General features: G+C 39.5%; 13 protein-coding genes and 1 long non-coding RNA gene across 29 annotated transcripts; 9 read left to right on the top strand and 5 right to left on the bottom strand.

Annotated features, from left to right (window-relative positions):
• Positions 1 to 7,936: 7,936 nt before the first annotated feature.
• On the bottom strand, positions 7,937 to 27,132 carry LOC103466897 (phosphatidylinositol 4,5-bisphosphate 3-kinase catalytic subunit gamma isoform). The gene is made up of 13 exons (XM_008412800.2): positions 27,026 to 27,132; positions 26,682 to 26,917; positions 25,264 to 26,471; positions 22,509 to 23,142; positions 22,315 to 22,380; positions 19,315 to 19,540; positions 13,505 to 13,599; positions 12,515 to 12,658; positions 12,332 to 12,422; positions 11,899 to 12,029; positions 10,163 to 10,274; positions 9,825 to 9,982; positions 7,937 to 9,023 (listed from the first exon to the last, which is right to left on the bottom strand). The coding sequence occupies exons 2-13, from the start codon at positions 26,898 to 26,900 to the stop codon at positions 8,766 to 8,768; spliced, it is 3,342 nt and encodes a 1,113-aa protein (XP_008411022.2). The 5' UTR covers positions 26,901 to 26,917; positions 27,026 to 27,132; the 3' UTR covers positions 7,937 to 8,765.
• A 5,742-nt stretch (positions 27,133 to 32,874) lies between these two features.
• LOC103467062 (olfactory receptor 11A1) lies at positions 32,875 to 34,032 on the bottom strand. Its single transcript, XM_008413117.2, has one exon. It carries the CDS (start codon positions 34,030 to 34,032, stop codon positions 32,875 to 32,877), a length of 1,158 nt encoding a protein of 385 aa, XP_008411339.2.
• A 1,152-nt stretch (positions 34,033 to 35,184) lies between these two features.
• Positions 35,185 to 38,714, bottom strand: LOC103466899 (uncharacterized). The gene is made up of 2 exons (XR_014088117.1): positions 37,152 to 38,714; positions 35,185 to 37,062 (listed from the first exon to the last, which is right to left on the bottom strand). It is a non-coding gene; the product is annotated as an uncharacterized LOC103466899 (long non-coding RNA).
• Positions 38,715 to 38,829: 115 nt separating this feature from the next.
• Positions 38,830 to 45,444, top strand: tnnc2.1 (troponin C2, fast skeletal type, tandem duplicate 1). The gene is made up of 6 exons (XM_008412801.2): positions 38,830 to 38,946; positions 42,703 to 42,757; positions 42,933 to 43,076; positions 44,038 to 44,152; positions 44,618 to 44,754; positions 45,279 to 45,444. The coding sequence occupies exons 1-6, from the start codon at positions 38,944 to 38,946 to the stop codon at positions 45,308 to 45,310; spliced, it is 486 nt and encodes a 161-aa protein (XP_008411023.1). The 5' UTR covers positions 38,830 to 38,943; the 3' UTR covers positions 45,311 to 45,444.
• Positions 45,445 to 47,289: 1,845 nt separating this feature from the next.
• tnnc2.2 (troponin C2, fast skeletal type, tandem duplicate 2) lies at positions 47,290 to 51,449 on the top strand. Its single transcript, XM_008412802.3, has 6 exons — positions 47,290 to 47,425; positions 48,284 to 48,335; positions 49,178 to 49,321; positions 49,608 to 49,722; positions 49,820 to 49,956; positions 50,879 to 51,449. Exons 1-6 carry the CDS (start codon positions 47,423 to 47,425, stop codon positions 50,908 to 50,910), a joined length of 483 nt encoding a protein of 160 aa, XP_008411024.1. The 5' UTR covers positions 47,290 to 47,422; the 3' UTR covers positions 50,911 to 51,449.
• Positions 51,450 to 52,730: 1,281 nt separating this feature from the next.
• Positions 52,731 to 53,569, bottom strand: taf13 (TATA-box binding protein associated factor 13). Its single transcript, XM_008412803.2, has 2 exons — positions 53,414 to 53,569; positions 52,731 to 53,341 (listed from the first exon to the last, which is right to left on the bottom strand). The coding sequence occupies exon 2, from the start codon at positions 53,335 to 53,337 to the stop codon at positions 52,960 to 52,962; it is 378 nt and encodes a 125-aa protein (XP_008411025.1). The 5' UTR covers positions 53,338 to 53,341; positions 53,414 to 53,569; the 3' UTR covers positions 52,731 to 52,959.
• Positions 53,570 to 54,332: 763 nt separating this feature from the next.
• Positions 54,333 to 63,124, top strand: slc35h1 (solute carrier family 35 member H1). The gene is made up of 10 exons (XM_008412812.3): positions 54,333 to 54,461; positions 55,095 to 55,287; positions 55,976 to 56,126; positions 56,937 to 57,000; positions 57,087 to 57,159; positions 58,159 to 58,327; positions 59,438 to 59,521; positions 60,024 to 60,199; positions 61,096 to 61,225; positions 61,742 to 63,124. The coding sequence occupies exons 2-10, from the start codon at positions 55,177 to 55,179 to the stop codon at positions 61,885 to 61,887; spliced, it is 1,104 nt and encodes a 367-aa protein (XP_008411034.1). The 5' UTR covers positions 54,333 to 54,461; positions 55,095 to 55,176; the 3' UTR covers positions 61,888 to 63,124.
• An 838-nt stretch (positions 63,125 to 63,962) lies between these two features.
• LOC103466902 (collagen alpha-1(XX) chain-like) lies at positions 63,963 to 100,916 on the top strand. Of its 12 annotated transcripts, none has more exons than XM_081608644.1 (43): positions 63,963 to 64,328; positions 64,409 to 64,517; positions 69,219 to 69,329; positions 70,420 to 70,524; positions 71,089 to 71,232; positions 73,132 to 73,200; positions 74,081 to 74,221; positions 75,977 to 76,144; positions 76,252 to 76,371; positions 76,437 to 76,601; positions 79,355 to 79,513; positions 79,620 to 79,792; positions 80,415 to 80,544; positions 81,231 to 81,376; positions 83,656 to 83,785; positions 83,903 to 84,042; positions 84,957 to 85,083; positions 85,163 to 85,302; positions 85,438 to 85,570; positions 86,296 to 86,441; positions 86,572 to 86,701; positions 87,481 to 87,597; positions 87,685 to 87,831; positions 88,071 to 88,127; positions 91,043 to 91,081; positions 91,191 to 91,329; positions 91,659 to 91,801; positions 94,382 to 94,491; positions 95,323 to 95,481; positions 95,576 to 95,653; positions 96,191 to 96,277; positions 96,402 to 96,455; positions 97,830 to 97,925; positions 98,062 to 98,115; positions 98,275 to 98,328; positions 98,417 to 98,470; positions 98,691 to 98,762; positions 98,849 to 98,884; positions 99,309 to 99,375; positions 99,484 to 99,672; positions 99,748 to 99,825; positions 99,927 to 100,088; positions 100,262 to 100,916. In XM_081608644.1, the coding sequence occupies exons 3-43, from the start codon at positions 69,227 to 69,229 to the stop codon at positions 100,288 to 100,290; spliced, it is 4,590 nt and encodes a 1,529-aa protein (XP_081464770.1). In that variant the 5' UTR covers positions 63,963 to 64,328; positions 64,409 to 64,517; positions 69,219 to 69,226; the 3' UTR covers positions 100,291 to 100,916. The 12 variants fall into 12 exon arrangements, with proteins under 12 accessions (XP_081464770.1, XP_008411032.2, XP_081464769.1 ...); XM_008412810.3 differs by having other exon boundaries at positions 71,092 to 71,232; positions 73,132 to 73,311; XM_081608643.1 differs by having other exon boundaries at positions 69,219 to 69,323; positions 71,092 to 71,232; positions 73,132 to 73,311.
• Positions 100,917 to 101,294: 378 nt separating this feature from the next.
• Positions 101,295 to 106,842, top strand: dpm1 (dolichyl-phosphate mannosyltransferase subunit 1, catalytic). Its single transcript, XM_008412813.2, has 9 exons — positions 101,295 to 101,484; positions 102,932 to 103,031; positions 103,255 to 103,288; positions 103,362 to 103,438; positions 103,595 to 103,620; positions 104,832 to 104,927; positions 105,248 to 105,316; positions 105,459 to 105,573; positions 106,491 to 106,842. The coding sequence occupies exons 1-9, from the start codon at positions 101,354 to 101,356 to the stop codon at positions 106,593 to 106,595; spliced, it is 753 nt and encodes a 250-aa protein (XP_008411035.1). The 5' UTR covers positions 101,295 to 101,353; the 3' UTR covers positions 106,596 to 106,842.
• Positions 106,843 to 110,029: 3,187 nt separating this feature from the next.
• On the top strand, positions 110,030 to 120,810 carry adnpb (activity-dependent neuroprotector homeobox b). The gene is made up of 4 exons (XM_008412814.3): positions 110,030 to 110,454; positions 115,292 to 115,408; positions 116,712 to 116,804; positions 116,925 to 120,810. The coding sequence occupies exons 2-4, from the start codon at positions 115,301 to 115,303 to the stop codon at positions 119,889 to 119,891; spliced, it is 3,168 nt and encodes a 1,055-aa protein (XP_008411036.2). The 5' UTR covers positions 110,030 to 110,454; positions 115,292 to 115,300; the 3' UTR covers positions 119,892 to 120,810.
• Positions 120,811 to 124,996: 4,186 nt separating this feature from the next.
• pard6b (par-6 partitioning defective 6 homolog beta (C. elegans)) lies at positions 124,997 to 153,074 on the top strand. The gene is made up of 3 exons (XM_008412815.3): positions 124,997 to 125,392; positions 129,687 to 129,909; positions 148,958 to 153,074. Exons 1-3 carry the CDS (start codon positions 125,330 to 125,332, stop codon positions 149,887 to 149,889), a joined length of 1,218 nt encoding a protein of 405 aa, XP_008411037.1. The 5' UTR covers positions 124,997 to 125,329; the 3' UTR covers positions 149,890 to 153,074.
• Positions 153,075 to 155,590: 2,516 nt separating this feature from the next.
• On the top strand, positions 155,591 to 185,377 carry arfgef2 (ADP-ribosylation factor guanine nucleotide-exchange factor 2 (brefeldin A-inhibited)). The gene is made up of 39 exons (XM_008412816.3): positions 155,591 to 155,959; positions 160,992 to 161,022; positions 161,293 to 161,416; positions 162,942 to 163,088; positions 164,271 to 164,450; positions 165,245 to 165,527; positions 165,613 to 165,735; positions 166,133 to 166,260; positions 166,529 to 166,662; positions 167,782 to 168,016; positions 168,104 to 168,203; positions 168,386 to 168,525; positions 169,283 to 169,391; positions 169,474 to 169,660; positions 170,016 to 170,127; positions 170,213 to 170,418; positions 170,539 to 170,623; positions 170,795 to 170,966; positions 171,138 to 171,289; positions 172,177 to 172,305; positions 172,407 to 172,565; positions 172,665 to 172,812; positions 173,737 to 173,833; positions 173,912 to 173,952; positions 174,026 to 174,195; positions 175,008 to 175,159; positions 175,962 to 176,134; positions 176,259 to 176,419; positions 176,910 to 177,040; positions 178,009 to 178,138; positions 178,228 to 178,363; positions 178,817 to 178,955; positions 179,114 to 179,171; positions 179,253 to 179,361; positions 179,446 to 179,585; positions 180,642 to 180,819; positions 181,004 to 181,142; positions 182,645 to 182,762; positions 183,873 to 185,377. The coding sequence occupies exons 1-39, from the start codon at positions 155,785 to 155,787 to the stop codon at positions 184,035 to 184,037; spliced, it is 5,496 nt and encodes a 1,831-aa protein (XP_008411038.1). The 5' UTR covers positions 155,591 to 155,784; the 3' UTR covers positions 184,038 to 185,377.
• Positions 185,378 to 187,284: 1,907 nt separating this feature from the next.
• bcl2l1 (BCL2 like 1) lies at positions 187,285 to 234,575 on the top strand. 4 transcript variants are annotated; one of them, XM_081608645.1, is made up of 4 exons: positions 187,458 to 187,820; positions 189,146 to 189,233; positions 192,571 to 193,332; positions 230,223 to 234,575. In XM_081608645.1, the coding sequence occupies exons 3-4, from the start codon at positions 192,781 to 192,783 to the stop codon at positions 230,364 to 230,366; spliced, it is 696 nt and encodes a 231-aa protein (XP_081464771.1). In that variant the 5' UTR covers positions 187,458 to 187,820; positions 189,146 to 189,233; positions 192,571 to 192,780; the 3' UTR covers positions 230,367 to 234,575. The 4 variants fall into 4 exon arrangements, with proteins under 4 accessions (XP_008411039.1, XP_081464771.1, XP_008411040.1 ...); XM_008412817.2 differs by lacking the exons at positions 187,458 to 187,820; positions 189,146 to 189,233 and adding an exon at positions 187,285 to 187,396; XM_008412818.3 differs by lacking the exon at positions 189,146 to 189,233.
• Positions 234,576 to 237,793: 3,218 nt separating this feature from the next.
• cox4i2 (cytochrome c oxidase subunit 4I2) lies at positions 237,794 to 245,140 on the bottom strand. 2 transcript variants are annotated; one of them, XM_017305827.2, is made up of 7 exons: positions 245,092 to 245,140; positions 243,906 to 244,057; positions 243,601 to 243,789; positions 241,175 to 241,280; positions 240,056 to 240,250; positions 238,117 to 238,248; positions 237,794 to 238,038 (listed from the first exon to the last, which is right to left on the bottom strand). In XM_017305827.2, exons 1-7 carry the CDS (start codon positions 245,096 to 245,098, stop codon positions 237,905 to 237,907), a joined length of 915 nt encoding a protein of 304 aa, XP_017161316.1. In that variant the 5' UTR covers positions 245,099 to 245,140; the 3' UTR covers positions 237,794 to 237,904. The 2 variants fall into 2 exon arrangements, with proteins under 2 accessions (XP_017161316.1, XP_008411043.1); XM_008412821.3 differs by having other exon boundaries at positions 240,086 to 240,250; positions 245,092 to 245,129.
• Between the last annotated feature and the right edge of the window lie 23,218 nt (positions 245,141 to 268,358).

The raw sequence follows: 268,358 nt of genomic DNA on the forward strand, positions 1-268,358 counted from the left end.
CAATTTGTGAGTCAATTAACTTAGTTTTCCAATTGTCATTAAAAGACTTCTACAAATACCCATAACATTGAGCATTTGCTTTTAGATTTGATCTGATTGGGTTCGTCTTCACACATGTTCAGATTATGTTAATGGTGTGTTCAACATAATCTGTCGGTGATCACAGCATTCAGCCCTTGGTTAGGTTGAGGTTGGGAGGATGTCTCGGCTCATCACGGAGAGGATTTGTACCGAGGGAATAATCAAGAGACGACGACAGTCTCCATCACTGAACTCATTATGTGGAGCCAGCCAGCTCAGCTGATATCCTGTTTCTCTGTCCAGCGGTCGCCTATAACATGAAAGGTTGCCTCCCTCACAAAAGGTCCCTGTGTGTTTATGTGCTTCAAAGTCTGGTGGGTTTAGTTCTTGACTTACACATGACCTGGTTGTTGTTCACATTCGAAGGTAAATAAAAGTAGTAGTATGTTTAAAATACTCTTTTGGGAGGGGATGAGAAGAGGTTTTTCAACATTGAAAAACTTTTTCAGTCTGAGAACAAACACTCAAGGACCACCTATATTGAAATTGTCCTGCAATAAAACAACATGTTAATATACACTACCTGAAATGAAACATAAAACATTTGAAATAAATCGGTATGTATGTAATGAATGAATATAGTTTTTGAATGAAATGACTAATTTAAATAAACTTTTTCATGATATTGTAATTTTATGACCAGGACCTGTAGCTATATATTTGATCATGCAGAATTCATTGTTTATACGGGCAAAAAGAAGGAAAAAAAACTACCGGTAATTGCTCTTGGAGGCCCCCTGGTGGCCGCGGAAGATCACACTTTACCGGTATGAGTTGCCGTGCAATGTGCAGTGCGCATCCAAACCTCCAAAGTACAAAGGGAAGATAAGTAAGCAAAATAATGTCGCAAAAAAAGAACTTATCCTTCAGATAAGGACAAAAGAAAGAGGAAGAATGGAGAGAAAAATAGCCTAAATAAAGGTATGGTTTTGTGTCTCTTGGTAATGTAGTGTTTGTCAAAATGATATTTGTGGAGCTGCTAATAGAAAATTAGTTTAATGGCGACCTTGAACGGTCCAGTTCAACTGAGTTTTAACTTTAAATGAGTTGATTCTCTTGGTTGGCTCTATAAGTTTCTGAGGTTTTTTGGGGGCATGATTGATGATGTTTGATAATAATAAAACTTCTCAATTTTTGACATTATGTAGAAACATGTTTTTCAAGTTATGTGAAACCTCTGCGGGAGCACTGTTAACATTATTTCCCCAGTGCCGGTCCACATTCTCAAGTGAGAAAAACTTCACTTAGTATAAATGTAATTTTTCGCAAGAATTTTAGCACAGTTTTAACTAAAACCCACACAGCTCACAACTCCTGTTCTGACCTCTCTGCATTGGCTCCCGGTGTATTTTAGGACTCATTTTAAAATTTTGGTTTCAACTTTTAAGGCACTTGATGGTGAGGCTCCCAAATATTGGACCTTTTGAAGCCTCACTGTCCATCTAGGACTCTGAGGTCTTCTAATCAAGAAGAGTGGGTGCTGCTGACGGTACCCAGAACTTATTTTAAAACCCATAGTGATAGAGCATTTCAGGCGGTGGCCCCGAGGCTCTGGAATGCTCTCCCTCTAGTAAAGCGCTGTTCCGATCCAACCAATTCAAAAACAAGTCTCAAGACTTATTTCTTCAGACGGGCTTTCAGCTTATTTTTGTTCACTTATTTTAGATTCTTTTAATTAGTGTTATGTTTCTTTTTTTGTGTGTGTAAAGCATGTTGTGACTTTTTATGTCTGTGAAAGGTGTTATCTAAATAAAGTTTACTTACTTACGAACAGATTCCTCCATTTGAATATCTTTATAAAAATGTATTGGTAGCACATATTGATACATTAAAAGAATTTGTAAATATACGCAGCTAGAGAATGTTGATGCACTAAAACTCCTTCATCAGAATATCCTACCCATTTCACATTGCAGGTAAAACCATGGGTAAAACATGATTATCGACAACCCTCCCCCCCCCCCCTCCAATGCCCGCCTATTTCGCTGGGTCAGAGTATAAAAGTGTTGGCTGGAAGCAGAGCAGAGCAAACAGAGCCTTACAAACGGACACAGTTGTTTGAGAATAGATTCTTTGAGAGTTTACCTTGGTGAAAATGGAAAACATTTCTGAGACGCTGATATCACAGGCAGGAGACATCAGTTCCAAGTGCCACTCCAAACTAACAGATTGGCGCACAGTGGGAGACCTTTTCCAGTCCATCATTCCTCACGGACCGGCAGTTCCCGCGCTCATTTGCGTTTTTGCTTTCCTGACTCTTTTCTCTTTATTGGCCAACCTGTTCACTTTGTACACCATCGAGCGGTCGGAGGACTTCTCCTGTCTGCCACGCTACATCCTCTTCAAAAGCCTGATCTTCAGCGACCTGCTCCAGACCGTCACCTTCGCTCCCGCGATCATCCACTCGCTCGCGCAGCACCAAACTACGACATTCAGCCCTTACTGCTACTTTCAGCACGTCGTCAGCGAAGCCACCATCTTCTCCAGCCTCACCACCATCACCTGCATGGCGCTAGAGCGGTACCTGTTCGTGTGCTACGCCCTTCAGTACACGGTGACGGTCACCCGGGAGCGCGTGAGCAAAGTCATCGTCCTCATCTGGTTGTACTCTGTTGCCATCGGCGTCGTCAGCTTGAGTCTGGTGCTGAGTAAGGGAAGGCAGGAGAACATCCTGGACGTCACCGTGGGGCTGCTGTGTGAACCGGACATCATGGAGCAGCACGTGGGCTCCCCGCGCGCTCCTGCTATATTCCGAAAAGTGGCCGGTTCCCTCACGCTGCTGCTCTGCCTGCTGGCACACGCCTTCTCATACTTCAGGATGTATCGTGACCCCAGCAACGCTGTTGTGCCGTTCAACGAGAGCAACACCGCGGCGCGAAGGACAGTCCTCTTCTACTGCGGGATGCTGTTCCTGCAGCTGCTGCCGCTGCTCATCAAAGTTACGTCGGACGCGCTGTGGGAATTCAAGGGTACCGGCGTCATCGAGCTGTCCGCCGGGTCTCGGGCGTCCTGCCTTGCCGGCCCCTCAGCGACCGCGGCGGGGTTCCACGTGTCCCTGCTGATCTTGCTGCTGGTCCCACCCTGCATCAACCCTCTGGTGTACGGACTGCGAAGCGTGGAGCTCAGGAAGGCGCTGCTCAAGCTGCTCCGCTGGCGCGTGGGGCACAGAGGCGGCCAGGAGCGGCCGCGTGAGATGATGCGACTCAGGAACATTGTGCATCCCAACCTTCCTGACGCGGGTCAGACAAGCAAGAGACCAACACAGTGTACAGAACCAAGCTGTAATTACTGATGGCTTCAAATATATAGTTGCAAGACAAAAGTGGCACAAAGTAAGGATAAAAAATATATATATATTTTAATATACGACAGATACATTTAAAAAAAATTTATTTAAATACTTTATTTAATTATGTGCATAATTTATGAAATGCACAATCAAATAATGTTTAACTCAATTAACATCAGTTAATGACAACTGACTCATCTCGCTAATTTCTGGACACTCAAAAGCTTTAACATGAAGCGAGGCTGCTACACACCGGGGTCAGAAACCCCTTACGACCACCAAGGAGAAGCCCAGGGACACCTACCTCCTCGGCCACCGTCGTCCCGAATGTTATTTAGCATTGGTTTGCTATTCAAACCTAACATCTTGCCCAAAGCAGATGCCGTGAATGTCACTTTGTTGAAATAATTCGATAGAGCACACTTTGTAATTATGCTTGATAACAACACGAAAATATTAATTTTTTTTCTAAATTTCTAATTCGAATCTTTTATTACCTGTCAAACTATTAAAATGAACAATAATTTAAACAACTAATTTAAAGAATGTATTTCTATTTCTATACAAAGTATCACAAATGTTTTTCATCTCAGATTTTTTTTAAATTCTTAGATTTAGAAAACTAATATCTAGCATTTGCCATGCGCCAGTGCTGGGAGCAAACATACCTCAATATTCCCAAGAATGAAAACAAATCTTGTGAGGAATGATTTTTGTTTCTCGCCCTTAAAATACATCCAAAATACAATGAATGGATGGATTTTTTAAAAATTGCATAAAAAGATCTAAATGATTTTTTTGTATAATAATAATAATTGTTGCTTTACAATGTTATCACATCATTTTTTTTTATTTTAATTTAAATTTTAACCTGGCAAAATTATACGATGCACACATTTACTGTGACTGTTGAGCACCAAAGACCATCATTTTCTTATTTCAGTTCTGATTCCTTTCTCAGCTTGTACTACGAAGAAATCTCCTACATCTTCTCATTGTTCTACTTTGGTCTTTACAGTTTAATAGTTCAACAAGATGGGCAGGGTGTTTTTTCTTCTATGTATGTGTTTTATTGTGAATTTCTGTCACCTTTGGGACAGACAATAAAATCTGTGATAGAATTCTTTTTTTTTAAATGCCAATGAGAGACCAAAATGCAGATCCACTCACCAGTTAATTCACATCATTATAGGCTAAATCTGTTAACATTTCGAATATGACATGTTTCAAATACAATGCATTTTTATGGCTAATTACCCCATATGTAATTTGTCAAAAAAACAAATTCTAAGTGTAGCACACTAGCACATTGAATATAGATTTTATATATTGCAGCATATCATTTCATTATTGATGTTTGCTGTGCCTCACCGCTGTGCCTCATCTCTGATTAATCAGGAATCACTCACTGTGAGCAGAGCTGACATTAGAGGGTTAATCAGTCCAGCTATCTCCTCGCGTAGAACCTGCATTGACTGTTTAAAAGTGGAGTTTTAAAACAGCCTTACAGTAGTGGAGGTTGTCTTACTTTCTACCCAGTGGCCATCTGTCTTCTATGCAACCTTAAATATGTCAAAGTAGATAAATTTGTGTTTATCATAAGCAGGAGAGAAATGCAGTAGCTCTATGTTACTCTATAGTTTATAGAACCAGAAATATCACTGTGGTAATTTTGTGATCTTATTAGAAGGACTGCAAGGCATAGGAACAATACGACGGAAACATTTTGCACTTTTGGATATGGTCGAACTTAAAGTAAGGAATATGCATTCATTAGCAATGTCAGGTCCCCAAAAAGATAAATGTAATCACAGCATTCTGAACCAGATATGGACCACAGATACTCAAACATGAACAAAGACACAGAAGAGGCCAGATTTAGTTAGTTGAAAAGTTTCTGAGTTTGTTTCTTTTGGTCTCTGAACTAACAGGAAGAGCTGTGCTCAATTCAAGTTCATCATGTAAAAAGTAGAACTGTTATGTTTAATGTTCTTCTAATAATGTTATCTGCTTGAGAAGGTGTTTGTTTATTAGGTACAACTCTGAATTCAACACTGACATTAACATTATAATGCAGAGTAATTTTAATATGATCATTTCTTATTTCTTTCTCTGAGGTTTGGTGAAGTCTGAATGCTGTATGGAATATATAAAAATGGCATTTTTGATGGCAGCTAAAAAGAAGCAGCTAAAATAGACCAAAAAAATGTGTATTTTCACAGCAGTGTTTTAAAGATGTGTTAGTGTTGAAATGTTTTATTCATGAGAAAATTGTGAAGACTTTGAAAAACCTGTGCGTTCGGTTTGACACTGTTTGAGAACTTCAGTAAATTACAAGTAATGTTGCTTCTTGTGTTGTTTTAGTCATGAAGCTTTATGCAAAACCTGAATGTAAAACTGTGATAAAAATCTTACTGAAGATCCTGTTTACAGTCATGCCAAGAATCTGCAGTTGTGACAAAATTGTCTTAATTTATGTGAAAAAAAATAATAGATGTGACACATGATGTCGTGGCTACAGTTTTCGCTTGTAAGGTAATTGTTAATGGGTATCTAAACTCATAATTGTTGTGCAATTGTAAACCTCAACATTGTCTTATTTTACTAGCAGATGTAAAGATTTATGTATGTAAAAAAATAAATGTGGTACATGTTGTCTAAATATTTTTGCTTTAGAACATTTTGAACTATACTATTAGAACTATATGTGCTTTAGTTTAAAATAAAAGTGAAAATGCCTTAATAATGCACACAAATTAAGCTTTTGCCAGTCATTTTTAAAATACTAATTATAGAGATGCCAAACAGCATCTTTCTTTTTGCCTCCACCTCAGACACTAACACCTCTAATTCACACTCACTGACATGTTCTTTTTGTCTTCCTGGAAGACTTTGCCATGTCATATGAACTGTAATCAGAATTGTGATAATAATAATAATAATAATAATAATAATAATTGTGGTCTAAGAGAGAAATTCAAATGATTGATTCATCAAAAGAATCAGTTGTTTGAAGGATGGAAGTCTGCAAGGCCTTCTCTGTAGGCCTAAACTCTATATGGATCCTTAGCATATATCTACAATCAAAACATGAATGTTCAGTAAAATGTTCTTGATTTACTTCCAGTAGTCTATTCTCTCTCTCTCTCTCTCTCTTTTTTGTAATGTTTCTTTTGACTGCGCTGCTTTCCGTGTGATATTTTGTTTTGTTATATTAGATTTCAGTCTCTGCTCGTTGTCAGGTCCGTCTAATCTGCCCAGGGCCTTCAGCAGGCGTCCGTTCAGCAAGCGACAGCAGCGGAACAGTTCTTTAAACCAATCAGCTTTCAGATTCGCCTCACGCGGTCTGCTCCAAGGCCCGAAGACGTGAATGTATGGCAGGCCGTTTTAACATAAATTGGGTTTTACGGCACTTTAATTCCAGATATTTGAAATTGGTTTATGACTAAAAGTATTAGTAAATTAAGATCTCTCTATTATATTTCGACGAGGCGAAATATATTTCTAATTAAATTCCGACTGTCAGATTTACCATTAAATTGTGTGGATTCTTCAATTCAAGATATCTACATTGAATTACTGACTACGTGAAACACATATCTCAGATATCTACAATTAAATTGACTAGTCACAAAGTAAATTCAAGATTATCTCGTTCTTAGTTTTGACTAGTTATTCTAATAAAATATATCTTGAATGACACCATAATTCAAGATATCAAATATATTTTTATGTAGGAGATATAGTTTTGACTAGTGCAAAGTAAATTCTAGATATCGTAAAAGTGAATAACGACTTGTCAAAATTCCTTTTACGATATCTCCAAATCAATTAGAGATATCTTTAGGAAGCTTTTCTACTTAAGATATCTTAAAATAACATTCTGATCAATCAGAATTACATTACTGACATCTTGAATTAACCCCGCCTCTCGTCCGAAACGTTAGCTGGAGACAGGCACCAGCAACCCTCCCGACCCCACTAAGGGACAACGGTGTATAGAAAATGGATTGATGGATATCTTGAATTGGTATTTACTGGGAGGCTGGATTTTGGGCTCTGTGTTGGGTTCTCAATTTCCCCACTTGTCCACCAGAGGGAGCCAGGCAGCAGCTGATCCACTGGAGGGTGGACTGGCTGCGTTATCAGAGGCACCTGCGATCTATCAGCCTGATCTGCCTGAGAGTAAGAGAGGAGCCTGAGTGTTTTCCTTCAATGGTACTTCAAGCCACCTGTGTTTGTGCTCTCTGTGTCTCCTCGAGTTTTTGGATGACAAAAACTCGAGGAGTAGTGATGGGTAAATCACTACCTTAAGTAGTGATTTAAATGAGGTGTCAGGGAGCGTTTCAACACACTCAAAACTATGACATGGGCGTCACTGAATACTGACACCCATGGGCGGAAAATCTCTGGAGGGTGCGAGGGACGGGGGTCCCGAAAAGTGATTTCGAGACGCCACTTGGTCTAATAGATACTTTATCAATTACATGAAAGCACAGATCCTGTCACAACAGCATCGGAGAAGACATTTAAAACAAGACAAATAAAAACATGGCTATGCATGAGTGAGGCTCAGTGTTTTGTCTTTTTTAAATTATGTTCAAGACAAGTTAAAGGAAATTGAGATGCCATCTACTATGGATCTACAGTATTTTGTACATTACATCAGATTTAATTATATATTGGCATGGTGAAATAATCAAAACACCTAGTCTTTATAACAGTACAACATACATTGTCCCTGCTAAGAAACATACTGTGCTGATATCTGGTAACCTGACCCTTGACTTCCAAAGCAATTCCACTTGATTCACATCACACTTCACTGCTCTGTTTAGACTTTCTCCCATTGAAGTGGATTGAATTTTTACCAGGCCATTTAGAAAACAGAAGTTCACTGCAGAACTTCTGTCACTGTGCAGAAAATCAATGTTATTGTTGATTTTCAGAATTGTGGTCTGCCTGTAGTTTTATCAGTGGTAGTAGAGGAAGTGAACAAAGCTGTCAGTCCGTGTTGATTACGCTTCCAAATGTTGAAGTAACATCAACAGTTCTGCTGGCTTTTCTCTGATGCTCGTTTACAGAGCAGGCAATTTCTAGTAAGCTTCTTAACGTAAAACTGCTGTATTACACATGTCATGGACAAACAATAGTGATTGGGTAAATTTAAAATATCAGAAGCCACGCCTCCAACAAGTAATAGAACGCTGAGCACATCCACATGTAAAATAGTCAGTTTCAGGGAATTCAAAAAGATGATGAAAGAAAGAAAAGCGTAACATAGCCTGACAAGCTAGGCGCGATTCAGAGAAGTCAGACTAGGTGTGAACACAACATCATTTTCTCAAAACCCAAATACAAATCAGACATTTCGCTTCCCGACTTCCTGCACATTCTATCTGATGCCGGCCACCATGTGGATCCACCAGTTGGCCTGTACGGTCCAGCCCAGGTGTTCACACTCTGTGATCCGCTGGAGGAAATGCTCCTTGGCCTCGGCCTCAGTTTGGTCCTCCTGCAGCGCCTCCCGCAGGTAGCGCATGTCCTCAGCCGCACTCAGCTCCGGGATGCCGGTGAGCAGCATGAGGGAGAACAGCGTGACCAGCAGACGGGAGTGGGAGCGCAGTAAGAGGTAGGCCTGGCTGCAGGTATCCTGATACAGAAAAAATATATGGAAAAGCATATGGAGAATACAATTAATAGTCAGCTATAATATCACTTAACTGCAACTGGCAGATTATTTTAGTAATCTGTTATTCTAATGACTGATGTAACCGGATGAAAAATTGACACCTTCTGCTAATTTTTCATGCAACTACTTAAGCTTATTTTACTCGGTATGAGAAATGTATAAAAATACTAGTAAAAAGTAATTAAATTCATTTTTTAAATAAGAAAATAAACATTTTATTGCCTAAAACGTAGCTAAAACTATGCTATTTTTAACAAACAATGTTTTTTTTATCTTACATTACAAATGTATAAATATTTTTATACAATCTTAGGTTAATTACTGCTCTAAGTGTGTCGTTTCAACAATGGGCCATTTGTTAAGCCAGGATACTCTAGTTAGCAATTAATTACTAAATTAATTAGCAACTATTTTAATAATTGATAAATCGTGCCTAATCCAATTAATCGTTTCAGCCCTAATCATTAATTTGCAGATATGTGCACATGAAGATTGAATTCATGGGTTGTATTTTAAATAAATTATTCAATTATTTTAATTAGATGAATAAAAAACAATGGATTAGTACATTTCGATCTTTTTCATATTTCAAATAGAAGTGAATTGTATTGAACAAAAAATAAATAAAGAAACAAAAACAAATCTTTATTATTTGCTACTTAAAAGGAACTAAAGGATGACTCCACTTCTCACTTCTTTAAATTCAAACTTTTTTCCAGTCAAAGCTAAAGCACACAATCACACAGAGTGAGATCTTTGTACCCGGAACCGCTGAAAATAGAGGCTGTTTCCACCTCTGAGCCTGCCCATCACATATAAGAAGTCGGGTGTGAGGACAAACGGTGCCCGCTCCCTGCTCACTCCAAGAAAGTGCTTCCTGTTACCCAAGATGTGACCAAAGTCGATGTGGAACAAGTTTCCTGTGTGGAGGAAGGACAAAGGAAAATCCGAGTTTGGTTTTATACATCACGGAGCTTCATTCCTCTTAAGTGTTTTTATTACTCCATTACTTTCTTAAAATTCATTTAAATAAACATTTAATTAAAAAATGTTTTTTGTTTTTATTATTGCACAAACATCCGACAGAACGTGCTGCTTACCTTGGTCTGTGATCATGATGTTGTCGTTGTGTCTGTCTCCTATTCCCAGGACGTAGGTGGCCACGCAGTATCCTGCACAGGACTTCACAAACCTCTCCACTGTCTTGTAGTGCTGCAGTCACAAAAAGAACAGCAGTCTGAGAGTACATGAAGCAGCACGTCCTCTAATCTTCTTCAATTCTTTTCTGGTAGCAAATTCAATTTCTATGTGGTGATCCTGTAGGAATTAAATTAAATAATTATCTGCAAAATCTACTCCTCTAGTGCCGACGCCAGTAAACTGCGATCCTAGGAGCCATATTTGCCTTTAGTTCAGCAAAGTATGATTGATTAGTTTAGACCAGGTGTGGGCAACTCCAGGCCTCGAGGGCCGGTTTCTTGCAATTTTTAGATGTGTCTCTACTTCAACACACCTGAGTCAAATAATGAGGTCATAAGCAGGACTCTGGAGAACCTGACTGCACTTAGGAGGTGATTCAGCTGTTGGATTGAAGTGTGTTGGACAAGGGAGACATCTAAGAGCTGCAGGGCACTGGCCCTCGAGGACCAGGATTGACCACCCCTGGTTTAGAGCCACAAGTGTTACTTGACCTTTTTCTTCATTTATTTCTTTTTAAAAAGACAACTTACCATTTTTTTGACAAATATCTACTTTATGATTAAAAATATATATAACCCAGTTATATTTCTGTTTTTAGGTTTTAATACAAAGAGGGGAACAAATCATTTGCCGGAAATAATAAGGTTCTTTCTGTGAGATGCTTCAATTTATGGAAAATGAGAGAAAAACATAATGACAAAATAGATCTAAAAGAAAATTTAATTTCTATTTTTAGTGTTATTCTGTCATGGGAAATCGATTTATTATAGGGAAAAAAATAGTAAGCATTTCTTATTACATTTATGTTGAAGAGCGTTTGTGTTCAACAAGCCGCTTGTGGCTCCAGAGCGTCCTTGGCATCGCTGCCATTATTCAGTATTCTAAAGCTCAGCTGGCTCTTATGGAGTCCAATGCCATGTTATAAAAGAAGCCATTCATAAATTAATTGGATGATAAAATTGAGTTAAGATGTTTGCATACTATGGAGAAAATGACAAATTGTGGGCACAAATGGGTCTTCCAAAAGGACGATAAGAAGCATCATTTCAGCTGGGAAGAGGATTGAGGACAATGAAGTTGATGACTTGGAAAGCCCTGTGTTGGATTGGATAAATGGACCAAAAGGTCACATTTTATATAATAAATTTAATTAAGGACAATAACTGACTGACTTGAAATTGCACATAATTTTTTTTTTTAAGATTTCATCCATGGATCTCCACTCAATATTTGGAGTGTGGGTGGAGACTCAAAAATGATCAGTTTGTTTATAGAACCTTGCAAAAGTATTCACATCCCTTGAAATTTCCCTGTTGTATACATTTCATTCGATTTTTAAGTAATAGACCTACACTAAGAAGATCATTGGTTTTAATTAGAAGGCAAATAATGCACAGATTTAGACTTGTTTTATTTTACAAATAAAAATCTGAAATGTGTGTCTGATCTACCAGACTCGGACACGATAAAGGCATGGAAACGCTCTTATAGTTTTCTAATTTTGGACTACTTTAATTGATTTAAACCTAAGCCAGGTTTTACTTAGTAGAAAATGTTTTGATTGTATCAACAACAGAAAGTTTCACTATGCTTTCAAATCTGTAATGAAAAGTATTTCTGACTCTGTTTCACTTACTATTTCCTGGAGAGGACACTTGGACCTGAGCCACTCAAACAGAGCGTCGTTTCTGAAGGCTGCAGTCGTTCCGCCGTGGCTTCGCTGCACTGCAGCAATGGTCGCTGCATTCCTCACTATTTCAATCATCCCTTTGGAAAGAGATTATTTAGAAACACTTTGAAAAAGTTCATTTGTGCCAAATAAATATTGAATTTAAAAACAACAAATTCTTTTTATCTTGAAACCTTGAAAAAGGAAGTTGCCTTTGAATGGACATAACTTGACTGACTTGTTTGTTAGGTGTACTTCATCCTGTTCTGACCCTGAGTTGGACATTAATTTTAATCTTACTTCTCTCTCCCTAAATAAGCAATCAACATTCCCGTGTGCCTCAGAGAGTAACAGCAAGCATTCCGTTTAAATAAAATTGTCTAAGTATAAAGAAACATACCTATGTTGTGTCCTGTGGAGATGCATCCATATGGAATCAGGTTGAGGTCCAGAGATTGTTCCTGCCAGATGGACTCCATCACCACCAAGGTCTAAACACGAAGGCAAACAAATCCATGATAATTCATTCAAAAGTAAAACAATATTCTTTAAAAAAATAAAAGCAGCAGATGATCTGTGTGACCTGGATGACCAGCATGTCCTGTCGGAGGTCGTCCCCCTCTTTGAAGATAATCCCGACGGGTGTGCTGGAGGTGGGCGATGGCATTGGTGAGAACTCCAACCACAGAGGCTTCTTCTTTGAGGCCATCACTTTGCATTTGTCCAGCTGCAGCAGAAGGATTCAGAAAAATCCAATTTGTTTTTTTCTTTGGGCTCCAGTTTAGAAACAGCTTCACTTCAACCACTGTAAGACGCCTGAACCAGCCAAGTTCTTAACCCATGAATCCTTACTGATCTTCTCTGAAGGAGGATTTGAAAATTTAAAATGTCGATTCCTTTACTAAGCAAATTATTAGTTGTTTGACTTTATTTGTTCTTTTTTGTCTTTACATCCTTTAAGAAAGGTTTGCCTGAATATACGGGATTTGTTTGACACTTATTAGATTGACTAAAACTCAGATTGTCAGAACTCTCCAAGGAGCACAGTGGAGAACTGAGTTCTCCACTGTGCTCATTGGAAAAGCTTTTTAGAGCTAATTTCTAAACAACAGCTGTACATCACACAAGTCACCACTTTACCATGATCTGGTAGAAGACCCAAACTCTCGACCCTTTAAATACAATCCAGGGGTGTTTGGCTTTTGATTTATTGTGTTTATAATTTAAATAGTTCCTTGTTGCTTATTTATATCAGTGTAGATCTCACCATCTTCTATTGAGTTCCCTGCATTGATTATTGTTCAAAAGGTCCAAAATGGACAAATTTCAATTCGATTCAAATTTGTCCCAGAGGGTCAAGTTCAGTCACTTTCACACAATTCAGACCTGATATTGGCCACATATGCTGGGTAAAACTGGGCTGTTAAGACGGATTATTATGCAAAAGTCTAAATATCTTTTGGTAAAGTCAAATAATAAAACCACAGGACTAAAACTTGTTTATTCAGCACGTCGTGTGAGCCACGCACACCTCATTTTCTAACACAAAGAAACACACTGTAACAAGACCTACCAGAATCTCTCCCACTTTGATGCGGGGGTCAAAGGGCAACAGGAATTCATTTGGCAGATTACTGCTTCTGAGGAGCTCCTGCAGCTTGAGTGGAGCTGAGAAAAAGCAACAACGCAGATTCATTTCAGAAAAAAACCTTAATGTTGAAACATTCATCAGCCTGTTAGTGTAAATTTGACACATGTTGACTGTGTTTGGTAAATCTGTGGTGTGAAAATCTGTACTTTTGCTAAGTGTCAGGAGAGCAGCAGGTGTGCAGAGAGTTTCATCTTAACAGACAAGCCTGGTCCAACAGTGTGGAAGTGGGATTTTGTTTCCTAATTAATATTAAAGAGAAGAAGCACAGATGGCTAGAAAAGGGGATTAATGCACAGCTAAATATGATCCCACAAAGTGTGTCCGATCCACAATTATACCAGGTGCTCGTTTAAAAGAGTTGTGCATTTGTTAATTTTACAAAAAGAGACAAAAGTCAAGATAAAATTATTTTGTATATCAGAAGTTCACAAAATGGTTCTGTTCGGTTCCAGGTTCTAAAATTAAGCATAACCTCAAGTGTAAAGTAGAGATGTGCCGATCAGGTTTTTTCCTGCCGATACCGATCACCCATGAGGGCCAATCACCGATACCGATCACCGATACCGATCACATAATTCTTTTTTTAAAATTTTTTTATCATAAACACTACCGGTTACATTATGTGGAAAAAGGAACCATGAATTCACCTTAATTTAGACAAAAACTTGTTTTTAATAACTTTTTCCAAGAAGAAAACTAAACAAAACAGGCATTCTGCAAATTGTACTGCTATAGGTAATACTATCTTTAACAAACTGATAACATATGAAGGCTCTGAAGAGGCTAAATAATGCAAAGAGCCAAATTAAAACCTCTCAACATTGCCAAAAAAATTCAAGTATAAAACTTAACATTCAAAGGCAAATACAGGATCCATTACAATAAACAATCCAGAGTTACTGAATGAAAACTTCCTGATAAAATGGCGGCTAGCTGATTACTGCTAGTTCTGAGTGGCTGTTTCTGACTAAGCGGAGTAATTATGCAGAACAGGGAGGAGATCGATTATTTTTTTAGAGATTATCTGTCTCATGTTAGGACAGCGAAAGTTTTAATACGTATGTAAAATTTTTTTTTTTAGGTTAGATGCTGCAGCTTTAAACAGAGGTTCGGTGTGAGAGTCACTACCAGGTGGAGCAGAAGCGGCTCCGTCTGTGAAATATTACTACCTGTAGCACGTAGCAGCGGTTCAACAGCGAGAGCAGAACCAGCGTCTTACATCGCAGCTTGAAGACTTAAATAATTTTGCGGGTTATTTGTTTAGCTTTCTGACCGTCATGCTAATCCGGATGAGTGTTTGTAGCTGTGCGCTGCTTTACCTGCTATCTGATCCTCCATGTCTTTTTTTACTGCAGTGAGCCTCGATGTAGCCAAACTCCGTCAGGTATGGCATTGTTTTTATGTCGTATTAGCTTCGTTGTGTTGATGCATTTTGACGTGCTTCAATTTTCCGCCGCAACACGCAAACTTCCCCATTCACTCAGTGCGTTATAGTTCCACATCACTTAGGATTTGTTGCTGCGCTTTTGCGCAGTGTGCAAGAAAGAGGAGACCAGCTGCACAGGCAGGCTGAGAAATGAGATGCAGGTGATCGGTATCGGCAACAAGAGCCAATGATCGCGTTTGGGCGGACACCCAAAATTTGAGTCATAACAGGTCAATTGAATATCACATTTATTACGGTTGAAAAAGAAAAAGTTGCCAAGTTTAGATTTAACTGAACTGATTGGTAGTTTCCGAACGGTAACTGTAACTGTAAAAGTGCTGATCCATCGTGTCTGCTACTAGCATGTGCTAAATCAGTGTTTCTCAACCTTTTTTGGGTTGAGAAAAAAGGTCCCTCACCGCCCCCCACCAAAGAATTTGCAGGCTACTTTGCACTGTCTATTATTTTATTATTAATATTACTATCACTATTGTAGATGTTTAGATTTTTATGCTTGTTTCTGTATTTATCATCAAAATAATTTCCCAGAGAACAAAAAAGTCATGGGAATAGAAATTATTTTCACAGGCATCTACGAAAAATGCAATGAACATTCAACTTAAAATTGGTAGGCCTAACAGCAGTCAATGAGAGTGGAAAAAATATTATTCTTTTCCATTTTCTAGTTGTTAAATATTACACAAAATGACCAGATAAAAGATGTTCAACATACCAGTTTAAACTTTTAACTATTTGCAAATGACTGAGCTCTGCAACATTAAAACATGGATAGAACTGTAACTACATTAATCATAGCTCTTCTTCTCTTCAGTGTTTGTCAGTTTCTGGTGGTGCAGCTCTGTGCTGCCTTCAGGAGAATGGGACATCAGAGTATCAACCATAAAATTTCACCCACATGGCATTTATTGTTCAAACCAGAGCTTTCAGTGGAAACACAAAAGTTCCTTTTAATGCCATACAAATATGAGACAGAAACATGGATTATATCTTTATATAGACCTGTCTATTGATTATAGGTTCATAGTTTTACTGGACAGAAATTACAAAGAACAAATCTGGTTCTTAATCAAATCCTAATGAGTTAAATTGAAAGTGTCATGGAGTCATCAGCCTCATGACATTAACACACATGAAAAATAATATTGAAGAAATAAATATATCAAATCTAATTAAAAACATAAATAAGTGATCAGTCATTTACTGTTATGGTCTGTAATATATATTGATTCTCAGTACTAGATGTGGTCTCAACAAACCCATGACATTTCAACAATATTATTTTACCTTTTATCTGGAAATAGTGTCTGTTTATTCTTGCCATAAAGTCCTCTGTATTAATTATTGCTTGAAAGGTCTTACCATACCAGTTTATTCCTCTGTGTTTACTTTAGTTTCTTAGTTTATTCTTGCATTTTGTTCTTCATTCATTTCCATTTAGTTTCCTTTGATTAGTATTATCCTCTCTTGGTTTATTGCTATGTCCACTTTAGTTTCTTTCCTGTTGCTAGATTTATTTTATCATTTATTGACCATCAGTAATCTTCACTCATCACCTGCTGCGCTGCCTAATCGTCATGTGTTTCACATCATGTGTTGATTTTTCACTGTTCAGCATCGGATTCTCTGTTTTATGCCATAATTCACATCTAATTTGTCGCTCCGTTTTATGTCCCGCTTCTTCTGTTTCAGAGTTTTGCGCATGTGCGCTTCATTTTTTTTACCCCCTAAGGTGCAGGGCGTATTGATGGGGAAAAGGCAGACTGACATAAACCTTTTAATACAGCGGAAACAATTTCAGTATCCTGATTATTGAAATTTAAAAGTGCTGTGTTGTTCTATCACACCGTTTCATACCGGACCACTTACCGGTGTTAACGCTATAAAATGAACGCTCTCTATCGTGGTATCACCCATGGAGGGATTTCTTTATTTCTTTATTTAAATGGATTCAGAAGGATACACAGTGAGGGTGTCATGATTTTAGCTACCAGTAGCAGGAGAACGGAGCTCCGCCAAGAAGCTAACAGAAGCTAACAGAAGCTAACAAACACTGAATAGAAGAGCTGCCATCTATATCGTTGCAGCCAAGCATGACTTTATGTTACATAATACAGTTTTACCAAGTTGCTCAAAGTCTAAACTGGCATTGTTGTGCATTTAAGGTGTAAAGTTTACCTTCGACCAAACGCCCCCCAGAGGAATCTCAGCGCCCCCCATTTGTAAAAATGTCCGCCAGCGCCCCCTGCCGTCCTCTGAACGCCCCCTGGGGGGCGCCCACGTTGAGAACCTCTGTGCTAAATGAAAATGGGCGCTTTCTTCTTCTTCTTCTTTTTGCTAAGTGTCAGATATTAACGGCAGCTTGCATCCATTATTGTTGCACTACTGCCATATACTGGATCCTAATATCTATACCTCAAATTCTCATAATGATCCCAGTATTATTTAAAAAACGCAAAATCTTCTTTTTCCCCTCAATGCTATTTAACTGATCAACAACATTCTCAAATTTTAATTCCCTATTAAAACCTAATTCCGTTTTAATTTGCGCTTTCTTCTTTGATTTCAAATTTTGACTTCCAATGATTCACTTCCTGCTAAAGAGCCTGGTGGTTGAAGAAAAATTCACATTTAAGCCGCACTGGGCTATAAGCCGCAAGGTTCAAAGCTTAGGAAAAAAGTAGCGGCTTGTAATCCGGAAAATATGGTATATGAAAAAAAATCTAAATGCTCTCTGGTATTGTTCAGGGGGCCGGACCAAATGTGGAGACGGGCTGGATCCGGCCCGTGGGCCGTAGTTTGGTGACCACTGTCCTAGAGTCTAGGGGAAAAAAAAAAATGTCTAGGACATTTTTCTAGGACATATCTGTTGAAGGCTTTTTCCAAGTACATGATGGCCATGTGGACTGTCTTGCCCTTTGCCCCAATGCCTCTCCATCAGTACACAGGTGGAGTCAACAGTGCCACACTCTCTGATGAAGTCACACTGGTTGGGGCTGGTATTTCGTAAATTTTCATGGTGTGATACAGGAGACTTATTGGCTGGTAGCTGATGCAGTCCCTCTGGGGTGGGGAATGCTGATGGTGTAGGATTGCTGGTGGTTCTTACAGGACCTCCTTCCTTCCCCTCTTGATTTGCCTAGTGTGCGCAATGTATTGGGTGTGACAATAGTAAATGTTGCTTGCTCCCACTGGGTAACCAATTGGCCATATAAGTTAGGGAAGTTATGACTCTGTTTCTTAGCAGCCACCACCCAATTTGCTGCAGATTTCAGCATGTGGCATTGGTCCAGGTCATGGCAGAGCTGGTTCTTCCTCCAGGCCTTGTGGGCTTGTTTCTTCTCTTGAATCACGTCTTGCATTTCTTTATTCCATTACTATGTGTGCTTGTACTTCTGCCTTGGCTTTGTATCTCCAACGGTTGTTTTGGATCTGCTCCCTTGCCTCATTCTGTAACACATGCATCCTGGGTTGTGGTCACACTGAAGTCCATCAGTTCATCCTCAAGTTCTTCCAAATAGCCTGTCACCGTTAGTAACCATTTAAATGTCTTTTAAGACACGATGATTGCAGCTTCACATTCCGTTATCAGGTCATTGCCTTCAGTAAGAAACTGAAAAGTGTTTTTGCTTCACCTCAATCCCATTAAATCTGACTTTCAGGTCACTAAATAGGAGCTATAATCATTATATAATATCCCCTTTTTCTTCTATAGACATCTGGCTGAAAGGCCTGAAAGGCTGTTCTCACAAGCTCTCTTTTATCCGAGAGCGTGGTATTAAATCTGACACTAGACTGACCAAGGTGCCATTGTTATTCAGTTTTCCAATATAAAACTTTGTATAGTTATTTCTGTGTTTATATGGTGTTTTATTGAGATTTTATGGGATCAACACACATATCCAACACAGTGCAGTGTGTAGTTGTCAAATGGATGAAAAATTATGGAAATAATAACCAAATCTTTTACAAGTATTCTATCCATCTATTGCGCCTAAAACTAGTTGTTCTCTGAAGCCCTCGGAGGTTTGTTTGGAGAAGATTAGAGAACCAACAACATCAAGAGCAAAGAATTCAACAGACAAGTTAGATAAAGCAGTGTTGGGGTTTAAAGCAGGATTGAACATCACACAGATGTTCAAAGCATCTTTGTAATGTATTATGATTTAAAGTTTGAGATGCTTTTCTGAGGATTCACACTCTGTATTTATCTTAAAGTTCAGGTTAGCAAAGAGGCATAAAAGCTTTCAGACACCACAAGAAATATTTACATAATTGGATCTCCTACCTGAGGAAGGAAGATCTGTTTTGTCTGGGTACAATCTCTTGATAATCATTGCGACTTCCTGCAGTGCCTCCACAGCCTGCACCTGCTGGGTGAAGCTGTTGATCATGGCCTGGCCGCACCCCAGCAGGTAGGCCTCCAGAATCACTGCCATGCGTTGGCGGAAGTATGGGCACCCTGCAACCTCACTGCGCACATACCAGAAGAAGAAGTGGCCGATTCTCTTGCTCTGCAGAGAAAGGAAAGAGTAAGATCCTCAGAGAAACAGCTGTGTATGTCAAAATGGTCAGTGCTGATGTATTTAGGGGTGGGGGAAGAAATATGCTTTTGTTATTTCTGACAAAGTCCCATGTGAATTTTATATGCTTTCCTGTAAATGTTTTAGTAAAATCTTCACAATCAAAAGGTTTTTAAATCATCTAAAAGAAATGTCACTCACGGGAATTTTAAACCACAACATTTTTTTTAACTCCACAGCAGCCAGCTAGAAGACATCACAGCATCACTCCTCTACTAATCTTTTAAGAATGTTTTTTACCAACTTCTCATATGAGAAGTTCCTCATATGAGGAGTTTGGAGCTGCAGCTACGAGGAGGAGCTGAGCCTCAAAGACAGTGCTAGGTTTACCCTGGTGCTGGCATAGCTGAATGGTTGCCATGGAAAATTAAAAGATTTCTCAAACATATACAAACAAATCTAGGCAGATATGTTTTGATGCAGGAATAACATAAAGTAAAGCTCAAAAAAATTTATTTGCCCCTTAGGTCCAGAGTTTCATTTATTCCTTTTCATTTACACAATAAAAATGCTCACAGAAAACATTCAGTAAGTAAACACTGCTTCCTCCATTAGCCAAGTGGAAACAGTATGATTAACTGAGCTGGTGTCTACATGTCATAATCTATTTTATCATTCCGAGAAAACAAACGAAATACCCAGAAATTCTATTTTGACAAAACAAAGATCTAGTGTTAATTAACGTCTATCTCGAAAGTCGACATCTTTTGAATAAATGTACCTAATTTAATTAACTTGCAGCACGCAAAGCAAGAAAGAAGAAAAACAATTCTAACCTGGCAAATGTTCAAAAATAATCTTAACATTGTGAAGGCTTTGTGATAAAAGAAATCCACATTCTGGTGTTTTGTTATGTACATCAGTATATCCTTGCCATGTAAAAGACAACATCATGATTTATGCTTTAATGAGAACTGGTAATTGGTAATTATTGTACCGTATAAATATAAATTCACCTGCTGCACCACAAAACTACATAGTTCAGATGATGTCTGCTTCTTTTTCTCTCTTAAACCTCACAACAGCTAAAACTTAAGAAATAAATCCATGGAAACATACAGTGAAATTAACTAATCAAAATCTTGACTAGGCTTCTGACAAAGTTCGTTTTGAGCTAAACGGAATACATTATGGAAAATACATATTTTTTCAGCATAAAGTGATTGTAAAAACAAAGGGGTATAATTAGGTTCAAGAGGGTAAGTAGAACATCAGCAGGACCACGTCTATGAATAGAAGAGCGTTCGGCAGCTTGCTGCTCTGGAACAGAAGCATGTGTTAACAGAATGTCAAGAAAGCAATTGCTAAACAATAACTTTAGAAAAGAAATGTCCATTAGTCTGGTAAGGCCATCAAGGCCGTTCAAGTTCTATTAAGTAAAAAGATTCTATTGTGAATAATTTTTCTCTTTTCTTGTGAGAAAGAATATTAACAATGACAGAACATTTTAGACAGCTGCTCATCTTTATTGAAGTGACTCTCAGATTTACCCCAAGGTCAGCCACTGACATGCATAAGAATGAAAAAGAAAATGGAACTCCATCTCACATTTCACATGGCTTATTATACGGTTTTAAAATTACAGTTTATGGCAGTCCATTTAGAAAACATCAAACATCTGACACTATCAGGCGTTCTCACATTTGATAGTCTAGGAGACTTGGTTTGATTGGGGACCAAAATTGCATCATTTATGACATTTTCAGATAGTGTGCTCTACTTTCACACTGCACTGTGTGACATAATCTAAACCCTTTGAAAAACCTGTTCAGCCACTCGCCTGTGGTGCCACTGCACCAAGAACTACTGGAGAAAACAACATGAAAACCTCAAAGAAGTGGCTGAGCGCAACTTCCTTCTTCACGACATGTAAACAAAATGGAGTGGTGTCAGATTTTAGCAGTTGTAGAATTTCTTTTTTGTCTTTAGTGAGAGATCATGAGCCATTTCTCCCTTTATCATTACACTGGTGTGTTTAGTTTGGTTATATTTGCCCAGAATGTCCTGCAGTTCGTTTACTACTTTTGGAACAGTCTCAGGTCCACTTGCCATTTGCATTCGCATGCACATTCACACATCCCAAAATGAGCCGGACTTTCCAGACAAACAAATTAGAGTTTGATTAAAGCAGACACATGGCTGGTGTGAATGCAGCCATCTATAAAAAAAAGGTGGCTGTAAGCAGAAAACAATCTTGACTAAGAAATAAAGGTGTTAAAACATTGTCTAAAACAATATCTAATAAATCTAAATAATGTTTAACTTGGTGACAGTGTTACTGAAATACATTTTTCAATAATATTCTGATTCTTATTGAATGAGCCTATATATTCAGGTGCACTAATAGTTCAGAAATTAGAGTAATATTGATCAAAGCGGAAGGTCATGTGTTTGACAGATGATTTCATGTAAAATTATGTCATTAACAAGGCAATGAGACAAAACATAGTGGAAAATTTTCAACAAAGAGGCTAAACACAGAACCAAGGTGTCACAATGGTTCATTTGAAGCATAGACCAAATTTAAACATTAAGCCAAAATGTATTTTTCCCATCACAGTATTTATCCTTGAAACTTAATACTTTAACTAAATATTTAATTGAGTAAACAGAAAACAATTCAAAGGTGCAGCAGCAATAAATCAACAAACTGTTGCACAGTGTCATTTGATATATCAAGTGAAACGAGAAGTCACATGACTCACCCGCAGAGCTCTTTGAATAAGATACCGAGCGAGAAAACTGTCGTGGTAAGGCTCCACTTTCAGGGTCTGCAAATACAGAAAGGTTTTGGTCACTTCCTGGTTGTCACTCAGTAGATTTCACTCTAAAGAGAGCAAAGAAGTGTGTTTCCATACATGTAACTATGCATTTTTCCACATGAAGATCACAAACATACCTGCACCAGCTGTAGCAAATATTTGAGCACGTCATCATTGGGTAGACTCTCCAGTCTCTTTACTGCTAGTTTCCTGACAATCTCATCTGGGAAATCCATACTTAGCAGCTCTAGCGCCACATGTACATCCAGTTCCCCAGGATCCCAGAGTCCCAGTAGCCAGTGCACGTCCTCCACCACCCTGCGATCCAGCCAGTTAATATTACGCAAGAAGTGGGGAAGGTTGGAGCCATACTGGACACTCTCCTCCCGAAACCTCTTGAGGTAATCCCTCTTGGTGTTAAAGACGGGTGATGGGGACCTCAGACTTACCCTTTCGGTCTTTGGAGGCAGAAGAAATTTCCCATGTGGAGAAAGAGAATCAGTGATGGGTGAAGTGCACTGGGTTGAGGAAGTAGATTTGTCAGGGAAAAGGTCAGAGGTTGGACTGCCAGACCCGTCATTGTGGCTGAAGGTGTTTGGGAGAACCACAGGGAAGCTGTAGCGGTCTAGAAGGAAGCTGATGGCCATGGATTCATCAATATGTGGGTTTGTAGCGGAGGACAGCTTATCGGCTTGGTAGGTGATGGCTCCGTCCTCCAGGTCAGGATAGGACCACATGTGCAGGGTGTAGGGACCCTGACTCAGGACAGACCTGTAGGAATGAACAATCACATCAAAGTTCACTAGTTTTTATAAACTATGCTGTGCACATCCATTAGGGTACATTTTGACAACAAAATACAACATTTAGTATAAATACTCATTGAAACTCAGAATTTCATCTCCCCAACTACATGCTCCTGCTCATTCTGGGTGGTGTCAAATATTTCCAGTCTTACAGGAATGTAAAGATGCTCCACAACGTGTGTGTGGGTCAGGACCTACATGGGCCGATAAAATGACACTTTTGCCTTTCGGCTCAGCTCCTTCTTTACCTTCACAGAATGGAGCAGCACCAAAATAACTCAGAAACAGCGACTTGAGTTTGACAATTAGTTCAGAGTTAAATCGTAAAAATAAAGACTTCTGACTTGATTTTGACTCCTGGCTTAAGACTTGAGTCCTACAAACATGTACAAACAGGAATGACTATTCCATAGGTCACATATGCAACTGCCAAGGGCGTTTATTTATATATTTTTAAAAATATCCGTTTGTCACGTTATTACTGTAAACAGAACAGAATAATGTCGCTTTGAATTAAGTGAAGAACATAATCTTTGCATCCTTTAAAATGACACTGGTGACCTGTCCAGGGTGTACCCTGCCTCTCACCCACTGACCACTGGAGATGGGGACCAGCACCTGTCACGACCCTGAAAGAATTAGCGAGCGTGTATGCGTGTGCATGTAAATGTATGTATGCGTGTGCATATCTGTGTATGTATCTCTATTAAATTGATGTTTATGGAAACTTGTTAAATCCATACCAGAAAGAATCGGGAAAGTTTTGAGGGCGAGATGATGTCCAAGAGGATACTATCAAGGTGTACAGCCGAGTGTATGCCTCCTTAGATAAGTAACATTTATCATTGTGTCTTTTAATAGTCAAAGTAAGAATACCACAGTTGAATATATAAATATGTAAAATCTTCTCTAATATTCTGCATTTGATTTTGTGCATGTCTTCCCCATGAATGAAACCTTCTCATAAATGGGGAAAAGAAGTCACTCACTTGTTTAACTGGTTAAACTGGTTAAACAAGTCAATGGCTTAAGAGGATAAAATATTGCTCAAGAGTATAATACTGAAACCATTTTTACAGTTTCTGCTGTCTCTAAAATATGTTGATTTAATAAGATTCTTTACAGTTTACAGTTGCGTTTTCTCTGTACCAGATTTAAAGTGAGTGACAGAAATGCAACTCTGTTATGACTAAATCGGATTTAGATATTCATCGCAATGGCTGTCTAACTGGTGAGAGTATGCAGATGTGGCGCAACTTTTATTTCTAAATCGCACTGGATAAGTTGGAGAAAACCAACTCTGAGGTGAAGGAGTGTAGAAATAAATGTTGGTCAACTTGCTCCATTGTTTTGATAGAAAAGTATTGTAGCCCCACATTTCCCAGACTGATATACTACAGCCATGCACAGTGTGTTCAGAGTTCTCGTTATTTACAATTTAGACACTAAATTAGAACCTCTTCAGAAAGTACACCTTTTTACCTGCTGTCTTTATCATAATAAGGAAGGTGAAATCTTAAGAGTTTCCAAATGCACTGAAAAGCTGTAGCAAGGCTAATTTAAATAGAATCTACATAGATTAACATAGTAAATCAAGTCTGTGATTTAACAATGAAGTGATATTTTAATAGGAAAATACTGCATACTTTAATACCTACAGAGTCTTCCTCACAAATTGCAAAGCCTGCAACAGTTTTGATGTTAGTGAGTCGCAACATGCAAGTCCAAACTGACAAGGAAAAGAACATTTCTGATTCATTTTGATGCCTAACACTGATGGTGGCAAGATACTAGAGAGTAGCCACAGAGGCAAGGCTGCCATACACAGGCACCACCAAGACTTATGACCACCACCAGCAGGCACGGCGAGTGAAGTGTCTTCACAGAGGCAGACGGAGACAGGAGCAAACCAGCAACCAACTGACTATGGGGCAAACTTCACACCATCGTGCAGCATTTTAATGCAAAATCCAGGAAAATCCAAAGATTTATTAAGAGAAATACAATATAATGCTAAAGTTGGTGTCCACACGACTGAATTAACTCTAAAAGTTAACTAAAGTTCTAAAAAGGTTCTAAAACTCACCGGTGATCTATGAGAAGGAGGTTGACGAAGTAAAGGATCTTTGTCTTTCCTTTCTGAGTGTCTGTATGCTTGTTGAGTGAAACCTTGGAGTCTCTGGATAATCCTGGTTTTGGGTCTTTGGTTGTTGGAGAGACGTCGCTAGCACAGGTATTAATGGTAAAGCTCAGCTTGACTCCACGAGGCAGGTCCCGGAGAAGAATGTCAAATTCCAGCCACTCGTTCCAAAGTACTTCGTCTCCAAAGAGCTTGGGAAGGGAGGATACTGAGCAGAGGACTTTGCCGCCATAAAGTATGGATGCTTCAACATAGACAGACTGAGGGGGCTTGTTTGGCAGTTGTGGAATATCAAAGCCAAGCAGTTTCACTCTGAACTTTCTGTTGCAGTCCCACAAAGAAATCATGAAGATGTCATCCAGATCTTTGCCTAGGAGACTAAGATCATCATGGGAGCTGAACTGACCACTGAAACCATCAACAAGTGGCCAGTCTACAAATCTGACAGTATCTGCAGCAAGTTGTGAGACAGGAACAACAGAAAGGTGGAGATCCTGATTGGCTTTCAAGCACTGTCGAACCCAGAGGAAATCACAAAGACAGTTTTCACCAGACAAGAACTCCTCCCTACCTGAGACCTTCAAAACCAACTCTTCAGAAGTGTTATAATCGACCCTTTGATCTGCCATAACCCTTCTAAAAACCTCAAGAAGAACATCTGGAGTTGCCTTCAAATCAACCTGTATGCTGAAGCTGATCTTGCTCATGTAGTGCAGGGTGAGACAAAGCTTCCTGTTTAGCCATTCTTCCAGCTCATTAGGGATGGGTGCCTGGGTAACCCAGGGCTCTGTGGCATACAGAACATTATCCCGATTCCTCAGCTCCAGCCTTCGTGGAGATGCCAGCTTCCTGCGGGTGAATGTAAGTTCACCAAGTCTGTCTGACGCCTCATTGTCCAGATCATGTCCAATTAAGTAAGTCAAACACTCCTGTTGACTTTTCTTTTGTTCTGAATCACCGGCGACCAGAGGCTTTGCCACTATGTGCGCCACTAGACAAGGAGAATCATCATGTGACCATGGGATATCTAATGTCCGGATGATCTGACAGTCATCATGGGCTTCATACCAGTCGTCCCCTCTGGCATACAACAGGATGTATTTCTCAGGATCCAATATCGCAAATGGATCAGGATGGCAGTTTTCTTCTTGTGCCTGAAAAGATGGAGACAGATATTTCAGCACTGTTCATAACACAACACCAGATGTAAGTAGCCAAAAACCATATTCAAGTAACAGTGGCACTACTTAAAGTCATGTTTACTCAAGTAAAAGCAAAAAGTAGGTGTTTGGGAAATCCCACAAGTAAGAGTAATAAAGTATTTCATAAAAAGTCTCAAAAATCAGCCACAACAGTGAATTTACCTTCATGCAGATGCGTAGCCTCAACTGGCTGATGCTGCACTGTGCAGGGAGGATGACGGTCACAGACTCAAAATCCCTGTTTACACTGTTGTCTTCATCAGGCCTAAACTCACAAATAAACTTCAGGTTGTTCTCTGAGCCACCCTGAGTTCTCATTTCAGTTGGGGAGCCCGCACAATGTGGAGGAGCTGTCCGATTTGGGAAGACTGCTGTAGCCATTGCTATGTTAGAAAAGCCTGAGCAGAAACAAAAAGATATTCAAGGGTTAAAGTTAATGACAAAAGTTTTTAAAATGTTGAAAATTACATAGCAAAAAGAAAGCATAGCAATTCTAAGATTCTAACCTCACAAAAGCTGGTGCTGAGTCCATGAGAGGTTCCACACCTGCATGTTAGTGAGAGACTGTCTTCCTCTTTTTGTTGCTGCTTTTGAACTTCCTCATTCCTCTGCACAGAGGTAGATGCTGATAATCATTTACTGACAAAATACAGCCGACTTCCTTCTTCTCCTTTAACAACTAAAGCAAAGACTATGTCAGTTTGACAGCTATTGATGCAGAACAGACATAATGAACACTACTGGCCAGTTGGGAAAAAGCGAAAAATCTAAACTTCTGCAATTCAGCTTTCAATGACACATGTAAGCAGAACAGAAGTCCTCCAAGATTTACTGGAATAGTGGAAAAACCTGTTGAAGCCGTTTGGCTTAGTAGTTTGTGATGGTATGATCTAATGAAATGTAGCTACACGTACAGTATGCTTCATTTGTTTTATTATTTTTAGTTTCATAAATGTGTAACTATTTTTCATTTCTAACAGACAACAATAATGGAAACAACTGTGAGCATACAACATCACCCTCAACCATTCACAACCCTGAGCAGATGATCAGGAAGCCAGACATAAACAACAAAGAGAGAGCAGATTAGATGGTTAAGTAAATCTAAACATCCTGTTCTGCCATCTTCAAACTTCCTCAACCAATGACTCTATGAGGTGGCTGCAGGGCTGTAGAGGTACCTATTAATATGTGTTCATTGATATTTAAGGTGAGTTTACAAATTCCGTGAATGAGGTCCACATTTTCTAAAACTCCTCAACCTCACAATGTAGCACCAGAGATTGGGACATTTCACTTATCCACAAATTAGAGTTTCATCCCTGAACATGTTTCCCAGTTTAGAGCTACTGCACATTTAGCTTGAACATAGTTAGGATCATGGATGGTGTGTTATGGAAGAGGGCTGAGGGGTCAAATTGCCTGAGTAAAGACTTGTGGAAGCATCGTGTCTAAAATGGTAGCTTGGCAACAGAACCATTAGCTCAGCTGAACTTATAACTGCAGAAATAGAAATTACACTCTCGGTGTTTCAGAATAGGAGAACAGATTACTTATACCTGGAAACGCACATGCACCTGTAGACAACAAGTCAGCGCCTGCCTGACTGTTCCCCTGGCAACACATCTGAAACCTGCTGGACATAATAGTATGATGTAAGCATAATCACAATACAACACTTTAACCTTTTTGAATTCTGCACCCACAAATTAACCAAAATATGAAAAACCTATCTACTATGACTAATAAAAATCAAACGATATCTTACTAGCATTCAGCTTCTATGCTCCACAAATCTGGATCAAACTCCCAGAAAACTGCAAAACAGCTGAAACACTGAGTGCCTTTAAGTCTCTACTAAAAACCCACCTGTTTAGAGTTGCTTTTGAAAAACAATCAATGAAACATTAATCAACATTCTGATGTGTAATGATGGCACTTGATAATTGTTGACTGTGTGTTCTACAATTGTATATTTTTTGTGTGTCTGTTTTTATGATGTTCAACACTTTGAACTGCCTTGTTGCTGAAATGTGTTATACACATAATCTTGACCGATTGATTGATAAAAACTAGGAAACACAAAACTAATTAAAATGAATTGAGATAGACAAACAAAATGTCATTGTAAAAAACTACACTATTGTGAAAAACCCAGAACTATTATAACCCTGGACTGCTCCTGCATAACCAAAGCTGTCTTTGTTAAAAAATTCATTTATCCTATGTAGGAAGTCTGAGAGGCTTGAATCATTTTATTTCAAATTGACAGGAAGGACAATTACGGCCTTGAATGAGCAACTCCTTCTGCCTCCCAGACACCTCGCAAAGTCCACGCTGCAAAAATGATCAGTCCACTGTCACACAGGGCTCCACAGGAAGAAATCTATTAACTAGAACTGCTATTTACTGTCTGTATTGAAAAGTGTGACTAACTAGTAAGTGTTGTGATGTGACACAGAGGAAAATTATCTATTGTGTGTCCTGTAAACTGAAAAGAAAAAAAACCTAGAAGATAAATATTCCTACTTCACTGACATTATGCATGATCAAACTAAGTGGAATGGAACCATAACAACCTCAGCTTAATGAGAGAACATGTTTCATTGAGGATCGAGTCTCATTAAGCTGGTGCTGAGCCTCCTTAGGTCTAATTTAGAATCTGATTAACTGTATTCATATGCACTCAAGCAGTAAAATATGTCGCAGTATTTCACTTTGTTAACTCCGCATCAGGAGATGTACACACTTGTAAATCATCTGAAAAGTTTCTAATTTGTGAGGAGTTGTGAGTGCTTAATTAGTTTACTGATATGTATATCTGAAAAAAATAATCTGATGGATCTAAATGCAGGGAAACCAGTTGCTACCAGCATCTGAGCTCCTTGCCTCTGCTGCCTGGATTTGTGTTATTTTTCATTAAACCATCATTGCAGTTCAACCTGGGTTCACCTCATCTACCTCACCACCTCACCACCACAATTCTTGAAAATCTGATTGGCATACCAGATAAATGTGCAGCTTTTCTTGGCACATTGAATTAGGAGGAGGCTGTGGCCAGGTGTAGGACTTGCTGGAGGTCAAATTAAAGGGAGAAATTGTTCAGCAATCTTTGCAATTATGGAGGTAAATAATTGGAAGCCATTAGGTGTCACCATACCTGCCTTTGTGTCTTTTATTGCGATGTGGCTATATGAGGTATAAGTGTCTTAGGAAGTCAGAGGTATCATGGGAAATTTAGAGTAACCTAAGCAGTTCCTGTTCACACCATTATATTAAACTAATAACGGCACTTATTCCACTGGCGTCAAACACAGCTGCAAACCAAAGGCCCCAGGAGGAATCGAAGAAAAAAGGCAGGAAAAAGCGTTTCCATTATGCTTGCAAAATCTCATACAATTGCTGAATTGTCCAATATTAAATCTTAAAAGAATTTATTTTTGTCTCTGAGTTTTTTCTTCCAGTGACCACTAAGCAGGTGGGTTTTTGGTCTTGATTTAAAGGAACTTGGCGTTACTGCTGTTTTGCAGTTTTCTGGCAGTGTGTAGAAGCTGAATGCTGCTTCTCCATGTTTGGTTCTGGTTTTGGGGATGCAGAGCAGACCAGAACCAGAACCAGAATCAGAATACCTGAGTGGTCTGGAAGGTTGATTCAGCAACAACAGATCCTTAATGTATTGTGGTACTAGGCCGTTCAGTGACATGAACTTGTAAAATCATTTTAAAGTCCATCATCAGAGATGCAGTGAGCCAGTAAAGGACTTTAAAACTGGAGCAATGTGCTCAGTTTTCCTGGTTCTACTTCAGATTAAAGGCTGTTTGCCTCGAGGTACATGGTGACAATGACTCTATTGTTGATGTTGAATGACTCCTACTACCAAGACAAAAAAACAAATGACTCAAGAACAGGATTAACCCGTTGAATGAGCTTGATGATAAATCTTTGCGACTACTTCCAGATATACAAAGGCAATGCAGCTGAAATCTTTTGTTTCCTTCAGAAAATCACTTTGTATGAGTCAGTGATGAGAGTTGTTTTGTGTATATTTTGGGAATGTGGACACCTTGATCAGGAGACAGATGTGCATATCACCTGCGTAATTGAATCAACACTGTACAATAATGCAGAAGATTTGAAATACAACATATGAACTAAGGAGTACATGAAGTTCTATGAAGTTCTCTGCAATTGTTTTATGTTGTAAGGCTTCTATTTATGATTCCAAGAGTTTTTAATTCCATGAATTCATGGAATACGTCCACAGCTGTCACTCCAACATCTGGAGAGAACGCCAATGTCTCCTCTGATGGCTGATAGATGATGAGCACTATAGCACTATGACTGAATTATGGAAATATCTCATGTAACTGTTGAAACACAGCTCCTTTAAATCAAGGCTAAAATCACATTTGTTTAGAGGTGTCTTTAACTAAAAATGAATTGATTCTGGTGTGGGTCACAACTTTTGATTACTTTTTCTATTCTATTTATCCTATTCTATTTATAATGCAATGTTTATTTGTTTTTTATTTTTTAATATTATGTTATGCTTTTTATGATGTAAAGCGATTTGTACAGTACTGTTCCTGAAATGTGCCATATAAACCTTGACCTCTTCACTCCTCAGTCTCAGTGAAGATGGCAGCCATGGATTCTCATAGAGCTCTGAGATGTAGCTTGTCTATCTGCATTTTACTAAGAAATAATTAATGACCGTAATGTTTTCCACAAATGAAAACTAAGCAATTTCTTAAGTATTTTAGATTTTATTTTTAATTAAAGCACATATAAACATCCCCAGCAGTGCTAATGCATAAATATTTTTAATCTGTTAAAACAACTAACCATAGAGGTTTACATTTGTATAACAGTCATGACAGTTTGGATTCCCATTAATAATAGCTTTACAATATGTGTCACTTTTATTTTTTATTTTTTACACAAAAGTTACATAAATTAAGACAGTTCTGTCTCAACAACTGCAGATTCCTGGCATGCTTGTAAACAGCAATTTTACATTCATGGTTTGCATAAAACGATCTTACTTGACTAAAACAACACAGAAGCAACATCACTTCTCATGTGGCAAAGTTCCCAAAGAGTGTAGAAACAGAACAGGACAAAATGATGGATTAAATGCTTTACATTTACCTTGTGAATAAAACATTTCAGCACTAAAATATTGATGTGAAAAGACATGATTTTCAGTCTCTTTGCTTTCTCTGGTTTTAACAGCTCCTGATTACATGCTGAACAAAAATGTATTTTGTATATTGCATATAGCAGAGTGTGTGCAATATACAAAAGACGTGTGCAAAAGACATATTTATGTCTTCTGCACACCGTGCATCATACTGTTCCGATGCTTTCAAGTCTTTTTAATAAGATAATAAGAAGCACACAGCTTTACCACTGGCTGTATGGACTATATGATGACCTCATTATGTGCATTGCTAATCAGCTGGCTGAAAGAAGGGTACTGCATACAACACATTTGGCTACTTCAAAATATTTCTGGTTGCATAGAAGACGGGTGGCCAAAGGGTAAAAACTAAGTCAGACTAAACTACTCCATTTCTGTAAGGCTGTTTAAAACTCCACTTTGCAAGCTATGCCCATATGTCAGTTAAGCAGCCAACTGCAGGCTCTGCCAGAGCAGATAGCTGGACTAATGAATGTTGTAGTCAGTGGTTACAGGCTGTTAAGAGCAGATGGAGTACAGTAAACAATATCAATAAATAACTATGCAATTATATGTTGCAATATATAAATTCTGTTACATGTGCCATACATGTACAATATGAAGTCTGTTTCTGCAATAATGGTATGGCTATAATTTTAGTTGCAATAACCAATGTCTTTTAGTAGCAGCATTAATATATCTAATCATTATATCTTTCTATATCTTTTTTAAAAATCCATCCACTTTCTATGATTTTTTAGCTAAATATTGAGGTATGTTTACTTCCATAATGACCCATGACAAATACTAAAAATCTTACAAGACACGAGGTAGTTGTCTTTAATTTTCTTAATCCTGGTTAAAAAAAAATAAATGTATATATACACTGCAAATAAAGGGAACACTTTAACATTTAAGTGAACACTGAAGTGTTCCCTTTATTTTTTTGAGCAGTATATATATATACAGGGTTAGATAGCTTCAACAGATTTTAATTGAGGTAAACAAAATTGTTTAATTGCGTATGTAATAAATAATGCAACTATATTTTTATTTTATATATTTAAATTTTAAATTATTATTAAATTAAGTATGGAAATAAATACGTTTTTATTATTGTTGTTGTTTGTTGTGCCACCTTTTGTCTCTTTACAGTTTTTAGAGTCTGCTTGTCTAACCCGCGTCAGGAAGGTTGGGATGCACAATGTTCCTGAGTCGCATCATCTGACGCGGCCGCTCCTGGCCGCCTCTGTGCCCCACGCGCCAGCGGAGCAGCTTGAGCAGCGCCTTCCTGAGCTCCACGCTTCGCAGTCCGTACACCAGAGGGTTGATGCAGGGTGGGACCAGCAGCATGATCAGCAGGGACACGTGGAACCCCGCCGCGGTCACTGAGGGGCCGGCAAGGCAGTCCGCCCGAGACCCGGCGGACAGCTCGATGACGCCGGTACCCTTGAATTCCCACAGCGCGTCCGACGTAACCTTGATGAGCAGCGGCAGCAGCTGCAGGAACAGCATCCCGCAGTAGAAGAGGACTGTCCTTCGCGCCGCGGTGTTGCTCTCGTTGAACGGCACAACAGCGTTGCTGGCGTTGCGGTACATCCTGAAGTATGAGAAGGCGTGTGCCAGCAGGCAGAGCAGCAGCGTGAGGGAACCGGCCACTTTTCGGAATATAGCAGGAGCGCGCGGGGAGCCCACGTGCTGCTCCATGATGTCCGGTTCACACAGCAGCCCCACGGTGACGTCCAGGATGTTCTCCTGCCTTCCCTTACTCAGCACCAGACTCAAGCTGACGACGCCGATGGCAACAGAGTACAACCAGATGAGGACGATGACTTTGCTCACGCGCTCCCGGGTGACCGTCACCGTGTACTGAAGGGCGTAGCACACGAACAGGTACCGCTCTAGCGCCATGCAGGTGATGGTGGTGAGGCTGGAGAAGATGGTGGCTCCACCGACGACGTACTGAAAGTAGCAATAAATGCCGAACGCCTTGGTTTGGTGCTGCGCGAGCGAGTGGATGATCGCGGGAGCGAAGGTGATGGTCTGGAGCAGGTCGCTGAAGATCAGGCTTTTGCAGAGGATGAACCGCGGCAGCCAGAAGTCCTCCGACCGCTCGATGGTGTACAAAGTGAACAGGTTGGCCAATAAAGAGAAAAGAGTCAGGAAAGCAAAAACGCAAATGAGCGCGGGAACTGCCGGTCCGTGAGGAATGATGGAATTGAACAGGTGTCCGGCTGTGGCCAAGTGATCCGTCTGGTTCTGGGTGGACCACAAACACTGAGAGCTGATGTTCGGCGCCTCCGCTACCTGCATCCAAGTAAAGTTAGGCATTCTCATCAAAGTAGATTCAAAGGACCGAAGTGCTGTCCAGTCAGCTGTAACCACTTGTGAGATGCTGCGCGTCCTGGTCTGTGCGCCTCAGCATCGCCGCTTTATTGGGTCCGAGAACCCTCCCACTCTAATTACTTGTATTCTCCGCAGAAGTTTTTCTGACATACTCGTGATCGATGCAAGAAGCATCTTGAGAAATGTGAATGTGAAGGTGCAAAATGTTTATCATTTTAAAATCATTTCACAATGCAAAGGTGTTATTTCTTTAATTTTTTTTTTTTACTTTTGTTGATCTACAAAATAATTAACCAGATAATAGAACGAGTTTTTGTTTTTGTTCCATTAAATCAAATAATTGCATTTTTTTCTACATGCAAAAATTAAAAGCCGGAACCTTTGTATTGTGTTTTTTTTTATTTATTTATTTTTGTATTCCTATAAATCTGATGCACAAGTGACACCTGCAAACAACAGTGATGGTCGAGAGTGAAGTGAATTCATCTTTCTCATATTTTATCAGACTGAAAATTTTTGTATGTATTATGCATTTCAAATATTTGATGTGATTAGTAATTCTGTGAAGTGGGAAAGACGGGTGCTGTGGTGGCCCAGGGGTAAAGCACAACCCATGTAAGGAGGCCTTAGCCTGTAATGTGGTTTTCACAGGTTTGAGTCCCAGCCTGATGACCTTTGCTGCATGTCTTCTTCCTTTTTTCATTAACAGACAGAACCTATACTTGAGTCAGATTCTGTCTAACCTCACTCAAATAAAGGTCAGAAGCACCAATAGAACCTTAAAAAAGAATTGATAGATGAAGGACAAGCCATCAATCAAGAAAACAGGTGTATTAAAGTTACATGAACTTAATTTTTTTAATTAGTTTTACTCCCTCATTTAGTGATGCTTTTAAAATAAATTAGGTATACTTACTAATTTTAAGCTTACTTTACTTTTTTTTTGAGGCAATGCGTTTGCATAATTTTTTCCAAGTAAGGTGAACTAATTAGATTTTACAGTGTAGTAGGGGTCTGAACAGAACATGGCAAGATCTGAACAGAAGTAAAACCAGTAGATCAGGATCCAATCTAACTATGGAGCTCTCATGTTGAGTTCAAGTTGTTTAACCCACATGCAGAACACAAACAGAACAATCAGATAAATAAAGTTTTATTTTAACAATGATAAAATGTGCAATTGTGTGGTTCTTGTCCTGTAGATTGGTCGTCTGTACTTTGGCGGAGAAGAGTTTCCGCCAGGGGGGAAGTTACTGTGGTCTCCAGGGTTATGGTCTCTTTTTTCAGGGTTTTTTTTTTAAATAATTTAGGTTCCAGTGAGAAGCTCTGACCGGAGAGTGTTTTGGTGGTTGATGGAGGAGGATGCGGTGAAGGGCGGACAGGTAAGTTCAGATGATGAGGAGAGTCGAAGAACGATCCGACTGCCGGCTGAGAATCCAGGAACTGTTATTGATTCTTCTGCGGAGGTGAAAAGGGACTCGGGCAACCAGTGGGTAAAAATCCAAGGCGTCACGAGGAAACATCTGAAGGAGAAGGAGTATCAGGAAACTTAGAGAACTGGCACCGAGGGGCGCAGAGAACCATTATTGGCAAACACTCAGGCGTCGAAGTGCTCGTAGTCCGTTCCTCATATACTCCTAGATGATGAAGTGATTACCGGTAATCACAGCAGGTGTGCTGATGCCAGTCAGCAGTCCCGCCCTCCAGGTAGGGCAGCTTATAGGCACCATCTAGTGGATGAAGAGGGAAGCAGCAGACAACAGAAAATCCCCACAAAGAGCCAAACACCGGTTCCCAGCAGGAGCAAAGGAAATGTTGATGAAACGGGAGCATTACAGAAAACATAGGAAAACCAGAAATAGTACATCAAAAAAAGAGAAAAAAAATAGAATATTGTGTAAAAGTGTAATATTGCTTGCAAGTTCATGTGACACCATGAGTTTCCATTAATGACCTTTTTCACAGTATTCTACTTTTCTGAAACACTTTTCATTATCTGTATACCATAATCATCAAAACTACAAGAAACAAACACTTGGAAGACACTGCGAGCTGAGTAACAACCATGTGATTATTCTAATATGAGTTTCGTGTTCTGAGGTGACTGGCAAGAAATATTGCACTTTTACACAATATTCTAATTTTCTGAGATGTATTAGTATATCAATGAAGATATCAATGAAAATAACAATAATCAATGAAAAATAATACTGTCCGTCATCCTGTCTGTCACCATGAGATGATGACAGACACACAAGAAGTGTGATTAACTTCAGACTGACTCCAAATCTCCCTGGCAGCACAGTTGTTTGCTCTGTTGTCCAGGAACAAGAACATTTTGGGTTCCAGGTCTGTCTGCGAGGAGTTGATTCTTTTCCTTTTTAATTCCAATTTGTACAACAAATGTTTCTCACCTTCTGGCTTCACCCTCTTATAAAACTGATGTGTGACAACACTTCCAGCTCACTTCAACCCACATATGAACAGTTCAAGCTCCAAAGCAGATTTACTGACTAATTTAGTGACTCATTTACCAACTGGGACTTTAGCATGTTTATTATTTTTTATATTATTATTTATAAGCTGAAACCATGGAAGTGTTTTTAAAGAAATACAGACTCCTCATTAATTCCTCAGCCTCTGAAAAAGTGGATCATATAACCCAAAAAACAAATAAAAAAAAACAGTGGCATAAAAATTATGGGATATCTGGCAAATAGTTACTGTTAGGCGAATCAGCCAGAGCTGAAGGGTTGAGGCTGTTCTTTTAAAAAGGAGCAGTCTGCCCCCTGCTGTTCGCAACTTAGAACTGGAGGGCTACAAACCAAATTCACGTAATAGTGTGATCTCAAAGGAAAGACTTGTCGAGGAAAAAGCGTTTGAGAGGAGCAAAAATGATAAGAACAGAAAATCATGGAGCTGAATGGGAGGAGAAGCTGCATACCAGTGGTGTTTGTCTACAGGGAGCAGCTGATCCTCAAAGTAATGCCCAGGAATAGGAGGAGATAAAGGAGACTGCAGGAAGATGGAAAGAGGGCAGTAAGGACAGCAACAAGAGAAACAGTTTTCTCTCTGTCTTTATTTAACAAACCAGGCCCTCTCACCTGTCCACACCCCATTCTTTAACCCTGCTGTAGAGGAGGGGTAAACTGTGGGAAGTCCTGGACCGGGCAGAGCCTCAGCTGTCGCTGTCACTCAGTTACCAGACTGATTCGGAAAGAGAGGGGTGACCTAAGATGAACAGAATGGAATCTGGAGTCCTCTGGGGGAGGCGGGGAGACGAGTGAGAGAGAAGTTGGGAGTGGAAAAAGAAGATGTGTTGATCAAAATATTTGATTAGTATGAGTGTGTGCGTGCATGGGTTGTTTGTCGTGTCTGTGTTGCCCCGCGATGGACTGGTGACCTGTCCAGAGTGACCTCACCTGTTGACCACTTGGTCCTCACGACCCCACTAGGGATAAGCATGTATGATGATGGATGGACGGATGGAAGTGCACTAAGCATTTTTCAAAGTTAGAAGACACAGGTGAGGTTAAATACACAGGGAATTATCAGGGGAGACAGGTGGAAATAATAAGGGGTAAGACACAACAGCATGGAAACTAAATTAATTAATGAGTACACAAAACCAACATCCTTACAAATATCAAAAAATATATAAGGAGTTAGGAGCCATGTTTGGAGGCTGGTCCTAGACTAAATTTACCACGGGAGCCAGGGTTGTCGGTGTTTTTTCATGGGGAGAACATAAAAAAGAATGAAACAAAAAACAGGTCAATAGTTCATCATTTAATATATAAGTGAACCAAAGAGCCACTTGTGTCCGTCCCTGTCTCGGACCGCCTATAGGCTGGACCTATAGGCTGCAGGTCCATACTTTTTGTTAGCATGTTTTTCTTTCTCTTTTATAGCTTGATAGGAAGTCAGGTTATCCAAACTGGCAAACCACATTGATAAAATAATAGTGAAATAACATTGACCACATAACACAGTACTTATAAAACATATCAACAATTTTCCTACACAGAGAGCCCTAACAAACTTTTTAAATGTAGGACAAATCAACAGTTTCTCTTAACAATATTTCTATACTGTTACTCTATTAGTATGATTTGCATCGGTTCAATATGGGTCGTGACATTTAACAGCCAATACGGGACGATTCCGTATTTTTACGGAAGAAGATTTTTAATTTTATCTAAGATTTTTATTCTTCTCTATTGTTTGTCGATAAGCAAAGAAGGAAAATTACTAAACTGAGATAAAACATGTGGCGCAGCTGAATGAGAGCACAACACTGCTCAGGTTGCAGAGGTTGTAGAAACAAAAGTAAGTCAGCAGCAGTGTGTCCAGTGTGGACAGCAAAACAGGGAGATGGACGTGTCAATGGAGTTGGAATTGGTTGAGGGGTGAAGAATCTGTGCTGCAGAGAGGTGATAATCCCTGCATATTTTGGTAAATCTATACGAGTGGGTGCATCCTCCAGTTCCTGCACAGCACATGAAATTTAGAGTCCAACTTTAAGGAGATGCTCAGTTGACAATAAGCTCCAGCTGTCTGAAGCTTGCGCTGTGTTTCCTCTTTTTGTTTTTTTAAATAAATTTCAGTGGGCTTATCTGTCATCTAAGAATGGAGAGGTGGTAGAGGGTTACACACAAGGGGGGAATAAATTGTAGCAGGGCACAATCTAAAGCTGGACTTGATTGGCCAGCTCTGATGAGGAGGGCTTCTCTGGCCCAATCCTGATCTTTTTTAGTAAAATGATATGTGGAACAGAGGGTACTTATGGAGTGGAAGAAAGAAAGGCACAGTGCTACCTGAACTGCGTGGAGGGAAAGGTTTCCTTTATTGTTGCCTGTTGTCTCTACAAGTGCCTGATCAGCCAAACCAAGAACCATGGTAAGAACCTGAAGACAGAAGGAGATAAGCAAAGATTTTTATCTTCAAGGATTTATCTTGACGGCATTAAAACAAAAAACCAGAAGATGGAAATTATTATATCAAGAAGACTTGTTTTAGCAAATTTTAGGACTTCAAGTCTTTTTTTTTTATTTCTGGAGAGTGGCTGGATTTACACGCAAGTTGGGTTTTCAGATGTTGGAATTACTGAAATTCTTTTGAGTTTTATTTGAGGCGCACACTTGCTGCAAACAAAGATCCTCTGAGCGCACAACTATTCCTGCAACTTCTCTTTGAAGGTTAAGTCTTCTGTAACTCTTGATAGCTCTTCATATATAATCTGCTTTTGTTTCCTGCAGTAGCTGAACTACATAAAATCGTCATTTATACAGGAGGGAACCATGCAAAGATAAAAGCGCACAGCTGAGTAAAGAGAGAAGATGTGCTCTCTTTCTAATTTTGGACAGTCACCTTGAGAAAATCCCTTTCAAATCCTCATCCAAGTCTCACCTTAAAAATAGCTCAAAGTGAACTGATGGGTAGGCTCCCATGATCATCTGAAAGTTTTTTTAAATGCTTTCAGGAAAATCAAAGAATAACTCACTGGCTGCTAGAAAAGTTGGCAATTTAGTTTTCACACTAAATTGAGGTGAGTTATACATTTGTAAATTATCTTTCCTGGAGCTGTACAAGTACCAAACAGAGCCCAGTTTGATATTATCTATGAAGGTACTCAGGTAAGCTCTAAGCTTTAGAATTTTTAAACTAGGCTAGCATGCTCACATATCCCTCTGGAGATGAAGAATAGCAGGTCTGAAGTTGCATGGCGTTCCACTTGAAGAGCCAACATTGACGAGCTGAGCCAACTGCGGCAGGATTAGAGTTGACTTCTCGCTATAGAAAGCTATTTCTAGAAATGTCCTGCTGCTTGGTCACTAATCGCTCCAACACTGGCTTTTTCGTGCTGCATCTTTATAAATGTCAGCTCACTGAGAAATCTGTAGGCGTATGTTTTTGAAACCACATACCTTCCTATAACTTTGTGCATAGAACTGACTTGATCCATTCCTTTAGGAGGGGGAATGAATATAAAACAGACAAATTCATTGATTTCTAAAAACAAGTATGAGACTCACAAGTTTGAATTCAAAATGATAAATATCCAGGATTATGTACACTATATGTACATATAAATTTACTGATGTGTAGTTAAGTATCCATAAGAAATATGGAAAGAAACCTTTTGCAGCCACAGACAAGCCCATGGCTGATTCTGGATGTTTGGCCTCTCTTTCTGGGACAATATCTAGAGCCTGTATAAACTGTTAGGTTTTCTTGCACTGCCCTTGTTTTTATATTGTAACTGTAGTTTGAGCCATTTCCAAAGATAATATTAGCGTGCTTCTTACGTTCTAAAAATGGTTCAAGTGTCTGCTTGCAGAATTTTGATATCTTTTTTATTGCTTTTTGCTGGGAGCTTTTGACTGTATATGCCTTTATTTCACAGTCAGTCGACAGGAAAGTGGGTTGTGAGAGAAGAGAAAGACATGTGGCAAAGGTCAACAGACCGGGTCTCAAACCTATGACAGCCACATAGAGGACTGAGGCTACATAGATTGCGTACTATAACCCGCATCACCACCATACAAACTATAGACTTTTTAAAATTATTATTCCATCCACTTTTTGCAATAGACCACTTGCAAATAAACAGACACTCAACATAATGCTCCTACTATTGTGCTTGGCGACTGGTACAGTGTGCCTTGGTTTGAAAGCCTCACTTCAGCCCTTTCTCCATTGTCAAAACATCAGTGGACCTTGATCAACAGGAGCTGTGGTTGACACTCCATTGATGTCATTGTGTATCCTCGGGTGGCCAGTTTCTCTAAAATCTCTTGTATGTCTGTTGGTTGAAGGTTGCCCCATAAAAATGATGCTGCATACGCTCGTCATTCAAAATTGATCAAAAGTACTGGAGCGAATGGTTTGACCAGGGAATTATCGATTTGAAGCTTTCCATCTCACCAACTACTAGTATTGTCTCGTCGTGGATTGAAAGTGGTAGTTGAGATGTAGTGCTTGAGGAGTTTGGAAGTACCGCCTTCGCTCAACAAGTGACCAATCAATAAATGTACCTTGCTGCCAATCAAATATCTTGCTCACAATACTTGAAAAGGTCTAACATGCATCACCCTTGAGGTGGTTCCAAATTACAGGGAGTAATCCTATAGGATCTGCAAATGGAGACCAATCTGACTGAGGCTGAGTGGAAAAATCTAAACCATGGAGAGGGGGTTGGCTCCTTCAAACATTCTAGATGTCATTTTGGCCAAAATAACTCAATTTTTATCACATTTCACCATAAACTTATTCTCCACTAGGCATTGGGCTTGTCCATTTGATATAATGCTGTCCTCATATGTGCTCCAGTTTATGACTGGTTGGAGCTTTGGGTGGTTTTCTGGGTTGTTCCTAAACATCTTGACCAATATCAATTGAACTAAGGGTGACAGTTTGGGTTAGATGGTTGAAACTTTGACATTACTTTGGGTTTCAATGGGATATTGACCGAAAGTACAGTAAGTAACTGGAAAAAAATCTAATTTCGACCCAACTGGGAATTCACCATACAACATTCATGCGGCGATGTTTGTATGAAAACCTCTCTAACTTTTCCTTGAATCGGTACATTTCCCAAGGTTCAGGTTCTTTCAAATGTATAACTCTTTTAAAGATAAAACAGCTGCAGAGCAAACTTCAGCCTGACTGCAGTTTTACAGAAAAGGACAATTTTTTAAAAGGAGGTCAGAGGTACAGAAAGTGATACTAAACTAGTTCTAATTCATCTTTGTTCTTGGATCAAATAAGGAGATCTTGTCTCCTTATTTGTCTAACTTTTAACCCAACATTGATTGGTGTTAGGTGAGGAGAAACCCAGAAAAAAAAAATCCTTCTATACCATGTCAGAAGGAATAAGTGTGGAAAAATAAGTCTGAGTCAATAGATGACCAGCTTATTCTTTAGTAAAAACTAACTAACACACATTGTTAAATATCTAATCACAACTCAGCAAAGTTCGACTTGGCTAATTTTACCTGATTACTCAGAAAGTGTTGAGATTCATTTATAAAGGAAAAATGAGAAATTATGTTGGAAATTAAATTAGCTGAGTTAATCGTTAACATTTATAAAAGTGTGGATATAATAAATGTATTCTTCTGGCTCCCCTTTCAGCTTATAAGTTATTAAGTGTTTTTGAATTTGGTGTGTAAATGTTTATACTGACTGAAAAACAAATCAAATCAAGTGACATGTATGATGAGGAGCTCAAAGAAGTTGAATATGCAGCAGAAATTGTAAGGAATTAGTTTGATATTGGAAATGTAAATAGCTTTTTGTTTTGATGTATCGCTTTAAATAGCTATATAAATAGCTTTAAACTTCAAGATTTCCATCAAAACTTCAGACACCTCCCACAGGACAATCAGTTATAGACAAAAAGCTTCATCATAATCATGTTGTTGGTTCTTTTTTCTCTTACCTTCATTACTTTGTTGTACATTTTTAATTTTACTCAGTGATCATTTCAGGTGACTTTAAGTGTGTCTTTCTCTTTGCAGTAAATGCAATGACTCATCTTACTCATCTGGATAATAATGTTATAACTACTTTGATACCATTCAAAACACATAATGACAATTTTTCTTTACTTCTTTCCCTCTTCTCCTCTCCGGCTTCATATGATCTTCCAAGCCCACTGACGCCCAAACTGACGCCCGCTCCTTCCTGACTGAGGAGATGATTTCAGGTCTGGTACCCTTGTGTAAATTCTGTCAGTTTTCCAGAATAACCTGTTGATTTGAACAGTCAGAGGTAAAATAATATACTTTATGATGTGCTTCCAGAGATACGGAGCCAAGAAAAACTAACATTGCAGCAAATGCATCTTGTCTGAATTTCAATCCTATGTTCCTGTTGGTCAGAGTTCAAGGCCGCCTTCGACATGTTCGACACAGACGGTGGCGGTGACATCAGCACCAAGGAGTTGGGCACCGTGATGAGGATGCTGGGCCAGAATCCGTCTAGAGAGGAGCTGGATGCCATCATTGAGGAGGTGGATGAAGATGGTATGGATTCTATTGTACTTTGGTTTTACGCCCAAAAATCCAAACAGTGATACATGACTGCTCAGACGGCAATGTCATGCATAGTTTAGATGTTTTCCTGCTCCTACACATCTTATCAGAAGTGTTGGATGAACTGCTCAGGATGTAATAAATGATGAACAAAGGAGAATTTTCAGACTTGAAGGACACTGACCTGCCAAAGCTGGAGTTGGAGACATTTGATCTGGCCCCCTGTAGCCCAGAAAATAGACTTTAAAATTCTTCTGTTAGTTTGTAAATCACTGAATGGCTTAGCACCACAATACATTGAAGATCTGTTTTTGTTGTATCAACCTTCCAGAGCTCTCAGGTCTTCTGGTTCTGGCTTTGCATCCCCAGAACCAGAACCAAACATGAAGAAGCAGCTTTCAGCTTCTGCGCACCTCAAATCTGGAACAAACGTCCAGAAAACTGCATAACTGAGTTTCTTTAAATCAAGGTTAAAATCAAACCAGTTTAGAGTTGCTTTTGAACCAAAGTAAATGGGACATCGACAAGCATATATGATGTGTGTTGATCATAATAATAATAATGGCACTCATCAAAATGTAATATTTGTCACTGGTTTTCTCAATTGGTGACTATATGGTATTTTTATGACTTTGTATTTTTTTGTTTTTATAACTTTGAACTGCCTTATTGCTGAAATGTGCCATACAAATAAAGTTGATTAATTGATTGATATATAGGTAGATTCCCAGGGAGGCATTTGATTGGTTGGAGGGGTGGATCCATGGACGCTGATAAAAAATAAATTAAGTAATTTGTCTATTGTACTTTAAGCAAGTTTTTCATTGTTCTATAGTCATTTTATGTAGGTAGTTTCCTGTGTTTTGTTTAGTTGTTTAGTTGGGGGTAAGTTGGGGGTGAGAGTTAGCTGAAGTTACCACCCTGGTGTCTCACTGACTCCATGTCTTCTCAGGCAGCGGTACTATCGACTTTGAGGAGTTCCTGGTCATGATGGTGCAGCAGCTAAAGGAGGACCAGGCCGGAAAGAGCGAAGAGGAGCTTTCAGAATGTTTCCGCATTTTCGACAAGTATGACTCTCCCTAAGCTAAACACTGCATTCAATATTTTAAACCCTAAAGTCCACCAGACCTAAATATAAGCATGTTAAATACTGAGGAATGAAGAAATAACACATCTTGTTTGCCATCTGGAGTTTCTGCAGAGCAACTTCAGAGAGTTAATAAAGTTAGACTTAATTTGTTTAAATGAATCGTTCTAATGTAATGGAAGAAAGTTTTCATGTCACACATAGACTGCAAACATTTCATACATACAGTATTTTGTTGTTTGAGGTAAATTACCTTTTTGACAATGTTGCTGTTACAATGAGATTCAAGATGGTTCACGAACTCGGCTCCTTCGATATAGATCTCTTGATAGAAAAATGTCCTGACCTATAAAGATGCATATAAATTGTTTGCTTGTGTGGTGATATGAAAGAGAAAATAAATAAGAAGATGATAGTTTAACACATTTTCTCTGTGTCTTTGCAGGAACGGAGACGGCTTCGTTGACCGGGAAGAGTTTGGAGATATCCTCCACATGACTGGAGAGCAGGTTGCGGAGGAAGACATTGATGAAATGTTTGGCGAATCAGACTCAAACAAAGACGGAAAAATTGATTTTGATGGTAAGATTGTTGACATTTTCAAATGGAAAATTGCCTTGCTATATTGGGCCTTTGTTTCTTTTTTTAAACTGAACAGAAAAATGGAACTGAAAATAAATAATTTGAAACTTAAAAATGATGTGCAGCTGAAAAAAATGATTAAATTAAGTTTAAAATTATACACATCAAAACTTGCCATTGTAAAAAAAAAACTTTGAATACTTATGAGGTAACAAAGGGTTGAATATTTTGTAAAACAAGATATTGAGATACTCTTACAAAACACAGCTTTATTAAGAAATAATGTATGACCAAGTGAAGCTGAAAAGTCTAGCATGCATAATAATACTACACCAAATGTATTTTTAAAAAAATGTGAAACAGATACAATAAATATTAATAATTCATACTTCTATCGACACAATGTGTGGGTTGTAAATGATGGACTAAACATAACATAAAGCTGCTTAATTGCTCCCTGCTTGGTCTGAATATCTGTGCTGGTGTGAATAATGAACACTCTGATCTCTTTTCTTTCCTTTCAGAGTTTCTCAAGATGATGGAGAACGTCCAGTGATGAGCCCAGCTCTACATTCCTTCCTCAGAAATCAAATAAACCCCTCAAAGAAGAAACTAAATGCTACAAATATGAATGGTTTACAAAGTGTATAAACCCAGTTGAATTAAACATCTCCACACTTCTCCCCCTCAGTCAGCGCTTCCTCTCTTTCTTCTCATGTAAAACTCAGATCAGAGTGTTGTTAAAGATTTCTATAAATATACATTCAGACCATTTAAGACGAACACACTTTCTTACGCCGGCCCCTCAGCTGTCCTGTTGGCAGCTGCCGTGTCTCCAGAAATGCAACACCAGCTGGCTTCAACCCCCCCACTTTCATCCTGCTCACCCTCAGACCAGAGTCTCTTCCACACCATGAGCTCTGCTCTATAAATAAACCAAGCTTCTTCCTTACTCTGAGGCTTATTGTCCTCATTTTTCTAAATCCATACCATACAGGTGAATTGACAGGTTTTAACGTCTTCCTACCTTTCCCACCGTCACCAGCTCTATTTCCATTTTGCTATTGTCAAAACAACACAATTTCGTGATTGCAGCATTTCCATAAAATAAGAAATACAGTTAAAATCACGTGAATAAGTTTGTTTGCACCATAGGTCATTAAAAGAATGCCGCGTCATCCTCCTCCTACCACTCCTGTTTTCTTTGTCTTTTTTGGCACTGGCTACATCCGGTTGCTGATCACGTGACTGGTGTGATGCGAAAAAGGTGTTGCAGTTTAAATACACTACTTTCAGAATGAAGGTAAAACCACCTCATCCTAGCACAAAAACATTTTATTGAAAAATTGCAGTGTTTCCATGAAGCGAATTTAATTTTCGTAATTCCAATTTTAAGCTAAATGGAAACACAGATGCTGGGACATTTAGACCTGATCCCAACTCTCTATGTAACCTCCAATAGACATGAGCTGGTCTCACGAAGTCACACGGAATTCAAGCCCTATCTACTTTGTCTCCACTTTCAACTCAATCAAAGCCTCCATGCTGCACAATTACCTCGACGTGCATTAAGGTAATTGTTGTACAATTATTTAATACCTCTGAGGCGTCATATCTGATTAGAAATAAAATCTGATTACTTTAGCTCACAAACAGGTCTCCCAATGCGGAGACCAAAGTCTCAGCCGCTATCTTAGGCATAAAACAGACAGTCACAACACGGATTAGTCAACGCTGGTCTTCCTCAGGGTTTATAGCCTGCAACCCCCCCCACCCCCTCCCACTACCTCTTAAAAACCCTCCCCTGCCATCTCTTCTGCCCAACTTCTCAATATCCTCCTGTACTGAATGTGAAGTCGCCCCCCACCTCCCAGGAACTGAAGCCAAACTTGGAGCATCAGGTTGGGTTTCTCAGGCCTTGGATGTAACGGGTGGGGGGTTCTGCCTCTCTGCACCCCTGTTCAGCTGAAAATCTATCAGCTATTCATGGCACAGTGAAGGAGGGGTCAGAGCCGGGGAGATGGGTCCCCGGCCTCTGCACACGTTGAAGGCTTATCATCACAAAACCAACAACCCGCATCAGTCAAATGAAGACCTCCACCTCCCTTGTTGACCCTCATGTGTTTACAAGGCCTGACCGGAAACCCCATCTGATCAGAGCTCTGTTATTTTTTAGTCATCACATTAAACCTGTTGCCAAGATTATCAGGATCCACAAGTTTAAAATACAAAGCGCTGCCACTGTTCTAATAGAATTCCTTCAGTTTGTCTTTGCTCCATCAGCTCTTATCAGCATCATGCTGGGATATGATCCCTCCATGATCCCTCTTGCGTCTCCTCAGATTCCGACTCTCCTCTGTTTTCCCACGATTTCAGAATTACTCAAAAGGCCTCCTTAGTTCTGAGCTGCGTCGCTTCATGTACCTAGAGCGTCAGTCTCCAAGGTGTGATTGGCCTGGCCCTGGTCCCCCAGAACCCTAAAAGTTCAGGATACTAAATCTGGAATCCTGTGAGATGCAGTGGGCGGGGCCTGGCCGCCCCCGTTTAAAGTGTGTCTGAACCTTGTCTTGATGTCTAGTCTCTCTGTTGGGGTGCACACGGATTGACCACTCCTTTGGGCTTTTCTTTTCACGTCGGATAATTGGGGGGGAAAGCATAATCCACAAACATGGTAAGAGACATTTATTGCGTAAATGACCATTCTACGGTGTTCAGTGTTTATTAGTGAACCAGGCATTTAGTTAGCCATGAGTCATATTAAAGTCCTGTAGTAATGATGGAATAATTAAAAAGATCCTTTGGCTGAGATGTTTAAATGCAACTGTTTTCTTTTGGCTTCCAGTAGATGTTTACCTGTTCTTTTGATTCTTTTTGCACTTATTGCACATAGAACTTTTACTTTAAAATTTACTAATTTGGATAATCTGCGCAACATTTTGATTGACTTCTTAAAATACGGATTGATTTTGCTCTTAGTCTCCTGCAAATACTCCTAATGCTGAGCGTTGCATGCTGGTGAGGAGCAGGATGGAGTGTCAGCTGAGAAAGTGCAGATTCTGCTTAGGAGTCAGATTCCAGTGGATTGGATGTCTCCGGGCCATATACAGGGAGTGTAATGTGTTGAGCCTGAAATAGCTGGACTAATGTTCAACAAGCTCCATAAAGTCCTTTTGAGACCGGGGCATTTATGATGTACCATGTGACCCAAAGGAGCAACAATGTCAAACATAACCTGAAATAAATCCCTTAAACTGACGAGAGCCTAAATTTAATCTCTACAGTAGTACTTTTACCTCAAGAATTCTTACTTTTTACTATAACTCTACACAAATGGTTGCTATTGTTTGTATTTTAAGCATTTTTTTTTCTCTAAATCAATTATCTGGTGTCAAAAAATGATTGATAAGTTGTCAGAGCAGACTCTGACAATCCCCTCCACTGCTGTGGACTGAAGCACAATTCAGCTGAACACAGATTTATAGAGTCAGGTAATGAAGTCTGGAGTGAAGTGACCCCTGTTTTCTTGCAGACTGACGCACAACAAGAGGCCCGCTCCTATCTGAGCGAGGAAATGCTGGCTGGTGAGTACACTGACAAAACAGACGGCTAGAAATTAGTCACACAAAAAAAAAGGCTACTGTGACAATTTGGGTTTCTGTTTAAATGAGTTAGATTCCACCAAATTGTTGCAATAATGTCTATTTAACAAAATAAGTCTAGAATCAGTTACTCATCAAAACAAACAATAAAATAAGAATTTGAGCATAAAACCTCAGGGAAATAGTGATAGGTTTTCAAAGTCAATTCAAGCTAGGTGAGATGTAAACCTCAACAATCACAGTTTTGATGTGCTGTTTTCTGGAAACAACTAACTGTGTCAGGGGTTCAGGAAGCTCTGCTAGCAATCAAGTTAGCATTAGCACTTTGACCAGATTCAAACTTTACACTTCCTCCAACACAAACCTTCTCTACCACAAATATAATAACAGTTCCTTATGTTTTTACAATGTTTAAGATGTTGTCCCATAAAATAGTTTAGGTGGGATTTTTTGGGGTTTTTTTACCAAAAGAAAGTAGCTAATGTTGTTCAAATAGCTGATGTTTTTATAAATTGCAAAATCTCTCTTCATTGTTGATTCAAATCATTAGTACACATAAAGTACAGACATAGCCCATTGTGCATAAAATTTCAAGGTAGACAAATGGGGAGGGCCTTTTGCTATTTTTGAACACAAAAATAGCAATTAATATGTTTCAATAGCAACATGTCATGTTTCTGATAAATAAAGAAAACATAGAATCCTCTCACATCATCATGTTGACCCTTGATGCTTAGAAGTTATAATCATACAACCTAAAGAATGTCTATCAGCCAAATTCTGCGCCCAGATCCCACAATATTTTCCTTATTGATTGCCTCCAGAGTTCAAAGCCGCCTTCGACCTGTTCGACACCGACGGTGGCGGTGATATCAGCACCAAGGAGTTGGGTACCGTGATGAGGATGCTGGGCCAGAACCCGACAAGAGAAGAGTTGGATGAAATCATCGAGGAGGTCGATGAGGATGGTGAGCAAAACGCGCAGTTTTACTTTTACGCACAAAAGCGTTGCACTGTCATCATTAGTCACTTGGCAAACAGATAAACAGAAGTTAATAAATGTTTTGATGTCGGTGTTTCTAAATTTCAGCTTGACTCTGTTATGCATCATTCATTTTTTTTTTTTTAGTCTTTGGCTAATTTGGAATTCAAGTGTGTTCAGATGTAGTCCAACAGAGCTCACAACATCTAACCAGTCATTTCGGGGTTTTAACCCCCCTTTTTTTTCTTTGTTTTTGCTTTGCTAACCTTCAGGCAGCGGTAGCATCGACTTCGAGGAGTTCTTGGTCATGATGGTGAGGCTGCTCAAGGAGGACGAGGCCGGCAAGAGCGAGGAAGAGTTGGCAGAGTGTTTCCGCGTGTTCGACAAGTGCGTCCACTGCGGCTGGAGGCTGGATTAGAGACTGTTTGGAAGATGCATTCTGTTTTATGCTTATGCTCCCGTATTTTCTTGTGCTTGCCTACAGGAACGGTGATGGATACATCGACAGAGATGAATTCGCACTGATCATCCGCAGCAGCGGGGAAACCATCACAGACGATGAAATTGATGAGCTGTTGAAGGACGGAGACAAGAACTCCGACGGCATGCTGGACTTTGACGGTAAGTGGGTGATGATACGTAAACATGAAATATTCCTTGTGGAGAAGTTGATCTTGATCTTTGAACAATAGATCAATTAATAATAATAATAATAATAATAATAATAATAATAATAATAATAATAATAATAATAATAATAATAATAATAATAATAATAAACTGCCTACAGATGTTTTTGTTCTTTTACATCATTTTGAAGTTTGCAAGATTAACTTTCTGCTCCAGTCCATTGACTTTATGACTTGATTTACAGAGTCTTGCTACACTATAAAAACTAATGGTTAAAAATAACACAATTTGGGGTACACATAACTGCTATTTTTGGTTTAGTAACAAAATAACCAATGTGGGTTATCTTGGTAACACACTTGTGGTTAGAGCATGGCAGTTGGTTGAACAAAACATTGCAAAAAGTGAAATCTAAGGTAGATTACACATCTTAGATCAAAGGGGTTTATGCTTGCTTCTTCTCTCACAAGATACATTTTCTCACTTGGAGTTTTTAGGCCAGGCCATTTCCTTTTATTTAATTGTTTTGATCCTTCCTTATGTCAGTAAGATATATCTTATGTTATTGTCAATGAAACAGTAGAAAACATGAAAAATAAATGATTTGTGAATGGGTTCAGTCTTTATCTGCTGGCACTTGAAGCAACGTAGAAGCACAAACAAGAATGAAGTAACACAGAGTTTCAATATCTGTGTTTCAAAACACAGGGATATTGAACCAATATTGAATTAATACAGCTAAAACAAATGTTAATGTTGAATCACAACTGAAAGTGGGCCTAAATGTAGCTTCTTAGCCTGTTCTAGCTACGTAGTGGAAACACAGAATTTGGGTTAAATGAATAAACCTGCAGCTTTTGGGCTTCAACTGTTGCTGATCCTGTTGGGTAAAATTTCCTGTCTCTTTTTCCAGAATTCCTCAAGATGATGGAGAATGTGCAGTAAAACAAATAGGACTCAATGGACATTCCTCCAACCTCCTGTGAAAATCCCTTTCTGAATAAATCTGCACCACGCTATACCCTTACCACTATTTCACTGACTCACAAAAAAAAAGAAAAAAAAAAGAAAAAGCACTCAAAGACACATTGTCCACCTGGTTCACTGCCTCCTTCTCCATCCTTGCAGACATCCTCAACAGACAGCTGGGACACCTCGCTTTGGAGCGAGGGTCGCTAGCTGAGCTACATGACTTGCTGATAGACGCAGACAGTTTGCCATATTTGCTGTGCTAATGCTGTATCCTGCGAGTGGACAGCATGGCTGCAGTGAGGTGATCGTCTCCAAACACCATCTGCATGCATGGCGAGCTCACCCCCCCCCCCCCCCTTCTCTCTCCTCTCTGCTGGTGAAGCTGTGATCTAGATCTAGTCTAGAGAGATAGGCAGCCTGTTACCTGCTGCATAGACCAAGGAATTCAAACACTTTACTGTACAAAGAAGTAACTTGCTTGAACAGAATAAATGAACTGACACACATGCTCACTGGTAGTTGGTCTGTCATATTTATGGTCTGTGTAAAAAAAAAAAATGTTTTCAGGAATTTAAATAAAATCTTTTTTTGTTTCTTTACTTTTGTCAATTTCAGAATTTGTGCTTGTCCCAGCGTACACCGGCTGAAAAAAATTAAACTGTGTTGTGAGTGTAGAAGTTCAGGTTCAGTGTTTGTTAATTGAGTTATTGTCTATAATTCCTGGCTGTGACCTGGCAGGTTAATCTCAGACTACTTTGAACTCTTTAAGCAAAGAAATTGATTTAAAAAAAAGTATTTTTTCAATGTCACTTTTCGAAGAATAGATCAACAGAAACATCTTTTACGCTAAAGTCTGTTTTTTCAGTTTGAATGGAAACCAGCACTGAATAACATTAAATATAATCTGTTGTGTTGTTTCCTAAACCCAGAGTGCTCCAAACACTGACAATAAAAGTCTGTCCAAGTTGTGGTTCGAAACGCAATTCCACTACAAAACCCACATTTAGTATGTTCTTTTTCGCCAACCAGAGGTGTACGTCCTCTGGTTGGAGGAATTTCACACAGAACTGATAGTTGCACTTTTTTTTTTTTAGGATTTTAAAGTGGAGAGCAGAATTCATGATTTCCTCACTTAAAACATCCAAGTACTGACGCAGTAAAGCAGTTGCAGACCGTCAAAATACTTCCACCATACTCAATGTTCTTTTTTCTAAAAAAGAAAAAAATGGAATTCTGTTATACTCCAGATATAAACGCCACATAGCTTAAAAAAAGAAAATAAAAAAAGAAAATCCCAAAAGTCTTGGGAGTTATTTGGCAAACATACCTTTTGGTCAGTTGTGGTTTTGATCTTGTCGCCTGAAAAGATTTGAACTCTTTTGTATTTCTTTTTCATTCCTGGGAATCATATTAAGCCCCACAACTGTAAGGGGATACATTAGCACCAAAATATTTATGTGTCTAAGGTGTGCTTGTATCATCTATGTACCAAACCTAATGTGGTATGCTGACCTACAGCAACAACAAATGAGCACGAGTCTTCATTTAGAACTGTTGTAGGTCAGAATACCACATAATGTGGAGCACATAGACAAATCAGTACAGACATACAAACTGCACGTAAACACATTTGTCACTAATGGAACCCTAAATATGGCTCCTATCAACTATAGTTGATAGGAGCCATATTAGCCATATTTAGACTTTATAAAGTCTTGGGAACCAGTGTTAAGAGTACTGACTGTATGTCCAACTGGTACCTTTGTACATAGATGGTCATTTATAAAAGTAAATAAAAAGAACAAGTAATTTACTTTATTCAAGCTGTTTCAGACAATCTTATAAAATATCAGATGTTGGCATTGCGTATTGATCTATGATGCTAAGCCACTGAGAAGGAGAGGAAGTCAAGTTGAACAAATAAAAAAAACTGACTCATGCAATATTTAAGTTTTATATTAAAAAAAATAAACGAATATTGTAATCAGATATATCAGCAGTATGTGTCCACATGTATGTCTATTAAGAGCCATAATTGGCTTCGTCGAAAGCTTTCCTTGCTCTCTTCAGCTCCTCGTTCATGGTCAGCAAATCTTTGACACGGGCAAATTTTCTGGGATCTTTGCGGATCAGAAAAACGATGTCTTCCACCTGGACGCGGCCCTGCCGCCCGATGGACATGGCTTTGTGGGTCATCTCCGTGATGAACTCGATCACCAGGTCCTCCAGGATGTCCACGGACTCTGTATACGGGTTCTGGTCGTCACCGAAGCCGTACATCATGCAGCGGAGCTCCTTAGAGAAGAGCCTTTTTCTTCTGCCGTGGCCAGCGGCGTCCACCCCGCCAGAGCCGTCCTCCAGCTCCTCCTCAAAGCCCTGCTCGTCCTCCTCCTCCGCCATTACTCTAGAAATAAACACAATATAATTAAAGTCAACTAAACTTTATAAAAACGTAACAAAAAAAGACATTTCTTACATAGCTGCCTTGTCCAACTGAAGCGCGAGACAACTACAGCCCGGAGCGTCTGAATTACTACTTCCTGTTTGTATATCATAGGCTACTTGTAAACAGATTATCAGTGTACTATCGCCACCTGTCGGACTGGAGTGCAGCAGGACATAAACTTGAAAAATCTTGGTATAGCGTTGAAATAAATCCATCCATTCATTGTCTTGCACCCTTGTCCCTAGTGGGGTCGGGAGGGATGCTGATGCCTATCTCCAGGGAGACATTTCGGGCGAGAGGCGGGGGACACCCTGGACAGGTCACCAGTCCATCGCAGCGTTGAATAATTTAAATAATTTACATCAACATAGTAGGAAATCAGTATCTGCACCTAGAGTCAATCAGAATCCAGAGACAGTATATAGGTTAATAGGGTAGGAATTGCTTTTATTGTATCTGAAATACAATAAATTCTCAAATCAAAGAAGGGGTAAATCCGTTTAGACTGGTGACTTGATTCCCAATCTTTATTAGCTTTAATGTGGGTAGAAAGCATTAAATTTTAGTCTGTTGCTCACTCTCTGTCAAGGCAGGATGTTGTAATAGAAATTCTATAGATATTGTACAACAAAACTCTGGGTCACTTTACAGAAAATAACAAATAAATGAATATGGAATCAATAAAACAGTTAATTAAAAATAGATTTCCATAAACAAGGTTGGAGAACACTTTAAAATCTATGTTTAAAGTCAAATCAGTTTGAACAGCCAGTGTCTTGAGCTGTGACATAAATAGTGGGAGAAAATCTATATTCCTAATGACTGGAGGAAGTCAGTTTCAGAGCTGAGGAGGCCAGTGTAAGTTTCATAAAGAGGAACACTACAGTTTAGTTGAACTACTTCATAGTTCAGTTGAACAACTTCATATTTGTTTCCATTCTGGTTCACATTCCAGCTCAGAAGGTGGCGGTAATGCACACCTTTGCACACTGTTTGCCAAGCGCCATTTAATCTGAGAAGAAGAAGAAAAAGAAAAGGAGAAAAAAAACAACACAGACATGTAGTCGCACAACAGATGGTAAGTGCTGTTGAACTGTCACTTTAATGTCTTTAACCTGCTGTCGGCGTGTATAATACGTGAACACATGTTCCTTTAATAAAGCCTAACCAAGTACTAAAGCATTCAGTCTGTCTAACAGCTGTTAACACAAACCATGATAAAAATGAGTTGGAAAATGAACTAGGTCCGCATCATTTACACGGTGGCGCATCCTCGGGATGTCCTGCTCTGTTCTAGTAATATTGATTTTATGGTTAATGTAAATACAAGATTAGCATTTAAAAACCAACATCAGAATGATTTCTGAAGGCAGTGAATCGACGGTCCATCTCTGGGTTGTGTTTTAAGAAGCAAATTATCTCTGAATATGCCTTCAGAATATATGTCCATCTGTCTTTCCAGTTTGTTACCAGCACACCCCGGAATTGCTAAATCTCATAGCTAAGGAATCTGGTGTAACTTCGAGAATAGATTCGCTCTGAGAAAGGAATTCGTCATCTACCGCTCAACTTTTTTTTGGCCGGCTCCTGCGCCGGCGGACTGTTAGGGAGTGGGTCTGCCGTGATTGACAGACAGCTGGCGCTAACGTCATCACTAACGCTGAACTTTGAGTATTACTTCACTCTTTCCCCTCATTTTCTCCAAACCCAGGTTGTCCCGGTCACAGCGAACAGCTATGGGTGGGTCCAGAGTTTGTTTGAAGATGGTGGTCTGTCTTCATTAGCGGCTCCGTATGGCGTGGCCGGTCCAGTTTCTCTTCCGGGGCCTTCGCACTGTCGGATTGGTTCTCCTCTACTATGTCTTCTCCATAGGCATCACCTTCTATAACAAATGGCTTATGAAAGTAAGAACCTTCATGCAACTTGTGTTTGTTGTTGCTAGACTGGTAACTTGTCTTTCATTTTATTTGGATAAAAACTGAGAAGTAAGCAAACGAAGCCATCATATATTGAGTCTTAAACAATAAATAAAACAAATCTGCATATAAAGAGATCAAATAACATGCAAAAGTACAAATATATTTAGAAAGAGGAATCAAAACTATGTAAGTTAGGCCAGGGCAGGCCAGCGAAGGTGCCATTTGGTATTTGACAATAATTTCAAATACTGAGAAGGTAGTAGTAACTTATCAGGGGTAAAGCACAACCCACATACAGAGGCCTTAGTCTGACAGTCTAACTACACTTAAATGAAGGCGCTAGAGACAATAAAACCTTTTTAAAAAACACCCTTTTAAGCGGTTTTTATTTGCAAAATGTGTTATCTGAATGCATCTTATTAGTTTCGGGGGGAGGGTTTCAACTTTTGAGCTGCTACTTTTATATTTTACTCTCAATTTGAACATGGATTTACATGATAAGCTCATCTTTTAAGCTCCAAAATGAGTGTTTGTGAAAAATGGCCTAAAAATCCCCTGAATCTGTAAATTTCCAAAAAAAAATAAAAGAAAATAACCATTGTGTAGGATCTTTAGCATCTCTCAGGGACTGGGAGACATTCTAGTTTATTCTGTTCGCTTCTGTTTTCCTCAGGGCTTCCACTATCCCTTGTTCATGACGCTGGTTCATCTTGGCGTCAATTTCTGTCTGTCAGCTCTGACGCGGCGGGCTATGCAGTGCTGGACAGGGAAACCCCGCATCGTTCTGACCTGGGAAGACTACATCCGTAAAGTGGCTCCAACAGGCAAGCTTTTGTTACTTTTGGACTCTGAAATGTTTTGACCGTCAATTCTTAGAGCCAGGGGTTGAAGGTCAGGCCTTATCGTGTTTACTGATTTTTTTTTTTCCCTCTTCAATAATCATTTGACTAAAATTTTAATTGATAAGTTTCATCACACATTTAAACATGGAAGTATCAGCTGATGTGAAACCGATCATATCTACCTGAGCAAAGGTCTGAAAATCAGTGGTTGTTCCCTTTTCTCTGCTGTGATAGAGGGTTGACTGACAGACCCGCCCACTTGGTCACGTCGTGTGCAGTTAACACTGTTACCAACTTAACATCTTTGTCGCTATATTTAGCAACATTTCTTGCAAAACAAATCTGTAATGGCAAAAAAACTAAATGGGCAGGTCTGACTTTTTAAAAACGCAGCCTTATGCATTTTTCAGGCACACAGTGTTGTTTTATCTCTGTCAAGTAACCGTTACCTTCAGCTGGTATAAAAATGCTGACTTAAAATAAATTTGACAGCGTAATTTGACGCCTTGAAGTTTCCCTCTGTCTCTTTAAGAAGCTTCTTCTTATATCGACTCTCTGCCGTCATCATATCAACGCAGCAATGCTTCTCATCATGCCTTTTGCAACCATTCTTGGAGTGATGGACTGAGAAGTGGTTCATATGACGAGCTCAGGAGAAATCTTGTTCTATTCATGTATATTCCCTCTATATCCAGTGTAATAATATCGGTTTCGTGGCCATGGATACTGTATGTACATGAAGTGCATTTGACTTATAATTGTAAGTAGTGAACATGTTCATCTTCTCTGCAGCCTTGGCAACAGCACTGGACATAGGGCTTTCCAACTGGAGCTTCCTCTTCATCACCATTAGTTTGTAAGTTAAAGGAGAAGAGCGTCACAGCTTTGTCACCTGAACTGTTGTAATGTCCCATCCTGATGTCTGTTTCTTTACGTCTGAAGGTACACCATGACCAAGTCCTCAGCAGTGCTGTTCATTCTCTTTTTCTCTCTCGTGTTCAAACTAGAGGAGCCGGTGAGCAAAGATTATTTGAATTTGAAAGAGATTCAAATTATTTTGATCATAAGTGGGCTAAAATAAGCAAAGAGTAATGTCTTTTAACAAGAGGAAATGTTTTTTATTCTTTATCTCTTTTGTTTGTACTGTCTGTAAGTAGCTGCACAACTAGAAGTAAATGGTGTGACAGGTGGGATAGTTAGGGCTGATTTTGTTCCACTAATGTATCAACTTGTGGAATGAAATCACTGGATGACAAAAGTTTTCAGTCTGGTACTAATGTACCAACCTGAAGCAAAACATATGGAGCTAAATTGGGACCACATAGTTTGTACAAAAAAAAAGACAAAATTGAAACTGAAATTTAAAAAAAAAAATCATTTGAAAATGAAAATAAAATTTTAAACTATAATAATAATAATAAAAAATCAAACTACTTTTCATAATCAAGTTTTTTTTCCTTTCAGTTTCGGATTCATTTATTTTCCTGTGGAGTTCCATACATTTCCGCTGAAAAGTACTTTTGAACTTTTTTTTCTTTAGGTTTAAATCTTTTTCTCAGTTTTAAAAGAAATGTAAACAAATTGCATGGCCCTAATTTATCTCCATAAAAAGCTCTGTCTAATGCGGTCTCCTGTTTCAGCTCAGGAAATCCTTTACAAATCCCACAGTACTAGTTTTCTTACATTCAAATTTGACAATGAGCAGTGGGAAGACTATTAGAAACCATTAGAAAACATTTTAATGGTCCCAGAAATATTCATAATGATAGAATAATTTTCCCTCAAATGCCTGCTTTAGTTTTTATAATTATACAGTTTCTTCCTTCAAGAAGTGTCTGTTTCAAAATGTCAAATCAAATCAATGCTTTATTATTCTGTTAGAACAGAATAATAACAGGGTCTTCTTTTTACTGAAAAATGGAAGTCTGAGAAAGTCATTAAAACATTTCCAACACACAGAAATTCTAATCTCACCACAGCGTCTGTCTGCTCCTTCTTTCCCATTTTTAACTAGAACCCCTTCCTGATCCTCGTGGTCCTGCTGATCTCCAGCGGTCTCTTTATGTTTACATTTGAATCGACTCAGTTCAACATGGAGGGCTTCATCATGGTGCTGTTGGCCTCCTTCATTGGGGGAATCCGCTGGACCCTCACTCAGGTCCTCATGCAGAAAGCAGAGCTGGGTCGGTCTTGAGTCATTTTCAGTATGCAACTATTGAGCAGGGGTCCCCAAACTTTTTCCTGTGAGGGCCACATAACTTTTTCCTTCTCTGGTGGGGGGCCAGAGTCAGTTTGTAACAGAAAAAGTGTGACGTTTGCAGGAGTGCCTAAATGTAAAAATGTATTGTTTTCCAGAAAGCATAATCAAATAACCCTCTCTGGGTTCTTCACAGAAAAAATCCAGGAAATAACACTATTTATGAAATAAATACCGTATTTTCCGGACTATAAGCCGCAACCCCAAAGTTTTAAAAAAAAAAAACAGTAAACATGCACATATAAGCCGCAGATATCTCTGCCGCTCCAGGTTTTCCACAGCGATGCAGCAGCAGCAGAGGGGGGCGGACACCCAAAATTTGAATCATAACAGGTAAATTGAATATCACATTTATTACGGATGAAAAAAAAAAGTTGCTAAGTTTAGATTTAACTGAACTGATTACGGTAGTTTCCGAACGGTAACTGTAACAGTAAAAGTGCTGATCCTTTGTGTCTGTTACTAGCATGTGCTAAATGAAAATGGGCGCTTTCTTCTTCTTTAGATTTCAATGGCAGCTTGCATCTATTATTGTTGCACTACTGCCATCTACTGGATCCTAATATCTGTGCCTCCAATTCTCATAATGATCCCAGTATTATTTAAAAAAACAAAAAATCTTCTTTTTCCCCTCAATGCTATTTAACTGATCAACAACATTCTCAAATTTCAATTCTCTATTAAAACCTAATTCCGTTTTAATGGGCGCCTTCTTCTTTTATTTCCAATTTTGACTTCCAATGATTCACTTCCTGCTAAAGAGCCCTCTGATGGATGAAGAAAAATCCACATATAAGCCACATGGTTCAAAGCTTAGGAAAAAAGTAGCGGCTTATAGTCCGGAAAATACGGTAAATGAAAAAAAAATCTGAATGCTATCTGGTATTGTTCAGGGGGGTGGACCAAATGTGGAGACGGGCCAGATCCGGCCCGCGGGCCGTAGTTTGGGGACCACTGCTATTGAGTATTTAGTTTGGAGGTGAATTTTAAAAACACAAAGTCAGCTGAGCTTGTTTGATATTTTGTTCTTTTTCAGGTCTTCAGAATCCCATCGATACCATGTACCACCTCCAGCCTCTCATGTTTCTTGGACTTTTTCCCCTTTTTCTCTACAATGAAGGTGAGTACAGTTAAAGCTACAGTATATAACTTTTATCAAAAATCTCTTTCTTTGACATATTTGTTAGAACTGTCACTGTGTAACAGGAGACCAATTAATAAGCAAGATCTCTAATACCGTAATTACTTCTCCAGTTGTGGATATTGTGATCAACGGTATCAAAAGCTTATTTTTAAATCTACAAAATAATGCTGCTTGTCTATTTTGGCTGACATTTCTTCGAGCATATCCATAATGCAGTTTTTTTTTTTTTTTTTACAAAACACATACTGCTTACTGCATAACATGTTCTGTTTATTAATAATTTGATCTAATGTGGTAACAAATAATTTCTCTAAAATGTTTTGGAAACTAATTTTGTGTTTTGATATATTCTGAGCCATGATCCTTGCTCTTTCTGATAACATAGTTTGAAGAACAACCTTAAAGAAGAATCCTTCTACTAGGATAAATATTGTAGCGTGTCTGCCATCTTTGTCTTGTGTCTGTCCTCTCTCTGCAGCGCTGAGCCTGAGTGCTTCGGAGAAGTTATTCCGGGTGACGGAGCTCTCTCCACTCCTCTATTCCCTCATGACGCTGAGCGTAGGCGGCACGCTAGCCTTCGGGTTGGGCTTTTCTGAGTTTCTCCTCGTCTCCAAAACCTCCAGCCTCACATTGTCGATATCAGGAATCTTTAAGGTCAGGGTTTGTATGGGTGCTTGAAATCCTTGAAAATGTTTGAATTTCAATTAGGTGTTCTCAAGGTTTGGAACTTGCTGCATTTCTGTGTAGATCCTTGAAAATGACTGATATTCAAACTGAACCGTTTTGTAATAAAGTGCAGTCTAACATTTGATTAAAAGCCTAAATCTGGAATATGTAATTTATGGCTGAAAATCGACCTTAATAAAAAGGTTTGTAAAAATAAACCTTTTGATTTAATTTCTCATTGTATAAAATTAAATCAGACTAAACATTTCTTGTTTTAAGTTGGATAAAATCACTAAAATTATTTCTATTTGCTAAATTCCAAAAAACTTAGCAAGAACATTTTATTTTAGATTTTTTTTGTAACATTCTATGTATATTGTGGTTTACAATTTAATTGGAGATCATTTACCTTAACATCATTTGCTTGGACTGTCTTAATGTAGTGAATATTTTTTACTCCTAATGGCTCAGTGACATATTGATCTGTGTAATGATCAATAAGTTTAATAAGTTAAATGTTCTTTAACAATGTTTAACACATTAAACAACATTATTAAAATGGGGGGATTTCTTTGTTAAATTAGTGTTCTGTTCTCAGACTAGTCAGATCGACAGATTGTGAGCGAGACATTTCTAAACGTAAAATTTTGTTGCATTTTAGTTTAACTCGTATGAAAGAGGGTTAGGGCCATTGGGGAAAAAAAAGAATTTAGACTTTAATTTCAGCTTTACAGGAGCTTTACTGTTAGCGCATCCATCTGTCAAAGTAACCCAAGAGGTGCAGCAACATTGCTGTTTTCTCTTGTTCTTCTGACCTACTGTGGTTTCTGGTCTTCCAGCTGTAATCTAACCCATTTGTATTTATCGCTTGGTGTTTCCTGTAGGAGGTTTGTACGCTGCTTTTGGCAGCATCTCTGATGGGAGACAGAATGAGCAAACTGAACTGGCTGGGGTTCGCAGTATGTCTCTGTGGGATTTCTTTACACGTGGGACTCAAAACATACTATTCCAAAAGTAAGTATGAAAAAGACGTCACCTTCCATGCCTGGTCCAGTCTGTTTCCCTCTTCACCCACCTCCTACATCCCTGCAGGATCAATGATCCACAGCATCTCCTAGATTTTAATTTAATATCCATTTTTAATGTAGAAAATTATTCTACAACATGTACAGCTTTAAAGCTGTTTCTTCTATGTACCAATTTCATGCAGGTCATGATTTTATTCAGATCTTAATAGTCCACCTAGAAAACACCCTGAAGTGTTTTATTTCTGTAATCTAGTGAAGATTTTTCTGTTCATTATTGATTTTTCAACATGCCATGTTTTAAATGAAAAAAATAACAAAATAATTTTTTTTATCTTCAAAATTGATGCCCCTTTTACATTGTTCACATTTTGAGAAATGCCTCCTGTTTCCATTCAAAAATAAACTCTTTGGTTATGTAAATTGTAAATCTAATTCTGCCAGAGGTATGAATAATTTTCCCTTTTTGAAATGCGTCTAACCCGTGTTGTTTTTCCTCCATCAGATAAGGTTCCTTCTATTCGGCAGCTCAGCAGTAAAAGTTCAGAGCTGCAGTTGCCATTACTTCGGCAGAACGGAGATAAATGTGAGGATTCGGCTGCTGATGAGTATAACGATGAAGAGGAGGAGCAAGAAATCTCACTGCATTGACAAAACCCCACTTGGACCCAGCTCATTCCTTAACTTTTACAGAAGCTCTTCCAGCTTCTTCGTTTCCGTTTTCTTCTATCTGAAGGGCTTCAGTGTGACACAAACCTTAGTTTTTTTTCTTTTAGTTTTTTTGTTGTTGTTGTTGCTTCCTTAGCTATACATTTCTCTATGGACTTAAAACGCAACAAAAATAAGATATTTTGATGTTAAATTGTAGCAAATACAGTCAAATATGAATTTATAATGTCTGACAGGTGAAGAAACAGTGTTATATCTTTACAGCAACGTTCTGACACATCAAATGGAGTTTTTTCCCCCTTATCTGTCAGCCACATTGGAGATATCTTCGATGTTAATCTGATAGTGGAGAATAAGTTTGGACAAAAAAAAAAAAAAAACATTTTTCCCTAAAGTTAATGTGTAACATAAATCTACCAATTCTGAAAAATATTCCTATTAATTCTGGCCAATACCAGTTTCTGGTTCCAATTTTCACATATTCAGTGTTTCTTTTTTTGGTTGTTTTTTTTTTAAGGGCTATAATGAATAAGATAAAAAAATAATTACAGGTTCGTTGATTGAGGTGAAATTTTTGAATCCAACAAAAAATTACATTATCTCTATTTTATGTGTTGTATCATAAAGTTGTCAACCTTTTTCAGATTAATAGGATTAAGAGGATCCTGTGTGTGTGTGTGTGTGCGTGCGTGCGTGCGTGCGTGCGTGCGTGCGTGCGCGTGTGTGTTTAAAAGAAGAGTGCTCACAGTTCTGAGTTTTATGGATGAGGAGAAAAATTATTTTTCATTATTCCACTTGATAATTAAGAGAAAGTTAGCCATTTCCTATCTCTGACCATTGATTGTTGCATCAATATTAATACTTTCCATACAGCTTGACATTAAGCAGCTATCAGATGTCATAGACCTAAATATAATTTCATAGTGTTTATCAGAATACTGAATACATGTTAAATGATCATACTTTGACCAATATTTAAAACGCTCTGCCTGTAAATTTAAAGCTTGGTTCAGTGTTGGTTAGGTTACTAACATTTTCCAGGCCTTTTCTTATATTTCAAAGCTGTGCCTTATGAGCTATTTTTGCTAAAGAATATGTCTGATTTGCATAGCTATTTATGAAAAGATTTTGATGTGTAAAATTTTCAGTAAAAGGAGACTAATGAAAAGGGTGTAAAATTAAAATTTTATTTTAATTTTTAATAAATTTGTTTCAGTCATTTGCTTCTGTGACTCGACATTCAATTGGTCCGTAATGGAGAAGAGGGAGAAGGGCCCATTTCTGCTTTAACAGGATGGTTTCAAGTATCTGGGCGCTATGTTCAGTGAGGAAGTGGGGGCTGCGTGGATGAATAAGCTGCAGCAATTTGATGAGCCAGTTTATCATGGTGAAGAACAAGGCAATATATGCATGATCATGCAATATATGCATGATCATGCAATATATGCATGATCATGCAATATATGCATGATCATGCTCTTGCTCCATCAGTCTCCAACCAAATCATGAAATAATTGGATCTTCACATCAGGTGAAGTGGTAGATTGGGGGGTTCAAGGCTGACAAACATGGAATTGCAGATGTTTGCTATAACTGTCTGCATACAAATTTGAAACTGTTTAGTTGAAAGTAGAATTTTTGTTTCTTGTTGTTTTAGTTTTAGGCAGGGTAGGATAGATGAAGTACAAAATGCCCAGGTCCAACGTTTCTGCAGTGAAATCCTTCTGGAGTTTAATTTTCTCTTAATAACTACTTTTCTCATTTCCTGTAACAGGGTGCTGTGTTGCAACATAAATGTGTTGAGATTTACTTCCACATATTTTTGCATGTATTTTGTTGGACCTACGAAACCCCATTTGTTCGTTGCTGTTGGCATGACGTTTTCAGTTGGGTCAGTACAGCCCTTAAACGTACTCTTCATACAAATAAAAATGACAATAACAAGCATCTGCTTTATGTTTTTAAACATTTTTGTAGCACTAAAGGCCTTTATCCATTAGTAGTTTGACAGAAAACGTAGCAAACCTCCTAAGGCTGGGAATCGAACTAGGATCGTGAGCACTTACCTCTCCAAGTGGTGCGCGTGCTCTACCACTGAGCCGTGTTAATATCAGAATTACAGCTACTTGTTACCGAACCTGCGGTGTTGGCAAGCAAAGTAAAAAGGTTTGGAGCAGAGCCGCGTTTTGAAGCCTGGTTTAGACGTTCTGGGCTGACTTTCTCTGACTTTTTAAAACATTCTTTGGAGAGCCACTCCCATGGCGGAGCGGAGCGGAGCAGCAGGACGACCCCGCTCCTTCTCTAGTTCGGACACGAGGAGAGCTCGTTTCCAGGTTTTGCTGAATCGTTTTGACATCCCCTCCAGTGGAATGCGGTTTGGAGAGTTTCTGACGGAATAACCTGAAATTCGTCGACCGGGCCAGGTAAGACATCACCTGGCAGCTCCCTGAACAAAGAGCTAAGATGGTGGGACACCTTTATTTTTTTCCGGACCTTTTTTTAGCTTCTACCGTCTGTTAAAGAGAAGGAAACACCTGAACGGACACCTGCGTGACCGGACAACACCTGAGCTGTAAGGTGAATCCTGGTGGCCTAACCTCGCGTAGCTTCGGGTCAGTTGCCTTTTAAGTTTTAATAGTCTACATTGAGTTACATTATTTACATAAACAGCAGGCTATGAAGTACTCGGTTATTGTTGTTGTTTAGCCTCAAACATTAACTAAAACTTATGCTAAGTTGATTTTCTGACTACGCAACATGCAAAACGTCTTAGGTTAACTGGGCCGTGTTTGTCAATTAAAATTAATGTAAAATTGCATACATTTGGAGTGCAGTTTTAAATAGACCTTTTTTTAAATGTGTACTTTTGACCACCTTGTCCGATTCTCAAAGTATAATTGTTTTCAGAAACAATTATAACTTTTTAAATCTATTTAACTACTATGAACATATTGTTTCCTGACAAGAAACCAGTTTGAGCTTTTTTAAAGGTTTTCCCAATAAACTTTTCTTAAAGTTTCTGGATAGTTTTTCTGTGGGAAAATCTTTTTTTTTTTTTATCATGACTTCCTTTTGCTGACCGTTCTCAGAAGATTTCTTAGAGATAAGTAATTGAGCTAAATCATTCAAGCGTTACAAAAGCCTTTAAGCTCCAGGAATGAACTGGTGTTTAGTCTACTCAGATAGTAGGCCCATGTGCTTTGCAGAACCATTCAAACCTATCGAATCTTTTCACAAAGTTTTTTATTATACTCAAATGCAGTAGAATTCAAAATTGGAAGGAAAATTATAGTTGTTGTTTTTTTGTTTTTAAAAAAACAAGTTTTAAAATGTGGCATACAGTCGTATTCAGTCTGACACTGAATAAAACCCAATTCAGTTGTCTGCCTTCAGAAGTCTTTATGTACTATTGAACCTCCATCAATATGTAACTCTTCTCTGAAGGCCTCAGAGGTTTGTTAGAGAACAGTAGTGAACAGACAGCATCACCAAGACCAAGGAACACAGCAGGCAGATCAGAGAAAAGATGGAGATCGCTCAAGTCTTGATGCCACCATGTATCACGAGGGGAATGGTTGTCCAGGGGAATGTGCCATTTTAGCTTGAGCTGTGAATCTGCACCTACTGCAGAGTTATTATGGGACTGCTGTCTGCTTCACTTATTATTCTCTTATTGCTTGGGGTTTTGCCATACAATCTATCCCTTCCTAAGCTTTGCCACAGCTTTCTCTCTGCTGTCTTTGCTGGTTGTTCTCTAGGGTTCAGATCTATTTTTAAAAACATGTACTAAGATGATTAAAAAAAAAAATCAAGACAAAGACTAAAATAGTAGAAACTTCCCCAGTAGCATATCACCCACAACCACTGCAACTTTGTTTTAGTTCCCAACTTAAGTGTGAGTGAAATATTTAGTTCTCAAACTAAATATTTAGTTAGCAAAATAAATATTTGATTTGGGGCAATATTTCAGTCATAGTTAAATGTTTAGATTGAAACTAAATATTTTAATTTGCAGATTAAATATTTAGCTTCCTTACTAAATATTTATTTGTAAGCTACTTGATTTGTATTTACCCTGTGAATAAAGTATTTAGCTTGGCGCTCTGAAATTGTACATCACCATGAATAACATAGAGAAAATATGACTTTGAGAAACGTATGCGATAATTTTTTTAATGACAGGCTAAATTTAGCTGAATATTACTTTTAATTTTTTACTGTGTAACTTTACAAATGTCACCCAGTACTCACAACATGGTTTACTTGTCAGAGAGAAAGTTGTTTATCATTTTCCTCTCATCTCTCCATTTTGCAGTAGCTGGTGTATGTATTGTCACATAAAATCCAAAGTAAAATGTGTTGAAGTTTGTCCAAAAAAAGCGTAAAAAATAAATTTTGTATTGACTCTGCTCACAAGTCTGGAATAATTTTTTGCAATCTGAGGCATGATTATGGGTCAGTGAAAGGTCAATACAGTTTTTTCAGCTTGAGTTTGCTACACAGTGCTGTTATTCACAGAAAACAATCATCAACAATTCTGAACCAGTTCTGTAAAGGTCATCTGCCTACTACTGCTTTCATTTGACTTCAGTCAGGCTTTTATGAAACTATAAACTCTCTAATCTTCCCAACACTAGCTCGACCTGGTTAGATTTTAAGGTCTTGATCAATGTTCTTTAATAACTGAATTTTGGCAAAATCATCATATTTAGGCAAGACTTGCAAATGAAAGTTCACAGGCGTGCTGACAGTATGCTTGTTGTATTGTTAGAAATCGTCCCACTGAGAAGGAGGCGTGGTATTTTCCTGGGCACTTAAAGTCCTGAGTATTTGTCCTGTGTATCATTAGCTGTCTGAAGTTTCAGGGTATGTGATGGGGCAAGCACTGACAAATCTGTAGTCTGAATCCTTTCAAGTAGAGTTCCCATGGGAAAAGCTGATGAGTTGGGTTTTATCCAGGAAGCGGCTGATGAGGAAGAACATTTTTGTAAAACTCAAAATCAAATAATAATGGTAGGAAAAAAGCTTGGGGCATTCCTATTTTATATTTTGCTTCCAAAATGTTAGACTTTTTTTGTTTTTAGAATATTTTAAAGCGATCTTGATCAGTATGTTACTTTCCAAAGCATTTTCGTTGAAGTTTTTTCTCTAATAATCTAAGCAATTTAGGAGGAATGTATTTTTTGTCCCTTATGTTATGACATGTGAGTCATCAGGCTACTAAGCCTAAACCCAGACAGTTTGCTATTTACACCTAGTAAATTTTACTAAGTTCTTTGATAAAACGTAGCAAAGAACCCATTTTAATTCAGTTAAGTTGAAAAATATTTTTTGATCCCAAAGGGAAATTAAGTAACTTATGTCATTCAAGTATCTTCAAGACTCGTGGATGGTGATGCTGTGGACAGGAATGATTTCTGGTAGCAGTCTGTATTGCAATGAATATGAAAAAACCTCTGACTGAAGACTGTTACTGCATGACTGCTTATAACTGTCATGATTGGTAGAGAAAAAAATGTAACAATGCAACTTAACTTAGAAATTAGTTAAAAAGGCACAAAAAAGAAAAAACTATAAAAATTTAATGTAATTCCTAAAAACAGTCAAGTTAACATAATTAAAGTCGTAGCAACAGCTTTTATTAAGTGTATTGAACTTGGTGGCTAAAGTTGAAACAACTTAAGTGAGTCAAAGGAATCAAGTCGAGTCAACAATTTTACTGTGTAACGGCTCAGTATCGGGGCTGCAGAGATGATATTTCTCCTGGATGACACCATCAGCTGTTGCCAAGCACTGCTAATCTATCTGTTTTTGCCACTCCTGTTAAAGTCCCTGTCCTTCCAGCTGCACATTATTCAAACCAGAGCGATAAACCAACTGTCCAAAAAAAAAAGAAAAAGAAAACGATTTCTCAACTTAAAAGCAAAAGTATACAAAAGGAACAAATCTCAATTAACATAAGAGATCTATTCTAATATTCTGCCAACATAAGTGAAGTAATTATAGAGTGTGATTCTTAAGTGTCGTTCAGGTTGCATGTCAGTGCTTTGAAAGGTTTCTCCTGTTTTCTGAAGACAGGACCTTTCAATGCTGCTTATTGTTGTAGTAGGTTTCTAGTAATGAAATGTATCTTTTGTTTGAAAAGAGTCCATTTTAATTTTTTAGGACAGCACTGTTCAGGTACTACAAGTAATCTATAATCTGAAGAACAGTTTATACCCGGTAGCCATAAGGGCATTAGTACTATTGTACTATTGTACTATGTAGTACTATTTTCACCAATTTCGTTATAATCCATGTACTTGGTTCTATACCAAGTACATGGTATAGAACCATGTACTTGGTTCTATAATCAATAGATTATAGACAATAGATTGTCTATAGTCTTGTCTATAAAGATTATAGACAATCTTTATTGTCTATAATGACAATAAAGATTGTTATTATAAAAATGAGTGAGAAATTGGCCAAAGTCCAAAAAAAGATCTGTTGATCAAAATCACATTGAATATGGTAAGTCTTGGTTGGAAGTAATGTATATAAAGGAGGTTTAAAAGATTTTCACAGTACAGAGAGCAAAGTAAGGCAGCACAGAGATCCATAAACAGTGTGAAGCTATAGGAAGGATGTTTACACCGGAGTCTGTGGCTTCTAAAAGATCATTAAAACCTAAAGGGCAATTTAAGTCCTATAGATGGCCTACATTTCAGACCAGACCACCTCAAAAATGTTATGTGCTTCTAAAAAGAACGTTCCTAAGTGTCACCTTCTTCAGACTTTCTGTGATCCAGGTTAGAATCTATGAGGAAAGTTGCAAAGCTACAGGATTTCAGTGGTTCGACGACCGGAAGAAACACCAATAGTGCAACCACAAGGCAGAAAAAATCTGCATTACAAACTTTTTTTTTTCTTTTTACCTCCTGTTTAACTGCAGATAGTATACACCTAAGTCATTGTCAGCATCAGCTCATGCTACAATCAACTAAAAAGTATAAAATAAAGCCATCTTTTATTTCTAGAATTTTCCTTTCCAAGGACACATTGTCATTAACTGCAGGACCTAAACTTTTTAAAATCTAAATTCAGATGGACACAAACAGACAGATTTCATTGTCATTACTTATTAAAGATGAAGTTTCTGTATCTATCAGCACATTTGCTCCATAGAGAGAGATGAAGAAGTGTGGACTAATATTTCTTTAAATGATTACAGGAATGTCTGGGAGTCTGGAAATAAATTGAAAGAAGAGACCAAAATTAAAACAAAACAGACTATAAGTCAACTTTGAACATTTATTATTTTATTGTTTCAGGCCCCATCATGTCTTCTCACCTCCTCGCATCCAGACCATCGTCTCTAAGGCTAATGCTGTGTTTCCTGCTCAGTATCTTCCTGCAGCTGTCCTCAGGAGTTCATGGTCAGGGTAATATTCTTTGATCCTTTAAACTAACAACAAAGTCTAAAAATTTTGATCAATTTTTTAAGTAAATGGTACTAATTTTAAGACGTATTTCTGTGTTTAACTGCTTTTTCGACTGTGGAAGCTCTGGAGATGCTTGCGCAAAGAGGAATTCTTTAAAAACTCAAGAAAGTTATGGACAACCCTGACTATTCTCTTCATGAGACTTTCTTTGGAAAACAGAAGGTCTTCAGTCAGAGGCTTCTTCAAATTTGCTATAGTACAGACCGCTACAAGAGATCTTTCCTGCCAGCAAATAAAGTATTTTTGAAATTTGAATTTGAAATTTCCTAACAGGTTTTTGTAAGTCACAAAATAGAGATGAGGTTTAAATCTTAAATCAGAGCACAGATGCGGTTTTCTTCTGCATGTCTGGAAATGCTATTGTTATTAGAGGCTCTCTTTGAAACCTTGACCCTTTCTCTGCAAAGACCCATCAGATCCCCTGTGGCCCCGCCCCCTTGTCCAAGGATGAAGATGGTCTGCGTAAATCCGAGTCAGAAAGGAGCTGTTGAGTGCTGGAGGTTCACAGATCAGCTGTAAACAGTCTGCTGGGATTCACCATGCTCATGTTTGCTCTCCTCTGTCTTCCTTGTTTCCGCTTTCCCCTCCCTCTATTACACCACTACATGTTACATTCAGTACCCTGTCATACTGTAACTGAGTGACGCTGCTCTGACATGCCCTTTGACCCTCTTGGCGTCCTGTTCCTGTTTCTGCTGCAGTCCAGAGGACAGGGCTTGCTTTGACGGATGGGGGGCAGCTGGAGATGAGGACGGATAGAGGGCAGGACGACAGGGACATGAAAGATACCACTTGTTGGGAAACCCCTGCTGGAAATTATGCAGATGAAGTCAGAACAAGAGAGGGATTTGATTTGTGTAGGAGGAAGTGAGAGGGTCTAGACCGCCATGGGAGAGCGAGAGGAACCAAGATAGCATCCCCAGTTTGAGCCTTTGATCTTAAAAAATCCTGAATAATCACCTCAACAACAGACAGAGATCCTTTTTAAATCCTAAATGTTGGTCTTTTCCAAATCTTTGTTCCCGCCAAGGTCGTCTGAAGCTGACCGTTCTGTCTGAGGATCGATTGCAGATGAAGTGGAAGGAGGCCGATGGTCCCATTCAAGGATACAAAGTTCGGGTCAGAACAATGTCAGGTGAGAATACTTTATGTTTAGAGTGAAATATGTTGGACTATCAAAAGTCCAAGCCTTTCTTATGAAGGCATAGGAAAGACTTTAGCCTCTAAGCTAAGAAATGTTGGTGGCATCAACTAACTCACTCACTCTTTGGTTACTTGGCAACAACCTGTTGAGAAATTTGCGCAGCAGTAGTTTCAGGTTTCACCACCATGCCTCGCTAACTGCTTAAAAATAAATAACGTTGTGAAGTGAAAACTGCAAATAAAACAAGAAAGGTCACGATTGGCAGTATTTCAGATATTTAAAACATAAAACTAATCAGTCATTATCAATATTGACAATTATCGATATCGACTAATCTGAAAGGCTTATATTGTGATACATTTTCAGCCATATCGTCCAACCTTTTGTTGGCCTATTACATTAAATACAACAAATTAAATTGAAATTTGTGACAATGTGACAGAAGGTAAAAACATTCAAGAGATGTCAATAGTTTTGTGAGGAACTAAGCAGCTTTCACCGTGGATTGAAAGGACAGCAGAATACAGATTGATGAATCATTCATTTTCTTTCTAGAAGAGCAGCAACCAGAGCTGATGCTGACCACCACCCGAGGCCGAGCAACAGTGGCGGGACTGGACTCCAGTCAGGAATACTCCCTCCAAGTCTTCGTTCTGAACGGGACGACGGAGAAGCTTCTGGCAAAAAGGCGATTCACCTGTAAGAAACTCAACATCAACTGTGGATTAAATTACAGGACATATTTATTTAGGACCAGCTTTTGAAACATTTTAGAATAATTTAATAGGATATAATATATCTAGTTTGATTTCATCATGCTTTGCTTAAGTTTTAGAACTTAAGCAAGCTCTTTTCTTAAAGTCAAGCAAAGATCATCAGGACATCCATTAGTTAATTATCTACTCTACCAAGTGTTCAGCTGTTAATTCTATGGTAATCACCTTCATCACTTAAGTTTAATTTCTATCTTTTTTCTGAATGTTTCACAAGTCAGAATGCAGTTATTTGAATGGACCTTAAAAGGTTTGGCATTAGTGGTTAGATTGTGGGCTGAAAACCAGGGGTCCACCGACTGCAGTTTTAATATTGGTGGATAAGATTGGCTTCACATTTTAAAATCTCATTTTGTTTTCTTCTTTTCATGCATTTTTGTCATGACCTAAAGGAACTGAAACATCTACAGGCCAGTTAGGCCTGTAGATGTTTAACGAACAGTGGAAGAAACCCTGGAAATACAGCTTGTCTAGCTGGTAATTCAGTTTCAATAGCTGCGTTTCCATCACAAACGTGTGCAAACTTTGTCCACTATCTGCTAATTTCGAAAAAACACAATTTCACAAATGTGGTGTGTCCATTAAACAAGAAGCACAATTAAAGTCACGCGTGAATAAGTTTGTTCATGTGATTAGTCAGGAAACAACATCCTCTTACCACCTCCTGTCGTCTTCTTCATCTTTTCTGTAGTAGCATACGGTTGGTGACCACATGATTCAATATATTTTTTTTGCATCAAATGATGCAAAAAAAAAAAATGTTTCCATTTCAGTTTTATGAAATACAGTAATTTCTATTCAGCCAGAAAACCACCTCATCCTAGCACAAAAACCTCTTAGCAAAATACTTTTCAAAATTGACCAGTTTCCATTGACGTGTTGCCGTTAAATGAATTGCGGAAATTCCGATTTGTGCAATTTAGAGGTCAAGGGAAACACAGCTAGGTACTCTGGTTGGACAGCCAAGTCACAAATAAAGATGATAACTCATATTCAGAAATACTGCAGCCTCTGCGAACCTGTGCTCCTTTTGTTGACCAAGAATACACAGTCTCACTCTCACAAAGTATAAACACATTTTGATTACACACACACCCTTCTTAAATTGATTTTAAAGCTGCTTCATACACTTTAATGAGTTTAGTGTCTCCTAGATTGTTTATTATCCATCCTGGACAACCCAAACTCAACCTTAATGATGGCCTTTGGCAAACATTGTGACAGAATTAGTAGGGTTGGAAGATATTTTAAGGATTAGGGTAAGTATGACAGATAGAAACTCTACTGTCTTCTTTTACCATCTACAGAAGTAAATTTTTTCCCGATCTGAGGTACATGCCGGCTGATTTCCTCCTGATTTGTGAATGCCTCTCATATTGTATGTTTTTAGTCAGCCTGATGGATTCCTGTCCTGGAGCGTAGCGTACCTTTCACGTACTTGCTAAACACGCAGTAGATAGCAGGTTTCTGTGATGACTTGAGCGTGTTCAGGCACATTACAAAGAAAACACCTTGACTTGGAAATTTGTAGCACTCTAGCTGTCAGGCTGGAAGTATGGCGGTCTGGGAATTCCTTCTTGATGTGTCTTTGTCTTTTGGATTTTTTTCACTCCCTCAGGGTTTTGTTCCCAGTCAGAACCAAGGTTACACTGGATTCCTGTTCTTAGGAATTTCTTACCTTTAAACATGTGAACTTCAGGTGATTTTAAAACTGTTGTATTTTTGTGTTGTGATAATTTTTAGAATTTTGTTTTACCCATGAGCACCTGAAAAGTAATGTGGAAAATCTATTTTGGGTAATTACACTGAACTTTGTGTTTTGCAGTGGAGGGTCTGCGAGAGGAGGAGATGATCCGCAGCGGTAGCCGTGAGAACCGTAGGAAGTTGATCCCAGGTGGGTCGGGCTCGGGGGACCTGGACGATTCGACGGTTGTTCTGCTGGACCTGCCAACAGTTCTGTTTCCAGACCCCACTCTCACCACTGCTGTCACCATCACAACTGCAGGTGCTATATGCTAGCAGTTTAAAATAGTACTTTGATGAACCCAAGGACTCATGTCAGAGTAAAATGACAAGAGAACTAACAACATGAGACAAGTCAAAGATTTTAATATAACTTCTGCAACAAGACTTGTGGGAAGATGCAAAGGTAGAAATTAATTGACAAGTTGTTTTAATTTGATTTTGTTTTTTGTCCAAGCCTTCCTTACCATAACTAAACATAAAGTTATATGAACACAAAGAAAGAAAAATAAGAGGCAAACACATACAACATGTAAATAACTCAAAATACAATAAAAGTAGTACAGGGTCACAAGAATTCTGGACAGTTCATCACAATAACTTTTTTCATTTAACTCAGATCTTTTCACAAAAAGTACTAACATTTCTGAAGGTGGAGATTAGATGTTTCTGATAGACATTCTCCATGTGGTTTTAACTAAGATGCTCTTGCATGAAAACTTGTGGGATCTTTTAAAAGTGACTGATAAAAACATGCAATGTTAAGACTGCACCAAGTGGGAGATGTGAAAGATATAAATCCAACAAACAAGAAGAGATTTTGTATTTCTGTTTTTGTAAATGACAAATAAGCCATAAATACTGCTTATCTTAAGAGAAAAACTTTGCTTATTCGAAGCAAAGTTCGTTTTTTTTTCTTCTCACTTTTCCCTTTGATGTTTTTCCTGTATTACCCCAGCTTCTGTGGGAACAACCTTTGCTTATCTTACTTTAACCCCACCCATGTATTTACCATTACCTCTGGTCCCCAGAGCCCTCAGCCACAGAAAGCACTTCCGAATACCCTGATGAGCCCCCTGAGAAAAGCACCAGAGAGAAGAGGAAGAGGAAGAAAGGGAAGGAGCGACATAGTTCCACGGTGGAAAACAAGGAGCAGCATGGGATAAAACAGGGTAAAATACCAGCTGGCAAAATCACAGAAAGACACAAATTTCTGCAGAGAAAATTAAAGGAAAACTTGAGAGAATTTTATTGTTCATTTTAAGATTAAGATTAAATTATTGCAGTAATATTATGAGATTAAAGTCATAACATTGCAAGAAAAAAGTCATAATTTTACGAGAATAACGTCATAATATAGCAACAATAAAGTTGTAATATTTGGAGAAGAAAGTCTAAATAATATAAGAAAGTTATCATAATGATTACAGAGTCATCACAAAAATAGACTCATACAAGAATAAAGTTACAATATTATGAGAATAGTCACAATGTTATTGGAATAAAGTCAAAGTGTTATGAAAATAAAGTTTTAATATGACAAGATCGAATATAGGGTTAAGCTTAAGTCGAAATATGAGAATATAGCTGTAACAATGTGAGAATAAAGTTATATTACAAGAACTAAGTCATTGTACTATGACAATAAAGTCATAATTTTATGAGAATAAAATTGTAATAATATGAGAATAAAGTCATATAATTTCAAGAATAGTCATATTGCCAGAATAAAGTTGTAATATTATGACTGTTCTCATTATTTTAATTATTTTTCTTTTCTTAGCATGGCCCTAAAACACAGCCATACTGACAAGCAAAAGTTATTCTAAACAATTTTAAGCGTAGCAGCAAATCTTTGCATTAAATATGCCTAAAAAATACACACTAGAAAGATAATATTTCAGAGCAGTAAGTGCTGGTTCTGAGCATGATGACAGTGTTCACTGATAAGTGATAATGACAAGCCGTCCTGTGTAGCTGCAGGATACACGTGTCCTCCGTCTCCTCATTGATCTTGGGAAGCTCCGAGATCCCGCACATGCATGGAAACCACTCCAGTTCATGTATGCAACCTGTCAGCATGTTTTGCTTTGCAAAAGCTCACACCTCTTAAACCTTTTCACATTTTGCTAAATTCCAACCCCAAATGTCAATGCGTTTGAGAACTCATGTGACAGACAGGCCAATACAACTAAACAGCACATAATTGTGAAGCAGAAGACAATTAGCAAATGGCTTTCAAGATTTTCACAAGTAGAAATCTGAAAAGTGTGGGGTGGATTTGCATTCAACCATTTAATTTAATGCATTTCCTAAATAAGCCACTTTTCCCCATCAATCACATTTTGTTTTACATAATTTATCAGTACAGTAGTAAAATATTTTAATTTATACAAATTACTGCTAAACAGCTGTTAAGAAAACCCCCCCAAAAACCTAAATGCTTTTTATTGGGCCAGAGAAGTGAAACTGAATCATTGGGAAGTTGAGATTCCAAGACTTGCCAGTAGCTAAAGCTAATATTTCAACTTCATCTGTTCCTAAATTGCTACACTTTTATTTTTGGTTTATGACTTCATGTTGTAGTTCATACGTAACATAATTGATAAATAAAACAAATAAAAAAATATCTATGATTGTCTAAGCACAATTCTTATCAAACTTACAAAAGACTAAATTCACTTTCAAGAATGAAAAACACTTTAAGAAATCAAAGTCTAACCACTTTACCCAGGAAGTTTTTACCTTCACAGACTTCATTCAGTGATGCCTTTCTCCTAACTAGTTGGTCACAAATAGTTGTTTTTTTTAGCGATTTCTAGAAACAAGAGGTGCCTCAACCTATCCCAGTGTCCCCTATGTATTATTGCCTTAATGTCCTGTGAACTTTGACTTGTCTAAATCTATCTTTGTGTCTTGGAGTTTAGGCTTTCCCCAGAGGAAACCATATGAGTGTGAGAGTGACGCGGCGGCAGACATCATGCTGTTGGTTGACGGCTCCTGGAGTATCGGACGCACCAACTTCAGGCGGGTCAGAGACTTTCTGGAGGGTCTGGTGAGGCCGTTCAACATTGGACCAAACCACATTCAGATCGGTGAGGACCAGGCCACCAGCAGGAATGAACTGGTTCTCTATCTGAAGCTAGACCCTCTAAAGAAGGAGAGAAAAATCTGGCAAATATTAGTGTACTGTGTGCTGCAGGGCTGACCCAGTACAGCGGAGACCCTCGCACTGAGTGGCACCTCGGTAATTTCACCACGAAAGAGCAGCTGTTGGAGGCAGTGAGAAATTTCAGATACAAAGGAGGAAACACATTTACAGGTAGGGAAATTCAGCTTCAACTCTTTTCATGTCTGCCAGTGTATAACCAGCCGGTTTTCTCCTAGGACAGGCACTGCTCCACGTCATGGAGGAAAACATGAAGCCTAAGGCAGGAGCGCGAGCCAGTGCACCATTTTTTCTGGTTCTGTTGACTGATGGGAAATCTCAGGACGATGCCATTGCAGCAGCTAACCGGCTGAAGAATGTAGGCGTGGAAATCATCGCTGTAGGTGAGAGTGAAAAACATTGCTTTGAGTTTTGAGTTTATCCTGAAAGCATGCACCTTGTGTCTCTTTTTCTACCTTATTTACAGTATGTTATTTGTAATATTCCATAATGACAAAGTATAAAAAGTTGCACATTTGTTTAATAAAAAAACCCCAAAGAAAATCCCATCTACATAAGTATTCACACTAGCAAAGGACGCTCAGCTTCACCATGTTACCACTGATCATCCCTCAGATGTTTCTACAACTTGACTGGAATCCACTTGTACTTAATTACATAAGATCCTACAGTTTTCATTGCAGAAACCAAACAATCAAGGTAAAAGAGGAGTTATCTATAGACCTCTTAGACTGCATTGTATCTAATCATAAATGTTCTAATACCACAGAGCTTTTTGGGAACAGCACGTCCCAAAAAGCCCTGTGGTATTCATTATTTACAAATAAAAATAGTTATTAGAGCTCAGTTGTTCTCTTAGAGATTGGAAAACCATCCAAGAGGTCAACCAGAGCTTATGTATGCAATCTATGTTTCTCAACCTTTTTTGGCCCAGCGCCCCCCTAGCCTTTATCCAGGTCCCTCACCGCCTCCCACCAAAGAATTTGCAGGCTACTTTGCACTGACTATTATTTTATCATTAATATTACTATCACTATTGTAGATGTTTTGATTTTTATGCTTGTTTCTGTATTTATTATCAAAAATAATTTCCCAGAGAACAAAAAAGCCATGGGAATAGAAATTACTTTCACAAAAATGCAATGAACATTCAACATAAAATTGGTAGGCGTAACAGCAGCCAATCAGAGTGGAAACAATATTCTTATTTTGTGCCATTTTCTAGTTGTTAAATATTACACAAAATGACCAGATAAAAGATGTACAACATGCCAGTTTAAACTTTGATCTATTTCCAAACAACTGAGCTCTGCAACATTAAAACATGGATAGAACTGTAACTACATTAATCATAGCTCTTCTTCTCTTCAGTGTTTCTGTGAGTTTCTGGTGGTGCAGCTCTGTGCTGCCTTCAGGAAAATGGGACATCAGAGTATCATTCATAAAACTTCACCCACATGGCATTTATTGTTCAAACCAGAGCTTTCAGTGGAAAAACAAAAGTTCCAGATCCTTTTAATGCCATGCAAATATGAGACAGAAACATGGATTATATATTTATATAGACCTGTCTATTGATTTAAAGATTAATAATTTTACTTGACAGAAATTACAAAGAACAAATCTGGTTCTTAATCAAATCCTAATGAGTCAAATTGAAAGTGTCATGGAGTCGTCAGCCTCATGTCAGTGTTAATGACATTAACACTGACACGAAAAATAATATTGAAGAAATAAATATATCAAATCTAATTAAAAACATAAATAAGTGATAAGTTCTTTACTGTTATGTCTGTAAAATATATTTATTCTCACTACTAGATATGGTCTCAACAAACCCATGGCACTTCAACAATATTATTGTACCTTTTATGTGGAAATAGTGTCTGTTTATTCTTGCCATACAGTCCTCTGTATTAATTATTGCTCGAATGGTCTTGCCATACCAGTTTATTCCTCTGTATTTACTTGATTTCTTAGTTTATTCTTGCATTTTGTTCTTCATTCATTTCCATTTAGTTTCATTTGATTAGTATTATCCTCTCTTGGTTTATTGGTATGTCCACTTTAGTTTCTTTCCTGTTGCTACATTTATTTTATCATTTATCCATTATAAGACGAATAATATAAGATGAATAATCTTCACTCATCACCTGCTGCGCCGCCTAATCGTCATGTGTTTTACATCATGTGTTGATTTTTCACTGTTCAACGTCGGATTCTCTGTTTTTATGCCATAATTCACATCTAGTTCGTCGCTCCGTTTTATGTCCCGCTTCTCCTGTTTCAGAGTTTCGCGCAATGTGCGCGTCTTTTTTTTTAAGCCCCTAAGGTGCAGGGCATATTGATGGGGAAAAGGCAGACTGACATAAACATTTTAAAACAATGGAAACAATTTCTGTATTCTGATTATTAAAATTTAAAAGTGCTGTGGTACCGTTGTTCTATCACACCCATTTCATACCGGACCACTTACAGCACCGGTGTTAACGCTATAAAATGAACGCTCTCTATCCATAACCCATGGAGGGATTTCTTTATTTCTTTACTTAAATGGGTTCATTTTTCAGAGGGATACACAGTGAGGGTATCGTGATTTTAGCTACCAGTAGCAGGAGAACGGAGCTACGCCAAGAAGCTAACAGAAGCTAACAGAAGCTAACAAACACTGAATAGAAGAAGAGCTGCCATCGATACAGTTGCAGTCAAGCATGATTTAATGTTACACAATACAGTTTTACCAAGTTGCTCAAAGTCTAAACTGGCATTGTTGTGCATTTAAGGTGTAAAGTTTACCTTCGACTAAACGCCCCCCAAAGGCATCCCAGTGCCCCCCTTTTGTAAAAATGTCCGCCAGCGCCCCCTGCCGTCCTCTGAACGCCCCCTGGGGGGCGGTACCGCCCACGTTGAGAACCGCTAATGTAGAATGTAGAAGGAAAAATTTAGTTCTTAATGTGTTTTCATTCCAGATACACTGTAAGCTCTTATTTAATGACATTATCCCCTGTGTTTATTTTACAATCTTGTTTTTTTTCAATCTGTAAAATTTTGTCTTACGGACTCCAATTTTAACTCTGCTTAGATGTCTTTTCTTCTGCCAATGAGGTTGATAAATTTTATAAGTTTGTGTTTTTAGGTGTGAAAAATGCTGATGAAGCTGAATTGAGGCAGGTGGCATCAGAGCCAGTTGATCTGAACGTCTACAACGTAAATGATTTCCCCCTGCTCAGCAAGCTGGTCGCTCGGCTGGTTCACATTCTGTGCAGGAGGATAGAGGACCGTGGCATCTCAAAACGTAACCCACACTTCTACCTACGCACAGACTGTGTGCTCAAACTGATTGTACATTCACCTGAAATGAAAAATATGTCATCTTAAGGTGTGATTTGTTGTATTTTTAGGAATGGAGCCTGCACCCACCACACAGCCAGGCCTCTCCTTTCCCAGTCCTACTGATCTGCGGTTTTCCCAACTTGGATCCAGACAAGTGAAGCTGCACTGGATCAATCCTGTCCAGCCCGTCCAGCAGTACAGAGTGGTTTACCACAGTGCTGAGAGTCAGAGTCCACAGGAGGTTAGAACTACACTCTTGCATCTAGGCATGCATGATATACAGGCTTCAACACCATCAGCCGATATTGGGCACTTTGATCAGTATCCTTCTGATAAAAGTTGGCCAGTATTAACTGGTATTTCTTTCCATCTTATTGTTGTGCATGTTTCAGGAGGGCATTAACCATGTGGTGTTTACTTGGTCATGTGACAGTGATACACCACTGGAGTGTTTAAACTGAAGCAGAGAAGCTGCATATTTATACAACTCTGGAAAAGCTTGGGTCAAGGTCCAGAAATCCAGAATAGAAGGGATCCGTGAAGGGCTTGGCAGGAGGGATAAATCCTTGGACAGAAAGGGGTTGTAGAAACACTGAAGGCTTGGAAGGAAACGCTGGATCTCTACTGGCTTGTGGCTGTCAATAATCTGGCAAGGAAGCAGAGGCTGAGGGGTGTTTAAGTAGGGCAAGGCCCAGGTGGAACAGGTAAACAATTAGGCATGGCAGGTGAGCTGAATGAGTGCTTAACACAGCATGTACAGGACATGAATCATAACAGAATTGTGTTTTTATAAAGCTACACGTTTTCAGAAAACTAGAAAAATCTACACATTTCTTCATGTGACTGTAAAAATGTGTCTGCAGGTGGTTTTATCCGGCTCTGAATCCACTGTTCTGCTCGATGGCCTCTCCTCTCAGACTCTCTATCACATCTCCATATTCCCTGTGTACACCAGCAGCGTTGGCTTGGCCCTCAGAGGAACTGTCACTACATGTGAGCATGACATAGCTGATGAATATTGTATTTTATGGAAATTGAAGGGAGCTTCCTCTTCAGATTAGGACAAAAAACAAACAGATCTGCTATTAGACATCATCAATAAGTCACTGTGTGAATTGAAGTTGATGGATGAATTCTTATTTCAAGGACATTTTATATATACATTGAATTGTCCTTCATTGTATAAATTGAAAGACAATTGATTGCAGTCTTATTATAATTTGAACAAACCATACTACAGATTCAAAATGCTTTCTATATTTTAAATATAAACATGTTAAGCTGTTGTTATGAAATTATTTAGATTGTATCCATCGTTTTTACATTCAGCAACATTCTTTGCTAGTTTTAAGAAACACAAGGCTGGGAGACATCAGCAGAACAGGGTTACTGTTTTGAACAAACAGGAAAGAAGTGGATCAGAAAACATCAGATGAGCATCAACAGCAGTGTGTTGCTTCATTGTTAAAGGCTCAATTTAGCTGAGATGGCTCTGTGTGGTAACTATAGAAACCATTTTTTCTTAAGCATGTTCAAAACAATTAAAGCAGACCGAAATGATCCACACAGCTTAAAGCACAAACACAAATCATGCAAACATAAACCAGTGGAGTACTATATTGGATGCCACATTGTTTTATGTTCTCTCCTCATTGTCATTCTTAATGCTTCTTCTTCAGTGCCTCTGGCTATGCCATCCAACTTGGAAGTGACTCCCTCCTCTTACAGCACTCTGCAAGTAAGTTGGAGTCCAGCTCCTGGTGCTACTCATTACATGATCCTATACTCAGCACTCAGCGACGGAGAGCCTGAAGATGCAAAGGAGGTAAGAAGTGAAAATCTAAAATCAGAATTTACTCGAATCAAAAATTTAAATAAAAATTAATCAAATTAAAAAATCAATATTGTAAAGAACACTTTTATATATTTTACAGACACAGTGCAATTTTTTAACACAATCAGGTAACACAGTGTTAAGATCTAATAAACTTTGGCTTATCAGAACAAACTGATATGAAGGTTTCTGAGCAGGTGTTTTTCTTATAGAACTCATAAAGGAAGTGTCAGAGGAGACGTTTTCTTTCTTTCTGAAACTCCACGTTCAGGAAGTCATCTCTACATAGCTCCTCTATTAACCCTTTAACATTTTTACCAGCTTTGCACTGACAAGTTGCTCCTGTAATGAGCTCCACAGATGCACAGTTCCACTAGGTGTTTGCTAATTGCTGCTGGCTAGTCTGATGGAGCTGAGAGGAGGAGTGTCAGGAGAGGGAGGGGTGCTCTTTGAGACGGAAGCTTAGAAGTTACAGCTCCAAGGAGGATTTACATCTTGAAGGCAGTGTTAAGTCCCCAAAAGCGTTTAGGCCCCCCAAGTGGTTGCCACGGAAAATTAAAGGATTTTTTAAACATGATTGAAAGAATCAAGGCAACGCACCAAATACGTTTTTGATGAGGGAACAACATTAAAACATGATTTAAAGCTTTAAAATGTTGATTTTACATAGTAAAATGCCCCTTTAAGAGGAAAAATAGTATCTGAATTTTTTTTCTGGTGACCTATTGCAGGCACATATAGATGTGATGTTCTTTGCATCAAGAGTTCACCACTGCACCCCCGCCTCTCCAGTGTCTAATTTTAAAGATTTTCTACCAATCCATCAGCAACCTATAAAGCTCTCATTCTGAGGAGGTTTTCATAGTGGCCGGTGTTTAGTCAGACTAAAATGAAAACTCTCTTCCCATATTTCCATTAACATGTGCATTCCAACCAGAGGAGCAAATGCTCTTGATCTGAAAGGCCTTTACACCAGTACAATCTCCCCATCTGGGCTTCTCTGATTGTCATGGTGATCAGAGAGAGGCCCTCTGTGAAACAGGTGAGATTGTCGGCTGACGGTGCTGGGGAGGTTCAACGAGATTATTTTGAATGCATAGCCTGGGATATTGACAGAGAAGTGGCTACATATGACCAGAGCTCCAATGTGGATGAGTATCTCTCATCTGTGTTCGAATGAATTTCAGACGTCAGTGTCATCAAGAATATCATCAGTCAGAAAACCCTGGATGAATGGAGAAGAACGCAATATGCTGAGAGCATGGGACATTGGCTTTAGATCTGAGATCTAAAGCCAATGTTTTGCCTATCAGTCATGGCAAAAGGAAGCCAAAGCAAAATCCAAGAGTTTTTTTCCCACAACCTGAACACCACTAGCAATGTGTGGTGGCATCCAGGTGATTGCAAACAGGGGGCGGGGAGCCCAAGCAAGTATAACACTGACTCCCTAAACGACCTTGACACGGCAGGTTTGAGGTACTGAACACCCTAACATTGAAAACGGTGCCAAGACTGGATGAGTTGGCCTACAACTGGAAAGCGCCAATGTCTGCAGAACCATGACAGAAAGAAACATGAATGAGGCATCAGGATTATTCAACATCCTAGAGAAAATACTCAAGGACCAATTAGCTTCGGTCCTGACAGACATTTAAAGCATATCTCCAAACCAGGCTATTGTACCAAAATGTTTCAAGTAGGTCATTATCGTACTATTGCCAAAAAGGTCCACAGTAACCAGTCTGAATGATTATCGACCTGTAGCACTCACTCCTATGATGGTGAAGAGGCTAATGAAGCGGCACATAACCTCCCATCTCCCCAGTTCGACCAATAGGTCTGGTTTAATCAAACTTTAATTATGTATTGCAATAAATGACAAAAAAAACAAGAGCTAATAGAAGAATGAGCTGTTTGGCATTGGCAGGGAAGATTTTACTAAATGTGCTTTCCTTCTAAATGTGGCACCATTTAAGTGGAAATAAACAAATTTCCAGTGTTATAAGGATTATTACCAAGAAGAACTTTTACCACAAAAAATATTTGACCAAACATTAAAGATATAAATAACAGTTGCAAATTTACAAGCCTTTCCCCTAAATGTGGATGCTTTTATATCTAACTACTAAAAGGAATAATTGCAGGCAACATATTCAGCCTTGGTCAAATCTAATATATTAGTACATAATAAATTGTGATTTTTTATTTTTTTTGGAAGAGAATAACATGGCTCCAACGCTAATTAAATGTTTTGTATCATTTATGGACAGGAGAAATTCAGCGCAGGCCAGACAGTGGTGGACCTTGCAGGCTTGCTGCCAGAAACAGACTACTCTGTCACTCTTTATGCTCTCTATGATGAAGAGCCCAGTGATCCAGTCACTTCGGTCTCCCGCACACGTAAGTGATTCCCTGAGCATTCTCATTAACATTTTCATTTCTCTGTCTTATTTTAACTGAAACATTTTTTCACTTCATCCTGTTTTTCCTAAATCCGGGTCCTTCCGGATCCTTAAGTACCCCTCCCAGCTCCAGTTGGAATTCACTTCCCGATTGTAACCCACAGCATGATAAAGGTGAGCTGGGTCCCTGGTGCTGTGGATGTTCCAGGCCACAGAATCACCTACAGCACCAATCATGGCAGTGACATTAAGCAGGTAAAATTGTATTGTGTTAATTTATTTTTCAGTTATTTCTACTTCTGTTTCAATCTCTCAAGTCATCAGCTAGCCTCATAGCAGAGCTGTTTATATGTTTAGATATTCCAGAATTGTAATCAGCTTTATTCACCACAAGGAATTTGTCTTATGTTCCACTTTGCTCTCAATAAAGACAATAAAGACATTTTAAAGATAAAGAATTGTCAGGAATACTGTTTTCTTGTGTCTATGTACATTGTTTTTACATTGAGCAACTTTCTTTGTTCATACTAAGAAAACACAAGGCTGTGAGACATCGGAAGAACAGGATTAATATTTTTAATGAAACAGAAGGAAAAAAGTAGATCAGAAAACTTCTTATGAGCAGCAATGCCAGTGTGTTGCTTCATTGTTAAAGGCTCAATTTAATGGAGAGAGTGACGTCACTCTTAGGTTTCCTAGTTCTGAGTTGTGGACCATTGTGGAAGAGTAGATGCGTGGAAGTAGAATTAATGGGGATCCAAATAAAAGAAAGGAAGATGCAAGTTCTACAGGATTCTGTGCTTTTACAATGTTTTTTGTTAAAACAAACATCATGCACTATGGAAATTACTTTCAAGGTACTTCAGTACAAATAATTGCATGTACATCTATCTCCATGTGGAAAACCATTGTCTAAGCCGAGAAAAGGAATGTCACATCTTCACTGATCGACATTGATTCCTTTTCAAGCATCACGAAAGCGATACTGAACAATGACACTTGGTTTGATATAGAATGTCAGGTACAGTTGCTCTAATCGTCTGTTGTAGTTCAACATTAGAAATGTTAAATTATTGACATTTTTTCCATTTGTGTTGAAATATTTCCCTTTTCTGAGTTTCATAGATAGTTCAGCATGTGAAAATGTTTGAAATTGTTTTTTTTACCAGATGGAGGTAAAAGGCCAGAACTCTGTGGTGCTGCAAAGCCTTTCATCTCTGTCCCGATACCTGGTTTCAGTCCAGTCCCACTACCCACAAGGCCTGTCTGCCACACTCACCAGTAACGTCACAACACGTAAGTCAACATACACACACATCCAGTCTCTGATTCTTCTTTTTGATGTTTTTTTCACCACCTTTTTCCTCTCTGCCAGTGAAGGTGCCTTCTCCATCAGATCTCAAGGTGACTAATTTCTCAGGCAGTGAAATTACCGTACGCTGGGCGGCAGCAGCAGATGATGTGGTCTATTACCTCATCAAATGGATCTCTTTAAGTGAAGGAGACCTGAGGCAGGTGAGGAGGGAAAGGAGAGGCAGTTTTCTAAAATGTCTTTAAATTGTTGCTTTTATGTGGGTTTCAGCTGAATGTTATATATATTTATGTATGTATGTATGTGTCTTCAGATGTTTGGTTTTATGTGTGCTTTAGCTGAAGGTGAACGGAGACAATGAAGGAGCGATCCTGGAGGGAGTGGAGGAGGATAAAGAATACCAGATCTCTCTGTCTGCACTTTATGGAGATGGAGCTCAGAGTGAGGCTGTGGCCGTTCGATACAGTACCTGTAAGTCCAACATATTTATCTACTCACTCTACTGTGCAAAAATTATAAACCACCCACTAATTCAGTTTTCTTCCCTTTAAATGTCTTTATTATTTCTCAAGGTTTTCTAAAGGTTTTCAATATATACCTATGAGTTCCAAAAAAAAGTACATTTCCACCAAAAACTCAAAAATTTTTTAGAATAATCTGAGAAATTTTCCAGAAAAAACTTTAAAATGTCTGAGTTTCAAATGTCAAAAATTTTTGACGTTTGAAACTCTGGATTTTCATAGTCAGTCGTGACTGTGAGATATTAACAGAATATGGCTTTTGTATTAAAATTGGGATTGAAAAAGAATGTGAATCTTGAAATTGCAAATGAGTGCCAATACCAGGGTGCTACTTCAGAATTTATAGGCTCAAATTAGAGTATTGCTTTCAGAATATCTAGCTTCAGAAGAACCACAGCTGTTAGAACGTCTTTTTTTATAAGGAGCACAAATAAGTGCATGCACTTCAACTATATAAGAAATAATTTGTTTACGTTGATGGACTTTACTAAAGAAAAGTGAGGAAGAATAGAAACACAAATGACATGAAGGTTAAAACAAAATTTTGGGGTATTTTCTACCAAACAAAATATGGATGTTCAGGTTTTCCACTCAGCTTGTTTGTAAAAACGATTTTCTCTTTTTCTGTTTTGGGCAGAATCTGGAAAAAGTGTAACATGTTGTTTGTTGCTGCAGTGTCAGGCGGAGGCCCCTCCAGTCTATCTGTGTCAGAAGAAACTGCAGTTAGCATGTTGGTCAGCTGGGTGCCTCCAAATGCTCACGTCCTCCAGTACCGGGTTTCTTACACACCACTGACCGGAGCTGAGACCCAGGATGGAACTGTAAGTGGGCTCTTAGCGTTACTTCTGGCTGTTTTGGGCCTCGTTCCAAAGAATCACAAATCACTGTGGGTCAGAGAGAAACTCCAAATTCTCCTGCTTGCAGTCTGGAAAACTGTGTTGTTGTCTGCAGGTGTTGGTCCCTGGTGGTCATAAGCAGGTGGTGCTGGAGTCATTGCAGCCAGATACACGTTATAGCATCTTAGTCACTGCAGAGTATCACAACAAAGAGGGGGGCAGCGGCTCAGCTCAAGGCAAAACCGGTACGTGAACTTGGGCCTAATCAAATCACCTGTTTCCTAAAGATACTAATAATCCATATCCGCTCCATATTTCTCAGTTTAGTATTTTGACACAAATGAGACCCTCAGAATGCTTGAGGAACTCTAAATTACAACACCCCTTTTAAAGGGTGAGGGGCTAAAACATGTCCACTATTCCTCATACACATCACCTAAAAAGTAAGAACATTTGCAGATGGTTATTTCTGTGTTGTAACAATTATTCTTGGGAATATCTCTCATAACACTGGAAGTATGTTTAAGATTTCACTAAAATGCGTTAGTGGGTGGCCACCAGGAGTAGAGGGTGTGGGTTTACATCAACACATTTTTGCATTTTTTCACACTAATGCATGATTGAGAGCTTATTGCAAATTTTTCACAAAAATGATCAAAAACAAAAGGTTTATGATCACAGCAGAGGTTCAATTCCGCAAACAAAGAAACAAACTTTGTTAAACAGGAAGCTAAAAATAATATCTAAACATTTTTCAAACACAAAAGTGAACATAGAACTTTTTTTTTTTTGCAAACAAGTTTTGCAAAGATTAATATATGCAGTAAAACCAAAATGTGGCTTATTAAAATGGGATATATAAACAAAAGATGACATTAGTTTCCATGAACTTAAAAATAAAAAAAACTAATAAAAATGTGAAATCTGTATCAGTTCATTCTGGTCCTTACAAGTTTCATCTGGTTTTCTACTTCATTTGTGATCTAGTTTCTTTTCCCTCGTATTTGTGTGTCCGTCCCTGCAGCCAGTCTGCGTGTGAGCAGCATAAGCGTCGTCAGGTCGGACCACTCCAGTATCTGTTTGTCCTGGAGGCCCGTGTTGGCGGTTGATGGATACCGTGTTGTCATGCAGTCAGTTAAAGGTGATCTAGAAGTTTGTGCTCAACATGTTTCTGAAAACACATTGGCTGGAATGAACATTTTTGTTGGTTCTCACTCTTTATTTATAGACAAGCAAATAAAACAGGAAACTGTGGATGAGTCCACCAACAGCTACTGCTTCAACCACCTGGAACCTGAAACCCTGTATCGCGTCAGCGTGCATTCGCTTCTCGGCTCTGCAGAGGGCGCTGCCGTCTCCATTCTCCATCCTACAGGTGTGCAGTAATAGAGTTAGGGTTATGTCTTATTTTAATTTGGGCCAATACTAGAGATTTTACTATGCATATAAACAGCAACGGACAGCTTATATTTCTGTTGAGTAACAGGGATTTTTTTTAAATGTGTTAATCAAGTGAATTTACACAAATCTTTGAAAGTCTCTAAAGCAATTAAATTAAAATACAAGTAGTTATTCCAGTAATCCTGCATGCTGTTTTGATTTATCTTTTCACAGCTCCAGCTCCAGCCAGAATCCCTGTTCCTCCCCGGAAATATCCTGTACACAATGAAGGTGAATCTTTTTAAATGAAGCTTCTTTTGCTTTCAGAGGAGCTCATGATTTATTTTAGTCTGCAGCCTTACATTGTTTTACACTATGAGAAGAAATAATTCAAAGTTTCTGCAAGAAAGAAAGAAAGTTTACTCATCACACAGAATAATATTATTATCATGTATGATTTTTCATTTAAACTGTTCTTTTACTGACTTGTAATAAATATACAACTTTTAATTGGAGGGATTTTAAAAACAAGAAATGGGTGAACAAGTTTCACACATGGTCAAAAATATCAATCAATCAATCAATCAATCAGTCAAATTTTATTTGCATAGCACATTTCAGCAGCAAGGCATTTCAAAGTGCTTTACATCATAAAAACACAAAAAATAAAGTCATGCAACATAGAATCAACAATCAAAACATTACATCAAGTCAAGTGCCATCATTAAAATCATAACTGATTACGTTTCAAATACAACTCTAAACAGGTGGATTTTTAGTCGAGATTTAAAGGCACTTAGTGTTTCAGCTATTTTACGGTTTTCTAGAAGTTTGTTCCAGATTTGTGGTGCATAGAAGCCGAATGCTGCTTCTCCTCATTTGGTTCTGGTTCTGGGGATGCAGAGCAAAACCAGAACCAGAAGATCTGAGGGGTCTGGAAGGTTGATAAAACAACAGCAGATCTTTAATGTAGTTTGTTGCTCAGCTGTTCAGTGATTTATAAGCTAACAGTATTTTAAAGTCTATTCTTTGAGCTCCAGGGAGCCAGTGTAGGGACTTTAAAACTGGTGTTATGTGCTCTATCTCTCTGGTTCTAGTCAGAACGCGAGCAGCAGCGTTCTGGATCAGCTGCAGCTGGAGGATTGATTTGTTAGTCAGACCTGTGAAGACACTGTTGCAGTAATCAATGTGACTAAAGATAAACGCATGGACGAGTTTCTCTAGATCTCACTGAGACATAAGTCCTCTAATCCTGGAGATGTTCTTCAGGTGACAGAAGGCCGACTTTGTAACCGTCTTTATGTGACTCTGAAGGTTCAGGTCAGAGTCCATTACTGCTCCCAGGTTTCAGACCTGATTGCTGGTTTTCAGTTGTAATAACTGAAGCTGTGCATTGATTCTAGTTTGCTCCTCTTTAGGTCCAAAAATAATAACTTCAGTTTTGTTTCTATTCAGCTTTAAAAAGTTTTGGCACATCCACACATTTATCTGTTCTAAGCATCTATTTGGTGATTGGATGGGTTCAGAGTCACCTGGTGACATCGTAATGTAGAGCTGTGTATCATCCACGTAGTTATGGTAGCTAATCTTATTTCCTGTTATAACCTGAGTTACTGGGAGCATATAAATATTAAATAGGAGGGGTCCTAGGATTGAACCTTGGGGTACCCCACATGCGACCTCTGACCTCTTTGATGAGAACTTTCCAATTTAAACAAAGAAATCCCTGTTCTTTATGTAAGATTCAAACCAGTTGAGCATTGGACCGGAGAGTCTGACCCAACTCTCCAGTCGATTCAGTAATATGTCATGATCAACAGTGTCAAAAGCTGCACTGAGGTCCAACAGAACCAGCACTGTGTTATTTTTTAATTGAAATGTTACATGAAAGTTTGTTTGTGTATTTATATTAAAGTAAACGTTTGTTTACTTTGCCTCCCGAAAATAAGCCAATGCCCCCCTTACTAATCTCCTCTGGAGCTGTGGCTGTATCAAATACATTTTCACTCTTGCTTGAGTAAATTTTTTTTGGCTGCTCTACGTACCTCTGATATTAACACATATTAACACACTGCACTTGGGAGGAATATCTCATAAGATAAAAAATGTAGTGTAGGGAATATCTCATAAGATGCTGATAATTGCCTCCGATAATCAGCGTGTCCAGGTCAAAAAGTCAGCGTAATTATTTTGTCATTTGAACCAGACATAAACCGAAACGCACAGAGTAAAATGTGAGAAAACACAAAGAAACTAGATCCAACAGGATGAACTGGAAATATAAAACCTTATCTGAAATAAATAAGCGAGTAAATGTTTATAACACAAACACAGAGAAAAAACCAAATACCAAACTGCCCAGAATTGTGACATTAGCAGTAGCAGCAGTAGATAATTTTACATTATGTTGTTGGTTTTCCCTCACACACTGAAAACTTTTACAGAAAGAACTTGCTTAAAGCAACTCTACCTATTCTGCACAGTAAGTGATAAAATATAAATGTGGTCGAGATCCAACTTTCTAAGGAATAAACTTATTCAATTATAATGGGGGTGTATGTCATTTGACCCCATTTGCAATAAAAAATATCCACCAAAATGTTTCCATCTAACTTTAGTTTTTATTTTTTTAATTTAAGTTTTTTGTTGTGCAATCATAATGCTATGGATTAAGAATAAGTTAATTGAATCTTAAGTCTCAAATCAATATGGCATTCATGTCCATGGCAAAAGTTTGTCAATTTCTAACCAGAACTGAATGATACATTTTCTGGTTTTGTGAGCTGCTTGTTTACTAATGCTTTTATGAACTCATCCAGGAAAAAGACAAGTGCGCTCCATCCTTGCTTTCATCCAAGTGTTGTTTTTGTTCATGTTCTTGAAAACCATCACCTGTGATGCTCAGAGTACATTTTAAGATTGTTGCTTATTTTCCGGGCAATTAATGATTTTATCATCTTCTATTTCTGAGCTACTCAGGCATTACTCAGTCACTTATCATTAGACCACCCTCTTCAGTGTCCTTCTCTTTTAAAAACTAAAATAAACATGGTTGGTTCACCGCATGTTTATTTCTTATAGTTGATGGATTTATATATTTTTTTGCAATTTAAGGTAAAATACTTTATAACTCTGTCTTTTATTCTATTCAAACTGCTTTCCTGCCTTTTCCTGTAATGTGTCAACACTACCGTCTTGTGTTGCAGTCTGTCCTGAAGTCACCATCCAGAACGGCATCGTTAAAGGTGAGACTGACTGTCTTCATAAAACATTTCATATAAGAACAAGAGATATTCGCCCAGCTCATCCCAGTAAAAGTTCTGCAGAGCATTGTGGTTTTATTTATTGGTTCAGGTTTTAACATGATGGAAGCATTTGGTCTGACGCGGAAAGCTCACTCATCAGTGGAGGGAGTGGCAGCCGAGCCCTTTGTTTTCAACACTCTGCCTGCCTACACCGTGTACAGAGATGTGCAACTGACACAGAGCACCAAGTGAGACTTTCTGGTTTCACATTTCAGTTCAAAAGCACACTTTCTACCATGTCTTCTTTTATGCATTTATGCTCAGCAGAAATTATTACAGAATGTGTTTTCTGCTGTTTGGCCATGGAGTAATTTCTGTTTTGTGCTTATGTAATAATTTTATGATTTTTTTTTTACTTATTGGTATTGGTGTATTCACTGCTTAATGTGTTGGTGGCCAGCCCTATTCAGGTGTTTTGCAGAACTAGTTGTATTTTATCAAAGAAGTCTAATTTCAAGAAAAAGAAATTATTTCCCTCTTCTATCACGACAGTGTGCTTTGCCCCCCCTTTTTTCAGGTTTATTCACCCTGCAGGTTTCTCTCCAGAGCACACCATCAGCATCACTTTTCGCTTGCTGCAGGATACACTGAAGGAGGCCTTTGCTCTCTGGCAGCTCACTGACAATGACTTCCAGCCAAAGATGGGAGTTGTGATTGACCGTGAGTAATGCTTCTGCAGCTTTTCATTCAGTGTCACCTCTAAGCAGTTGAGGCAGAGGGGCATCCTGTCCAGCCTGGGATGATATTATGATGTCTTCACATTGTCAGACAGGTCCTATTTAAGTGATGTCTTTGTGTTGCAGTAGTAAGGCTAGAGACTGTAAAGTTTGGTGTAATAAACCACAGTAATGATATCTTTTATGGGGGTCAAACACTTTTTCACACAGGGCCATGTAGCTTTGATTAATATTTAAGTTGGTTTTTATCCTGAAACCCTGAAGTGTGACCAACACGCTATCTATTTTAAGGCCACACCTGAAACATGCTGCTTTCTTGTTTGACACCATGGGAAAGTCAAAAGAAATCAGTTAAGATATCAAGTAGAGAATTGTGGAGCTGCACAAGTCTGGTCTGTCCTTGGGAGCAATGTATTGATGCTTAATGGTGCTGTGTTCATGTGTTTAAACAATTGGATGAAAGTATAGGCATGATGTGAATGTTCAACTATACCATTCAGGAAGGAGATGGGTTCTGTGCCTCAGGGATCAATGTGTATGTGAGATGTATCACTATATTTTTTTCTGCTGTCTATTCATTAATGCTTTAATAAAAGTATCCAGGAAAAAAACTAGTGTTCTCCAGGATAACATACTGGCTTTCATCCCAGCAGTGGTTTTGTTGTATGCTCTAAAAACCATTAAGAAACAAAATTGAACTCTACTTGAGGTACATTAAGAAGAACCCTGCAGGATGTACCACCCTGAAGCTTTCACTGATCCCTTCTGGCTACCCCTATGAAACTTTTCTGAGGGTGCCTCTGAAACAGAAGCTCTTTCATTATTCCCATAGTCACAATGTACGTTAGTATGGAGGACCAAAACTGACACAATTAAAAATAAAAGTAGGAAGGTACATTTTTGGATGAAAATACATGTGTAAACGAAACGCATGTTTCCTTTGTGACAAAAATACATGTCTAAGGAAAAGGAAAAACAAAAAAATTACATTTCTGTTTTGGTCCTCCATACAGAGTGCTATAATTCTATAAATTAAAAAGTCCCCAAATCGATAAATAAAGAAAACAAATAATCTAACTTTATCCTAAATAATTGAAAAAACATATAGAGTTGCACAGATCTAAAAAACGTGGAACAATATTGATATGCAATGTTACATCAATCTTTAAAAGTTCCAAAATCATATGACGTTCATGCCCATAATTTTTGTAAACAGTTTGTTCACTAATGCTTTTATTGAAAACATCCAAGAAAAAGACAAGTGTTCTCCAGGATAACATACTCGCTTTCATGCCAGTGGTATTTTTGTTTCTTGCTCTTGAAATCCATTAAGAAGCTCTACTTGCCAACGTTTTGAGGCAAACAAAACACTCGATATGAGTTATTTTAGAAAGTACCAGCCTGATGTACCACCTTAAAGTTTTCACTGACCCCTTCTGGCCACTCGTATGAAACTCTTCTGTGGGCGCCACCACCACAGGAGCCCTTTCATTATTTCCATGGAGTCGCACTTTTGAATGTCAGCAGATTTATATGCCTTTGTCTATCTGAAGCCAGGCAACACGGCTGCTGATGAGGGAGGACAACTGGCCCCTCTAACAAAACAATTATGGTCAAGAGTTTTTATTTTCCAAAATAGGGCTCCTGTTTGTAAAGAAAAAGATAGGCCTCATATTTAGGTTACATGTAACCTTTTCTGTTTTTCCACTGTCCTCAGTCGTAAGGAAAAACACAAAAAATGCTTTGGCTGCTGACAAACTTCTGACTTTATGGTCATTAAGCCGCTCTAGCTCAGTAAGAAATTCTCTGTATGCTACAGGCAGAGGAGTTGCTCTCCAACTCAAGTTCTCGAAATCGACTGACCTGCAACCTTTAGATTCATCAACACAGTTGATTGATCGATTTTTCCACTTATTCTGGCCACTTTTTTCCAGCAGGAATTCAAAGTTTCAGTTTTCATCTTCTGAATGGCCAATCTGTATTACTTATATTTAAATACCATAATGTTATTGGCACACAGGCAAAGAAGAAGCTCGGGGACTGTTTAGCCAATCAGGACGCAGAACACAATGCACTGTGAAAAAAACTGCACAAAAACAAATCTGTGTAGCAGCCAGACCGCGAAAAGGTGAACCGCGTTATAACGAGGGATCACTATTGCCTCTTTAATATATTGCTTTGAGTAAACTGGAATATTTTGTTACAATTTTTCACCATTATTTGTGCTGGATTTTGTACACCTGGTGCCATGGAAGTTACATATTTCAATGTTTTTCTATTAAATGTGTGCCTATAAAGCTTAAAGAAGAAGTTGTGCTGTTTTTTAAACTTAGCACTTTGCTCTAAGTGTTCTCAAATTTAAACTGGGGTTTCAGCTACACTCTATAGCTATTCCCCACACTGCCAGATCAGACCGCATCGCCAACATGAAATTAAGTCAGTCTCTCTTTACTTCTCTTTCTTTAAACCAGGATTCTCACAGCAACTTTTTAAAAATGTCTTTTTAGAACAACACAATAAGCTTTTTAATGATGAAAAGATGACTGTTTTGCATCTTTTACAGCTTCTAGCCAACGTCTGATGTACTTCAGTCTGGACTACAGGGGAGAAGTGCAGGAGCTCACCTTTGATCAGCCACAGGTCCACAAGATTTTCTATGGAAGTTTCCACAAGGTGAGATAAGATCCACCAAACTCTTAAAGGTAGAATCAATGTTTGCTTTTATTTAGGAGCAAATAAGATGGATCCTTTTTGCAACTAGCTATTTCACAGACAAGAGACAGATGTGTATCAAACACAGTGAGAAGTAAAGTCTATATGTAGCTCCAGCTACAAATGCTAATGTTCCCTATTTGAAAAGACCAAAAAGCCTATTTTTTTGTATTTATTTTTTCCATAAATTTCACTTGATAACCAAATAAGTTTAGTACAAACTAAACTAAGTTTCTACAAAAAAAAAAGTAGGAGTGCGCCAATGAATTGGCCCCAATGTTCTTAATTTTGGGTGATTGGTCGATACTTATGTGAAACCAATTTTACCCACTGATTTTATTTACCTCCGCAAAGGTCTGAAAATCAGCTGCTGTCCCTTTTTGCTTTGCTGTGAGAGAGGGCTGACTGATGGACCTGTTCACCAGGTCACGTCTGCATGCACTCAGTTTGTATTCAGTTTGCTAAGTTGGCAAAAGCCACCTCACTTTTGCCAACTTAGTAACTTTGTTGCTACATTTATCAACTTTTCAGACAAAAAAAATATTGGTATCAGCAAGAATCAGAATCAGCAGGTCAGGCTTTCTAAAGATCGGTGATCAGCCAGTAAACTGCAGTTGGTGCATCTCTAATTTGCACCAATTAATCACTGTACTGCCTCTATAATATATTGCTTTTAGTAATATATTAAAAGCACTGACACAATATATTGTGTCAGTGTTTAAATCACTGACACAGCAGTGTCAGTGATTTAAACACAAACAATGTGTTTGTGTTTTAATTTGGTTCTGGCAGGTTCACCTGTCTGTCAGCCAGGTTAGCGTCTCCCTGTCTGTGGACTGTCAGCCTGTTGGTGAAAGGCCAGCCCGCCCTCTCGGAAACCTGCCAACCGATGGATTCGAGATGCTGGGAAAACTGGTGAAAACCAGAGGACCTAAAAGCGGCTCAGCCCTGGTGCTTATCCTTCCTCTCTGAGATTAAATTGGTTGATCCTTCAAATAAAACAATGGTGTTTACAATGTTTTGTTTTTCTCTTTAATATCTCCAGTTCCAGCTACAGTCCTTTGAAATCATCTGTAACAACACATGGGCTTCATTGGATACCTGTTGTGACCTGCCTGGAGTGGTCAGTGGTACTGCTATCGTATCGTATCTTATTTAATTTTTAAATAAGATAAATCCCAGGTGTTTATGTTGAGGTAGGCAAATAGGTGATGTTACACTTTTAATCTATGTGTAACATCACCTATCTGCCTACCTCAACATAAACACCTGGAATTTATCTTATTTAAAAATTATTTATTAATATTTCATACTATACTGTTTTAGCATTTCTATATTCACTTGTTTTTTTCTGTATATATAGATTTTTATATTGGATGTATTTGTATTTCTGACACTTCTGTTCTGTCCTCTGTACTGCTGTAACAATGCAAATTTTCCCACTGTGGGATTAATAAAGGAATATTTTATCTTATCTTTAGCCAGCTGTTTTTTTTTTGTTTTTTTTTTCATTTTGGTGCCTGTAGGGACTCCATATGATGACAGTCTGAAATGTTAATTATGTGCTGTATGCAAGGTATTTGTACTTAAGCAACACATTTCCCCTCTTGGGGCGCACACTTCACCAGTTAACCTAAAGCCTTTGCTGACTGTGTCTCAGAGGGATGAGGAGAGCTGCCCTGCTCCACCGTATGCATGTACCTGTTCCTCCAACATTCAAGGAGCTCCAGGACCCCCTGGACCAATTGTATGTCTCCACATGCATATTTTTTAAATTTCTCTATAATATTTTGTGATATAATAAGCACTAAGGCATGTTTCCAAAGATTATTAAAATGTTAATGCTCCATTTATTTATTTTTTTTTCACAGGGGAAACCAGGTCCTCGAGGGGAAAAAGGTGATAAGGGAGAACAGGGCTCAAAGGTAAGATGAAAATGATCATTCTTAACATTTAAAATAGGCAGTGGTTTTGGCAACTAGTTTTCTTTCTTCCTCTTTTCTGGTTTGCTATCTGCTAATGGAGAATAGTCCTCTAATGACCAGAAACGTTTCTTAGTGAGTGAAGTGTCATGGACGTATTAATGTGGCAACAGTAAGAAGAGCCCTTCAAATTCTCTAACTGTGGAGGAAATGAACTTAAAGTCTTCCTTTTATTAAATTTCTATATTACTGTCTTAATTTCCATATGAGTTACTGAAAATAATGGTGATGTCCCGATGAGGTCCTCTTGTCCAGTCTGACACTAATCTGATGGTGATCAAAGTAATTTGAGAATAAGCATTTGCCGTGTCCTGTACATAATTAAAACCATTATCATGTGATTAAACTGAAATATGTCCTTTAATCAGAACTGCTATACATTATTATCACAATTATGTCCCAATTATCTCATTCACCATTCTAGGCGCTCCACTCTTTCTGATTTGTTGTTGTCGCCGGCAGACATTTGATCCAAATCAATCAACTTCAGTGTGCTGCTCCAGAAAGGCAATAACTCTGTTTAGAAAGTTTCTGTGATGTCGTGATAACACATCGTCTGAAACATCCATAGCTTTATTATAAGTTTTTAAACTCATACAGCTACAATCTTCTTGAATCAGCTGATGTTATTAGTTGATATGTTAATATCAGTGTGTTTTCTCTCTGCTCTATGATTTTCCCAAATTATAAGTGAAATAATCTGCCAATGGGACTAGTACTTTTTTCATCAATATTAAGAAATTATAGACTTGGAAAAAAAACCTCCTATATCTTGCTGAGCAGTTACTTGTAAGGTAGTTTTGCATCATTTCAAGTGTACTAAGATATTTGCAGTAGGAACTAGACCAAAAATACTTTCAGATGTTGTTTCAGTGTTTGGTTGTATGTTCTACAAATGGAGAAGTATTAGGGCTGATGATGGCTGATGAACTCAAACATGTTGTATTTTTTGCCTTTATTAAAACCTATGAATATTTTGGAGAGCTGGTTGTATCTACTTTTTACATGTTCTAAACAGTTTCAATTTTAGCGCTGCTGACCTTTTTTACAGCTTAGTACATGTGTGTTTGGAATCAGTTGTCTGTGGCATCTACTTAGAAATTTTATCTTCTTCCTTTATACCGATAACTGGTCCAAGGTTGGCCACTAAGAACGTAAAGTAAGAGGTAATCTGGTTTTTATGCTGTAGTGACATCTAATGGCTTAAATTGGCAATTGCACGACAATTTATCATTGTGTTTATTTCGTCAGTTTTGGGGGGGGGGGAAGGAAAATCTAAACTCATACTTGAAAATTTTGTTATTTTTACTCTGTCAGGGAGAGGTGGGCCCCCCAGGTAAGGCTGGATTTGAGGGGGGTCTTGGACCTGTGGGCAGCATTGGGCCCCGAGGCATAACAGTCCAAGGCAAAATTGTGAGTCATAGCTTGACATTTTCTCTCTTAGAATGTGTGTGTGTGTGTGTGTGTGTGTGTGTGTGTGTGTGTGTGTGTGTGTGTGTGTGTGTAAAAAGAACATATACCTGTGTTTTTAACCATTTGTGTTGATCAGGGTCCACCAGGAGCGAGGGGAGAAAAAGGAGATCCTGGCAGACCAGGAGTGCAGGTGAGTTGAAATCAAATGATAGTAATCTGTTTCTTCATTCTTTAACTGTCACATAACAATAATATCTTCATTCATAGTGTTAACAAATGCTATATACGCTCGATAATATAGCACACTTGAAGTTCCCTATTCAACCTTCTTGTCTGTTTTTTCCTGTAGGGTTCACCTGGACCTCCAGGTCCAAAGGGAGAAGAGGGGATCCCAGGCCCCAGGGTGAGCTGCTTGATCCCAGAGAAAGGTAACAGGTCCTCTTCCAGCAGAGATTTCTCTCAGTCCTCCTTTCTTGCTTTCTGTTTTCCAGGGTATTAGAGGTGTGGAGGGAAACATTGGTTCCCCGGGCATTACGGGAACCAGGGTAAGAATATCCTTTGAGTACATTTCTAATAGCCTGAGCTGAGCAAATCGCCTATAGGAACATTTTGTTTTGCTGAAATCAAAACCACTTGTCACCCGTCAGCTTCCTGGCCAGCACAGTTTGTTCCACTGTCTGGATGCCCATACAGACAAACCGTCATTCTGTTCTGTTTCCGCCTGATATTTGATGGTGTTTCTATTAAACGTTTTCTGTGATTCAGGGTTTCCAAGGACTTCCGGGATACCCAGGACCTGTTGGGGAGAGAGGTCCCTCTGGACTTGTTGGACCAACGGTAAGAACTCTAGAACAAACACAAAAGCTGTCCAGCTTGTCTTCACTTTTGGTTATCTACCAGTTCATGTATGTTTAACTCCACAGGGTCTGCCAGGAAATAAGGGGGAACAAGGTGAAAAGGTGGGTAACAGGGCAAATTATATATTTACCTCCACTCTGAGTTTATGTTTAAAGAAACATGCTGTTACATCCAGTACACCTTCAACCAGGGAAGTCCAATATGATTCTTTGTGAGGGGTACCTTCGAAGAAGACCAGGTAACATGATAGAAAAATCCTCTAAATAAGGGTATAACCCAATCAACAATAGGGTTAAATACATTTTTGTCTTCTTATATTTGTCTTTCAATAAATATTTCAATACACCGCTCAGTGTTTTTATATACATGTGTACAGCATTCCAGAGTTTTATGGGTGAAAGCATTTCTGTTATTGCAGTATAAGATTTTTTATGGCGTTTTAAAATATATTTTTTTTAATTATGGCTGGATTGATTGATTGGTTGATTGATGTCTTCAAGGTAACTGGCTCATGATATTTTTCAGGGGGAACCGCAGTCTATGGCCATGATCTATCAGCTGGTGACACAGGCCTGTGAACAACTTGTTCACAGTAAGTACCAGGAGTGATAAAACCAACACATATGAGTTGTTTGTGTTTTCTAAGTCACTGCAACATAATGTATGTCTACAATAGGCTTTGATGGGGTTTTTTTTTCAGAGGAGGTTTTGAAGCTTGACATGTACATCAATGAGATTAGTCGAAAGCCCGTTCCTATTGAGGAGCCGGTGGGGCCCCCAGGGGAGCCTGGTATACCAGGGTCCAGGGGCCCACCTGGTGCCAGGGGCAACCAAGGGAATGTTGGCTCAAGAGGGAGCCCTGGGAGGCCTGGGTATCCAGGAGAGCAAGGTAAGGTTTGATCTGTTAGATGTGTCGTCAGAGCCATCAAGACATTCTGTTCAATTGTTTCTTTTTTCTCTGCAGGACGGAGAGGAATCCCTGGAGAAAAAGGAAGTTTGGGCAATAATGTCCAGGGGCCCTCAGGAATTAAAGGGTTTGCAGGTACCTCTCCTTGACCTGTATGTTCCATTTATTACTCCACTGTCTAACACACCATCAGGTGTGATTAGGATATGTGACGGTTGTGCATTTTGTGTGTGTAGGTCCTCCAGGGGAGTCCAAGCCAGGGGTCCCAGGTCCAAAAGGAAATGACGGCAAACCAGGGCCACCAGGGACCACTGGGAGTTCGGGTCAGCCAGGAGAGATTGGGCCACGGGGCATGTGTGACAGCAGTGGAGGCTGTCGAAATATTCCCCAACAAACAGGTTAGCTGCTAAGAATGGCCGAATGATGAAGCTAAGCCTGGGAAATGGCATTTGTGAGAGTTCAGGTCTGTTTGAGCCAAACTATCCTGAAGCAGGATCAGATTTGTTTTTTAACTCTGTCTAATTTCTAATTGAGTATTGTTTTTTTTAACATTTTCTCTTTCTTTATCCAGAAGACCCTTATTACGGCTACCAACCCTGAGAAGAGAAAGCAAGCAGTCACCAATAAAATTACTCTTCTTTAGAGCTGAGCAGAAGTGTGTTTACCAGTCACCCTGTTCCAGTCTCCATTTTGTTTGAAATCTCCCGAGAAATGAACCTAAGATGAATCAGAGAGCTTTCCAGTACAAACCAGAATAACTGTCTATAATAAAGAAATCTCAGTTGGATCACTTGAGTGCCATATTATACAGTTTAGCACTGAAAGCTTTTCTTTATGTTTTCATGTATTCATGCACTGCCTAAAGTAGCAAGTTAAGCCTTTGAAATAATTTTTTGTTTTCATTGTAAGCCTTGTTGCCTCCAAGATAATTTAAAATCCATATTTTGTGGTATGAAAGGTTCTTTTTTACACTATATATAAATAATACTGTGAGACTGCATTTATATATGTTTGATAATTTGTATATGTTTTGTAGTATTTCCTGCATCTTTTTTAATTCATGTAAATTTTATGTGTTCTGAATTTCACCTGGAAGCCCGTTTACATTTTCTGTCTTAAGTTTGGCAAATTATATGACTGAGAGAATAAAAGTGTTTAAATATTAAATAAAATCTTTGAATTATTGTCAAAAGGTATGTTTAGATAAAGATGGCATTCGATAGATACCGCATAGACTGTTGGTGTGAATTTGTACCACTGATGAAGAACGGAACTTTTCAAGCAAGATCCAGGTAGGAACAAGTTATTAGGGAATTTGTTTCCACTGTTGCTTACTTTGAAATGTGCAACCGGAAACTGCAACAAACAATTTTCATAATAAGGTGTATTCCCTATGCGCACACTGATGGATCAGTTTACCTCTCAAGACATATTAGACTGAATTTAAGCTATCATTAAATAGTTTCTTAACAAAAATGAAATAAAAAACAACTTCAATCTCAAAACAGACACTTTTAAAACAACTGCCATAAAGAGAGAAGTTCATTTACAATTTATTTTGAAGTCTAAAAACAGGAAGCTAGGTAGAAGGTTGTGGTTTTGCGCTTGCGCAGAAAGATTGCTCTATTGTCTCGTCCGTATTTCTGTCTATGGTCACGTCGACATGGCGAGTCGAAAGTCTTTGCAGGCGAACAGAGCGAACGGAGACAAGTACTCTGTCCTGTTACCGACATACAACGAGAGAGAAAACCTTCCTCTGATCGTGTGGCTCTTGGTAAAATATTTCGGGGAAAGGTGAGTTGGTGGTATTCCTAATCTGCTCGGCTACTGCTAACTGCTGCTGCTGCCAGCGCTGAGCTGTCACTTAACCCGAGTTAACAAGTGGGTCAGGGCTGAAATAGAGGTGGAATATGGACTATGGATTATCAGAGATGTTAAAACTCTTTTAAAGTAGTTTTAAAGTAGTTTATGATGTGAAAACTTTTGCAGTGTTTATTTTTGGGTAAGTTAAAAAAGGGCGACTTCACTGTGTCTTTTGTATTGAATGCCTGCACTGTTCTACAATGAGGTGTTTTCATTTACTAAACATCAGCGATATTGTAATTTATGTACGTTTAAACACAAGTTGCAGTGTAGTTTGGTTTTTGGTAAAGATGAACTGGTAACGGTCTTCCTGATTGAGTCAGATACTTCTTTTTCAATTTTCTGAATGTCCAGTTTTGATATATTCTCTTTTTTCTGTTCAACTCTTAAGTCTGTAAACACATAAAATAGAAAGGTTCCTTGGAGTTGAGAGACGGCACTTTTGAATCAAACAGAAAATGAGGCCATCATTTATTTCTACAATTCATATATATATATATATATATATAATATAAGCAAATAAAGACAAGGGGAAATTTTTCTGATGCATTCCAGTTTTCATAATCTTTAAAGTCTATAATCTTCTGTTTAATACAAAACCACCATAACGTCTTTATCAAGGATAAGTGTTGGTGACCCCCTGACCCCCACAGACTTGGAATGATGCGTGGTTTTAGTTTTCATCAGTATAATAGGAGAAAAATAATTAAAATTATTAGAAGTTGACCTGTTATTCATCAGATAGAGCAGGGGTGTGAAAAATCAGTCCTCGAGGGCCGACATCCTGCATGTTTTAGTTTTCTCCCTGGTTTAGCACACCTGCATCAAATGATGGCTCATCAGAAGGCCTAAGGAGAACATTGACTTGCTGAGGAGGATTTTACTACCACTAGGGAGAGAACTAAAACATGCAGGATGCCGGCCCCCGAGGACCCACTTTGGACACCACTGAGATAGAGCAATTAAAGGAAAGCTGCTCTCATTTTCTATCAGAAGGGAACTTTTTATAGTTGACTGAAAAATCATTTCAGATCTAATTTTGCCTGGGGTAGGTTATGTAAGTACATATTAAAATATCTAAAAAATAAACCACGTTACAGAAAGTGTTTCACATGCTAGTCATTGGTCTGAGCTTTTCAAGAGAAACGTGGCGATTCAAAGACCAGCTAACTGATTTGTGTATTACTAGATTAAGCGCCTCATTTTTGTTTTTCAAGACTTCTTTTGTAGTCTGTGTGCCCAAACAAAACCAAAGAGCATTCAGGGGCAGCAATATTATTTTCAAGTTCAATTTCTTGCCTGAACTAGTTGTGCTTAGTGTCACTTGTATAACTGCTCTAACGAATGACATGCATCTTTTAATTTGTTCATCTTGCAGTGGCTACAATTATGAGATCATTGTCATTGACGACGGAAGCCCAGATGGGACACAGGAGGTTGCAGAACAGCTGCAGAAAATTTATGGAGATGACAAAATAGTGAGCTAAGAAGCATAAGTAATGTATACCTAAGTAATGTACACCTTGAGGATGTATAAATTGGCATGAAAGATCAAATCATGTTCTGATTGCGTTTAATGCAGTTGTTCTTTGTTGCCAGTGTAAACGAATAACTTTAACTCAGTGCCACAGAAATGTGTATTAAAGATGACGAATAGCTGTTAGCAATTGCAGATAATGAATAAATCTTGTTGTTTTCCAGCTTCTGCGACCGAGAGCGAATAAACTAGGCCTTGGTAAGCTGTCAACATGCTGCGTCGACTCTCTCACCATGATCATTTAATGACGGCGTCCTGTCTGCTTTTAAAGGCACGGCCTACATTCATGGCATGAAGCATGCTACTGGGAACTTCGTCATTATCATGGATGCAGATCTCTCCCACCATGTGAGTGGAAAATGTTTGGCATCTTTCCTGACCTCAAAGTGTCACGACTGTTTGTGTTTGGGGACAATTTTTTTAACTGTTACTACCCAAAACCTCCAAAAAAAAAATTGTATTATGTTGAACTTCATATTTCATGACTGTTGCTTTTGCTTTCAGCCGAAGTTTATCCCACAGTTTATCAAGTAAGTATATCTGAAACACTTAGGTTTTTATAAAGAGTATTATAAAGGGTGGATTTATTAGTAATAGAATATAAAGAAGTTCAAATGCACTATAAAAAGACATTAATTCAGACAGAATTTGTTCTGTTTTCAGGAAGTTTGACTAGTTCCATTTGCTAAATGAGTTATTATTATTATTATTGTCCTCTAAAGTAAGGAGTTTGAAGGCACAGTCATCTGCACAGAAATGTGCAAATACAAAAATTTTTTTGTATTCACATAGGAAAAAAATCTGTGTAATTAATTGACCGAAATAAACACGTTAGACCCGGCCATAATTTTAAGGTACTACAACTCGCTGCTTTGCTGTTTTACATAGTTGAAAACAGTCAAAAGAACAATAAGATATCAGGAGGAGAATTAGTCTAGTACAAGTTTCAGATGCATGGGAAGATCCAGTCATGGCACTGTTTAGGAAGGAGATGAGTTCTGTGTGTTAGAGGTGAAAAATCTGCACTTTAACCCCAGACCAAAAGCAAAGCACCTGGTGAAGATGCTGGTTGAGCGTCATTATCTGCCATGAAACAAAGACCAACATGAGTGAAAAGGTCACTGCAAGGAAGAAGCCGGTACTCTATAAAAAAAATAAATAAATAAATTCAAGTCACCCACCAATCGGGGGACAAAAACCTTCATTTTTGTGTCACAGACACAAACATCTGCTCTTCACAATATAGATGATATTGTCAGGAAAGGACGCTGAAACGTGGCAACTTCTCTGAACATTAACCAAGAAGCTAAAACTTAGGTCCAAATGCGACAACAAGTTTGGCTTAAGGGTAAAACTACCACAAAGTGCTAATCTCAGGTGTGCAGAGAATTTATGGACACAGCTGAAAATATGTGTGTGAGTGAGGCATCAATTCTGTCAGGAAGAGTGGATCGGAATTCCAGCAGGGCAGTTCCAGCAAATATCAAGGAGAGGTACATAAACATCTGAATTGAAGAAAACATTCCCCATCTCGACATCCTGACATTTAGCAAAAAGAAACTGACCTGAAGCAGGAAACGTTTGGTCTGACTTCATGTCTGCTCGTGTTCTTTTTATGTGGTGTATGTAAACTTCTGGTTCCTACTGTAGGTTAAATAGATGTTTTTTCTGGTTGACAGCAGGATGTTATATTTTTCTTGTGTTGGCCAGTTTACATTTTCATTTTCTTTTTTTTATCCAGAAAACAGAAGGAAGGTGATTATGATCTTGTGTCCGGCACTCGATACCTTGGCAGTGGAGGTGTGTACGGCTGGGACCTGCGCAGGAAACTCATCAGGTGACGCCTGCTCAGCAAGGTTTTGTTTTTTGGGGGGGGTTTTCTACAGCTGCACCGATATAAAGATTTTGGCCAATATTAATATGGCTGACAACTGATATTTGCCAATATTAGTTATATCTTTTGTTAATATCGGCCCAGTTTTTCTTATTGGATTGACATGTTACAAAACGACTAACATCGGCTGATACCGATGTTATTGCTGATATAGTGTATTCCTTGTTTTGTTTTTTCTCAAGTTTACACCCGCCTATTTTAGCAGGAAGCTGAAACTGAGTGATTTATTTGTAAGCTTTCTTGTTTATTTCTCCCTCTTTCAGCCGGGGAGCCAACTTTTTGACCCAGGTGCTGTTGAGACCCGGCGCTTCAGACCTCACAGGAAGCTTCAGGTGGGTGGAGCAGGAAGTTGTCTTTTAAGCATAAGTAAAAGGCAACAGCTATCGTGTTCCTTTTTCTTTTCCAATGAAGAAGAAATTGGAGTGTTTCTTTTTCATTTTTCTTTTTTTTTTTTTTTGGTCTCTCCTGCATCAGATTATACAAGAAGAAAGTGTTGGAGAGTCTGGTTGAGCGGTGTGTGTCCAAAGGCTACGTTTTTCAGATGGAGATGATCGTCCGAGCTAGGCAGCTCAACTACACAGTGGGAGAGGTGATCCAGCCTTAAGAGTTTTACTCAGCTCCGTTTGAAATGTTTTTCTTTCTGTATTTAGAGAGCCGACTGAAAATATTTGGTTCCTAAAACAGATATCTGAGGTTTAGCATCACCCGATACTGATCCGATACAGAAAAACAGCTGAATTGACTTAAAACTTTTCTTTTTTTTAGGCGGACTTAAATGTACTGAATTAAAAGTTGATTTGATAACACTGCATCAGTACAGCACGCTTAAATACAGCAATAGTGTCACAAGCTTGCAAAAACAACACGGCTTTAATTTGTTCATGTCAGCACAATGAGGAGCCAATGTAAATAATAAACTGAAACTCACGAAAGCAATAGGTTTACTAGCTTGGAGAAACATTTAAAAAATAAACTGCAACAAACCTTTCAAATGATTCAGAAAGCACAATTAGGAATTCTAAATATGATGTAAAATAAATAAAGCATGATGTCGCTCAGAGCGCAAAGCGTAGAATTAGATTGAAGAGATCTGCCCTTATGGATCGAGCATTGTCACTGATTCTCCATCTAGAATTTTTATCAATATAAAAATCGATATCGATATCTGTATCGATAGATATTATCTTCTACCCTGAAACTTGTCTTCAGCAGGAAATGAGGGATTTAATTAATTTTTCTACATTAAAAAGTGCCTTGGTTTAACTTGGACTGAGAATTAGAATTTAGCTCCCATCAGATTGACGCAGCGTTGAAGACGCTTCCACGATCATCACTATTTCGTAAAAAGTGACCGACTGTGACTCAGACTCATCTAAATAATACAGTGAACATTTTACAAAAAGTTTTACCATCTATTAAAAACAATTCTATTTGGATTTTACCTTAATAATTCTCTTAATTGCTATGTCCTCTAACAAAATGTCTCCCTCTCTTTCCAAAACAAAGGTGCCCATCTCCTTTGTGGATCGGGTTTACGGGGAGTCCAAACTCGGAGGGAATGAGATTGTTTCGTTTGTGAAGGGGCTGCTCACGCTGTTCGCCACGACGTGATCAGCGACCTGCCTTCACCTGGCGTATCTTCAGTGTCCCAGCGGTCATAACGTGGCGTATCGTCGGACCAGAAAGCAGATGTCTGTCCATGTTAGGCATTAAACGCAAAACGAACCCTGAAGGAAGATGAAGCTTTACATTCCCATTTTCTCTCTCGAGTCTGATTTGGTGCGTCATCACTCCCATCACTGAATGTGAACCAAACCCAGATTTGTTTGTATAAAATAAACAGTTTGTATTCCTGCCACTGGTTTGTTATGCGAGCATCTTTTATTTTTAACATTTAATGATGTCATGATGCAAAGCTCTTGGGTTTTACTCCAAACACCCAAGCCTCTAAACGGTCTCTGACTCGGGGTCAATCAGATACACAGTCATTGGGAAGACTGCCATGGATACCCGTCACAAGCTGGGTGTTCACAGCATCTAGAAAGTGTTAAGATGAACCCGAATCAACACTGCAGATGACCTAAAGACGGTTATCTAAGGAACCTGGGCTTCCATTACACTTGAAGAAATAAACCACAGGCTGGTAGCCTCTACGCCTCATTGACGCACTAATTCTTGCAAAAGGACCAAAGAATCAAGAACTGAGTGGATAAAAATGAACATATGTTTCAGAGTCCTTATATTTCTGTTTAAAATATCATTTTATAGACCTTGTGGGTTCTCATTATCTGTGAGCATAATCATCTAGCTTAGAAGAAATAAACGTTTGGAATCTTTCACCCTATGAATCTGTAATATGAGTAACTTTGTGAATATAGAACCTTTACTCAATGTTTTTCAAATGTACTTACATCATCAGGCCAGTGCAGAGACCACTAAAGGGGCAGGTGCTCAAATAAAAAAAAAGGGCACATCTAACCGCATTCTAGGACAGAATATTAAAGCCACTCAGCTTTCAGAGTTTAATAAACAATGATAAATTACAAATTCGTGAGATATACAATCAAAGCTAACGAACATCATAACACTATGCCTATGTAAGATATTTTATTAGTAATTTATTTCTGCAGGTCTATTTTGTTATAGGAAAGTATTGCAATATTCAAACCCGCAATTTAGCAAGATATGTAAATCAGAGAGACCACCAGACATATTTTGTCTTTACAGAATTACACTATCAAAAATATAAATAAGGGCACAATGCAACCTTTTAGTGACTGTAATCTATAAAACAGAGCTGCCTGTTTGCTGCAGTGGAGATGAAGACGGTCCATTCAGGAAAGCAGAGCTGCATCAAACTTTAACATGGAACTGCAGAAAAAAGCAAAAAAAGGCAAAAATTGAATTGTTAATGCATGTCACCATGAGAAAAGTCTACCGAGTTTTGCTTAAAAAAAACTTTTTTAAACATTTAAAATCACATTCGTCTCATGAAGTGCATTTTTTTTTGCAAAACAAACTTATTTTGCTTGTCAGAAATCTTTTCTTAATATTCTAAGTTTTTGTTGGAGTCAAAGTTTTGCTTGTGATTCTCACATGACGTCTTGAGCAGGACATAAAATCGCAACAAAAGATTTCTGATGTGTGCAAATAAAAGTTTATGTTTGGCAAATAACTTTAAGTTCACAAGACAAAAATTAGTTATTTAATTTAAAAAAGTTGTTTAAACAAAACGATTTGTTTTTTAAAAAAGAAATCATTACAATTCCAAAAGTTTTGATTACAATTATATTTTACTTAACTGAGGTTTGAATAATTGAATAATTGGGAAAACAAATTTAACTTCATACTCTGCGAACCAGACCCTAAACTTAAAATCTGGGTTAAGTTTTTTCCCCTTCATTAATGACACACATTATATATATCTTGGTAGTTCAGGGTGAGTTATTTTTAATTCTAAATGAATATCCTTGTTGGACTTTTATTTAAGTGTTATTCTCCTTCAAGATACATTTACCTAACGCTGGAATAAATGAAATGTACATTATGCAGCAAAGGAAATTAGAAGATTGGACATATATTCATTATGGAGATGATCGGTTTTGGACGGGCGATGTGCCCTTATTGCATAATAAATACTAAAGAATGACTGATATCATTAACGGTACAGGGAAGACGCTTTTTAGTAGCTTTGCTAGCAAAGTCGTTAGCTAGCAGCTAGCTAATAGCACAACAACAGCCTAATATCTGTATGATAAAAATACTGAATCGATAGATAAGAACAGTTTCTCCTCACCTGGCTGTCTCCTCCCGCTCAGTAGTTCTTCAGAGAAAGGCAGACGCAGAGGCCTGTCAGTGTCTGTTGTATTTCATTACCTCTCTGCTTAAACCGCGACTCCGAGCTGAAGCAGAAACGATACTTCAACGTTTTCTGTCATCTGACAAGAAGCAAGTTACTCCACTTTATTCACCAAAAACGTTTTTTTTTTTATTCACCAAAAACTGTTATGTAATCTGGAACGTTCGCTACGTTGAGCTCCAGTTAGCCGCCTTATCTCACTGCGCAAGAGGCAACTGCGTCATGCCTCACGGGCAAAAGGTCAAAGGTAACAAGGTGACCGGAGGGCTTATTATGTTGTACAAAAAAATAATAAAAATAATTTTAGTACATGTTATGTGTCAGAAGAGGGCTTAGAAAATAATAATACAAAAAAAATAAGTAAAATAAAAATTGACCAAAAGGGCACTTTGGGGCAAGGAGCAAAAAGGGCAGGTGCTCAAGCCCCTCCAGCCCCCCCACCCCCTTCTGCACGTGCCTGCTTACATCTATTTATTTGCCATTCATTAATCCAACTTTACATTCATATTTTTTCCATCCATCTGTTCTTCCATACATTAATCCTGTCTAACCATCCCATTGGATGAATGAAATGTATGGATGTCATTCCATCCATCCATATATTCCATTTACAGTATATCTGTCTTCCAACGGCTGTTTTTTTATTATTATTAAACATTTTTGAACAATTGTACAGAATCTTTTTGGAGTGTTGTGCCTTACACATGCAGGTTGTGCATGTGTAAGGCACACATAAAAATATAAGATGAAAACAATATGGCTGATGTTAAACCAAACAAAAGGCCACTAGTTCCCATCAAATAAGTTCAGTTAGTCAAGTAACTAGTAGTACCGGATTCTACTAACTAGGAAGCAACGGAATCTACAGCGCCATCTAGTGTTGGCCCGACCTCGACCTACGTGCTGAGGCACTGTGTACATCCGACTCTCCGCAGGGAGTAGTACATAGAAGGACGCCCGCTGTCGGAGGGTTCAGGTAACTGCTGCGGGGGTTGTTTACCCCGTTGAGTCGAACACAGACGCAAAATAAACAGTCGAAGAAGAAAGACTGGGGGATTATCTTTGAGCAGATATTTGCTTAATTGGCCAAACTGACTGACAAACCAATCAGGAGTTTTAATGAGATGATTTTTTAGGAGGACCTTACAACGAGATAATTTATGCTAATAAGGTAGATGTCACTTCCGCTTCTTTTATTTGCGCCATTTTGGATTGGGCAGTTTGCGGGCTGGCTGTGTATTGTCCGTCTGAAGAGAATGGGCAAAGCAATTCTCACTACCGGGGAAGTATAGGCACAGTTAAAGGTGATTTTCTATTTCGGGAGTAAAACAGCTAACATGTGTCCGCCCTCAGCGCTCCGCGGAACTGCCCTATTGGTTGTCCGGTGAAGCTCGGAGCGCTCTCCGTTTCCGCTCTCTGGCTAGAGGAGGCAGGATAGCCGCGGTTTGGTAAGGGACCATCGGGCTTGGGGAGGGAAGACCGACGGCCGATGATCCTCCTCGGAAGACACCTGGGAGGACACAGCTGTGCGCGCTAGAGTGTGAAGACACGGCCTCGGTCAGCCTGAGGTGACACGGTTCGCTCACACGGGAGTCCTGGATGTGAAAGCAGGTAAACCTGGGTGTCATAACGCCGGGAGAGCACCCGCAAATAGCTGGCCGTTAACCGTGCTCTACCTGCGGGGATGTGATGTGAAGGGTGGCGGTGGGACCCTGGCTATTGTGGGGGTTTTTTAATGTTATTTTCGTGTCTGTTAGGCTCATCGCAACTCGAATACCCGTTAGCTTGTTTGTAATAGATTAGTCGGGTTGAAGCAAGGCGTTGAATTGTGAGGAATTAGTTTTAAGCAGCCCATGTTGTTGGGAGCTAGCTTAGCATGCTAGCTGAGCGCGGTGTGCCCCCTATTCTTTGTCAGCTGCAGCAGCAGCTCCTTGCCCATCTCGATCTTACCAGATGTTTTATTGTTTTAAAAAAAAATGGACAAAAATGAATCCGAGCCGTACCGATTTAAACTGTTTGTTTTTGAACACTCAATCTGTTACTGACTACAATAGTTGTTTGCGTTTGAGCCCCTTCGAATGTGATCAGAGTTCAGCCAGGTGACAGTGGGGTTGTACTGACACCAGGTGTTGGATCGGGACGGGGTGAGGAGCCCAAAAACAAACCCTCACCTTCATCGGAATACATTAGACAGGTTTGCAGCCATGTGGTAAATCCCAATCTCGCATTACCGTGGATGTTATGTGAAGTGCCTCCCTCCTTCCCTAATTAAGCATCCAGACATTGAGGAAGTGCAAACCTGATCTACGTGGACCAGGTGATCACATCCTGGGAGTTTAATGCCATTGAAGGCCAATGTTTCTTTCCCCTCTAGCTCCACCGCAGAACGGGAAGCCTGTTTTCCTCCAGCAGCCTCCTTCTGTGTTTCCTCTTCCTTCTCTCCCTCTCTTCTCTCCTACCCCCTCCTCTCCTTGGCTCCCCCTCCCTCCCTCTCATCTATCTCACCCTCTTCCCTTTTTTGTCCCCTCCACCCTCCCTTTCCTCTCTGCCAGTCTCTCTGACCTCCCTGCCTCCCCCTTTTCCTCTCATCTCTCCCCTTTGCAAGCCTTCCACACCCCTCCTCCTCTTCCTCCTCTCTCTCCCAACTCACCCTCCCTCTTTCCAAGTCTCTCTCCCTCTCACTCCTTCTGTCCCTCCTCTTCCTCCCATCCAACATCTCTCCCTCCCCTCCCCCCAACCCTCCTCTGCTGCAGACATATTGTAGGGGCTGCTGCTAACTCAATAGGAGGCGCCATTCTGTGATGGTGCTGCGAGGAAGGGAGGAAAAAAGGGGGCCAGGCAGTGTAAGGGAGGCTTACATAATGGGAGTCCTCTGCAGCGCCATCTAACATCTGAGGGAGGGATGAAGGATTAAAAAAATAAATAAAAATCAGGGAGTCAGAGCGGGTAGAAGTCTGTGTCTAGTACCAGGAACTGTTTTGTGGGAGGACGTTAGCTGGAGCACAGCGGGGGGGCCCATGTGTTCACTGTGATTGTTTGGCGTCACATTGCTTTGATATTGTGAAGAAGGTGACCTTTGACCCTTGCTGCACAAGAGTTTTGATTTGAAAAGAAGATCTAATAGTGGGCAACAGAGATTTAAAGTGTTATCAAAATATTTTGTGTTACTATGGTGATAACGATATACTGATGCAAACAATTTATTGCTTTTGGTTTAGCTAACCATACAAACACTAATACTACTTTGAAAAACAAGCATTTGACATATGGTTCTGTAGGACTCATGAATATGTATGATTCGTTTCACTAAACTGCAGTAAGTTCAAAAAAAAATTTTTTTTTTGATATTTTGTATGCTGGGACAAGCAACCCTCCCGCCCTCCTCTGGGGATCAATAAAGTATTTTCTTATATAATAAGGTTTTCTATACGGTAAAAAAAACCTGATAAATATTGGTCAATATCAATAACTATTGATTCGTTTTTTTGTTGTGAAAATCTGAATTAATATCAAACTGGCGACATGATCTTTCCCCTTTTATCCAATTTTCTCTGGTGGCAGAACTTTTTGAAAGATCAATTAAAAATCATAAACAGTTTAATTCACTCCTTCATAGGGCTCCTATGAATTAATGTGATCCCTTTTAAATTAATAGGAGTTCCTATTAATGAAGCACAGATGTGTTGGGATTGCGGATGCGCCGACACAAATGTGTGGGCCGATGCTGATTAATTCCGGTATGAAGGTAACGTACCATCTACCAAGACAAACCATCTTTGGGAACATGAACACTACCTGTGTGTACCATGTTTGTAGTCCGGTGAACCGTGGTAGGACCCGATGTTTGTTTCTGCAGTTCAGAACTGTTCTCATACAGCATAACACCTGCAAAAGCTTGCAAAATGTTTTTCTTGTTTGGACGATGTTCAGATCTGGCTTTGGATTTGTCGTACTGAGCTCTGTGGTGCCGCCTCGTTTGGGGGTTTAAAGAGTCGCCCTCACCATGATTATCAGTGGGTAGAAGATGTTTTTCTACGTTTCACCTTTTGATTCACGTCAATCTCAGTGTGAAACAAACAAACAAACAAAAAATCTGTCTCATCTAAACCAAAGCAAACAGTTCTGAAGAAATGCACAACTCCTGATCCAAACCAACCAATCATAGACAGGAGGAGGGGTTTAATGCTGTCAATCCATCTGGGGTACACGCTGCTAAATGTGCTGGTAGCCTAGAAACAACTTGCCGTTCCAGGAACACAGTTCATAAACTGTCATCAGTGGCCATGCTAAATAGGCTTAGCATTCCTAGCAGACTCCATCAGGAAGAAACAGTTTTTTGCATATATTTACCAGGGCTGGCGGTAGATTGGTCAGCATCTGTAGTTCAGTAATACTCAGACGTTCTGAGTCATTCCTCGTTTCTTTAATTCTGCTCATAAGAAGCTAAAGATTAGCGTAAACTTTAATGTGGTTCTCTGAATAATTCAGAAGTTTTTCTTTATACACTGAAGGATCTACTATGTAGAAGCTTTAAAAATGAAGAACTGAAACAAGGTGATGATAAAAGCATGTTAGGCCTTTAATTTAATCTCCAGAAAATTAACAGTGTATAAAGATGATGTCTTTAAATAGAGAGGAAAAAGAATCCTCACGCACGCCCAGAGAGATGCATCATCCTTCAGTTCACCTGCTACTGTATGTCAATTTTTTTAAGCTAACAGTCCTTTGAGCTACTTTATGTCTGTCAAACAGTTTAAGTTTTTGATTTCCCCTCCCCTGTGATTTACCAAAGAACTTACAATAGCTTGTCTGTGTAACGGGTCACCTGCAGCAGAGTGATCAAAGTCCAACTAAAAGTTTTTTTTTTGTTTTTTTTTTACCAAAACAATCTCTTTGATTGACCAGCCTTTCTAATTGAGTCAGTGGTAAGTGAATTAATAAAGGAATATTTGCAAAAACTGTCTGGCAAAAGAAAATAATAAATGAAATAACAGAATAACTACACACGTTCATATGAGAAACCTAGAAAATCATTTAAAAAGATTGCAAGAAGCTGTTGTTCATGTGAAGAAGGGAACCTTCTGGACTTTTGAACACTACAGTCTCTCCTGTGTGATTAACAAACAGGAGATCAGGAATTCTGAATTGCATCTAGTCAATTGAGATGATAAATTTAGGAATTTTTCAGATCTGTTCATTTTTCACAGCGCTTTGTCTCCATGGAAACCGATGCTCTTGACACAACCTGCTCTGAAGTTAGTTTGGTTTCTCAGCAATGCCATTCTCTTATGTACCTGGCATCCCAACAGCAGCGTGTAGAGTATTCTCAAATATTATCTAAGAGTTTGGGACTGAAACTTTGAAGCCTGTAAAGCCTCTGGAGAGCCTTAATTCACTGAATTGTACAATACAAAATGTCAGACTGGTTGACTTGGAGATGAAAAAGTTGGCTGTATAAAATAACAACTTGTAATCAAGCACAACAAACATCCACTTGCTAAAAGGTTGTTAAATGTTGCTCATCTTACAAGGCAATTTCAGCAGAACGATGCATTTTAACCAATACAAATTCAGTTTTTACATCAGACTGTCTGGCTAGAGGTTAGTCATATGTACATATAGTTTTCTTGTATTTTGCGATATTGTGATAATAAAAACTATTGCTTCGTTTTTAGGTAATTGTATGACTGTGACTGAGTCACAGTAATTATAGTCCCACAGATACAAATAATGCTCTTAAAAAAACATTCCCATTTGCTATATGCTTCTTTTAGGACACAAAAAACATGTGATTTGTCAGTAAACTGCACATGGTAGCTGTTCTTTCAAGTGCATTAATATTTATTGATGCTTTTATGAGAAAATAGTAAAATGATCAATCCTGACAAAAGCAGCTTTGAAGTTTTAAACATCATTAATAAGTGACAACAATAAATCAAAATTCTTTATAAGAAATGTATCTTGTTAAATAGGCCTGTCACAATAACACATTTTACTGGACGATAAGTTATTGCAGTAAACTATAATGTTTTGAGACCATTTCCAAGTAAGGGCATAGCAATGCAGAAACATATTCTGAAAAATGAATAACTAGTGAGCATTTGACACTGGAACTGGAAGACATCTTGAATATCCGAAACAAATAAAACTACTGAAATAACAAACAAAATTAATTATGAAGTTTCAGTATACCAAATTGTCGTTCAAAAAAAAAGCCGGCTAGTTGAGACCAAAGCACCAACCAGACTGAAGACTTCTGTCATCCAGCTTTTGGTAGAAAGAGAGAAAAGAGAAATGCTAAATCCTGCAGTAGAAATAGTTGAGCTTGTTTTAATTAATCACGCGATTAATTGATTAATACTTATTGCGACAAGCCTAACGATGAACAATACGATAAATATCCACACTTATTGAAGGCATGTTGTATTTGTTCGCCCCCTCTGTTCAGGCGGGCAGAATGTTCCAGCTCCCAGTCAATAACCTCACCAGCCTACGGAAAGCCAGGAGAAATGTCAAGAAAGTCCTGGGAGATATCGGCCTGGAGTTCTGCAGAGATCACCTACAGGTGAGCACGCTCCAAGTATACACTGTTAATAATTAGCCTTTTCCTTCATGGCTATGTCTACAGTAGATTGCAGTAGTTCTTTTATAAATTGCCACATAACATTTATTTTTGGGGGGTTTGCATTCATAATATGGCATATACTGAGTTTTATGCACTCAAGAATTGAGATTTCTGTGCATGAAGTAAGGCTTCTGCTGCAGAGCTTCTGGCACTGCAGCATGAATTAAGATGATGTATCCTCATTTAAATCTACAAACAGGCACACACTACACTGATTACCCACGATGACTCTGTATTCCCATTCTAATTATATTTCACTTAATGGATAAAAGAGGAAAAAAAGATGCTCTCTGCATTCAATAATTCATAAATTTTTTATTTCATTAAAGCTGGAGGATTTACACTTCCTACATGCTAGTACTTGTCTGTGTATATATATATATATATATATATATATATATATATATGCTCAAAAAAATAAAGGGAACACTTCAGTGTTCACTTAAATGTTAAAGTGTTCCCTTTTATTTTTTTGAGCAGTGTATATAGTCTCATTGTAACTGAAAACTTTAGTATAAACCTGACAGCAGATGGCCTAAATTAGTGCGCAGTTGTGTAGTGGAAGGAAAATGATGCATGATGGTTTTCAAAATGTCCAAAAGATAAATCTGAAAAGTGTGGCACACATGTCAGTTCAGCCTCTTTTGCACTAAAGCAAACTAAGGGAAATCCAGTCCATCCATGTGTGATTTAATCTCATTGTAACTCCAGCTGTTCTGTAAAAGCCTCTAAAGGTTTGTTACAGAATAATAATGAGCAATCAGCAGTAGATGGAAAGAATGGAGCGAAATAACGTTGTTGTGAATTTTAAAGCAGTGATGGGTTATTAATCAGTATCCCAAGCAAGGAGAGTGTTATGAAGACATGATCACCATAGTCGTTTTGAGTGGTGCACCAATAAATCCGCCATGATTTCCTTCATTTTGGGAGATTGGCTGATGCTTGCATGTGAAGTCTATCTTATCTATCTCGGTAAAGGTCTGACAATCAACTGCTATTCCTTTTGCTGTGCCATGACAGAGGGCTAACTGACACATTGGGTCACACGGTTAACAATAGTCACCCAATACTGCCAATATACTTAGCAACTTTGTTATATTTAGCGACTTTTCAGACATTGTAACTGTTATATCCTGCCATCTATTGCTTAAAAGCAGTCCCTTTGGATTGAGATGTGTAGCACACACTGATATATTGTTCAGATCTACCATGAATATGTATTAATCTGTCTTTTATTTGTTAGGACTATAAAGATTTTAACCCTCCTGAGGTGTATATTAAGCACACAACCTGGGAAGATGTGTGTATGTGGGAACCATCCCATACCAAAGTCCAGGTGAGTGATTCATGCAAATGAAACATGAAAATGTTTTTGCCATATGTGGCTTCTATACTGAGATTTTTCATTTCTTCTATTCACATAATTGTTGTTTTTTTTACTTATCTGCATCACCAGGACTACAGATCCAAACCTTTTTGCTGCTCTGGCTGCTTATTTTCATCCAAGTATTTCTCAGCATACAAGAGCCACTTCCGCAACGTCCACAGCGAGGACTTTGAGAACAACATTCTGCTCAATTGTCCCTACTGCACTTTCAATGGCAACAAGAAGACCCTGGAAACACACATTAAACTCTTCCACATGCCTAATAACAGCTTGCGGCAGGGGCCCGGTGCAGTGGCAGCAGCAGGAGCTGGTGGGATCATGATGAAGGATGGCTTACTGAAGAGGACGGTGGATAATGTGGAGCAGGCGGTGTACTACTGCAAGAAGTGCACCTACAGGGACCCTTTGTACAATGTGGTGCGAAAGCACATCTACCGGGAACACTTTCAACAAGTGGCCCATCCTTACATCGTAAAGCCAGGAGAGAAAACAAACAGTCACAACGGTGGCACAACGGAGAGCAATACAACGCATGGTGGTAACGCAAACCAAATTCACTGCAAGAAGTGTCTATTTGTTCCGCGGACCTACGAAGCGTTGGTCCAACACGTCATCGAGGACCACGAGAGGATCGGCTATCAGGTCACGGCCATGATCGGCCACACCAGTGTGATAGTCCCTCGACCAAAACCGCTCGTTATGTTCCCGGCCAAAACTCAAGGAGACAAGACCATAATCGGGATGGGCCCCAAAGGAGCAGTGATGGCCACGCCGAGGTCTTCTGCGTCCCAACAGCTTAGTCGAGCCGCCGCTGCTGCTGTCGCAGCATCTAAGGCTGCCTTTAACTCCCACAGTTTTCTAACTGGACTAAAACATGACTCTTTGGGGTTAAAGGCAGGCAGCGTGCAGCCTTTCTCTCTGGGCAACCATCACGTTAGAGGAACTTTGCCGGGAAACGCTCAGGTGTCTGTGCCACAGCAGTCGCATGCAGCAAAGCAGCTCATCTCCGCCAATAGTCTGCGGAGCCCGCTGGTGGCTGGCGCTTCTTCCTCTCTTAAATCCAACCCATTGGGCTCACGTGTTCAGGCAGCCGCCACCACTGTAGCGGCTGTCACAGCAAAGAAAGGTGGCTCCTCAGTTCTCGGCACATCCTACACCCAGAAGTGGAAGATCTGCACCATCTGCAACGAGCTGTTCCCAGAGAACGTCTACAGTGCTCACTTTGAGAAGGAGCACAAAGCAGAGAAGGTGCCTGCTGTGGCCAACTACATCATGAAGATTCACAACTTCACCAGCAAGTGTCTGTACTGCAACCGCTATCTCCCCAGTGACACGCTGTTGAACCACATGCTGATCCACGGCCTGTCCTGCCCGTACTGTCGGGCAACATTCAATGACGTGGAGAAAATGGTTGCGCACATGCGGCTATCGCACCCTGAGGAAAAAGTTGGACCTCGCACCGACTCTCCACTGACTTTTGACCTCACTCTGCAGCAGGGAAACCCCAAAAACGTTCAGTTGATTGTCACTACATATAACATGAGGGATGCACCCGAAGAGTCGGTTGCATTTCATGCCCAGAACAGCACCTCCTCCATCTCGTCAAACCTCTCTGCTTCTCTTCTAGGGGGGAAGAGGTTGATGCCTCAGCAGCCATCTAAAACGTCATCGGGCCTCTCAGACATTCCTCAAATCAAGAGCGCCCCGCAAGCTTCCGTACCTTACAAGAGAGATGTCGGAAAGACTCTGTGCCCTCTCTGCTTCTCCATCCTCAAGGGCCCGATCTCAGATTCGTTGGCCCACCATCTAAGAGAGCGGCACCAGGTGATTCAGACCGTTCATCCTGTAGAAAAGAAGCTGACCTATAAATGCATCCACTGCTTGGGGGTTTATACAAGTAACATGACTGCGTCTACCATCACGCTCCACTTAGTACACTGTCGAGGTGTGGGGAAGTCGCAGAACGGACAAGACACCAGGGTCGCCCAGTCTTCTCGCGTCAGCCAGTCTCAGAGCAGCGCACTGAAACGGCCTGGCTTCGATAGCTCTGACACCATCTCACCGAAGCGAAGGAGGCCGGGACCTCCCGGACAAAGGGCACACCCTCGGGACCTCAATGGTCCGTCTTACTTTGAAGAAAATCCAAACGAACCTGTAGTCCTTGCTCTTGACCCCAAAGGCCAGGAAAGTAAGTCGTACGAGTCCAGGAAAGCATTTCTGACGCAATATTTCAATTGTGCGCCATACCCTACCCAACGAGAGGTGGGCAAGCTGGCATCTAGTCTCTGGCTGTGGAGGTCGGACGTCTCTGGACATTTTGTCGGCACAAGAAGAAAGTGCATACAGGAGTGTGAAAGCCAGCGGCCCAGTGTGTTGCTGGGATTCAGCATGCACGACCTCAGCAAGCTTCGTCACGACCTGGAGTTTGACGCGGAGGACGCTTACGAAGGCAAACACGGCAAGCAGCGGACTTCCAGGACACGCATGGGGGTATCGGAACAGGCTCTCCAGAGACACAGGGAACTCGTGGCTGCCAACGGTGGAGTTGAGCAGCCGCAGGAGGGAGAGTTGGCGGGGAAGGAGGAAGGTTTGCTTCCCAAACCAAGCACTGTCAGCAGAGACCAAACCAAGACAATCAGCAGCACCTTACCACAGAAAATGCCTCTAGACCTCTCTGAGCCCATCTCCATAGACTCTGAAAGTGATGAGGAAGAGCAGCAGAGGAATGACAAGAAACCAGGGGCAGCAGCACATATCCATAGTAACCAGCAGTTTACAGGATCTAAAGAGAGACTGGAGACAAGGACAGACATCAAAACAGTTTCAGATCTGGACGACATGTCTGATGATGACGATGAGGATGATGACGACGACGACGATGATGATGAAGACGATGAAGGGGAACATGTAGAGAATGGTTTTTGCGCTACTGAGAACTCAGGAAGAGACAGTCTGCCCATTATTATCCCCAAGTTTGTACCGTCGTCCGCTAGAAACCAGAGAGATGGAGCCCAGCTGGGCAAACAGCAGTCCTGACTGCGTCAGTCAGTCTGAGAAGATCACACCAATAAATCTGCCTCACCTGAAGTAAATGATAGCTTCTCTGAGTTTCAGGGGTGAAGCAAATGGGACAAATAAATAAATTTAAAAAAGCCATCTATTGATGTTAGAAAGTAGGATTCAGCAAGCAGTTAAAATCTATAGGAGACACGCAAAGATGGGAAAGTTACACCAAACAAAAATGGGAAGTTTTTGCCTTCTATATTCTTTATTTCTTTGAGATAATAAAGTTACTAACATTGCTTTAGCCACTGAGCTCCTCAGTATTCCTGAAGCGATGTTTGGGGGTAAAACCTTTAGAAACTGACCATATAATTCACCATTTTTCATGTAGGCATACTAAGATAGGTAGTGTAAATTTGTACAGTCTTTTAAACATGTTTGAACAGACGTCGCTGTACATGTATCCTTAAATATCACCTCTGTGTACGGTAGCCTCATGTTCTCCATTGCTATGCTTAAAAACTAGGTGTTGCTTTTGTGGATTGGTATTTTCATGTTTATTTTTTAACTAAATTAGTTGGGTTTTTTTGCCAAATATATATAAATATAAATGAACTGAACATTTTCTTTTATTGTAACTCTATTTTATTTTTTTAATTATTTGGCAACATTGCTCTTTATATTTCTGTTGGCATAAAGGATCATTTTATCCATTTTTGGCATCTATTGCTCATTATCTTTGACTATACTGTGCTTGTTTTCTATTTTCTCAGTCAAAAATTGACCCACAAGACTGGAAAGTAACCAGGAAACTGGCAAGAAAGCTTCTGGTTTTGCTTCCAAAGGACATTATTGTGTTCACCATGTGTTCTCTGAATTGTGTGTATTTTATGTTTATTTTATTTTTCACCTAAGCATTTATGAACAATAAAGTGCTGTAATTGTGACTTTACAGGGCCGGATGCTTTACCAGACCCTTGGTTTAAGAAATGACTTGTGCTTGGTGTACATTTTTTTAACATTTTCCTGAAAATTGGAGCTAAAATAAGTCTGGAAAGCTGCAAAATTCAGGTTAGTGGAATATAGCTCCGCTAAGGTGAAACCTAAGCAATCCGCTAACCCTAAGCTAAGGGGTGGCGAAGTACAGTCAGCGGGAGGTACCATCCTGCAGCTTTCAGATGCAGAGATAGCTGAGATGACCATAGAAGAAACTTTTTTGATTATTTGTAGATTTGAATCATTCCCTTGTTTAAGACCACCAGTTTTAAAGCGTCTCTTCTTTCAAGTTCAGGATGCCATTCAGTATGCTGAGGTTTTCAGGGCCGTAGAAGAAATGGACCCACAACATCAGATCCCACACTGTGGTAAACAGTGGGCGTGATGTTTCAACCTATAATATAGCTGACAATATACTAACGTTTCTAAGCCTGTAACATTTTGCTGATAGTGGAATAAGTTATGTTGGCCAGTTATTGCTGTAGCAGTAAAAAATATATATGCTGGAAATGTATATATGTCTAGCTTAAAAATTGAATGGTTTGAAAATACTTTAAAATAATAGGTACATTTTAAATATTTAGCTATTATGCAAATTCACATGCCGACAACCGGAAGTGGACAGTCAAAATAAAAGCTGCGAACCTTAACTCCTGCTGCCGATGAGCTAGCGCGGCCACTGTTGTAGTAGATTCATTGTAACACCTGCATTGTCGTTAAAATGGCCCATCTCATGTTTTTAGCTAAAATGTTGTACGTGTTGAGAGGAAAAGAAAAATAAATTAACATAAAAAGGTGACCTGAAGCAACATCTGAATCTAATCAGGCGCACCAGTAGAAGGTTCCAAGACTACGTTTTTATTTAGGTGGTCCTATCGGCAAGTGAATCTACATATTCAGCTCTAAGCTAAATATTTAACTTCAAATATTTAGCTCAGAGTTAAGTATATAGTTTGAAGCTAAATGTTTAACTTGCTAACTAAATATTATAATTGACTTTGAAAATGAATCCAATTTTTTTTTCTCTTATGACAAACTAAATAACCCAAATTATTGTTAATTTCTAATTGAGTAAATTTACAAACGGCATATCTATGACTTCCTACGCAGGAGTTGTCTCTTTTAAAGATAATCCGATATTGACCAACAATATTTTTGTTCTGGGAATGTTACAATAATAGCTCTATAATTGTTCTCACAGTTTTCACAAGAGCCTAATCGGAAAACTCCGTAGCCTACTGACAAGGATTTTAAAATAAGACAGACGTCATTAATTTACTAATGGTCATAAAAAACAGGAAAATATATATATTTTAAAATTGTAGCCATTGGCAATCCATTATTAGATGAAGGGGCAACAATTACATAAAAATTGTTACATTTTCTTTTTCAACTTGGGGCGGGCGGGGGGGATCACAGAGGTCCAATCAAATTGGAAATCGCGGTGGGAAATTGGAGGTTTCTCACTAGCTACGACCTCTTCATCTAATATTATAATATTGTAATAATAATACAACAAAGTAAGAATATGTATGCACTGAAGATGTTTGTATCTAAATATATCTTTCACACACAGTACTGTACATTATCGTATTGGGAATATTTTGTTCTGGGTGTGACCCTCCCACTGGGCCATGTGGGCAGTTACCCAGGGCTGCATCACCAACGGTGGTGGGCAGTTACCCATGGCTGCAACAGCGGTGCACAGGCGCCAGATACTGCAATTAAATAAAAACTCTCACAGTCAGGGCACAACTCCAGATGATGTGTCCTGTTTGGTTGGGTTGGCAGGAGGCAGGGCTCGCCTAGAAGTACCACTGTTTATATGTGTAAGAGACAACACTAACCCTCACCCTGTAGTTTTTGAGTGTTGTAACTCTGAAAAAGTTACAAAACTATCTCTAACTTTCCCCGTCCTCATATCAGTGACTGTATATGGAAGAGCTGCTGAGAATCAAAACTTATTAGTCTTGCTGATATGAATCCTATTTTTGCAACTCAGGTTTCTTGTGAGAAATTGGATGCACATCTTTATATCATTTCATCACAGTGTTGTCCTTTGCTGCTGTTGGATGAATAACATAAGATGGATGGAAATTACCCCAGTACCAGAGAGAACCTTGGCTGGCTAGGCCGTGTTGCTATGCTGCTACAAGGAGGGAGAGGGAGAGAGAGGCCTGGAAGACTGGGGGGGAGGCGGAGGCCTCATCTGCAGTGCTGTGTGCAGAAGGAGTGCTTAACATCACTGAACGGGGGAAGAGAGGAGAAGAAGAGAGGTGAGGGGGAGGCAGAAGGGTGGCGAACAGAGCTGGGAGGGGGGAGGGGAGGAAAGTGGGAGTCAGAGAACACAAGAGAAGCTAAGATGGGTGATAGGGAAGGAGGAGATAGAGGAGATGGCAGCAGTGGGGGAGTCCAAAACTGCGCCCTCTGTGCTTGGAGATGTGGTACAGCAGGGCATAAATATGTGCAATCTTAAACACAATGAAGGCCTGGCTAACTGGCTGGACTGGTCATATCGACCTGACCAGCTTCCCAAATCCTCCTGAATGGGGAGGGCTGGTGATGAAGTGACAGTTAGGACAGCGAAGGAAGGGGACGTTTCCACAGATTCTCCCACACAAGAGATGTTAATATTCCCCATCTGCACAAGCATTGGTAATGGGTGCAACTCTTCTGACCATCACATGCAACTATAAAGGTCACGTGTTGTAGATATAATCCTTTATTCATACAGGAAAAATCTCTTGAGACTCATTGTCTCATTTACAAGAGAGACCTGTTACATCACAAATAAAACCCCCATAAAACAGTAATACTAAACAATTCTACAAATCAATACTACACATTGTCAACAGAAGGGTTTTCAAAGATCAGGGTGGAACAAAAACTGGGACAATAAGAGAGGGAGACAGACGAAGGGAGGCACGCTGCGAGGACTCCTCCTTTGCAGAGCTGGGTGATGGAGGCTGGAAAAGGGAGGACTGGGGTGGAGGTGGGGCTGGGGGATAATGGGGTAGGGGAGGCGGGGGGGGGGCGGACAGAGACAGTTGCAGGCCTGTGAACTACGTCTCCTGCAGTTACAATGGTCTTGCTGCACATCCACAATACAAACAACGCAGGGGAGAAGGAACATGTTAAGCCGAAACATTGAGGAGGTAAAAAAAAAAAAATGGAATAGTGGTAGAATAGAAAAAAAAGATGTGTGCTTTTGAACCTTTTTTTAGAAGGACTTACATTTTTATCCATCCTTCTTTGCAAATAAATCTAGTCCAGTCAAATTACATAAAAACCATCTGAATATTGATTTTCAAATCTTGGCACAGCTTCTCAAATGGACTTAGTCCTAGAATTTGAATCTGCCATTCTAACACACAAACATACTTTGATCTAACCGTTCTACTGTTGATCTGCCTGGATGTTCTGGGTTCTTGTTCTGATTTAAAGATGAAACTCTTCCAGAGTGATTTGCAGCCTTCAGGTTTTCTTGAAGGACTGCCATGTTTTTAGTTCCATCCATCTTCCGATCAACACTAATCAGCTTCCATGATGCTGCCGCCACCTTTCATTGTCAGGATGATGTTTTCAGACCAGCCAATGTACAGTAGGCAAAAAATGTATCTTTTTTCACATACATTCTAATAGCTAAATAAAACTTAACACAAAACCATCAATCCATCCATCCATCCATCCATCCATCCATCCACCCACTTTTTTTGTCAAGAACAGCGACTGTGGTATTTGGCCAGGAGGAGGCACTCTAAGAATGAAAAAATGTGGTAAACGATTCCTGCCTTTTTAAATAATTATTTTTATATCATATTGTGATTTGTAATTTTTTCATGTTAGTATGTATACAAAATAAAAGTTATTTAAGAAGGCAGTATACATAACCACATTTCAACCTGTCTTCATAACTGTTATTTGTACCATAACTGCTATTATTATATTTGGGGATGTCAAAAATTGATATTTAAAATATGCAGTAATACAAATTAAAATACAATTTCCTAAATAGCGTTTTTTTTCTTTTTATTGTAGTTTATGTTGCTAATATGAAGTGTACTTCGTTGGTTTCTTGTTCAGTCTTATTTTGACTGGCTAAGAGTTAGCGGCTTTTATTTTGAAGCAACCAGCTCTCCCAGTCCTGAGAAGAGACAGGCAGCCCGAGGCAGGGACCAGGCCAGCTCAGACACAGCGCAGGCTGCTGCTTGGATAACATCGGAAACGATAACTATGAGAGGAGATAAGTTCACCAGCTGAGCCGAGCTGGCTGACAGCAGTTGTGCCGATCTCTACACAGACCTCTGAAACTGGTGGTAGCCGAGAGTTCTTGGGACAGTTTGTGGTCCCGGTAAAACAACTTGTTTTTTCGGACACTCCGGTGGCAGTAGCGGTCGCTGAAGCGGCGGCGGCGGCTGGAGCAGGGCGTAGTGTGCGGGCTTTGGCGGCGTCGATGGTCCTGCTGCTAGCGAAACATGAACAAAAACCACCGAGTACCGAGCAGCCGTTCTCTGAGTGCCGTGGAGGTGAAAAGCAAGGTGACATATATACTTTTTATTGTCAGTTTTACTTTCTCTGTGTGTGATGCTAACTCATTGTGGTGATTAACATTATTACTCCTGCTAATTTAGCCCGCTAAGTGGCTTGGTAGCAGGTTGTGATGTTCCGATTACAGATGCATAAACCTGAGCTTTACACGCAGTTGTTCTGTTTTTACTGTGTGGAGTTCGTTGAGTTCGACACATTTTAAGGTAACTATTTTGTGGTTGTATTTGCCAAGTTTTATGGCTGGCTAAGTTTGAAGGTGGAGGTTAATGTCAGCTGACTCCGCAGCGAGCTAGTTTCACCTGTCGGCTCCTTCCGCCGCTCCCTGCACTCTCACCGAAGTTGTAACAATTGCGTATTGTATAACTACTAGGAGATATACGCGCTGTAGCCTCATAAAGGGTTTACAACAAACGGAAACATGTTTAAGGCGTCACAATAAAACAATTTATTAAATACCGGTGATATTATTTATTTGTGTACAGATGTCATTCGGCTTACGTTCGTCTGGCTTCTTCCGCAGAAGGCTCTCTGTGTCCTGTCTGTAGCCCACATTGAGGAATTCTACCGAAAACTATTATTTACTTTAATACAATGACATAAACTATGACATCAGTTTTTGGCACAAATACAAATTATTTTTATTATTTTAGGAGCGCTCCTCAATCTAATGGGGCTAAAGTTTATAAATGCATTGATTGCTTTACAGTTGACAGGAATCGGCCATTTCTCATCTTTTTATAGTTATGTGCCATACCTATAAAAAAGATAAGGAGTCAAACTTACCTATTTTTAGTAGAGCATGTAAAAAAAAGTTGGGGGGTAAAGTTATGTGAACCATTCTGAAGTTTTTGACTTTTTTTTAAATTTTGTGATTATTGGTCTGATCTTTGAAACTAATGGAAAAGTTTTAAAGTGATTTAATGAATATTGAATCATATGATGTAAGATGTATATATAGAAATTTGCAGAAGAAGTTATGGGGTGTTCAAGAGGTACACTTGCAAAGATTTTGAGACACACAAACATATACTTTGGGGCAGTACAAGTACAGAGTAATTAAAATTTCCAAAGTCCCTTATTAATAACTGGGCTTGTTGTTGAGGGTCAGATCAATGGCTGAAGTCAATCTTTAAATAAATGTATTCGATTTAAAAAATTCTATTTACTTGCTGTTGGTAACACAAGTCAACATGCCATACTGGCCAACTGAAACTTCACATTATCTCACTGTAAACAATTCAGTTTTTTTGTTGTTTTATTTCCTGGTATGTTTGATCTGATCTTCAAAAATAGCCCTGCTTTACTTTTGACTTCATTAAATATGTATTCAATAGAGATGTGCCGATCAGGCTTTTTCCTGCCGATACCGATACCGATCACCCAGGAGGGCCGATCACTGATACCGATCATATAATTCTAATTTTTTAATCATAAGCACTATGGTTACATTATGTGGAAAAAGGAACAATGAATTCACCTTAATTTAGATAAAAGTTTTTAAATAGCTTTTTCCAAGAAAAAACAAAACAGGCATTGTGCAAATTGTACTGCTATCAATAATACTTACAGACTGAATACATATGAAGGCTCTGAAGCGGCTAAATAATGCAAGATTCAAGTATAAAACTTAACATTCAAAGGCAAATACAGGTTCCATTACAATAAACAATCCTGAGTTACTGAATGAAAACTTCCTGATAGCATGGCGGCTAGCTGATTACTGCTAGTTCTGATTGGCTGTTTCTGGCTGAGCGGAGTAATTATGCAGAACAGAGAAGAGGCAGAGATCATCGATTATTTTTTCAGACATTATCTGTCTCATGTTAGGACAGCGAAAGTTTTAATACGCATGTAAAATGTATTTTTTTTTTAAGTTAGATGCTGCAGCTTTAAGCAGAGGTTCGGTGTGAGAGTCACTACCAGGTGGAGCAGAAGCGGCTCCGTCTGTGAAATATTACTACCTGTAGCACGTAGCAGCGGTTCAACAGCGAGAGCAGAACTACCGTCTTACATCGCAGCTTGAAGACTTAAATAATTTTGCGGGTTATTTGTTTAGCTTTCTGACCGTCATGCTAATCCGGGTGAGTGTTTGTAGCTGTGCGCTGCTTTACCTATCTGATCGTCTTTTTTACTGCAGTGAGCCTCGATGTAGCCAAACTCCGTCAAGTATGCCATTGTTCTTATGCCATATTAGATTCGTAGTGTTGATGCATTTTGACGTGCTTCACCCCATGTGCTTAAATTTTCCGCCGCAACACGCAAACTTCCCCATTCACTCAGTGCGTTATAGTTCCACATCACTTAGGATTTGTTGCTCCGCACTTGCGCAGTGTGAAGGAAAGAGGAGACCAGCTGCATAGGCAGGCTGAGAAATGAGATGCAGGTGATCGGTTTGTGTGATTGGCAACAAAAGACTGTGATCGGCGATCACCGATCATAAACTTTTTCCCGGAAATCGGCCGATTATGATCAGTGGCCGATCGATCGGCACATCTCTAGTATTCAACAGTAGGGTGGGGTACCCTTAATAAGATTGATATTATTGTTTCCAACCACCTGTGTGATCTTAACATATTGGACTTGTGACAGAATTTGTGACCAACAAATGTTGAACTCTAAACAATCTTTTGGAATATTATTAATATACACAGTACACACAGAGAGCTATTGTAATGATATATTTATTGTGCAGTCCATACCTAGAAACGTGTATTTTTCAACATTATCTACAATATTTAATTGTATTTCTGAGGGAATTTTATGCTTTGAAAAAAAACAAACTTACCTCAATTGTTTATTAATTTGTTTATACTGCTGCCTCCCACAATGCTATGTAATTTTACATGATGTAACCTTTTGAGGGAAACGGGAAAGACTTAAGTCTTTGTAGTTCCAAGTAGAAACAGATGAAAAGCTTCAGGTTGCTACAAAAGGTTTTCTGACAAACTGGGATAAGGTTCTCCGTCAGGCCAACAGGTCACAGTTTAATTTGTCAAACCTATAATCAGCACGCAGAGGACATATTTAAATGCTTAGATGTTTGACATCATTCTGTAATAATAAGGTTAACAACCATTTAATTGTGAATTGAACTAAATGTGTCTGAAATTACTGTAAACAGAATTGTTGAAATATAGAATTATCTTTCTGGAGCACCGCTATGTTTAGATTATATTTATACAAACACTTCTGTCAGATTTTAGCAAAAATCTGTCGCCTGTGTCTAGACTTGTCACAATAACAAATCTTGCTGGAAGAGAAATTCTTAGAAGTTATTGTGACAAAATGTCTATATTGTTGTTTTGTGGCCATTTTCAATTAATAAAATGTTAATGGCATAATAATGCAAGAATACGTTCTCAAAGACCAATAAACTTTAAATTCAGATTAACATCCAACACTGGATCTGGAAGACATTTTAAATATCCAAAATAAATAAACAAAGCAACAGAAACAACAAATAAAAATAATTCTAAGTCTCTGCAAACAAAATAGTCTGTCAAAAAACAGCTAGTTGAGACCAAAGCACCAGACTGAAGACTTTTGTTGTCCAGTTTTTGGTGGAGAGAAAAGAGAAATGATAAATCATGCAAATGGAAATAAATGAGCTTGTTTTAATTTTTCATGCAATTAACTGATTTGTTGCTTATTGCGACAGGCCTACTGGTATCGGAGAAAGAGAATTGAATGTTTTTTTCTTTTTAGATGTTTTTACATGAGCAACAGTCATTTGATGCCATAAATTCAGAATGCATGGGTAAAAATTAGATGTAAAAATTAGACTGATGAAGCAGCAAGCAGTACATTTTAACCTTTTTTCTCCAGACTTGCCTGTAGAAACTCACCAAAATCATTGTGTGCTCTAAAGTCCAACCTCTTTTACTTGAGTTCTACAACTTAATCTCTACATTGCTGTGCACTGATGTGCAACAAGCGCCCAAGTTGGCAGTGAATTGTAGCTTTTTTTTGGTCCATCCTGGGCAACAGTAACCACAACAACCAGAACTTGTCAACATCAGCAGGGAGGCTTTCTACGTGCTGATGAGATCAGACGTCTGTAGTTTGACCCTGTCTGCTATTATGCTGAAAATCAGTTTTTTTTTTTTTAAATCAAATTCCATAAGAACGCATCCTGTAATTTACTGGATTTGTAGTTTAATTCCTCAGAATAGTTTAGCAAAACTCACTTGATTCTCATCGCACACCGTTTTCTGAACCTGTTCCGACTTCTCCGATATTATCCGTGTTAATATTCAGACTGTGATCCTGTGTGTCCTGTCCCAGTTTGGCGCAGAGTTCCGTCGGTTCTCTCTGGATCGCTCGAAGCCAGGCCGCTTTGATGAGTTCTATGGCCTTCTGCAGCACGTTCATCGCATCCCCAACGTGGAGCTGCTGGTGGCCTATGCTGATGTGCACGGCGACCTGCTGCCCATCAACAATGACGACAACTATCTTAAGGCCGTCAAGAGTGCCAACCCTCTGCTGAGGCTCTTCCTGCAGAGGAAAGGTAACATTTATTGTTCTTCAGTTTCTGCGTGTTTTTAAATGACCTAGCTTAGAAATACAATGCTGGTTACGGACCGTAACGCTTTTTACTCTGGACAGTCGAAAAGTTATGGTTTTGATGTATATTTGAAATCATACACAACTCCCGGCAAATTTAGCGTCAAATGTTTTTCAACCAATCAAGACGTTTTTTGTTTTTTTTCCAGAAAGGAAATTAGACAAAAGATAATGAAACAATGTAAAAGGAGTGTCAGTTTTGGAAAAAAAATAATGAAATGAAATGTCATGTTGAAAATTAGTTGTACTCTTACCAATAATAATGGTGAGGTTATCTTCATTACAGCAGTTAAACCCTTCTTAGAATTGTTGACCAGCGTGTTGCATGTTTCCACTGAGATTCTGATGATGTATCGTTAGTGATGAGCCTCCTTACCACCAAAGATAAGATTAGATTCAGATGAATCTATGGCTGCGTTGCTCCAAAATGTTAACATTACTCTTAAAATAGGAGGAAAACTATTCTGGTATGACTATTTTTGACCCTCCCTGACCAGACTTCCTTCATTTTGAATGATCAGCAGTTGTCCGATACTTGTACGTAAAACTGATCTTTTCCTCTGATCTTATCTGACTCTGCAAAGGTTGCAGTTTATAATTATCCCCCCATTATGGCCTACTTAGCAAGTTTGTGGCTATAGGGACTTTTCAGAAATAAAAATTTTTACTGGCCAACTTCAGAATCGACCATAAAGACCAGTGCTCGGCCAGAAAACTGCAATTGATGCATCCTTTGAATAATTATATCTTAATGCTTAATTCAACTCTGGATATGTTTTATTCTTAAGTTTTGAAATATGTTATCAGGTTTAGGTCAAAGGTTGCAGGATTTTAATGGAAAATGCCAGGTGTGCATGTATCACAAAATCTTTCTTGCTCATCTGTATTTGTTTACTTTAATTAGTTTAGTAAAATGTACTTCCCTCACAGTCCTCCCATTACAGTGCATGACAGTTTTCAGCTTTCAGAATATATGAGAGGTTTACTTGTGAGAGTTTTGAAGTTAATGTTTCTCATGTTCAGGCTTTGCAACACTTTCCTGTCTGTTTGGATTTTTAACCCTGTGAGTTTCCAAGTGTGACCTGTTGAATGTTGGGAGGATCCCAGGGTCTGGTGGCCGAGGGTGTTTGGAGGGAGGTGGGGTTTAAGCTGTCTCCCTGTGCCATATAACCCTATAGAAGCTAAGCCACTTTGTCAGGAGGAGATTAGCGAGGTGAGTGCGTAGCGCTGCATGGGGCGCTGTTTGAATTACACGCTCCAGACACAAGCTCACGCTGGGTTCACTGCTGTTCAGAAACGCACCGGAACAACATGAAAACACGGCGGTGGAGCCAAGCAGGGAGTGCACATCACTCACGCTGTTAGGCATGTGCTGAAATAAAAACCAACAACGGTCGCCCATCAATGCAACCACAACCCCCCACAGATCCTATTAACCTCACACTCCTGTCCCCCTCTTGGTTTGTTGCCCTCCACTGCTCTTCACCCTACCAGAAGGCACCCGTAGGATTAAGTTGACAGAGTCCTGCAATGTGCGGAAGCAGTACATTAACATTGTAGATGTTTCATTCATTCAACACTGACTTCTTTTTAAACACCTCAGTGATGCTACAAGTAGCTTACTTTGAGTCTTCTTCCCTTAGTCACAACTTCCATTTGAAAGAGTGTTATTGTTACTGGACCCTGTCTGGATACAGAGAGTTCTCTGATAAGGAAAAGATGAGATATTTTAGTTTCTGATTAAGCCTGGCAAGATTTTTATCCTGATTTTTGTCCTGATTTTCCTCTTCCAACAATCTTAAGGATGTGCAGATTATCAAGATGACCCTTAAGATAAAGTTAAGAGATGTATACTTGCTGTGTGTGGCATTAACATACCACACACAGCAAGTATATGCAAGTATATGATGGGCAGTATTATATAAATTGCCCTTTTTTTTTTTTTAAGCTTTTATGTCATGTTATAATGTTATTTAATCATCAAGCATACTTGGAGTGTTGCCTTGATTCTTTCATGTTTAAGATTTTAATCTCCATGACAACCATTCAGCTGTGCAAACGCCTGGATGGACCTAACCCCACTTTCGAGGCACAGCTCCTCTTTGGAGCTGCAGTTTCTAAGCTTCCGTTTCACAGAGCAGCCCTCCCTTGCGACTCGCCCTCCCAGCTCCTCCAGACTAACAAGCAGCAATTAGCAAACACCTGATGCAATTACGCATCTGTTGAGCTCATTATATGAACTACTTCTCAGTGAAACACTGGTAAAAACGTTGATAAAGGGTTAACAGAGGAGCCTTGTTGTGATGACTTCTTGAAGGTGGAGTTTCAGAAAAAGCAGGAGTTTTTAAAGAGACAGAGGCCCAATTTTATACAAGTCAAGTTTCTTTCAAATCATAAGAAATTGTTATAGCATTTTTATAACAATTGAAGGTAACATAAATACTTAATTGTGCTATAAAAGGGCACTATGTGACTGTAAAATATATAATACTGCCACTTTAAGAGTGATCTTGTTTGTTCTGAAGGAAGTCAGGACTGCTCCAGTCTAAAAGTGGGGATATTCATCACTTTGGATAGTCGGGGATATCGCAGTGTGTATGATGTTCTGAGGATAAGCAACAATGCAGCCTGTTTTAAATAAAGAAAACAAATGACTGCCAAAGTGGACCGTAAAGTTTGGTGTACTTTTGTCACAGAAACTATTTTGATCGAGTTTATGGGACGAGTTTCTCAGATCTCCGTGCGGCCGCGCGCATAAACTCTAAGTAGACAACGCATTTGATATGGTTTGATGCATCGTGTAACCGGAAAAATAATACTTAAAAAAAAAAAAAAAAAATCTGCGTGATGCACAAAAGCTTCTCACCGGGCTGAACCTGCACGATGAGGTTAGCGCTGCTCGTTATTCACAAACGCTCCGGCCAAGCGGGACAAAGATAAATCATTCTCACCGCTCCACAGCGTGACCTCTGAATTCGCTACAAGTTATTCCTGCGGTTCACATAGAGATGCACAACCAGAGCTAACGCGGCGGGTTTTAAACTCTTACCTAGAGTTCTCCAAAGGATCATAATTCCTCACAGTAGGTTTATGTGAATATCCATACAGGTCAGCCTGTGTCCAGTTTGAGTGAAAGGAGGCGCGCGCGATCCACGCTGAGGTAAAGCAGCGGCAGCGCGCAGAGGCAAAGCGCAGAGGCAAAGCGCAGAGGCAAAGGCGCCAGCTGTGTGATTGGTCCGCTGTCGAGTTTAAATGCATAAACTATAAACCTATCATTTAGGAATAAATCTGCTCTGCTAGTGAAATGCAAAGCGCAAAAGAGACGCTTGCAGCCCGGCTTTAAAAAAAAACAACGTTTTTTTTCTTCTTCTTTTTTTCCCCCTAGAAACGTAAACAAGCAACGCTTAGCCTGGCGGCGGGGCTAGTAAAGCATGGTGGGCCGCCAGGCTTATAATACACTGGGGAAAACCCTGCACTGTATGACCAAACCTCTTAGGTTGTCTCTTAGGTTTTGAGAATTGGTCGACAATTTAAAAATCTTGCTGTGTGAAGCAGACATTACCTGAACATTGGTCACCAGCCAATTTGTCTGCGTGTCTTTATGTAAAACGTACAGTTGAGCCCTAGTGAAAAGACTTTTACCAAACAAGAGGAACCCACTCCTAACCTACTGCTAATACCTTTGAGATTCACTTGTCATATTTCTATAAATTTCATAAACTTTTAGACAGATGTGATGTTATTATTGGATAAAGTGAACCTTCAAAGCATTGACGAAGAGCTCCTCTTCATTCGTGGAGCAGTGAACTCTTATTAGAGGGCTTAGAAATGTGTTTAGCTCTGAAATATAAACAGCTCTGTCTCCAGTTACAGCGCTTGTTTATCATTCTCAAACTGGCAATTTCACAATATGTGTGTGTTTAGTCTCAGTGCAGATCCGTTTGCACCTAATGAGGGTTGTTCCCAATGTGGTTTTTAGTTTTATTCTGGGAAACTGACTTGGGTATCGTACATGAGCTCGGTGATCAATGGGTTTTGTTCATTTCTGCAGACATTTTGATAGATGCACTGATGTGAGGCTGCAAGTGGAGTTTGTGGCTGTTTGCTTTTTGTATAAAGAGCTTTGTTGTTTTGTGTATCAGTTAATGTAGGCTAACTTTTAAACTTTAATAAAGTGCCAAGAGTGTGTTGATGATGACTGAGCTGGCTGTGATGTGTTCTGTTTTTACGAGCATTATCGGTGTTGGAGCGGCTCTAAGGATTTTTCCATTTAATCTTCCAACATGTGTAATGTCGATTTCTAGTTGTCAAAACTTGGTGTGTTTGGAAAACTGCAAAAACTATAAAGAGAGAAAAAAATCTCAAGTCTCTCCTCTGTAGTCTTCGTTTTGAGTAGACACATTGATTTTTAAACTTGCTGAATAAAACTATATGTTGGGAATATTTTCTGATTTAAAAAATAAATTGTTTTGTATGTGTCTTCAGCTTGTCATACACTCGCTTGTTTTCAAACTTTAAGGGTTGTGAATACATTTGGCTTTTGACACTTCTGACTTCTGTTTTGTTCTTATGTAACTAAACCATAGGCACTTAATTTTTCTAGTTAGAAAAACACTTAAATGAATTATGAATATAAATGATCATGAAAATGTGACTATTTTAAGTATATCAGTACCAAAAAATCTATGATGCTACCACGTTGATGTGTTCAAAAATTTACATGCAATTATAAATTACATTTTATCACTTTCATCCATCACATTTTGTGGAAATAGCAGTCCCCGTGGGTTTGATTTCATCTTTTGTCATTCTCACCAAGCTTCACTGATTTGTCCAGATCAGCATTTAGTGATGTTGTGCAAAATATACATCAACTCCAGAACAAAACCAAAAGTTAAAGGTCTTGTCTAATTGGCCACAGTTAAACGAGTCCTGTACCAACACTGCCTAAAAAGCCACTCAGCTTGGAAGAAATAATTACTTCAAAAAGGCAAATTACTGTTCATAACTACTCGGAGACAAATATGTTAGCTTCTGGAGAGATGTCCTGTTGTCTGATAAAATTAAAATCTGGCTGTTTGGTCACATGAATTTCAACCTGGCCATCAACAAGCTAAAGGAGGAGTTGTGAATGATGACGGTGATTTTCTGCGCCGTTTTAGAATTGTAGTCTGCCTGTGGTTGTAGTATGGGAATAGCAGCGGAGAAAGTGAACAGAGACAGTCAGTCCATGCTGGCCATCCTTTCTAATATTGAGCTATTAAGTTGAAACAAATGGAATGCATAAAATATTTTATTGCTGGCAAAGATGTCGTGGCCCTACTCCTCACAAGGTTTTTATTTTATTTTATTTTTTTTACAGCAGACACATGGTAAGCTTCGACGTGATGCATTTCACATGTCACGGCCAAACATTACCGATTGGATAAAATTAAATTCAATCGTTTCAAACTTCAACAGAGTCCATGCCTCCAGCAATCAATCGTTTCTAATAGCCGAAGGTCCCCTGTAGGAAACAAAGCGTAGAACAAGGGGCTGCTTTTTACTAGACTTTGACTGCCTACTGGCATTTATTTATAAGTTGTATAAATATTTGGTAGACATAATCTTTGTGACACTGACAGCTGGATCATAAAGGAATATGCACTATGAAGCCTAATGAGAATTGTGTGCACAGCAACAAAATGCCTTAAACTTTACTCTTGCTCGGACACAAATGGTTTTGTTCAATTCCTCTATTACCCTGGTCAAACTACACACATAGGCAGACTGCAGCTCAAAAACAGCGTAGAAATTCAATGTCATTATTCACAACTCCTTCTGTTTCTCAATAAGAGAAACTCCAGACGAAACTCGGAATTTAGCTGACTTGCATAAGAAGGCAATGGCCAGGCTAAGAAAATTAAAGGACGAAATGACCAGCAATGCATGAGCAGTTTTGCTCATTCAGTTTAGCCCCTGGACAAATCAACCATTGCTCATTAAAGCAGAGGGCAGGAATGCTTGGATTCACAGTCCCTCATGAGAATACGTTAGGAGTTAGTAACCAATACATGCAAGAGTCAGAGTGGGGGGAATGTACATTGTGGTTTCGGTACACAAACAAAGCAACGCATCAAGTCGGTTGAGAGGCAACAATGTAGAAGCAGAGTGACGCAAATGGAGTGAAAAATTCACATTTACAGAGCAAAATAGAATACCAATGAGGATAAAGGTGAAAACAGACAAAACAAGCACAACAAAGTTCGTCATGGTCCAATTGAGTGAGATCTTTAAAGCTGGATGGACATGAAAGTGGCAGGTGTAAAAACCATGCTGCTTCCCTAAGTAGCACACTGACAAGGCAAGAGAAATCAGCCACTCCACCTCCAGATCTAAAGTTTTCAGACCAACATTAATTACTCCCAAGGATGCTGAGTGAGGGAACGAAGGATTCAGAGCACTTGAGGAGGAATGTGTGGAGGAGGCGGTGCATATCTTAAAGCTAATGAGAGAGACTGAGGGATGGACGGGAGGCAGAGTAAACGGTATTAAAGCAGGAGTAATGTAGAAGGCTTTGTTTTGGTAAGTCGTGTAATTAGTGATGCAGGGAGACAAGAGCGAGGGAGCTTTAAGTGTGATAGGAATGCACCAGGAGGTAAAAGGAGGGGAGCAGGATAGTGGGAATAGTATTAGAGAGGGAGGAATGCAGAGAGAGGCCCAAGATAGGGTGGGTGGGACAGAGAAAGAGGGGAAGAAATGAAGAGTGGGAGGGAGATGGGGAAGCAGAGGAGGTGGAGGCATTATGGGTGGTATGTGGCTAGCGTCTGATCACATCCACTGGGTAGATTAGACAAGACAGCAGGCCAGACTAGACCCTGAGCTTCAGAGCACGGCTCAGTCAACAAGGGCTATAAACGGACAAAGAGAGGCTGGTGGAGAAAGATTTAAAAGGAGGAGAAAAAGCTGAGAACTTACTCCTTCAACTCTGATACCTGACTTACTGAAACTTTATTCAAACTGCAAGAAAATAGAGGCAGAGAAGAAAGAGAGCAGATGGGATACAGGGGTATTGGGAGGCTGCCTGAGTTCTTTTAGCTCTGAAAAGATGAATGAGTCAGAGCAGGAAGGAAGAAGGGGTTGCTGTAAGAAAATCCAATTTGAGCTGCGGTAAGAGGTAAAGCTGAGGTTTAGGGCGTGGCTGTAGAAAGAAAAGTCTTGATCACAACCAATTCATAAGGGATAATCTGGAGAGCAAGACGAATGAGTGATGACGGGAGGACAGAGGTAGTGAGTGAGCTGGACGTTGTACAGATCCAGAAGACATGAAGGAATGCCCACACCATGTCAGGTGGATGTGTGACGAGAGACTGCTGAACCACGTCTGCTTAGATTCATGTTAGAAACGACAACTGATGAACTGTCGCTGGAGAGCTGCTTTACATTTCACAAGCTGAAACTTAGTCTTTGTTGTGTATTTTAGTGATGATCTCAGGTGTTGCAAATAAAGCAGTCAAAGAGGAAATTGTTGAGCTTTTATTACATTTGTCAGATTCAGACTGGAACAGATGAAAGTAATGGAGTTCTTTGCCCATCAGATATGAATATGATGTTTTGTTTTTGCTTTTTTAGACAGTCGAGTTGACAGATTTACTTCTTGCTGAGCTTTAATTAAAACCCATTTCTTCTGCCCTGTGGGCTTGGTGTTGTGCTTATATTGATATGCAGCATAACTGATATGCTTATCTACGAATTTCTTTCTGCACGCTGTTCCAGCATGTTTCATCTGATTGGCTGTTCTCTGTAGTCAGCAGGCTCAGACAAGCAGCTTCCCAAACACTGTTGCCTTTCTGCTGTTGGGACACTTTCTGCTTAAGGTTCACAGCATCCAGTTAAAGTCCTCCTACTAAGTTATAGTAAACTAATTCAAATAATTATGCAGATTTGTTACCAGTTTTTGATTAACGTCTGTTCATTTTTGGCAGAAAGCATTTTGCTTCCACTTATTCTCCAGACTAGGCTTAAATAAATTAATAATATAAATTGTAAATTAAAAGTTTAATTTGTTTTGCAATGTGAATTCATCTAAGTTTTTTATGTAGTACTCCCTCATAATAGGAGGTGGCTATTAACATGTCACATTATTTTTCTCTGCTCAAAATATAAATCCCTTTTTCAGTGGCAACCTGAAACAAAGAGAAATGTGAGAAAGTGGTCACAGGAAGCTGAAGAAGCCCTGAAGGGCTCTCTTGAGGTTACAGACTGGGTTGCTCTGTGCCAGACACGTAGAGAGAACGGTAATGTTGCAATAACATTTAAGTTGCCTCTGCAATTAGTAAAGTGTTTCTGCACTGAATACATTTAAAACACTGCAGTAGGAGCCAAAGAGGGAGGTAATTGCAGAAAAAATGGCTAAATCAAGAGAAGATGGAGAAGAAAGCCAAAATAGGAATCTGTTGGATCAGCTGAAAGCAGAAATGTTTCTGCTGAGAGGTGGACCAGAGTGGCCAAGGGACAGGTTGATGGGAAAGGAAGACAAGAGCCAATGAAGGAAGCAAAAACGTCTCTGTCAGCACTAAACGAATTGATGGAACTGCTTCATAACGCAGTGACAAGATGGAACAGAGCCGGCCTAAAAGGCTTAAAACGTGCTGTTCAAGTGAAAACTGGTGGAAAAAATGCATTTCTTTTAAGCCCTTTTAAGTAATTCTGTATGTGCTGCTACAGTGCAGCCCTTTTCTATGAGGTTCGGGTTTTTATTCAGGTTTTTCCCAAATAGATTAAAAGATAATAAGACAAGACTGATGATTGTAATTGAGAAGTTATGTCTGACATTGTATCAGGAGGCCTGGAAGCAGGATGATCAGTCTGATGAGGAGCCTTAAATAATACATTTGGTCTAATTCCTCGGTGTCAGCCTAGTTACTCATGGCGACGTTCTGGCCTCCCATGGCCAGCAGTCGGGCGAACCTTTTCACATCGGTCCATTGCTCTGCTTCAGTTTGAAAAAGCGCTGGCCTTATTCCGCCGCCTCCTCTCAGGACTCTCTTTGACCTCCCTCTTCAACTTCTTCTTCTTCCTCTTATCAGCAGCATTAAGGCTCTGTTATCTGGGAGGTATGCTTACCACACCAGGAATAGTAACAGTTCTGGAATTTACCCCTTTGAAAACATTTTTATTTATTCACCATCCCAGTACTGTTCCAGCTCTCCTGTCTCTTCGTATTATTCGTTTCTGTCTCTATCCTGTATTGTGTTGTTTTCCACCTTTGCCTCTGCTGTGTGAAAGTACACTCACACATTCTCCTCCCTCTCCTCCTACTCCTCCTCCTCTTGTATCAGCCCGTGTTAGGAACATCATGGCACCGGCTGAGTAGTGAACATCCAAGCTTGTCATCAACAAACCTGACTGTTTCCAGAACTCCACAGTCTGCTTGTTTTTAGTTTGCTCTTCTGATGTCTTATATTTGGCCATTTCAAACTAATTACTTAAACGGTGAACACAGTGTGTTTATGTTAATATACCAAATGGCTTTTCCTCAACCTTTTATTTTTATATGTGACTTTTGTATCTTATTTTTTGCTAAGTTAGCCTGGTTTTTAACTAGTCCATTGTAGCACATAAATATTCTTTGGTATTAATCTTTCTGTTGTAGCTCTGGCTGTTTCAGGTTATTTTCCTCCTGGAAGGTGAACCTCTGCCCAGACAATAGAACAACATCTGTATATCTTAATGCCGCTACCACCATCATGTTGTCCTCAGAGTTTGCAGTAAAAGTATATATAGGTTGTCTTTCTACTGTAGCTTTCTTCTAAGGCTGGACAATAAATTTATAACAATATATATCGTGATTCATATGTTTGATAGAATTTTCAATACGCAATATATAGAACATTCAATGAACTCTGATCCAGTACCTCAGTGCGGCATTCTGAAGGATGTAGCCAGAGGAAGGAATTTAACTGTCCGACCTCGAGCTAAGCAAGGCTGGTTACACCAACTAAGTCACTCACTGTAACGAAAGAGTGCAGAAATTACAGAGTAACATATCGTCCACTTTCTTCCATAAGGGCTGGATTTGTGGAGTATGTGAGCAATTATTATCAGTTATTCTTTCAGCTGATTTTTCCCTTCACTGTCATCTGCTTCTTTGGTTATTGCTCTTTTAATCAAGGCAGGTCACTTTAGGTGGACATTTTTGTTCTCATGATGCTTTTTGTTTGCTAATGTTCATAGATGAACTGTTTACCAATTCTGACTATAAATTGGCTGGTCAAAAAAAATTGGTACCGCACGACATTATGATTTCTTTTCATTTTGGAAGATCGGCAATTGTGACAGAGGGCTGACTGATCATCAGGTCACATCTGCACATGCTCAGTTAAAAATATTCACAACTTAGTGACTTTGTTGCTATATTTACAAACTTTTTAGACAAAAAAAATTGGTATTGACCAAAATTGGAATCAGCTGGTCAGGCTTTTTAAAGACCTGTGTGAAAAGGTTGAAAGGGAATGAATACATGTTTGTCAGGCTTCAAGCTGTTACTCTGTTGGGCTTCTCATCACTCCTGTTTGTTGTTAATGTTACTCAGCAAATTGTTCTAGCAATTTGCTTCTAGCAAACTGTTCAAGCTGATGTATTTTTAGCTAAAATATTAACAAAAATGCTACAGTTGTCGCAGCTATGATAACGTTTCTCTGCGTGTGTGTTCCCGGTCATGGTAAAACCTGGGAGTAGCGTCAAGTTTCCGGAATTACAGGTAGTGAGAAATAATGGCTCATTAGAGTTATTGCTAGAGATAATTCTGCTGCATTGCTAGAGATAATTCTGCTGCAGAGAAAGCATCTTATCACTCTGGACCATTGTAGTTTTGATACTGAATACCAGCAGCAAAGTAGATTTCAAGGAGTGGCTGTAATGAGAGTACTGAGAGAAAGTGGATGCATGAATGCATCACTGGAGCAGGAAGTGTATTGAATTTATTTTATTTCGACCATGATAGAAGTATAAAATCACACATAAACAAGAAATGCAAAAGACAGATTTTTATACTACAATAATCTTAACATGCTCAAAAAGGAGTAGGAAGAAGTGAGAAACTTATGAACTCCTACCCCATAAACTATTAATGCTCTCACTATATGTTCATGTTTTATTGTTTATGCCTTTTATGAGCAGAAACTGCAAGGCAGTTTCTGTTGTGGGATCCAAATATCAGGACATTCAGCTGATTTGGACTTAATATATTTAAAATATTGTATAAAGCTGGTTTAAGTGGTTGAATGAAAATAATCTGAATAATGCTTGTTTAATGTGATTAATTGATGAATAATCGATTACTGAAAAGAATTGTTAGCTGCATCGGTAGAAAACATACAGAAAACCAGAGCTCAAAAGGATCAAACAGTAGGCCGTACTGGGAAGACTCTGCCAATGATCATCAGTGATCATAGATCTACTGTTACCTGAGAGTACTACAACAATTAGAGGAAGCTTCTGTGAGGCTGAGCTGTCATCCAGAAGCTTCCCTCCTCAAACAACCTGAACTGACAAATTGAACAGGTTTCAATTTGACCACATTATGTGGCCTGAAGAGAAATGGAGCAGCTTTCTATGAACCACAAACAGCAAATCAAGATTGTTCTTACTGGATCTAAGGGCAACAGACAGTTTTGCTGCTAAGCAAATTTCAAGCCAAAGTAAGCTGAGTAAAGTGGCTTGGCCACCATGTTATAGGAGTGTTTCTCATACTACACTGTAAAAGCTGTATGTGACTTCAAACATGTTTCTGAGGCAAAATCAAGAAATGCAAAGAGACCAGGAATGCTGTCTCAAGGTGCTGGGCTGGAATTACCTATTCACATGTTGGTCAGCTGCATAGTACACAGATGTGAAGCAGAAGCATTGGCTGCATAGCTGAGTATTAGCTCTGTGATTGCGTGGGAGGTTAAATCTTCATGCATTTTTCAGTTTACACAGCAAATGTTTGAGTTTGTAAAGTGAACTGTAAACAGTGTAAATATACACTGATAACTTTATCTTTTTTTCATTTTTTGCTTTGGAATAGAGTACACGCTGTTCCTAATGCATTTGCATGTGTGGAAATACAATGACTTCCAATACTCGTTTAAGCACTGCCATTATTTTGAACACAACTATACATCCAGGTGACAAACAGGAAACAGCAAAAAAACTGAGCGCCACCTCATGCGTCCTCCCCGGGGGTCATTTTCTCCTCCATTGATGTGGTTTCTTCCCTCCTCACTAACCCCATTCACAGTGTGGGATGTCAAAACAACCACTGCATTGCTGGAATACCTAACCTGTGCGGAGTGCAGGACCCTAACTCAGCAACTACCTCAGGTCTCTGTTTGTATTACTGGCTTGAGCCCACAGAGTGACAAAGGAAACCCACTGAGCTGTTTTCAGAATTAACCCTGGGTTAATCATGATTTCAGTTTGGCCTTTTAGGCGAGTCTAATGACTCACAATGGGGAGTAAAACACAATACAATATAAAAGCAAAAATTCCTGACTTGGAAGTAATTTTCATGCATACAGTAAGTCACTGGATGCTTATGAGCTTGTTTTATAAAGGAAATGTATATCCAATCTGGATTTTATGCAGTTTTATAAACCTGTATAAACCAGTTTCTCTACTGGTTTTTAATTCTCGCTCAATTTTTGTATATTCAAACATCAACTTGAATTCTCATTTATTCCCATATTCAATAGTTCAACATGTAAGTAAAATGGAATACCTCTTGGTTGACAAGGTGTAAAAATGGCAAATTTCAGTAGTTACAGTAGTGTCTACAAATGTCTGCTTACGGTAAGAAAACTATTACTTTTAATGACTTCTCAGAACATCACTTCAGAACTTCTCCTTTAGGTTGAATTAAGTATGAAGACACTTCCTATAGTGTGTCCTATGCCACTTTAGTAAAACTCAAAATTCTAATGTTTTGCAATCATGGATAAACCTTAAGTGTCTTTTCAGACAAAAGAAAATCTGTAACAGTTAAAATCTGAATCAGCAAATTGGGCTTTTTAAATATCACTGATTGGCCAGTAAACTGCTATAAGTGGATTACTAAAAGCTGTCATAAATGGGGTTTTGCTAGGATTGTAGAATATTTCAAAATGCTAAGTGTAACCAACAGAAAAACATGATGGTGCTGATACTAGTTTCTAAGTAGATCTACTTTCTAAAATACTGGTTGACAGTATTGCCCTGTGACAGACTGGCGACTTGTCCAGGGTGACCCCGCCTCTCGCCCGGAACGTTAGCTAGAGATGGGCACCGGCAACACTCCTGACCTAGGCCTGTCGCGATAAATGATAAATCAATTAATCGGACGATAAATTAAACCTATCAACCTCATTTTAATTATCGTTTTTATCGTCTCTTCTGGCCTTTTTTCTTTCTGTTGATGACAATGACTGTAAAAAAGGCTCAGCTCCGGTGCTCTCCACTGATCCTCCCGTCCTCATTTCCTTAGTCTAATGTCCAGCGCACATTACACGAGTTGTCGGCCCATTTTCAAACCCTGAGAGACACATTAGCCGACAGAAATCCCAGGTATAACGGTTCGATCGGGTTCGTCGTGCCATGTGGTGTCCAGCCACATGGGCACAAAATAATGGTTAACTAATTTTAAAACCAGGCATTAATCAATGCTTTACTAGAATCTACCTGTGATGCATGTGGCTAGAGTCAGCGTAAAGTCCTGACTAAATGAAAATCATTATAACCTATTTATGTCACGTTACCGAAGAACAGCTGAAAACTTACCGGATTTATCAACTGCGGTAGCAATTTGGCTCCAACTCCTCTCCTTGTCATTTCTATATTCTTTGCACAAAATGTTGAATAAACATTAATGTTGTTACCACATATCATCTCCAATGTCTGCTGGACTTCGTGTTGCGCCGTGTTAGCTGTTTGGGATTCCCCTCAGAAAGCGCGGAGGAGAATCCGAGCTTTCTGATTGGCTACCTGTCACATTCAGTGTTAAAGCTCCCAGTCGGGGAAACCCCCAGATTTAGATCGGAGCGGCCACGACGATCTACCGTAACCCACCACACACTGCAGGATGATCGGTTAGATCGGCCAACGATCTAAGATTGTCATAAGGGGAAAATACGGACAAAAAAATGGTGTAGTGTGAACTACTGCATTAGGTAGTCGGATGTGCCCATCTTCTCTATTTAAATCTAGTGATTACTGAAGGCCAATACAGACTTCATGATATGCACTCTTTTGGTTGTTTATTTCCACTTTGGCTTTATGTTGTTTAGTTTTTATTCAAGTACGTTTTTTGTTAATGGAGACTGAGAATCCATTTCATTTTTGTTTTTGGTTGTTTTATTTAGTTTATCAGTTCCAGTGTTACGTGTTCTTTTGAAAATAAGGAGCATCTATCAGGAAATCGCATGTATTCTTAGTCATTTCCATTAAATCAGTGTCAAAAGGTCTTGAAACAATATTATCATTTATCGCAATAATTGTTTAGACAATTAATCGTCCAGCAAAATTTGTTATCGTGACAGGCCTATAAGGGACAAGGGTGTACAGAAAATGGATGGATGGTTGACAGTAAGAAACCTTTTATTTTTATCCCTCTCATAGTTCCTCTATGACTGTGCAGGTTAATTATTGGCCAAATATACTCATACCTGTACAGTCACTGTGCAGCGCACCACAGTCAACCTTTGTAGTGTTTACCAAGCACTGAGTGACTAAAGGCAATCTAATTTATGGCGTGAAACCTTAGACCTTCCTGTGAATAAGAAAACTGTCAGATTGGTTTTAGGCTGTAATAACTAGCATAGGATTCATATATATTTAGTTCATATCATTTAGTAACCTTCCTGTAGACGTCATCAGGTAATGCTGTGCTCTAGCCAGCTGTAAAGTAAATAATTATTGTTTTCATGGTGTCGAGTTAGTAGACATAAAGTGTTTAAGAGCTGAGCTGTGCAGTGAGAGCGTGTTGGAGAGACCCAAATTCATGTTATCTGCTCCTGCTTAGTGTGTATGAGCATCACTGACGGTCAGGTCTCTCGTATGCCGGTTACGGATGGATGGTTCAGATGAAAAGACGACTGGTAAAAGTGAAACAAGATTTAGAGCTCAGGCCCTCTCACACGCATGACCGCTCTGACCGAAAAGGCCTTGTGGCAGCGATGGAGGAAAGATATGCTTGTGTGTTCAAACAGCCAGCGGTAGGTCATTTAAATGCTACAATCCTGCAGAATTTGCAGATGATACACTTGTACGTTTCAGCTTTTTAAGATATCAGAGGCGTGAATACGTTAAACTCATGCCTTGTGGGAACTGAAAGGTGAGCTGGCCGCTCTTTCTCGGGACAATCGATCCTTTGTTTTGGTTTCGGGATGGAACGGGGAGTGGTGCGACACGTACCTGTCAGAACCTGAGAGCTGGAATTTTCGTCAGCTGCCTGAGCGGATACTTTTCGAGGTTGCTTTCACACACTCGGAGAGGGGGCAGATATTCAAAAAAGTGTCACTAATACTCTATTTATAGAGCTCCTTCATCTAAATTGGATCGTGCTGAGTGCCATACATGGAGAGAATGAAAACTTTGAAGTCTTTTCAAAAGAAAATGATAAAAATAACTAAAACCCAGCAGGACGTTAATGACACAGCCATGACACAGATGTTAATGTTTAGCTGTTGGTACATGCTAGTTAACTATTAGATTCAAGGTTCAGTTTCTTCCTCTGTAAGCCATGCGCCACTGTAGTTTGTTGATAGCGTACACTGTGCCCTGAAAAGCAGTTCTCTTTTTTGTGATGCTTTGAAAGTGTTTTGGGTTCAGGATGTACACTTTTTGTTCTGTCCAAACCAGTCAGAGGGGTTCATTGTTGGCCTAAAAACATGAAATACCCAGAAACGGGGAGCGTTACCCTGTCCGACCTGCTGCAGCTCACTCAGTAATGTATTAATTCTGCAGAAAATCTTCAGTAAATTGTTGGAACATGAAGAAATAGGAGATGATTCCAGGAAACCACAGAAGGATTAGACTCATACAAGCATTAAACCACAACTCAAAATGGTTGGAGGGAGTTCTGTTTTCTTTGTTCCTCTTTTTATGAAGTTCACCTACAATAAACAAACTGGCTATTTTTGCCTGTTTTTTAATTAACAATAAAGGGTTGTAGTGGTGTCACTTAGTGATTTCAGGTGCATCCATTCTTCCAGAGTCCACGATGTACCAGTTTAACTCTGAGGATGTGGTCTGCATAAGATATTGATCTTTGACTCAGATTCTTTTCAAATAAATAGGTAGTTGGCAGATAGATGTGGTTTTAGGATCAATGTGAGTTGTTCATAATAACATTGTAGTAAATTCACTTGTTTTTGCATTATTGTCTGGAAATGCAACAATATTGTCAAAAAAAATCTATAGTCAGGTATTAAGAACATTTTATATCTATCGAGTAGAGATTCAGAGTTTTTGTCAACTTTAGAGCTCCAGTTTCTGGAAAGTTTTCACATGCTGATGCTAATTGGATCAGATTCTGAATTTTCTTTAATAACTAATTTTTGTATGTAACTTTTATCTTTTTTTTTATATTTGCTAAATGTGTCTCAGTATAATACAAGACAGATTATCTATAAAAAAAAAAAAATTCAAGCTCTGCCTTCTCTCTATTGTCATACGCCGCTCGATCAGAGACAACCAATCAGAGCCAAGAGGCGGCTCTGTTAATCATACTTGTGCAATTGTAAAACAGTTGACTGACATTTCAAACAAAAGACAAAATTATTACATAGAGTTGATATTTTCAACTTTCTCTAGTGATAAGTTAACAAAAGCCTCTGTCTTGCCTTCAGGCAAAAATATGCAGAAAACATTTGGCAGTAATTCATCCAACTGGGATTCAAACCCAGGACCTTTTTACTGCAAGGCAACAGTCCTTCTAACTTTCTATGATTGCTACCTGTGTATAAATGAAAATAATCTCTGCAAGATTTGAAATAAACTAAGACAGTTTCCTTTTAAATTTCTTTCTACCTATCTGCATCCTCTGACTTCATTTTTAAACACCTCACTGATACTAATAAAAGCTCTTGAGTCTTCTTCCATCGTCTTAAATTCAAATTCAAGAATACTTTATTAATCTCAAAGGAAAATTTAATGTTGTTGAAAGTCCATCCATCCATCCATTTTCGTACACTCTTGTCCCTCAGTGGGGTTGGAAGGGTTGCTGGTGCCTATCTCCAGCTAGCGTACCGGGCGAGAGGCGGGGTCACCCTGGACAGGTCGCCAGTCTGTCGCAGGGCAACACAGAAACACACAGGACACACAACCATGCACACACACACTCACACCTAGGGGCAATTTGGAGAGGCCAATTAACCTGACAGTCATGTTTTTGGACTGTGGGAGGAAGCCGGAGTACCCGGAGAAAACTCACAGGGAGAACATGCAAACTCCATGCAGAAAGACCCCAGGCCGGGAATAGAACCCAGAACCTTCTTGCTGCAAGGCAACAGGTCTACCAACTGCACCACTGTGCAGCCCGTTGTTGAAAGTCATTATTCAAAATTCTTAAGAGTTATTGGCATCATTTCATCTTTTGCCATGTTAATCAGGTGCTCCCAATCTGTTGCTATGGTTATGCATCATAACAAAAGAGGAAAGTGTAAAATGTATTGGCACACACCGCATCCAAAATGAGAAAGAATGGTTGTTTAAAAAAAAAAGCAATCCCTCCCATCCCAAGAAAAGCAGGAATGAAAATTTGAAGAAAAGAAAAAAATCTTAAGAGATTTTGTTTTTGGTGCAACTTGGTATGTGCATTCATTGAATAGAAAAGAAATTGATCTTTGAGTTTCTGGCTACCTGTTTAAGCCAGTAATTCTCACTTTCTGGTCAGCCGTAAGATTTTTTTATACTATGTGTAGAAATGCACATAGTAGAAATCCAAAATGAGATTGAAGATTTTCTCCAGTATCAGTATTGAGTTTTCGCATCACAAAAACCCTAATGATTCATGAGATTTTCACCATTTGCTGAATGACTTTCATCAGTTAGAATAGAAATTTCATGTGAACAATCTGCCAAGCCAACCATATGCCTGGTAAATAAATAATGCAGAATATCAGCTCACCACATGCACCTGCAGGGTTCGATGCAGCATAAGGAGGGGACATTTTTGGCTTCACAAGATGGAAAAACCTGATTTTCAAAAGTCGACTTGCCAAGCTACTTGTTGGCTGTGGTGGATTTTTTTCCATCAGTGCGACCAAAAGGGAGCAGTCAGAATCCTTTTTCCAGCAATGCCTCAGGCTGAGAGCAAAAAAAAAAAAAAGGTCTCAAATTACATGATGAAACAGAGTTTCAGATGTAGAAACTTTTTCATATGTGGCAGCCTTAAAGGGGCAGTATTGTGTAAAATCAACTTTTTTTAGTTTGTGTTGCTTTGACTCTTTCATGTTTTAGAAATCGCATGTTTTAGAAATCCTTTAATCTACCATGGCAACCATTTGACCCTGACTCCACACCTCGCCCACTCAGCTCCTTCAAACTAGCCAGCAGCAATTAGCAAACACCTGGTGGTGCTGCGCATCTGCTGAGCTCATTACAGGAGCTACTTTCAGAACAACGCTGGTAAAAACATTGTTAAAGGGTAAATAGAGGAGTGCTGTTGTGATGACTTCTTGAAGGCAGAGTTTCAGATAGAGCAGGAGCATCTTAAAGAAACACAGGGCCACTTACAAGTCGCTAAATTAGAGAGTAAAATTTTATAGTCATTTATTGATATTTATTGATGCGGCATTTTTATAACAACTGAAGTTAACATAGGAACTGTATTGATGATTGTGCTACAAAACGACACTTGATTACTGGGAAATGAATGCATAACAAGAAGTTGCTTCTGTTTAAATCACTTTTCATTTTTTATTTGCCCTCCATCTTCCTCTTCTCTACTTCGCCTATTTTTTTTTTTAAAACTTCCTCTCTCTTGTGTTTTGCAGAGGAAGCTGATTACACAACATTTGGTACAGACTCACTGACCAGGAAGAAGAATACGGTGCTCTCTGCGGTTCTCCTGCGGCCTGACCCCAACAAGAAGAAACCTCCAGTGATCATAAGCCTCCCGAAAGACTTCCGCCCTGTGTCGTCCATCATCGACGTGGACATCCTCCCGGAGACGCACAGGCGTGTCCGTCTGTACAAGCATGGTCAGGAGAAGCCCTTAGGTTTCTATATCCGCGACGGCTCAAGCGTGCGAGTGACTCCACAGGGCCTGGAGAAGGTCCCAGGGATCTTCATCTCTCGCCTGGTGCCCGGTGGCCTGGCTGAAAGCACAGGCCTGCTGGCTGTCAACGACGAGGTTCTGGAGGTGAATGGCATCGAGGTGGTGGGCAAGTCTCTGGACCAGGTGACGGACATGATGATTGCCAACAGCCACAACCTCATCATCACCGTGAAGCCTGCCAATCAGCGGAACAATGTCGTTCGCGGCGGTGGAGTAGGCGGCGGCGCTGCCTCTGGTAGTTCGTCAGACAGCGGTGCCAGTTACCATGGCTATTTACCCCACGGCGCAGCTGCCACTGCCGGGCCGACACACATCATCCAGAACTTCTCCGTTGGGGAGCTGGAGAGCGATGAAGACGACGAGGACGTGGTGATCGAAGTGGGGGGCGAGGCAGAGACCATTCGGCGCACTCCGTCGAACTACAGCATGCCGTCTCTGCCTCGCTATGAACCACACCTCAATCTTCGCACAGCCACTGCCGCCAATTCCGGCTCTGCCTTCTCCATAAATGCCAATGGGAACTTGCGTGGCAGCGGCGGCAGCAGCGGATCTCTCACCAACACCAATGCCAGTTCCACCACGCCGTCCCCCGACAGAGCGAAGGAGAGGCGGAACCTGGAGGAGGAGGGCACAGTCATCACGCTGTAGACTGGGTTTCAACACACTGATCACTGGGAGGTGCAGCAGCGTCTCAAACGCATTCAGTGGCCTCATCTGAGGAGCACAGTTATATGGGTATGTGTTGAACATCAAACACTCCACCATATGCTGCTCCCTACATGCCAATCATCACGCTGGAGTGCCATAGTGGTGATCAGAAGGAACACAGAGCCACTGCTGCTCTCCAGTTCATCTCGAAACCAGTGCATTTTGTGGGTTTTAGCTTTTTAACTGGTAAACTCAACACCCTCATTTGGTCTTCAAATATTTTCATTGAACAAGTTGGCTCCATGGCATTACAAATCTAAGCAATCTACAATTGCTAAGGATTCACCAATTCCGATTTTGGTAGATAGCATTTTTTTTTTCTTTTTGGTCTGAGAAGTTGCTAATTAAGACCGGCGATGGATAAGATTGGTGAATAAGATCAGTGTCTTATGCAAATATCTGCTGATTGCTGATCTCTCAAAATTAAGGAAATCAGGGCCGATTTATCAGTGCACCCCTACTCTCTAACTCAGTTGTTAGTTGACAATCACCTGCTTTCTATTTGCATTTACATCATCCAAACGGTAAACACTACTTTCCAGCAACCTAGTTTGTTTTGATGGTTTTAACCACTGTTATTACCCTTCTTCCTTTTAGTACCTCATTATAAGGGTGACCGACTGCAAAAAGAAGGTCATCATTATTATTTGACGGCCTCAATGAAAACATTTTACTCTGAAACCTGCTTTATTGTCATTGCTATTCATGGAGATTATTTTTTCCTTAGAAGACCAATTTTGAGTGGTGATTAACTCCAGAATAAGATATCTGTGAACAAATCATGCTATCTGTCCTTCATATTGCACTCCTGCTTCTCATTATTGTTTCCCCTGCCATTTGGTTGACTTGTGAAATAATGTGAATGCGATTTTCATGGTTCTTTCTGGATCAATATATTTAAGATTATTCAGCCATTATCTAAATCATGCCATGACTTCATAAAGATGTAGATACACTTTTTAGCGCCATTGGTGAAGATGTTTGAACAGCCTTGAGTTAAACAGGTCGAACAAACCAAAATTTGAGTCCTCCCCCAAAAATCCCAATAAATAAAATTCTAATCTGGAGTGCATGTTAGCATGAACTCTGCACAACTCCAGGACTCAAAGTGTAAACCACAAAAATGTGTATATAAGAATTCAAAACATGCCCAAAATGCTTTCAGAAATGGAATTTAGATTAGTGGGGGGTTTTTAAACACAATTTTACAAACAGGATTTTCTCTAACTCGTCTGCCATTTGCCATCATTCCTATCAAATCCCCCATTTCCATTCAGCTGTAATACATCGACAAGCGTGCTGACGGTCCAAAAATAGCGTTGCTGTAACCATGTTGGTAAACACAACCTCTGAGGTGAGTTAGATGACGTGTCTGTGTCCCTGCTGAGGTTGAGTCACCGCTGAACACACAGCTGCAGGTACAGCTGACACAAACTCTCTCTCTTTGTTAAAGGTGAGGCCGCGTCGTCTTATGAACCACATGATAATAATCTAAGAACCACCAAAGGAGCCATTTTTGCCCTGTCTTTGTGTTCCGCACTTTTTCATTCTTTTCAATTTAACCTCCAGTGTCTTGTTTTTTTATTTTATTTTATAAAGTCTATATCATCTCAGAAGTAAATGAAACAATATGAAAGCATTATGGTGACGTAAAAGTAGATCCACAGAGGATCTACTGATTGTTTATGCCTCACTGAAACTGAAATGATGCATACTCAGCAAAAAAAAAAAACATTCTGCTCAGATTCTGGAATAATTATGAGAAATATATAGATTTTTGAAGGGTGCACACATTGTAATGATGTCGTATAGAACAATCTGATAAAGTACAGTAATATTATTAGTAATACCACATCACATACTTCACATTTCAGTTTGACTCATAAACGTCAGTAAAAACACGAGGAAGCACAAAATAATGAATGAATGATCACTAAAGACTTAAATGTCATCTGGGAAAAAATGACCCCCTCTGGTGGTTCCAGTTGGTACTGAAATGTTGGTGGTTTTTATCCTTTGGTCTAATATTTCAAATGTTTTTAGAATAATATCTTAAAATAATTGAATTGAAACCCTTTCAATTCCAGACAGAACCATAAACGATACGTCCTTTTCTGTTGCAAACTCCCTCTGTGAAGTGAGAGCACGTGGTCTATGGATTTTCAAGTATCTCCTTATTGAAGTGCTAAGCCTTACTTTAGCATTTATTTTACTGTTGCACATAAAACCAGGGTCCACACTGTCACTTTTAGCAAATTATGCAAGTGAAAGTATATTCATTTAAATTGAGTCAATGCTCATGTCCATAATTTGTCGCTGTGTTTACTATCTTAGGCTTTTAGATTGTGAAATTCCATGACTGATTAAAATGTTTTTATAACAGCACAGGGTACTTACTACGTTTGATGTTTTTGGCCTTGTGCATAGTCCACAAAATGCAGCATTCCCAGCACAAAGCATAGCAATGAACCATACTCTAAATGGAAATCTATAATTATTACTTTATTACCTTTATCTCTGAACTACAGCACATGACACTGGAATTGTAACTACATCAAATTTTTTTTATTTATTCTGTAATCTTCATATTTTCTTTCTTTGTACACATTATGCTATTATATTTTTATAACAGATATGTTTGGTTTTTTGTTGTGTAATCATGATCATTTGTTTTTTCTGTTTTTGGTCATAAATCTCAAGGTACAGTAGAGATTTCTTTCAAATTAATTTCTATAGATTTTACTGCTCTGTTTAAAGCTTAAGGAGAATCTCTGCTAAATAAATTAAAGACCATTTCTATTTTCTTTCCTCATACTGTGAATTATTATTTTTTGGTGACAGCGAGACAGTTGTATTAACAACCACATAGGCAGATGTTTGGTGTCGACTATTTTTTAAGTGATCAGGTAATAATTTTTTTGTTTTCTAGCCAGATAAATCCTGTGATGTAGATTTGTAATGAAGAATGTCAGTATTTTCATATCAATGCGTATATGTATGATGGACATTTTTATCATCTGAAGGATATTGTTATAAGGTTGAACTGGGAATATAAGAAAAAGTAGATGCACACCTGTAACTGCTGACTGGTGGAGCTGGATACAATAAACTAATATGTAGCAATACTTGCCGGTTTTGTCTTTAATATGTGGACAAATTACATGCAGAGTCTTGCAAAAGTACTGTCCCTTGAAATTAGTCATTATATAATTTCTTTGTTTTTTTTAAAGCTGTGGGCAAGTTGTTCAGGGTGTACCCTGCATCTTGCCCGTTGACCGCTGGAGATGGGCACCAGCTCCCATCGCGACCCCATTAGGGATAAGTGTGTTTGATGATGGATGAGTGCATTCAACTGTTTTAGAAATGTTTTATTTCATTTTTTCTTTTGGCCCACAAGTCAGTCTGATGAACAATGTAGATTAATTAAAAGATTAGCAGCAATAGTAGTGTTTATTAACAATAAATACTTTTACCGTTTTTGTCCTGTAACAAAGCAAAGCACCTTCCAATTTTTCAGGAAATGGTGCGACAAAACGTGGACATTTTTGTGCAGGTAATAAAAGCCAAAGAAAACCATTCTCAAATTGTTTTTCTCAGAATTGCACTGATATCTATGAGCGGCTAAATACCTTTTCTATTCACCATTAACAACCATTTTATTTGCTTTTATAAATCCATGAACCCAGGATGCTCAGCAAGATTACATCGCTCAGAATGAGGAATTATTAAAACCTTCCCTGTGTTTTATCGCCATCTGGTGGACAGTTTGTAAAAAGCTTTTAACCTGCGAAACTTGAGCGGTTCAGCGGTGCGTAAACCAGAGGTTCCCAAACTGTGGGGCGCGCCCCCTGGGGGTGGTGGGCGCAGCCTATGGATGAAAAAGAAAAAAAAAGAAAAAAACATGAACGTTGTATGCGCTGGGTTTTTACCTTAGAATGGCCAACTCTCTGTTATTCCTTTGTCAATTTGATACAGTAGGGGCTTCCGCACTTCCCTTATCTGTGTCCTCTGTCACTTTTGTCAGCAGTTAAAACTGTTTAATCTTGTCAACATATCGTAACCTGTTTTTCCGAGCCAACTTTAAACGCAACATGAGCGCTACGACGCTCGCGCTGGCGTGAGGCAGCGAAGGAGACATGCTGCTGCTGTGCGGAGCTACGCAGGTGTGTGTTAGAATCATGGCAGCAAAACGCAAAGAATTTTGCACAGTTTTCCCCCCAAACTAACAGACTGTTGAGCAAAGCTGTTGGATGCAGGTAAAGTTAGCTAAAAGATGACTAGCTAGCTAATATCAATACAGCACCTTAAGCTTGTTAACAAGTAGCTTGTAGGCTACTGGTGTTGTTTATGTTCAGCTCTGATTCATTTTACCCCCCCAAAAATTTATTCTCCCTACTTGTTCGTCTGGAGTCGGGGCTGAATATAACAGAGTCTCTAAGAATCCACCCCCTTCGCTCACACACATCGTTCAACCAGACAGCTATTTGTAAGCCATAGTGGGGGCCCAGAAATAGTTTGGAAACCACTGGGGGGGCCCAGGAGAAAAAGTTTGGGAACCACTGGCATAAACAATAGTGGAAGTTTAAGTGACATGTTTAGCCAGTTTTCTAACCCATAACGTAAAGAAAAAGTTGTTTTTTTACTCGCTATGCTGCAAAATATGAATAAATAATTATAGTTAATAGTCCACACAGAATTCTTCACAAATGTTTGAATGAAAATGTATCAGAGAAGCAGTTATTACTTGAGAAAGCAAGGCCTCCGACACCAGCGTGGAGAAATATAATCTTTTACCTTTAATTGAATTGTGAGCAGAATCGTAATAATGGAAATTAATATTACCTTTCAAGTGGAACATTTGTTTTTCCTGCAAAGTATTTTAACGTGTTTTTGAATGAGTAGAATAAAAACGAAATCATAGACCAAGAACAATATAGTAAAATGAAAGTATAATACAAGAACCAAGCAAGAGATTATTATTCAGATGAACTATTAGAACCATAGGAAATTTTGTTTAGTTGATACGTGAGCGCCCCTTAGAGGTCTAAAATATTCAACATTTGTCGCTTAATAAATTGAGTATCAACAGACTGACACAATGTTAGTAAATGGGCTTGCAATAGTTTCGCCGTATTTTACCTCGGATTTTACTTCAAATGACTGATTGATTGAAAAAGTTGTAAAATGTGTCACTTTAAAAGTTCGATCATGTTAAGTACCCTTTTTGCTTAAACAAACTACTGGACAAAAAGACTATTTTTGTCCATCTTGGACTTTTCTGTTGTCAGACCATGACAGCTCAGTGAGCCAGTCATGGAAATTCCGGATGTTTTCCTGGATTCGGATCATGTTCAGCGCAAGCAAGCGAGTCCCAAGTTCCTAAAGATCATTACTTAGCTCCAGTTCTTTCAATTAATTGCTAAGCCAAGTTCTTATGTTTAATGAGTTTGTTTGTATACAAACATGCAAAGAATAATTATAGTAATGTATAAACTTTTTATTTTCTAACCTAATGTTTAAAAGAAAAGTAATAAAATAAACATTTTGCCATAATAACGTCTTCTAGCACAAACAGGACATACGTCGTTACTGTTTAGGGTAAACTAGAAGAACCAAAGGTACCGGCTCGGTTTCGAGCGACACACCAGTAGCTGAGCATCACCATCACATGACGTGACGTGTAGCCAGCATGGCGGCGCTGGAGCTGAGATAGAACCCCTACTGGACAGACACCGATAGCCTGGCTTTTGCTAGCTTCCCTCGTTACCTGCTTTCTTCGCGGGGGCCAGGCCGAACATGACGGCCTGAGGAGAGGAACGGTTACTCGACCGAGAGATGCAGGAGCAGCGACAGCGGCCGCCACGGGAGCAGCAACGGCAGCACTCGCAGTCGGAAAACAGTAAAACCAAGAGCATGTTTCTGTCTAGGGCGCTGGAGAAAATCCTGTCGGATAAGGAGTTGAAGAGGAGCCAACACAACCAGCTGCGCAAAGCCTGTCAGGTGGCGCTCGGTAGGTGCTTTATGTTAGGTTTCTGGTTCCGACACACCGTTTTATGGGTCACATTTCATATATTTCTTTGTGTCGAGCTTGTTGTTGGGGGGTATATTGGATGAGCTACCTGAATTAGCCATTTTCTGTTCCCAAATCAAATATTGTGATTTCAAACAAATGTCTTTAAGCTTAACGAGTATTTAGGCTTAACGAGTCTAATAAGATGTGTTTTTCCATCTGGACTTGATCATAGACCCCCCCCCCCAAAAAAAAAATATTGAAAAACTCTTTAAATTTACACAGATGCAATTACGGTGTCACTCAACCAAGCTTTACTTTATTTATTAATATTAAGCACAGTTTGTAATGCATAAAAAAAAATACAACGCGCATAATTTATTCGGATACCAAAAAATTACGAAATAGCCCTTTAATCAACCGTCATATCGGAAGCTAACTTCAGCTTCGTGCACTTTGATGGCCTTTCCTTCATGCTCAGTTGTCAGCTAATGATTAAAGGCAGTGATGTGTCGCTATGTGTTGCCACTACTCTCTCACTTTGATAATGGCTCTCCTCCGTGTGCTAAACTGTGACTATTATAATCGGTTTGAAATATAGCTGTCGTTAGCTCGCTGTGGCTAGTTTAGCCAAACAGACCAATAGGTGCGTTGTACGTAGCACTGTCACCCAGCCAGACAGTCCAGTCCTGCTGTGCACACGCACACACACACACACGCACACACAGTAGCTATCCAACTCCCGGATACTCTACCCGGCCTGCTTTTCCATTGAACACATTCACAGATAGTGTTACATACGTCATGCTGCTGAGCTCACGGTGTCTTTGGTGTTTAATAGCTCAAACCGCCTGTCTTTGGTCTGGTCCCTATCAGGTCTGACCAGAGCTAGCTCTGCATGTGCGTTGAGGCTTTCTCCTTCAGTCTAGTATTTGTTTACACTCAGGAGTATTCATAGAATTTGATGACTTGCTTGGTCACATGAAAGACCAGTTTGAAGTGAAACACTCAAGTTATTCACCTAATTTCTCCCAGCTTTCCTGTCGACATTTTGTCTATTGTAACCATTTATTTTAAGCGTCATACCCAGATAATGCGGTCTTAAGGCTTTAAGCCTCCACAGGTTCTATATGAGTGTGACATTTAACATAAATGTGTAACCCACTATCAGAAATGACACTGAGTTTATCACATTGTTTATTGGTTAATATGAATCGGATGGTGTGGATCTTGGAACAGCAGAAGCATGATTCCTGGTTGTTGTTTTTTTCTGAATCTCCAACAGAAATAAAACCTGTCTTTTTAATTTGCAGCTGTTTATATAAAAAAATTGCTACTCAGTGGTTTATAGACATTCAATTTGGACTTTTAATTATGCATTTCTTTTTCCATGGTAGAACAGTTAAACAACATTAAACAAATGTACTGTATTGATTTGTAATAGCAGGGCTCGAGTGCACAAGTTTCATTGTTTTGTAGATCTTCTTAAATAATACATGCAGACTCAAATATAACTGTACACTCCTAATATTTAGGCAAATGTTTCCTAGGAAGATGCACTTTGATCAAATGCTTTTTTTATCCATTAACAAGATTCTGGCTGGATGTTTTACCGCTGTTAGCAGAACATTTCAATTGGTCTGTTTTTTTGTACAGGCTTTGCTTTTGTGCATAATCCATGAATCTGCAACATCTCAGAGGTCAAAGATATCCCTAAAGATTACTTACTTAACTTACTTCTGTCTATCGCATAAACCAGCAGTTGCATGTTTTTGGGATTATTTTAGAGCCATTTCAAAAATACTTTATCTCGAAGGGAAGTTAAATGTTTTAGCTCATATCACCCAAGTATCTTCAAAGAGTCCTTGTTGGGAGGAAGGATCTCAGGTAGCAGTCAGTCTTGCAACGAATCTGAAAAGGCCTCTGACTGAAGACTGTTGCTTTATGACAGCTCAATCCCCAGGCAGCAGAGAGGATATTCCACAATAACACATCGTGGATGACACCATCAGCTGGCAAACATTGCTAATCCACCTTGTTTGCTTTTGCCACTCCGCTTTAAATCTTTGTGTGGCTGTAAGGTTGGAAAGACGAGGATATGAGGAACTCTGTCCAAGTTTCAACCATCTAGCTACTGCTTTGAGAAGAAGTTGAGTGTTTGACTTCTTTACTCTATGCACTTTTTGCAATCCCCCATAACAACTAGCAGAGAAACAAACCCCTCCCCCTCTCAACATACTTTGGTCATTGTGGTCAAAAAGCTCAATTGTTGTCTGACTGGAAAAGCCTTCTTTGTCTTGTCCATATGTATATGATGCAAATTTCACTGATCATGTTTATGGGGTGACACTTGGCAGTTCTTGAACATTATAGCAAATTTTCCATCTTCTGAAGGAGCCAAAGGAATGGCCACACACGCTGCCAAATATATTCCAGTCTCTTCTTGATGGCTACAATAAGGATGTGCTCAAAGTACAACTTGACAATGGACATTTAGTTAATTATTAACAGGAGTGACAATGTGTACAAATGAGCCTGTATGTATAATTTTGACTAACCTAAGTTTAAAAACACAAACTATACTACTGCTGCTGCTGTATTTTATAATTGTGAATGTCTTCATTTGCCCGTTATAACCAGAATGAACCCTACCAGTTTCATTCTGGTTATAAACATAAAAAAAAGTTCTGTCTTTTGTTCAGCCTTTAGCTGTAGAGAAGTTCTTACTTATTTCATTTCCTCCATGACCTTGCAGATTTTACACGCCATGTCATCTTGCATTCTGTATTTTGGTGCAAGATGGTTTTGTCTAATTTTAGTCTCTGCGTTCATGGATCTCAATAATAAGGCATCATTGCATAAACCGTTATTTTATGCAATGATGCCCTTTTTAATAAAATACGGCAGCCACTCACTTCATTCAGTTTTATTAAACAAAAAAAACATAATTCTACTTTTACCTACAAAGAAAGTAAAAGTTCCTCCTACTGTACTTTAAAAAATATCTAGATGGAATTGGTATAGTTTAAATCACATTTGTGCAAATCATTTAGTGATTAATACTTTAACACCTCTGTGCTATGTTGTGCTAAAAGCTACCTCTTATTTTTTCCTGTCTTAACAGGATGCCTGCATCCTTAGTCTTAAATTGATGTTTCTAGAATTAAGGCCTTAAAAAGTCTTAATTATACAACCGTAAGTAAGTTTTTCCCTAAAATGTCTTGAATTTGTAAAGAATAAGAAGGGGGAAAAAACGGTAAGTTGGCCTTAAATACACTATATTGCCAAAAATTTTCGCTCACCTCACATATGAGCTTTATAACTATAGCTTTTTATAAGTGACAGGACTCTGTGCAGGTCAAAGTCCTAACCTCAAGTCAAGTTCATTCACACCAGACTCTGCCGTCCATGTCTTTATGGACCTTGCTCATGTTGGAAGGTCCATGAAGACCTTCCAACATGAAGGTTGGAAGGTCTTTCCAACCTTCATGTTGGAAAGAACAAACTGTTCCTTTGTGGGAACAGTTTGGATCAGCTCCAAACTGTTCCCACAAAGTTGGAAGCATGGAATTGTCCACAATGTCTCTGAATGCTAAAGCACTGAATTCTTTTCACTGGAACTAAGGGGCCAAGCCCAGCTCCAGAAAAACAACCCCATACCATGATTCCCCCTCCATCAAACTTTGCACTTGGTATATTGCAATCAGACAAGTATCGTTCTCCTTGCAACCGCCAAACCAAGACTCATCCTTCAAATTGGCAGATGGAAAAGCATGATTTGTCACGACAAATCACTCTTCTCTCCACTGAGGTGCCTTCAGTGGAGAGAACGCGCCTCCACTGCTCTAGAGTCCAGTGACGGCGTGCTTTACATCACTGCATCCAATGCTTTGTGATGTATGGTTTGGACTCAGCTGCTCAATCATGAAAACCCATTCCATGAAGCTCTCTGTGCACTGTTCTTGAGCTAATCTGCAGGCCACATGAAGCTTGGAGGTATGTAATGATTGACTCTGCAGAAAGTTGGTGACCTCTTCGCACTGTGTGCTTCAGCATCCGCTGATCCCGCTCCGCCAGGTTACATGGCCTACCACTTCGGGGCTGAGTTACTGTTGTTCCCAAACACTTCCATTTTCTTATAATACAGTTGATTGTGGAATATTTAGCAGTGAGGAAATTTCACGACTGGATTTGTTGCACAGGTGACATCCTATCACAGTTCCACACTGGAATTCGCTGCTGTCTCACCGGAATGGAATTCGTTCACAAATGTTTGTAAAAACAGTCTGCATGCCTAGGTGCTTGATTTTTATACACCTCTGGCCATGGAAGTGATTTTAACTCCTGATTCCAATAATTTGGAATACTTACACTATACTTTTGGCAGTATAGCGTATGTTAATCCTAGGTTTTAAATATTGTCATGACAGGACTATTTAATCTAGCATATGTAGACTTATGTAGATAAGATTACCAACAAATGAGACATCGGTCTCGCGTATAAGTAATGGCCAATCGCTGAGCACTCAAAATTAAGGAAATTGAGGACAATTTATTGGTGCATATTGACTTTAAAATTTTATATGTAGAACCTGGACTAATTAAAACTTATAGCACATACTTTCCTATGATCTCTATTAATGAAATCATAATATAACTGTAATTGGGACATTAACTGTGTATGTTGCAAATACTGAGTTCCTCTGAGGGAATTAGAGTGAAGTCAGCAGTCTTTCTTATCAGATTCTAATACATTTGGTTTGTCACGTTACTTACTGTGAAGCCCTATCTGAAGCTATTGGTCAGAATATTTAGAGCAGCAGGGGAAATGACATGAAGGATGAAAGTTCAGTAAAATATTGAATATTGTAAAATACTGAGTATTAAAACCAGACACAGTCTCAGGTTAAACCCTGCTCTGTAACAGGATTGTGTGCCAGGTTAAAATATGTCTGCCAAAGAAATGTTATGTTCACCCTTTAGCCCTCGGATACATGTTCTCATTTGACCTCTCCTGTCTCCCCTGTCTTAGATGAAATCAAGGAAGAACTGGAAAAGCAAAAGTAAGTATTCCTACCTGCATGCGGAGGAGCCAAGGACTGTTATAACCCAGTTTGAATCAGTAGCGGCTGCAGCTGTAGTGCATCAGCAGCTCTTCAGGCGGCCCTCAGGCCATGGTGTTTATAAGGCTTAAAGCTTAAATCTCAGTTATCTGGAATTCTGCAGTGTCAGAGCAACAGTGAATCATATTATCTGACACTTTATTTGTTTTAATAATGTAAAAATGCAGAATGTGGTTCTTTGTTTTGTTTTTTAAGCTGTCTGTCTTCCAGGGATGGCACGGTGGTCCCACCCAAAGCAAACTACATCGAAGCTGATAAATATGTGCTGCCCTTCGAACTGGCCTGCCAGTCGAAGTCCCCCCGGATAGTTAGCACCTCTTTGGACTGTTTGCAGGTTTGTTTTTACCACCACACATATATACTTGGGCACTTAAATACTTAGATCCAAGCTCTTTTAGTCTCCTCTCCACAGCAGGTGTCTTTCCGTTACCTGTCCGTCCGTATGTTGCAGGGTGATGTGTTGGTGAAATCTTGCTCCACCTGTTCCACATGCTTGGTGTGCACTTAAAACAAAGACTCCACATTTTTTCCTAGACCTTTGAATCTCGTCTGACCTCATGACTTCATTCAATAATGATTCTGTTGGGCACAGTTGTGTGTTCTATCATCCAGTTGGTACTTTTTTTGAGTTAGTGTTGTGGTAAAAGGATGAGAAATGCATTTATATTTGGTAATGTTTTAAATATAAAAACTTCACTGTTTTCGTTGCACTTTCTGCTATGTGGTTGACGTGAAAATACTTCTTTTACAATGTTGTAATACATTGATGCTCCCACAAGATGACAGTAGCTTCTTTCACAAAACATGTGCTTTTTGAATGGGCCAATACAGGGAGGGGGGTGAAGTCATCCCGCCTCATTACACCCCTAACACACCAAACCAGGTAGTCACAGGCGACTTCGCTGGTGAAAAAGGAGATGCATAGATAAAAATGATTTCAAGTTCAAGTCTTTTCCTCAGTTGACAATCAAACCAATACAAAGTTCCTCCACTGTTATTATTTGTTTTTGTGGGGTTTTGATAGGAATACACTGATCCACTTTTGATACCAATATCTGAGGTTTGGTATTGGCGACACGATCTGATGCAGAAAGACTGCTAAACTGTTGGTGCTTGGTGTGCACCAACAAACGCTACCAAATAAAGCGTTTTATTTTTTATAAACAGAGATAAATGTACTGAATTACTAATTTGTTTGGTAACTCTGCACCAGTACAGCACACTTAAATACACCAATAGCTTCTCAAGCTCGGTCAAACATGTAAAAACAACACAACTTTAACTTGCTCAGTCAGTGCAGTTAGGAGTAGAACAGCCAATATAAAAATAAATAATAAAGAAACTGAAACTGACACAAATAGGTTGACTACGTTGGTTAAATGTGTAAAAATAAACTTCAACAAACCATCTTTCAAATAGATCAGAAAGTGTAATTAGGAATTTGAAATATGATGTAAAATAACTAATAAATCATGATGTTGCTCAGACCACCAAGCAAAGAATTAGACTGAATAGATCTGCCCTTATGGATCGGGCACATTGTCTTTAAAATATTCGAGCTAGAATTTAATTTTTTTAAATGTTGGGACCGATACCAATATTGATATCTGATTTCTGCATCTCTAATCTGATCATGTCTACATGGTTGAGGAGGGATTGGCTCATAACCTCTTCAGGATGGCTTTAGTTTATAATGGGTTAGGGTTGCTGCCAGGTGACCATAGTCATTTAATGTTATTATCTAACCTCATTTAACCTTATGTTTGATGCATTGTTATACATTGAACATAAATCTCCTGAAGTATCACCAGCTCAGATGTCCTTTTTGCTTCTGTTGCCCTAATGTGTCTCCTCTGTAGAAACTGATTGCATACGGTCACATCACTGGAAACGCCCCAGATAGCAAAGCGCCGGGCAAGAGGCTGATCGACCGCCTGGTGGAAACCATCTGCAACTGCTTCCAGGGCCCACAAACTGATGAGGGAGTCCAGCTACAGATCATCAAGGTACGCGCCCAACATATTGCATAATGGCTGAAGTGCCAAAAGTGATTTTTTATTTTATTTATTTATTTTTTATGCATAAAACATCTTTTGGACAGAAAGATATGGTGATATTTTTTCACTGAAATTGTTTTTGACCTTGGGCTGTTATTTTAGGAAGGTGATGATGTGCTAGCTGTTGTGCTCATTGTTTATCTTTTTTTTTTTTTTTAAGTCGAGATATAGAGATGTGTTCACTTCATGTTGGCACAGAAAGTAACCCTCAGATGCGGTATGTTCTGAGTGGAAACATTTTAGAAGAGTTTTTTTAATTATTATTTAGATTGGCTGGTAAAACTTTCAGTAAATCACATGATAAATTAAAACAAGCTCAATGATTTCCTTTTGCATGACTAGTTTTTTTCTTCTTGCTGTCTTTTCACTAAAGACTGGATGCATTGGACTCAACTAGCTAGCTCCTTTTGTGTAGAGCACTTTTGTTTACAAAGACTTCGATTTTCACTTTGTTTTTTGTTGGAGTGTTTTTTTATTTTTATTTGGATTTTAAAATGTCTTCTAGAGCCAGCATTTAAAAGTTGATTAGAAATAAGTTTATTGAGCTATTAGAGGGTTACTTGCATTATTTTCCCCTTACCGTTATAGTACTTAAAACTGGTCTCAAAATAAAAATATTATCACTTATCACAATAACTTCTGGGACAATTTAACATTCACAAAATGAATTGTGACAGTCCTGTTGGTCAGGTGTTTCAAACTCCTTGACTAAAGCCATCTTAGTCTAATTGTAGTGCTGCTGATCCATATTTAGCAGCATGATTTAGCTTTGAAGATGTAACATGTATCTTATCATTCTATTACTTTTGCAGGATCCTTAAACAGATCCTGATTAGAACGGGATTGTGTCTGTCATGCAGTAAACCCAGACTTGGAACTGTTGACACAAGATTTATAGACTTGTAATCAGTATGTTTTTAAGCTGAAGTGTTGCTGCAGTCTTTCTGTTTTATATAAAGAGTAAAAAAACTTGTTTTGTTTCTGCTTTAAGAGTTGAACACTGTAGCAACCAATCTGAAACTCTAGCAGAGGCTCTAATAAGTCACAGATAAAGGGAAGCGCAGTGGTGACTCAGCAGGTGCAGAGGCATCCTGTGCGATGAAGTTCTCACTTCCTGTTGTGTTCATCCAGGCCCTACTGACAGCAGTGACTTCCCCGCACATAGAGATCCATGAGGGCACGGTGCTGCTGACCGTCAGGACCTGCTACAACATTTACCTGGCCAGCCGCAACCTCATCAACCAGACCACAGCCAAGGCCACTCTCACTCAGATGCTCAACGTCATCTTCACACGCATGGAGAACCAGGCCGTTAGTACATGTTACTCCTCCCCGAGGTCCTACTGCCAAATACACAATGAGAGCCAGGAGGAGGGTCTTAGCACTGTCAGATATGCGCGTGTTAATTAAAGCACTAATTGGAGGTTCTGTAGTTAATCAAATGACAGATTCAACACAACAAAGTAAGCGACATTTTCAATTCAAAAACAAATAGATAAATATCATATGAGCTCCACAGCAGAGATATGAATTGTTTATGATATTTTACTTAAGTTCTGAAGCCATCAGATGATGCAAAGTTCAGCTTCCAGTGTTTCAGGAAAGCCTGATCATTTATGGACCTTCTTTGGAAAAGTAGACTGTGTACGTTTTCACTTATGTGTCAGAGTTACAGGCATACCAGAAGTACAAAGGTTCCCGCCACATTAAAAACAAAAAAACCCGCAAGTAACTGTATTCAATTGTTTTAGGTGTTAAAATCTAGCTACTAAATTAATTGAAGTTAATATGCTAAAGTTCCTGAATTAAATTTAATGTAGAAGTGTAACCTAAACACTTACAAAAAAATAAAAATATTGCCTACTCCTGCAAATGCAATGACATTTATAATAATTTAGAACATAAACATCTACTAAATTAAGGGTGGCTGGGGGATCTTTGCTTTTTGCTATCATAATTTGTTCCTAAAAGGCAAATTTCCTTCCTGTAAGTGAGGGGAAAACAAGTCAGCCAGCTAAAAAAAAAGCTCCACTTCTGTTTCTATAATTATTTTTTCATTTCTCGGTTTCAAACACCTGTCATTCTCTCCCTGGTGGTGCCCTCAGGCCCTGGAGGCGCAGGAGAAGGAGCGGCTGCGGCTGCCCCATCAGAACCCTTCCCCAGTTCCAGGTGGCAGGAGGTCCGGCTCCCCTCGCTCTGACCGGACCTCAACCCCCGAGCCTCAGAACTCCCCCTCCCCAGGAATCAGTACCCCAGACCTCAGCACCAACGCCGACACCACCTGCTCCACCACACCCCCGCCCCCAGCAGCTGACCCAGACACAGACGGGGCCTCTGTTAACGGAGAAGATGAAGATGGAGGTTCAGAGCAAGTCACGCCATCTAGAGGTTTGTTACGTACGAGATTTAAAAAAGAAAAAAAAGCTTGAAAGTGTAGATTGGATCATGGAGTTTGTTTCTGTATTAATATCAGATTCAGTGTTTGAAGATGAAGGTGTTGAGAAGCACCCTGTAGCAGCTCAGGAAGGAAACAACTCCAACCCAGCAGAGTCAGTGGCAGCAGACGGAGAGCCTGGACAGACTCACCCTGGAACAGGTTCGTTTTTTGCTTTTTACCTTTTCTATTTGATGTGCCGGATGAAGCCTATTGCAACAAACAGTTATTCAATTAATCGCATGATAAATTAAAATGAGCTAAATTTTTATTCTGATGGTTAATATTTTTTTAAGGGCAATTTTGTTCATATACATAATCTGTTTTATTTGTGGTTTTGGTTAGTGGTTTAGTTTTGTTTTTATTTTGGATATTTAAAAAATTGAGTTCCAGTATTAAGCGTTCTTTACCAAATCAAAGCAGGTGAACTTACATTAATATGCCTTTTTGTCTTATTTCAAGTGTCCTAAAATATTTGCACTAGAAACTAGACCATAAGTACTTGATCAGTTTTGGTGTTTTTGCAGTGTAAGTATGTCTGCGGGGGTCTGTGTTTCAGATGGTGAGCCCCCAATTCAGTTTGCTCCTGAGCAGACAGAGGTGGCGCCATCCAGAGGCAGAACAGAGGCTCAGCAGATGAACGGTATCATCGAGGATCGCACCTCTGTTTCCTCCGCTGACATTCTGGTGGGGAAACCCCTTTTTTTTTTTTTTTCATAAATATTAATTTAGCCTTAAGTTGGAAAGTTTCACTGCTAAATATGTGAAAGTTTATAGCTTTCTGCGTTAAATTAATCTGATATAGTTGTACCAATCTTTTGCCAGTGTTCTCAAAAAGTCTTTAAATTGAAGTTTTAGTGACAGATCAGTAGTTTTGTGTCTCAGGTATCAGGAATGAATCACATTATCAGAATTAGTTCTGTAAAATGAAGGACATGCTGTTGTTCTGTCTCAGGATGCGGACGCTTTGCATGGACCCAACAACGCAGCGCGGTTCTCCCATATCCTGCAGAAAGATGCTTTTCTGGTGTTCCGCTCTCTGTGCAAACTCTCCATGAAACCTCTGGCCGACGGTCCTCCTGACCCCAAGTAAGTATTTGTTTTCTTTCTGGATTCACATGTCTTTATTCTCCTTTCATGTTGATGCTTTAGATGTTTTTCATGTTGAGAAAAAATGTACACTGTGTTTTTATACTGATACTTTACAGTGCCCTGCAAAAGTTTAACATGATTCACCCAAACACAAATGATTTGAGATCTTATGTAATAAAGCAACACAAAGTGGTTCGTTTTGAAGTGGAATTAAAATAATATATGGTTTGAATTTATCTTTTGTCAAGAAGCAATCTAAAAGGTGGCACTTTTTAAGCAGTATTTTAAGCAAAAAAAAAAAAAAAAAGGCAAAAAAGAATTAGATGCTTTTCCATTTACTACTACGAAGCGAATTAACCAGAGTTCCAGTGTGATTTTGTCAGATGTTGATGTTATGGCTGACTGTGACAAACAGGAAGTAGAGGTTGCTAAGAATCATGGAGCACAAATCCCAGCCTGGAGTTCTTTGGCTGAAAGTTCTCCCCTCTGTGCTGGAGGTTCGGACTTCCTAGAAATTTTCGGTTTTTGTACCTCTGATAAGGCACAGACAAGCAAGTGGAAGAAAAATTTGCTACATCAGAACTTATTCTTGCTTTTTCAGAAAAGCCCACAAACCACCTCAAGTGAGCGTAAAGACGTTTATTGTGAAGTTCAGGAAAATTATTTTAAATTTTACCGTTTCCATCAACATTTAAAATGCGAATAAAAAAAGCAACTTCAACTTCACAACTGTGCACTACTTTGCAATAATCTCAGTAAAACACATAAAATGTCGTGTTTGCAACATGAAAAAATATGTAAAAGTTAAGTTGAGTTGCAGAAGATTTTCCCTCCATTCTCAGCTGAAGCATTCATCCACTGTGCCTCTTTGTTTACCAAAGGCTGATTTGGCCTCCTGCTTTGCAGGTGTGGTTCCGGTTACTGTAACACTAGACTTCAGGCCAGACGGTGTAAATAGGTCAGAGTGAAATGAAATGAGTACAGGAAGTACGTCACAAAACAAACTACCTGTACCTCATTAGGCATCTCACTGAATTACTAGCAAACCAGAACATTTTATTAGCTTGCTGCCGTTTGTTAGGTGAATAAATTGAAGTTTGCTGCTCTCATCTGCAGGTCCCATGAGCTGCGCTCTAAGATCGTGTCCTTGCAGCTGCTGCTGTCTGTGCTGCAGGGCGCCGGGCCAGTGTTCCGCACCCACGAGATGTTCGTGAACGCCATCAAACAGTATCTCTGCGTGGCCTTGTCCAAAAACGGCGTCTCCTCTGTGCCAGAGGTGTTCGAGCTCTCATTAGCCATCTTCCTAACTTTACTGTCGCACTTCAAGGTTCACCTGAAGATGCAGATTGAGGTAGGAATGTGCAGATTGAGCCTGCTGCTCTGGTTATACTGCTTAATCGCAGTAGATGATGACAAGCTTTTACCTTCTCCATATCAGGTGTTTTTTCGGGAAATCTTCCTGACCATCCTGGAGACGACAACCAGTTCCTTTGAACACAAGTGGATGGTTATACAGACCCTGACACGCATCTGTGCAGGTAATGAATACAAAAAAACTCCATCTCATGAACTGCTTCCCCATCTCTGTCTAGTTGGATTCTACTTATGTAAATGTGTTTTCTAGGTTTACTATTTTTATTAAATTTGCAAAACACTCTGGAAACCATCTCAGATTATCCCAGGTGAACTGTGTTAAAAGCTTTCTCATTTGCTCCCACAGATGCCCAGTGTGTGGTCGACATCTATGTAAACTACGACTGTGATTTAAATGCCGCCAACATCTTTGAGCGTCTTGTCAATGACCTGTCTAAGATCGCTCAGGGCCGGAGTGGGCAGGAACTCGGCATGACTCCTATACAGGTGCGATTTCTCTCACTGTGATCGGTTGTTCTGAACATCAGCTGCCTCTTTTTTTTTTTTTCAGGGGTGCACCGATAAATCAGCTTTTTAAGGTCGTGATATTATGTAAAACTGACCTTTTTTTAGCTTTATATCATGTTGTAATGTTATTCTCTCATCAAAAACATACATGGAGTGTTGAGAAATCCTTTAATCTCCATGGCAACCAGTCAGCTGTGCCGCCTTTGAGGATGGAGCTCCTTCTCTGAGCTGCAGTTTCCAAGCTTCCGCCTCAAGGCCACTCTGTCACTCAGCTCCTTCAGACTAGCCAGCAGCAATTAGCAAATACCTGGTGGAACTGCGCATCTGCTGAGCTCATTATAGGAGCTACTTCTCAGTGCAACGCTGATAAAAACGATGCTAAAAGGTTAACAGAAAGGCCATGATGTGAAGACTGGGTTTCAGAAAGAGCAGGAGTTAAAGAGACTGTGATTCCATTTCAAGGTGTTAAACTTCGAAGTCATGTTTCTGAAGGTAACATAGTTAATTGATTGTGCTATAAAATGGCAGTCTGTGCCTGGAAAATGCATAATACTGCCCCTTTGCTTTTGTCAAGAAGCAAAGGGGCAGTGATCGGCCAGAAAACTGCAATTGGTGTACCCCAAATTTTATTTATTTTTTTGCCATTTGTTATTTCTTTAGCGCACATAGTTATTATTTGGAAATTTTAATCCTAATCAAAGCGTGTGGCTGACTTGCCCCCTCGGGTTTCCTGCAGGAGCTGAGTTTACGTAAGAAGGGCTTGGAGTGCCTGGTGTCCATCCTCAAATGCATGGTGGAGTGGAGCAAAGATATGTACGTGAATCCCAACCTTCAAGCTAACCTGGGTGAGTGCAGGGTAAATCCACGGCTGGTATGCTGCACAGGGCGTCTGGATCCGCGGTGACGTCCGGTGTGTTTTGTGTTCAGGTCAGGAGCATCCACCCGACTCAGAAGGAGGAGAGCTGAAGCTCCCTGAGCAGACGGCAGGACGCCGGGACAGTGTCAGCTCGCTGGACTCCAACTACTCCAGCATTACTATGTCGCAGGCAGACCACCCAGAGCAGTACGAGGTGATCAAGCAGCAGAAGGACATCATCGAGCACGGCATCGAACTGTGAGCACTTTCTCTGCACGATTGGAAATGAGCTGTAGGAGCTTTCACATTGGTGCATCCCTAATATTGGTCAAAATCGGAATCAGCAACTTGAGCTTTTTAAAGATCGGTAATCCACTAGATTACTGCAATCAGTCCTGCTCTAATTTTATTAAATGTATCAGAGTAAAGGGATTGAATACAAATACATGCCAAACTTTTTCACTGCTCTGTGTTTTTTTTATTGCGGAAAATCTCAATAGTTGAAACTTTACAATGCAAAAGGGTCTAACGGGTAGAAATGTTTCTGCAAGGCTCTGACTGCATCTAGACCTCCTGGTGTTATGGGGACCAATCAGATCCGTTCCCTTTACAGATTCAACAAGAAACCCAAGCGTGGCATCCAGTACCTGCAGGACCAGGGCATGCTCAGCTCCACTGTGGAGGAAATTGCCCAGTTTCTCCACCAGGAGGACCGGCTGGACACGGTCAGGGCTTCACCAACCTTAAGTTCTGCCCTGACGGATTCCTCGTCTATGCTAACTAAACCACTCTCTGTGTGCCCGTCAACAGACGCAGGTGGGGGAGTTTCTTGGCGAGAACACAAAGTTCAACAAAGAGGTGATGTACTGCTACGTGGACCAGCTGGACTTCTGCGGCCGGGACTTTGTTTCAGCTCTGAGAACGTTCTTGGAAGGCTTCCGGCTGCCAGGGGAGGCGCAGAAGATCGATAGGCTCATGGAGAAGTTTGCTGCGCGGTACCTCGAATGTAACCAAGGGTACGGTTAGCCTGTGACGGTTGGAGAGTTCAGTTGAGCTCATCTGAAATTACTTTTAGAGCTTTGTGGGTTTGATTTTGATGCTCTAACTTTTACCATGAACTCTGTTGTCTTCTGCAGACAAACCATGTTTGCCAGTGCAGACACTGCATATGTGCTGGCGTATTCCATCATCATGCTGACCACAGACCTGCACAGTCCTCAGGTAGGAACTAGTGGCCACTACTCTTCCAGCCAGCTCACAAAAATCATCCAAATTTTGGTAAATAGGCCTTTTGGCCACCTTTGGGACACTTTAGATCAATGAGATTATGGACATGGTCTCTGAAAACTTTTGACTTAGACCACCAAATCAGCCTGGTCTTTATGTCTCTAGGTGAAGAACAAAATGACAAAGGAGCAGTACATCAAGATGAACCGGGGCATTAACGACAGCAAGGACCTTCCTGAGGACTACCTCTCCTCCATATACGATGAGATCGCTGGCAAGAAAATTGCCATGAAGGAAAGCAAAGAGTTTTCAATCACTCCAAAGTCAACCAAGCAGAGTGAGTACTTCAGTCCAGGTTCTTTGCTCGCATTTACGAGTTTGTTTGAAGACCATTGTTGGATACTTCTTACCAAGAGAGTTAACAGACACACCAAATTTAATTGTATTCCAGTCTCATCATTTGGACTGTTGACCCTAAGCCTTTGTATTGATGCTGCTGCTCCTCCAGGTGTGGCCAGTGAGAAGCAGCGCCGCCTGCTCTACAATATGGAGATGGAGCAGATGGCGAAGACGGCTAAAGCGCTAATGGAGGCCGTCAGCCACGCTCAGGCTCCGTTCTTCAGCGCCAAACATCTGGAGCACGTCAGACCCATGTTCAAGGTAACAGTTATCTTCACATTTCCATCTGTAGTGCAAAATAAAATATCAAAATGAGGCAGAAAAAAAAAAGATTTTTTTTTTTTTGAGTTGGTCAGACACTACAGAAGTTGAATCAGAAGTTCAGTGCTTTGCATAAGTATTCACAGGTAGGGCTGGATAACATGGCCTAAAATCAATATCATTTATTGAGCAGTTCAGTTCAATAAAGATGTTACTCCATTAAATGGTTCATTAGTAGGAGAATAATAATAGTAAGTGAAAAAAATTACTTACTGTTGTAAGTTATATCGGCTTTTTGTCATAAAGCTACACAACAAAAAGTCATATTATGAAAATAGTCGTTGCATCACAAAGTCTTCTTAATATGACAAAAAGTCATAGGACTTTATAGTTGAACTAACACAAGAATAAACTCATACTGTTAATAGAAAAAGTCATAATACAAAAGCTAAGTAATTTCTTAAAAACTCCTACAGGAAAAATAAAGTAAAATGAAGAATGTTGACCATTTTGTAAAGTTATATTTGGGTGTCAACTTTACAAGTAGAACATGCTTGTAAAGTGTTTTAACACATCAGAATCGAATTATCAGCAGAACTTTGAAAATTTGAAGAAAGAATTACGGACTAAACAAACTTCTCACATCAGATCTTGATGACTCTATGGAAGCTTTGATCTCATTAAAACATTTTTCTTGTAATTGTATAACTTTCCTATGGTAATTTTGTGTCTACTCTAATATTATGACTTTATTCTTGTAATTAAAATGAAAATAATTTAGTCTCGACCTAATACTCTGTTGTGAAAATGCATTGGATAGTTAAAGGAAGGCCGTATTCTGCATTTCCTGCTAAATAAAGTGACTCCACCTCTGATGTGTATCCCAGCTTGCCTGGACTCCGCTGCTGGCTGCCTTCAGCGTGGGACTGCAGGACTGTGACGACCCAGAGGTGGCCTCGCTATGTCTGGAGGGCATCCGATGCGCCGTCAGGATCGCTTGCATCTTCAGCATGCAGGTCTGCTCGCACAGTCCCCCCACACACACACACACACACACACACACATGCAGCGGTGAGAACATAAGAGTCAGGGTAGTGACTTGAGCTTCTGCTCTCAGCTGGAGAGAGACGCCTACGTCCAAGCCCTGGCCCGCTTCACGCTGCTGACGGCCAGCTCCAGCATCACTGAGATGAAGCAGAAGAACATCGACACCATAAAGACGTTGATCACCGTTGCTCACACTGACGGGAACTACCTGGGCAACTCCTGGCATGAGGTGCAGAATCCTCCACATAAAATGAAGCTCTGTCGTTTTTGTACATCCACCTCAAACATAGATTTTTATTTTGTTGTTGTTGTGGTACCGTTGTTATAGATACTGAGGTGTATTAGTCAGCTGGAGCTGGCCCAGCTGATCGGCACAGGGGTGAAGACGCGCTACATCTCAGGAGTGGTCCGAGACAGAGAGGGGAGCATCAGGGGGCTTCCTCCTGGTACTGAGGAGTTCATGCCTCTGGGACTGGGTAGGTTCCCCCCAAACTGGGGATCTGCAGCCTGCGGCTCTTTGGACCTTCCAAAATGACTTTTGATATTTGGTTGAAAAAGTGCAGATCCAACATATTTTTTAAGGGTGCAGTATTATGTAAAATTGACTTTTTTAAGCTTCATATAATGCTACAATGTTATTCCCTCATCAAAAACATACCTGGTTGCTTTCTTTCATGCATGTTAGAGAAATCCTTTAATTTTCCATGGCAACCTTTCAGCTGTGCAAAACACTGAGGTAGATCTAGCACAGCCTTCTAGGCGCAAGTTTCCCTTCTGTCTCCCCCACTCAGCTCCTTCAGACTAGCCAGCAGCAACTAGAAATCACCTGGTAAAACTGCTACAGAGCCACTTATCAGTGAAATGCTGGCAAAACCGTTGTTAAAGGGTTAATAGAGGAGCAATGTTGCAGTGACTTCCTGAAGGTGGAGTTTCAGAAAGACCAAGAGTTTCTTAAAGACACAGAAGAATGATTTCATGATTTTAAATTGCTAAGTCAAATTTCTTTTTAAACATGTTTGATATATATATATATATATATATATAACGACTGAAGGTAGTGTAGTATGTTGATTGTGCTATAAAATTGTACTTTGTGGCTGAAAAACAAAAGTACCAACATTTCCACAAAAAAAAAATCTGAGACTTATCTAAAGATTTTTTTATTTTGTTAAGTTTTTCAACTTTTGGAACTAAAAAAAAATTAAAAAAGATTTTCAAGAAAATTTCTGAGATTAATCTCAAGATTTTGGAGCTTTTTTAAAAATGTTCCGTCTACATTGGCTCTAATATGCCGTCGTGCTTTTATGCCCATATTTTGCACTGATTTGGTTAATTTTGTTTTCCTGTCTCTAATTCTGCCTGTGGGTTTTGATTGCAAGTTTAATGTGTTGCTGTTGCAGGAAACCTGGTTGGAAGTCAGGACAAGAGACAAATGGCTCACATCCAGGAATCAGTGGGAGAGACCAGCTCTCAGAGTGTGGTGGTGGCTGTTGACAGGTGGGACGACATTTAAAGTTAACACTTCACTCCTTGCTGTCTTTTACTTTACTTCTAAATCCAGTTTTCTTTTTCCAGGATTTTCACCGGCTCCACCCGACTAGATGGAAACGCAATCGGTGAGTTAACGCTGTTTGGGATTAGCTGCAGGTTAGAAAATGAATCCATACACTGTTTTCCGTTTCTGTGCAGTGGACTTTGTTCGCTGGTTGTGTGCGGTGTCCATGGACGAGCTGGCCTCGGCACATCAGCCCAGAATGTTCAGCCTGCAGAAGATCGTGGAGATTTCGTACTACAACATGAACCGCATCCGGCTGCAGTGGTCTCGAATTTGGCAGGTTATCGGAGATCACTTCAACAAGGTCAGTGGAACAGTCTAGAATGTCTGCCTGGTTCTTCCTGTTCCCAGTTAAAGCCCCACCTCGGTCCGCTTCTCTACAGCAAAAATCTGCTCTGATGTGTCAACGGCTCCAAATAAATCATAAAGTACAGAAAATTTGCAAAAACTAAGGCCATTGAAACGTAATAAGGTAGTAATTTTTAGAATAACTACCCAACTGTGTGTCCTTTTTCTATTTGTGTTGAAGGTAAGAGAATATTGCTAAAGTGCCATGGGTTTGTTTAGACCAGAGCTATTTCTGAGAAGTATAATTTTAAAATCAAAATAGTAAAAAGCTTGTTCAAGTCCTGAGTCTAAAGGGAACTACTTCTTTGTTTTTAATGAGCTTTTACTTGATATCTTTTTTTCTGTTATTTTTCATGTTAATACTAATGCTGTGAGGTTCGAAGTTAATAAAATGTGCTCCATGTGTAGGTTTGATCTAGAACTATAAAACTACTTATCTATAGTTCGATAAACAATTCTATACAAAAATATCACCCATGTTTCTGTCGCACTTTAGCATGACAGTAAGGGGAACACAGGCACTTATTTTTTGTCCACTTAAAGCACTGATTACTACACTTCTTATAAAAGTTATGTAAGAAAATGACTTCATAGTTAGTTACCTCTAACTGAAGTTCAAAGTTGCGTTATTATTAATCAATCCTGTGATGGTTTTAAATAATTTTCTGCGCAAATGTATTGAGCAAGTTGATATATTTTCCAGCCTTAATTTGAACCCGGTTGGAGCTGAAAGCTCACTTTCAATAATGGCTCTGGTCTTTATTATAGGTGGGCTGTAACCCGAATGAAGATGTCGCCATCTTTGCCGTGGATTCACTGAGGCAGCTCTCCATGAAGTTCCTGGAGAAAGGAGAACTGGCTAACTTTCGCTTCCAGAAGGATTTCCTCAGGCCTTTTGAGCACATCATGAAGAAGAACAGGTGAAGATGGGGGTGATATGAGTTCAGAAAGGAGCTGATGCCCTTAGCCCTCTGAAGAAAAAAAAACAATAATAGGGCTGAAACAATTAATCGGATTAATCGTGATTAGTTGATGATTGAAATAATTGTCAACTAATTTATTAGTCGATTTATTAACTGTATAATACAGATAAGAGAATGGCTGAAAGGACAACACAGTCAGAGCAGTAATTCAGCCAAAACTCTGTTCAAGTAAAATCTAAACATTTTGTATTTAAAATGAAAAACCTTCTTTGTCTGTTAAATTGTTCTACCCTGAACTCCTGAAGTGGCATTTTAACATCACCTGGTTCAAAAAAAAAAAAGAATCTATGAAATGCCTTTTGCTATCAATTTATTTATCTAAAAAAATCATCAGATTACTTGGCAGTATATTTTTTATCTGCATCCTTTGCTACAAATGATCAAGCATTCACTAAAGGGCAATAAACTGTTTTTCTTATTTAAAGAACTGTATTGCTTATTTACAACTTTTAATGTATTTGTAGTGTGTAAAATAAGATTGAGTAGTTAAATGAAAAATCTGCAGAATGTGCAAATGTTTTATCTGATTATTCGTCAGAATAATCGATGACTAGAAAAATAATTAGTTGCCGACCTACTCTGCAATAAATAAAACAGAATTTAGTCTCTGACTTTCCAATAAAAAATTAAACATTTAAGAACAGAGCATTACTTCTGATCTCTCCTGTTTAAGCACCTTGGATTATTTCACCATCAAATCCAGCATCTCTCTCTGTCTCTCTCCCCCTCCATGTGTCAGGTCTCCCACCATCAGGGACATGGTGATCAGGTGTGTGGCTCAGATGGTGAACTCCCAGGCAGCCAACATCCGTTCTGGTTGGAAGAACATCTTCTCCGTGTTCCACCAGGCTGCCTCCGATCATGACGAGACCATAGTGGAGCTAGCTTTCCAGACGACAGGCCACATCGTCAGTGAGTGCATCAACAGGGCTGCCATCTTTAAGCTGAGGAGGAGGGAAACCATCTAAATGCACTACAGGCAGGGGGCGGCGTTGCTCCTGTGTGCTCATGTTTTTTTTTGTTTGTTTCTCTTCAGTGAAAACCTTCCAGGAGCATTTTGCTGCTGCCATTGACTCCTTTCAGGATGCCGTGAAGTGTTTGTCGGAGTTTGTGTGCAACGCAGGTTTTCCTGACACCAGCATGGAGGCCATCCGGCTCATCCGGCACTGTGCTAAATACGTTTCTGAACGACCTCAGGTAACCTCACCGCAGCTTTTATTGTGATAAGTCCGTAACATGTTTGACAAAAAAAGCATTTGTACTAAACCTGGGAAGATATTGATTTAGATTAATTTATGACAAATATTTTAAGGGACAGCGTTATGTATTTCCTAGACACTATTTTATTGATTCATTACTTTTTTTTTATTATAAAGATGGTTGCGGGTACCTTTGTAGAAGATCCATGAATGATCAGGAGTTCCTGCAACACTAGAAAGCTTAATGGGTAGAATAACACCGTGCACCAATCTGATGGTTTCATAACCTGAACAACATTAAAAATAATAATTGTTGTTGAGCTCATGTGTCTATTTCTTCAATTTAGCAGAAAAAATGTTTTTTGAGTTACAACTGTTACTTACAAATTTCAATTAGAATTTGATTAATTACAGACTTTGCAATTAACTCAATTAAAAATTTAAATTGACTCCCAGCACTAATTCTAACTTGTACATATCGTCTCCAGGCGCTGAGGGAGTACACCAGTGATGACATGAACGTTGCGCCTGGGGATCGGGTTTGGGTTCGCGGCTGGTTTCCCATCCTTTTCGAGCTTTCATGTATCATCAATCGCTGCAAACTGGATGTCCGCACCAGGTAAACGAGAAAAACAAACGAGCCTCAGGTTTCTGTGCATCACCGACACACACTGCTTCCATGGAGGTAGCCTGCTTAGCTATTTGAAACACTTGAATCTACTTAGTTGGGGTGAAAGTAGTTTTTTGAAAATAGGTTTTATGACTTCCAGGACAGGGAAATGTAAAATGAGTCATCAGGATACAGCAGCAAACTGCAGTTCTGTAAAATATAGTAGGACTGAATGGAAGCAGCTAAAAGTCTGTGTTTAACTCATGCAGCTTTCACTGCAGTAAAAGGCTGACACCTTTTAAAACCAATTAAGCTGTTTTTATGAGCCAAACAGGTTGTTTGGCTCATAAAAACTGTATAACACAGTTGAGCCAAACAGGTTGTTTGGCTCATAAAAGGTCACTACAAGCTGCTGTTACACTTATGACAGTGTGTTAGGGCCATTCTAGCTAGAAAAAAGATGTAAATTTCTGCCAAAAAACTGAAATTTTGAGAATAATCTCAGAATTCTTTTAGAAAAAAACAAGGACATTTCTGAGCTCCTAAAATCAAAGATGTGTAACTAAAATCTCAAATTTTCAACTTTTCAAACTCTAGAAAATTTTGGAGATTAATCTTAATTTCTGAATTTAAATCTCAGTTTCTAGTAAATTTTTCACTTTTGAAACTCAGAAATTTCTTAAGTTTTTTTTCTATATATTTTCTGAGATGAATCTATAAATTTCTGGAGTTTTGGGGGGATGTTTATTCCTTTTATTGTTCCATCTACAACGACCCTAATCTGTGGTGGTGTATGGTGGATGGGAATAAAGTCATAAAGATCTCATTAAAATGTGTTCAAGTTTAGTTTTCTTACAGCCACAGTCTTTAGGTTTTTGCCCTAAAACATTAACTATCCATATTTCTTTATCATGTCCGCTGTGTTTTGTCGGCATAATCCAACAGAGCTGACGTTCCGGTGTGTGTTTGCTCTGCAGAGGCCTCACGGTTATGTTTGAGATCATGAAAAGTTACGGCCACTCCTTTGAGAAGCACTGGTGGCACGACCTCTTCAGAATCGTCTTCCGTATCTTCGACAATATGAAACTGCCAGAGCAGCAGACGGAGGTCAGAGTTCAAATAACTGATGAGTTAATAAAAAGCACCAAATAGGTGGAATAAGTTCTGAATAATTGTTTTTTGTTTTTTTTCTTCAGAAAATCGAGTGGATGACGACGACGTGTAACCACGCTCTGTACGCTGTGTGTGACGTGTTCACCCAGTTTTATGAGCCGCTCAGTGAAATCCTGCTTCAGGACATCTTCACTCAGCTGCAGTGGTGTGTCCGCCAAGGTGATGACATCACTAGTGTCATTCTTGTGTCTGTGATAGTTAAAGGGAATAATCTGCATTACACAGCTGCAAATGTTAAGCTCTAAAACACCCAAATATAAATTGTTCCTGTCTAGAGTTTATCAGATGGTGCTAAAAAAAAAAAAAAAATTTGCATATATCAGAGTTCCTTCACAGCCTGGAAAAGGATGGGATTTAATTCCAGCTTTTTCCAGGTTGGGAGAAGAATGGAAATGGAAAACAGGAGTATGGAAAAAGATTTATGTTTGCTGACTGGATTATATTGTGTTCATCCATCCATCCATTTATTCACCCATCCATCTGTCCATACATCCATCCATTCATTTGTTCATCCATCCGTCCGCATGCTTGTCCCTCCTCTCGTCTTTACGTCTTGCCTGTTGTTCGGCGTTGAATCCCAGCCGCTCTCTGATTGGTTCCTCTGTGCTGCAGATAACGAGCAGCTGGCCCGGTCAGGGACCAACTGCCTGGAGAACCTGGTGATTCTGAACGGGGAGAAGTTCAGGCCTGAGGTCTGGGACGTCACCTGCTCCTGCATGCTGGAGATCTTCCAGAACACCAGCCCCCACGCGTGAGCCGCCACTCGCACACTTTACTGAATCACTCACTCATTCAATTAGTTTTTTTTAAGTGCGGCCATTTTGCTCATGCGCTAGTCTTGGTGCTGAAGGCCGTATGTTAACCCTCTGTGTTAATCTGCCACTGTGTTTTGTCTTTTCCGCCTTTTAGCTTGTTGACATGGCGACCGGCTGGACAGGATGAGGAAGCTGCTGAGGGAAAGCACTTCGTAAGGAACTCACCCTGCAGTAACGCGCACAAGTCCCCCGTTACATTTTCACCGTTCAGAATGTTTGTGCTGTGTTCGCAGGAGTCCGACTTCGACAGTCAGTCCCAGAGCAGCTTCGACAGAGCTCTGTCCGAGAGGGGGCACAGCCAGATGTCGAGCGACGACACCTGGAAGGGCAAGTCCAGCGCCAGTGAGTAAACACGGCCGCCATCTTTACCCAAGGTCGACCGAAAGATTTCTGAGCTTTTCTTTTCCCCATTCCTCTGTTCTCCAGGAGTCTCGGACCAGAGGTTGTTTGCAGGCCTGCTCATTAAGTGCGTTGTGCAGCTGGAACTGATCCAGACCGTTGACAACATCGTCTTCTACCCAGCAACCAGCAAGAAGGAGGATGCCGACAACATGGCTGCCGCGCAGGTACGCAGAGAACGACCTGCTGCTTTATGTCAGCATGCTGTTTATCTGGAAGCTTTTCAGTTATCTGGATGGGAAAAGTTTTCTCACTAGAGATTGAAAGCAAATATTTTACATGATTGCAACAAAAAACATACTTTCTGGAACTGAATTATATCATATCATTTGGAAATATAATGTTTTTCAGCTTTGTGGAAATGGAAAAGGTTTGCACGATGAAACTTGCTTTCTTTTCTAAAACAGAAATTACAAATGGCAGAAAATATTTTGAAGAAGTGGCTTTCACTTCACAAGATGCTCAATATTGTTTATTTTAATTTTGTATCTTTTATGTTGGAGTTCTTATAAAATTACAATTTTATTCCCTTAATATTGCGACTGTATTCTTGTAAGATTGTTATATTTTCGTAATGTAAAAAAACTAAAGTCTTATCCTGGCTCTTTTCTGAGTTTTTTAAGCAAAAGCTGTAAAACGCGCTCGTCAAACAAGATGGCGCCATTCTGGGACGATAAATTGTCCCAGAAATTATTGAAATAAATGATAATATTGTTGTTTTGAGACCATTTGTTAGTAATCTAAAGGTAATAGAATAAAAATACAAGAGCACATTCTCAAAGAACAATAAACTTTAAATTTTAATGAACATTAAACACTGGAACTGGAAGATATTTTAACTATCCAAAATAAATAAATAAAACTACAGAAACAACAAATGAATAATGAAGCCTCTGTAAGCTAAACCTTTCTTCAAAAGGAAGGGGCTAGTTGAGACCACAGCACCAGACTGAACACTTTCATCATCCAGTTTTTGGTAGAAAGAGAGAAAAGAGAAACAATAAATCATATTAGTGGAAATTATTGATCTTGCTTTAGTTCATCATATAATTTATTGACGACTCCGAACTATGGAAACTTAATGAGATTTAAAAAATCCTTTGGCTTCAAAAACCAAAGAAGTTCTACCTTCTCAGGTCATCCTATAAACTCTGTGGCAAACAGAAAGCCTTTGCCGCCCCACCCTTAGTGACTGGAGCTAACGTGTTGTCCCTGTGTCCCAGCGAGACGCTCTGGAGCAGTCGGAGGCAGCGGGAGAAGAGCCGGCTTCAGATCAGGGCATGTACCGTCACATGACGTCCGCTCACCTCTTCAAGCTGCTCGACTGTCTGCTGGAGTCGCACAACTTCGCCAAGGAGTTCAACTCCAACAACGAGCAGAGGACGGCGCTGTGGAGGGCAGGTAGATGGAGGCTCTTTAATTACTATCAACAAAACCTTAAATTCCCCCTCTACAAATGATTGTTTTGGATCCTTTTCTGGAAGGAAGATTCCTTTTTAGGACATTTTTTTTTCTTTTTCCTATCAAAGTAAGAGCAGACCACATTTAAACCACCTAACCTTTTCTATTTTTTTTTTGCCTCTAGGATTTAAGGGGAAGTCCAAGCCCAACTTGCTGAAGCAGGAAACCAGCAGCCTGGCCTGCAGCCTGAGGATCCTGTTCAGGATGTACTCTGACCCCAAGCTGCAGGACTCGTGGCCGGACATTCAGACACGCCTGCTGCTGTGAGTACAACAGATGATTCTGATCATAATCAAATCAATAAATAGAACTCCTCTCATCTCAGAATACTCCTGTCAGAAAGAACTACATATATGTAAATGACCATTACAGACTGAGTTTAAAAAATGCTGTTGAATTATGCATTGCCCCAGGGTTGTTGCATTAAACAACACATTTGAGATGTTTGAAGAAAAATTGTTTTTTCATAGAACCAGGAATGTGTCCTCCATTCATCTGTTAACCAGATAAAAGTTTTCAGATACAGAGCAAATGATGGTTCACTTCTCGCTATACTGTCCTACTGAATGACACCTGTAACATCTGGAAAATATAAATTTAGAGTGGATAAAGTTGGAGATTCCACAATCGAGTTTTCTTTTTATTACCTGAAAGAGAAAAATCTGAGGTTCTGGAAACCAAAAGAGCTTTTACACTCATTTCTATTCAGACAAAACAGCAACTGAACCGTTTGGAAGAAGGTTTGTTGCAGTCAAACAAGGTAGTCAGCCTAATGTTTTTGTCAGTCTCTTTATCATTTATTTTACATTGGCTGTTTTTCTCTTAATTGCACTTTGGATCTGTTAGACTCTGAGTGTTTTCATAGATATCTGCAAAAATGCACCTTTTTCATCATTGTATCTTAAAGATGCTGCCCTGACTTTTTTTTTTTTTTAGGACAGATTAAAGTTCTGTTGTTTTTTTTCTGCATATGTGACCAAGCATGTGAAGCTATTGGTGTATTTAAGTGTTCTATTCTTGTACAGAGTTACCAAATATATTTGCAAATCAGTTCATGTATGACTCCGTTTTAAAAAAGAAATCTTTTAAGTCAGTTCAGCTGTTTTTCTGTATTGGTAGCATTATTAGCCGATTCTAAACCTCCGACATCCGTATTGGTATCGCAGGTGAAAAAAACGGATTGGTGTGTCCCTAGTAATGTTCTGGTGACCTTGCATAAAATTCCTATTTTAGTTTTATGTAACCATAAATAGGCTTCCAGCGGCTACTGCAGTCTCGATAGAATATTTCATACGGGAACATTTTTTGAAAATCACTGCAAGGTTACTCCATCCTGTTTAGTTCTAGGTTTTAGTTTGGAAGAACTAAAACCTACTTTAAATGGACCTGAATGGGCTGATGCCAGATCAACTTGGGATAAATAGCAGCTGTTGGATGAAGCGGAGCTGTTTGTTTTTCTCACACATGTCTCATACCTCATTAGAAATGGATGAGCTGGTGCAGGCAGTGGAATATATTGGCATTTAAACGCCTGATGCAAATCCCCTCATTGCGTTCGTCCCTTCTCTGACTCATTGGATCACTTCATGATTGCAAAGGTGGAAGTTTTTGTCTCAGGAAGTGCCGCTGGTGTCTTAATCCTAAGATTTTAAGGAACGCTGCTGATTTTCCTGCCGCACCTATGACGTTCAGCCATCGTTAAAGTGTGTGTGTGTGTGTGTGTGTGTGTGTGCGGGTGTGTGTGTGTGCGTGCCACATTTTTCAGGGTGTGTACGGAAGCTCTGAGCTACTTCATCAGCCTGACCTCAGAGAGCCACAGAGAGGCTTGGAACAGCCTGCTGATGCTGCTGCTCACCAGGACACTACGGCTGCCTGACGACAAGGCATGAACACACACACACATACACACATTTTACTTATCATCACACATTAGCTGTCAGTAAACCTTAAATAGAGGCTTGGAAAATGAGTGAAATGCCCACTTGTTTTAAATAAATGGGATCAGAGGCATTTTTGGTCGGGTTTTATTGATGTAAAATGTTAATGGTGACATGTTTTACCATGAGTCATGTCCTGTTGGTGTGAGCCCATGAGTCATCGATGTGTCACTGCACCCCACTGTGACTCAGATATTTTCTGAGAATTGTAGGCCAAAAGAGTTACAGTTTCTGTTTAGACAAAATGTAGCCGGGAACAGTAAAGTGTTTAAAAGGAGCAAAATCTGCACTTTAGTGGAATTCTTCAGTTCAAATTGACAGGGGCAGTATTATATGAAATCTACTTTTGTGAGCTTTTCATTATGTTATGATGTCATTCCCTCTTCAAGAACATACATGGAGTGTTGCTTTGATTCTTTCATGCATCTTTGAGAAATCATTAATCTTTCATAACAACCATTCAGCTGTGCAAAACACCTTGGTGGACTTAGCTCCGCCTTCAAGCATGAAGCTCCTCCTCAGAACTGCAGTTTCCAAGCTTTGAGCTTCCGCCTCACAGAGCAGCTTTCCCCCACAAACTCCCTGACTCAGCTCCTTCAGACTAGCCAGCAGCAATTAGCAAACACCTGGTGAAACTGTGCATCTGCTGAACTTATTATACAAGCTACTTCTCAGTGCAACGCTGGTAAAAATGTTATTAAAGGGTTAATAGAGGAGACATGTTGTAATGAGTTCCTGAAGTTCACAAAGAGGAGTTTTAGAGATGGAGGCCCAATTTCAATTTAAAATACCAAGTCAAAAATTTTTAAGGTAGGCATTTTTTAACAACTGAAGGCAACATAGTTTTATTGTGATAGAAAATGGCACTATGTGAATAATACATAATCCATGCGTCCTGTTCCTTCCATTTAGCATTTCAGCTACTCGGCGTATCGCATACAATTCCGCTGATTGGAATGAGATTAAATGTTAAACATGAATAGTTTAAGACTCCATGCAGAATTTGATGCTCATCTGTTCCCCATTTGTCCTAATAAGCATATGTCTGTCTTGCAGTTCAAGCCCCATGCTTCCTGTTACTACCCCCACCTGTGTGAAATGATGCAGTTCGATCTGATTCCGGAGCTGCGGGCCGTCCTCAGGCGCTTCTTCCTGCGCATCGGCTCCGTCTTCCAAATCGCTGCTCCCGACGGGGCGCCCGCCCGGACCTCCGTCTCCTAGGAGATGGTGGGGGAGGAGGGTTCGGCGCATGTCTGTGTGTGGCAAGGGGGGAGAAAACGTTTTAAAAAAATAATAATTTAAAATAAATAAAAACAAAGGAGAAAGTTGACGTGAGGATCTAAGGTGGACTTGATGCATAAACTGTCCTCTCGTCTGTCAGACCAGATTGGATTAGAGGGGGAATGGAGTCGGAGTGCGTTTCCGGTCTTGTTTCAGGATTCTACATCAAAGTGTTCAACGTTTCTGTCGTCTCTCAGCCTGTAGAGAAACCTCCATCCTCACTCTCTGGGATAAACAGCACTGTGACCGGCTCTCATCTCTCATTGTCCCAATGACAAAAAACTGTAAAGATATAATTTATTGTTGCTAAATCCTCTTTGTTCTTGGATCGCTTTCTGTTTTTATTTTTATTTTTTCATTTTTAAAGCTAATCTAAGAGAATGGGAGTGAAGCAGACGGGAATCTAAAGGTTTCCCTTTGTTGAAAAATGGCTTTCCGCCAACTGTGCCTGTTTGGACGAGGATGATCTTATCAGTTTCCGCTCCACCTCCATATCCGAGTTGTTCGGGTAGCAACCGATTCCCGTTAACAGAGACTAAAAACTGTTTGCTGCACACAACACTATTGGAGATCAAGCAGCTTTACATGGGACTTTGCTCTGTTGTCTTTGTTAGCAATATTTTATTTATTATTTTTGATTATTTGCTTTTGCTTGTTTTATTGGTTGTTGTTTTTTTTTCGTGAGAACTGCTAAGTTTACACTGAAAATTTTTTTTTTTTTTTCTGGCTTCTTGCTCATAAAACATCCAGATTAACTGTTAGAGAATCCCTGTTAGCTCCCCAAACTCTGCCTTCATCCGTCAGTCAGGTTTACAGTCCATTTCCACACTTTTTGCACATCTGTTTGCCCCATTCAATTATTAGTTCCGAATATCCATCAGTGTTGGTTTACTTTAACCTCGCAGTTCAACAAAAGTGTTCAGGATAACTCCCGTCAACATCGTTCGACCCGCGGTTCATCCGGAGTGTGTTCCACGGCTTTTCTGGAGGATGTATGTAATTATTTCAAGTGCATTTAAATATATTTTTTTTGAAAAAGCATTCCTTCCCTTGCAACTATGGATGTCTACTTTTTCTTCCCTAATGCCGGGGAGTATATAAATAAATAAATATATATGTATATTATACAGTAAATGACAAAAGTACAGACTGTAAAGTTTTCCATGTAAGATACATAGAAATGAAAGTGCTTATATGGTTCTATACATAATATTGTGATGTAATCTTCCAAACATTTGGTGAAGTAATCAATAAATCTGATTTCTGGTCTGTTCCAGGTACTGTTGGCGTACTGCTAAACAACATTTTGTGTGTCTCAAAAGAGACTGTCTTCCTTTGACTGTTCATTCAATGGGTCCCCACAAAGGGTGCACCGATTGCAGTTTTCGTACCAATCACCGATCTTAAAAAAGCTGATTTTGGACAAAATTGACTTGTGGGGTTACTTCACATGTTCTCATGGAAATATGAGCCGATTGCCAATCTCCCCAAAATTAAGGAAATTGCGGCAGATTTATCAGCATGCTCCTAGTGTCCAGAGACTCAGCTGATTCATATCGTCCATCAGCTTCTCTTTCAGTACATCCACAATTCCTCTTTGTGGTCTGAAGTTTTGAAATCGGGTAACAATTCACCAGTTGGTAGTCAGAATTGTTAGTGGTTTTTCCTTATATTGATTGATTTTGTGATTTATTGATTTTTTTTTTTGTTTAACAGTGAAACCATATTTCTGCTTCAGGAATCCATTTAAGAAAGTGGCGTAAAGGTTCGATAAGAATTTACAGAACCTTTACATTTAAAGGAGACATTTCCTGAATGTAAAGTCTCGAACTATGAACATAACTTAAAAAAATGCAAGCATGATGAGAAAAACAATTAAATCACCTGACTTTGACAATAGTAAAAAATTCGAGTAATATAAGCAAACAAAAACTCAAGACATTATCTTTCTATTTTTTGTGTAAAGGCTAATTTTGAAAAAAGTGCTTTTTTTTTTTTTGAGGAATAAATTTGGCCACCCTTATAATTCGCTCTTAAAATTGTATGATGTTGGGATTCACATTGTTATCCAGCAGTTTGAAGGTTAGCCCTGTTAAACCCCACACATTTAGCTTACACAGTGAATTTGAGAGAGCAGTTTTAGCCGTTGCAGGAGACCGAGTCTCCTAAGGCAATTAAAAACTCCAAAAAGACTTTGAAGTCAGGTTTCCATTACACAGAAAATAGTGTAGTCGTGAAGGACATCCCTGACAACTGCCAGCATGCTCATAGGGTCACCTAAAGGTCAGACTATTAGAAAACTAGATACCAGATTATATACTGCTCAAAAAAATAAAGGGAACACTTAAGTGTTCCCTTTATTTTTTTGAGCAGTGTATTTCAAATTCAATTCAAAAATGCTTTAATACCAAAGGAAAATGAAACCCTTTAAAACCTCATTAAGATTTCAACGATATAGATACTGATGATTGTGGGCAGGAAGTGTTTTTTTGGTCATACCACTGCTGTTGTATGACAATTTGATGAAGTGGATGCTCGGAGTTGTCTGTCATTAAACCAACTAAACCATTTTAAGAAAAGAACCTCATACCAACTTTGCAGTATAGAGATGGAAGCACGATAATTTAGGAATATTTCTGTTGCAGCAAAACCTGTCCAGCTCACCATCATAGATGTCATGAGTTCTATCATTGTTCAAAGAATTCTTGAGACGAAAAAAGATTAATTGAATGAGAAGTGTACCTTGTGAGAAAACTGGCAAATGCCTCATAGTCGAAAGTGTGAAGAAAACATTTTCCTCAGACTGTTGACAAATACGGTATTAAGGTTACAAGAAGCATCTTCCTGAAGTTAATTTAGAAAAGTGAACAACACTACCTTCTACTATGTTGGGTGAAATCTTTATTTTTTCTTTTTTTCCTTTGGAAATATCTAGTTTACGTAAATTAAAAATAAGATTCAACATCTCTGATCAATGCTTATGAAAATGCCAAAAAACATATATATATATATATATATATGTAAGTAGTCTGTTTTGTCTTTTTTTTAAGTATGCTTCTAAACTTGTGTGGAAAAAGGTTTTAATTCCTTTATCAAGTTGACAGATTTCTGACATTCTCACTTTTGTCCACACGATGGCAGTGTGGTCTAACCTTTCTGTAGTTCCGAAGAGCGTTAGGATTTTGGGGTAACAAAGGTTACTATGGAGACCTCTCGCATCTTTTGTTGTCAACTTAAGCGTAAAGGCGCCCAACAGCTGCTACATGGACCCCTGTAAAGCTTATATTACAAATCAAGAAGTAAGAAAATATTAACTATTAACAGTACGGTTTTGTATTTTTAGCTTACAGTTTTAACTTCTCGTGGAAGCATTTAAATGCCACATTTGGACTCGCTTATTCACCCTTTTTTTTTTAGCGACAGTTCGTCAAGTTCAGTTCACAACAACCGCGACTTCCAACCAGAAGAGCCTTACAGTGGGTTTAAATCGGTATACGGCAGTGAAATAAACTTATTCCTCTAGCGAACGGCCACAGCACAGGCTGTGTGGTAATGGTCACACACCACGTAGAACGGTGGGCGGATCTGTGCAACTGGGAACCAGTAACGAGCTCCGTCGGCGTTAGCCAGGCAGGCTAGCAATGACGGTTTGGATCACTCCTAGTTCTACCGGGGATCGAATAGTGTTCCGACAGACATGATTTTGTGGAGACCACCCTACAAGTAAGAGTTCCAGTTAATCCCACGAGTCTCACTCCGACCCGTGTGTTCTTTCATTCGGGAAATTACGTGTAAAGGGGAGCGCTTGCTGTGGCTTTGCTTGTGAATCTTCCTACAGCAAAGAAATCGACCGATATGGATGAACGAGAGATCTATGTTTTGTTTCCGCCAAGATTTTGTACGTTACGTCTTTTTGCTTAAGCCCAAATGTGCTCTGGTGGTTCTGTAAACTATTTGCTGCTTTTTTTTTAGAACACATTTGTAAGCTCACAGCTTTCTATGAGACTGTGGTGACAGCCATATTTCTCTGGATTGCTGCCTCTGTAAGGATGGCAAAGGTGGAGCTGTGCTAGTCATCATTGCCGGGTTTAAAAATATTATTGTTGTTTTAAATTGCTGGTGTGGCGAATACTATTTAAATCCGGTACAGGGTGGTGTCTCAAAGTGGCTTAATTTTCACGTGTCGTGATTAACGCTCCTTTCCCAGTGTGTTAAGTCAGGAGAATGGCCTGGTAATGATGCCTTCAGGGACTCCCTCGTTCATCCGCACTCTGGGAAGCATTTTTTTTGTTGTTGCTGAAATATTAGGGAAATAACGCTGTTCAAGAGAGTTCATATAAGCTTTATTTATATAGTTTTAAGCTAAACTTTGTAATTTCTCCGAAAAAGTAATCAATAATAGGCAGTAATGGTAAGACGCGTAGTTCTGAATAAAAACGTGCATTTTTCAATTAAAAAAAATCAGTTTGTTAAATGGTTTGACAATATCTCGTTTCCGTTAATAAATAACACTTAATCGACCTAAGGACAGCAAGTGTAAGATTTTCAGACAGCACTGTTTTTACTTATTATATTTTATGGATTCTGGCACATTTTTATTCACAGTAGAGACGTGCGGTTTTGCACCGATAGGTCCAGCTCACGATTCAAACGCGGACTATACGACACCGGATGCGTTACTCAACTGTCCGCCGGTGAATGACCCAGCGGAAGCGTTGACGAAAATAAGGCGGAGTCTTCCTCGTGCCTGGAATAGTGTTTGTCATCCTACAGTTGAAAACTGTTCGTCGGGGGACTTGTTATGGCTTTCACGCGCGGCTGAATCTGTTTTATTTGAACATAAAGACCCGCTCCTCCCCGCCGTTCCCATACCTGGCGTGCGGACTGCCTCGCCGGATGACAAATGAAGCTTAGCCACTGACATGCAGCTAATCGCGTCTCTTGTTACGCAACAGGGGAGGGTCCATAAAAGGGGCACATGTTGAAATGTTCAAACCTATTCAACCCAGCAAACAGAGTGGTGGTGTTTACATTTAAGCGTTTGACAGCGTGTCTACACTTCGAAAGAGTCGGAAAGAACCAGTGACCCTGGACCGAGGATTTCCCTTATCTATTATTATTTTTCATCCAGATCTGGTAAGACAATCGTGTTTAATCGAATTTATTACTACTATTATTATTCTCATCAGGCGAATATTATGGACTGCTGTGAACATTTAATTTTGAGACTGTCGTCATATTGACACATCCAGAAAAAAAAAAGTTGTGCTGATTTATTTATTTATTAAAAAAAATAAATAATAAAAAAAACAATCCAGCCAAAATTCTCCCATAATCAATATCCCCCCAGACTTTACTTTGATCAAATTAGCCTTACTGTCGGATCTCGTGGAAACATTCAAACGCCCACATTTGGACTCGCTGTTATTCCTATAGAGCTGCCGTGTTTACATCTCTACTGCGCTGTTCCAGCCCGAGCCACGTGTTGGCAGCTGGGGACCATGTGGCCTTTGTAAACACTGCAGTCTTGTTGCTTTCCATCCGCCACGCTGGGCTGGTCCTGATCTCGCTGAAACTGGGCGGACAGCTGAACTTTTTTTTTTTTTTTTTTTTTTTTCGACCTTATCTGAAATATTACTTGCTAGAGTGTCTGATTCCCCATTGTGTTCTGAGAAATAGGCATGTATTATGAAGTGACGCAAGGATCATTTGCATCCATCTGTCTGATACACTAATTATTGTACTTATCGGGCTTAAATGTAATTATTGTTGCAGGAAATGTCAGGTTAATCACGTGATAACTAGCAGATAGTTTGAAGTCATCAGCCAGATCCTTTTGTGAAACAAAAGAGTCAAGTGAATGAGTGGGCTGAAGAACAACAGAAAATGAAGGTAACTTTTCCCACAGATGATTTGTTACAGAATGTCTCAGTCAGATGTTATCTACCAATTCAGCAACACATTGGATGGGAATGTACAATACAAGTAGAAATCTGCTTGTTTCCTTTTACAGCAAGGATTACATTAGTGCGTTTCATTCTCATCTACTAATAACTTTAATTTCATAATATGACCCAGCAGTCAGTTATTTTTTTTTCTTCTTTCAAGACCTGACTCATTTATTATTTTATGTTCAACAATAAAGTCTAAAAGGGGCTTTGTAAATCCCGAGCCCATCAGAAAGATCTGATCTGGACTCCAGTGCATTGTTCGCATACAAACATACCTCCTGCCAAGAGGTTTAACATTAAATCAGTGCAGCAAAACAAAGTGTAGAATTTCTCTGTGGGTGTAGGAACAGAGGCTGGCAACATCTGTCATAGTAACCGACCAGGGATCTTTGTTCACTTTGTTCTACTTTCTACATGCATTTTAAGCATAATTACTTAAAAAAAAAAAACATTTGTGTTGCAAACTAAAGCAAAGCATTGAATTTTTTTTTCTAGATTTACAGAGCTCTACGTCTCTAAAAATCCCACGGGATATGGGACAGAGATATCTGTACACACAAAGCCCAATAAAAACAAGTGAAGGACATCTCCATACGTTCTTAATAAAACAGACTGAGACAAATTAAATATAGAAGTCTTACATCACAAAATGTTTAATTTATTTTATTAGGGATGCGTTTCATTTTCGGGCCTATCACCAATCTTTAAAAAGCCTGACCTGCCACTTCAGGTTTTGGATTTTCAGGTCGGATTGCCACCCTTTCACCCCTACATTACCCAGTCAAAGATGTGCCAGCTGAGCCCGTCTTATTACTTTTAGAGGAACAAACTCTCTTGTTTGTAATTTGAGTGTCACATTTTTAAGTACTGGTCACTATTATCCTTTTAATAGTTTTTTTTTTGTAAATCTGCAGGAGACTCAAGCTCTCAATAATCAATCCCAGCTTGCTGCTGGGATTGATTAGCAATTAGCTTGGTTGGCCTTTCTAACATGAGTCTCTGTGTGCCTTACTTTGTTGCGCTGTGGTGAATTTTCTTTCTAGAGGCTACTTTCATGTTTTATTTTTAAGCACATCGCTGATGCTGAAAGCGGCAAAATAACTGAGTCTTCCTCACTCGGTAACAACTTTCTTTCCACGGATTGTCGTCACTTGGACATGGTCGTTTTAGTATAACACGTGTTCATTTCTGTAAAGGATTGTATTTTTACGTTTTTGGGTGGCCAGTCGAGCCCAGTATCTGCCAATTTAATTCACCAACTGATTTTTCTGGGTTTCTTTATTTGTGTTGTATTCAAGATTTTATTAATCAATTTAAAGTGGTCCCATATGATGTTCTGGTGATGTGTCCAAGGTGTAACTCCACTCCCATGATGTTAGAATAAGCTAGTTTACATAATGGAAGGATGAATTTACTGTAGACCCCTTCACCTGTTCTTGGCTCAGTATTCACGGCCTTTCCAGTGTAACTCTATTCCACTTTATTCGGGGAAAATTCGCCTGCTTGCGAGATACAATCTACAAAAGAGGATTATATCTGAAATATTGAAAAAGAAAGCGCAGCATGGGAAGCTAAATTCTACCGGCTGCTCTGGTGTTGGCAGAGCAGCCAATCTAGGAGCTATGTTTGTTTTCCTTGGCACTGATTGGCTGTACCTCCAGGACTGGAGATGGGGATGGCCGTAGATGTTAGCTTCTATGAAAGTGCGAAGATGATTTTTGCCAAAGTATATTTATTGTTCAAACTATTTAAATAAGCAGTTATAAGGTTTTTTTTGGGGGGCCCCAGGGTTAAGTGTTTGTGGATTTTAAGTATTTACAGACGGACGTCGTCTGTCCTTGCCACCATGAATACCTCGGCTTGCTCCATTATTATTATCATCGATTGTGAGGACATTTTCAAAAGCTTCAATGGTTTGTGCTTCAAGGCTGAGTTTATTAATTGGGGGAAAATTTGCTTCTGATCGAGACTAAACAAACCCCCCAAAAATAGTCTGATTTAGTTCAGATGGAACTGAATCTCCACGTAAGTGGTGTTTACCAGACCTTTATTAACAACACAACTTTCAGGCCATGAAGATACCTTGTGTTGGTCCAGGCACACGGGTTTGAGGTAAAAACTTTAAATATTTAGGAAAAGTCCAGTTTTTGAAGTGGATGAGTAAGTGTGACGGCACACAGATGAGTGTGTGAGTTGTACAGAGACAACGTGGAGATGAGGTAGGTCAAACTGGAGGACAGAGGTCACTGTCTGGATCTCTCGCCACCTTCCTGACACTCTCTCCCTCATTCTCTCCTCTCTCCAGCTCTCTCTTACTCCACCGTTGTATCTTTATTGTCGCTGCCATCTGTTCCATATGCAGCAGCCCAATTAGAGAGTTGCTCTTTGACCCCACCTGTCCAAATTCAATTTGGAAGTGCAGGACTGTCCTCATGCTCCCGCTTCCTTCTGTTAACTGTCGCAGTATTTTCTATGGATCGGCTACGGAGACTTTGACCTTTTCCTTGTTGTTTTTTCTGCAGGGCCTGATTTGATCCGTCAGCCTTATGTGGGTTGGGTTTTCACCTCCAAGAGTCCTGTGGCTGTCAGCTGACTATGGTGGTCTAAACGGAGGAACCCCAGGAAGAAGCACAGTGTGCGTTAGCTCTTACCACAGCTAGGTAGGGTCCAAAAGACGGAAAGAGACACGGACCAGAAGAAAGATCGAGAAACTTGTTTAAACACAAAAAAACATGTCACGAAACAGAGAACTGGTGCTTTTCTACATTAAGTTTAAACTATCTCAGAGGAACTATCCGATCCAACACATATTGCCCAATGAGCCCCCGGACAGCACCGCTGCCAGGGACGCGGCCGGGGACGGGGGGATGGACGACGAGCAGACGTTGGAGACGCACGCTAATGGGACTTTTAACGGGACAAGTCCAGGATCCCCGAGGCGGCAACAGGCGGCGTCGGCGTCAACGATGGACGCGGTGAAAGTGACCCTGCGAGACACGGCCCGTGAGTTCGAGCTGCGCTACTCCCGCGCCTTCAACGACCTTCACAGCACGCTGCACATCACACCGGCCACCGCCTACCAGAGCTTCGAGAACGTGATGGACGAGGTGTTCCGGGACGGCGTCAACTGGGGCCGCATCGTGGGGCTCTTCGCGTTTGGTGGCGCGCTCTGCGTGGAGTGTGTGGAGAAGGAGATGAGCCACCTGGTAGCCAGGATTGTAGAGTGGATGACCGTCTACCTGGATGAGCGGATTGAACCTTGGGTGGAGAGCCAAGGAGGATGGGTGAGTCTCATAAAAAGACACACACTCTCACACTCAGACTGTTAAGTCTCATGTTGTTTGCTTGTGCTGCCACACTCATAAAGAATACTTTGATACGCTGGTCTGATTACATAGGAAAGTTCAGTTCAGATTCCCGCATGGAACATTTCCATGTCGACACCTTTGTTTGTAGAACCCTGCTGGCAGCAATCAGATTGGAAAACAGAAATAAATACCTTCCTTATTTTTGAACTAGATGTGGGGGTTGACAGTGCTGCTTTACAATTTAAACACTTTTTACTGTCACGATGCACCAATAAGAGGGTGGAACTGGCTCTGATCGCTGGAAAAGTGATCAGAACCACTCATTCAATGCATCAAAGATGATTGATCTACAAAGGTATCAATCAAGTTGATACCTTTGTACTTTGAGTTGACTGAAAGGTAAGATAAGGTAATTTTATCTATATAGCACATTTTCAGCAATAAGGCAGTTCAATGTGTTTTAAAAATCAAAGTTTATGAAAATACTGTTTCTGGCATAAAAAATGTGGATAATTTTTTAATTTATTTTTTTAAGTTTCTAAACTACAGCATCTGTCAAAGAACTTGTAGAATTATTGTCTTTTTCTGTTATATCCATAGAAAACGTTAATTTACTGATCAAATGTAAAAAAAAAAAAATAAATAAATTGATAGCTGATGGCAGCTGTAATATTCAACCAAAGAAAGAAAGTGGCATCAGCCAGACAAGCATGATTGGTACATCACAAACAATAGAATGTTTCTTTTTATATAAATGTGATGAATATTAGCTGAAGACTGCTGTTATATTTAACCAAAGAATGAGAATAGAAACCAGAAGTCGGCCTGAGCCAGACTAGCGTGATTGGAGCGTTCCTTGTGTGTTGTGTTTCTCCGTCAGGACTGCACCTGCTTCACCATGTAGTGTTAATGTGTTGGATGCTTTGAGTCTTGGCCGCCTGCCGATGTTGACCTGCAGGGCTCGGTTTTCATTTCATCACACGCTGTGTCTCTGCTACCCAGCCGTGAACATGCCTTCGACTCGACGACACACCAGGCGTCCCGTCGGCCGTCCTGACCGGCAGACGGGAACAGACGTCTGGATTAGCCGCGTTGGTTGAGGGGAAGGTTCTGCAGGAGTCGGCACACGTTGTCAGAGAACCGTCTGGGTTTAGAACCCAGTAAGAGCAGGATGTTTGCGTGGTCAGCAGCTGTTTCAGCTGTCCACTAATTGATCAGCATCTGGGAACTCGATGAGCTGGATCGAAGTGGGGGGGCTTAACGGGTTTTGTACCGTCCTGCAGCCCGCCTGCCTCAGCGATGAAAGTTCTCCTCACAGGGAAAGATGAAGTCCAGGGCTTTTACAGATAGTCCTTTGTTCATGTGGTCAGTTGATTGGCTCTGCGCTTTGTGCTTCCACTCCCTCACCATCTGACCAGTTTATCAGGACAGTGTTTTTCTCTTGTGCTCTTTGCCAAAGCAGCTGCATTCACATGAAAGCTATGCATGCCTCTCCTTTTTTTCCTGGGTGTAGTTGCTCAGTGCAGTGCAGCATTGCTGTTTTCTTTGTGTTGTATCACCTCCAGGACAGTCGAGGTCAGCTGTTTTCCTTTGTCCCAGCCGTTTGATTTTATGATATAGAGCACCAGAGGGAGGAGCTGTTTATAGTCACCCACTGCTGGATAACAACAGGTCAGAGGTCGGTTCTATAGAAACCGACATCTCAGCATTCGGAGGCATGTTTGTGAAACTACAGCTAGGTGGGCATAACCCTGCTGTTTGTGCACAGAAACACATTTCAGGGTTAGTTATCTGGATTTTGCAGGAGTTTGATTTAGCAAACGGCTAACAGGGTATGTTTTGTAACCATAAAACTTTACAACATGCTGTTAGTTGTTACATAATTGAGTTCCCACCTTTAAAAAAAAGCACGTGCTGATCTCATGATTGCACTCCAGCTGCACTACTTCGTTGGTGGTCTGCACTGACAGATTTTAACCACTGCCAGCATTAGGTTTTAGAACTATCTCAAGAGGAATTCCATACATATAGTGAATTATACATGCATTGTTAAAACCCCACGAGGACACAAGTGTCCTTTTGAACCCATTGGATAACATGTAAGTTTTTTTCAGGTGGCAGTTAAGGGATAAATCAGATTTAACATAAGTTAAATAAGGAGGAGATACGCCAATCAGAATTTTGTGACTCATTTCTGACTCTTAGTTTATATAAAGCTTTTTCACAACTCACCAGATTCTGCCTATTCCAATCATTTTGAAACAAACGGAGTTGTGATTTTTAAAATGCATCTTTTAGTAGCAACTAGCTAGCAACTTTAGCTAGCTAGGGCAGCTTTGTTGTGATGTATTCATTTTTATTGTTATCTGCTAAAGTCGACTTCAGGTCAGTTGCCAGTTCCACACTGGGTACTGCTAACTAAAAAGCTACTATGAATGAATGAATTTGGCATTGTCAACCTTGAAAACGCTTGATTTCCTAATGTATCTCTGAGTTTCATAACTGCAGCAACAAATCCTAAGCGATGTGGAACTATAACGCACTGAGTGAATGGGGAAGTTTGCATGTTGAGGCGGAAAATTGAAGCACGTCAAAATGCAGCAACACAACGAAGCTAATACGACATAAAAACAATGCCATACTTGATGGAGTTTGACTACATCGAGGCTCACTGGAGTAAAAAAGACATATGGAGGATCAAATAGCAGGTAAAGCAGCGCACAGCTCCAAACACTCATCCGGATTAGCATGACGGTCAGAAAGCTAAACAAATAACCCGCAAAATTATTTAAGTCTTCGAGCTGCGATGTAAGATGCTGGTTTTGTTCTCGCTGTTGAACCGCTGCTACGCGCTACAGGTAGTAATATTTCACAGGCGGAGCGCCGCTTCTGCTCCACCTGGTAGTGACTCTCACACCGAACCTCTGCTTAAAGCTGCAGCATCTAACCTAAAAAAAAAAATTTTACATACGTATTAAAACTTTCGCTGTCCTAACATGAGACAGATAATCTCTAAAAAAATAATCTATTTCCTCCCTGTTCTGCATAATTACTCCGCTCAGTCAGTAACAGCCACTCAGAACTAGCAGTAATCAGCTAGCTGCCATGCTATCAGGAAGTTTTCATTCAGTAACTCAGAATTGTTTATTGTAATGGATCCTGTATTTGCCTTTGAATGTTAAGTTTTATACTTGAATTTTTTTGGCAATGTTGAGAGGTTTTAATTTGACTCTTTGCATCATTTAGCCTCTTCAGAGCCTTCATATGTTATCAGTCTGTTAAAGATAGTATTATCAATAGCAGTACAATTTGCACAATGCCTGTTTTGTTTAGTTTTCTTCTTGGAAAAGTTATTAAAACGAGTTTTTGTCTAAATTAAGGTGAATTCATGGTTCCTTTTTCCACATAATGTAACCGGTAGTGTTTATGATAAAAAAATTTAACAAAAAGATTAATTATGTGATCGGTATCGGTGATCGGCCCTCATGGGTGATCAGTATCGGCAGGAAAAAACCTGATCGGCACCTCTAATTACAACTGCTTCAGAACTACATTGACTTGGAATGCAGTTGCACATGATTGATGTGAGAGTGAGGGGTTTTTCTTTTGGTTTCATAATCACCAAAACGGTGGTTTTGGAGATGCAGCGAGTATGTTATTTGAAAACATGAACCATGAGGTAGGTCTAAATTTCCCATCATAACCACATGTTGACGTCAGTGTTGTTGATAAACACATCTATCCATTGCCAATGATCTCAAGCTTCCTCCATTTGGCTTAGCATAAGCTACATCGGTACTATTTTAGGCATAGATAAGTGCCTGTGGCGTGCTAACTAATTAGCATGTATGTCACACGGACTGGGAGACATGAATGACTTCATTAAAAAATTTTGAATGATCAGGGTGATGGATGTTTCCCTTTACAGTTGTTTCACTTCTCCCATGTAGTTGCAGTTAGCACATGATGTTGCTTCCTTCCTTTTTTTTTTCTTTGTTTTGTCTTCATTTTATTTTCTAGATCCATTCAACTCAATAAACTTGTTGGGTTCTGATCTGTTTGTGTACAAACTTGGCCATTTCCAGTGGCCGCCCAACTTGAGATTTACCGCTAGGTGTTTTACCGCTGGTGCTGTGACTTTTCCCGTTTTCTTTTTATTTATTTCCCTTCTTTGTCATTGCAGCATTTCTCTTCAGACTCTGCCTACACTTTCTCTGAACCATATCGGTCTCTTGGTAAAAACCCATATTATACTTTGTTGTGGGATTTTTTTTCTTCTGTCTTTTATTTCCTCTTCTCTTCCTCGCTCTCCTCCCCTGACGCCTCCTCAGAGGAGAGAAGTCAAAGCCGTTGGCAGATGTGGGTATCGCTGTGAGGCAGGTGTGCTCTTACTGTTAGCTGATGAAATATCAGTCTGCCCCGAGAAGCAGCAAGGTCACTCTCTCTCTCTCTTTGCTGCGCTGAAATATTTCTCAGTCCTTGCTCTTGTTAATTCATCGTTATTATTGCAATAACAATGAATTGGAGGAATTGAAACTGAAAAGAAAAAAAAAAAACAGTCGACATCATATGTTCGATCTGAATGAGTGACATGAAGCAATCCTTTGTGTTGTAGAAATGCACTGATTGGAGATTTTAGTGAATCTTTGACTGGCTGATAAAACAGAGCAAACTTGCTGTAATGCGTCTAGCCTTTGTGAAAGCTTGCTATCTGCTAAAGTCTTCTTTTTTTTAAAAATTGACCCCCTCAGATATATTCCCACCCTTACTTCGATGTATGTACTCTAACTAGCAACTGTGAAGAAGCTAAATATAAGCTGATAAAAATGGAACTCAAAATCTTGCTGAAGTTTTTTTTCTTATTTAATCCATTAAAATTAATTCAATAATTGAATTTGTTTTTAGCAAAACTTCTATTTAAAAAAAAAACCTACTTTGTCCATTATTGTTACAAGAACTAATCTGGAGAAAAGGAATTATTTGTGAAGGAGCCATCGATTTTAGACGGCCTTCGTTGTGACATAATCAACCTTCAAATGTAACTTTCAAAGGGTGCAACTCCTGAAATCTTTTGTTTATAAACATATTCTGATGTTGGCTAGCTTTCAAGCTACTTTACTTAGCAACAACTTCCACACTGAAGTTTACTGGACTTTAGAATTTATCTGAAAAAAATTATTTTGGGGAAGCTAAGAGCGTTAACCTTTTCAAAATGAGCCAAAATGTTAAAGTGCTAAGCTAAACTCAACTGGTAGCACATTAGCAGATGTTTCCCACCACCGCAAATGTAGGAATTAAAAGTATCTAAATCACATTGCAAGTGTTTTCGTACTTGAAATACACACTTTCATTACTCCTACACTTGAGGTTTCGTGGTTCTAAAAGTGTTTAATACTTATTTTTTTATTTTACCTGATAGTGCACAGTTTCCTTATTCAATGTTTTATTTCACCTTTTCAACTCAGAATTATTTTTGTTTGTTCACTGACTGAATGTAAACTCATCCAGAAATCAAATAAGGATTATTTCATCATATTTACTCTCTGCAACTTTTCCTTCAGCTTGAACTGGACTGGTGGCTTTTACAAGCAAGAGTAAGAGTAACACCTTCTACAGAATCTCCTAAGTATGAAAGCTTTTGATATTTATTTTTAGTCAGATGTCGAGAACAGCAGTGGATTCACCCATCTAAATTGAAATTCATTCGCAGCATTGTTTTACTTCAGGATTCGTCGAATCTGTAAATATTAAGACCGCATTACTATTCGAGCACTCAACCCTTAATATTATTTTTACTCAAATGTCCAAAACGCTGCAAAATCTCAGAAATTGAGAACGAGTGCAATTTTAAATTTGAAATATGCAGAAACCCCGTCTATTCTAAAGTATACTGAGGAGGTTGCACTTTTTTGCTGAATATTTCATAAAATGTTGTTCAAAAGACAAAGGAAACCGAAAAGCAGATTTCCAAACTGGGGAAATAGTTGAGTTGGGCACGGGAGGAGGAGATGCATATTGAAAAGTGAAAGGTGTTTTGCACAACAGAGCATCCCTCGCTCCCATCAGGAAAAGTGAAAGCCTGAGCTTAAACGATCCCGTCGGAGCCTATTTTGGAGTCTTCCCTGTCCGGGCTGCTGAGATATCTGATTGGAGCCGAGAATGGGAGATAAATGGGTTCAGCCAGAATTCTCTCTCTGCAGCTCGCGCTTTTAAAAGAAGCAGGCAAGTAAAGCCATATATTGTGGGATAATAAACCTCCTTGGCAGACAGCGGAGAGGTAGAGACAGTGCCACCGACCTAATAATGCCGCTTCCACCAGAGGAGGCGATGGCAGTGATTACTTAGTGGAGATTGAGCTGCCTCAGGGTGGAGGTGAGGAAGGGGGGGAGGGGTTATTACCAATTAGAGATGAATAATATCTCAAGCAGCTACTGGGGGAAAACAGTGTCTTGTTTTGTTTTTCTCCTCTGACAGCCTAATAAAGGCGAACCTCGCTGCCATGGTCTAGGGACACTTTGCTGGAGCTTGATGGGAACAAGGGAGCGTTTCAGTGGGAAAACGAGGAAAAAAGGGACACCATTAGTGCAGGCGGCGGGCTTTGTGCTCACGTTGGTTTCAGTGAGGTCACGGAAAGTTAACTACGAGGGGAACAAGCTCACACAGTTGCTTTTTTTTTTTTTTTTTTTAATCACCTGAACTTCTGCAGCGACTATGTTCAGCATTTAGATGAGTTTGTCACATTTGTTTAAAATGTGACAAACTCATTTTATTAACTTTATTTGTGAGTGGTTAGACAGGAAAGAGGGTTATGAGAGAGAGATGGAAGACATGCGGCAAGGGTCATCGACCCGGGACGGCCACGGTGAGGACTATGGCCTCTGTATTCATGTCGCACGCTCTACCCCTGCGTCACCGGAGTGCCCCAAAGTGCGTCGCATCTATCCGTGGCACCGCATCTGAAAACAAGATTGAAAAATTAAAGCTGTCGTTTTGAACTGAAGGGAAAATAACTTTGACTAAGCCATTTGGTCAAAAGTTCCCCATCAATAAAACAAATTCCTTTCTACAAGCACACAGTGTAGATTGTGTTTCTCCATTGTCCATAACATACCGACCCACGCACACCGTAGCTGACGAAAGTATTCTCAACTAAAGTGTATCACTTTACCAGAAACTGTTCTGTGTTTTGGGAAATTACCCTTTAAAAAAAGAAGTTCATCTGAGCAAATTATTTATGTATTTAGTAGGAACTGACGTGCTCTAGACTGAGAGATGGAAAGCGGTTTATAGAGCTGGTCTAATACAGTCATGAGCAGATCTATTGATGCAGTTGCTATGTAATCCTTAGAGTAAAAACAATTGTTATTGCAGTTGCATATGCGTTGACTTTTTTAAGAATCCTACCGTTTATTTGAGTACGTTTGTAATAACTGAATCCCTTTAAAATAAATAACAACTAAACAAAGACAGTTTGACTTTTTGACTTTAATGGGAGTTTGAATGAACTATATCATATGAGGTCACACCGACAAATCAACAATATATGAGAAAATGATCTTAATTACCTCCTCAAATGTTAACAATAATCATCCCACAGTAGGAAACCTATTGACTATATAGCCATATTTAATTTTGGGGGGAAAAAAAAGAGAAATAAAAACAGTATTGGCCAAAAATGTAAAATATTATGCGACATAGAGACCCATTTGTTTTGACATGAGGTTTATTGACGACCTATGACACTACTCACAAAAAACATCTCGCTGTTAGAAAAGTGCTGCAAAGAGTGACATCTTGGAGCGAGCGAGTCTCCATAACAACCATTAGATGTCATCTACATAGCAACCACTTGTTTAGAAGCAATTCCTGCCCTACTGTTGCTAACACAAATGGGGAGTTTGCTCAGCATAAATAATGAAATGCCAGGAAATCCCACTAGTAAGCTCAACATGATCCACTATGCATATATATATATATATATATATATATATATATATATATATACTTTAGATTACCAGAAGAGGTGTCAATAATTATGCAACCCCTTATTTAGTAAAAACGATCATGGGATTCATTCCTGACTATTCTCAACTGAAATGTCAGATTTTCTTGTTACTACGACGATGGTACGTCGACACAAGTTTCACACGTTTGAAGGATTTTTACCCTTCGAACTGAGGATGCAGATAAACTGCGAGTGTAAGCAGGCTGGTTGTACATTAAAGTGGACAGTAGGAATGAGATTAAAGTCTCAAAGAGGGTCTGTTCATTGACTTGTTTTGACTCAGGGGGCACCTGAGCTTCCAGCGCACCGTTCTCTCTGGCAGACATATTTACTGTCTCTCCTCGTCTGTAATTAACATGCACATCAGATGCGCAGTTAGATCGACGAAGGAAATCTCACTCTTGGGACTTATCCGGGTTCCCTCCCCACTTCCCCTCCCACCCTTTCTCTGCCTCCACCCCCAACCCAGGCTTCATTTTCTTTACATCTCCCCCTCTGTGTCCTTCCCTCGCTCCTTCCTCCTGCCACCGATTGATTTTTGGACCGTGTTTTCTTTGTGCACCTCCATCTGCATTGCATCATCCTCACGTCGATAATCTTTTTCTGAAGTTCTTGATTTGGCTCCTCCTGTCCCGGCAGTCTCTCTTCATCATCTCAGGACTCCAGCCACTGAATCCGCTACAGACCGATAACCGCCCACCCTCTTAATTCCCCCGTTTTCCAGAGTTTTCTCCCATTGATCACTTTGTGAAATAGTACATATTGCTGTAATGTCCAAATCCGCTTCATCGACCCTCTCTGGCTCTCCATCCTTCCTGTCCTCGCCACCTTCGTCTTTCCCTTCATCGCTTTTACCTAGCCCCCACCAGCTCCACACTACCCCCCACCCCGATCAACTTCCAGAGTTTTGTGTTTGCTAATGAACTTTCCAGAACTGAGTGAGTGTACGGAGCCAGACACTTGGTCCAACGTTGTCGTTGTTGTCTTTTTATATACGAGTGTTTTTTTTTTTTTATTGTTGTGTTTTTTTATTGTACGGTGGCGCACTGCAGAGGGGAGGGGACGGCGCCAAGTCAGACTGGGTCACGTGACTTCTTCAAACAAAGAACATGCGGCCACACACACACACCTAGAAATTCGCCTTGCCGTCTCTTTAGTTATGCCACACAGGTGTGTCACAGCTCTGCAGACAAAGGACCTGATGATGGAAAAGCCACTTTCGCCTTTGTCTCATCCTGACACGACTGTCGGATCAATGGCGGCCACTTTTTGTTCAAACCGTGTCAATAAGCGGCTGTGTGTGTGTGTGTGTGCATGCGGTGGGCGGCTCTATGCAGATAACTCGCCCAGCCATGCTCCCTTCTCTATTGTTTTTGCATGCATATATTAAAGCAGAGTATCGGTTTGGTGACATCAGAGGTGACCGCTTGCTCAAGGGAGTCAAAAGTAAGGGTCACGGCAGCAAACACTCTGATTCACTCGCCTTTGACCTTATGAGCAATGGTTGTTTTTTTTTTGTTGCGTTTTCCAGACTATCCTTGTGTTCTTTTTGTTTCTGGGGGAAGACATTTCTGTTGCATGTACTGTGGTACCTTCCAAAGGCGTTCATGCCTGAACTTCCATGGATTATAAATAGGAGTGCACCAATTGCAGTTTTCTGGCCGATCTTTAAAAAATAAGAACTGCCGATGCCGATTTTGTCCGATAGTAGAGATGTGCCAATAAATCGGCCCCAAATTCCTTAGTTTTGGCGATCAGTGGTCAGCCGCTTAAATGTGAAGCCAATCTTTTCCACCAATCTTATCTAACTCGGGAAAGGTCTAAAAATCAGCCACTGTCTTCTGTTGCTCTGCTGTGAGAGAAGTTTGACTGTTATTTGCAACATTTCAGACAAAAAATTGATATTGGCCAAAACGGATATTGGAAGGTTCTGAGTTTGATTCCATCTGTCACATGTTGACATGACGCTGGGCACTAAGACACAAGTCATCTACTGGTGTGTGATTCGGTGTGTGTGTGTGTGTGTGTGTGTGTGTGTGTGTGCAGCTGGGCCCATCCGTTACCTTCTCCATCCTTTCTTCCTTGCTTCATTCTTTCCCTCCCTGTGTTTCTCCCTCCCTCCAAGGCAGCTTCCTAACCAGAGAGGCCCTCACTTCCCCAGCCAGTTGGACCAGTTCCTCTGGTGGGATCCCAAGGCGTTCCCAGGCCAGCTGAGAAAGATGATCCCTCCAGTATCCTGGGTCTTCCTCTGGGTGTCCTTCATATATATTATTTACATTATAAAGTTGTATTTTTTGCCCAAGTTTTTACTTTGATAAATTTTGCTATGGTCCAACTTCTAAATTGACTTAAAAGCAGAAATGGAGGTGGGTGGGAGGTGGGGGGCATATCAGATGACAAGGAAAAAACTTTTCATTTTAATAGCATTTAAAATGACAAAATAATAATAAAATGTCATAAAATAAAAGACTTCTGTAACAATTCCCCCAAAAATGTTTTCTTACAAATTGTTTCCATTTGGATCAAGTTTCTGTGCTGCAAAGCATAACTTTAACCATTCTTGAGTAAGCTGATACAGACGCTATAATGAGGCCTTCATTGTACGCATACGTGCTGGTGCTTAGGTGATGCATCACATGGAAACACAAAGAAATAATACATCTATTCAAACTAATGTTTTCCCCCTTCTGGTCCTTTCTATGTATATTCAATAGCTGGAAAACAACCAGCCTGTAGACAGCAGCGCTCCTATATGCGTTTACAACCTCTGAGAAACTCAGCTGATCATGTGATGGATGAGACCTGAGGTCCTGCTGCACATTACACACAGAGGAACACACTGATACACCAGCACCTCCTCAGAATCTCCTCTGAAAATGTTTTCAGACGTGATATTGATCACTTGTCTATCTCAATATATATTGTCATATATTTATTGTCCAGCACTGCGTCTAAATAGAGGAGTTAGCATATTCCCCTGTTGAGGAAGGAAAGAAAGTAAGGTGCAGAAGTTTATTGGACTGTAACAAGCAAAGCTCACTGCACAATAAATGAGCACGTAGCTCCACTCCTATCAATCACACATCCCAGATGATTTGCACCTGACTCACCTTGTGGTTACAACAAGTGACGAGATGGAGCTGGAAGATGATGAACAAAAGCTGAAAATAGGAGAAGTTACACTGCTTACTCAAATAATAGACTAAAACTGAAAGCAGCAAAATCCTAATTAAAATGTCTGTTTTGTTTCGGGCTCTGGCCTGCAACTAATGTTAACCAGTCGTGTCGGATTGAGCTTGGTCCAGGTCAGGCAGTTTTTTTTTTTTTTTTTTTTTTAAAGCCCGGAGAAGACGAGGACCCAGGGAGGCTGATGCTGGAGGCAAAGGGCTTCAGAAAGAGCATGCTAGTGACTCAGCTATGTGAGGAAACGGTATGTGGGTCAATAGGTGAAGCAGCATGAATGATGCGCTCCACATGCAGCGCGCATGTTGTGTGACAGAGCGACTGAATGTCTGCAGCGAGCCTCGGATGCCTACGTGCTGCTCCACTTTTTTAGAGCTTAGTGGGAAAATCGGGTCACCAGCGAGAACACGCAGCCCCCTACCCCCATATCTTCTCATTTCTCCGTCTGTGTTCCCCTCTTTCTCTCTCTCTACTGCTGGTCGTCCCCTCGTTTTTCCCACCTTTTCTCCTTCCTTTGGGAAAAGATCCCCCCCTCCGTTTTGTCTTCCTGCAGCCTGGGCATCCATCCGCATCCGCTCCTTCCTGATTGCATTTTTCTCCCCCCACCGTCCTCCTCTCTACTCTCTTCTGTGTTCGTATCCATGATCAGATTATGGAGCATATCATGGGATTAGTAAATCTCCTGGTCTGTATTAAATTTGGAGAACTGAGGGCTGGATAAAGACGGCTGATGAGTCTTTCATGATAATGCAGAGTTCTTCCAGGGGAATAAATGATGCTAGAGAGCATCAGCGCCATCGCTGTTATATTCACCAATGAATAGCCGGGGGGAGGCAGTGATGGAAGAAGCTGTAATCAGCAGGTTTGCAGTGAGAAAGGGAAAATAATCGAATTGGAGAATAAAAAGGAAACTAGTCGCTCGCCGATAGATATTAATCATCTGCGGAAATGCATCTTTCAAGTTTTCCAACTTTCTGTGACATGAGCGATGTTCTCTGCACAGACTCTAGGTTTCCCCCTTCTTAGACTGCATCACAGCAGCCACGTTTGTTCAGCTTTAATCAAACTCCAGTCGGTTTGCCTAGAAAGTCCGGTTTGTTTGGGGAGGTGTGGATGCGTAATCGAACTCTGATGCAGAAAAAACGACTGTAGTCAGGCTAAAAACCCAGGTCTGTTCCATTGAAGTGAACTCTGTCGGGGTTTGAATGCATGTATGAATGCCAAGCTGACCAGAGACGGCTCCAAAAGCAGGAAGTGGACTACAGCGCAGGTCATGCTGGGTAAATACAACCACATAAAAGTCTGGTGCTAGTGGGAGAAATGGCTTGTGATCTTTTCCCAATGCCAAAAGAGAAATCTTAAGACCGCCAAAATCCACTCCATTTTTATTTACGTTTCCTGAAAAAGGAAGTTGCGCTCAATGTCTTCTATGGAGGTTTTCATGTAATTTCCCTTCAGTGGTTCTTGGTGCAGCGCCACCACAGAAGAGGGGAAGAAGGGGACAGGTTTCTTATCGGTTTGGTTTGTTTTGTTTGACACAGTACAGGAAGAGAACCACACCTGCTGAAAATGTAGCAAATGTTGCAACTTTGCTCCCAAATCAAACCAAGTACTGGACTATCAGGTGCGACAACACTCTTAGTTGCCAGCTGTATTCCTCCTTTTTTCTGTTGTTTCTTTTTCTGGTTTCGTCTCATCGCTCTCTACTCTGCCTCCCTTTGTTCCTTCGTTCCGTCTCGCCCCAGTCCAGCTCGCCGTCTCCTGTTTTTCTCTTTCAGCTCCTCCAGACAGATGGCAGGTCTGTGGGTCGTGGTGAGGTGTCAGGGTGGGGTGAAGGCCTACAGGGTGAAGGGTTTTGTTGCTGAACACATCCTTTCCTGGTAGCCTCTCTGTTTTCTTTGCTGTCATTCTCTCCACTGTCCCAAACATCTGCTGTCTCTGCCAGACTCTCTAACATGGTCCAGAGTCCTTAGTGTTCCTGCTGCGTCGTATCAGTGTGCACACTAGGTGTGTGTGTGTGTGTGTGTGTGTGTGTGTGTGTGTTTGCTGACAGAACTAGGTTCTGTAGAGAAACAGCCCCCAGAGTGCGGCGGGGAACAGATTGGAGTCTGAGCCTCCTTGTCCTGACTCATTAATCTCTTCTTTAATTCATGGTCTCACCGCCGGCTCAGCTCAAGCACACACACACACACACACACACACACACATAGACATGCGTGATGTCGCCTTCAAGGTCCAGAAAGTGGAAAAAAGACTACTTTCTGGCATTTCTTCGCTTGGTATGAACAACCACACGTGTTATCACCGAGGGGAGGTTTAATCATTTAATTTCCTTGTGTTGGTGATGCTTTCTTCTGCCTGGAAATGATCCATCAAACTTTAAACCGCTCCTTCCATCGCCCTGCGCCATTCCATGAAGGCCAGCGTTGATGCTTTGTTTTCTGATCGCCTTGCCAAACTCGGCACATGAAAGGAATTCAAGAAGCACATTTCTAAACAACAAAAGTTGACCGGAGGACTGCATAATTCAGAGACATCAAGAAAATCACATCACACAGATTAAATTATCAAGAGGAAACCTTACGAGGTCCTCACATGAAGAGGTTCTTTATTCAGCCGTTAAGGGGCATTTAGTAACACCAGCTCCATCTCCTCTGCTTTCATCTGAATAGGGGGAACAAAAATGGATTTGGGTTTAAACAAACAAATCAGTTCTGAAATGTCCAGGCAGCTAGAGCTAAAAAGACATGTAAGGTGAGGCTTATGTTGTCTAATGATTTCCACAATATGTAAAACTCAAAATTGTGGAATTATACAAACAAAATGTCCAACAGCATATTAGGACCAGACTAAAGAATAAACAACAGGAATAAAGTCATTTGAGAATAAAGACCAAATGATATGGGAATAAAGTTGTAATAATAGTCATAATAAAACGAGAATAATGTCGTAGTAGTAAGAGTTTATTTCCCCACTTCTTTTAGAATAAAATAAAATGGTACGAGAATAAGGTCGTAATAACATGACAATAAAGCCAAAGTATGAGAAAAGTCACGAACTCAAAACAATGCAAGAAAGTTGGCATAATACAAGAATAAAGTAGCAAACATATGAAAATAGACTTAAAGATATGAGAATAAACTTAACAGTCAAAATAATGTGAGAATAAAATTGTGAAACTAAACGGTGTAAAAATGTGAGAATAAAGTCAAGAATATGTTTACGTTATGCTTTAGTTGTACATTTCTGTCTGACATGTGTTGCTATAAAATGAGATTATTTTTGTTATTTTTCCAATTGAACCTAAAGATAGCATACGAGTAAAGTGAAATGAATAGGTCCAAGAACCGATCCCTGATGGACACCACAAAAGACATTGTAAAAGTTTCTCTGCTCCAATAAAACCACTGTGGTGCTGATCCTTTAATCCCAACGGCACATTCCAGAAAAGAAATGGGAATGCTGTGGTGTACCGTATTAAAAGTAGCTCTGAGGTCTTGAAGCACAAATAAGACAGAATTCTCTAACTCTGTGAAAGATTACAAGTAGATATAAAAGTTGATGGTTTAAAACGGCTGTGTGTGGTTTCAAGTAATCTGTCTTGTGGGTTGTTTGTCTGACGATTTTCTGTGTGACCCTGAAGAGTTCCACTGGGCCTCTCCCCTCAAACATAAAATGAGATTCAAAGTTTTTATCCCAAGATTTTATCTCTGGCGCCACTGTGGATTTGTTTAAATTTGGAGTTGTTAAAATTCTCAGTTGGATCCTTTTTCTGAATACTACTGCTGCCTGTCAGCTTTAACGTGTCACATTCTCATATTGCGAGGAGCGCATCCAAGAAATGAGCAGAGGGGAACCACATCCAGGCATACTAAGCAATGGAAAAAGAACATCCGACTTTAAGACATGCACATTTTTACCATTACAAGTGGAATGGATGCACTGTGCTTCAGGGATCAGTGAATCTAACACGTATTTTGTTATATTATCTCTTCACAATGGTTGGGTTTTTGGTTTTTTTTGACAAGTTGATAGAGTAGCATTAGTCTTTTGTCTTTAGCCAGGACTTTTCTACACCACTTTTTTTGCGCTTGCCCATGAAAACCTCTTAAACTGAAATGCCTGAGTTGTGAGGTCAAAGTAGTTTTTCACTCCTCAGAGCTCCGTTCCACTCAGATACCTTCCTCTGGCGGTCATGTGGGATCTTTGGCATTGGACCTGACTCTCTTATCCTTTCAAATGCCTTGGCGATAAGGATGCAAACGGGGACGGAAGCCCATAAGGAGAAGCAGGAAGAAATGTAACTCGTGGAGAAGATGAGAACATAGATAAGGACGCAGGAACAGGCCTTTCCATTGTTGGCTTCACATCTTAACTGGACACAGACATGAAGCTTTAAAGACTTAAACTGGGATCCTAAAACCACAACTTGACTGGGACGATGAAAGTACTTGCGGTAAAATGAACTAATCATATGATGGTGACAACCCCAGTGTAAATAAACATCACATTTAGGAGGCTGTACGATATTCTAACTGTAACAATTATAATTTAAAGTCCAGGAAGAGGAAGGAATGCATAAAGTAGAAACTAACAATAAGTTCTCTGTTTTTTGTGTCTGTTTGTATTTGAGCAAGATGATGCTGTGGCTAGGTGGGTAAAGCTAAGTGTAAACCAGGGAAGACTCGTGTTTAAGCAAATCATCAAAAACTCATCTGAATTTCAACAGCACAGAAGCATCTTCAGTTTCTCAGATTGGCTTTGAATGTTTTGTATGTCCTGTTTCAAGCAGGATTTCCTTTTTATAGATCTTCCCATTTTCAGTCATTGTGTATGAATGTTCCCATTCCTTAGTGGTTACCTTTCAAAAAATTTAACATTTTTATTAAAATATCATTATTTTGTTATGACTCCGTTTTTATTTTTTATTAAGCATTTGTTGATACCGAGTACGATACTTAGTTTGCCTTTTAAAATTCCAGTAAAATTACCCCCAATACATTTAATCAGTAACTAACTTATCTAATTTACCAATTGTGTTCTGTTTTCTGCAGTATCAGTTTTTCTGCGCAGTAAAATATATGTTGTCTACAAAAATAGTCTTGAGTAAATGTTCACAGATAAATCAGCTCATATTTTCTTAATTTTGAGAGATCAGTGATCGGTCAATACTTACATGAGAATCTGATCTCATCTACTTACCTCCACAAGCGTTTGCGGTTGTGGAGGTAAGATCTAATTGAGTCGATAATGACTCAGTTAATAAGCGTCATCCCAGGGTTTCCAACTTCCTGACTTTGTCGCTATATTTAGCAACTTTTTGGACAAAATCGGTAGATCAGGCTTTTTAATGAACAGTGATTGGCCAATCGGTGCACCACTAGTATTCGATAATCTCATGCCTTTCTCCTGCTGACAATGTTTTTTATTCTGAGAGGTTGGATGAAGAGCCAGGCTAATGCTAACATGTTTTCTCACTCATTTATATTTCAGATTGTAATATATTTTAATGCAGTTTATATCTGATAGAAAAAGCTATGCTTCCAATTCAAATTCATAAATTTGAATTGGAATGTATTAAAATTGAACTACTGTTTCAGCTGCTTTCATTTTTGTACAGCAGGTCACATGACAGACTGAATGCTGCAGCAGCCATATTATAAAATATATATATATATATATATATATATATATATATATATTATATAAACTTTTTTCTTTTTTTTACAATGTCATAATGAATAGAGAAAATCCCAAATTGTTAATCAACAACATAATTACAGTACTTATAATAGACTTATGTGAACTTTACACATGCAAATTTTACTGGTGTTTTTTTTTTATTTTTAACTGCTCAAAGCGCTTCTTCATGACACATGAAGCCACGTACAATACAACAACAACAGGTGTAAGAGTTTTATCAGGAACTACTATGTAGTAAATGTAAACATACCTTGATCCGGGCATTTCTTTCATGAATAACTCACATTTGCATTTCAAGGTGTTTTCCTGCCCAGTTGAGGACATTCACAATGAAAATCCGGTGTGTCTTAGTTCATGCTAGGAGGGAAAAGCTACCATAAACTAGACTTACAGTCCTGGTTTTGGCTGAGCTGATGACAAATAAATGTAATATTTTGAGCATTATTTTTTTTTCTCCAGTCATTTAGTAAACTCCAAGTTTTGCTGTTAGGAGTCATAATTGACCCCACAGACAGTAATAGTCAGACTTCTTGTCATCAAGTCTCACTTCCTTGGCACAACTGTCGTAAAAGTGGATTGTTGTTGTTGTTGTTGCCAGTACTGTCCTTGGCCTGGAACTGTATTTTGACAGGTGTTTGCCTCCTTGAAGATCTTTTCTCAATAATCTGTTGTGCCCTCTGTAAAAATATAGTCTGTCACAGCTTAATTAGCGTGTGTGTAGAATAATAAAGGGAGTCTTTTTAAAGATATTGAATTTAAGCAGAGAACTGTAATTAAACTGTTGGACTATCTCAAAGATAATAACGGTAAACAGAAAGTGTATCTGGGGTCGGATTGTGAAAACCTTTCTCCATTGTGTGTTTGTGGCACAGTGTGTCTCATGGTAATGTTTATCGTACAGCATGTTTATCATCTCTGATACAGTAAGCCATTCAGACCGTCATCTGACTTGCACTTTCACATCACGTCAGCACTCCGTCAGGAGCTTCATGTGGATCAGAGCTGAGCAGCTGTATCTCCTCATCTTGCCGATCCTTTAATCCCATCATAGACTGTTTGTCACGGTGTAAATCAGAGGTCACATCACCTCCCAACCTCACTTCACAATCGGTTTCACCGGTCAGAACAGGGAGTCGCCTCCATGTCTGTGTGAGGTGATTGAAACAGCAGTTTCATCATCCAGTCGGATGTGACTGGAACTTTTTTTTCTTTTTGTTCTATAAACAGAAAAAAAAAGGCAACACATGAAGCAATAGTGTTGCACGCTGCACTCTGGGCCCATGCGTTGTTTGCGTGTAAGCAAGCAAGTGTTGCAATTTTGGGGGGGAAAGTGTTGCTCAGCTGCTGTCAGGACTGATGGTGGTTTAAAATGTTTTGCAAAGGTCCTTCTGACGAGCTCACTCTGGGTCATCAGGCTTTGGTGAGTTATGGTCATGCTTTCTCTTGTCCTTTGAGCAAACTGTTCCCTTTATGCTTGATCATTTCATTTTTAATATCTTAGTAAATAAAGAAATGGTTTTCTTACATCATCCTAATTTCAAAAGAAAGCATTTTATCAATTTATGCAGAAAGAAAATATCAGACTTTGTTTCTTGTGACTTGAGGGCTCCTTATTGGTTTAGCCTGGTTGGTCGGGTCTTGCAGACGTGGTGTCTGAGCACACAAACACTCTTGTGCCATAATTGGTTTGTTTTGGCTATTTATTAAGTTAACAAAATTGCCAAGTGAGAGCCAACGTTATTATAGTTAACCAACTAACGAAATAGCAAAAACTAACATAAAGAAAACATTTTTGTTAATAGTAATTAATGGGGAAAAACTTCAACAATAACTTTGTTGTGCATTTATAAAACTAAAACATATTTAAATTAGAGATAAAACATCCTCCATTTTTGTGTTTATGAATCTATTTATCAGCCTTTCAGACTTATGCAAAATGTATTTTTTCCACACAGTCAGTCTGAAAATCACAGCGCTCCATACGTCTCCTGGCGGTACTGGTGCTATTCTGCAAAATGACAATGGCAAAAGTTGGGAGAAAACACCAGAGTCAGTTGGTTGTTTGACAATAATTGAATAAATTCTTTGAAAATCGTATCTTCATTACCCAAGTTATGAAGATACTTGGGTAGTAAAGTAATCATTACTCAATTAGTGTAAACATAATCACAATGCGATACTTGGACCTTTTTGGAATTCTACACCTAAAAATTAACCAAAGTACAAAAAAACGGCAAATTCTACTATAGGTAATAACTAAACTGAAAGAAAGCAAAATTTAACTTAAAAAAATAGTAATTTAAACTAACTAGACAAGAAAAAGTCACAATGAAATGAAACTAAACTGTAGTGAAAAATCCAAAACTATTATAATCCATGGTGAGGACACCTCTTGAATATCACATTATAAAATAGTTTTTGTTAGGGTTGCACCGATTACAGTTTTCTGGTTGGTCACCAATCTTCAGAAAACCCTACCTACCGAATCCAATTTTACTGATACCAATTATCTATATATAACGGGATAGTGGCTTACTGTTAGACCTTTGCAGATGAGATCAATTTGGATAAGATTGATTTCACCTGTAAGTATTGGCTGATCACCCAAAATTAAGGAAAGTGGAGACGATCTGAAGACTTTTAGGGACAGTTCTGGCCTATGAGCGGCAGAAGTGATGAGGTCACACCCAGAATTAGTGGTTCAACTCGTCAATGAAGTAAACTAGCATTTTAGAGCTATTTTAGCAAACCTTTAAGCCCCACGTGTACTTTTATCCACCAGTGCTAGCTGTTTATGGTCGCCGGTGGCATGCTATGGCTGATTGCAGCACAAATGGAAAAAGCCATGCTGTAAATATTTGCAGCTGAGAAGAAATACAATTTAGCATGTTTTTAAGAACTATGTGGACCTTTTTTGTCCAGTTTAGTGAGAAGACAGGAAAGAAAACCTCCTTCAAATGTTACAGGAGTAAAATAACTTTACCGGGCATTACCGTATTTTCCGCACTATAAGGCACACCTAAAAACCTTCAATTTCCTCAAAAGCCGATGGTGCGCCTTATATATGGACCAATATTGAGCCACAACAGGTCTAGCAACTACGGTAAACAGCCGCCAACTTCATTTTCGCCCGTAGAACTTAAGAAGAAGTGCGCGGTGCATGCTGGGATGTTGTCAGAACGCTGGTTTGTTAATAAAGTTTGACTGACCTATCTACCTACCGACATGATAATCAGGTCGTCTGCAGGTCATTTAGCACCACGTTCTCCAGGAACATGCTGTGCGCGAACGGAGAAGGGTCACCATCATCCGGCCACGCCCCGGCCCAGTTGCGGAAGGCTCTCCTCACCGACCCGAGTCGGACTGTTTTGTTGACATTCTTTATGTCAACAAAGTGGCTTTAGACATTCATCCGGGGTTCTTCGACTAGGGTTACCAAGGGAACAGCCCCTATACATTTAAAGCCGGGGGTGTCGGGGGGGGGGAAGAGAGACACAGACTGCGGTGGCAGCGTGTCGGTTGGTCTGTGTTACCCAGAAAGCAGTTGGGCACAATATCGCAACACCAACACCGTGAGTGAAACAATGACTGGGGCAGCTACTACTGTATATAATGTACTAGGGGACCACTTCTTTATTATTACACATCCACATTTGTAGTGTACGGAACAAAGGGACGGGTGGCAACCATAACTGTAGCGTCTATTCTATGCGCCTTATAATGAGGTGCGCCTTATATATGAAAAAAGTTTTAAAATGGGCCATTCATTGAAGGTGCGCCTTATAATCTAGTGCGCCTTATAGTGTGGAAAATACGGTACCTTTACAAGCCAAATGCTAATACCTCAAGCTCAGTAGCCAGTTTGTACTTTAAGCATCAAATATGGCAAAAATCACAATGTAATAAACAATACTTCGATTTTTCTCTGCCCAGATAACTTGTCACTTTAACCGTACTTTTGAAGAGTGTTTTTTTTTTTAGTTTGTCTTTGTCTAATCCTTCATGGCTCGGATCCAACGCTTTATAAAACCACTTGGATGGAATGCAAACCATCTTCATAGTTACACAGGGGTGTGTGCATATGCTCATCGAGTATATGCACACACTTCTTTATTTCCTAAAAGTTTACACTCCGCTGAGGTTTTCAATGGAGCCACACATGGATGACTTGCATGATGACTTATTGTTGGACTGTTGATTCTTTTACACTCCCTCCTCAAGAAAATGTCTCCAACTAGTTTAAATAAACTGAGATCGCCAAACTCTACCCAGTTTAACCTTTAGAAAATCACCACTATAATGGATCTTCCAACATAGCTTTGTATTGTATGTCATCAGACCTGCAAGAAAACATGTATTGCATTTACGTTCCATTTTGTTCTGAAGGCTCATTCCTCCACTTGTTCTGGATAGGACTGATTGTATTTTATCTAGTGATTATTTATTTATTTTTTTAACAGATAAGAGTCTATACAAAGCGGATGTCTGAGAACATACATGTCTTCAAGTGGAGGAGGAGTCTTTGTCAGCTTGTATTGCAAACAATAATCTAGCGGGTAAAGCTTGGTTGCCTGGGATTGTTCTCTGCGTGTGACTGACACCTAGAGCATCGCCTTGCCAACAGCTCCGTCAGAATCTCCCTCTTTGCGTGCTTCAACTGGTTTGCAGTCAGTTTGTGGTGCATCACGTGCCTTGTGGGTTGCTGGAAAGCGCGTTCTGTCTGTCAAGAGCTGCATGTCTAAATCTGATGTTGCAAACAGATGCAGCAACTTGTGAAGATATAAAACTGAGTGTTCCAAGAACACATGCAGCCAAGAGAAAGTCACACCAGCACAGGTCCTCCAACTTTTGATGACTTTCATAAATGGTATTTGGGATTCTTTTTTTTTTTTTTTCAAATCATTTAGTTTTGTTTAATGTGAAGACGGTAAATTCACAGAAGAATAGTAACTACAGCACTTTTAAATTAAAATCTTATTATTTAAGGTGCTGAGTGGTTCAGGTAGAGCGCGTACGCCATGTTCATGCATTGTCTTCCCCGTCTCTCCACCTAATTTACTGTTTAATAGAGGCCAGTAGTACCAAACAGTCTTTACAAAATGTGACCTAATAGAAATCTGCCACATTTTCAAATTTTTTTTAAAACCGACTGCAAGAAAACAAGTGAAAAAACTGTTGGTAATTGTTCATGAGTGGAGTTTTCATTTTTGAGAACTTTGACCTGAACGATTTTGTTTGCAAGTGGGAAACATGAAAGTAGTGCAGTACACTTTAATATCATTTGGCGGCGCTGTTTGGAGATGGATAAAGGATAGGAACAAACTTTGCATATTTCACAGAGAAAGAGCTTGAGGGCAGCATTTGCCCTCAAGCTGAGGCTATGGTCAGCTTAGTGAGGACATTTATTAGTAATATAGGTATATGCGCATCCTCATTATTGGCATTATGACCTATATGTATGTATTCTTAAACCTTTTCTTCAGAAAAAATATAAATGAGCGAGACCTACTCCTTGTAGCTGTGAACATGGTTCAGAATATGGTGAACTGTGAACATAAATCCTACTTAAGCCTGCAGACACTGAACCTAGCACTATTTAGAATGAACTGGTGTCCTTCATTGAAGGACACCTTGACCAGAGGGCAGTGGGCTTTTTACCAAGATAATTCAACACAGTCCTTGAGTGGAAGAACGCCTGGGGAAGGCTTTCTTTTCAAAAGAGTAGACGTGGAAAGATGTAGTTACTACAGAAGGATAAGGGCAATGTACCATACCTTGAAGATATGGAAAAAAAATATTGCTATTGTAGTAGTAATAACGCTAAGTTAGTCATTTGAGTTTAACCCTGCCTGCCCAGTGAGTGTCCCACTGACAGTGTAACACATCCTGAATATGACAGACCATAAAATGGGCAAACACATGGGTCTGTGCTGTGCTACTCAGTAAAAATTAGGCATTACGAAGAGAACGATGACGGAACTAAATATGTTGAGATTTTCATTTAGATTGACCAAAACGGACAGTATTGGAAACTGGTAAGATGGTGCATTCTAAGATGGAAAAGTTAAGGTACAAAAAGGCAAAATTGGGATGGTTTGGACATGTGTAGGACAGTGTAATGGCTATACTGAACAAAAGACGGTACAGACTGAGGCGTCAAAGGTTACCTTAACCCTTGTGTTTAAAAATAGGACCCAACCGACCCCACACACGTAAAACCTGTATCATTTGCCGCAGTCCTCCACGTTTGCCTCAGTCCTCGCACACACAAGGGTACAATGTTGGCTTTTTTCCTGAAGATTTCGATAAGTTGTTGTTCAAAAGAACCAACCAAAAAACTGATCAAATTAAGTAGTTAAAAAAATACAAAGTGAACTGCAGAAGTTAATTACTTAATAGTTCCAGTATTGAGGAAAAGTTGGATATTAATGTAGTGATATTGGAGCTTTTTATTTTTTTTATTTTTTTTTAAAGAAAGAATATATTTAAATAAAATACAATCGTCAATTGCAGACAGTGTTTTTCAAAGCGTCCCCAACATATTGAACTCCGATCCATCTTCAGTCTTCTTTTGCCTAAGAGGAAGAGGACGTGAGGTGTTAATCGACATTTGTGTACGAGTCACGGTCAGGAGGTTTCACCATCGGGGGATTTGAGCGTTGCAGCTTGTTTATGTTGCAACATGGACGCAACAACAAGTCAGGGGTTGATGAATGGGACGATGCCTCTAATGATCGTTAAAACGCTCCACTCTCCACACGCAGTACCGAGCCATTTATCAGCTGCAGAGTTGGACCTGCAAATCCAGACAACACTCTTGCACGTCTCACTCGCTAATCAGCTGCTTCTCGGTAGCCGTGGCAACCAGCTGCGGAATCCCTCCCCTCACTTTTAACTCCTCTTCTGTCTTTTTTTTTTTTTAATGTTCACCCTTTTGCTTTCATGAGCTAATCCTTTCTTTATCCTTTTATAGTCTTCCCCAGCTAACAAAGGAAGGGGAAGTTAAAGATGTAGAAAACACTGAGTTAAAAGAAAAAGCAGGTCTGGTCTTAAAGCACTTTGCAGGCTGCTGCCTAGCATCTGATTTCCTCTGGGAACTCGGCTAAGATAAAGGGAAAGAAAAAAGGCGTGACCGTGTGAAAGAGGAGGCAAAGGAGAAGATAAAGATGGGGTTTACCTGTCAGGTGAGGCTTGAGTTGGAGCCTATTACACCAATAGTCCCAACTTGATATGTGCATAGGTAATAGACGGGATAGAAATAAAGCTGGAACCTCAACGGGCTGGAGAGTGAGGCATTCTGAAAGGAAAACTCACATCATTTACTTTCCAAGTTAAGAGACGGACAACGGAAAAGTCACATTTTGAATTATGTCTGCAGATCTATGCAAAGAGGAATGCAGCTGCAGGTGATTTGTATTTAATTGTATTGCGTGACCACGGCAACCTGATAATAATGATGCTGCCACTGTAAAGGTTGAGCTAAAGCATTTGATTTATCTTACTGTTCACTGTGGTTACACTGAGACCTCATATATCTGCAAGCAGTAGAGCTGCACAATAGCAGGAAAATATGTAATTGCATTACCATTTTAATGATGTGGTATATTAATTATAGCCCCCATTTTCATGACTCTCTTTTCCTTCATCATAATGTCCCAAACACAGATTGTCAGAGTTAGCGTCTCTACCACTAAAAACATAAGTGTGGGCATTATAGGTGGAACAAACCAAAAATATTATCAATATAGAATGTACAGGCATGACATTGAAATATGAAATTCCACTAAAAATTACATCCAAGCAATCCTTTGTGATTTGATATGACATTGATGGTTTTAATTTGATATATTGTCGAGGAATCATATTGTATTCTGCCTAACAGAATGCGTGACAGAACCTCCAGTGGAGAATTAGTTGTGTAATTCACCTTGAATATGAGAGAAAATGACTAAATAGCCATCAGTATATTAATATTACATCCTCCTGATATATTATTGGCTGATAACCAATATTTATCAATATTATATAACCTTACCATTTTAATAATGACCACCCCACCAACATTGCTTCTCTGAACCTGTTAAACACCCCACAGTCCTGTCCTGCTTCACTGTCACTTTTCCTATATTGTTCACCCCTAATTATTATCATAAAGCCATAGTATCATCTTAAAGATGGCGATAAAGGAAAAGGAGTCTAAGAAATGATTCCTGAGGAATGCCATATGTAGCAGAGATGAATAAAAAAAAAAAGATGTGTGCTGTGATTGTATAGTCATTTAGATTTAGTTACCGTATTTTCTGCACTATAAGGTGCACCTAAAAACCTTCAATTTCCTCAAAAGCCGACAGTGCGCCTTATAACCCGGTGCGCCTTATATATGGACCAATATTGAGCCACAACAGGTCTAGCAACTACGGTAAGCAGTAGCCGATTTCATTTTCGCCCGTAGAAGAAGAAGCACGCAGTGCATGCTGGGATAGTTGTCAGAACGCTGGTTTGTTAATAAAGTTTGACTGACCTATCTACCTACCGACATGATAATCAGGTCGTCTGCAAGTCATTTAGCACCACGGTTTCCACGAACATGCTGTGCGCGAACGGAGAAGGGTCACCATCGTCCGGCCACGCCCGGGCACAGTCACGGAAGGCTCTCCTCACCGACCCGAGTCGGACTGTTTTGACATTTTTTATGTCAACAAAGTGGCTTTAGACATTCATCCGGGGCGCTTCGACTAGGGTTACCAAGGGACCAGCCCCTATACATTTAAAGCCTGGGAGGTCGGAGGAAGAGAGACAGAGACTGCGGCGGCAGCGTGTCGGTTGGTCTGTGTTATCCAGAAAACAGTTGGGCACAATATCGCAATATCGGGGGGGCACTTCTTTATTATTACACATTCACATTTGTAGAGTATGGAACAAATCGCGTCCCGTATAGGTTCAATATGGGACGGGCGGCAACCCTAACTGTAGCGTCCATTCTATGTGCCTTATAATGCAGTGCGCCTTATATATGAAAAAAGTTTTAAAATAGGCCATTCATTGAAGATGTGCCTTATAATCCGGTGCGCCTTATAGTGCGGAAAATACAGTACTTAATGCCTAAAACACTTTGAACTTACTGTGTTTATTGTTTATTGTTAAAATATTCTTACTTTAGTTGAGGATCAAACTAAAGCAGGATCTTTTCACATTAAGGTTGCATTCACACCAGCTTTGTTTAGTCCACGTTAATTGAACTCTGATCTGTTTGCCTAGAAAGTCCGGTTTGTTTGGGGAGGTGTGAATGCAATTGAACTCTGATGCGGACCAAAATGCCAACTCTGGTCCCCCTACAAACCTAGGTCTCAGTTGGGTTGAAGTGAAATTTGGTGCGGTTCAAATGTGAATGCCAAGCACAGGGCATTTTAGGTAAATACAACCAAAATAATTGCGCACGTGTAGTGCTGGTGGAAATTTTTTATTTTTATTTTATTTTTTTTACCAAAGACAAAGGAGAAATCCTTCAACCAGTAAACTCAACCACCTCTCCATTTTTGTGAAGAAAGGAGTTGCACTCAGTATCTTCTTCAGAGATTTATGTATTGCTTCCCTCAGTGGTTCTTAGTGTAGCACCACCACAGGCAAGGTGGATGGGTTGCTCAAAGGATTTGGTTTATTTGACACAGTCAATTGTGAAAGACAGCTAAAAATTGAAAAAATTTTCCATGGAAGTTTTGCTTTTGGACCACAATTGTATGCAATTTTGATCCCCAATCAAACCAAGTCTATAGGACTATCAGGTGTGAAAACAAATTTTGAGTGACGATGTATCACAAAATAGGCAGACACCTATTTGTCGAATTCTTAATACTACATTCAGGTAGCTCTCCAAAGGTTCACTAAACCATGTAATTAGCAAACTTTGTTTCAGAAGTAATTCCTTAACACTGACTGGTAACATGCCTAGGCTTGTCTGTTTAAAAAAAAAAATTAACAAGACCTTATCAGGAGTTATACACCCACATTCTTCACATTGTTTTAGAAGATTTCACAGGGAGAAGCCAGGGTCAGACTGCCTCCGTCCTTGACTCATTAGGGCCAATAGAAACATTTCTAATTGTGTAGTCGTCCATTTGGACATTCTTAGTTGACTCAAAGCAAGGTGTTCAAATAAACATATTAAACTCAGCTGCATACTGTACATGACGTCATTTGCTTTCGTTCATGGACACCGCCTGTTCACGTTGTCCTCATAAATCATAGACTGAAGTGTCCGCCTATCTGATAGTATTCCTCCGCTTCATCCGGGCTGTGCCCTGCATTCTGGTGAGGTGGAAGTTAAATATTTACTTTACTCTGGAAGCTTCCGCCCATGGCCAGAGTAAATGGTCCTTTTGATTCCTTACACTCATTACCAAGGCTTTTGGTAGAGTGGGTCATGAGTTTGCTTTACGGAGACAAACGGTTTCATTGAGTAAGAGATCAGAAATGTGAAATATGAAAGGACAAATTCCAGCCTCATGAGCGCAGGTTGTCGATGAAGCCTTAAACCCTTCACTATGTTCAGATCTGTTACATATTATCACATTCCACAGGTCCTAGGTATTTCACTAAGTTATACACTGACATGGGGGGAGAAAAAAGCTCCTTAAGTGTTTACACACTGAGGCTGTGGTAATATTTTACAGCAAGTGTTTCTGTGTGTGTTTACATAGAATTAAACTATGAATGAATAGAGCTACTGTTCAACAAGATTAGCTTATTCTAGTATCCCACAAACTGAACTCCAAGTGAATGGCTTTGCTAAAGCTTGAAGCAGGGGTTTATGTGTTCATCAGAAACTGCCCCAATGCAACACTTACCTGACTCAGTTTCATCTTTCTCTGTACTTCCAAAATGGGGATGGGAATCAACATTAGTATTAATTGTTTGTTAATCAATTCGGAATCGACGTCCACATCTTTCATCAACTTCCAAGATCGAAAGTTATACTTCCTTCCACTTTGTAACTGTGAACTACTTTGTATTGGTTTACTCCATAAAATCCCAATAAATCTCATTCAGTTCTGTTAAGTAGCAAAATGTGGAAAAAGTTAAAGTGGTATGAACACTTTTTGTGATGCCCTGTGCTGCATAGAAGTATGTCTGTGTCGCTTTCTGACGATGCGTTGGTGAGATCATGTGCCAGCGGTCTCTGTTGAAGCCTCTTATCGCAGAGCAGCACACTCTGATGACTGTGAAAGTTAACATTGGTTTCCTGAGAACTTTGACAACATTACAACACCTTCCCTCCAGAGTATGGTATTCCATGTTCTTATTAGTGTTTCCAGACCTTGAGCAACCAGTGTTTCTAGAGAACTTGAAGGCGGGTTCATTTCCTTTGTAAGTGTCATGCACTTTTCTGACTACGATGAATAGCATGAACAGAACTACAACTCAGAGATCTGTTCTCACACAGGCAAAACACGCATGGAACGGCTTCCTCTTCATCTTGCTTTCTGCCTTGGCTTCTGGTATTACCTTCCTCTATGTTCCGGAAAAGAGAGGTGTTCCTGAGAGGCCCCCCTGCCTTCACAAGACAGACTCACAGCTCCATCTCCTTATTGATCCTCTTTTCATTAAAGCTGTTTAATTTAAGATTTACATTAGAAAGCCTAGGGTGCCATTGGCTCGATATTGCATCATTCTCCACAGTTATCTTTTTAAAACATCAACATAAGCAGGATGTGTCACAGGTGATCTGTTCTCTCACTTTTAGCTACAGTGACTCTACTGGTTTAAAGTGAGCATTGCATCACACCTGTATCTGTGTGTAATGCGCTGACATCAGGACAGTCCACTATACTGCAATTTACTGTAATTTTCTGCCGATACACTATAATGAATTATTCAGAGAAGCTTTATATGCACAGCACACTCTTAATCAATGTGGGGTGATCTCATATTTGTCATGCTGTAATTGGTCGCAGTGATGGAGTATTTGTGTTATACTTACCATAATGGATTTTAATGGAATATTCTTCAATCTTTAACATGTCCCATGTGTATGATATTGCAGTTCCAAGAGCTCAAAGTTGCAGTGTGTAACAGTAATGAAGATCTATTAAAAGTTGAAATGAATTAGGTTTTTTTTATTACCGTATTCCCTCTAGAGTCCTTCAGTATAACGGAGAACAATGGTGTGTAACTACACTCCTGATCAAAACCTGAAGACGGTGCCTCATAACCAGATTGTATGTTGTTTTGTAATGTAAGAAGAAACCGAAGCAAGAGACAAAACAGTTTTCAATAATTCACCTACATAAGCCAAGCTGTTCATCAGATTATTAGCAGTTTAGGGCCATAGCCTTGAAAAGTCTAAATCATAAATGTGACCTCCATCATTTTACTTTAGACATTCATAAATGTGTCTGAGATGAATCATAAATGAGGCTTCTCGTAAAGTTCCATCACTGCCAAGGTTGGATGCAGTCATTTTCAGTTTCCTAATGGTTCTGGAGTCATTTGGGACGAACGAATCAAGTAGTAAACCCAAGTCAATTTCACGTATGCTGAGCTGGAGGATCAAAAGACAGCTCCTTGACCCAAAGTACTGTCCAGTAATCATGAGATGGAATTTGTGAGCAAAGGTTTTAAAGAACAAAAAACCTTACAAAGCCACCTGTCCTTCCACGCCTCAAACTTACCCACTTAAAATTTGCAAAGGAGCATCAAACGTTGGTCATTGAAAAGTAAGTAAGTATCATTCTTCTTCTGAATGCTCCTTCCAACGCTACTGCCATTTCTTTTTCTTTTTTTTCTATCTCTTCAGACCTTAAGACATTGCTTTGGTCAACATTTATTGTTTTCCAGTTACTGCTGGTAAGGTTGTACTGTGATTGGGATGTAGCTCAACGTACCTCTAGATGTCTAAACATTGGTTGTCATAGAGACACTTTCTGCCTCAGCGTCTGAACAACTTGCAATGCTTACATATAGTTTGTGTCTTCTCTGTCGCTCTACTCCGTGCTTTCTGAGGGGAAATTACGGAGGGGAATCCCAAACAGCTGACACGGCGCAACCCGAAGTCCAGCGGACATCGGAGATATGTGGAAACAACCAGGGGTGAAAGTAAGGGGGTACGGCAGGGTACTGCGTACCCCTAAAAGATTTAGCGGGGGTACGCAGTACCTGCAAGAGAGACGAGCGGCTGTCTGCTATAAAAAAATCAGTGGGTTCATTGTGCAACCGCGAGTCCATCCACTAATTAGCCGTGACTGATTCGTTTTTCAAGAACAATCTAAAACACGACTTAATCAGTTATGAAATAACTTTTTTCCCCCATTTCATATTGTTTCTGAACTGTTCGTGCTATAGAGCAGCAGGGCTCCAACACGTCAATCGCTGAGGGTTTTGAGTCGATCTCAGCATGAGGTGACAAACTGAATGGCGTCAGGGCGTTGAGACCAGAATGTTCTCCTCGTTACAAATGTTATTAACTTTATTAAAGAACAACAAAAACATCAACAAAAAAACGTGCGTTTCGGTTCAAATTAATGATCCATTAACAATAATAATCTCAGTGATTATTGTTTCAACAAGGTGTTGCGCAATTCTGTGCTTTTCGGTTCCATTACCAAAATAACGAGCAGAGCAGGAGTTTAAAATTAACTAATCAACCAGGGGAGGCTTATTAATGATCGCAAAATAAATATCAAGCCTGAAAACCTAATATCGTAATGGACTGAACGTTTTTAACATAATCTCTGGTCGGCTTATGGAGCGCAGGAAGTTGCCATGGCAACGGGTGTGCTTAAATGGCAGAGAGAGACGGAGAATAAAAAGGTGCGAGTGGTTTAGAGTTGATCTCTTGTTCAGGTTGTTTTACCTTTGCTTGGCGCATCACAGCCGCTGTAGTTTCTGAACATTCAACAAACGACAAACTTTTACTAATTACCTCGTTCTTTGTGAGTATATGTCGGATGTTCCTCCTGTCAGTATGAGAGTCAGGGTGAGGAGGCACCATGTTAGGAAGAGAAGTGGAAGCTGCAGGATCTTCAGAACAAACAAGTTATGATGCTGGGCTACTGATTATCCCTCTGTCTGGACACAGAATCAATATAACCAGTTCAAAATATAAAATGAATGGTTACACTCCAGACATGGATCCTGGGATGCATCCATGCCATGATGTTCAGAATTTAGGTCTCATGGCATCTCAAGGTGTCAACATTGCAGCTGAGAGCAATACAGCTTTATTTTGTAGCAATTAAAGAGATACCCAGCTTTTTATATATATATATATGAATATGAGTGTGTGTGTGTGTGTGTGTGTGTGTGTATGTGTATGTATGTATATTGGGTTATATAGTTTTTTTTTTTTTTGTCACATTACCCCCAAGAATTTAAAACTACTTTCACCCCTGTAAATATATATATGCTATTTTCTATATTTATTTTTTTTCTATACGTCAGATATATATTAATTTTTTTGTTTACATATTTATTTTTTATTTCTTATTATGTCGGTTTTGGTCCTCAATATGTGTCTAGTTGTAGAACCTATCTACCTACCTAACTACCTACTTACTTACTTACTTACTTACTGTACTCCTCCGCCTCCCTGTGTTTTGTCCGAGGCTCTGCTTCCCAGTGCTAACCCCAGTGCTCTTTGCCCCCTGTGCCGTCCGCTGGACCCGCCTCCAGGGTCCACCTCTGCCTACTGGATCAATTCAGTGGAGATTTCAGACTGTGGCAGGAAGCCGGAGTGCCCGGAGAGAAACCTGCAAACAGGAAACCTGTCAAATCTTTTTACCTTTTGTCCTCTAGTGTCTGATCAATTCTTCTCGTAAATGTAAATGAAACCTTTGTTGGACATGTCTTCACTGCAGTCGCTGTCTGCAGTGAAGACATGCTCATTGTCTGCCTTCACGGTTCGTTCTCCCTTCATTAAATAACAGTAGACGTCTGTCAGCTTTGGATCCACACAGATGACGGAGGACAGGTGGTACGTCTCCGTCCCACATTCTGCAGGCACATCGATGGTCTGAGTGGCTTTGGTTTGGTGCTTCCTGGTCAACCTGTGCAGAAAAAATACCAGGACCTTGTTATCGGTCAGGCAGTGTTTTTTCTGCCAAGGTGACCCGCAGCCTGAACAACGGCGTTTGCACGCCAAATCCAACCAGTATTCAAGCAGTATAGATATACTGGTTGAAAATAATACTGGTGGAAGGGCAATCATGGCGCCGTTGTTCAGCAGCCTGAGGGAAGTGGCTCCACAGTTAGAGTCGTTGTCGTACAACTCTCTCTCTGTGTCACCGCCAAACGAATCCAGCCAGACCAGCACAGACTCCAGCAAACTTTTTATGTCATAGTCCTTTCCCACGTCTGACGGCAGCTTCTTCTCCCTCAGCTCCATCAGAACTGGGGAAAGGTCTTGTTGACTAAAATGCTTGCCGGGCTGACGGACAGCTGAGAGGATGAGACTCCCACAGCAGGGGATGGACGATGCCTCCAGAAAAACCCTTTCCTTAGCGAGACACCGCTTGGTGACGCTCAGGTTTAGGATGCTCTGGAATGCAGCGTCCCAACATCCAACGCCTTTTCAGAACAAACCTTCCCAGCCGGGTCGGTTTGTTCTTTGCAAGTGAATGGAAATCCTTTCCAAAATGGATCGTCCTCTTCATCCTGATCGTTTTCTTCATTGCAATCCTTCCCTGGAAAGAAACGATCGCACACTTTCTTCATCCCGGTGGTCACGGCATATCCATTGCCCCAACCAACCGGGAATATCAGGGGAACAAGCGCCGTCGCAAAACTGAACATTGTTGCTATAAACAAATCTGAAACTCCAAGAAATGTCTGGATCCTGACTGATGCTTAGAGATTCCAGTATTCAAACATTAGAACTTCTTTGATCTACTGTGATGTACATGATGTCATCTATGACCTCATCAGTGAGCTCACTAGACTTCTGGTGCAACGCCTTACTTCTGATCGTTGCTATGGAAATGATCAGATCAGCTCTGCATGACTCGAGCTGACAAATATTTAAATAAAACGTTATACTTTTTATTTATTTAACATGAAGAGATTAATAGATATATGATTTAATTTTTGCTTTTGTACTTTTCCATACCTGCTGTGGTATAAATGTTTTGAAGCCTTTTATCCACTATTATTTTTAATTACTATTAATTCATTAGGATTATTCATGTATTAATCATTGCACAGTGCTAGGAACAGTCTGTGACTTATATTTATTTTTATTAATTTTCGCAGACAATTTAATGCTGTGACTATTTTACCAAACATAAGAAACAAAAGCAGAAGAGCGATCCAGACCTGCACTTATACATCTTTTTATTGAGGTCCAGAACCCAGACGTTCTTGGTTTGCGTCATTCAAGAGCCTTGGGGATAAAAAAAGCTTCATGATTATATTTCAAAGGCAGATTTCAAGAACAACTCGGGCAAGAGTTTGGGTCAGGTGCTATTTCAAGATGTAGACGTGTGTAGGAATCTCCACAATGTCAGTAACACAGAGTAGCATGTCTTAGTAGGTGAACACATGTGTGTGTGTGTGTGTGTGTGTGTGTGTGTGTGTGTGTGTGTGTGTGTGTGTGTGTGTGTGTGTGTGTGTGTGTGTGTGTGTGTGTGTGCGCGCGCAAGTAAAATGCTTGCTACCTTTCTGTGCACAATAGTGGATATATATATTTTTATTTTTATTTTTTTGTCATAGTACCCCCAAAAAATTTTAAACTACTTTCACTCCTGGAAACAACATTAATATTTATTCAACATTTTGTGGTAAGAATATAGAAATGACGAGGTTGGAGCCAAATTGCTACCGCAGTTGATAAACTCGGTAAGTTTTCAGCTGTTCTTCGTTAACGTGACATAAATGGGTTATAATGATTTTCATTCAGTCAGGACTTTCCGCTGACACTAGCCACATGCATCACAGGTAGATTCTAGTAAAGCACTGATTAATGCCTGATTTTAAAATTAATTAACTGGACTTGTAGCCATTATTTTGTGCCCATGTGGCTGGACACCACACGGCACGATCGAACCTGATCGAATCGGTATACCTGGGATTTCTGTCGGCTAATGTGTGATCTGGTTTTGAAAATGGGCCGACAATCGGCTGACAACTCGTGTAGTGTGTGCTGGACATTATACAAAGGAAATGAGGAAGGGATTTCTCAGTGGAGAGCACCGGAGTTTAGCCTTTTTTTCATTCAGTATCATCAACAGAAAGAAAAAAGGCAGGAAGAGACGATTAAGCTGATAATTAAAATGAGGTCGATAGGTTTAATTTATCGTGCAATTAATTGATTTATCGTTTATCGCGACAGGCCTAGTTGTTCTTAAACAGAAAATGTAGGCTCAACCTTATTACATAATGCAAGAACAGAGAATAGTGCATGAATGAATCAGCCTCACCCTAAGATAGAAAAGCATAATAAAAAAAAAAAAGATTAAACAAATTTGGAAAATTTCTGTGAATTTCCCTAAATGTAAGATGTCTCTGTTGTTTGGCTTCAACGTCTCTCCTTATAATTAAAACATAAAATGTTTGCTGGGCCCTGTTTCTCCCAGTTTCTACCAATCTGTTCAGAAGGTTGTACCCAGATGATGTGCTATTGGGGCGGGGGCTAAAAATTGCACTGTAATGTTTTGTTTAGCTTCCTTTATCTTTGATTTGGGAATCAATTTGTTTTTTTAGAGTTTGACTTTATTGAACATATTGTAATAAAAGAATAAACCAAGTCATATACAAAGAAAATCAATTTAAAACAAAAGCAAGCAAAGGATGAACGGTAGTAAGGTATATTTACACATTCAAAGCAATGGATAGAAATATAAACTCACTTTTACAGCATTCCCTCTAACATCAGTAGCATCATCCAATAAATTACTGTTCATGTTAACTTTGTTATAACATTCTTAATTAGTTGGCCTTTTCTAAATCTATATGTATGACTGGTACAATGCATTCATATTTCCATGCCATTAAAATTCTTTCTAAGTCAGTATACCATAATTGACAACTCCATTAAATAGTAACAATAACATTGATAATGGCTGTGATAGCAATTATTTATCATATGAATATGCAGTGATCATATTGTATTTGTTGTTCAGGTTTTTTTTCTGGAAGTGCTTTTATGTTTTTCCAAAGAGTTTGGTAACATGATGTCTCATGGTTTCCAGACTAGTCATGAATCCCGGCTTTGTTGCTTGGAAAATGACCAGGCTGTCGGGGAAGAACGATTTTGTTCCCAGGAAACCTCCAGTGATTCAGCGGATCACTGGTGACCAGCTGACTGCCTGCATTTTTATTTGTTTTGCTTTTAAAGGACACATGCAAGGTTCCTGCACCATCTTGACAAGCATGGAAAACGATGAGTTGAGGATGAAAAGTGATGTTCATAATCTGAAAGATAGTAGCTGGACTTTCTGAAAAATACAGGATGTTTTGTATTTGCTCTATGGAGCTCCCTAAAGCCCAAGCTTTTTACCAAGCGCGGCCAAAATTTAAGTAATCGCTAACTTCAAAGCACGAGACCACAAAAATCGTATATTTTTATAAAATTTTTAAAACAAACTTTTTGTGCCCTTTTTTATTTTATCTTCCCAATAATAAGCTAAAAATGTAAGTTTTAATAAAGTCGGTATGTCAGTTTTCTGTAGAAAGATTGTTTCTGAAGAGTCTTTTTTTTCAGATTGTTCAGAAAAAAAGAACAATCTGATTGTTCTGCTCAACAACCAGATTCCACAGCAGCTTAATCTCTTCATCCAACCAGACTGTAAACACGAAGAATATTTCACAACTAGAACTGACATCAGATGGCCGTATGACAGTTGAGCGGCTGAATACATTACTGTTGTGATGGAACGTAATAAGAAAAAAAGAACCTTTATGTCAGGCAGTTTACTTCTTTTTTTCCTCTATGCAGGTAGAAATCATGCGGATGTTGGGAAAAATCACATAAATCCACATATCTGAATGCTTAAAACTTAGTAAAACCCCCCTCGCTCACTCCTCTTAAAGCCCTTCTGCTGAGTTCACTCTGACTAACGCTGATCCACCTCAGTCAGTCACTGTCACTGTTGTTTTTTTGACATGCTCCTGAAGCATCATCCTCATAAATCACTTCACTTTTTACGTGTGGACAACATGAGTATGACTCAATCGGGGCCATGTCGGTGTCATCTGATGAAAGTCTCCGGTCTGTTTGTGTGTCGATCAGAGCCTCGCTGGCGCCTCTGTGTGGCAAGAACTTGAAACCGCACCCTCTGCTGATTCATTTCCAGGAAGTGACAGTCAGTGGGCGGTGAGGCAGTGCGGGTTTGGCAGACGGAGAACGGCGGTTCTGGAGGGACCTGTGCGGGGCTGACGGGGTGCCGGAGAGGTGGCAGCGGGAAGGGGCGGGGCCTCTTCCTGTTAATTAGCAGAGCCATGTTGTTATAGTCCAGACAGGAACCTCGCAGGGGATTTTTCGGGGTTTTTTATTCACCTGCCTGGTTCCACATGCGAGTCTGTGGGTTGTGACGGATCTTTCTGAGTGTTTGAGGTCTGGAGACCTTTACAAAGGGAATCTACCTGCTTGTCATTTGCAAAATGTGTGTGTGCTTTTTTAAAACAGTGTGTGCTTTTTTAAAACAGTGTGTGCTTCCCCCCCCCAGCTTTCAACTAGGGAAAATCTAGTCACAAATCTATTGAATTACAAATTAAGTTGATAACTCTGCACCAGTACAGCACACTTAAATATACCAATATATATACACAATATACACAAGCTTGGTCAAAAATGTAAAAACACAACAACTTGTTAATTTGTTCAAAAGCTTTGTTTCCTTTGAAAATATAATCACACATATAGAATTAGACTGAATATATCCACCTTTATTGTCACCGATACCCGATGTAGAACATTTTTCAGGATCAGGTACAGACATTAATATCAGATTAACGCTTGCTTACTCTCTCTCTCTCTGTCTTCCAGGAGCGTTTCGCTGAGATCTTCGGGGGCAACGCGGCGGCAGAGAGCAGAAGATCTCAGGAGAGCTTCAAAAACTGGCTGCTGCTGGGGATGAGCGTGGTGACGGCCTTCATAGCCGGGTCCATCTTTGCCCAGAAGCGCCTGTGAGCGGAGGGGACAGCCGCCCTCCCCCCCCCGCTGTCCAATCACTACGCCTAACGTTAAACATGAAGGTCCTGTTCGTCTCATCAGAACTGCTGATGATGTTTACTTCATCCCACAACAGACTGAGAATCCAAAACGTTGCCGGAAGACTTAAAAAGAAAAAAAAAAAGTTTTTAGTATTCTTGTGTTCACTTTTTCTTCGATACGATTTTGTGGTTCTACAAAGACTGACATGTTGTTTTCATTCACTGAGCCATTTGTTCCCTTTTTTTCTCCCCTCCGCCACTTTCCTTTTATTCCTTTAAACTTGTTTTTTTTTTTTTTTGCTGCCCAGATTTATTAAAGATCTTATTTTCATCGTTCTTTTCGAATGTTTGGAATTAGTTTTAACAAATTGTTTTCTCTGCCATTCTAGTTTTCTACAAAGCTGAGTTTAGTTTTAACGGTGACACTGAAAGCCTGTCACATTGAGTCGGTGTGTTTTGTTGCCCCTCCCCCCCCGCCTCTCCGCTCCCCTCCAGGAAGCAGCTTTGTTTGTGCCATATGGAGAGTGAACTACCTTCTGTAGTTCCAAATTCCCGTCTGCCATCCCCATCATCATCCTCATCCATCAGTCCATACGCAGTTTAAAGGAAAGTCTAGCTGAGAAAAGCATTGTTGGATCTTGGCATAGTGTCGGTGTTTCCGTTCGCCTCATGGTTACCGCGGCGATTTGGTTGGCAGCTTGTCAGGATCTCTTATGAGCGGTTGAAGGATCCAGAAAATACCGCAGCAACGCACGACTTATTGGAGTACAAACGAACATGACAACATGAAGCCGTTTACAACACCTTGTAAAAGTATTTATTCCCCCCTTGGACTTTGCCTCATTATAATCATAAAACTCATTGTATTTTAATGAGGGTTTTAATGCTATTGACCAACACAAACATAATTAATGAAGGGCAACGTTCTTTACAAATTTATTACAATTCAACAATGAAATGCTGCTTTAACTCGTATCAAAGTATCTTCAAACGGTCGCTGTGGGCAGGAAGGGTCTCCAGTAGCAGTCAGTCTCGCAATGAATCTGAAGAGGCTTCTGACTGGATTTAGGATATGATTCTTGCTTGTTGGAAGAGATGGTTTAAACTTCCTGTCTCTGCTTCCATGAAGCTTCCTGTTCAACTCCTCTGGGATTTGGCGTAGTTCAGGTGTCATTTGAGCTTTGAGATGATGATCACCTGCTCGCAGTTGGAAAAATAATACGTCGTTGCCCCGGTTAAGCATCTTAACAAGCGCTCAAAAGTAAAATTGTAACACCACATCCAAAACCAGAGGGAAAAATTGTCCAAACATGTAACACTTCAACCAAAAATGCTGGTCACAGAACAAATCAAAGCTAACGTAGCAGAGCAGCTAAAACAGGCTGCCGCCATTGGAAGAGTAACCTGAAAAATGCGGCATGCATTTTTGTTCAACCACCCAGAGTCAGTGCTACACATACTGGGACAAATAACAGAAATGCTAAATTTGTCCTTTAAGTTCTACAGAAGTATTTAGCCGCCAGAGGTTGGGAAAAAAAATTAGGAGCAGTACCTTGTTTAAACAAAATATGTTTATAACGGGATTAATAAGGTACTTATAACTCAGAACAGTCACAGTAAAACAGCAACACCTCTTGGGGCTTTCAGATGTGGTCTAGACTGGAAGACCCAGGGTGAGAACAAACATGCATTTTTAACCAGTGATCTAAGTGGAACATCATGACGAGATTTAAAACAAACGTTTTATATTTCATAAGAAAAACGTTCTCATTATGCTACACATCTCATTTTGTTTAAGGTTTTTTTCATTTTATTAAGTTTCTCATAACGAGAAAAGTTTCGTCTCTCATTTTATCTTTTAAAATGAGATGAGGTTTACATGTTAATATAACAAAATAATAATGGTCTCATTTTTAGGAGTTTTATATCGTTTTTCTCCTTATAGAAAAGCAAAACTCTTAAGATATAAAACTCGTTAAAAGGAGACAAGTTTGTTTTTTCACTATAACGAGGTATAAAACTTATTTCAACTGGATTATCTAGTTTTTTCTCCTTACATTGAGACGCAAAACTCACAAGTTTGTTTTTACAAGACATTTTATATCTTGTGATATAAAACTTGTTAAAACAATAGTTTATATTGTAACGAGACAAGTTTGAGTTATACAATTCGTTATGTCTCATTATAAACACAAACTCGTTTTAAAGGGGTTTATCTCATAACTAAAGTCTTTTCGTTTTAATAATAAGCCACTCCTGAATTTCTTTCCAACCTCCAGCAGTTAAATGTTGCCATAAAGCTCCACTCCATCCATGAAATAAATGTAACTAATCATGGTCCAGTAGGTGTCAGACCCCTTAACTGCTGCTGTAAATACAAACAAATGCTTTTGTTGATTTATTAAGGCTAATTAAAAGGACGCCGGCAAAAAAATCATATCTCTGTAGCCTGTTCCACCAGCAGAGCTGTACTCATTAAAGGAACTTGAACAAAGCTAATTAGCCTTATTTGTATCTGTTTACAGTCTGAAGTAGTTTGATTTGGAGTTGCTGTTCATCTATTTTTTTAGTAGGTTTAAAAGTGAGCAGACTCTGTTCCATCTTGCTGTCCGTAGCTCTTCAGCAATTACACAGAGGGATGAATTCCTGCTGTCAGTTTCAGTAATTAGGTCGCAATCGAATCCTGAACATGTGCTGCAGTTTTTATTCACCCCGTTTCCACAGCTGTGTGTTGTTGAGCCATTACTCACACCTGACATTTATCAGAAGCTCACTTCCAGTTAATATCAGAGGAAGTATTACAGCCTTCAGATTGATGATGTAGCTCCGTCATCAAACCTCTATTAGGAAAACGTCTCGTGCCGTGGACGACTTGTCACGCGCCGCAGGACCATGAAACCGCACCACTCCAAGTTCTCCGTAATTTGCTTTCACAGTCCGCCGTCCTCCCCCTCGTCTTCCTCCGTCCTCCCCTGACACTTGGAAGCTGTCAAACCTCCAGCCGTCTCCCCGCCTCCTCCTCTTCCTCCGCGGGTCCCACGACTGTCACGGCAGCTTACTCGTGTGTGTCACTCATGGCTAGGCCACCTGCTGCCTCGCGCGCGCTCACACACCAGCGAGAAGCCATCCACGGGAGACTTCGAAGGGGAGAACAGAGGGGGGAAGACCTCGGCTTTGTTTCTGAAAATTTATCCATCTTTAATTCAGAGTTGTTGTCCCCTCGCGCTGCTGGAGTTGGATCCGCTTCCTGATGAGCTCAGCGTGCCGCCATGTTGCGTCGCGGGTCAAGAATTCAAATAAAACCTGTCCTGGTTAATGAGTGAAACATTCATGCTCACTTCGTCATAGTTATAACCATTCCACCTCTGATATATTCTCTTTCACGTTTCCACCCACATCCATCCATTTTCTTTACACCCGACCACTATCTTTGAGAGAAATATCTCTCTAAATAAGCAGAAATGGAATCCATATTGATTTTAAAATGCTTCTATCCCGAGCATCATCCTATAAACCAGGGTCTGCTGTCATACATTCCAGTACAGTATATTTATATAGCTATTTTTCTAGTGTATGCTCCATTAAGAAGCTGCTCACAGTTTTCTCTGCTGTCTGGGTCCCAACTCAAACATCTATGTGTGTGTATGCGTGTGCATGCGTGTGTGTGTGCGTGTGTTTCTGTCAGGCAACCTGTTTCTGAAGGCGGCACATATGAAGGAAGCGTGACAGCACTGGCACGGCCCTCGACGTACATCTATGAATATGCTTGTTATTTAAATTGATTAGGTTAGTAAGTTAGCTTAGTGACATATTTAAGTAAATAACTGATGGCTTTTTTAAGACTAATTTATATTTGATGTAAAAAAATAAAAAAAAGCATATTTGTGCCCCTTCAAAATGGCCTTAAACTCCATCTTTGCATTGATGTGCGTTGTCACCTGTGGGTTCTTCTTTTCTCTTGTTTAAGGATTATTCCAATGTTAGTAGGCGGGAAGATACGAATAAACAAGGTGGATATTTGAGTCTCTTTAATGCTGGGTAAACAAGCCGATCAATAAAAAGCAAAAAAAAATCAAAATAAAAAGAGAAAATCATATTTATGTCCAATTGTCTCTTAGTATGTCTTTAGAATGCCATTGTAAACTTTGAGATAACACTGAACCCAATAAAACAATGTTTAAAGGTATTTTAAGTTTTTCTAGTCTTTTTCTTTTTTAAGTCTTGATGACAGTGGCTCAACCACAACACATTATTTTTATACACAAGGTCCAGACTTTAAATCAGAATGATCACTTTCTCTTTCAGGTCAGTTACCAAAAGGACATAAACTTCTGAATTTGAAGAAATTAGGCACAATTTCTTCAAATGAAGAAGGCATTTCTTCATTTGAAGAAATTTCAAATTAAAAAATTTGAATCAAGAATAAAAGAATTCTCTCATTTTTCAGACATTTAGTAATTATGCTTAATTCTGGTAACCCTTAATTAACCTAAAAGAGAAAAAGTGAAAAATATTACAGAAAGTGAGGAAAAATGTATGTGTATGTGTGTGTGTCTAAATTGGTTTAAAGTGTATCTATGTAGCACAAAAAGTTGAAATCGCATACAATGGAAGAAAGAGAAAGTCCAGAAAGAAGAAAGAAACTTAGCTAATTTTATCTGTATGAACTGGAATTATTTTTATTTTTTTGTCATTACTGAGCAATAAAATTAGGATTTGTGTTCCTCTTTCTTTGAAACGCTTGCTTTAATCAACTTTAATAAATGAACTAAAAGGGGGCAGCATAGTCAGCTTTTCAGTAAAAGTCACTGGATATACAGTATTTGGTCCTTGCAAGAGAATGCAAAAAAGCACCGTTATTTAAAGACAAATAATTGGTGTTGCCAGTGTTTTCTTTTTAAGGACATTTTACTTTGATAATTTCACCTTAATTAAAAATAGAAAGTCTGTATTCATGTCACTGGATGTCAGGGGCCAGACAAAATCATTCCGCTGGCTGCAAGTGATGCAATAACCTCTGATATGATGTTTCACTAAGACAGATGCGTTTCTGAAATAAATGAAATTTTCAGTCTTATTGTAATCTGAGTGGATCTCACAGCACACTGCTGGTAGCACTGGATCTTCACAGTGAGATGATCAGATTCAGCTCCTGATTGGAGAATTTCTTCTTCGGCTTCTATTAAAAAATAAATAAAAAAATCATACTTTACGTCTAAAGTGCCCTCAACTGAGTGTGTGCACTTTTTTGTGGATTTGTATCTTGAAAAGCAAACAATACATAACAGAAGCCTGAAGAGTGAGGGCCCAAGTCTAAGATGAGAGCCTGAGACTCCGCTGCATCAAAAGACACAACATTCATCAATGACTGAATGCAAAGATACAAACACTCCAAGCCAGTAAAAGCTTTAGGAAACAACCGTCTTCTGGAGTGTGTTGCATCTTCACTATATGTACTCTCCTGGTCCGGATCTAAAGGGGGAAGAAGCCACAAGTACCTCAGGTTTGACGTGAAGCTTCAAAACGCAACACAAACAAAAAAGGAACAAGAGACCAAACCAAGCTGGGAAACAAATTGTTTGTCAACGGATCCAGCCTGAAAAAGCCCAGATCTCTGCAGAAATATTTTATTTTTTTACTTCTTGTTTTACCAGAATAAAAACCCATTGAGATTAAAAACCTTTTTCAAAGACCAAGAGGTTGCAACAAATACAACACAAAAAGTAGACAGATAAAAGGAAATGTCAAGCTAAAAAAACAAAAAAAAAACAGTTACATGTCATTGAATCTCAACACTCACTATTGTGTCTCCCTGATGGCAAAGACAAGAAGGCTTTCTTTGTCCGAATGGGAAAACATTGCTGATTTGCACAAGCAAAGTCTGTATCAACAACCAATCACTGCTAAGGTTTAATGAACAAAACAATTAGTTCTTAAACATCCTAAGGGCAATGGAACAAAAACAAGATCATTTCACCGGAGCAGAGCCAGATGATCCGCAGATCCTCAACTGGAGCCCCAACAACCAGAAGAGAGCGTCCACAAGAAAAGAGCTTCAATTACAAATGTCTATCACGGCCACAAACCTCTCCATGGAACACTTACAGATGTAAGAAAGTTTTGTTTTTAGATAAGAAAAAAATAAACCTTGATGTCTTCCAACATTACTGAAATGAATTAGAGATGTTTCGTCCCAGTGGAAGTCCAACCATGACCCATGACCTTCAGACTGCAGCTGGTGATGTTGCAGTGAGCATTCCTCTTTGCTGATGTAATAACATTTTGATTAAAAAAAGAAACAACAGTTGGACTTGTATCAACTAGTAAAATGTAAAATTAAATCTCAGCAAAATGGTGCTGATTAATGACTGGAATTATTTCCAGTCATTAATCTGGAAATAATGGAAAAAATTACCTCAGTTAAAAAATTTGGCTATAGTTTAAATCAATTTTTTTATTTCTTTCCATCTCTTTCCTTTGTTTTTTCTGTTACATCATTACATCAGATCTTGATCAGGAGTGTATGCATCATGAATCAAGACTGTAAACAATCACATAACACGCATAGTATCTTTCATAACTAGATTTCCTGTAAAAGTGGACTTTTCCATCACATGGCCGTTGATTTCTGACTCAGTGTTGACATTTCTACAAATGTAATACACCACTCAGCCTTTAAGGTGACCCATTAGCCCTCCTTGAACAGGTTATGTTACATTTATGGATGATACAAAACATGTCCATCACATTTTTTGCACAAATCATTCTTAAATAATGATATTTGAGTCTGCTCAGTTCTGCCTATTTCGAGCTCCATTCGAAATGTTTTAGGGCCTCTGTCACTTTAAATCTAAACAAGCTCCTGGTCTCTCCCTCCCAGGTGTTGTGCAGGAGATGTGGAGCCTCTTGCACAACCAATAAAAACACAAGTGGTTTCTGGATGGCAAGTCAACAACAAAACACTTTTTTTCTTTCTCAGCAGCCTTTCTACAGGGCATAAGCAGTAAATACAGCTGACCAAATGTGCTGCAGTGGCTCTTTGGACGCTGGGTAACAGGCTGGACTTCACTGGGGTTGCTAATTTGTGATGTTACATTTGGTGACATCACCAAATGTGATGACATTTGTCATTTTCCAGACACCAAAAAAAAGATTGAATTTATTACCTAAAAACATCTGGGTGTTTTTTTTCAATGCTTTGACTGTTTTTAGAAGCAGTAGAAACCCAAATGGAAGTATAAAAACGTGCAAAACGTGAATTTTCTATTTGATAAAACTATCAAATAGAAGCAAAAAAAATTGTTGATATAAAAGGTAAGTTTTAGTTCAAGGCTGCAGGAAAGAAAATTTCATAAAACTCTTTACAGATTTTTTTTTTTGCTCCTTAATCAGAACAAGTTAAACTGAGTTTTCATAATGTTTTATTATTAATCTGTGATTACATGTGGACGGCTTCAGCAGTATTAATGACAGAAGCCTTCAATAGCTGTAGAGGAGCCTCTGTGGCCCCCCGTCTCACTTCCACTGGCCCTTGTCGTAGTCCCACTTGGCGGATACTCCCTCCACAGGGTTGATCCTCATGTCCAGCATTCTCTGGAGCTGCATGGCCTTCCAGTCATCCTCCAGTGTCCTGGGGTTGGGAGGGTAGACTGGAGAAAACAATAGGTCAGAACCCCATGTCTCTCCTTTTACTGCCAAATCTGTTAACAGAGTGAAAACCTTTTTACCGTAAATCCTCTGCCACCAGACCACCAGACCTGTGAAGCCCAGAAAGAAGAGCATTCCACCCAACACAGTCTTCCACTCTCCTGAGGGAGCCCTCATCTCGGCGTAGCTCTGGCAGAACTTGAGACGGTACACTGGAGGGAAGCAGAGAGGAGTCTGTTTTCAACTTCTACATTCAAGATTAAAAACAAACAAAAAAAAAGACAACATAAACCCCCAAAAGGAAATGAGTTCGAAAACCGAAAATAGAATTCGGTGTTTTATAAAATGATTATTTCAGAAGTGTTTGCATCCGTTTAACTTTTCCACATTTAATCTGGTTATAACTAAAAATTTCAAGGTACTTAACTGTGATTTTATGCGACTGACCAGCACAACGTGGTGCCTATTGAAACGAAAACTAAAACTGTGTTTTGTTAGACAGCATTAGTGGACAAAGAGTAGCACCAGGACCGAGGAGCACAGCAGACGGGTCAGGGAGAACATGGCGAAGGAGTTTAAAGCAGAGTTATGGTCTAAACTTACAGTTTTATCACAATATTCTGTGATATTTGCAACTATGCATCTTTGGAAAGCAGAAGAACCTTAACAATTCTATTACAATAGTAACAGTATTGTATCATTATCACTATTGTAATAAACCTTAAAGTGATGAAAATAACTATTTATTACTTTATTTGTAGCTAACTTGACTCCATGACACAGCAACTAAAGCCCCACAACACAAATATTGTTCTTGAACAGCATTTCCATTTGTTTCTTTAGGACACGGTTCACATAAAGATGTGATTGTCATCGCTAAACTGCCCACAGTGACTGCATTTGATCACATTTTCAAATTTACTGATATTTATTGATACACCTTTTTTGAACAATCTGTGGAGAAAAAATTTAAAAAACCAACAACAGCAAAAAAAAACATCTCAACAATACAGACAGCTTTGTGATTTTGTAAACATCATTAAGTGGAGTTTACTGGGACAAGAATAAAATGAAAAATCAAAAATCCTTATTATAATAAGACATTTATCACAATAAATTATAAACAATACAATAAATGCTTTCCCCAATCCAAAACAGTATGTTGAACTCAAAATATTGAATGAAGCACTGATCTGCTACAAAGGCACAACTACAAACCTACCAACACATGGCATGGTTTAGACCAATGTGGTGGACGTGTTTAGAATGGCCCAGTCAAAGTCCAAACTGAGTCTGTGGCAAAAATAAAAGTTCGCAGATACTCTCCAGCCAACCTGACTGACATGAACTATTTGGAAAGAGGCCTTGGGCTGAAATTTGCAGAACTTTAAAAACTGTCACTATTACACGTCACTTTGGGTTGGTCTGTCACATGAAACCACAATGAAACACACTGAATGTGTTAATGTGGTCACATGTGAAAAGGATATCTAACTGTGTGAACTAATGAATCCCTGAAGAAAGAGAAGAAATCAGACGGTTCATTTACAGATCTGTGTAAATCTCTTGATTTTGATACATTTCTGCATATTTTAGTGTTTCTGAACCAGACTGTGTTCTTCCTTGCAGGAAAGTTGGTTTACATTTCCAACACTGCGCTGTAAGTCTATGTTTTACCATCTGATGTAACGGTTTCTATTTTCTTTTTTGACATTTTTGTTGACTAGTCTCAGTTCCCCTGTCAAAATTTTCCCTGAATGATTTATTATTGTGACACATCCAAGTATAAACTGTCTGAGTCATAATCAGCATCAGTTTGAGTTAATTTTCGAAGCATATTTAAAACCAGTGACAAATGATGATTTGTAAATATGAACAAAGGAAATGAAACCTGAACAACCTTTATGTTGCTCACTGATGTCAGCTTCCAGATTCTCACCAGGAGAGGTTTCATCTGACTGGTGTTACTGGTATTAATAATCCGCTGGCTCATTTGGAGCAGATGATGAAAATTCTAACCTTTCAGATTAAGAAGTGGGCGGGACTTACAGGCGACCTTCTCCTCATTGGTCAGCTGACTCCAGGGTCCTTTCTCCTTCTGCTTCAGCTTCTGTTCAGCTTCACTCAACACGTCCTTATAGGGCTTGTCAGGCAGAGGCATGTCCACGCGGTCGTAGTACATCGACCGAGACATGTCCACTGCCTCTGACACCTCTGGAAGGACAGCAGTACAAGAAGACATGGTTATTATTATTATTGTTATTGTTGTTTTTATTGTATTCAGTCATCTAATGACGCGATGTTTTCAAGATGGTGCAACAGTGCCATCTGCTGGTTCGACGCATACACGTTCTGATGTTTGGATTTTTTTTTTCTCTATTGAAGCACAAATAAAAACATCGGTAATAATAAAGCAAGATTACTGCTGGACATATAGGCACCAGCCTCCCTGTTCAGTCCTGGAAGGATAAACGTGTTGGATAATCAAAAGAAGCACGACTAGCATGAAGTGGAATGAGAACAAGTTCTTAGTAAGACGCATTTCGCATTTCTTGAATCAATATATATTTGTTTTATTATGTTTACAGGGAGCCATTTAATAAAGAAGCTGCAAAACCTTTTTGTATTGTAACAGAGATTTGTTGATTAAATATATGGAACAGTGAGGGAATCAGTGTGTGTTTTATTAGATCTCAGAATAGTTTCCTCTGATCAATATTGAGTTTTTTATGGTCTGTTTTTTTCCTGAATAGTTTGTTTCAATTTATGACAACAGGGACCTGAACCTGGAATGAATGAACAAACAGGTAAAAAACAAACTAACAAAAAAATCATTGTTGGTTAGTTACCATGAACTAATCTTATGGAAACACACTTAGCTGACCATTAATGTACAGTGAGAATCAGGAACCTTCTTCATACGCCATGTGTTATTTAGAGATTATATGAATTCTAGTCTTATATTAAATTATTACCACTCAATGACAACAAAGAAAAGAAACATGAATTGTTTACAACAACTTCACATTTTGCTCCAAAATTGAGTTCAGCATTAGAAACCTTGCCAGTCTATGACAGAAAAAAATGCAAAAACAAATCAAAGTTTTTTCAGATTATTAATATGAGTAATATTCGTACCATGACTCTGTTGGCTCGCCGCCCTGCCCTTGATGCTGAAGGTCAGGGCTGCTGTGGGACGGCCGGCCAGAAGACTTCCCAGGCGAGACGAGGTCAAGCGCAGCATCTGCAAACGCATGAGTGAATGTTTTTATCCCGTCTGCTGCTCAGAACGGTAAATTCCTTCCTTCCTTCCTTCCTTCCTTCCTTCCTTCCTTCCTTCCTTCCTTCCTTCCTTCCTTCCTTCCTTCCTTCCTTCCTTCCTTCCTTCCTTCCTTCCTTCCTATTATTCATATTTCAGAACGCTGACATTTTTGAGCAGAGGAACTAAAGCAACACGATGAGCAGAAAGTTGGATTTTCATCTCAAACAAGAACAGAAGAACAGTAACCACAACATGGAGATATCTAAGGCGAAGACACCAGATTATAAAGTTAAACTCAACTTTTCTACACGTGTGTTGGCTGTCACAATGCTTAATGCTTTCTTTAAATGTCAAAGCTTTGCTACGTCATGTTGTTATTTACAACAGTGACGCATGATCATCTGGCTAAGAGCTTCAGAAAGGTGTCCTGGCAGGAACCCAAATCCCTTCTTTACCCGCCAGGCTCTCGCTGTCTGCTGCCGTTAATCACACACGACGCTGTAATCTACAACCCACCTGGTCACGTTTACTTCCATGTTTGGTATTTTAGGTTTGATCAGTGTGGGTTCTTTAAACAAGGGGCTTTGAAGCAGCAGTGATGATCGCCAGGTGCTGCTCGCAAACACGGATCTGTGTTTGTCTGCCTTATCTCATGCGACACTCCAGATGCGGCTGCTGCTGCCGTTACTGCGTCTGCTCTTGCTCTAAACTTCACCCCAAAGCTCACAGCTAAATGTCTCCTGAGATTTTAATAACATTCAGTTAGAAGAATTGGATCTTCTGTTTCTTTAAAGTCAAGGCAACATGGCGTGTTTCAGCTACAAGGCGGTTAAAAAACCAGAATATGGTAAGAGATGATGAAACAAGCAATCAACATATTTTGTCAAATCATCAAGCAAAAAAATACATCAAATATGTTAGTCAATGTTCCAGTTGATGTTAAGAAAAGTCAGCTCTAAACAGGAGGACTTTTAGGCTTGATTTAAAAGAACTCAGTGTTTCAGGTGTTTTGCAGTTTTCTGGAAGTTTGTTCCAGATTTGTGGTGCATAGAAGCTGAATGCTGCTTCTCCATGTTTGGTTCTGTTCTTCTAGATTTGAATCAGAACCTCTGGAAGGTTGAAACAACAGCAGACCTTTAATGTATTTTGGTGCTAAGTAAGTAGTTCAGTGATTTATAAGCAAACAGAAGTATTTTAAAGTCTATCCTCTGAGCTGCAGGGACTTTTACAACTGGGGTGATGTCTTCTAATTCATTTTTTAAAAATATATTGCTGAGAATGTGAAAATATTCGAGTTGAAAGTGCTCAAGGGTCACAAAAATTACATAGATAAATTAGAAATGCAAAAGTACATTGATTGCGAATTTCTTTTAGTTTTTCCTGCAATAAACAAAACATGCAAAATGTTAATGCAAATAACAGAATAGCACCAAAAGAAAGGTTAGCTTTGGATGGAGGTCACTCACATTTTGAACACTTACTGGATTTAGCTGTGTTTATGTCCAGAGGCACACTTTTAAATAAAATCCACCGAATGTTTGCGGTCTTCTTATCAATTGAAAGCAAAACCTTGGTTAACAAAAGAAAATACTTTGTGTTGTGCCTAAAATGTTCCATTTCAAGAAAGTATAATTGTTGATAAAGATCTTACACGTCAAAATGTAGAAACATGTTGGTCTACATCAACCACCTCTAAAGACAGCTGTCCAACTTGGTATCATGTGAACTGTGTTTGGCTCCTGCTGTAAGGTGTACTTCTAAAAGCATTTATTGTAAATCTGCTGCATTTTATTTGAACTGGGATTTGATCCAAGGGGGAGAAAGGTCCAGTTTCCAGGTTACCAGATTTTCCAGACATTGGTTTCAAATGTGCAATTCAAACTAACTAGAGACATTAAGACTTTGTTCTTCACAGTATTCAGAGCTGGTCTCTTTCTTGAAACACATTAGAGGTCTAAATGTTTGGATTACCAACGAGCCTTCATGTTTACATTTCTACGCTGTTGTTTAATCTCTGCAAGGACAGAAAAAAAAAATCCTAGAACTTGCAGAGATAAGTTATTTTTTCTACATTCTCAGTTAATCTTTAGTCTTCTCAAACTGAATCATTTCTAGAAATCTCTCGGGTCAATCTGTGATCCTGTCTTCCCTGCACGTCCGCCTCTCTTCCCATCCTCTTGGGATTCAACACAGAGACCGGGTCTGTGTTGAAGGGTGGTGGTGGGTGGGAGTCTATTCCTGGTTTTATCCCATTAAGCTCCTTTCCATTTGTTGGTGTGAGCGACCAAAGCTGCATACTCACGGTGATGGTGAGACTGGAAGGTGCAGCAGGAAAAGCAGCAACGCTTGGTGAGAAAAAGTCTGCTTTGGCCTTCTCTCCCGTCGCCTCCTGACACTGAGCTGGAATCAACTGGTGGGCGGGCGACAAAGGCAGAGAGAAAGAGGGAGGAAGAGAGAGAGAGAGGGGAAGGAGGCTGGGAGAGGGACAGAGCTTAGAGGAGGGGAGAGAGATCAGATTGGGACAAATAAACAATCGAGAAGAGTGTGTGAGAGGACTCGCAAAAACAGAGAGGGGGTTCAGTTTCAAGTAAGACAAGAGCAACGTACAGCCCCCTTCCAGGTTTTAATTAGGCCTCTGGGCAGCCGGAGTCCTTCAGATGGAGCTTTGTGTGGGTAAGAAGGGAGACTAACAGGTTCTGATTGGCACCGAGCCGCCTTTATCTCAGCATGGCAGCCAAGAGTCAGCAGCAACAGTCGGCCTGGAAAGGTTAAATAAGGACAACAAAACACAAAAACAGCACAGGTTAACCTTCAGATACTCCTCTGTTGGTCCAATTGACAAGACCAGTAACTTTAGGAATGAACTGAATGCTTAAATATAGAGCAAAATGCTAATTTTCTATCATTTTGCTAATTTTCTCCTAAGGGAGAAAGGAGGTCACTGGTCAGCACTCCAAATGTGTTATGTAACTAACCAGGTTTGCCAGGTTTACATGATCCCTGCATCTGCAGCCAACTCAGGTTAAAGTACAACCAGAGCGAGTTTGGAGAACAATTTAGCAGTTAAATATCAAATAGGTAACTTCGACAAACAATGTTTTCCTTAAAACATATTTGTTAAAACTGTCACCATGTCGTGACAGCATAATATGAGACATATAATCAGAAAGAAATTAAGCTCTCTCCCTGTGATCCCACATGCAGAAATACACCACTCCTGCTGAAAAACAACCAATCAGAGCCAGGAGGAGGGGCTCAGTGCTGTCAATTAACCTCATGTATGTGCTGCTAAATGTGCTAATAACAACTTAAGGCTCCATATAGCAGCTTTAATTGTGTTTAAAAGGGGAGAAGTGCTGAAGATATGCTCTGCTTCTGTTAATACAGTCATATTCAATGGCACTTCATGACAACTGTCATGAACATAAAGACTTCTTTATGTTCATGACAGGTGTTATGTCATGTTTACGACAGTGTTATGTCAGTCTTATGCACACCCCTTCAAATAAAGTGTTATCAATTAGAATATCCCAATGAATCTTGTTACATTTATGCTGCATTGGTAGAACTGTTGCCATGGAGCAAGAAGGTCTTGGGTTTGAATCCCAGTCTGCTGTCTTTCATAGTCTTCCTGTGAATGTTTTGTGTTTTTAGCAGGTATTCCAGCTTCCTTCCTAACATGACTGCTGGTTAATTAGTCTCTCTGTGTCCTTAGGTATAAGTGTGTGGGTGCATGGGTGTCCTGTTTGTCTTTGTGCTGCCCTGAAGGACTGGTGACCAGTCCAGGTCGTACCTCTCATCCAGTGACCGCTGGGAACAAGCAACACCACACACTCCTCACCCTGCAAGAAAAAGCAGATACAGAAGATGAATGAATGCATGTACAAAAGTTTTCTGGGTGACTCTTGAGTCGACAATGAAAACTTAAACCTTGGTCTAGAGTAGGGTTTCGTTACAGAACTGATCTCCGTGGTAACCGATGTGCTACTGTTAACCAGAAGACTACTTCTGGAGAGGCAGATCGCCTCACTTCTTAATAGTTCATTTAATGGAGGTAAACACAGCTGTTATGTTGGGTATCTTTGTAAGCCAAACATGTAAACATGCTCCTCCCTGGAGTCAGCAGCCTAGAGGTCCACATGTCCAAACAGGATGTGGAGAGGCCTCTGCTTCCTGCTGCCTGCATGAGAAACTGGACCCTCTGGGGCAGCAGAGACACTCAACTAAAGCAGTTTTCTTTTTCCTTATGGTTAGATTTTACATTTCAGTATAGAAAAAATAAATAACTCTAGGTTTCAAATCATACACTGAATATAGGTTATATGGATTTGTAATAGTCACACATGTGAGTTAAGCGATTGCTACGCCACCAGGGGGCCCCCAAGAACAAAAAGCTAGCATGATAAAAAATACATTTACATTCTTAATAGCATTGAATAATACAAACTTCATGCTATTTAACATGGATAAACAATTTCTACATTATTTTTGTAGATCATACACAACTAATAGATTAAACTCTTTCTGCAGAAATATAAGATATTAAGCTTATCTTGTTTACTGTAAATTTAGTGTTTTACAGCTGATGTCAAATAGCTAAAATAATATAGAACCCTTAAATACCACTCTGCATTTCAAAATGAAAATACGTTTGCTACTCCTGTAACGTTAAAACAGCCCTAATAACATTGGTACAATATAAGCTAATTATAAATGATAGTTACACACAGGCACGGCACGTGCAGGGAGGGGGAGGGGGGTACTGGGGGTGCTTGAGCACCTGCCCTTTTTGCTCCTTGCCCCCAAGTGCCCTTTGGGTCAAATTTTTTTATTCTTTATTTTTTGTATTATTATTTCATAAGCCCTCTTCTGACACATAAAAACATGTGCTAAAATTCTTTGTTTTTTTGTTTCTTTTTTGTACAACATAATAAGCCAGTCACCTTGTTACCTTTGACCTTTTGCCCGTGACGCATGACGCAGTTGCCTCTCGGGTAGTGAGATAAGGCGGCTAACTGCGGAGCTCAATGTAGCGAACGTTCCAGATTACAGAACAGTTTTTGGTGAATTATAAAAAAAAAACGTTTTTGGTGATTAAAGTGGAGTAACTTGCTTCTTGTCAGATGACAGAAAACATTGAAGTATCGTTTCTGCTTCAGCTCGGAGTCGCGGTTTAAGCAGAGAGGTAATGAAATACAACAGACACTGACAGGCCTCTGCGTCTGCCTTTCTCTGAAGAACTACTGAGCGGGAGGAGACAGCCAGGTGAGGAGAAACTGTTCTTATCTATCGATTCAGTATTTTTATCATACAGACATTAGGCTGTTGTTGTTGTGCTATTAGCTAGCTGCTAGCTAATGACTTTGCTAGCAAAGCAAGATAAGTAAAAAGCTTCTCCCCAGTATCTTTAATGATATCAGTCATTCTTTAGAATTGCTTATGCAATAAGGGCACACCGCCCGTCCAAAACCGATCATCTCCATAATGAATATATGTCCGATCTTCTAATTTCCTTTGCTGCATAATGTACATTTCATTTATTCCAGCGTTAGGTAAATGTATCTTGAAGGAAAATAACACTTAAATAATAGTCCAACAAGGATATTAATTTAGAATTAAAAATAACTCACCCCGAATTACCATGATAGATACAATGTATGTAATAAAAGTGACATTAATGAAGGGGAAAAACTCAACCCAGATTTTAAGTTTAGGGTCTGGTTCGCAGAGTATGAAGTTAAATTTGTTTCCCAATTATTCAATAGAACAAAAAAAAAAACTAACCTCAGTTAAGTAAAATAAAATTGTAATCGAAACTTTTGGAATTGTAATGATTTCTTTAAAAAAATGTTTTGTTTAAAATACTTTTCTTAATTAAATAACTCATTTTTACCAAACATAAACATTTATTTGCACACATCAGAAATCTTTTGTTTTGATTTTATGTCCTGCTCAAGACGTCATGTGAGAATCACAAGCAAAACTTTGAGTCACAAACGAATAGCAAGAAAATATTTCTGACAAGCGTAAATAAGTTTGTTTTGCAAAAAAGGTTAACTTCATGAGTTTCAAATGTGTGATTTAAATTTTTTAAAAGTTTTTTTTAAGCAAAACTCAGTAGGCTTTTCTCATGGTGACATGCATTAACAATTCAATTTTTGCTTTTGTTTTTTTTCTGCAGTTCCACGTTAAAGTTTGATGCAGCTCTGCTTTCCTGAATGGACCATCTTCATCTCCACTGCAAGTGCAGCAAACAGGCAGCACTTTTTTTATAGGGTTGCATTGTGCCCTTGTTTATATTTTTAATAGTGTAATTCTGTAAAGACAAAATATGTCTGGTGGTCCAGCTCTGATTTACATATCCTGCTAAATTGCGGGTTTGAATATTGCAATACTTTCCTATAACAAAATAGACTTGCAGAAAGAAATTACTAATAAAATATCTTACATATGCATAGTGTTATGCTCTATATGGAGATGTTCGTTAGCTTTGATTGTATATGTCACATTTTTGTAATTTATCATTGTTTATTAAACTCTGAAAGCTGTGTGGCTTTGTTAATATTCTGTCCTAGAATGCGGTTAGATGTGCCCTTTTTATGTTGTTGAGCACCTGCCCCTTTAGTGGTCTCTGCACGGCCCTGGTTACACATGTAGAGTAGCCTATGAACAACAAGCATCTATCTGACTTTGACCTGTTGGTGTGTGCGTGTGTGTGTTGCTGACCCCCCCAAAATTGTTCTTAAAAAAATTCCCTGTTTATGGTCCACCTGAATAATGAAATGGGATTTCCCCCCGTTGTGGATGCACTTTTACCAGTCCACTTTGCTACGTTTTTATAATTATCTTCAGCAACTTCAGATCGGAATTTAGTAAAACAGTAGCCTTGTACCATCTGTTTTGTCTTTGTCTTTAAAAATAAAATAAAATTTACAGATTAAAAAAACATTATCAATGATCAAACTAACTAGATAGACAACCTAAGGAACATTACAAATAGTAAACAAAAAAAGAATAAAAAATAGATAATTCTATCAAATACAGGGTATCTCTAAGTCGGAACAAATCAAAGATGTATAATAAGAATGCATAATAAAATATAGAATGGATGGATTTCTTTAGTAAGTAATAACACAGATGTCCACTTGATGGCAGCACTACATAAATAGTAAAGACAAAGGAACAAGCTGGTGAATTTAACTCAGAAGGAAAATAAAAGTAAATAACCTTTTCAGTTGGAGTTGAAACAATGTCCATTGGGGCATCAGCATTTTAAACTCTTCAGCCTCCTTACTCCAGGTAGTCAGAAGATTTGCAACAAGCACCAAGATTTTATTAGAAAGAAACTGAACATATCTTCAAAGGAGGTTCTCATACTTGCATTTATGATTGTTACTGTCGAGTTGCACAAATATTCAACAAGCACACGACCATTTTCCTGAAGAGTTGACGTTTCATTTCAGGAATGATAATCTGTCTATATTGGAAGTCAATGCCAGACTTGTTTTTTTGCACAGATGTTATACCTAACATCAGTGACAGCCCCAACTTTAGAAAGCAGTCAACAGTCAGTCATAAAAAAAAGCTGCTAAACAGGTCAGACTCTAGTTTTCCATCCTGGAAAATCATTTGATACGAAGCAACTGAAACAACCTGCAGCGTAAGAAATGAAGCACCAGAGTAAATCAAATCAAAGAGTTTCTATTTGTCTCTCCAGACAGAGGGCTGCTCCCTCCATGACATCTAACAAAAGCATCTGTCAAACAAGACAGCAGCTGCCAGCTCAACGCATGACCCGGTAGGGCACGCGTCCCTCATTTATTTATGGAAATTAGCTGAGCACCGTGACAGTGCAGATATCCCCCAAACACCTCCTACACCGCACACTTTGTGCTATGGGTCCTGGGGGGTCTTTACCCCTCTTTGACCTCCAGCACCCCACCCAGCTCCATCCCCTTTAACATGGAGGTCCATCTCTCTTGAGGAAACGTTTTTCATCCATCATTTCTCTTCCTTGTTGTGTTCATCCCACGCCCGTCGTCTGTTTTTTTAAAGGTAAAACAGCAGAACTGAAGATCGAAAAGTGGTAATGAGCTTGGCGTCGATCTGGGACCAAATGCCATACAACCACACAGTGACCCGCCTCCTCAAACCGCCCCACGACAGATCGCATTCAGCCTACTCAGGCATAGTTCCCATCTGACATCTAGACGACTAACAGGTTTAGGATGTTTTCATACCTGATAGTCCAGTAGACTCAGTTTGATTGAGAACCAAAACTTGCTAAATTAGTTACATTTTCAGTTGTTGCAGTTTGCTTTCACGCTGCACTGGGTCAAACAACCCAACCTGTGCCCCTCGCACCCCACTCGCCCGAGGGGCTGCTGCACCAAGAACTGCTGAAGGAAATGGCACAAAAACCTCTGAAGAAGACACAAAATGAACTGGAGTAGTGAAGTAGTGTTGTATTTTGTTGTAGGGCTTCTTTTTTATTTTGGTAAAAGACCACGAGTCATTTTTTCTGTTTGTGTTATTTTTTGGGTTGTTTTTACCCAGCATTCTCTACACTGTAGTCTGCTTCCTGCTTTTGAAGAGGTCTCCAGTCTGCTTGGCTTTCACATATTTATTTGAACAGCACCAGAGTTTATTCCAAATGAACCAAGGCTGAGATTTGTACTTGGACCAGATCAAGTTCGCATCAGAGTTTGATTACACATCCTCAAGTGACCCAGACCTTCTCAGGCAAACTAACTAGTCTGATTAAAGCGGTCTAATCAGGGCTGGTGTGAATGCAGTCTTAGCCTAATTTTGCTAACTAAGCTGATGTGTTCTGGATGCATCCAGTGTAACTAGATGCCTTTGTGTTGTTTTAGCATTGCTGTGATGAACACACACTGTTTTGATTAATTTAGTTCAGTTTTCCTGTAGGAAGGAAGTCCTGATGGTAGTCCTCTCAAACTGCCACTTCTCCAAGTTTTGTGTCTCACTTATGTCCATCATTGTAACTACTGATCTCCCTCCACTAAAGGAAATCCAGAGAGACTGTAGGAACACAGACTGTCACGAGAATGCGTCTGCAACAAACCGTTAATTCCTCTTCCGATGCAAATGTAGGTCACACTGAGCCAAACCCCCCTCTGTGACGGTGTGTGGCCTCAGATCTCTGGGACTGGTGTGTGAAACCTCAGATCTGTCGCTCCTTAACCTCTACAACTCTTGACCTTCCTTCACCAGCTGAACTTGCATGGACATTGGAAGTACTCGGCAGTATGCTGTTATCAGCACATGAGCGCTCGAGACCCTTCCCTGGAGGCTTTGTATGTAACTGGGTCATACTGTTGTCTCCCCCGTATCAACGAGGTTGCATTTCTTCCTCTCTCTCCTCATTCCTGTTGCCAAAGACTGCTGTCATATTCTACCCTGCTGCTTTGTGTTGCATTGGTGGGCCCTGTGTTCTCGCCCCCTTGCTGGCATCTCCTCAAAGAGAACATCCAAAGCATGACTAAGGATGAAAGGGACCGGCAAGCGGCTTGCAATGCATGCATAATCCAAAATAGCAGCAAAATATGGTTCCTAAATCAGTTTTTTTCTCATCATCTAAATCAAGGAAAGCAGAATATGCCTCAGTATTGAATCATGCGTCCTCCTATATAAAATCCATGGAAAAGTGGGTTGATGTTATTTTGAGACAATTATTTTCTGGAAATTTAGACAAGATGCATAGACACTATATTGCCAAAAGTAAAGACTCTCTTGGTTTTACACATATGAACTTGTACGACATCTCATTCTTTTGTTTCATCTCACTGTTTACTTTGTTATATTAGTTACATATTAATAATGTGAATCTAGTGCCTTTATTAATGTTCATCTGTTTTTTTGGCACAACAACAGCCATGCTTGCTCACCTTTATACCGGTAGCAGTTTCAGTTTTCCTATAAAGACTTTCCACAAGTTTAGGAGTGTGCTTATGGAAATTTCTGGGCATTTTTCCAAAAACACATTACAGTGAAGTTAGACACAAAAGTCTCCACTGCTCTGAATTCCAGTGGCTGCATACTTTACACCACTGCATTGCACGTGGTGACGTGAGGCTTGGATTTGCTTGAGATATTTTAAAGACCACATAAAGTTTGGTGGTCTGTAGCTATTGACTCTGTAGGAGGTTGGTGAAGGTTTTCAACTCCACCTATCACGACGCTGCACTGGAATTCACTGAGCTCTTGAGAACGACCCATTCTTTTGCACAAGTTTGCAGGAGCAGTTTGTATGATCTCAGTTCATAACTTGTCATTATGCGGAACATAACTGTACGTATATCAGAAATATACATTGAGAGGAAATGGTGTTTCAGAGGATATTGATGAATTTGGCTCTGTAGATGGATTTCAAACAGCACTTGGAATTAAAGAAGCACCTGTCACATCTTGATGGCCAAGGGAAGGGAGTATAACTCCGTTGTCAGCAGTGATGTTTATCTACTAGTCTGTGTTCCGTCTCCATGTTAACCAGCAGTAAGGGTCTCTGTGTGCTGGTAGTTCCGACTGCTTCCATTACTGCATCTAGTTTCAAATCAGACATTCACCACCACAGTACATTATGTTTCACAGCAGACCAACAAGATGGTCTGCTGTCATCTGGATGGAAGCGTTCTAACAACCAGCTCACCAGTACCACCTGGAATCAGATGCCTTGCACAGGTGATGATCATGTTCATTAACATTAACAAGATGGAGTGAGGCAGTTGTTTCTAACGACTCTGCTACCTATTCTATGTTTTTCCACAATCTACTTTCCACAATCTACTTTCCTTCCTCAGTAATGCATGGTATTGCTAGTATTTGTCTATGTTCAGTCTGGTGTGGTGGTGTGTGTGACTTCTCCAGGGTGCTACCGCTTCTTGCATACTGTAAGATGGAATAGACTTCATCATTCTGGGATCTAAATGGGATAAAACAGAAAAAAGCAAACAATTCTGTGGCTGCAGAACTGGACACTCTCTAAGCCTCCAGGGTTTGGTGATAATCTATCCCACAAACCCCAGCATTTATGTGGAAAAGATTTCACTTCAGGGATAGACGCACAGTTGTTTGAGAGCTGATTTATCACCGTCTTTGAGCTGCACAGACAACGGAATCATGAGTCGTCACAAAGAACATAAAGTCCACTGAAACTGGATGTTTTCCTAAAGCCCTGAAATGAAAATCAAAGCCTGACTGAGTCAATTTTCTTCTCTTCAGCAGACTCACTGTAACCTCAAAACTTCTCTCTGGTTTCTTTGTTCAAGCAATAAACATTTCTTGCAGTTTTTCATTCAGATTCGTTGCTCCACATTCTTACATTGCCAGCCGACATTAGGCTCATGCCGTGCCACACATTATGATCCACAAATCAGCTGCTATATGTCTATTCACCCGATAAAAGACTTCCACTGTTTGTTTTTTCTGACGCTGACCTGGATAAAGTGCCTCGTCAGCAGCGAGGCTTCTCCTCTTTGTTTCCTCTGTCATGCTCTTATTTTGTCTCCCTCCAGCGCTCCTCCTCTCAGTTCTTCCTCTTTCTAAAGTTAAGTCTGCTGCGGTGAGATAACATTGTGTCTGCAGGCTAGGCATTAGCTTTTTTTTTTTTCTTGTACTGAACTATCTGTATCATAATCACTATATGTGTTCTTAATATACAGAATTCTACTGAGGAGAAAAACAGGATAACTTGTTGCATCCTGGCACTGACCATGAGGAGTCTGTAACCCAAAGTTCTGCTCAAAAGTTTGAAATTCTCCTTAAAGGAGCAGCATTATGTGTTTTCCAGGCACATAGTGCCATTAGATAGCACAATCAGGTAACTATTACCTTCAGTTGTTATAAAGAATGCTCTATATATGCAATTTGACTTAAAAGAGATTTGATATTGTAATTTAATTATATGAAATTGGGACTTTGTCTCTTTAAGAAACTCCTGCTCTTTCTGAAACTCCGCCTTCAGGAAGTCATCATAAATTTGTTCTTCTATTAACCCTTTAGCAACATTTTTTTTTTTACCAGCGTTGCACTGAGAAGTAGCTCGTATAATGAGCTCAGCAGATGCAACGTTCCACCAAGTGTTTGCTAATTGCTGCTGGCTAGTCTGGAGGAGCTGAGTGGGGGAGGAGCTTCATCAAAGCAACACTCCAGGAATGTTTTTGATGAAGGACTAACATTATGACATAATGTAAAGCCAAAACAAAGTTGATTTTTACATATCACTGCCCTTGTTATTGCCTAAATATTTTACTCTCATACCTTGAGAGTAAATCTTTCCTAACAGCACTAAAATTCACCACATTTGTGGACTAGAAGGAAAATGGTTAGTAGCTGTGCTTGGTGAGTTTGTATTCAGCCTGTCTGAGTCAAAACTTTACAGAAATAAGTTTTGACCAGCACTAAAGACTGAAACCTGAGTCCATTCTTCTACACAAAATAGTTCAAACTCTGTCAGATTGGACTGAAGTAGACCAAGTTCAGGGTGTTCTGACAAATGAAAATATGAAACATAAAATAAGTCAATTTGCAATCTCATATAAGCGGAGTGAACAATTAGTGGTGATGTTTTCATATTATTTTATTTAACAAACAGAAAAAAAGATTATTAAATTAGTTCTAGCAGTTTATTTTCAGGGTTACTTGTTCCTCAGTTGGTATTCCTGTGACATTGTTTCTGGCTCTGCTGTGTTGGTTGGTTTCCATGGTGGTAAAGGGTCAGTTTTTGTCTCCATCCTGAAAGCAGTGGGCCTTCCTCTGTGTGTCAGGAAACATTCAGTTCCCATGATGAATCACCTGCGGAAACCAGCCGACGAGGTTCATGACTGATGGACTTACCATATAATCAAACACTAATTTTGTTATTTTTTACTAATTCTTTAAGTTTATTTCCCTATCCTGCCATTTTTTAAAACTCACTATTTATCTGCCTAAGTCATTTTTGCCGAAAGTTTTTTTGTAAAAAAAAAAAATGGACCTCTTTCTTTTTTTTTAACCATAAGATGATTTAAAATCTCTTTTGGTAAAAAAATGACTTAGGCCATTATTTTAGTAAGGTACACAAACACTAAAGAAAATCAATAACAAGTAAAGAAGAAGTAAAAAACCAGTAAATATATGCCGGCAAGACAGTTTGCTTTCATCCATTGTCCCTTATAAAACATCATTAATCACTATTCTGAAGTATGTTATAGTCAGATATTTATCAGGTCTTCCAGCTGACACACTGACACTCTCTTTTTCTATATTTGCTCTGCAGAATCATTGCATATAAACCACAGCATCAGCAGATGAACCAGTCACCAGTGAGCCTCTCATTCCCACAGTTTATTCTGCATTACGCCCCCTTACCCCACCCCACCCCCACCCCATCCCACCTCCTCGCCTCTCCACATTCCTAATCTGGGACATGGAGTGTGGCGCGTGCATGACTGCAGCAACATGGAAACCCTAAGGACCCTCTGCTGTTCATATGTAGAGAGATGCACTTCAACCAAAACCATGAATTATGGATCTTATGAAAATTAATAATGAATCAAACATAATGACCATCGCTGAAGGAAGCTGTGCAGAGATACGGGGGATGTGGTTTAATACGCCAAATAAGTGTTTCGCAGCAAACGCGCCGTTTTGGGTTTGAGAACATTCTGTCTGCTCTGCAATCTGAATCCACAGAGAACAGAGTTAGAAAATGGATTACAGTGAAGCCTGGTATTTGCAGGCGTTATGGACCACAATAGCCTACAAACAGCTAAAATAAGCTTACACTTAAAACTACCTATTTTAACAGTTCAAATAATAAATACACCTTCATATGCATCAATATGAACCTTAGAAATCATCTTAGAAGCTATCAAGCTAATTAGCGTTAAGGAAAATGAATGGCGCTCCCGGACTGGCTGCTTTGCAAAGATCAGCATCATAGGCATGATTTTGAAACTACATAAAGGCAGCTATGTCTTTGCATTGTGTGCTGACTGCAGGCTATCAAACTGGCATAGATCAGCATGAAGGTCAAGTTAGATATGAAACAAGAACACTGCAACACTTTGGAGGAGGTCTGGTGGCACCAACAAGCCCCGTTGATGTTTTTCTGTTAGGAATCTGGGCATACAGACAGGTTTAATGTCCTACAGGAAGTGTGGATCGCCTTCATATGTAGCTGAGTTTCCATTAACCATCAAATTGCGCAATTTGAAATTACAAAAATAAAAGTACCTACTGAAAACACGGCAGTTTAGAAAAAAAATCATGTCTTTCGCTAAAAGGTTTTTGTGCTAGGATGAGGTGGTTTTTCGGCAACATCGAAATAGATGTATTTTGCAGAATTGTAATGGAAACACTATTATTGACCTCACAAAGTCAGATGGTCGAATGTTAGTACTGGCAAAATTCCACAAAGAAGATGACAGGATGATGATGATTTGTTTTTTGATTTGTTTTTTTTTGTGGAGACAATGTGCATCTGGACTCACCAGAGCTCTCACAGCATCACACAGTTCATGAAAAGCTGTGTGTCATTCCAGCATGTTGAATCCATTGCTCTTCTGTAAAATCACAGATTACAATTTACCCAAAACCCTGCATGCATAGCCGCTACCAAGCCTAAGGGCCGCCACGCAACATTTACCTCCATCTGATAAAACACACTCACCTGGTAACCAAGCAGGTTCTCATTGCTCAAGCCGCAGCTTGTTGTTGCCACTTTTCATTTCATTCACTCATGTTTCTAGTTCACACATAAGTTAGTTTTGATACTAGCTGACTATGTTTTGCTCATTCTACAGCTTACCTGTCTCTAAATAGTTGTAGAGTTTAGATTCAGTTCGGTTTATTCAGTGGTTCCAGATGAGGCTTTTATTTGTATAGCACATTTCAGCAGCAAGGCATTTCAAAGAGCTTTACATCATAAAAACACACACACACACACACACACACACACACACACACACACACACACACACACACACACACACACGCACACACACACACACACACACACACACACACACACACAAAACTAAGTCATACAACTTAGAATCAACAGTCAAAACATTACATTAAGTCAAGTGCCATCATTAAATTCTTAATAAATTGTGCATCAAAGGCAACTCTAAAGGCAACTCTTAATCTAAACAGATGGGTTTTTAGTCAAGATTTAAAGGAAGTCAGTGTTTCAACTGTTTTACAGTTTTCTGGAAGTTTGTTCCAGATTTGTGGTGCATAGAAGCTGAATGCTGCTTCTCCTCATTTGGCTCTGGTTCTGGGGATGCAGAGCAGAACCAGAACCAGAACCAGAAGACCTGAGGGGTCTGGAAGGTTGATACAACAACAGGAGATCTTTAATGTATTGTGGTGAAAAGCTGTTCAGTGATTTATAAACTAACAGTATTTTAAAGTCTATTCTCTGAGCTACAGGGAGCCAGTGTAGGGACTTTAAAACTGGTGTTATGTGCTCTATCTTCCTGGTTTTAGTCAAAATGCGAGCAGCAGCGTTCTGAATCAGCTGCAGCTGGAGGATTGATTTGTTAGTCAGACCTGTGAAGACGCTGTTGCAGTAATCAATGCGACTAATGATAAATACATGGACGAGTTTCTCTAAATCTCGCTGAGACATAAATCCTCTAATCCTGGAGTTGTTCTTCAGGTGACAGAAGGCCGACTTTGTAACTGTCTTTATGTGGCTCTGAAGGTTCAGGTCAGAGTCCATCACTGCTCCCAGGTTTCAGACCTGATTGCTAGGTTTTAGTTGTAATAACTGAAGCTGTGTGTTGGTTCTAGGTCATTCCTCTTCAAGTCAGAAGATAAAAACTTCAGGGATTTTATCTGATAGACAAACACAAAACAGATTGTTGTTTTCAAGGTCAGGGCAAATAATACATATTGTGTTTGCTCAATATGCTGCATTTCCCTCATATTATGTGTTTTACAATGATTTAAAGAAATTTATTACAAAAAGACATTTTTACTCATTTAGTTACCTAAAAAAGATGTAATAAATAGTTCTTGTCGTCACTTTTACTGTTATCACCACAGTTCCACAAAATATCGTGATAAAACTTTTCAGTCCATGTTGTCCATCCCTACCAGATATAAAATCAGGTGAAAAGAAAAGGTTTTGTGAGTGAAAATAGGACAAAATCAAATGTCACAGTACAAATTCCAGAGGTTTTGTACACATGAATTCGGATGCCATACCAAGGGCTTACAGGGATTGTTTAGAGTTTTGAAGAAAGCGTCTGTTAAAATAAAACAAATTGCAACGTTAGAAAACAAATAGCATCATAAATCCCAAAATAGCACATCAGGAATAAAAAACATGCTTAACATCCAGTGGAAACCACCCCAACTTGCTGATTTTCTAGTCATTTGTCATCCTGTCAAACCAGGACAAGCTTTGCTGATGGGGAAAAGCTGCACTGTAACAGAGAGCAAGGGTGAGATAAGGGTTTTATGAGAAGTGCATACATTACCATGATTAACAGCGCTAAGAGCCTCCCCCTGGCTCTGATTGGTTGTTTCTGGTTAGCACTTGCAGAAGGCAGAGGAGCTTTTTTCACAGATTATCTGTCTCATACCATACTGTCATAACAATGACAGTTTAAACAAATATGTAAAGAAATGTTTTTTTTTTGTTTCTTTGATGTTTTTTTTTTATTACAAAAGTTACATAGTGCAGCTTTAAAATGTGATTCTGTGGCCAGAGTAATAATCCATGTCAAGTGGCCTACTGATTGATGTACAAATTTGTTTTTCCTTCCACTCATCTTTCTATTAACATTTTTTGACAAAGCACTCTGTAAACAGACAGATAACCAGTAAAAATTTGAAAAAAACAGCTTGAAATATTTCACTTCGTCTGTCATGACTGCATATGAGATTCAGTTTTAAATAAATGAACTATTCGGTGATATATTAGTGTGTTTGTGAGTGTGAATGGGTGAATGCGGCTCTTGTTTACAGTGATCTGACTAGTCAGTATGAATGTAAAAGTGTTTTATGAGTTCAATCTGTTTACCTGTATAAGCAAGAAATATTCTGAGATGTTCAATTCCAAGTTATTTCATCAAGTCAGCAGATTAAACAATGCTAAAAACATAGAAAATATTGTTTTGTAAGGTTGGTTTTCTAATACAGGCTAATTGGAAAGATCGAAATTAAAATTAAAGATCTGTGTCGCACACACACACTCACATGCACACGCACACAGACACGCATACGCACACACACATGCACGCACGCACACACACACACACACACACACATGCATACACACACACACACAGACACGCACACGCGCACACACACACGCACACACACGCACACCCCCACACACATACACGCACTCACACACATACACGCACGCACACACGCACAAGCACACAGAATTTCTGCAACCATAAACAAGAAAAACATGAAAATGCATATTAGGGAAAACTTAATTCTCCACAACAAAGTAGGTTGGTGAACATCAGTGCTCACATGGTTGTTTTTCTTTTAGCCATTAGAAATGAAAAATTCTAAAATCTAAGATCTGCTGCTGTTTTTAAGTAAATGTGAGCGGCTCTAGTAGCCGGCTTGTGAAAGGCTCAGAAAGTCTTCTGGAAAACCTTCGTGTTGACTTTGTCTCTTTGTCTTCAGCCCTCTTACCAAGCAAAGGCACAGCAGTAAATTCTAAGTTCGAAGAAATAATCGCTTGCTGAGATAGCTGTGGTTGCCATAATGTGCCCTTACAAAACTACTACATTTTCTTGTGCCAAAGCTCCTGCCAGGATAAGTAAAGCTAATGCAACATGCAGCTTCACAAAATGCAAACAGACATGAGGCGAAGTTTTCTCTGCATCCTCCACGAGCAAATTTATTCTAGTTTATTTCTTTGGCCAAACCCATAATGCACGATAATGCTTTGACCTGCAAATAACAAGAAAGCATGATTCAATTAAAAAACCTTTTCACCATCCATTTATTTTATTTTCCATTTAAATGTCAGATTTTGAGCACTTTCACTCCGTTAGTCTGTTTTTCCAGTCGACTTGTGTGGAAAGCCCCAGGGGTGTCTGGGATGTCCCAGAGGGAACCTGCTGCCGAACTCTGGTAAATCACCATCTGTCCAAATCCTGAGATCACCTGACCCGAAACGCTGACTTGACCTTTACCCCACCGCCCCCGCACGTGCCTGCTGGCCCATTACCCTGCACACGCGCCCGAATGCTAAACAGGATGACGCTGACTAACATTAGTTAAACCCAACACCCTTCTGTCCAGACGGCAGGATTAAGTCTGGGTTTTGTTCATCTGGACTACCTTTTTACAGTTCTTCACCTGCTGTTAAGCAGAACTGATTGTATATCTGCATATGAACTGGATGTATTTTTGTAAATTGGGGTGACATTTGTAGTAAATCAGTTCAATGCGATTACATTTAATTGAAGGGAATTGAAGTTTTGCCTTTAAAGAGAAGATCTAGTAGAAGAAGCTAAATGAATTCATCACTTTTCTCTCCATTTATACAACATCTATCCAGGGCTGGATCTACAAGGATGTGGGTCCCTGGGCTGGAGTCGGTTTGAGGCCCTATCCAGTGGAGAAAAAACTGCTAATAATGCACATCATTAATCAATCAATCATTATTAATCCATCCCTAAGTCCAGGGGGACGGGTGAGTTTTATATAAAGTACAATGAAAAACATGCATCTAAATATAAAAAATGTCTTTGGGCCCCCCAAAACATTGATGCCCTGGGCTCCTGCCCATGTCAGTCCTTTTTAAAGTCTGGTCCAGTTTCTACTGAAGTCTCTCACCATTCAAACTAGCTTCTGAATGATGTGGCATAACTGAAAATCTACCAACACATGGTTGTCAAGGTAAGCGCTTAAATTCAACAAGGAGAGCAAAAAAAAAAAAAAAAAAAAGCAAACAAGTAAGTTGTGGTAACTCTGGAGGAGCTGCAAAGATCCACTACTCAGCAGAATGAAAAAATACACATTACAGTTTTAGATAAATATTCTCTATAGGGCATTCGTTGTTATTTTTAAAGAACCACCATTTTTTTCTTTTCTTAAGATTTAAAATAAAGCTAAACATAAAATCTAGCAAAAAGAGGACAGTTCTCTTCTGTGGGATGGAAAATGATGTAATAAAATAAAAATGCATATACATTCCAAACTAATGACGAGAAAAACAGATTTAAAAGCACATCACTAATACTTTTAGTGTCATTCTTTGTTGAGGTTCATTGCAAATATTGTAGCAATAAAGTTAAAAGCTGTCAAAACCTGCACTTGTTATTGTATTTAAACTTAGAAACATTAGCTAATTCTTTTCATCCAGAGTTATTAAAAGCCATTGTGGAAGGTCCAAAGAGTTGCAGATTCCTGAATTAAACATACAGGCTGAGGGAGGGTTTGGTTCAAAGCATTCTCATGTGTTAAAATGGCCTAATGAAAGTAAATATCTAAATTCATCCATCCATTTTCTTTACATCCTTGTCCCTCAGTGGGGTCGGGAGGGTTGCTGGTGCCCATCTCCAGCTAATGTTCCGGGCGGGAGGCGGGGTACACCCTGGACAGGTCGCCAGTCTGTCGCAGGGTGACACAGAGACACACAACCATGCACACACACACTCACACCTAGGGGCAATTTGGAGAGGCCAATTAACCTGACAGTCATGTTTTTGGACTGTGGGAGGAAACCGGAGAACCCGGAGAAAACCGACGCATGCACAGGGAGAACATGCAAACTCTATGCAGAAAGACTGGGGCCGGTAATCGAACCCAGAACCTTCTTGCTGCAAGGCAACAGCTCTACCAACTGCGCCACTGTGCAGCCCATCTAAATTCATATAGCTGATAATCTACAACAAGACTGCAGCAAAAAGTCACCCTACAAAGTACAGACCAAACAACTGCAGGTGACACTAAGATTTCTATAGGTTAAAACATTTTGAAGTTGAAGTTTGTAAATTTGAAAGTGACAACAGCTGAGAATAGTTTTGCAATAGACAATTAGTGATTGGTGAATAAACCTGTGTGTCCTACTGTTATAGTCAGTGTCGGGCTAAAGCAGGACAACACGTTGTTGTGTAAGAGTCGTCAGAGGTAAAGTCCAGGATAACATTCTCCAACTCTGTGTTGCTTCTGGTAAACCTGCAGTCATTTAGATATCATATAGTCCCATTTAATCTGCTCTCATGGAGTTCAGTAACCAGACGGACAGATGACTGTTCAGAGAGATTGCGGTTTTCCTGGATTCCCGATCGGAAGTTACAGAAAGCAGAAAGTGCTTTTCTCAAACTTTGGGCAGAATGAACCAGCCTTATAAAAGGTTCCTACAGACTAAATGTGCCAATGAAAGTCAAAAGGCTGCCTGTAAAGTATGGAACATAGAGTTGTAATGACATATTTATTCCACAGAACAAACTGATTTACATTTAGTGTATCCTTGTAGTATGGCAGCTCATGTCTTTGTGGTTGTAGAAATTTGTTGAGTTTTTTTTTTTTTACAAGCTGATGGCACAGAATGCAGTCATTAAGCAACTGTTTTTATATGTGTGTGTCAGTTTTTCCGTTTTTCTCACATTCCAGCGAGTGGAGGTAACACAGCTGTACACTGCTATTAGAAAAGCCAGAGGAACGCTGCGGTCCGCTCCCCTGGAAGCCTCATCTGCTGCCTGGGCCATGGCTCCGTCCTCTGCACACGTTTTCCAGCGGAGTGCCAAGGCACGGAGGACCTCTGCTCCTCGTGACTCTGCCTCAGTCTGCTTCTCTGGCTTGTTTTTTTCCCCATTTTATTGTTGTTTGGAGACATATCCGATGTCCATTGTGTACTTAAAGTAATTTTCCCTCCAATTTGGCTGAAATCAAGCACAGTTTCAATGTATAATTAATCTCATCTGGCTCTTGGGGAACAGGCTTCTGAAAAAAAAATGAATTCTGACTTTGAGGGGGGAAGAAAAGGAAATGGCCTCTGAGAAATGTCAGAATTCTGAGAAAAAAGTCAGAATCTTGAGAAAAATGTCAGAATTTTTTGATTAAAATCGCAATTCCAAGAAAAATGTCAGAATTCTAGGATTGAACTTGGATAAGAAAGGCTGAATCCTTTTATTCTTTAGTTTCCTAATCCTCTTCCACAGGCTCTAGTTCATAATGTGAAAGAAACTAAACCGAGTAGCGTTTCCGAGGGAAAAAGCAAATTATAAATAGTCTGACATGATTCCAAAAAGCCAACAAAGACATGTTATTTTTGCACATCTATTTCCTGAGAAGCTCCAGAAATAGCCTGGTGGAAGGAGACGAGGAGTGTTGACGAACGCTTGAATGAATCTAACGAAAAGCGTTAAAGAGGAAATCTGTCGGCCGTGATGGACTGCATTTTTCCAAGCCAAGCCTTTCACCAGCAGCGGACTCTGAATAGCAGGAAACCACCAGTATAAACAGTTCCATGGTGTTACGCCTGATGGAGAGAGCTGATCAAAACAACATTAATCAACATTTATGGTCAAGGTCAATAGGAAATGATTTGCACTGCCAGAAAAGGAGAAGATAGAGCTTTGCTTTCCTTCAGGAGAAATGACAAAAAGGTGTTTATTTTTAATGAACTTGATTAAGTTTTTTGCATTCAGCTTTCATGTTCAGGGCTTAATTTGTTATACTATAAAATGGTTGTGATAACCTTTAGGTTTCTTAAAAAACCCCAAAACAAAACAATGTGTACTTCATCAGAAAAAACAACTATCTGTGTTGAGTTCGACAGAAAAAAGAGATGCAATCTCTATCATTTTGCAGGGAGTTCTGTTGTTTGTGCTTGTTTGAGACATGGCTGTAGGAAAATTCCAGGATCCAGATGCTTCCAAGGAATTTTTAGTGCAGGTATGTTGCAATAATATCCTCCCATAGCACTTTCCTGAAAAAAACGGATTAAAGACTTTATCAAGATAACAGATTTAAGGTGCAGAAACATTCGAATGAAAATGTCTCCTTTACAGAGACCCAGTGAATGGTATGTAACAGGAGATCACTATAACACCAATGAGTGAAGTGCTGTATTTTGTAGAGGTGAACACCTGTTTCTATCAAAGGATGCAAAAGGAACATCACAAAGGGAAAACAAATGATGACAAATGAGGCAGAAGTTTTGAATGACATTTTGTTCTAAAAATTCAGAAGATTGAGCCATCCTTTGAGTTTTTTAACATCTCCACTCAGAATTTAGATAAGGTAACTTTATTATTTTCACAATTCATACATGAGGTAATGTAAAGAGGGATCAAGAAAATTACACTAAAACCAAAAACCTGCTGTAAAAATAATATAAAAAATTCAGCATCACACAAAAAATGAATTGTAAAAGTCTCATTTAAAACAAATACTTAGATAGACATGATTAAAAAAACGAACTGAGAGAGTAGCCTCTGACTTTATGGGAAATCTGCAATAAGCTGTCTTGTTTTCAGTTCTGATTTTAAAAAGCAAACATCTCAGGTTTTAAAGGTTGTGTGTTTTCTAGCCACATGGTGCCATTTTAAAGCACAATCAAGTAACAGCTAAGTTACGTTTAGTTGATATAAAATGCAATACACAGTATATGTATGTATATCAATATCAAATATGACTTAAAAGAAATTTGACTTCATAATTTAACAAATTTGATTTCCTCACTCGTCTCCTTCAGACTAGCCAGCAGCAATTAGCAAACACCTGCTGGAACTGTGCATCTGCATGAGCTACTTCCCACCAATTTTGAGTCTCATCTTGATGAAGGGTTAAAAGAGGAGCGATGTTGTGATTACTTCCTCAAGACGGAGTTTCAGAAGGAGCAGGAGTTTCTTAAAGTTAAGGAGGCCCAATTGCCAAGAATTAAATTGAATAGTCAAAGTTATTTTAAGTGATATACATCATATTTATAACAACTGAATGTAATATAGTTCCTTGATTGTGCCATAAAATGGCATTGTGTGCCTAGAAAACACATAATACTGCCCCTTTAAATGTGTTTCCATTGTTTTAGTGTGTATAATAACAGACTCTAATTTTAGAATGACTTCCAGGTCCTCCATGTAAGATTTTGTCCTCCCTGAAATGATTAGACCCAGGGCTAATCGTTTCAGGGAGAATCCTGAATCAGAAACCTTTCCTGGCTGAAGTGAGGCAATCCTTGCCTAACTGGAAATGACACCAGTACCTATCAACATGGCCAAGTTAAACAACAGCCAGACATGCTAGTCAACACATTATTGTTCGTCTTTGTAGGGAAACCAAAGGTTTGTTGCATAACGTAAGGAAACCAAATTGTTTATGACTGAGGTGACGAATGGGATTTTACGAGAATGTTGCTTCGAGCTGTTTTCCTCTATAAATACTTTCACTTTCAGCATTTGGTTTTGGAAGGTGTATGCGTGTGAGACGGTGTGTGTTGACGCCAGGAGCCCAGGTACCAAACATGAAACGATAAGACGGTTATATAAGCAGGAAAATGAGGAGCTGCCAAGCCTCATAGCACTGAAATCAGGAGGAAGTCTGCGCCTCTGTTTGAGAAGCGCTAAATAAAGGCACCAACACGCACAGTCAGACGCCACGGCTTGTGTTGATGAGCTGAGGAAGTTTGTCTCACGTTTGAATCCTTAACTCTGTTTATTCTTTGGAAATGTAAAGATTGAATATGTTTGGCTTTCACTTTCAAAACCGTATGCTGTTTTAGAAACAAAAACCAAACCAGAGTGCGTTTCCAACTTTCATCTTTCACATCTTCTTGTGTTTTTAGATGTCTAATAATACTCATGAACTTCACTGCTGGGCTATGAAACAGCAATTATTTATTTTAGCCATTTTTTTTGCTCTAATCTCATGTGTCTGAGATTAAAAACATGGAATTAATAGATTGGTGTAGTTATATTATTATGCATAACAGTTAAAGCTATTTCTCTTACTGCCATAATAAAAAGTTTTTATGACTAATAAAAACTAAATACACTCCTGCTACTTCCTTAGGGTTTAAGATAAAACATAGCAGCCAGACACTTCCTTTTAAATATTATTGATTGATATTGACTGTTGATCAGTTAGTCAGTCTAAGTTTCCATGTTTTTAACGTTGTGTTTTTCTGTAAGCATTAGAGAGCCGTGTGGGAGACGGAGATGCCAGGCTCCCTGAGGGAATCTCCCACATTCTAAACAGTGTATTTGTTATGGACTCATTTACATTAACCGCACTTAATTCTTTTGGTTTAATGATGACGACTTACTTTTCTGAGTTGAATTAACTTTTTTTCAACTTAAAGGAACTTTTTACTTTGCCTTTACTTTAAACAGTTAAGTTCAATGCCGCGTTTTTATCCTACGTCTGACGACATGACACAAGCTTCAGTGAATTGAGCAAGCCTGACTTAAATTTATTAAGTTAAACCAACTCAGTAAATTAAGTGAAATGAACTTAATTGAATTACTTGTTACCAATTGAAGCAATTCAGTTAAGTTGGTTCAACTATTTTCTTTTTTCAGTGTAGCACTTTTAAAACGTTGGAGCTCCACCTTAACAACCATTGCTTTCTTGGTCGTCTCTCTGAACAAGGTCTTTCTTTTCTGGGTACTCAGTTGGGTTGGAGGGTCTCTGAAGGGCTCTTTTAGTTCCACACTTCTTTCACTTGGAATTTGTATCAAACCTTTGTTTCATAGCGCACGTTTCTGCTTTTCGCCAATCTAGGTCAGAGAACTCCTCTGGTTCCAGAGCCTGGTTTCTGGTCTTGTTGACATATTGTTTTTACTGCTTTTCTTGGTATTTTATCAGTTTTATTTTTATAATTAAAAAAAATCTCCTTTAATTGTTCAGAATTTAGTTTGAAAGCATATAATAAAGTTATTATTCAGTCATCTGAGCTTAGTGGTCTGAGATGGCATAGAAGAAGCATCCCAAGATGATCAGTGGATCTGCAGGAACTCAATTATGGGTTTCATGGCAAAATTTGGTTTTGTAAACTATTTTGTGTAGATTTTAAAAGATCCGTTTTAATAGGTCTATAAAGCACCACAATGTGAAGACAGAATTTCACAGATGTTTTTATGCAAGAATTTAACAGCAAATGCTTGAAGATCTGATCAGTGCTAATGTTGAAGGATAAAAATTTTTTTAAAAAAATCCAATAGTGTTTACTGCTCAAGCAATTCAGGTCAGAACTCAGAATGTAAACATCTGATAATTGTTTCACTGCAGTACCGAAATATTGCGCACAGCTTTCAAATATCCAATCTTTTCTGAACGGTTTTCATGCGCTCCTCTCTTGCATCTTGCAGTCTTTTTACTCATGCATAAAACCCAAACTAAACAATTCACCGTGTACGCCAGCTTTTAACCAAAACTAAACAGATTTAAGGTATCACCTGCACAACATGGAAGTGTTTTCAGCAGGAGGTACATGCAGCAGAAGCTGCAGCTCAAATGTTATGCAAAAGCAGCGATGGTAAACATGATGCAGCATTTGGAATTTCCACAGAGTTCAGTGTGAAGGAGTAATCTGTCTTCATGTGAATACCGGCTTTATCAGTCAGAGAAAGTTGAAATTTTTATGACTCAACATTTAAAATGAGCACAGACAGAAACTACAGAAGGAACTAAAGGCAACCCAAACAAATAGGAACAGAATCAGAAGTGGATTTGCAAGTGGGAGCCGAATCCTTTACAGTCAACACAGAAATCTAAAAGCTCATTAAATTTAGAGCTAACAGTCGTTGCATTTTCGCTTATGCACAAAACCTTGTGCATAAAAATAGTATTCCACTATTGTGGAAAAAGCACATTTTCGCAATTGCGTTGTTTCCATTAAATAAGAAAAGCAATTAAAATCACAAGTGAAAAAGTTTGTTCATGCAATATGTTGTTAAAAAACATGCCATGCCACGATCCTGCTGCTACTTCCAGTTGTCTTCTTCTTCGTGGTTTGTGACAGTGGCAACATCTGATTGTTGATCATGTGACTGGTGTGATGTGAAAAGATGTTTCCATTGCAGCTTTGCGAAATGAACCAATTTTGATACAACCAAAGATAAAACACCTCATCATGGTATCAAAAAGCAAAGTTTTTTTTTAATTGCCATGTTGTCATTAAGCAAATTTTTTTTCAAAATGCCATATTGTGCAATTATATGGTCAGTGGAAATGCAGCAAGATAAGCTAACATGCATGTTTTCCTACTGTGGGAGTGAGTTTCCACATGCCACAGTTAGAAAATCCAAACTCCACACAGAAAGACCAGGACTACGACTTCAACTATCCACCTCTCAGTGCTAACAGAACAACATTTACATTCCCTTCATAAAACAGGAAAATAAGAACCACCGTTTTTCTCATGATTGGATTCAGAAAAGATGTAAGGCAAGCATCTGAAGCTATAATTTGTGTCATATCGCATCTCATGCTGCTTTTGGCAGTTTTTCTGATGTGTGGAAATTTTTGCATCATTCTCATTCTTATCAACACCCATCCAGACGTTTAGCCTCCTCTCCTTGAGTCAAAGGAGAGCGCTCCAAGGAGTACCGGTTGGGTTTCAGAGGAGAACAAAATAACATTTGTCCTCATGGGAACCAGTTTCCTCTGCACGCACACACGTGAATCAAGGGGAGAAAAACGCTCCTCTCCTTAGAGCTCAGGCTGTCCTGAATTAGTTAATTAAAGCAGTTTGCTGCCAAAACATTAGCTCATCCCCACAGTTTGTTTTGTCATTTGTTGAACGTGAGCCCTTCCACTGGCCATTTCCACGAGAACCTAAAGGACGTCTATGACCCAGCTGAAGTGAAAGAATCTTTCTTGGATGACTCTCTGTGGGATTTGTTAGCTTTAAAATATTCCCTTTCTGCCTGGATTTATTTACAAATATATTTATAAATAAATTGTTTGTGTGCTCTCAAATTAATTTGAAATTAAATTGAGATGATTGTTTCAAATATGGCACATAGAACAGGTTTAAATTTAAGCATTTAGTATGTAAGTTAGCTATGGAAGTCTTGTCTCTGATGATGTGATTGTGGCAAAGTGCTTCCAATACAATCCCTGATA

The sequence above is a fragment of the Poecilia reticulata genome, chromosome 7 (assembly GCF_904066995.2).
Source record: "Poecilia reticulata chromosome 7, P_reticulata-male-v2, whole genome shotgun sequence".
Lineage (NCBI taxonomy): Eukaryota > Metazoa > Chordata > Actinopteri > Cyprinodontiformes > Poeciliidae > Poecilia > Poecilia reticulata.

What these genes read in the sequence shown, in the direction of transcription:
- cox4i2 (XM_017305827.2), bottom strand. An exon ending in CTTCCAGTCTCACCATCACC is followed by an intron (nt 241,281 to 243,600) that starts GTGAGTATGCAG and finishes ATGCGTTTGCAG; the next exon opens with ATGCTGCGCTTGACCTCGTC. An exon ending in CCCACTTCTTAATCTGAAAG is followed by an intron (nt 238,249 to 240,055) that starts GTTAGAATTTTC and finishes GCTTCCCTCCAG; the next exon opens with TGTACCGTCTCAAGTTCTGC.
- tnnc2.2 (XM_008412802.3), top strand. An exon ending in GAGCGAGGAAATGCTGGCTG is followed by an intron (nt 48,336 to 49,177) that starts GTGAGTACACTG and finishes GATTGCCTCCAG; the next exon opens with AGTTCAAAGCCGCCTTCGAC. An exon ending in TGTTTCCGCGTGTTCGACAA is followed by an intron (nt 49,723 to 49,819) that starts GTGCGTCCACTG and finishes GCTTGCCTACAG; the next exon opens with GAACGGTGATGGATACATCG.
- bcl2l1 (XM_008412817.2), top strand. Translation starts at nt 192,781, where the DNA reads ATGTCACGAAACAGAGAACTGGTGCTTTTCTACATTAAGTTTAAACTA. An exon ending in TGGAGAGCCAAGGAGGATGG is followed by an intron (nt 193,333 to 230,222) that starts GTGAGTCTCATA and finishes TCTGTCTTCCAG; the next exon opens with GAGCGTTTCGCTGAGATCTT.
- dpm1 (XM_008412813.2), top strand. Translation starts at nt 101,354, where the DNA reads ATGGCGAGTCGAAAGTCTTTGCAGGCGAACAGAGCGAACGGAGACAAG. An exon ending in AGCGAATAAACTAGGCCTTG is followed by an intron (nt 103,289 to 103,361) that starts GTAAGCTGTCAA and finishes CTGCTTTTAAAG; the next exon opens with GCACGGCCTACATTCATGGC. An exon ending in TTTATCCCACAGTTTATCAA is followed by an intron (nt 103,621 to 104,831) that starts GTAAGTATATCT and finishes TTTTTTATCCAG; the next exon opens with AAAACAGAAGGAAGGTGATT.
- tnnc2.1 (XM_008412801.2), top strand. An exon ending in TGAGGAGGTGGATGAAGATG is followed by an intron (nt 43,077 to 44,037) that starts GTATGGATTCTA and finishes ATGTCTTCTCAG; the next exon opens with GCAGCGGTACTATCGACTTT. An exon ending in TGTTTCCGCATTTTCGACAA is followed by an intron (nt 44,153 to 44,617) that starts GTATGACTCTCC and finishes GTGTCTTTGCAG; the next exon opens with GAACGGAGACGGCTTCGTTG.
- adnpb (XM_008412814.3), top strand. Translation starts at nt 115,301, where the DNA reads ATGTTCCAGCTCCCAGTCAATAACCTCACCAGCCTACGGAAAGCCAGG. An exon ending in TCTGCAGAGATCACCTACAG is followed by an intron (nt 115,409 to 116,711) that starts GTGAGCACGCTC and finishes TTTATTTGTTAG; the next exon opens with GACTATAAAGATTTTAACCC. An exon ending in CATCCCATACCAAAGTCCAG is followed by an intron (nt 116,805 to 116,924) that starts GTGAGTGATTCA and finishes CTGCATCACCAG; the next exon opens with GACTACAGATCCAAACCTTT.
- LOC103466897 (XM_008412800.2), bottom strand. Translation starts at nt 26,900, where the DNA reads ATGGCTACAGCAGTCTTCCCAAATCGGACAGCTCCTCCACATTGTGCG. An exon ending in AACAGATCTTCCTTCCTCAG is followed by an intron (nt 13,600 to 19,314) that starts GTAGGAGATCCA and finishes GCTTTTTCTCAG; the next exon opens with CTCCACTCAAGCTGCAGGAG. An exon ending in TCTATTTTCAGCGGTTCCGG is followed by an intron (nt 9,024 to 9,824) that starts GTACAAAGATCT and finishes TTTCTGTATCAG; the next exon opens with GATACCTGCAGCCAGGCCTA.
- LOC103467062 (XM_008413117.2), bottom strand. Translation starts at nt 34,032, where the DNA reads ATGCCTAACTTTACTTGGATGCAGGTAGCGGAGGCGCCGAACATCAGC.
- slc35h1 (XM_008412812.3), top strand. Translation starts at nt 55,177, where the DNA reads ATGGCGTGGCCGGTCCAGTTTCTCTTCCGGGGCCTTCGCACTGTCGGA. An exon ending in CTCTTCATCACCATTAGTTT is followed by an intron (nt 57,001 to 57,086) that starts GTAAGTTAAAGG and finishes TTACGTCTGAAG; the next exon opens with GTACACCATGACCAAGTCCT. An exon ending in CCTTTTTCTCTACAATGAAG is followed by an intron (nt 59,522 to 60,023) that starts GTGAGTACAGTT and finishes CTCTCTCTGCAG; the next exon opens with CGCTGAGCCTGAGTGCTTCG.
- pard6b (XM_008412815.3), top strand. Translation starts at nt 125,330, where the DNA reads ATGAACAAAAACCACCGAGTACCGAGCAGCCGTTCTCTGAGTGCCGTG. An exon ending in CCGTGGAGGTGAAAAGCAAG is followed by an intron (nt 125,393 to 129,686) that starts GTGACATATATA and finishes GTCCTGTCCCAG; the next exon opens with TTTGGCGCAGAGTTCCGTCG. An exon ending in GCTCTTCCTGCAGAGGAAAG is followed by an intron (nt 129,910 to 148,957) that starts GTAACATTTATT and finishes TGTGTTTTGCAG; the next exon opens with AGGAAGCTGATTACACAACA.
- arfgef2 (XM_008412816.3), top strand. Translation starts at nt 155,785, where the DNA reads ATGCAGGAGCAGCGACAGCGGCCGCCACGGGAGCAGCAACGGCAGCAC. An exon ending in GACGGTCCTCCTGACCCCAA is followed by an intron (nt 166,663 to 167,781) that starts GTAAGTATTTGT and finishes TCTCATCTGCAG; the next exon opens with GTCCCATGAGCTGCGCTCTA. An exon ending in TGGGCAACTCCTGGCATGAG is followed by an intron (nt 172,566 to 172,664) that starts GTGCAGAATCCT and finishes CCGTTGTTATAG; the next exon opens with ATACTGAGGTGTATTAGTCA.
- LOC103466902 (XM_081608640.1), top strand. Translation starts at nt 69,227, where the DNA reads ATGTCTTCTCACCTCCTCGCATCCAGACCATCGTCTCTAAGGCTAATG. An exon ending in CTGAGACCCAGGATGGAACT is followed by an intron (nt 86,442 to 86,571) that starts GTAAGTGGGCTC and finishes TGTTGTCTGCAG; the next exon opens with GTGTTGGTCCCTGGTGGTCA. An exon ending in CTCAGCTCAAGGCAAAACCG is followed by an intron (nt 86,702 to 87,480) that starts GTACGTGAACTT and finishes CCGTCCCTGCAG; the next exon opens with CCAGTCTGCGTGTGAGCAGC.
- taf13 (XM_008412803.2), bottom strand. Translation starts at nt 53,337, where the DNA reads ATGGCGGAGGAGGAGGACGAGCAGGGCTTTGAGGAGGAGCTGGAGGAC.